General features: G+C 42.7%; 1 protein-coding gene across 4 annotated transcripts; it reads left to right on the top strand.

The window, feature by feature from the left end:
• The first annotated feature begins 66805 nt into the window (after positions 1-66805).
• On the top strand, positions 66806-258825 carry APP (amyloid beta precursor protein). 4 transcript variants are annotated; one of them, XM_075854517.1, is made up of 17 exons: positions 66808-67090; positions 135852-136019; positions 163068-163197; positions 192742-192854; positions 195676-195866; positions 211069-211274; positions 218595-218762; positions 226925-227058; positions 227815-227889; positions 231456-231614; positions 234408-234536; positions 237982-238081; positions 242996-243217; positions 244792-244845; positions 252941-253023; positions 254466-254612; positions 257662-258825. In XM_075854517.1, the coding sequence occupies exons 1-17, from the start codon at positions 67037-67039 to the stop codon at positions 257761-257763; spliced, it is 2235 nt and encodes a 744-aa protein (XP_075710632.1). In that variant the 5' UTR covers positions 66808-67036; the 3' UTR covers positions 257764-258825. The 4 variants fall into 4 exon arrangements, with proteins under 4 accessions (XP_075710633.1, XP_075710632.1, XP_075710635.1 ...); XM_075854518.1 differs by lacking the exon at positions 244792-244845 and having other exon boundaries at positions 66806-67090; XM_075854519.1 differs by lacking the exon at positions 218595-218762 and having other exon boundaries at positions 66823-67090.
• The last annotated feature ends 29533 nt before the right edge of the window (positions 258826-288358 follow it).

Raw genomic sequence — 288358 nt, 5'->3', positions numbered from 1 at the left:
AATGTAATATAAGACAAAGGAAACCTAAGAAAATACATAAAACACTTTTTTGTAATATTACTTCATTTATTTAAGGAACAAAGTCCCTCATATCACCCATCTAACTACACCTGACTGTTCACCATAAATGCCCTCTGTAATTTGACCCCTTGCCGCCGCCGCCGCAGCAATTTTTCATTTTTTCATTTTAGTTTTTCCTTCCTTGCATTAAAAAAGTCATAACTTTTAAATTTTTCCATCAACTTAACCGTATCAGGGCTTGTTTTTTGCAGGACAGTTGTAGTTTTTACGGCACCATTTATTCTACCATATAATGTAATGAGACCCTAAAAAAAATCTTTTGGGGGGTGTGGAATGGGAAAAAAACAGCGATTCCCCCATTGTTTTTTGGGTTTCGTTTTAACATCATTCATCGTGCGGTAAAAACGACATGTTAACGTTATTCTACAAGACAATACGATTGCGGAGATACCAAATTAATATAATTTTTTTAATGTTTTACTACTTTTACAAGGAAAAAACAAATTGTTTAAAATAAAATTAGTTTTGTGTCGCCATATTCTGAGAGCCATAACTTTTTTATTTTTTAATCGGTATAAGGGCTTATTTTTTGTGGGGTGAGCTGTAGTTTCTATTTATACCATTTTGGGGTACATATGACTTTTGATCACTTTTAGGCCTCATTTACACGAGCGTGTGCGTTTTGCGCACGGAAAAAACGCTGCGTTTTGCGCGCATTGGTATTTCGTATGCACTGCGAATTCGCAGCGTTGTTGCGTTTAAAACGCGCGCACGACTAGCGTTTGCATCGCGCGTAAAAACCGCCGAGGGGATTAATGCGACGCCAGCCTACAAATAGGCCAGATGGCCCAACCCCTGCTTGCTGGGAGAAGCCTGTTTTGCACCTTATTTCCGCCTCTGCAGAAACCACAGTGTGTGTTTCTCCATAGACGTTGGAATCGCCTTGACACGCCACACTGCCTTCTCAGTCGCTGGCACGTGTGCTTCTTGCCTGGATGATCTCTCGTCGGTTTGGGGAGTGTCGACCCATGCTGCAGCACCAGACGCCTGTAAGATGTCGCATTTGGGTTCATCCACTTGTGGCCCAACGTACGATGAAAGGCCATTTCCATACCCTGTATGAGGACTTACGACGGCATCCTGAAAAATTTCGAGCCTTCTGCCGCATGTCTGTGGCCACATTTGACCTTCTGCTTGAGCAAACTCGCTCTGGTCTCACCTACAAGAATACCAACATGAGACGCTGCATTTCGCCTGAGGAACGTCTGCTTGTGACCTTGAGGTATGTGTGCAGCTGCTATTACTTAGTCCATGCCGCTGTCTGATTCACCAGCCCCCCCTAACATGTGTTGTGGCTTTCTTTTTCTTTCTCGTTGTTTTCTAGATTTCTGGCCACAGGCAATAGTTATCATTCGTTGCATTTTGAATTTCTTTTGGGAGTGACCACCATTTTGTTCATTGTCACATCCACCTGTGTCGTGTTGTGGCAGAGGTTAAGAGCACGGTCATGCCTCAGCCCACGACAGAACAGTGGCTAAGTATTTCAGAGGGATTTCTTAGAGCAAGTGAATTTCCAAATTGCATTGGTGCCCTAGACGGCAAACACATTCGTGTGAGAAAGCCCCCACGCAGTGGCTCGCGATACTATAACTACAAGCAGTATTTTTCTATGGTATTGTTAGCCTTGGCGGACACTAATTATTGTTTCACTATTGTTGACATCGGCTCGTATGGAAGCTCGGCAGATGCCCGCATATTCCGTTCATCAAGAATGGGGAAGCGACTCGTGAATAATCGACTGGCGGTGCCGGAACCTTCCATCCTCCCTGGCTCCAGCGGCCCCCCAATCCCGTATGTCATCGTGGCGGATGAGGGGTTTCCACTGACAAGGCAAGTCATGCGTCCTTTTGCGAGAAGGGGCTTGGATGACCGTCGTCGCATGTTCAATCTCCGTCTGGGCAGAGCTCGTCGATGTGTGGAATGTGCCTTTGGCATTATGTCGAACAGGTGGCGTGTCTTTCTGACGACAATGCAATTGTCCATGCACATATGTATGTGAATATTAGGATAGAGACAAATTAATAAGGTATGTGTGTCTCCCACTCTCATTCCACCCCCTTTCCTTAAGAAAGAGCTGTTTTAGCTTCAAAGTCACCACGCATCTTTCAACAAGCTTCACATGAGAACCAAGGACACACATAGTTAACTAAGAAACATACAAAGGCATCATTTAGACGAGCGTAATACACACGTGTGCTTTTCACGCGTGTCGTATGCACCTATATTAGGCTATGGGGCAGTGCAGACAGTCCGTGAGTTTTGCGCAGCGTGAGTCCGCTGCGTAAAACTCACGACATGTTCTATATTTCTGCAATTTTTGCGCATCACGCACCCATTGAAGTCAATGGGTGCGTGAAAACCACGCAGGTCGCACGGAAGCACTTCCGTGCGAACTGCGTGGTTCGCGCAACAGCTGTCATTCTCTGAATGTAAACAGAAAAGCACCACGTGCTTTTCTGTTTACAAACATCCAAACGGAGTGTCAAAATGATGGCGGCTGCGAGAAAATCTCGCAGCCGCGCATCATACACTGATGACACACGCAGCTGTTAAGTGCCTTTTGCGCACGCAAAACGCAGCATTTTTTGCGTGCGCAAAGCCCACACGCTCGTGTAAATAAGGCCAAAATCAGATTCCAACACAGTAATGGGTGCAAGCAGGTAATCCAGATCCGTGGATTATTAGACATAAACTAAAGAAATCCCACAGCACGCCGATAATTCCAAAAAGTATGTGATTTATTCAGTCAACAGCTGCAACGTTTCCGTCCTGCTATAGGACCTTTTTCAAGTATATAAGACATGTGCCTCATTACCATAATGAGGAATCATTAACATAGTGCACAGACAAAATATTGTACAAGATATAAGTAATCATATAAAAAAACATATGCTACAATTGTAAACTCTGTGTACAGTGATAAAATCCAGGGTAAAAATAAACATACATTTAAAAACAAACTTATTGTAACCTGATTATCATATTAATCAAAAATGTGACCATATGTGTAGGGGCGGAGCTATCAGGCCACTCACCAATCGCTGACCTTGTATGCAAATCAGATATGCTAATCCGTGTTCATGCCAGACTCATGTGTAGGCAGGCCCGCCATCAGGAATTTCTGGGCCCCATACAGCCATGATGTCTGGGCCCCCCCCCTCCATTACCGGGGGTGGGCAACGGAAAGTGTGGCGCTCACGTTTGTACGTTATTCGCATTAAATGATTTTGGTGCTGATGTCAATTACAGTGAAGGAAACCATGGAGCCGGCAGTGACCGGTTCATGCTCCGGATTTTGATCTATTTAGCTAAAACGTATCCGACTGTATGGCATATAGTGGGATACGTCGCCTGGGGAATGGCCCAGGGGAAACTCCTGAAGTCACTGTCCATGAACAGAGCTGGAGCCTTCTACTAGCGCTCTGCCCAGGGACTACGGCGCTGCTCCTGATGTCCATATACATAAAGTGACGTCCGAAGCTGCACAAAGCCTGAGTACACGGCTGGAGCGTCGGCAACATTCTGGCCAGGGATTCCGGCCCTGGAGAATCCCCTGATGTCACTTTACATATATGGACAGTGATGTCAGGAGCTCCCAGGGACAAAAAAGTCCACGGGTAGAGCACTTGTGATGCTGCCTGGGGACTCCGGAATAACAAAGTTTACTACGCCATTTCATCCTTCAAAAAGAAGGTAAACCGACGTCCACCAGCCCGACGGAGGCTAAAAGGACATAATGGAGCCCTGTGAATTATCGTCTACGTTGTTTATACTGTAAGGTAGGAGATTTCCTGACTACACGATAAACTTAGGGCAACAATACGATGTGAAGGGGCCTTAGGCTATGTTCACACGGGGTATTTTGCCGAGTTTTTTGACGCGGAAACCGCATCGCAAAACTCGGCAGAAACCGCCCGAGAACGCCTCCCATTGATTTCAATGGGAGGCGTCGGCGTCTTTTTCCCGCGAGCAGTAAAACTGCCTCGCGGGAAAAAGAAGTGACATGCCCTATCTTCGGGCGCATCCGCCTCTGACCTCCCATTGACTTCAATGGGAGGCAGGAGAAAGCGAACTTCTCGCTGTTTTATGCCCGCGGCGCTCAATGGCCGCGGGCGAAAAACGGCGCGATAATCGCCGCGAAAATCGGCGTGCAGGGAGAGGAATATCTGCCTTAAAGTTCCAAACGGAATTTTGAGGCAGATATTCCTCCCCCAAAATACTCCGTGTGAACATAGCCTTAAAGAGGCTCTGTCACCAGATTTTGCAACCCCTATCTCATATTGCAGCAGATCGGCGCTGCAATGTAGATTACAGTAACGTTTTTATTTTTAAAAAAACGAGCATTTTTGGCCAAGTTATGACCATTTTTGTAGTTATGCAAATGTGGCTTTCTAAAGTACAACTGGGCGTGTATTATGTGCGTACATCGGGGCGTGTTTACTACTTTTACTAGCTGGGCGTTCTGACGAGAAGTATCATCCACTTCTCTTCACAACGCCCAGCTTCTGGCAGTGCAGACACAGCCGTATTCTCGAGAGATCACGCTGTGACGTCACTCACAGGTCCTGCATCGTGTCGGACGAGCGGGGACACATCGGCACCAGAGGCTACATTTGATTCTGCAGTAGCATTGGCGTTTGCAGGTAAGTTGATGTAGCTACTTACTTGCAAACGCTGATGCTGCTGCAGAATCAACTGTAGCCTCTGGTGCCGATGTGTCCGACACGATGCAGGACCTGGGGCAGGAAGTGAGTGACGTCACAGCGTGATCTCTCGAGGACACGGCTGTGTCTGCACTGCCAGAAGCTGGGCGTTCTGAAGAGAAGTGGATGATACTTCTCATCAGAGCGCCCAGCTAGTAAAAGTAGTAAACGCCCCGATGTACGCACCTAATACACGCCCAGTTGGACTTTTACTTTTAAACACACCCACTTGTACTTTTGCAAGACTCATTTGCATAAATACAAAAATGGTCATAACTTGGCCAAAAATGCTCATTTTTTAAAAATAAAAACGTTACTGTAATCTACATTGCAGCGCCGATCTGCTGCAATAGCAGATAGGGGTTGCAAAATCTGGTGACAGAGCCTCTTTAAGTACAACTGGGCGTGTTTAAAGTTATGTCCATCTGGGCGTGTATTGTGTGTGTAACATCTGGGCGTGTATTGTGTGTGTAACATCTGGGCGTGTATTGTGTGTGTACATCTGGGCGTGTATTGTGTGTGTAACATCTGGGCGTGTATTGTGTGTGTACATCTGGGCGTTTTTACTTCTTTTACTAGCTGGGCGTTGTGAATAGAAGTGTATGATGCTGACGAATCAGCATCATCCACTTCTCTTCGTTACCACCCAGCTTCTGGCAGTGCAGACACACAGCGTGTCCTCGCTCATCCGACGCGATGAAGTTCCTGTGGGAGGAAGTGAGTGACGTCACAGCGTGATCTCGCGAGGACACGCTGTGTGTCTGTGCACTGCCAGAAGCTGGGTGTTAACGAAGAGAAGTGGATGAGCAAACACGAGTTTGCTTAAAAAACTTCTGAAAATCAGGAGCTGTTTTCCCTTGAATATCTCTGTATTTTCAGACTGTTTTTGCTAATTGTGTGAACATACCCTAAGGCCTTATTCACACGACAGTGTCCCGCCGTTTTTCCCGGCCGGTTTGCATTAGTTTTGCATCCGTTCCGGGCTGGGCATATCTGGACAGTAACATCAGGGGCAACTCCTGAAGGGGAATCCCCATGTGGCCGGTGATTCCACGTTACTGGCTTCTCCTGGTGTGGAATCCCCGGTCACAGAGTGTTCGGGGATTCCGCTTCAGGAGTTTCCCCTGATGTCACTGCCCAGATATGGACAGAGACATCAAGCGCTCTGTCCAGGTGCGGAATCCCCGAACACACAGGGATTCCGCTCCTTCAGGAAGCTAAAGTGGGGCTAGCACATAGCAGAGCAGGGACGAAGCTACAGCAGTAGCAGCCGCAGCAGCTGCTAGCGGCGCCATCGGCCATGGTAGGTGTCGCCGCTAGCAGCCGCTGTGGCTGCTATAGCTGTAGCGATGCCTGAAGAAGCGCCAGGGCGGAAAGGAGGCTGATTCGCCGGGCCAGGGCGATTTGGGAAGGGAGCCAGCGCAGCGCCCCCTTCCACCTGCTGTACACCCCAGCCCTGCCACACAGTACCCCTGCACATAGCAGAACAGGGACGTCGCTACAGCAGTACCCCCACAGTGTTACCTCCAGCATAGAGCGCTTCTTCTGAATGAGATACACTCCTCCTCCTCACATGCACTCTGCGCTGTGAGGAGGAGAGAGAGAGCGACGGTAGACACGGCCATCACTCGGGACACATTCCGGTGATGGCCGTGTATTACCCGGCCCCATAGACTTCTATGGGAGCCGGGCGGCCGGGTAAACGGCCGAAAATAGGGCTTGTCCCATTTTTTGACGGCCGTTTTTTTCCGGCCCGTCAAAAAATTGGTCGTGTGAATAGCCCTTTAGGGGTCTATTGTTCCTACTGCAGCCGGGTGACGGCTGATTTATGAACGGCCGGCACCCGGCCGGGAAACCCTGTCGTGTGAATAAGGGCTAATAGGCATGCAGCTTATTTAACCCCTTCCCTCCTTAGCCATTTTTTGGATTTTAACTTTTGTTTTTTCCTCTCCACCTTCCAAAAGCTATCATTTTTTTTACTTGAGGGCTTGTTTTTTGCGGGACAAGTTGTCGTTTTTCATGGCACCATTTATTGTACCGCATAATGTACTGGGAAGCTGATAAAAAATTATTTGTGGGGTGAAATGCTGCACGTGCATGACGTTCTGACAAACCCCATTCACATGAGTTGGGGCTTATTCAGACTAACGTGTTAATCGTCCGTGTGAAGGACGTTTTTTTAATGGCCGTCACACGGCTGCAGGTATTTCTATAGGACTATTCACATGGTCGTTGTTCTAACGGATCGTGTGAAGGGCCTGTAAAAAAATAGGACATGTCCTATTTTTGCGCGTTTTCACGGATCTCTCAATAGACTCAAGTCTATGAGGGATGTTTGAAAACGGCCGTTCTTCACGTCTGATTTCACACACGTTGGTCTGAATATCGCCTTAGGCTTTATTCACACGAACGTGTTCGTTTTGCACGCGCAAAAAACGCTACATTTTGCCCGAGCAAAAAAGTTCAGTGTGGCGTCAGCATACGGTGCGCGGCTGCGTGATTTTCGCGCCGCTGGCATCATTGAGACACTCTGTTTTGATGTTACAACACAGTAAAGAAGGGGGGGCTTTTATGTTTCCCTTCACTTCTTTACCTACTGTAGCGCGAATCACGCACGTCACCCGGAAGTGCTTCCGTGTGCCGTGCACGATTTGCACGCACTTCAATGGGTGCGTGCTGCACGAAACACGGGCAAGTATAGGACATGTCGTGAGTTTTACACGCTGCGTGAAATTCACTGACAGTCTGAACGGCCCCATTCACTAACATAAGTCCGTGCGACGTAATAAGTATCACGGACGTATAAAACGTTCGTGTGAATAAGGCCTTATATTGTAATTTGTAGTGAATTTTCAGTGCGCAATCCGCACCAAAAATAGGAGGCAAGTAAGTGGCTTATTCAGATGTCCATGTTCGGTCTGTGATATACGGAGCGTGTATCGGCCATATTTCCCGGACCGACCACAGTTCAGGGAGCCGGGTTTCTAGCATCACAGTTATCTATCATCATAGTCCCTCCCTTCCCGTGGGAATACTGTCCCCGGTCCCGTACTGAAAGCATCATTACAGTATGGGACAGTATTCCCGCAGAGAGGCAGGGACTCCCAGCAACACTGATAACTATGATGCTAGGAGTCCGGCTCCATGAATTGTGGTCAGCATGGGAAATACGGCCGATACACGCTCCGTATGTCACGGACCGAATGCGGCCGTCTGAATAAGGCCTTAGTCTAGTTACACAGTGCGGTGAAATCCCTTTTTTTTGCCACAATTTTTGCAAAAACGGGACTTGACCGCACTGTGAGAATATAGACTAACAGCACTTTTCATGTTTTGTATCTTTTTTTTATGCAATTTTCGTAACTGCGGCACAAATCACGCGGTTTTGCCGCGATTTTTATATAATCGCGGCAAAACTGCGGCATTTTTGCCGCGATTACGAAAATCGCGGCAAAAAAACGCTAGGAAAACGAAAAAATACCAAAAAACTTTTTAACCAACTTTATACAATCTACAAATGGGGTCAGGGGGATGGGAAGCAGGATGGATAGGGGAAAACACTCACCAGCCTGCAGGTCCGGTCGGCAGTGTAGAGGAGCTAGGGGGCGGGATCTCCACACGCAGCTTCAGCACATGCTGCATCTTCCCCTACAGTGAAGCTACAACAGGTATGCAGTGTCGCTAGGGGGGTGTCGCTAGGGGGGTGCCGCGGGCGTTGCGAGGGGGGGCCGTGAGCGGTGCGAGGGGGGGCCCGTGAGCATTGCGAGGGGGGGGCGGCGACGGCAGCCCGGCGGGCCCCTTTTCTTCATCCATGTGGCCGGGCCCCTGACGGGAGTACCAGTAATACCCCCCTGATGGCGGCCCTGTGTGTAGGGGCAGAGCTATCAGACCACTCACCAATCGTTGACCTTGTATGCAAATCAGATATGCTAATCCGTGTCCGTGCCAGACTCATGTGTAGGGGAAGTGTTATTTTGCATAGCAACTACGTGATGCATAGTTTACTGTGCCGGCGTAAGAGGTCAATGGCAAACCTCTACAAACTAGATGACATATAACAACTAGAAAAGAAGGGCCATTCCTATAGGTAACCATTAGCAACAAGTCTGCACGTCAACAAAGCGGACAAAAGTCCAAATACGATACTGTCCGGTGATCCAATCAATTAATTCCGAGGGACATGTGTACAGCAAAATATGCTAAATACATCAAAGTGAATCATTAGTGCACAGATATTCCATTATTATATAAATTAATATGAGCAAATATTAATTATTTTTATTTATATTTATATATTTCGAAGGCCTCGTGCACACTTACGTCACCGTTTTCACGGCCGCTTTTGACGGGTCCGTGAACCCGTTTTAGCGGCCGTGTGGTTTCCGTGTGCACTCCCGTGTGCACTCCGTGTTTCCGTTTCTGTGCGCCGAGCATGGTACTGTCCAGGGTGACAGTACCATGCTCGGCGTGCAGAAAATACAATTTTAATGTAATAAAAAAAATAAAAAGTTCATACTTACATTCCTCCTGTCCGGCCTCCAGCGATGACGTTCAATCCATGTCGCTGCTGCAGCCAATCACAGGCTGCCGCGGACGCTGCGGCCAGTCACAGGCTGCCGCGGCCGCTGCAGCCAATCACAGGCTGCAGCGGCCCCTGCAGCCAATCACAGGCTGCCGTGGCCTCTGCAGCCAATCACAGGCTGCGGCGTCAGGAAAGAAGGTCGGACTGGAGGAAGAAGAGGGACTCGTCACCAAGACAACGACCGGGTACGTATGAAATGCTTTTTATTTTATTTTTAATCAGCAGCCTCTTTTCTCTATCAGTTATTCATAGAGACAAGTGGCTGCCGATTAGTGTAATATTTTTCTAATGTTTTTCTGCCCGCCCGGCGGTTGCTAGGCAACAGCTCCGTCACACCACGCCTTCCGTGTGCCTTCAGTTTTTTTGACGGCCCCATTGACTTGCATGAGCCTCACGGTCACGGAATCCCGGACCAAAGTAGGACATGTTCTACTTTGGATCGGAAAGAAGCAACGGACCGTCAAAAAAACTGAAGTGTGCATGGCCCCATTGAAATGAATGGGTTCAGGGTGCTATCAGTGACAAAAACGGATAGCACCCTGAAGGAAAAAACTGAAATTATGAACATAATAATGGATACTGTAAGATCGAGACAAGGTCCGCAAGCCATCCCACTCCATCTTCATGAACAGGGATCGCTCCCGGAAACCAAATACTCCTGCGGAAACAGATAGGCAAAAAAGTAAGAAAAAAGATTCATTTAAAAAAAAAAAAAATCTTGATATATATTAAATAAATATAAGAATGTATACATGTCCCTCGTGGATTTAAAGGATCTACTGTGAGAAAGAACAAGATAATATTATTTATAACTCAATACAAGTTAGCGTAGACAAACAGACTTGTCTCATATGTCACACATCACGTATGGAAACCTAGATCCAGACTTGGTGAGTGGTCCTGAAATTCTGTAATCCTCTGTAGAAAGAGAAAAGGGAGGATATATATTAAAAACAAATCAATATACAGATCATGTATCACATGTGTGTATATATACATTCATTAAGGAAGACATCGCAAGGACAATGAGGGGACCCAGAGGTGGCAACACATCAACTGGAGAGTCTCGTCACGTTAAACTCCACATTGAGGCCCTTTGGTTTTAATGATTCTAGTAGAAAGATCCACTTTAATTTGCATTTATGTAAGGCTTAATTCAGACGAACGTGAAAAAGGTCCGTGCAACGCGCGTGATTTGCACACGCGTTGCACGGACCTATATGTGTCTATGGGGCCGTGCAGACATGTCCGTGATTTTTGCTCAGCGTGAGTCCGCTGAAAAAAAGTCACGACATGTCCGTTCTTTGGGCGTTTTGCACGCATCACACACCCATTGAAGTCAATGGGTGCGTGAAAACCACGCATGCCGCACGGAAGCACTTCCGTGCGAACTGCGTGATTCGCGCAAGAGCTGTCAAAAGGATGAATGTAAACAGAAAAGCACCACGTGCTTTTCTATTTACAAACATCCAAACGGAGTGTCTTTGAGAAGAGCGAACCCGGACAACCGAAAAAAAATTCCGGTACGCGACGTCCGGATATAGTCACTGTGCAGGGTGCAGAAAGAGTTAAACTGTTTCAGCACCATGGACAGTGACTTCCGATCCCAATATACATGAACGAGTTAAAAAAAAAAAAGTTCTGACTTACCGATAACTCCCGGCTTCTTACTCCAGTCTGACCTCCCGGGATGACAATTCAGTCTGTGACAGCTGCAGCCAATCACAGGCCAAGCACAGGCTGCAGCGGTCACATGGACTGCCGCGTCATCCAGGGAGGTGGGGCCAGATGTCAAGAGAGGCGCGTCACCAAGGACGTGTTACCATGGCAACGGCCCGGAAGTTCTCGGTAAGTACGAACCTCTTTTTTTTTTTTAACAGGTTGCTAGATATGGTGATCGGAATTCACTGTCGAGGGTGCTGAAAGAGTTACTGCCGATCAGTTAACTCTTTCAGCACCTTGGACAGTGACTGACGTCGGCTAGAATCATCTCTATGATGGTGGCTGCGCGAAAATCACGCAGCCGCGCATCAGACACGGATGACACACGGAGCTGGCAAGTGATTTTTGCGCGCGCAAAGCGCCGCATTTTTGCGTCCGCAAAAACGCCACGTTTGTGTGAATCCAGCCTAATAGTGTGGACCTATTGCCCCCCCTATTCGGACTGGGGATTTGTTCCAATATCATGAATCTAAGATCATTTTCTGTATGTCCCAGATCTGCGAAGTGTTTTGCTACCGGTAAATCACATTTTTTTCTTACGTATGGAGTATCTGTGATTATTCAAGCGAGTCTTGAAATCACAGGAAGTCTCACCGACATATAAAAGTGAACATGGGCACCACAAGACATATACTACCCAGTCAGAGTCACATGTAAGGAATTGTTTCATCTTGTGTTCTCTATGTGTGCATGGGTGTACAAAGACATTCCCCTTGTGCATAAGACGGCAGTTGATACAATGGAGACAGGGAAAATAAACCTTTTTTTTTCGGTCTGAGGAGTGTCTGTTGTTCCTTTCATTTATATGATTTTTGGAACCTTCGGAGTGCTGTGGGATTTCTTTCGTTTATATATATACATATATATCTTGAAAACAGGGGGAGAAGGTCTTTGCAGGTAGAGTGTAATGGCAGGAAGGAGGTGAAGGGAAAGTGAGCCCTAATCTACCCACCGCCCTGTCCCTGCCTACTTGCAACGACTCGCCCTAGGCGACGAGGTACAACTGGGCGGCGGTCCCTACGCTGGCTAAGTGCACAGGAAGACAAACAGGGGACACGCAAGGGAAGGGGCAGTAGCCACGGAACGCCACGAGGAAACGGGGCGGCGAACGAACAGTCAGGACCAGGACGAAGTGAGTACACCCGAGCGGGCACGGAGACAGAAGCAAGCCAGGGGCAAAGCAAAGCAGGTCAAGCAGAACTGCAGCAAGGCAGAAGCACGGCAGAAGCAGGCTGGAGCAAGCAGCAGTGGGGCCAGGAATCCAAAAGAATTACAAGCACTGAGGGAGAGCACAGGGCAGGTAATAAAGGGCAGGGGGCGGAGCTAACTCCGACAGACCAGGCCGCGATAGGCTCTCCCACTCCTGAGCCTGCCACCCTGGTTGGTGGGAGATGGTGTCAGTCGAACAGGTCTGGCCTCAGGTGTGGATTGATTAATCCCAGGAGAATAGCTAGATGAAGTACCTGGCAGATCCCTAACAGTACTCCCCCTTTTATGAGGGGCCACCGGACCCTTACTAAGGGGACCCGGTTTAGTGGGGAAGAGGAGGTGGAACCTCCTGATCAATACCCCAGCGTGAACATCACGGGCAGGTACCCAAGTCCTCTCCTCCGGCCCGTATCCTCTCCAATGGACCAGGTACTGGAGGGAGCCCTGGACCATCCTACTGTCCATAATCTTGGCCACCTCGAATTCCACCCCCTCAGGGGTGAGAACGGGAACAGGAGGTTTCCTCGAGGGGGACCAGGACGGGGAGCAGCGTTTAAGGAGGGAGGCATGGAAGACGTCATGTATGCGAAAGGATGGGGGGAGCTCCAGACGGAAGGATACAGGGTTGAGGACTTCAATGATCTTATAAGGTCCAATAAATCGGGGAGCAAACTTCCTGGACGGGACCTTAAGGCGCAAGTTCCTGGACGACAACCAGACCAAATCCCCGACGACAAACCGGGGGTTAGCAGAACGTCTACTATCCGCCTGAATCTTTTGTGCGCTCTGGGACGCCTCTAGGTTCTTCTGAACCTGGGCCCAGACAGTGCACAGTTCCCGATGAACCTCCTCTACCTCAGGATTATTGGAACAACCAGGGGAGACGGAGGAGAACCTTGGGTTAAACCCGAAATTACAGAAAAACGGGGAGACCCCTGACGAGTTACTGACCCGGTTATTCAGGGAAAATTCAGCAAGGGGAAGGAATGAGACCCAATCGAATTGACAGTCAGAGATGAAACACCTTAAATATTGTTCCAGGGATTGGTTGGTCCTTTCCGTTTGGCCATTAGTTTCGGGATGGAAGGCGGAGGAGAAGGACAGATCAATCTCCAACTTTTTACAAAAAGCTCTCCAAAATAAGGAAACAAATTGTACCCCTCTGTCAGAAACGATATTGACTGGGGCCCCATGGAGACGCAGGATGTGTTTCACAAACAAAGAAGCTAACGTCTTGGCGTTAGGTAGCTTCTTAAGGGGCACAAAGTGGCACATCTTGCTGAAGCGGTCGACTACCACCCACACCACCGACTTGCCCTGAGATGGAGGCAAATCGGTGATAAAATCCATGGAGATATGGGTCCAAGGTCTCTGGGGAATGGGCAAGGAACGTAGTAGGCCCGCAGGTCGGGACCTAGGGGTTTTGGACCTAGCGCAAACCTCACAAGCGGCGACGTAAGCCCTAACATCTTTAGGCAACCCAGGCCACCAATAGTTTCTGGTAATGAGGTGTTTGGTGCCCAAGATGCCAGGATGACCAGATAGAGCGGAGTCATGGTTTTCCCTGAGTACCCTCAGCCGGTATTGCAGGGGAACAAACAGTTTGTCCCCAGGGACGTTCCCGGGAGCTGCACCCTGATCAGCCGCGATATCAGAAGCTAAATCAGAATCCGTGGCAGAGACGATTATACCAGGGGGTAAAATACAAGCAGGATCCTTCTCGGAAGGAGGATTGGCCATGAAACTACGTGACAGAGCGTCAGCCTTAATATTCTTGGACCCAGCCCTATAGGTAACCAAGAAATTAAATCTGGTAAAGAATAGTGCCCACCGAGCTTGTCTAGGATTAAGCCTCCGGGCCGATTCTAGGAAAACCAGATTCTTGTGATCCGTAAGGACCGTTACCTGGTGTCTGGCCCCCTCCAGGAAGTGCCGCCACTCCTCAAAAGCCCATTTAATGGCTAGAAGTTCGCGGTTGCCAATATCATAGTTACTCTCCGTGGGCGAAAACTTCCTAGAGAAGTAAGCACAGGGGCGGAGATGGGTGAGGGAGCTGGTACCCTGGGACAAGACGGCCCCCACTCCCACCTCGGAAGCGTCAACCTCCACAATAAATGGCTCCTCTTGGTTGGGCTGAATCAGCACGGGGGCCGAGATAAAGCACTTCTTGAGAGTCTCAAAGGCCTGGACGGCCTCAGGGGACCAATGGAGGACATCGGCACCCTTGCGGGTAAGGTCCGTAAGAGGCTTAGCGACGACCGAGAAGTTGGCAATAAATCTCCTGTAATAGTTGGCGAACCCTAAAAAACACTGTAACGCCTTAAGGGAGGCAGGTTGGACCCATTCCGCCACAGCTTGAAACTTGGCAGGGTCCGTGCGGAATTCATGAGGAGTGAGGATTTGCCCTAAAAATGGTATCTCCTGTACCCCAAAGACACATTTTTCAGTCTTAGCAAACAGATTATTCTCCCGAAGGACCTGGAGCACCTTCCTGACATGCTCCACGTGGGAGGACCAGTCCTTGGAAAACACCAGTATGTCATCAAGGTACACAACAAGAAAATTACCCAGGTACTCTCTCAGGATTTCATTAATAAAATTCTGGAAGACAGCAGGGGCATTACACAACCCAAAGGGCATGACCAGGTATTCGAAATGCCCCTCGGGTGTGTTGAACGCAGTTTTCCACTCATCCCCCTCTTTGATGCGGATAAGGTTATATGCCCCCCGTAGATCGAACTTAGAAAACCATTGGGCTCCCTGAACCTGATTAAAAAGATCCGGAATCAAAGGAAGTGGGTACTGGTTCCTTACGGTGACCTTATTCAGGTTACGATAATCAATGCACGGCCTAAGACCACCATCCTTCTTCCCCACGAAGAAGAAGCCAGCACCTACAGGAGAAGTCGAGGGGCGAATGAAACCCTTGGCCAGGCATTCTTGGATATACACCCTCATCGCTTCACGTTCAGGACATGAAAGATTAAATATCCTACCCTTAGGAAGCTTGGCACCAGGCACCAAATCGATAGCGCAATCGTAATCTCTATGGGGGGGCAACACCTCGGAGGCCTCCTTAGAAAACACATCGGCGAAGTCCTGAACAAACTCAGGAAGCGTGTTTACCTCCTCCCGGGGAGAAATAGAGTTAACAGAAAGACATGACATAAGACATTCATTACCCCATTTGGTGAGATCCCCAGTATTCCAATCAAACGTGGGATTATGCAGCTGCAACCAGGGAAGACCTAATACCAGATCAGACGATAATCCCTGCATCACCAGTACAGAGCACTGCTCCAAATGCATGGAGCCAACCAGGAGTTCAAAAACAGGAGTATGCTGGGTAAAATAACCATTAGCAAGGGGGGTTGAGTCGATTCCTACTACAGGGATAGGATAAGGTAAATCAATACAAGGCATCTTTAGAGACATAGCAAATTCCACAGACATGATATTAGCAGATGAGCCAGAATCCACGAAAGCACTGCCCGTGGCAGACCGGCCAGCAAACGAGACCTGAAAGGGAAGCAAAATTTTATTGCGTTTCACATTAACGGGAAATACCTGTGCGCCCAAGTGACCTCCCCGATGATCACTTAGGCGCGGAAGTTTTCCGGCTTCTTATTCTTGCGCCTGGGACAGGTGTTCAGTAGATGCTTGTCGTCCCCACAGTAGAAGCAGAGACCATTCATTCTGCGAAACTCCCTACGTTGTCGAGGGGACATGGAGGCCCCGAGTTGCATAGGTACCTCCGAGTCCTCCGTGGAGGGGCGAGGAGACGGGACCTCGGGGGGGATCGCAGAAAAGTCAGAGGGGAGCACACTGAAGCGTTCTAGCTGACGTTCCCTGAGACGTCGGTCAAGTCGTACTGCTAGGGCCATAACCTGGTCAAGGGAGTCAGGCGAGGGGTAGCTAACCAGCAGATCCTTCAGGGCGTCAGATAATCCTAACCTAAACTGGCACCTTAGGGCCGGATCGTTCCACTGAGAAGCTATGCACCACTTCCTAAAATCAGAACAGTATTCCTCAACCGGTCTCCTACCCTGACGTAAGGTCACCAGCTGACTCTCGGCTAAAGCAGTCCTGTCAGTCTCGTCGTAAATGAGTCCGAGGGCAGAGAAAAAACGATCAACAGAGGAAAGTTCAGGGGCGTCAGGAGCCAAGGAGAAGGCCCACTCTTGGGGCCCTTCCTGGAGTCGGGATATGATGATACCCACCCGCTGGTTCTCGGAACCTGAGGAGTGGGGCTTTAGGCGGAAATACAGTCTGCAACTCTCCCGGAAGGAGAGAAACGTCTTACGGTCCCCTGAAAACCGGTCAGGTAGCTTGAGGTCGGGTTCTAGAGGTGAGGTGAGGGGTACTACTAAAGCAGCGTCACCCTGATTGACCCTTTGGGCCAGGGCCTGGACCTGTAGGGAGAGGCCCTGCATCTGCTGGGTCAGGGTCTCAAGGGGGTCCATGATAGCGTCAGCGTAGGAGAAATGGTAGACTAGGTAAGGGCTTGTAATTATGTAATGGCAGGAAGGAGGTGAAGGGAAAGTGAGCCCTAATCTACCCACCGCCCTGTCCCTGCCTACTTGCAACGACTCGCCCTAGGCGACGAGGTACAACTGGGCGGCGGTCCCTACGCTGGCTAAGTGCACAGGAAGACAAACAGGGGACACGCAAGGGAAGGGGCAGTAGCCACGGAACGCCACGAGGAAACGGGGCGGCGAACGAACAGTCAGGACCAGGACGAAGTGAGTACACCCGAGCAGGCACGGAGACAGAAGCAAGCCAGGGGCAAAGCAAAGCAGGTCAAGCAGAACTGCAGCAAGGCAGAAGCACGGCAGAAGCAGGCTGGAGCAAGCAGCAGTGCGGCCAGGAATCCAAAAGAATTACAAGCACTGAGGGAGAGCACAGGGCAGGTAATAAAGGGCAGGGGGCGGAGCTAACTCCGACAGACCAGGCCGCGATAGGCTCTCCCACTCCTGAGCCTGCCACCCTGGTTGGTGGGAGATGGTGTCAGTCGAACAGGTCTGGCCTCAGGTGTGGATTGATTAATCCCAGGAGAATAGCTAGATGAAGTACCTGGCAGATCCCTAACATAGAGTAGGAATTACATCTCTGCATAATCCGGCATCCTGCTCGATAATTCATAATCCAATTTAATACAGAGAATGTGAGCAAAGGACCATCCATCACACATAGGTGCACAGCTCGTTACAAGACACAACTCTGATACACTGTAACTGTAACGAGCCGTGCACCTGTGTTCATCACATGACCATGGACAGAATTTTATCCACTGGAAGTAAACAATGAATGTTCCTACTGAATGACAACAAGCAGAAGTCTTTAACCCCTTAGTGACCACCAATACGCCTTTTTACGTTGGTCACTAAGGGGCATTAGGCTAGGCTGACGCCTTTTCACGTTCGCTTAGTGTAAGTCCTGCACGGGTCTCCCGTGCAGGCTGGAGCCGGGGCTCAGCTGTCTGATGACAGCTGAGCTCCTGCTCCAACGCCCGCGATCGAAGTTTACTTCGATCGCGGCCGTTTAACCCGTTAAATGCCGCCGTCAATAGCGACCGCGGCATTTAACTTTGTTTACAGAGGGAGTGCGCTCCCTCTGTCACCCATCGGCGGCCCGCGAAGGCAATCGCGGGTCTCCGATGGGGTGTCATGGCAGCCGGGGGACTGATAAAAGCCCCCAGGTCTGCCCTGGACATATGCCTGTTAGGACGCGCCGGAGGCACGTCCTAACAGATTGCCTGTCAGATTTACACTGACAGGCAATAATGCTCTGGTATACGAAGTATACCAGAGCATTATATCAGCGATCTGAAGATCGCACAGTAAAGTCCCCTAGTGGGACTAATGAAATAAATAATAAATATGAAATTAAGATTAATAATAAAAGTTACAGTAAAAAAAACAAAAAAACATTTTTTTCCATAAGTGTAAAAAATAAAAAAAGTACACATATATTGTATCGCCGCGACCGTAATGACTCCATTAATAAAGTTAATATGTAATTTAAACCGCAAGGTGAACACCGTAAAAAAAAACGCAAAAAACGATGGCGAAAATGCTATTTTTTTCCATTGCCCCCCAAAAAAGTCATAATAAAACTGAATCAATAAGACCATGCACCCCAAAACAGTACCAATCAAAACTACGTCTCGTCCCGCAGAAAACAAGCCCAAAAAATCACTACATTGATGGAAAAATAAAAAAGTTACGGCTCTTGGAAAGAGACGATGCAAAAACAAATAATTTGAGTTCAAAAGTTTTTTTATTGTGCAAAAGTCGTAAAACATAAAAACCTCCACATATGTGGCATCGCCGTAATCGTACCGACCCAGAGAATAAAGGTAACATGTTATTTACGTCGCATAGTGAACGGCGTCAATTTAAAAACGCATAGAACAATTGCGGAATTTCAGGGTTTTTTTATAATCCCCCCAAAAAAAGTTAATAAAAGTTAATAAAAAAATTATATGTACCCAAAAATGGTGCTATTAAAAAGTACAACTAATCCTACAAAAAACAAGTTCCTCATACAGCTATGTAGACGAAAAAATAAAAAAGTTATAGCTCTTTGAATGCGACAATAGAAAAACAAATAAAATAGTTTGGTCATTAGGGCCTAAAATGGGCTGGTCACTAAGGGGTTAAAACCATGAGGAATTAGTAAAGAAAGTAAAATGGAAAGTAAATTGGAAAATTGTATAACATTTAACAATTACATTAATTTACTGAAATTGGAAAATGCTTTTAGAATAGACGTAGACCTACAAAGTCACCAGCAAGTTTAACCTTACTGTTTTTACAGTATATCCGGTCTGTAATATCATAGACTGTTGCGGCTGACTTCATTGCAATGTTAGCTCTCTGGGATTAGATAATAAATTAGGACACTGTAATCAGGTAAAGGGTGCAAGAAAGAAGCCTTGATTTAAAAAATACTAATTTATTAGATGCTCCATTTAAAACAAGCCAGCGGGTGCTACTGCACTTAAGGGGATTTTACACTGGGCTATTATCGGGCAAACGATCATTGATAGAACGTTCGTTGCCGAAAATTGCCCTGTATAAAGGGCAGCGATCAGCAGATAAACGAGCAAACGTTTGTTCATCTGCTGATCGTCTAGTTTTAAATTAACTAAAGATTATCGTTGTCGGCAGCACATCTCCCTGTGTAAACAGCGAGACGTGCTGCCAATATGATAATAATGTATGGGGACGAGCGATCGGGGTAACGAGTGATCATCCCCATACTAGCTGTCTCGTTGATCAGTGCTCGCTGCATCGGCCAAAACTGGCCAGTGTAATATGGCCTTTAGTGAATAGACCCCCAGAGTTAATTACTATGTTCCTCTTGACTGGTCGAGAAGGATCACATGGCCACATCTACTCCACCTTTCACCAGATACAGTAGCACCTGCTAGCTTCTATATTAGAAATTAAAGGCCTCCTGTCAGAAAAGCCTCTCTGTGTCTCCCCAACATTACTACTTTAACTCTTTTTTAAAGTTGTTCTGTCATCAGAATGTGGCTTTGCATTTATAGAGGACCTGTCACCTGTCACCTCTCCTGACATGTCTGTTTTAGTAAATACTTGTATTCCCCATGAAATAACAATTCTGGAGCATCTTTTCTTAGAACTCTGCGTTGCGACGTTCCTCTCTTATTCCTCCTGAACATTTTGAAAAAATTGACAACTGTGTGTTACCATTCTCCTTGCCATAGGGGTGTGTCCCGACACAGTTTGAAACTGAGCACTGATTGGACAATGTGAGACTGTGTAATGACACACACACCTGAACTGGTAACACCCAGTTGTCAATTTATTCACAAACTTCTAAAAGGAATAACAGAGGAACGGCACAACAAAGTTCTATGAAAGGATACTCCAGAATTGTTATATTATGGGAGAGTTTCAGTATCACGATATACTGCAATACATTAGTATTGCAGTATGTCATGCAAGCGATCGCTGGTTCATGTCCCCCAGGGGGACAAGTAAAAAACAGTAAAATAAAGTTTTGTTAATAAATGAAAAAAAATAATTAAGTTAAAAAAAAAACCTTTTCCATTTTTTTCTCAAACACAATGTAAAAAAAATGTAAGAAAATTATCATAACTTGTATCGCTGCATCCGTAAAAGTCCGAACTATTACAATAAATCATTATTTAGTCCGCACGGTGAACGCCGTAAAAAATTAAATATTAAAACTGCCGGAATCGCCGTTTTTTGGTCACTTCAACTCCCACAAAAAATGCAATAAAAAGTGATCAAGAAGACTCATGTACCCCAAAATTGGACCAATAGATACTACAGCTCACCTCGTAAAAAATAAGCCCTCATATCGCTCAATCGACAGAAAAATAAAACAGTTATGGCTCTCAGAATATGGCGATAAAACGCAAATTTTATTTTTAACAATTAGTTTTTTCCTTGTAAAAATAGTAAAAGATAAAAAAAACGATATCAATTAGGTATCACTATAATCGTATTGACCCTCAGTAACATGCCGTTTTTACCGTACGGTCACCACTAAAAACAGAACCCCCCAAAAGATTGAGGAATCGCTGTTTTTTTTTCTATTCCACCCCACAAATATTTTTGTCCGGTTTCCCACTACATTATATGGTACAATAAATGGTGCCAGGAATATCTAAAACTCCTCCTGCAAAAAACAAGCCCTCATACGGCAATATTGATAGAAAAATTGAAAACTTATTGCTTTTGGAAGGTGGGGAGGAAAAAATGAAAGTGAAAATCCGAAAAATGGCTGCGGCGGGAAGGGGTTAAGAACAACATACAATAATACCAGCTCTTCTAGGCTATTATAACAAATAACAAGAAAAAAATATTGTGCCGTTTGGTTAAGAGTCAATAAGAAAGAATATAGAGAGCCCAAAATTATGAGTGAACTGGATTTATGAGCTTCATGCCCTCCACCCCCTCATCAATGATTGTCAGTCATGTACAGAACTGTGCATAAGTGGCTAAAAGTCATTGGTGAGGGGACGGGGAGAGAAGGGATAGCGCTCTCCCCATGAATACAACAAACTCATAACTATGAGTGTATATGTAAAGGATCTGCCAGGCACAACTTCTGTGTATACGCCCATAGGTAATCAGTCTGCACCTGAGTCTATGTCTCTGAGACTGACTCCATCTTCCACCACTCAGGATGGCAGGCTTAGGAGTGGGAGAGCCTATCGCAGCCTGGCCAGACGGAGCTAGCTCCCGCCCTCTGTCTATTTATGCGCGCCAAATTTGTCATACAGTATGTGATAAATTTGGCGCAGTTTCTGCTTGTATGGTCTAGTTTATACAGTCTATAATTAAGAGAGTATTAATAAATCTCCTCCATTGTCTTCTGAAGATAATCTGTTGTCTGTACCAATCTTGTTTTGTACCGCAGTAGTTACCATAGCATTCTATACTAAACTAAGAAAGAATACTGCAGCAAAAGGACTTGAATAAGAAAAAAACTTTTCACCTTGAGTTATTGTAAATGCACTGAGCTTGAATGTGCCAACCATTACCATTACCATGACTGCAGGAACATCACAAATGTGAGAGGTATTTTGAATGGCACCTTTTGGTCCAGTAATAGACACAATGCATTGCGTAAGTGCCAGCATTTAGTTTGTATTGATCCAAGATTCCACAGTGAAAAAATCTGTAGTTTAGATGTAGTTTAGATGTAGTTTATACATTTTCCACGTGTGAACTTAGGGTGAATTTACACGTGGCAGATTTTGTTGCAGAAATTTCTGCGACTGAATATCCATTCCATTCATATGATTGAAACTTGTATAAATCCATTCTCCTGCTGCAAAAAAAACCACATTAATAGAAATAATTTTAATTCGCAGAAATTTCTACAACAAAATCTGTCGCATGTGACTGCACCCTTAGGGCTTATTCAGACGAGCGAGTGTAAACTCGGAAGTGAAAAACGGGCGTATTTCACGTCCGAGTCGCATCCCTGCGGGACCCGTTTTCACAGTTCCCTCATAGACTTTAGTCTATAAAGGGATCCCTGAAAACGGACAAAAATAGGACATGTCCTATTTTTTCACGGGCCCTTCACACCGTCCATTAAAACAACAGCCGTGTGAACAGTCTCATAAAAATACATGCAGCCGCGTGACAACCGCTAAAAAAATGGCCTTCACATGGACTGCATACACGTTAGTCTGAATAAACCCTTAGGCCTCATTCAGACAGTGCAGAATATGCATGTATTTTTTAAGCCAAAACCGCAAACGGAACCTAAACAGAAGAAATATAGAAAGGAAGGACTAATAGGTCTACTCTCCTGGATCCTATTCTGGTTTTAGTCCAAAAATCTGCAAGAAATATGCGATTTGGTATGTTCATAAAGGTCGGATACGCTGTGTAAAAGTACACAGCGTATCCGACCTAGAACCTGCAGGGAATTCTGGCCGAAAGACCGCACCAAATTGTGCTGCAGATTTTCGTCTGGAATTGCGACTGCAGAAAGCGGAACAGGAAAAAAAAGCCAATACTCAACTACACTGGAGTGACCATAGTGACGCGTCCCTCTGGTCTCCGTGCAGTTCGGGCGCCTGTGATGACGCTGAAGCCCATGTGACCTTTACAGCCTATGAATTGCTGCAGCAGTCACATGGGAGACGAAGCTGCACAGAGAACAGTCGGGAGAACAAGGATCCGCCACTATGGTGATGTCATGGGGGTAAGTACAGGCATTTTTAAAAAAAATGTAAACAAACAGAGGTTATTTTTCAGATTTGTGATTTTTGCCTCAAAATTGCAGCTTTTTGCCACAAAAATCGCAACATTTGCTATTTATTGCAGGTTTTACCTTCCCATTGAGCTGAATGCTCAATCTTATCCACTTTGCTGCTACTGTAAGGGCACATTCAGACACGGCGGAATTGCTGTGAAATTCCGCTGCGGACAGTCCGCAGTGGAATTCTCCAGCGGCCGTTTTTTACATTTGTTTCAATACATTTTTAAGCAAGTTAGTTCAGACATTGCGGAAAACTCCGCTGCGGACCATAGACTGTGGTGCGGAATTTTCAGTCTTCAGCATTCACTGTCTGTTGCGGAGAAGAAGTGGAATTTCACTGCGTATTTCAGCCTTTGCAATGCAAAAACTGAAATCTGTGGCAAGTTCGCTGTGTTTTCTGCAACGTCAGAATTACCTGTCAAATATGCAAATGTTGCTGCAGATTCGATGCGTAATTGCCCCAAATCTGCACCAACATTTGCAGCGGAAAAATTCCGCCACGTCTGAACGTGCCCTCATACACTGCGGACAGGGGCGTAGCTATAGGGGATTCAGAGGTAGCAGTCGGGCTCTGGGGCCTGAGGGGGCTCAAAAGCCCCTCTGCCGCATAAGAAGACACCAGTAATATAAGGGGGGATTCACACGAGCGTGTATTCGGTCCGTGCGGGCCGCGTGGTTTTCACGCGGCACGCATGGACCAATACAAGTCTATGGGGCAGTACAGACAGTCCGTGCTTTTTGCGCAGCGTTTGTCTGCTGCGCAAAAAGCGCGACAGGTTCAATAACTCTGCGTATTTCGCGCATCACGCACCCATTGAAGTCAATGGGTGCGTGAAAATCACGCGCACCACACGGAAGCACTTCCGTGGGACGAGCGTGATTCGCGCAACAGCAGTGAAAAGGATGAATGAAAACCGAAAAGCACCACGTGCTTTTCTGTTTCCGAACATCCAAACGGAGTGTCTTTGCGATGAGCGAAGCCGGACAAGCGTACCGAACTTCACCGGGTTCGGCCAAACTCGTTTTGGCCGATCCCGGCAAAAAAATTATCGGTACGCGACGTCAGGAGATAGTCACTGTCCATGGTGCTGAAAGAGTTAAACTGTTTCAGCACCATGGACCGTGACTTCCGATCCCAAAATACATGAACCTGTAGAAAAAAAAACGAAGTTCTGACTTACCGCTAACTCCCGGCTTCTTCCTCCAGTCTGACCTCCCGGGATGACAATTAAGTCCAAGTGTCAGCTCCAGCCAATCACAGGCCAAGCACAGGCTGCAGCGGTCACATGGACTGGCGCGTCATCCAGGGAGGTGGGGCCCGATGTCAAGAGAGGCGCGTCACCAAGGACGCGTCACCAAGGCAACGGCCGGGAAGTTCTCGGTAAGTACGAACTTTTTCTTTTTTTTCTACAGGTTTTGCGATATTGTGTTCGGCATTCACTGTCGAGGGTGCTGAAAGAGTTAGCTCTTTCAGCACCTTGGACAGTGACGGCCGTCGACTAGCCTCATCTCTATGATGGCGGCTGCGCGAAAATCACGCAGCCGCGCATCAGACACGGATGACACACGCAGCTGTCAAATGGTTTTTGCGCACGCAAAACGCCGCGTTGTTTGCGCGCGCAAAAACGCAACGCTCGTGTGAATCTGCCCTAACTGATACATGGTAGGTGGGGGCCCTCTTATAGATTTTGCATTGGGGCCCGGAGTATCAAATTACGCCTCTGGCTGCAGACTTTCCGCAATTAAATCCGTTGCAGAAAGTCTGCAGCTATTTCCCCCCAACGTGTACATATTCTTATAGGGCAGGGCAGTGTATTGGTGAGCAAACAGAGGGTAAGTGTAAGGTTAAGTTCACATGCGGTAGATTTGTTGCAGAACTTTCTGCAACTGAAAATGAGTTCCTCTCATCTGAATGGGGATTGCAGAAATCTATGCACCTGCTCCAGAAACAACCCCATAGAGATGAATGAAACTTATTTTCAGTCGCAGAAATTTCTGCAATAAATCTGCCGAGTGTGAACGTATCCTTAAAGTGCCATAATATGTCTCATACTACTATTACTATATGACCATTCCCTCTGGCGCCAATCCCGCATGTGGCCTAGGTCTGATTCTACTGACGTTCTTAGAGCTGGACTGGACTGGCAAAGGAGGAGTTTCCAAAATTACGGACACCTGCTGTCAATACTGTCAGGGCTAAAGATTTACTGGGCTGGGGGGAACCCTAGCTATGCCACTCCATTTGGAGTTCTATCGGGGTTTCTGTCACTTTAAATGGCAAGAGTAGCGAAGCATGCAATGCTATTCTTGCAGTAGTCAAGTCAATAGCGGTCTCCACTTGGATCCGTGATGCCATGACACTTGTGTGAACAGAGACTAAACCTCCTCGATGCCATTTGTTGTTCAAAATTATCTTTTATCTCTTTCCAGAGATTTCCTGATACTGTTAATAAGTGCAAAATTCTCTTCACAATCAAATGGCTTTGGTGTTTAGTCCGGTGTCAATCATTATTGATGTAGCCATGACTGACAATAACCTCCAATATAAAGCAGTACACGCAAGGGGAGATCTATAAAACATAGCACAAATAGAAATAGAAGCGTTGCCTATGGTGACACAAAATAATTAGCGCTCTCATTATTCTAAAACTGGTTGGAAGATGAAAGCAGTGACCTTGTTGCCATAAATTGCACAGAAAGATAAAATAAACCTGTGTTTAGGAATAAGATATTATTACAGAAAAGTTTTGTGATTATTGTTTTTTTCCCTTCTAAAAAAAAAACTGTTCTCACAGAAGAAAAGGAAAAAATACCCGGAATACCATAAGTGAAATTATATTTTACTTGAAATGTTCTTACATAGTTTAGGATTACTGTAGCAGTGCATACAGCATAGAGTTCAGACCGTAAATTATGCAGCTCTTTTTCCACACTACCAGCATAAAGTCCCAGCACAATCCCAATCACCAGACAGCAGATGAATTACATTTTGCCTAATGGCGGCATGTAACCAAACTCTTGTCTCTTTATGTTTTAGAAACGGAATAAACTCCCACAGTAATAGTAAACACCCTCCACACTAAAAAAGTTGTGGCAGATGGCAAATCTTCTGTGATGAGGAAATTAATTGAAACAGATTAACTATTCAAACTGCGCCAGTATTCAGGAGTACATCCTGTGCGCCACATTTATTAATCACTCGACAAGGGATTGTGGCTTAGCAGGACGGGGTCGTGATCTAGTAGAAAGACTCGTGACTTAAAATGCAACGCTGTGTGTCAAAATTTGGGCGCAAAAGAACTGGCATAAGCCAAGCCAAGGGGTGGTATATGGAAAAGAGTCTAACACCTAGATGCACCTAATTTATCATGCAGCATGTAACACTTTAAAAAATGGAGCATCTTCTGACAGCCTGGTCTAACTTTACACTTTTTCTTCTAAAATTTAGACAGTGTTAGAAAATGTGTTCCATTGTATGTTTGGCAAAGCTTTCGGCTTCCAATATTTTATCCAAAAAGGTGAATGTTATGATGTTGTTGGACTGCTTTATGGCCACACTATTGTTGATGGACTGCTGCATAAACAGTTTATTGTTGGTGGACTGCTACATGATCAGTCTATTGTTGGTGGACTGCTGTAAGATCACTTTATTGTTGGTGGGCTGCTGTATGATCACTCTATTGCTGGTGGACTGCTGTATGATCAGTCTATTGTTGGTGGACTGCTGTATGATCAGTCTATTGTTGGTGGACTGCTGTATGACCACTCTTGTCGGTGGACTGCTGTATGATCACTCTATTGGTGGTGGACTGCTGTATGATCCCTCTATTGTTGGTGGACTGCTGTATGATCACTCTATTGTTGGTGGACTGCTGTATGATCACTCTATTGTTGGTGGACTGCTGTATAATCAGTTTATTGTTGGTGAACTGCTGTATGACCACTCTTTTGTCGGTGGACTGCTGTATGATCAGTCTATTGTTAGTGGACTGCTGTATGATCACTCTATTGTCGGTGGACTGCTATACGATCCTCTACTGTGAGTGGACTGCTGTATGATCCCTCTATTGTTGGTGGACTGTTGTATGAACCCTCTGTTGTTGGTGGACTGCTGTATGATCACTCTATTGTCAGTGGACTGCTGTATGATCACTCTATTGTTGGTGATACTGCTGTATGATCCCTCTATTGTTGATGGACTGCTGCATAAACAGTTAATTGTTGGTGGACTGCTGTATGATCAGTCTATTGTTGGTGGACTGCTGTAAGATCACTTTATTGTTGGTGGGCTGCTGTATGATCACTCTATTGCTGGTGGACTGCTGTATGATCACTTTATTGTTGGTGGGCTGCTGTATGATCAGTCTATTGTTGGTGGACTGCTGTAAGAGCACTTTATTGTTGGTGGGCTGCTGTATGATCACTCTATTGCTGGTGGACTGCTGTATGATCACTTTATTGTTGGTGGGCTGCTGTATGACCACTCTATTGTTGGTGGACTGCTGTATGATCCCTCTATTGTTGGTGGACTGCTGTATGATTACTCTATTGTTGGTGGACTGCTGTATAATCAGTTTATTGTTGGTGAACTGCTGTATGACCACTCTTTTGTCGGTGGACTGCTGTATGATCAGTCTATTGTTAGTTGACTGCTGTATGATCACTCTATTGTCGGTGGACTGCTATACGATCCTCTATTGTTGGTGGACTGCTGTATGAACCCTCTATTGTTGGTGGACTGCTGTATGATCACTCTATTGTTGGTGGACTGCTGTATGATCACTTTATTGTTGGTGATACTGCTGCATGATCCCTCTATTGTTGGTGGACTGCTGTATGATCCCTCTATTGTTGGTGAACTGCTGTATGATCCCTCTATTGTTGGTGGACTGCTGTATGATCACTCTATTGTTGGTGGACTGCTGTATAATCAGTTTATTGTGGGTGAACTGCTGTATGACCACTCTTTTGTCGGTAGACTGCTGTATGATCAGTCTATTGTTATTGGACTGCTGTATGATCACTCTATTGTGGGTGGACTGCTGTATGATCCCTCTATTGTGGGTGGACTGCTGTATGATCCCTCTATTGTTGGTGGACTGCTGTATGATCACTTTATTGTTGGTAGACTACTGTATGGTCACTCTATTGTTGGTGGACTGCTGTATGATCCCTCTATTGTTGGTGGACTGCTGTATGATCACTCTATTGTTGGTGAACTGCTGTATGATCACTCTATTGTTAGTGGACTGCTGTATGATCACTCTATTGTCAGTGGACTGATGTTTTTTCAGTTTATTGCTGATGGATTTCTATATGATCAGTCTATGTTGATAGTGAATTTTATCATTTGGCTGTGAATATCACCTTTAATTTTATAAATATTAAGAACAAAGCCATAATATGTAATTAGTTTGGCTTCTTAAAATTCTGTTCCATCTGTGTTCTTTATCTAATTTCAAAGTTATGAAGGATAATAATATATAATTAGATGATAAATGATTTAATTTGAAACTGTAAAAATGTTTCCTACTGCAATTTGAGAACACCTGTCTTTTTCTGAGTAATGTCACAGACCTGCGTCTTTTTGGGAGTAAGTGAAGTTAAAAATATGTTCCCATCTGACATATCGAAGGCAAATAACAAATTTGTCAAAACATGACCTTATCTATCAGCGGTAACAGCGCTCAATTCTCCTAATCACATCAAAAAGACTTTTACAAGGGGAGGACTGAAGAGTCTGTGAACCTAATGAACAACACACTTCAGGACCCTGTTAGGTCAAGAACTCAACTATATTGACCTAAAATGGCTTTGGTACATTTCTTGTAGTTATAGCTTAAAGGATATGTGAACTGTTCTGTAATGAAAGGGGGTAGGGAAACGGACAAGTGAGCCCTAATCTACCCACCACTCTGTCCCTGCCTACTTGCAACGACCCGCCCTAGGCGACGGTGTACACCTGGGCGGCGGTCCCTACGCTCAGTAAGTGCACAAGACAAACAGACAAGGGTACACAAAGCTAAGGGAAATGGGGCAGTTGCCCACGGCAACACCGTGAGCAACAAGCGTGGTGAACGAGCCGAGTCAAACCAGGAGTGAACGCGGTACCAAACGCAGAGCAGGAGAGTAGTCAGTAAGCCACGGTCAGTATGGAGCAGGATCAAATAGTAGAAGCTGTAGCTGGGCCAGGAAACCACACGAGAAGAATCACAATCAAAGAAGGAACAGGAAAGGCAGGTATAAATAGACAGAGGGCGGGAGCTAGCTCCGTCTGGCCAGGCTGCGATAGGCTCTCCCACTCCTAAGCCTGCCATCCTGAGTGGTGGAAGATGGAATCAGTCTCAGAGACATAGACTCAGGTGCAGACTGATTACCTATGGGCGTATACACAGAAGTTGTGCCTGGCAGATCCTTTACAGTACCCCCCCCCCTTTTATGAGGGGCCACCGGACCCTTTCTAAGTGGACCTGGTTTATTGGGGAAACGAAGGTGGAACTTCCTGACCAATAAACCAGCGTGAACATCCCGGGCAGGTACCCAAGTCCTCTCCTCAGGCCCGTATCCTCTCCAATGGACCAGGTACTGGAGGGAGCCTTGGACCATCTTGCTGTCCACAATCTTGGCCACCTCGAATTTCACCCCCTCAGGGGTGAGAACGGGAACAGGAGGTTTCCTCGAGGGAGCCAAGGACGGGGAGCAGCGTTTAAGGAGGGAGGCATGAAACACGTCGTGTATTCGAAAAGATGGGGGCAACTCCAGATGGAAGGAGACAGGATTGAGGACTTCAATGACCTTATACGGCCCAATAAACCGGGGAGCAAACTTCTTGGACGGGACCTTAAGGCGCAAGTTCCTAGACGATAACCACACCAGATCCCCGACCATAAACAAGGGGTTAGCAGAACGTCTTCTATCAGCCTGAGTTTTTTGTACGCTCTGGGACGCCTCTAGGTTCTTCTGAACCTGGGCCCAGACTGTGCACAGTTCCCGATGAACGACCTCTACCTCGGGATTGTTGGAAATACCAGGTGAAACGGAGGAGAACCGTGGATTAAACCCAAAATTACAGAAAAAGGGGGAGACACCTGACGAGTTACTGACCCAGTTATTAAGGGAAAATTCGGCGAGGGGAATGAAAGAGACCCAATCATATTGACAGTCAGAGATAAAACACCTTAAATATTGTTCTAGAGATTGATTAGTCCTCTCCGTTTGGCCATTAGTTTCAGGAAGGAAGGCAGAGGAGAAGGACAGATCAATCTCCAACTTTTTACAGAAGGCTCTCCAAAACAATGAAACAAATTGTACCCCTCTGTCCGAAACAATATTGACAGGGACCCCATGGAGACGCAGGATGTGTTTGACAAACAAGGTAGCTAACGTCTTGGCATTGGGTAGTTTCTTGAGGGGCACAAAGTGGCACATCTTACTGAAGCGGTCTACTACAACCCACACCACCGACTTGCCTTGAGATGGAGGCAAATCGGTGATAAAATCCATGGAGATATGGGTCCAAGGTCTCTGGGGAATGGGCAAAGAACGTAGTAAGCCCGCTGGTCGGGACCTGGGCGTCTTGGACCTAGCACAAACCTCACAAGTGGCGACGTAGGCCTTAACGTCTTTAACCAATAGTTTCTGGCAATGAGGTGTTTGGTACCCAGGACGCCTGGATGACCAGATAGTGCGGAGTCATGATTCTCCCTAAGTACCCTTAGCCGGAATTGCAGGGGAACAAACAGCTTGTCCTCAGGAAGGTTCCCGGGAGCTGAACTTTGATCGGCCGCAATTTCAGAGACTAAATCAGAATCAATAGAAGAAATGATTATACCAGGGCAAAATACAAGCAGGATCTTCCTCCGAAGGAGGGTTGGCCATGAAGCTACGCGACAGAGCATCGGCCTTAATATTTTTAGACCCAGCCCTATAGGTAACCAAAAAGTTGAATCTGGTAAAAAATAGCGCCCATCGAGCTTGTCTCGGGTTTAGCCTCCGGGCAGATTCTAGGAAAACCAGATTCTTGTGATTGGTAAGGACCGTTACCTGGTGCCTAGCCCCCTCCAGGAAGTGGCGCCACTCTTCAAATGCCCATTTAATGGCTAAGAGTTCGCGGTTGCCAATATCATAGTTACTCTCAGTGGGCGAAAACTTCCTGGAGAAGTAGGCACAGGGACGGAGATGGGTGAGGGACCTGGTACCCTGGGACAAGACAGCCCTCACTCCCACCTCGGATGCGTCAACTTCCACGATAAATGGCTCCATTTGGTTGGGCTGAACCAGCACCGGGGCCAAGATAAAGCACTTCTTAAGGACCTCAAAAGCCTGGACAGCCTCAGGAGGCCAGTGGAGGAGATCAGCACCTTTGCGAGTGAGGTCCGTAAGAGGCTTAGCGATGACCGAGAAGTTAGCAATAAATCTCCTGTAATAATTAGCGAACCCCAAGAAACACTGTAACGCCTTCAGGGAGGCAGGTTGGACCCATTCCGCCACAGCCTGGACCTTGGCGGGGTCCATGCGGAATTCATGAGGGGTGAGGATTTGACCCAAAAATGGTATCTCCTGTACCCCAAACACACATTTTTCGGTTTTAGCAAACAGTTTGTTTTCCCGAAGGACCTGGAGCACCTTCCTGACATGCTCAATGTGGGAAGACAAGTCCTTGGAAAACACCAGTATGTCATCAAGGTACACTGCAAGAAATACCCCCAGGTAATCTCTTAAAATCTCATTTATGAAATTCTGGAAGACCGCAGGAGCATTACACAACCCAAAGGGCATGACGAGGTATTCGAAATGACCTTCGGGCGTGTTAAACGCAGTCTTCCACTCATCCCCCTCTTTGATGCGGATAAGGTTATACGCCCCCCGTAGATCAAACTTAGAGAACCATTGGGCCCCCTGAACCTGATTAAAGAGATCAGGAATCAAAGGAAGGGGATACTGGTTCCTTACAGTGACCTTATTTAAGTTACGGTAGTCAATGCATGGCCTAAGACCACCATCCTTCTTCCCTACGAAGAAGAAGCCAGCACCTACCGGAGAAGTAGAGGGGCGAATGTAACCCTTGGCCAGGCATTCTTGGATATACTCTCTCATGGCTTCACGTTCGGGACAAGAAAGATTACATATCCTACCCTTAGGGAGCTTAGCTCCTGGTACCAATTCGATAGCGCAATCGTATTCTCTATGAGGAGGTAACACTTCGGAGGCCTCCTTAGAGAAAACATCAGCGAAGTCCTGAACAAACTCAGGTAGCGTGTTCACCTCCTCAGGGGGAGAAATAGAATTAACAGAAAAACATGACGTCAAGCATTCATTACCCCATTTGGTAAGCTCCCCAGTATTCCAGTCAAACGTGGGATTATGCAACTGCAACCAGGGAAGGCCTAAAACCAAATCGGATGATAATCCCTGCATCAACAGTACAGAGCACTGCTCCAAATGCATGGAGCCAACAAGGAGTTCAAAAACAGGGGTATGCTGTGTAAAATAACCATTCGCAAGAGGAGTGGAGTCGATGCCCACTACCGGGACAGGTTTAGGCAAATCAATCAAAGGCATGGCTAGAGACATAGCAAATTCCACAGACATGATATTAGCAGAAGACCCTGAATCCACAAAGGCACTGCCGGTAGCAGACCTACCACCAAAAGAGACCTGAAAGGGAAGCAAGATTTTATTACGTTTCATATTTACGGGAAATACCTGTGCGCCCAAGTGACCTCCCCGATGATCACTTAGGCGCGGAAGTTTTCCGGCTGCTTATTCTTACGCCTAGGACAGGTGTTCACTTGATGCTTGTCATCCCCACAATAGAAGCAGAGACCATTCTTCCTGCGGAACTCTCTACGTTGTCAGGGGGACACGGAGGCCCCGAGTTGCATAGGTACCTCCGAGTTTTACGTGGAAGAGCGAAGCAATGGGACCTCGGGAGGCATCATGGGGGAGTCAGAGGGGAAAACACAAAAACGTTCAAGTTGTCGTTCCCTGAGACGTCGGTCAAGTCGTACCGCTAAAGCCATAACCTGGTCAAGGGAGTCAGAAGAGGGATAGCTAACTAGCAGGTCTTTCAGGGCGTTCGACAGACCCAACCTAAACTGGCACCTTAAGGCAGGGTCATTCCACCGAGAAGCTACGCACCACTTCCTAAAGTCAGAACAATACTCCTCAACAGGTCTTTTACCCTGATGTAAGGTCACCAGCTGACTCTCAGCAAAGGCAGTCCTGTCAGTCTCGTCATAAATGAGTCCGAGAGCAGAAAAGAAACGATCAACGGAGGAAAGTTCAGGGGCGTCATGAGCCAAGGAGAAGGCCCACTCTTGGGGCCCTTCCTGGAGCCGGGACATAATTATACCCACCCGCTGGCTCTCAGAACCTGAGGAGTGAGGCTTTAAGCGAAAGTAGAGCCTACAACTCTCCCGAAAGGAGAGAAAAGTCCTCCGGTCCCCTGAGAACCGGTCAGGCAACTTGAGGTGGGGTTCAAGAGGTGAGGTGAGGGGCACTACCATGGTAGTGTCAGGCTGGTTGACACTCTGAGCCAGGGCCTGGACCTGTAGGGAGAGACCCTGCATTTGCTGGGCCAGGGTCTCAAGGGGGTCCATGGTAGTGTCAGGGACCAGGGTAGACTAGGTATATGGGCTTGTGATTATGTAATGAAAGGGGGTAGGGAAACGGACAAGTGAGCCCTAATCTACCCGCCACTCTGTCCCTGCCTACTTGCAACGACCCGCCCTAGGCGATGGGGTACAACTGGGCGGCGGTCCCTACGCTCAGTAAGTGCACAAGACAAACAGACAAGGGTACACAAAGCTAAGGGAAATGGGGCAGTTGCCCACGGCAACACCGTGAGCAACAAGAGTGGTGAACAAGCCGAGTCAAACCAGGAGTGAACGAGGTACCAAACGCAGAGCAGGAGAGTAGTCAGTAAGCCAGGGTCAGTATGGAGCAGGATCAAATAGTCAGAAGCTGTAGCTGGGCCAGGAAACCACACGAGAAGAATCACAAGCAAAGGAGGAACAGGAAAGGCAGGTATAAATAGACAGAGGGCGGGAGCTAGCTCCGTCTGGCCAGGCTGCGAAAGGCTCTCCCACTCCTAAGCCTGCCATCCTGAGTGGTGGAAGATGGAGTTAGTCTCAGAGACATAGACTCAGGTGCAGACTGATTACCTATGGGCACACAGAAGTTGTGCCTGGCAGATCCTTTACAGTACCTTAAATAGTAGATTATGGGCATGATGACCGGATGTGTGGATGCGTCCATTACCTGGAGACTCTATGGTTAAATAGAGACTCTATGGTAAGGGCGCCGGAGGTTCGCGCATGCGCAGGCGCGGTCGCGTCTTTTTGAAGGAATTATAAGTATACGCGCATGCGTGCTGCTGGTTACGAGGTGCAGTCATGAATAGGGATAGGATAATAATACAAAAGGTAATGTATTTAGACGATGTATTGAGGTATGGACCGCACCGATCTATAGGAATTGAAAAAAAATTTTAATATGGATGTATGGATGACTAAAGATATTATTTTAATAATATAAAAAAAACTGTTAATTTGAAAAAGCCTGATAATTTAAGAAAAGGATACCCATGATGGTACTGAGAGGCGGCAATAGGGACTGATGGATATTCAGCGAGCCTGAGGGGAAAAAATAGAAGGATGTTAGTATATTGGAATATATGGAGAATTATAGAAAGCTGTGTATATCATAGTCATGATTGAGGCCACGTGGTGTAAGGCATTGTAATTTATGAATCCAATAGGCTTCTCTCTTTTTCAGTAATTGGATTCTGTTGCCTCCCCTTCTGGGTTTTGGTACCGGTTCAAGGACCTGAAATTTTAGTTGTGTAATGTTATGGTTTGCATGATGAAAGTGGTAGGGAATGGGTAGTAGAAGATTTTTGCAGCGTATAGTGGATTTGTGTTTCCCAATCCGGTCACTGATGGTTTGTGTAGTTTCCCCCACGTATCCGAGACCACATGGGAATTTGATAAGATAGACAATATATTTGGAGTTACAGGTAAAGAAGTCTCTGACAGGAAAACTTTTACCTGTATGTGGGTGATGTATCCGGTCTCCTTTGAGAATGTTGGAGCATTGTGCGCAATGTAAGCATGGAAATGTTCCTTTTTTGGGGGTTCTTAAAAAGAGTTGTCTCGATATCTTAATCTTGGATCCCTTGTCTGCCTTCACTAACTTGTCTCTGAGGTTTCTAGGTCTGTGATTGCATGGAAGAATAGGTGTTTGAAATTCTTCTACCATGGGATAAGCTTTGGAAAGTATATTCCAGTGTCTCCTGATGATGTTTTGTACTTTGTTGGCTGCTGGGTGGTAAGTGTGTATGAATGGGATGCGCTTACCTATCGGGCATTAAGACTGAGTTTTAGGTTGCAAATTCTTTTGTATTAAAGATTTAGGGTAGCCTCTCTCTATGAATTTACCTGCCATTTCCTCTAATCTAGTGTTCTGCATGGGTCATCCTCCACGATTCTTCTTACTCTCTCGAACTGGGAACATAGAAGAGATTTCTTTGTGGTCATGGGGTGTCAGCTACTGAAGAGTTTCCTTTCTAAACAGATCTGAGGATAGTGTACCTTCTGGGGATTTATTGATTAGAGTATCCAGGAAGCTGATAGCATGTAAATCTTGATGTAATGTGAACTGTAGTTCTGGAAAAATGGAATTGAGGTGTATGTGGAATGTGTCGAGGGAATTCAAGTTGCCATCCCATATGCAAAAGATATCGTCAATATATATTTTCCAGACAATGGAGTGGTTGGCAAAGAGAGGGTGTGTATACGCATATGTCTCTTTAAAATCGGCCATATAGCAGTTTGCATATGAGGGGGCAACATTGGATCCCATCGCTGTACCTTGTTTCTGCAGGTAGAAGTCGTCATGGAACATAAAAAAATTGGATGTTAGTACAATGTTAAGTAAATCCATATAAAATGGGATTAATTCTGGAGCTATTTCAGAGGTAGGTAATGATTTTCTAACTGCTAACATGCCCTTATCATGTTGTATGGAGATGTATAGACTAGTAACATCCCAAGTTACCAGAATGCAGTCCTTAGGTAAAGTAGTCAATGCTCTAATTGTTCTTAGGAATTCACTGGTGTCTAATAAGAATGTTCCATGACGACTCATTACGCATACCCATGGTACAAGGTACCTTATAGAATTAGCGTCATATACCAACATTATTTTCTATTGACCAGCGGCAATAGGTAAGTACCATACGGACTCTGCTACATATCCTAGTTCACTTCAGGTTACAAGATTCTTTGCATTTGTATATCTGCTGCTTTGATTGTTCTATCATGCTCAATATTTCCTGATTCATTTCCCTAACAACAGCATTTTAGATATGTTTATCTCTATGTATAGGAGAACACTATAAATGTTATATCTATATATGAGCGATTATACACTGTTACTCCTAGTCCTGGGATGGTCTAGTCATTTTTTCCTTTTCTTTTTCATTATTTTCTTTTTCTTCTTTTGATCATTATTATGAGCTACTATTATGTTATCCTCATATTATCATGCAAAATTATTTATGTTTACTATGTTGTTTTTTAATCCGCAGTGTTGGACAAAGGCCGAATTGTGGCCGAAACGTTATTATTTATTGCCTTATTCTAAATAAAACCACTTTTTTGCAAATTAACCTAAGGAGTGCTTGAGTTTACCTCTTTATTATCCTTAGGATAGGTCATCAATATCAGATTGGCAGGGGTCCAACTCACGGCACACCCGGTTATCAGCTGAATGAAGGGGCTGCAGCGACGAATGCCGCAACCTCTTTAATGTTTACTAGGCACAGCGCCGTACAGATCAGTAGCAGCTGTCAATGGGATTGCAATTCCGGTCCCATTCAAGTGAGAAGGACTGAGCTGCAATCCTAGACACAGTCGTATGGATATGTACGGCGCTGTGCTTGATAAACACTAAAGTGGTTGCGGCATTCGGTGCTGCGGCCCCTTCAGTCTGCTGATCAGTGGGAGGGCATGGAATTGGACCTCCACTGATCTGATATAAGGATAGGCTATCAATATAAAATGCCCATCCCGAGGAATCCCACAAAAACGTATATCGCACAGTGTATATTTTTTTAACATGGGAGCCGATGGGTAATAGATGCCATTGTTAGGCATTCATCACAGCCTGCGTTTAATGTATACATCGGGAGCTTTTCCCAGTATATACATTGAACATAGGCCAAAAACGTGATGTGCACATAGCCTTAACCTTCGCAATCCCAGTCCTCACACAAGGTCTTTATTAGATTTAAGTTTGGACTTTAGCTGGCCATAGATAAGATTTAGGGCCCATCCACATAATTCTGGGGAAACCTATAGGGATTCCATGTGCCACCATACAGAATCCATGCACACAGCTTTGCCGTGGGAATTGGCCCTTAAAAATGCCCAACAAATCGACCGTTCATTTATCCGATTGTACTTCTGGCCTATAACATTACAAACCTTTACGGTCAAGTTAAATATTCCCAGGTACGTTTTATCCTAAAAGGAAATATACACCCCTTTTATAACATCCAGTAAGTTGTTAGTTTTGGTATTGCACCATAACGTTCAGGTTACGACCGATGACCAGCTGATCAACAGATGTAAATTATGACAGATTGGGGACTATTGGTGTTGCACCAGTTTTCTGGCCTAAGTAGCACCTTCTTTTAGACAAATCTTGTTAAACAAATTTATCAATAAAATGCGCCAAAAATAACAGAGGTTTGAAACTCATTCAACAAGGGGCGTGGCTTAGCAGGAAAAGGGTTTGGCTTAGGATGCACAAAATTGCCCAAAAAATGGGGACTAAAGTAAGCCAACCAAAAGTTAGTATATAGTTAGGCAGAAGGGTCTAAACATTTGGCAAAATTATCATCCAGCACTGTGATAAATTTTTGCACATGTAATTAATTCTGAGCTGTCTTAATTTAGGACACTATTAGTAAATTTGGACATTCTGATTTATTAGAAGTCCCTCATTCAAAGCTTCCAATGATTAGCCAGATAGGAGAACAGCTACAAAGAGCATTTCTGAAGCACTTGGCATGTCCATGCATCATATGGAGAGCCAATTGATTTCAATGGTTACCATGTAATGCTTCATTTCACCTGTTGTGGCGCTGCAGGGAAATTGAACACTTGCTGCATGGTGCCTGTGCAGATTACAACTAATTGATGAACGGTCCTAGCAGCAGAAAACACTGTCATCCGCTTATAGTCGGAGGACACCTCTAACAAAAAGGCATTGTCCAAACTGGACAACCCCTTTAAGTTACCCAATTACAATTTAAAGGGGTTTTCCAGGACTTTGATATTATAGGCTCTACTTCGGATAGGCCATCAATATCAGATCGGTGGGAGTCCGACCCTCTGCACTCCCACCAATCAGCTGATTTAAGGCCACGGAACTCTGGCGAGCACCACGTCCCCTTCATTGTTTACCAGGCACAGTTCCGTACATTTTGGTATTGCAGATCACTGCTGTTCAGTCATATTCAAGTGAATATGACTGAGCTGCAATACTAGGCACAGCCACGACCAAGTGTACGGAGCTGTGTCTAGTAAACAGTGAAGGGGATACGGAGATCGATGGAGTGCCGCAATCCTTTCTATCAGCTAATCGGTGGGCATGTTGAGACTCAGCCCCCACCAATTTGATATTGATGGCCTATCGTAAGCATTGGCCGTCTCTATCAAAGTTTCGGAAAACCCTTTTAACCTCAACTTACGCTTTTTTCACATCTCGTTTCCTTTCCTTCAGAGGTTTACATTAGGAGTAAAAAAAATAATGCAGACCACTGGAAGGCCAAGAAAAGGCTGAAAATACACAGCAGACAGAATGGAAACCAAAATAATCATAAGTGTTTTATGTCCTAATAGAGTGGGGCCTCATTCCAACTCCAGGCTTTGATCTTAGATGTGAGTAATGAAGCCTGCAGAGAATAAATATTTTTGTGGGGAGATTTTGTGACTTTCTTGAGGTTCTGTCATTGTGCATTAAATATTTTTAGTTTCACTGTTCACTGTTTATTTTTAGTTTCACCTTAGACATGATAACATTATTGTATGGGTTGTTTTTAAGTGTGGGGATACTTAAGGTTATGTTCACACGGAGTATTTTGGGGGAGGAATATCTGGCTCAAAATTCCGTTTGGAACTTTGAGGCAGATATTCCTCTCCCTGCACGCCGATTTTCGCGGCAATTATCGCGCCGTTTTTCGCCTGCGGCCATTGAGCGCCGCGGGCATAAAACAGCGAGAAATACGCTTTCTCCTGCCTCCCATTGAAGTCAATGGGAGGTCAGAGGCGGAAGCGCCCGAAGATAGGGCATGTCGCTTCTTTTTCCCGCGAGGCAGTTTTACTGCTCGTTTTTGCCGAGTTTTGCGACGCGGTTTCCGCGTCAAAAAACTCGGCAAAATACCCCGTGTGAACATAGCCTAATATGTCTCTGATTTTTGCTGTTTAGAAAAAAAATTTAATGTTTTTTTATTGTCTTTATTAATTTGCAGTGCTTTATTTTATATATTTAAAATTATTTCATTATTCTTAAAACATTTTTTCTAGGTAATATTTACTTTTATACAGTATTTTAGCTATATTGTTCTGTTATAGGTCTATAAAACATTACATTATTGTCTGTGCATTTCAAATTAGAGCATACTTAATTAAAGGGGGTTTCCGTTGGATAGGTCATCAGTTTTCAGAAAGTGGACAACCCCTTTAAGGTATTAAGTAGTATTAATAGGCATTAATACTGGACAGCCAGGTTGCCAAGTTTACATGTTTTTTCAGGACAATTAATCCAAAAATCACTGTAGACAACAATTTTTATGGACAAATTGGAAAACCATAATGAATCCTAAAGATTATAAGTAATATATATATATTTAACTATAGACTAGGATAGTGACATAAGCAGCATGTACTGTGACCTAGAAAATGATAATAATTACAAGCACAATAATCTGTACAAGCTCCTGCAGCTTAAAAAAAATCACGGACGCGTATATTTTATTTTACAGATACCGGAAAAAAGTCTTCTATTTTTTACGGACTGAATTTACGGATGATTGGCAATCCTGTGGACAAACCTGGGGGCACCAGTCAGCGCATTGCCAGGGCTCACAGAGTACTACATTTGTCAGCACCACAATCAACATTGATCACGGTACTTTAGGGGTTAAACCCATGGGATCGGAGTAGTTTTCCCCAAACCTGGCTGTTAGTACAGGATGGCAGTTTCTGTGCCCGCGCAGTGACCCTAACTTACATGTACTTCAGAATGCGGAAAATACCTCCCGCTTAAAATGAGGACTGTTGTTGAGGTCTCCTCCCTTAGCTTTGAAGCAGGCCGTGTGGTAGTGGGTGGTCCCCGCAGTGACCCATGGAGGCGCTTGTAGGGTACGACCGCTCGGTCAGACACAAACTCTAGACACAACTGGTACAGGTAGATAAGCTCTAAGCATATGTTGGTTACAGGCTAGGTAAAGTTTGGAAAACCAACTTCCCCCCATATTATATCAAATAGACTGCTCCATAATTATAGAACCATACCGAAGAAAAAGAGCTATAGCGTCTGAGTATACAAGAATATATCAATTTTATTAATAGAAAATAACATACATTTAAAAACACATCATAAGAAGACTCTAGTACTAATACCGTGGTACACAATACAGCACAGGACAAAATTAGACAACGGAATGGTATATTAGGGCAGACCCATATTCACTACCCATACAATAAAGTATATAGAGTATCTCATCCAAGTGGGTCATATACTGATGATTCTCAAAGTCCTAATGTTTATGTGGCAACAATGGATAAATACCTGGCCAAAATATAGTGACATAGGGAAAATCAGTAATTGTATGGTGAGCAGTTATAGTGATTCTGTCTTACCCATTAAAAAGTGAGAGTCTCACGATATGTCCGTGCTGAGAGGTCCACAGTACAACCCCAACGCGCGTTTCGCTATCTTTGGTTGCTTCCTCAGGGGGTACATTAAGCCCATAGTGTGTGTAGTCCTTTTATAGTGTGTGTACATAGAGAAATGGATCCATATTAGCGCCGAGACAAGAATCGGCGCTTGTCCGATGACGCGACCGGAAGAGAGGCATGCCCCACATCCGGCCCCGCATGCTGGAGCGCATATCCGGACTCCCGACGCGTAACGGGAGTTCCGGACATGCGCAGTGCATGTGTCGAAGCCGAAGGGGGCAGGCGTCGCCGCAGGCCGCCCCACCGAGCAAGCGCACGTCATCAGGGAGGTAAGTGGATTCAAAAAGAAAATTGACAGGATCAGGATCCCAGAGTCATAATGTACGCTGTACATCGTATTTTAGTAGTTCCATTGACATAATGATGTAGTTATAAGATCGTCTTAGGTTACAATAGGAATCAATGGTATATGTGAACATGCAAAAAGAGAAGAACAGTGATAAATAATAAATAAATAATTGAATATATATAGAGACGTGATGCACAATTATATGCAATATGATCAAAAAAGAAAAGAAATTTTATAAATAAAGTGAGAAACAAACAAAGGAATATAACATTGTGTATGATATGTCAATGCACATACATTGTATTGCGTTAGACATAAATTAAGAGTATAACAATAAGATATACAAATTATATGCATATGGTGATATCGTGAACAAACAAAAATAAATATTAATAATAATATTAAGAGCATAAGATTGATAGGTATAGCCTGATGCAATACCAGAGTCATACATATTGGTATGATATTCCCTACCAAAACAAACACCAAATGAAATGTAGAGCGTTACAAAAACCTCTCCCCCCAAGTGATATTATATACAAACTCAATTGCATCAATACGTATAATTCCAGAGATTCACTAACTTAAACATCATTCCTGAGTGAGTCAATATAAAAAATGTTACATTTCTACCCTATTGTATTTAGATTAGTCTCATAACAGGCCATTCATAGGAGAGCTATATTAAGAAAAAGTATTACGGCACAATAGCGCCAACTACATCTCATATCACTTTGTTACAGAGTAGTAATTATAATAAAGAGAGTCAAATAAATATCTTCCTTTTCTTGATCTTATCTTCTCCTGGGAATTCAGATGGATCACTTCAATCTGCACCACACAAGGATACCAAACACATAGGACAAGTAGAAGGATAACTAAATAACTATAATACAAAAAACATAATTAATAACAGATAAAATCAGCAATAGACTTTACAGAAAAGGGGCAAAACTTAATGTTTCGTTCAATCCATCGGGTTTCATTGACCCCAGTAGGACAATCCACCTGCACTCTTTCTGTGCAAGAATCTTTTGGGGTTACAGTCATGATGTGTCTTGAAGTGCCTCGGTAGTGTTTTTAATTGTGTAATGTCGACAGATTCTCTTGCCCCCATAATGTCACGTACGTGTTCCCTCGTACGGACCCGTAGTTCCCTAGAAGTGGGTCCCACGTAGACTTTTGGACAACCACACGTCGCGTAATACACCACATGAGTGGTGCTGCATGAGATGTATTCTCTAATTTGGAATTGTCTTTTCCCATCTACCGTGGAAAAGTGCGTTGCACGGCAAATGTTGGCACAGGATTTACAGTCACCACATGGGAAGCACCCTTTCCTAGGTCCTCGCGACCCAAATGGACATGATTGTTGGGGTACATAGTGACTAGAAACAAGAAGATCCTTGAGATTTTTTGATCTTCTTGCTGTCATTAATGGTCTTGCTGATAAACCCTGTGCCAATTGTGGTTCAGATTTTAAAATCGGCCAATGCCTGGTTAAGATGGTCCTCATTGCATCCCACTGTCCATTAAAGGTTGATATGAACCGTACGTTTGGATTATTAGTGGCTCGTGATTTTGGTTTAAAGAGATCCGTGCGGGGGGTATCTCTCGCTCTCCTGTAGCCTATTTTTATATTCCTGTTACTGTATCCTCTTTCTCTAAATCTTTTAGTGAGATCAGTTGACTGCTGCTCAAACAGAGTATCTGAAGAGCAGATCCGCTTCATCCTGAGGAACTGACCAACTGGGATGGCTTTAATAGTGGAGGGGGTGTGGGCTGATGACGCATGCAGCAAAGCATTGACCGATGTGGTACAGGGTGGGACTTCTGCGTGGTTGAGGTTCCCTGGCTCTATACTTATAATCTCTAAACTTTAAAGTGCATACTATTTTGGACATATTTTTAGGGTTAGACTTTCTCAAGTCAATATTCTCCCAGAGTAAATTTTTTAACTCGGTAAGAGATCTTTTTGATTGTAGATTTCAGTAGAACACGAACAGGGTATTTAGTATTTCTTTCTAGTTGCACACAAGATGAGAGATCAGTTATAATCAGTAAGAAATATTTCTGGTAATGGTCATTGATTTTAATTGGACACTGTCTGAGCATTGTCTTATTTCTCGTAAGGCCTACCCAATGTCTTTGTCATCTGCTCGTTCTTCAGAAGTGGCCTATAGTCTTTGAGGCTATGTCCTGCAATGTTCTCTCACTTTTTCTGGCAAATAGCATCTAATCAGAGTGAAATCAAGTTTAAGACCCCCATTTTACTCATAGCTACTGATTAAAGAGGACCTGTCAGCTCTCCTAACTTGTCTGTTTAAGTGAATACTTGTATCCCCCCAAAAAAAACTTAAATAAAAAAAAACACACTTCGGGAGCATCTTTTCTTAGAACTCTATCATTCCTCTTTTATAGTTCCTGGAAATGTATGAAAAATGTGATAACTGGTTGTTAATATTTCCCTTGTAAACGGGGCATTTCCCTACACAGTTTGAGGTTGTGAGCACTGATTGGACAGTGTTAGACTGTGAAGGGACACACCCCCAACTGGTAACATCGTGTTGTTAATTTATGCATAAATTTGTAGGAGTATTAACAGAGGAATAAATTAGGACTGCAGCCTATAGGGCGCTAGGAAGACTCCCTGCGAAGGCCAGCGTGATGACGTACTGCATCACGCCAGTCTGTGCATGCGTCCGGCCCAAAGGATGTGCATGCGTCCGACCGAAGCGTTGCAAGAACGGGCAAGTTGAGTACAATATATTTTTCTTTTTTGGTATGGGAGCGCTGTGTGGCAATATACGGGGGGGGGCACTGTGTGGCAATATACAGGGGGGGAGCGCTGTGTGGCAATATACAGAGGGGGGCGCTGTGTGGCAATATACAGGGGGGAGCGCTGTGTGGCAATATACAGGGGGGAGTGCGGTGTGGCAACATACGGGGGGGAGCGCTGTGTGGCAACATATGGGGGGAGCACTGTGTGGCAACATACGGCGGGGAGTTCTGTGTGGCAATATACAGGGGGAGTGCTGTATGGCAACATACAGGGGGGAGCGCTGTGTGGCAACATAAAGGGGAGGGCTGTGTGGCCCTATATACAAGGGGGGGCTGTGTGGCACTATTTACAAGAGGGGAAATTCTGTGTGGGATTATTTACTAGAGAGGGAAGGCTGTGTGGCGCTATCTGCAGTAGGCTATGTGTGCTGCTATCCACATGGGTATGTGTGTGGTACTATCTATAGGGGTCTGTGTGTGGCACTTTCTATAGGGGCCTTTGTGTCGCACACTCTACAGGGGGCTGTAATGGCTGAGAATCTGAGAAGTCATCACCTGTGAGTCACTAGATTTATAGAGAATCTGTCACCTCTCCTGACATGTTTATTATAGGAAATCCTTGTATTTCACAAAAAGTCTTTGTGTAGTCCAGGACTGAAAGACAAATGCGTGTTACGCATCCCCTTGTCAGGAGGATGTGTCCCTACACAGTGTGATACTGTCTGTATGTAGGGACACAGCCCTTTGACAAGAGGTATCGTAACACCCATTTGTCAATGCTTGCACAGAAAGGTAGTGTTAGCAATAGTTACGGCGCGGCAGGGCGGCGGTGGAGTAGGGGGGGCCAAGTTTGGGTAACAGCCCAGGGCCTATGGTCTACATAATCCACCATAGCAAGAACCAATAGAAAGGCTGGTGGCTGGAGGCAGACAGTAGCAATTGGCACTCTGGAGTTGCACTCAGACTGGCGAGGTGTTTCAGATGGACAGTTAAGTCGATACAACTGGAGAAGAGCATGGAAGACAGCAATGGCTGGTACTCTGGGGTGGCACTCATGGACTGGTGAGGAGTATCAGCTGAAGCGTAGAGACAACTAGAGCAGAATTCAGTGAAAAGAGCAAGGTCTGGGTCAAGTTGGATCAGTAACAGGGAATCGCTGCAAGAAAACAAGAAATCACAGGAACACAACACCATGGGGCTTGTAGATCTGAGCAAGGAACACTGGAAAGGCTTTGGTTTGAATATGACTTGTCTTTCAGTTCTGAATGAGGTCAGGTGTGACCTCCAATGATGTGAAACTTCTCCTGCATCTAAGATGTGGATTTTTCCTATGGCTTAGACGGCGCTGAATCAGGAAAAGGTGAATATAATTACATATCTTGGTAGAAGAGAAGTTCATAAATGTCTTCTCATGCAGATTACACCTCATTTGGGTTAATATTTTAAAGGTGTTCTTAAGGATGTAAACATTGATGGACTATATTTGATCGTATGGTCCGACCACAGGACTTTTACCGATCAGCACTTCTGCGATCACCACGTTGCCTTCATTGTTTATTACCGGCACAGTGGACCCTCATTATTTAAACGTTGATCATCTATCTTCTTTAATTCCCAGAGAGCCCCTATAAGTAAAAATGTCCTAATTTAAGCATCTTAACATCTTTTCTGTTTAAAGATTTTTTGTATTCACAATTATTACATTGCTGTACCCTTATGGGTGCACTATTATGTCCTGTAGTTTACTATTTCAAAAACAGCCAAAATCTGGCTAATTTCCCTATCCGAAGCATACACACATTACAACCAATACCATAAGAAGCAACTTGCAAAAAGTCCTAATAAGAAAAATCCTCAACCATTTTGTGTATATAGCTCCTATGATGACCTATCTTTCTCCATGGTGTACAGACTACAAACCAGAGGTGTAACCAGAAGCACCAGGGCCTTAATTAAAAATCTGTAATAGGGCACACCACCTACTTTTTAAAATACAAGTGTCAAGTGCCCCTGCTACAAACAAACCATGTGTAATGTTATGAAAATTGTCTGTATTATACCACCTCTAGGTAACTACCCAGTAAGTCAATGTCTGACCTTTAATAGAACTTTGAAACATGACTCAGGTTAACAGCCAAGCTAGAGACACCCATCTATAGCCAGCACTGTTTTGGAGTTGTTGATCCTGATCAGCACAGAGTAGGGTTCTGGTTTGCTGGATGAGATGCCTTTGAAGCAGCTTTAGGAAGGTACTCATTCTCCTTGTGGAGATCTAGCTAGTAGGGATTCTTAAAGAGGCTCTGTCACCAGATTTTGCAACCCCTATCTGCTATTGCAGCAGATCGGCGCTGCAATGTAGATTACAGTAACGTTTTTATTTTTAAAAAACGAGCATTTTTGGCCAAGTTATGACCATTTTTTGTAGTTATGCAAATGAGGCTTGCAAAAGTCCAAGTGGGTGTCTTTAAAAGTAAAAGTCCAAGTGGGCGTGTATTATGTGCGTACATCGGGGCGTTTTTACTACTTTTACTAGCTGGGCGTTCTGACGAGAAGTATCATCCACTTCTCTTCAGAACGCCCAGCTTCTGACAGTGCAGACACAGCCGTGTTCTCGAGAGATCACGCTGTGTCGTCACTCACAGGTCCTGCATCGTGTCAGACGAGCGAGGACACATCGGCACCAGAGGCTACAGTTGATTCTGCAGCAGCATCGGCGTTTGCAGGTAAGTCGATGTAGCTACTTACCTGCAAACGCTGATGCTGCTGCAGAATCAACTGTAGCCTCTGGTGCCGATGTGTCCTCGCTCGTCTGACACGATGCAGGACCTGTGAGTGACGACACAGCGTGATCTCTCGAGAACACGGCTGTGTCTGCACTGTCAGAAGCTGGGCGTTCTGAAGAGAAGTGGATGATGCTTCTCGTCAGAACGCCCAGCTAGTAAAAGTAGTAAAAACGCCCCGATGTACGCACATAATACACGCCCACTTGGACTTTTACTTTTAAACACACCCACTTGGACTTTTGCAAGCCTCATTTGCATAACTACAAAAATGGTCATAACTTGGCCAAAAATGCTCGTTTTTTAAAAATAAAAACGTTACTGTAATCTACATTGCAGCGCCTATCTGCTGCAATAGCAGATAGGGGTTGCAAAATCTGGTGACAGAGCCTCTTTAAGTGCAATGCTGCCTGGGAAAAAAGTATGCTATTAACCTGTCATGTCTCAAGGCATTATAAAGGGTAGGACATTGACTTATATGGTAGTTGTAATGGCAGGGGGTAGGGAGACGGACAAGTGAGCCCTAATCTACCCGCCACTCTGTCCCTGCCTACTTGCAACGACCCGCCCTAGGCGACGGGGTACAACTGGGCGGCGGTCCCTGCGCTCAGTAAGTGCACGACAAACATACAAGGAACACAAGCAAGGAAAAGGGGCCGTTGCCCACGGCAACACCGTGAGCAACCAGAGTGGTGAACGAGCCGAGTCAAGCCAGGAGTGTGCGAGGTACAAAACGAAAAGCAGAAGAGTAGTCGGTAAGCCAGGGTCGGTATGGAGCAGGATCAAAAATAGCAGGAGCTGTAGCTGGGCCAGGAACCACAAGGAAAGAAACAAAAGCAATAACAAGCACCGAGGGACAGGAAGTGCAGGCTTAAATAGACCGAGGGCGGGAGCTAGCTGAGTCTGGCCAGGTTACGATAGGCTCTCCCACTCCTAAGCCTGCCAGCCTGAATGGTGGAAGCAGGAGTCAGTCTCAGGGATGTATTCTCAGGTGCTGACTGATTAGTTCTGGGAGTTAACCCCGCTGTGCCTGGCAGATCCTTTACAGTACCCCCCCTTTTATGAGGGGCCACCGGACCCTTTCTAAGTGGACCTGGCTTACTGGGGAAACGCAGGTGGAACCTCCTGACCAATACCCCAGCGTGAACATCCCGGGTGGGTACCCAAGTCCTCTCCTCGGGCCCGTATCCTCTCCAATGGACCAGGTACTGGAGGGAGCCTTGGACCATCTTGCTGTCCACAATCCTGGCCACCTCGAATTCCACCCCCTCCGGGGTGAGGATGGGAACAGGAGGTCTCCTCGAGGGAGCCAAGGACGGGGAGCAGCGTTTGAGGAGGGAGGCATGAAACACGTCGTGTATCCGAAAAGACGGGGGTAACTCCAGCCGGAAGGAGACAGGATTGAGGACCTCAATGACCTTATACGGCCCAATAAACCGGGGAGCAAACTTCTTGGACGGAACCTTGAGACGCAAGTTCCTAGACGACAACCACACCAGATCCCCGACCATAAACAGGGGGTTAGCAGAACGTTTTTTATCAGCCTGAGTTTTTTGTACGCTCTGGGACACCTCTAGGTTTTTCTGAACCTGGGCCCAGACTGTGCACAGTTCCCGATGAACGACCTCTACCTCAGGATTGTTGGAACTACCAGGTGAAACGGAGGAGAACCGTGGATTAAACCCAAAATTACAAAAAAAAGGAGAGACCCCTGACGAGTTACTGACCCGGTTATTAAGGGAAAATTCGGCGAGGGGAATGAAAGAGACCCAATCAAATTGACAGTCAGAGACAAAACACCTTAAATATTGTTCTAGAGATTGATTAGTCCTCTCCGTTTGGCCATTGGTTTCAGGATGGAAGGCAGAGGAGAAGGACAGATCAATCCCCAACTTCATACAGAAGGCTCTCCAAAACAATGAAACAAATTGTACCCCTCTGTCCGAAACAATATTGACAGGGACCCCATGGAGACGCAGGATGTGTTTGACAAACAAGGTAGCCAACGTTTTGGCGTTGGGTAGTTTCTTGAGGGGCACAAAGTGGCACATCTTACTGAAGCGGTCCACCACCACCCACACCACCGACTTGCCTTGGGATGGAGGCAAATCGGTGATAAAATCCATGGAGATATGTGTCCAAGGTCTCTGGGGAATGGGCAACGAACGCAGTAAGCCCGCTGGTCGGGACCTGGGAGTCTTGGATCTAGCACAAACCTCACAAGCGGCGACGTAGGCCTTAACGTCTTTAGGCAACCCAGGCCACCAATAATTTCTGGTAATGAGGTGTTTGGTACCCAGGATGCCTGGATGGCCAGATAGTGCGGAGTCATGATTTTCCCTAAGTACCCTTAGTCGGAATTGCAGGGGAACAAACAGCTTGTTCTCAGGAAGGTTCCCGGGAGCTGAACCTTGATCAGCAGCAATTTCAGAGACTAAATCAGAATCGATCGAGGAAATGATTATACCTGGAGGCAAAATACAAGCAGGATCTTCCTCCGAAGGAGGGCTGGCCATGAAGCTACGCGACAGTGCATCAGCCTTAATATTTTTAGACCCAGCCCTATAGGTAACCAAAAAATTGAATCTGGTAAAAAAAAATGCCCATCGAGCTTGTCTCGAGTTTAGCCTCCGGGCAGATTCTAGGAAAACCAGATTCTTGTGGTCGGTAAGGACCGTTACCTGGTGCCTAGCCCCCTCCAGGAAGTGGCGCCACTCTTCAAATGCCCATTTAATGGCTAAGAGTTCGCGGTTGCCAATATCATAGTTACTTTCAGTTGGCGAAAACTTCCTGGAGAAGTAGGCACAGGGGCGGAGATGGGTGAGGGACCTGGTACCCTGGGACAAGACAGCCCCCACTCCCACCTCGGATGCGTCAACTTCCACGATAAATGGCTCCATTTGGTTGGGCTGAACCAGCACCGGGGCCGAGACAAAGCACTTCTTAAGGACCTCAAAAGCCTGGACAGCCTCAGGAGGCCAGTGGAGGAGATCAGCACCTTTGCGAGTGAGGTCCGTAAGGGGCTTAGCGATGACCGAGAAGTTAGCAATAAATCTCCTGTAATAATTAGCAAACCCCAAAAAACACTGTAACGCCTTCAGGGAGGCAGGTTGGACCCATTCCGCCACAGCCTGAACCTTGGCGGGGTCCATGCGGAATTCATGAGGAGTAAGGATTTGACCCAAAAATGGAATCTCCTGTACCCCAAACACACATTTTTCGGTTTTGGCAAACAGTTTATTTTCCCGAAGGACCTGGAGCACCTTCCTGACATGCTCCACGTGGGAGGACCAGTCCTTGGAAAACACCAGTATGTCATCAAGGTACACTACAAGAAATATCCCCAGGTAATTTCTCAAAATCTCATTTATGAAATTCTGGAAGACCGCAGGGGCATTACACAACCCAAAGGGCATGACGAGGTATTCGAAATGGCCTTCGGGCGTGTTAAACGCAGTCTTCCACTCATCCCCCTCTTTGATGCGAATAAGGTTATACGCCCCCCGTAGATCCAATTTAGAAAACCATTGGGCCCCCTGAACCTGATTAAAGAGATCAGGAATCAAAGGAAGGGGGTACTGGTTCCTTACCGTGACCTTATTCAGGCTACGGTAGTCAATGCATGGCCTAAGACCACCATCCTTCTTCCCCACGAAGAAGAAGCCAGCACCTACCGGAGAAGAAGAGGGACGAATGTAACCCTTGGCCAGGGATTCCTGGATATACACTCTCATAGCTTCACGTTCGGGACAAGAAAGATTAAATATCCTACCCTTAGGAAGCTTAGCTCCTGGTACCAATTCGATAGCGCAATCGTATTCTCTATGAGGAGGTAACACTTCGGAGGCCTCCCTAGAGAAAACATCAGCGAAGTCCTGAACAAACTCGGGTAGCGTATTCGCCTCCTTAGGGGGAGAAATAGAATTAACAGAAAAACATGACGTACAACATTCATTACCCCATTTGGTTAGCTCCCCAGTATTCCAGTCAAACGTAGGATTATGCAACTGCAACCAGGGAAGACCTAGAACCAAATCGTACGATAATCCCTGCATCAACAGTACAGAGCACTGCTCCAAATGCATGGAGCCAACAAGGAGTTCAAAAACAGGGGTATGCTGTGTAAAATAACCATTAGCAAGAGGAGTGGCGTCGATACCCACTACCGGGACAGGTTTAGGCAAATCAATAAGAGGCATAGCAAGGGACATAGCAAATTCCACAGACATGATATTAGTAGAGGACCCTGAATCCACGAAGGCACTGCCGGTAGCAGACCTACCACCAAAAGAGACCTGAAAGGGAAGCAAGATCTTAGTACGTTTCATATTTACGGGAAATACCTGTGCGCCCAAGTGACCTCCCCGATGATCACTTAGACGCGGAAGTTCTCTGGCTGCAACCTTACACTTAGGACAGTTGTTCACTTGATGCTTGTCGTCCCCACAGTAGAAGCAGAGACCATTCTTCCTGCGGAATTCTCTACGTTGTTGGGGGGACACGGAGGCCCCGAGTTGCATAGGTATCTCTGAATCTTTCGGGGAGGAACGAAGCAACGGAGCTTCGGGAGGCATCATGGGGGAGTCGGAGGAGAAAACACATAAACGTTCACGTTGTCGTTCCCTGAGACGTCGGTCAAGTCGTATCGCTAAAGCCATAACCTGGTCTAGGGAGTCAGAAGAGGGATAGCTAACTAGCAGGTCTTTCAGGGCGTTCGACAGACCCAACCTAAACTGGCACCTTAAGGCAGGGTCATTCCACCGAGAAGCTACGCACCACTTCCTAAAGTCAGAACAATACTCCTAAACAGGTCTCTTACCCTGACGTAAGGTCACCAGCTGACTCTCGGCAAAGGCAGTCCTGTCAGTCTCGTCATAAATAAGTCCGAGAGCAGAAAAGAAACAATCAACGGAGGAAAGTTCAGGGGCGTCAGGAGCCAAGGAGAAGGCCCACTCTTGGGGCCCTTCCTGGAGACGGGACATAATTATACCCACCCGCTGGCTCTCAGAACCTGAGGAATGAGGCTTTAAACGAAAGTAAAGCCTACAACTCTCCCGAAAGGAGAGAAAAGTCCTCCGGTCCCCTGAGAACCGGTCGGGCAACTTGAGGTGGGGTTCAAAAGGTGCGGTGCGGGGAACTACCAGGGTAGCATCAGGCTGGTTGACCCTCTGAGCCAGGGCCTGGACCTGTAGGGAGAGACCCTGCATTTGCTGAGCCAGGGTCTCACGGGGATCCATAGTGGTGTCAGGGACCAGGGGTAGACTAGGTATGGGCTTGTTATTATGTAATGGCAGGGGGTAGGGAGACGGACAAGTGAGCCCTAATCTACCCGCCACTCTGTCCCTGCCTACTTGCAACGACCCGCCCTAGGCGACGGGGTACAACTGGGCGGCGGTCCCTGCGCTCAGTAAGTGCACGACAAACACGACAAACATACAAGGAACACAAGCAAGGAAAAGGGGCCGTTGCCCACGGCAACACCGTGAGCAACCAGAGTGGTGAACGAGCCGAGTCAAGCCAGGAGTGTGCGAGGTACAAAACGAAAAGCAGAAGAGTAGTCGGTAAGCCAGGGTCGGTATGGAGCAGGATCAAAAATAGCAGGAGCTGTAGCTGGGCCAGGAACCACAAGGAAAGAAACAAAAGCAATAACAAGCACCGAGGGACAGGAAGTGCAGGCTTAAATAGACCGAGGGCGGGAGCTAGCTGAGTCTGGCCAGGTTACGATAGGCTCTCCCACTCCTAAGCCTGCCAGCCTGAATGGTGGAAGCAGGAGTCAGTCTCAGGGATGTATTCTCAGGTGCTGACTGATTAGTTCTGGGAGTTAACCCCGCTGTGCCTGGCAGATCCTTTACAGTAGTCAGCTACAGGTGACACTAGAGAGACAGTTTCCTTGCCTTCTGTAGGAGAGCTTTTTTGCATACTATTTTCCCAGGGAGCATAGACGCCCTACCAGTTAGCTCTCCGAATGGAAAATCAGTACCTTCCAAAGGCATCTTATTCAGCCAAACAGAACCCTACTCTCTACTGATGAGGAGCAACAACTCCAAAACAGTGCTGGCTCCAGATGGGTTTCTCTGGTTTGGCTATTCCTCGATTCATGTTTTGAGAATCAGTACTTTCCAAGACTCCTATCCTGCAGTCATTTGTTACTGATGTGTCTGAATATACAATGGCAGGATATTGTTAATCAAGACTATTTACAAAGTTGCTTCATCTTTTATTTCATATTGCATTGGACCAATACAAAGTGGTTTGAACATGTAAAGGATCTGCCAGGCACAACTTCTGTGTATACGCCCATAGGTAATCAGTCTGCACCTGAGTCTATATCTCTGAGACTGACTCCATCTTCCACCACTCAGGATGGCAGGCTTAGGAGTGGGAGAGCCTATCGCAGCCTGGCCAGACGGAGCTAGCTCCCGCCCTCTGTCTATTTATACCTGCCTTTCCTGTTCCTCCTTTGCTTGTGATTCTTCTCGTGTGGTTTCCTGGCCCAGCTACAGCTTCTACTATTTGATCCTGCTCCATACTGACCCTGGGTTACTGACTACTCTCCTGCTCTGCGTTTGGTACCGCGTTCACTCCTGGTTTGACTCGGCTCGTTCACCACTCTTGTTGCTCACGGTGTTGCCGTGGGCAACTGCCCCATTTCCCTTAGCTTTGTGTACCCTTGTCTGTTTGTCTCGTGCACTTACTGAGCGTAGGGACCGCCACCCAGTTGTACCCCGTCGACTAGGGCGGGTCGTTGCAAATAGGCAGGGACAGAGTGGCGGGTAGATTAGGGCTCACTTGTCCGTTTCCCTACCCCCTTTCATTACATAATCACAAGCCCATATAACTAGTCTACCCTGGTCCCTGACACTACTATGGACCCCCTTGAGACCCTGGCCCAGCACATGCAGGGTCTCTCCCTACAGGTCCAGGCCCTGGCTCAGAGGGTCAACCAGCCTGACGCTACCATGGTAGTGCCCCTCACCTCACCTCTTGAACCCCACCTCAAGTTGCTTGACCGGTTCTCAGGGGACCGGAGGACTTTTCTCTCCTTTCGGGAGAGTTGTAGGCTCTACTTTCGCTTAAAGCCTCACTCCTCAGGTTCTGAGAGCCAGCGGGTGGGTATAATTATGTCCCGGCTCCAGGAAGGGCCCCAAGAGTGGGCCTTCTCCTTGGCTCATGACGCCCCTGAACTTTCCTCCATTGATCGTTTCTTTTCTGCTCTCTGACTCATTTATGACGAGACTGACAGGACTGCCTTTGCTGAGAGTCAGCTGGTGACCTTACGTCAGGGTAAGAGACCTGTTTAGGAGTATTGTTCTGACTTTAGGAAGTGGTGCGTAGCTTCTCGGTGGAATGACCCTGCCTTAAGGTGCCAGTTTAGGTTGGGTCTGTCGAACGCCCTGAAAGACCTGCTAGTTAGCTATCCCTCTTCTGACTCCCTTGACCAGGTTATGGCTTTAGCGGTACGACTTGACCGACGTCTCAGGGAACGACAACTTGAACGTTTTTGTGTTTTCCCCTCTGACTCCCCCATGATGCCTCCCGAGGTCCCGTTGCTTCGCTCTTCCACGGAAAACTCGGAGGTACTTATGCAACTCGGGGCCTCCGTGTCCCCCCGACAACGTAGAGAGTTCCGCAGGAAGAATGGTCTCTGCTTCTATTGTGGGGATGACAAGCATCAAGTGAACACCTGTCCTAGGCGTAAGAATAAGCAGCCGGAAAACTTCCGCGCCTAAGTGATCATCGGGGAGGTCACTTGGGCGCACAGGTATTTCCCGTAAATATGAAACGTAATAAAATCTTGCTTCCCTTTCAGGTCTCTTTTGGTGGTAGGTCTGCTACCGGCAGTGCCTTTGTGGATTCAGGGTCTTCTGCTAATATCATGTCTGTGGAATTTGCTATGTCTCTAGCCATGCCTTTGATTGATTTGCCTAAACCTGTCCCGGTAGTGGGTATCGACTCCACTCCTCTTGCTAATGGTTATTTTACACAGCATACCCCTGTTTTTGAACTCCTTGTTGGCTCCATGCATTTGGAGCAGTGCTCTGTACTGTTGATGCAGGGATTATCGTCCGATTTGGTTTTAGGCCTTCCCTGGTTGCAGTTGCATAATCCCACGTTTGACTGGAATACTGGGGAGCTTACCAAATGGGGTAATGAATGCTTGACGTCATGTTTTTCTGTTAATTCTATTTCTCCCCCTGAGGAGGTGAACACGCTACCTGAGTTTGTTCAGGACTTCGCTGATGTTTTCTCTAAGGAGGCCTCCGAAGTGTTACCTCCTCATAGAGAATACGATTGCGCTATCGAATTGGTACCAGGAGCTAAGCTCCCTAAGGGTCGGATATTTCATCTTTCTTGTCCCGAACGTGAAGCCATGAGAGAGTATATCCAGGAATGCCTGGCCAAGGGTTACATTCGCCCCTCTACTTCCCCGATAGGTGCTGGCTTCTTCTTTGGAGGGAAGAAGGATGGTGATCTTAGGCCATGCATTGACTACCGTAACTTGAATAAGGTCACTGTAAGGAACCAGTATCCCCTTCCTTTGATTCCTGATCTCTTTAATCAGGTTCAGGGGGCCCAATGGTTCTCTAAGTTTGATCTACGGGGGGGCGTATAACCTTATCCGCATCAAAGAGGGGGATGAGTGGAAGACTGCGTTTAACACGCCCGAAGGTCATTTTGAATACCTCGTCATGCCCTTTGGGTTGTGTAATGCTCCTGCGGTCTTCCAGAATTTCATAAATGAGATTTTAAGAGATTACCTGGGGGTATTTCTTGTAGTGTACCTTGATGACATACTGGTGTTTTCCAAGGACTTGTCCTCCCACATTGAGCATGTCAGGAAGGTGCTCCAGGTCCTTCGGGAAAACAAACTGTTTGCGAAAACCGAAAAATGTGTGTTTGGGGTACAAGAGATAACATTTTTGGGTCAAATCCTCACTCCTCATGAATTCCGCATGGACCCCGCCAAGGTCCAGGCTGTGGCGGAATGGGTCCAACCTGCCTCCCTGAAGGCGTTACAGTGTTTCTTGGGGTTCGCTAATTATTACAGGAGATTTATTGCTAACTTCTCGGTCATCGCTAAGCCTCTTACGGACCTCACTCGCAAAGGTGCTGATCTCCTCCACTGGCCTCCTGAGGCTGTCCAGGCTTTTGAGGTCCTTAAGAAGTGCTTTATCTCGGCCCCGGTGCTGGTTCAGCCCAACCAAATGGAGCCATTTATCGTGGAAGTTGACGCATCCGAGGTGGGAGTGGGGGCTGTCTTGTCCCAGGGTACCAGGTCCCTCACCCATCTCCGTCCCTGTGCCTACTTCTCCAGGAAGTTTTCGCCCACTGAGAGTAACTATGATATTGGCAACCGCGAACTCTTAGCCATTAAATGGGCATTTGAAGAGTGGCGCCACTTCCTGGAGGGGGCTATGCACCAGGTAACGGTCCTTACCGATCACAAGAATCTGGTTTTCCTAGAATCTGCCCGGAGGCTAAACCCGAGACAAGCTCGATGTGCGCTATTTTTTACCAGATTCAACTTTTTGGTTACCTATAGGGCTGGGTCTAAAAATATTAAGGCCGATGCTCTGTCGCGTAGCTTCATGGCCAACCCTCCTTCGGAGGAAGATCCTGCTTGTATTTTGCCCTGGTATAATCATTTCTTCTATTGATTCTGATTTAGTCTCTGAAATTGCGGCCGATCAAAGTTCAGCTCCCGGGAACCTTCCTGAGGACAAGCTGTTTGTTCCCCTGCAATTCCGGCTAAGGGTACTTAGGGAGAATCATGACTCCGCACTATCTGGTCATCCAGGCGTCCTGGGTACCAAACACCTCATTGCCAGAAACTATTGGTGGCCTGGGTTGCCTAAAGACGTTAAGGCTTACGTCGCCGCTTGTGAGGTTTGTGCTAGGTCCAAGACTCCCAGGTCCCGACCAGCGGGCTTACTACGTTCTTTGCCCATTCCCCAGAGACCTTGGACCCATATCTCCATGGATTTTATCACCGATTTGCCTCCATTTCAAGGCAAGTCGGTGGTGTGGGTTGTAGTAGACCGCTTTAGTAAGATGTGCCACTTTGTGCCCCTCAAGAAACTACCCAATGCCAAGACGTTAGCTACCTTGTTTGTCAAACACATCCTGCGTCTCCATGGGGTCCCTGTCAATATTGTTTCGGACAGAGGGGTACAATTTGTTTCATTGTTTTGGAGAGCCTTCTGTAAAAAGTTGGAGATTGATCTGTCCTTCTCCTCTGCCTTCCATCCTGAAACTAATGGCCAAACTGAGAGGACTAATCAATCTCTAGAACAATATTTAAGGTGTTTTATCTCTGACTGTCAATATGATTGGGTCTCATTCATTCCCCTCGCCGAATTTTCCCTCAATAACCGGGTCAGTAACTCGTCAGGGGTCTCCCCCTTTTTCTGTAATTTTGGGTTTAATCCACGGTTCTCCTCCGTTTCACCTGGTAGTTCCAACAATCCCGAGGTAGAGGTCGTTCATCGGGAACTGTGCACAGTCTGGGCCCAGGTTCAGAAGAACCTAGAGCCGTCCCAGAGTGTACAAAAAACTCAGGCTGATAGAAGACGTTCTGCTAACCCCTTGTTTATGGTCGGGGATCTGGTGTGTGGTTATCGTCTAGGAACTTGCGCCTTAAGGTCCCGTCCAAGAAATTTGCTCCCCGGTTTATTGGGCCGTATAAGGTCATTGAAGTCCTCAATCCTGTCTCCTTCCGACTGGAGTTGCCCCCATCTTTTCGAATACACGACGTGTTTCATGCTTCCCTCCTTAAACGCTGCTCCCCGTACTTAGCTCCCTCGAGAAAACCTCCTGTTCCCGTTCTCACCCCTGAGGGGGTGGAATTCGAGGTGGCCAAGATTGTGGACAGCAAGATGGTCCAAGGCTCCCTCCAGTACCTGGTCCATTGGAGAGGATACGGGCCTGAGGAGAGGACTTGGGTACCCGCTCGGGATGTTCACGCTGGGGTATTGGTCAGAAAGTTCCACCTTCGTTTCCCCAATAAACCAGGTCCACTTAGTAAGGGTCCGGTGGCCCCTCATAAAAGGGGGGTACTGTAAAGGATCTGCCAGGCACAGTGGGGTTAACGCCCATAGGTAATCAGTCGGCACCTGAGTCTATGCCTCTGAGACTGACTCCAGCTTCCACCACTCAGGCTGGCAGGCTTAGGAGTGGGAAAGCCTATCGCAGCCTGGCCAGACTCAGCTAGCTCCCGCCCTCTGTCTATTTATACCTGCCTTTCCTGTTCCTCCTTGCTTGTGATTCTTCTCGTGTGGTTTCCTGGCCCATCTACAGCTCCTGACTTTTTGATCCTGCTCCATACTGACCCTGGCTTACTGACTACTCTTCTGCTCTGCGTTTGGTACCTCGTACACTCCTGGTTTGACTCGGCTCGTTCACCTCTCTTTTTGCTCACGGTGTTGCCGTGGGCAACTGCCCCATTTCCCTTAGCTTTGTGTACCCTTGTCTGTTTGTCTCGTGCACTTACTGAGCGTAGGGACCGCCGCCCAGTTGTACCCCGTCGCCTAGGGCGGGTCGTTGCAAGTAGGCAGGGACAGAGTGGCGTGTAGATTAGGGCTCACTTATCCGTTTCCCTACCCCTATCATTACATTTACTATGTTGTTTTTTAATCCGCAGTGATTGACAAAGGCCGAATTGTGGCCGAAACGTTATTATTTATTGCCTTATTCTAAATAAAACCTAAGGAGTGCTTGAGTTTACCTCTTTAATATTTACGGGGTGGGAACCCTACCCAAAGCACCCAGAAGAACCTGCAGAGTGCCACGGATTTTGATCAACATTGAATCTATCCTAAGGATAGGCCATCAATATAAAATGCCCAGAGAACCCCTTTAACACCTTTGTTCAGGGCTGGATCAAGTTTGGTGGAGGCCCCTCACATGAAGTACAATGTTATAATGCATGGATAATTTATTCTGTACTTTATATTATTTTCGACAGATGTCAACAGATTCTGACGTTAATCTAATATGTGAGAGCAGTCCCACTATCCCCAGTGTCTGCTGTTGGGGAAAAGAAGGTTTGGCATGTTAGAGTCAACCTTTCCTCTAACCGAGAGCTAAGCCCTGGCATAAGGCCTCATGCCCACTTCAGTTTTTTTTCGTCAGGGTGCTATCTGTTGTTTTAACTGATAGCACCCTGACACATTAATTTCAATGGGGCCATGCACACTTCCATTGTTTTAACGGAACCGTGCGGCCATTCCGTTAAAAATAGTGCAGGTCCTACTCGTGCCCGTTTTTGATGGAACAGTCCCGGCCTTTGCATTGATTTGGTCCGTGAAACAACGGACTGCACACGGAAGCCATCTGTGTGCGGTCCGTGATTCACAGAACCGTCATTAGTGGCCATTTAACGGCTAACGGAAGTGTGCATGAGTCCTAAATGTATTGTAGCTGCTTAACCCCTTCTCTCCCCATACTTACAGTAGATTGTAAACTCTTATGGATTGGCATCTCTCTCTCTTTTTGTCTGATTGTTTTGATTATTTGCCATTTTGCTTTTCCACAGCGCTAAAAAATATGTTGGTGTTATATAAATGAAGATTATTATTACTCTCCCTACTGCAATAAACATATCCACTCAGCCACCATATTTCTTCTAGTCGCCCTGCAGACAGGAGAATGGAACTACTTAGTAAAAGTTGCACTTTTTCTGATATATTGTCAAACTATTATAGTGTTAGATTTATGATTTAAATTGGGTCAATCTCTCGTGACTTGTTTGTTAGAAGGAAGGGCTAGAGGAAACCCTGGGTGGTGGAGGCTCCCGGACAATTGCTCCTTTTGCGCTGCCCATAATCCGGCCTCGCCTTTCAGAAGTTGCAGAAAATCCTACAAACTGACAAACACAATGGAAAAGTTTATCTCCTGTTTACTTTTATCAGTCAACCGAGCACAAGCTCCTGACTGCGACATTATAATACGGTTATTATGGTTTCCTCTCACATCTCACTCTCATTAGCAATTACCCTAGGTGTGAAAAGTGTTCTCACATGAGTGTTGTATGTACGTTTACATGGGACTTCATACAACAGCTGTACACTCAGGCCTGGCACATTATCATTTCTGTGGGTGGCACACAAGTACGGGACAAGGACGGTGTTTATTCAGGTGCTGTGGATTGTGTTTGAGTCCGCAGTCGACTTCTTCTGCCATTCTTCTTCCGGGAGGGCTGCCGACCATTTGTACATAGATCAACAATACACAAGTTGTAAACCAAATGTAAATCTATCCCAGGAGAACGACCTCTCTTTATATGTCTCTTCTCCTGTCATGTGGGAGCCCTGTCTCCTGTTCAAATGCCAACCTGAAGGTGATATATCTTCATGCTTTGATGCCCGGCATGTAGAAGCCTCACTACTTTGCCCATATAATATAAGGTATGGAGACCTTATTTCTGGATTCACAATGGTGGAGGGAACTAGTCAAAAACCTTTTACATGGGGCGATAATTGCCGAACGATCTTAAGATTGAATAAACGTTCCCAATCATTTTTCAGGGTAAACATGGGCAGCGAGCGATCAGCCATAATTTGTTAGTCGTGGATTGCATCTTGTACGAGGACTTAAAAATGATCGTTTGTCGGCCGTACAATAACTTGTGTCAGCAGGCATCTGCCAGTCGTTTAGAACGAGAGAGGAGGAAAGACAAGAGATCGCACTTACGAAAAAAACATTATTATTATTATAACATGAAACTGGGAACAATAATGACATGCGAATATCGGCAATCAGCTCTCGTTTTTACAATCCATCTTTCCGTGTAATAGAACCCTAAGGCCCTGTTCACAAAGGGTGTTTTTGCAGGCAGAAAAAATCTGCCTCAGAATTCCTTCAGGAAATTTGGGTCAGATTTTGAACTGTCTGCGCTTTTTCCCCCGCGGTTTTTGCAGCCTTTTTTGCCCGGCCATGAAGGTAATGCAAGGACTGTGGGCAAAAAATGCTTGTAAACGAGCACATGACAAGAAAGGACGTATATACCGCTTTTTACCCCACGAGTGGCTAGAAGTCACCTGGGAAAAAAAAACTCCTCTGCCTCCCTTTGAAATCAATTGGGGAGGGGCGGTGATTTAGGCCGTTTTTTGGCGGTGATTCTGACACGGTTTCGGTATTAAAATCAGCGGCAAAAAACTCAGTGTGAGCAGGGCCTTATGCTGGGTTCCTACGCAGCATAAAAACTGTGGAATTTCCACAATGGAATTTTGTGCAGAAATTCCACAGCATTTACAGTAGTATCAAAGTGGATGAGATTTCTACAAATCTCAGCCACACACTGTGGAAAAAAAACTTAGAAAAGTCGTGCCGAAAGTGTTCTGCGGTGCGTGTTTGGGCGACAGACTTGAATGTGGAGCATAAATTCTGCACTAAAATACGCAAATTGAGTATTGCTGCAGTTTGTACAGCGTTCACGCAGCGGAAACGCTATAAAAATTCTAGAAATCCGCAGGTGCACATAAAGTTTACCATAATAAATGCTTCACATTAAGGCCATGTTCACACGGGGCAGATATGCTGCGTAATAGCACGCAGGCGCAGCGTATCCGCCCTGTGCGCTGCAGGAAATTCCGGGCGGCTCACAAATAGTTAGATGGATGGATGGATGGATAGATAGATTCACGCACGTCGCACGGACCTATGTTAGTGAATGGGGCCGTTCAGACTGTCAGTGAATTTCACACAGCGTATGTGCGCTGCGTGAAACTCATGACATGTCCTATATTTGCCCGTGTTTTGCGCTGCACGCACCCATTGAAGTCAAAGGGTGCATGCAAATCGCGCTCGGCACACGGAAGTAAAAACTTTGAATGAAAACAGAAAAGCACCACGTGCTTTTCTGTTTGTAAACGTAAAAACAGAGTGTCATCATGATGCCGGCTGCGGGATTTTCCTACCATTTGCTGATGACACACGGACCTTTTGCGCGCACAAAATGCAGCGTTGTATCCGGCCTTAATTGCATTGAAAATTGGTCTTCTCAAAGAAGATGGCCAGTATGCTTTGTATATGGTGGAACTCCAAATCAGTCACAGGAAATCTGGTCTGGATAAGGGGGTGGTCTTCTCAAAGTGGTGGTCTTCTGGAGAGGTTTCACTGTATCTGTATGATGGTCTTTTTTTACAGTAGATTTTATTTTATGCCATTGTGGTGATTCTATAAGATGATATAAATTACAGTAAATTACTATATACCCTAAAGGGGGTTTTACACTAGGCGATAATCGATCAGATTATCATAGAACGCTTCTTGTTGATAATTGTCCTGTGTAAACATTGCAGCGATCAGCCGATGAACGAGCAAACACTCGTTCATCTCCTGATCGTAGTTTAAAAAAAGTTAAATATTATCGTTGTCGGCAGTACATCTCCCGGTGTAAACAAAGAGAAGCGCTGCCGACATGATAATGATGTATGGGGACGAGCGATCGGAGTAACGAGCGCTCGTCCCCATACTAGCTTCTTGTGACAGGAGCAAACGAGCGCCGATCAACGAGCTGTCTCATTGATCGGCGCTCGCTGCACCGGCCAAAATCAGCCGATGTAATAGGGCCTTAAGGTTGTATTAACGCTAATGCTTTGGCTATACCAGATCTCTATACAAATAGATACAGAGGAAGTCAGATAAATGTTAATGGGGTCTGTCAGGGTTCTGTTGAGGCTCCAGTTTTTTTGAGGGTAAGATAGTGCTGCAGACTGCGCGGCTCTTGACATAAAAAATGCTGAATGACTCAACGGAGCCCACAAGAGTGAACAGAGACTTTCTCCAAATTTATACGAGTCATTGGGTAACAATCACAGTGGGCACAATATCCAACTACACTATGAGACCCAACCACTCACTCACCTGTTTTTTTCTTGGCAACACCTGTTAAAGTGTCAGTCAGGGGCGGACTCACCAGTTAGGCATTAGAGCAGTGGTGTCAAACCTGTGGCCCTGCAGCTGTTGCAAAACTAAAACTCCCAAGCATTCCCTGTTTGCTGCAAGCTTTTAAGGCATGCTGGGAGTTGTAGTTTTGCAACAGCTGGAGGGCCACAAGTTTGACACGTTTGCATTACAGCAATGCCCAAGGGCCCATGGCCAGGAGGGTCCCACAGCGCTTTTGGCAGTTAATTCAGGGGTCTTTACTAACATGCAAACCACACAATTGTCACTGTTGGGCCCTCTGACAACTTTCAACTGTAGCTGCGCCCACAGGAGGGCACTGTGTGTGGTACTCACTACAAGGGGCACTGTGCGTGGCACTCTCTATAGGAGCACTAATTGTGGCACTATCTACAGTGGGGCACTGTGTGTGACACTACCTACGAAGGCACTGTGTGTGATACTATCTACAAAGGCACTGTGTGTGACACTATCTACAGAGGACACTGTGTGACACGCTCTACAGGGGGCACTGTGTGACACTCTCAACAGGGGACACTGTGTTAGTGGCGGATTAAGTAGACCATGGGCCCTGGGCTGTTACCCAAACTTGGGCCCCTCTTCCGCACCGCCGCCCTGCCGCACGTAACTATTTTTAACACTACCTTTTTGGGCAAGCATTAACAAATGGGTGTTGCGATTCCCCTTGTCACAGGGCTGTGTCCCTACATACTGACAGTATCACACTGTGCTGGGACACATCCTCCTGACAAGGGGAATTGTCTATCAGTCCTGGACTGCAGAAAGACTTTTTGTGAAATACAAGGATTTCCTATAATAAACATGTCAGAAGAGGTGACAGATTCTCTATATATCTAGTGACTCACAGGTGACGACGTCTCAGATTCTAGTAGTTTTTTCCTCTTTTCTTATCCAGCCGATCCAGAGCTCATGACGACTTCTCCCGGCCATGACCCATTTCTGCAGAATTTGCCACTCGGATGTCTGCGGCTCCTCACTTTTCCAACATTTCCACACCTATAAACGAAAATGAAATTATCATGGTGCCATATAATGTGCCCCTAAATATAATAGCACCAAAGATGGCGCGCCTGAATATAAGAATACCAAACGCTGTAAAACACCACATATACACAGCCTCCTGTACATAGTGCCACACACAGCCCCCTGTACATAATGCCACACACAGCCCCTGTAGATATTAAATACCCCCATAGATAGCGCCACACACAGGCCCTGTAGATATTACACCCCCCCTATAGCTAGCACCACACACATTCCCCCGTAGAGAGCGTTACACACAGCCCCCTATAGATAGCACCATACAAACCTCCCCCTCTTGTAAATAGCACCACAGAGCCCCCCCTGTAAAGATTGCCACACGCATACCGCTGTGGATAGCGCTCCCCCTTAGTATATAGGACCACACAGCGCTCCCCCTTGCATATAGGGCCACTTAGCGTTCCCCCTTGTATATAGGGCCACATAGCGCTTCCCCCTTGTATATAGGGCCACTTAGCGCTCCCCCCTTGTATATAGGGCCACATAGCGCTCCCCCTTGTATATAGTGCACACAGCGCTCCCCCTTTGTATATAGTGCCACACAGCGCTTCCCTCCCCCTTGTATATAGTGTCACGGAGAACTCCCCCCCCCCCTTGAATATATGCAGAGCGCTACCACCACCTAAAAAAATAAATATAGATTTTACTTACCTTGCTGCGTACTCGTGGCGGCCGCTCAAGCTGGACACATGTGAAGCCTCCGGACTAGACGCATGCGCAGACCGGCGTGATGCAGTACCTCATCACGCCGGCCTGCACAAGGAGTCTTCCCAGCGGCTGATAGGCTGCAAGCCTAATGTGGCCTGCAGCCTATAATATTTGTTTGTCTCTGAGGACTCAGATACAAATGAATGTGGCTGGCGCTAGCACCAGGGCCCCCTCCGGTGCTAGCGACACCACCGGGCATGAGGGGGCCCGTGCGGTCTTGTGCGGTTCGAGCGGCCATGGGCCCCCTGGGAGCCTTGGGCCCTGGGCGACCGCCCGAACCGCCCTAATGATAATCCGCCACTGCACTGTGTGACACTCTCTACAGGGGCACTGTGTGACACTACAGGAAACACTGTGTGACACTATCTATAGGGGACATTGTGTGTGACACTATCTACAGGGGACCCTGTGTGACACTATCTATAGGGGCACTGTGTGTGACACTCTACAGGGGGCACTGTGTGCGACACTATCCACAGTGGACACTGTGTGTGACACTATCTACCGGGGATACTGTGTGACAATCTATAGGGAACACTGTGTGACTCTCTCTACAGGTGACACTGTGTTTGACACTATCTTCAGGGCACACTGTGTGACACTCTCTACAGGGGGCACTGTGTGCGACACTATCTACAGGGCACACTGTGTGACACTACAGGGGTCACCATGTGACAATCTCTACAGGGGACACTATGTGACACTATCTACAGGGGACACTGTGCGACACTCTCTACAGGGGGCACTGTGTGCAACACTCTCTACAGGGGACAGTGTGTGTGACACTATCTACAAGGGACACTGTGTGTGACACAATCTACAGAGGACAATGTATTTGGCACTACCTACAGAGGGCACTGTGTGTGACACTATCTACAAGGGACACTGTGTGTGTGACTATCTACAGGGCACACTGTGTGTGACACTATCTTCAGGGGGCACTCTGTTTGGCACTATCTACAGGGGACACTGTGTGACAATCTACAGGGGACACTGTGTGTGACACTATCTACAAGGGGCACTGTGTCGGGCACTATCTACAGGGGGCACTTTGTGACACTCTCTACAGGGGGCACTCCGTGCGACACTATCTACAGGGGACACTGTGTGTGACACTATCTACAGGGGACACTGTGTGTGCCACTATCTACAGTGGACACTGTATTTTGGCACTATCTACAAGGGGCGCTGTGTGACACTATCTACAGAGGACAATGTATTTGGCACTACCTACAGGGGGCACTGTGTGTGACACTATCTACAGGGGACACTGTGTGTGACACTATTTATAGAGGACACTGTATTTGGCACTACCTACTGGGGACTCTGTATATGGCACACTCTACAGGGGGCACTGTGTGTGACACTCTCTACAGGGGACACTGTGTGTGACACTATCTACAGGGGACACTGTGTTTGTCATTATCTACAGGGGCACTGTATTTGGCACTATGTACAGGGTGCACTGTGTGTGACTATCTACACGGGACACTGTGTTTAGCACAATCTACAGGGGACACTGTGTTTAGCACAATCTACAGGGGGCACTGTGTGTGACACTATCTACAGGGGACACTGTGTTTGGCACAATCTACAGGGGGCACTGTGTGTTACACTATCTACAGGGGACACTGTGTTTGTCATTATCTACAGGGGGCACTGTATTTGGCACTATGTAAAGGGTGCACTGTGTGTGACTCTATCTACAGGGGACACTGTGGCACAATCTACAGGGGACACTGTGTTTGGCACAATCTACAGGGGGCACTGTGTATTAGGTCTCTTTGATTAGGACCCCAAGACATAACTTTGTTCAGGGCTCCAGAAATGCCAAATCCGTCCCTGTGTTGGCTCCCTGACCTCGGTCGGTATACTGGGCATTAGTCCTGCTTTGTGGGTGCTGACCCTGGAATTAGTATTTTTTTTTAGTTATTGCCATATACGTCTATGCCCATAGTTACTATATTAATATGATGTAACATTCCTATGCCAGGGTGCACCCTGCTGCTGAGCTTCATTTATAACATGATGACTATCTACATGTGCAGCTTTCCAATGACTCATAACCCTGACTGAATCACATCCAGTGCAGCCCAGAGGTCGTCACAGAGCAGTCCTGCCTGTAGCATTAGATTGCAGCACCAAGTCACAGGCTCTCCCACCGCCCATGAATAGACTATTGTAGTGGAGGCACCTGCAGTTCACACTTGGCGCCAGCAGGGGTCTGTAGCGGGCGAGGGTGGGCAGGATCAGCTGACGCAGCCCGTGGATGTGAGTGTGTGTCTCCCGTGTATGAGGTTGTGCCGCTCAGTCCACAGCACCAGCCCGGAGGAAATCACAGCCCCACACCGGAGGCCAGACAACGCGGATCTAAGGCTGCAACCCCCGGCTCTGCTGCAGCCATGCTGCCCCATATAACGCTGCTCTTCCTGGCTGCTGCTGCGCTGGCCATAGAGGTAAGGGATGGGGGAGGGCAGCGCTGCTGCTGAGCTTCATTGCTGGAGCAGATCGTGATGTAATGCCGGATCACACCTTGCTTCCCTTTGTTGTGTGATCACCCTGGGGATCTGCTGGTTGACTGTTCTATAGCTCTGCCACATACGGGTGCTGGATGCTGATGATGCCCTCTTCTGTGCCATCTATCTGATGTTCATTGCAAAGCTGCTGCCCCTCTACCCACCACTTGTCTCTCTCCCCCTGCCCTGTATGATTCCTATGGGATCTGCCACTGCTGGGCACTGATTGTTGGTTATCCTGCCCTTCGAGGGGCATCCACCTGCTAATAACATGGCTGATCTGCCACTCTGCATTTTAGATGGCACTTGTCTCTTTCTCATTAACTCTTTCATCCCTTTCTATGACCACCTTGTTATCTTTTGGTGCTGATTCCCCCCACCCCCAATATGACTTGTATCCATTTAAAGGGGTGTCAAACAGATGAAGGCAAAAATGTCCTTATAACTACCCCCTCCTCCCCCGCCTGTGTTCTTCCTTCCCCCATTGACCCTTTAATGCCCTTCTTTCCTTTGTGGATCTGCCCATTGTTTACATCATCTTTATATGCTATACATTTCTTTTAAGGGGGGCTCCTACCTGATGTGGTACCCCCTGCCTTACTCTTCCAGAGATGCCACTTGTCTCTTTCCATTAACCCTATTATGCCTCCTCCCTTTTTTTGTATGAATGCCGCTGATCCTATACCTTTCTGCTAACCCTGTGGGCTCCTGTGTGATCAGGGCAAAGCTAGCCCCCTCCTCAGCAATAGATGACCTTTGTCTCTTTCTCATTAACCTCTTGATCTCCACATTGTATGCTCATCCTGCTTGTTATCTCCTATGTGCATCATTAGGGTGCTGCATGGCGCTGTCCATTTCTTCTCATCCCCCATTATCTCTTACATCCCCTTCAGGGGTTTCCTGCAAAGCTGCCCCCCCCCCTTCCCTGCCCCCACCCTGCATTTTTCCTCTCCATACATGACCCTTGTCTCTTTCCCATTCTCACCTTCCCTCAATTATTTTCCCCTTCCAGTGCAAATCCTATAGTGATTCATTCCTTTAGAATTCATTGCAATTAAACCATGTCCTTCTATGCCTATTACTGGTGTTACATGGTTATTACTTGTGAAAGTTCTGCATCTTATTGCCACTTGCATTGCCCCCCCCCCCTTATTCTGCCAGCTGTGCCATATGTCTGCATGCCAGTCGGGGTTCTCTCTATTTTGTATGTCCCTGGTCATGAAGGGGTGTTGTCCTATGAAGAGCTGACAGTAGATATTTCTCATGGATCCCACCTGTCTGTGAAAACTCCTCTGTCTGGGTGTCTGAGACATCAAAGCTGTGAATGTGTTCTGTGTTATGCCCGCTGGTGACTGGTCTGACTAGCTGGCACTATGGGCATGGTCTATTCTATTTAATATCCCTCCTGGTTTCTCTCTTATGCTCTTATTATAGACCAGGTAGACTGGGTGCTATTACCATGTATTGTAGGGGGCACTTATTTTTGGATTTCAGTTATAAGAAGGTGGATGTATAATTAGTTGCCCGGTGTGGGGTGTCTCTCTGATCGAGCCGTGGGCTATTCCTTTGGGTGGGTATTAAAGGGGCATGAGATAAAAGGATTTGACTGAAGGAAGATTAAGATCCAGGGAAGATGGCGTCTCTGCAATGCTGCAATGAAAAGCTGAATGAGGAGCTGCAGGCTGGAGAAAACCTCCCACCACTAGGTGTTTAGGAGCCTGGATCAATCATCTGTCCTAAGCCATTCATTGCCAGTCCTTATTCTGCATCTATTGAGGTTCCTCAGACCTGCAGCTCCCCAACCTCCTCTGCTGCGAGAGACATGACCACTTCCCTTCTGTCCTCCCTGTTCTATCCTTCAGTCTGACTACACAACTTTAATTAGAAAGACGTCATCAAGACATAATGTCCGCCAGCGAGAATTCAGCTAGAAATAACCCCTCAATGATTGTCTATGAGGATGATGTATTGAGTCAGTGCTGTGTGATCTATACTGATACAATGTATCACATAAACAGATACTTTGTGTTGTGTATTGTTTATTTTACATATGCTTTATGCCTTGTAGATACAGAATAACTATCAGTCTTTGTGGTTTTAGATTGTTTAGTCACTCCTTGTGCACTGCCATATGTATGAATGTGTATACTGATCTATCATTTGCCAACCAATATTCTAGAAAATGTATGCCTGTTATCTTTAAAATTAATCTGAAACCCCTACTCGGATTTATTGGCATTTTATGTTGCATTTATGTCAGTGTTTTTATTTTGTGCTTTCGTCATGAAGTCCCTGAACCCTTTACGATAACTATTTCTTTCCTTTTTCATGAATGTTTAATAATCCAGAATATTGATAATCTGTACAGTAAAATTGCTTTCATCAGGAATCAATGGGCCCTGATATCAGATATTCTGGATTATCAGACAGTCATTTGTAAGTGTAGAGAAGCTGCAGAAGAAAGATCTAAAATATAATGTTAACATAAAATCAGCTACTTCAACAAAGTTTTTTGAGTAGGGATCTCTGTTCTTAGTCTTCCGCACCTGGTTTGATGAAATTCCACAATGCAATTCTGTGCTGGAAACAAGTGCCAGAGTATCAGATGCTGGACAAAAGGTGTGTGTGTGTGTGTGTGGCATCCCATGTGTGTGTGTGTGTGTGTGTGTGTGTGTGTGTGTGTGGCATCCCATGTGTGTGTGTGTGTGTGTGTGTGTGTGTGTGTGTGTGTGTGTGGCATCCCATATCTCATAGAGGAGTGGGATATTGACTGAAGCGTCCTCTGGATTGTAAGGCTTTGAGTGTTATGTCCCTCAGCCGGCCATCATGGCACTGAGCGCTGCTCTGAGGCTGACTCTAGGTAATGGCATCGTTTTTTCTTGAAATCCCCTCGAACCACTGCAGGAGTATATGGAGTCTATGGGAAGCCACCGCTTGGAGGAACAGGATGAGAGCAGAATACCAGCACTTGCAGGGCCCTGGAGAAGCAGACAATGAGCGGCTTATTCTGTGCAGCGTTTGAATTATAGTGAAAACTGACTCTCTTTGTGCCTGCGAGCTCGCTGAAGGGTTTATTAATACTGTCATTTAGAAATAACAGAGCCATATTCATGCTGATCTAAACAAATACCTTCTATTGAGACTACAGGCCTTGTGTATTCTATTAGCTGGGACTCCATGTTTAAATGCGGGGACATCTTTAAGTGGGTCCCCTTTACCTAAAGTCCTTACACACCATGTAATTGTTTTTTAATTGAAAGCGGACCTATCGCCTCTCCTGACATGTCTGTTTTAGTAAATACTTGTATTCCTCAAGCAGTAACTGGGAATTCTGGAGCATCGTGGTGTTGCTCTGTAATTCTGCCTAGAATTTTGTGAACAAATTGACAACTGAGTGTTACCATTCCCATTGTCAGGCCGGCATTTCCTTACATACTCTGAGACTGTCCAAACAGTGCTGACCGTGTCAGTCTGTGTAGCTACACGCCTTATTGAAAGGGGAAATGGGTAGTGAATGTATTCATACACTTCCAGGAGGAATAACAAAGTAGTGGCACAATGAAGAGTTCTAAGAAAAGATGTTCCAGAATAGTTATTTTTCTTAGGTAAGAAAAGTATTTACTAAAATAGAGATGTCAGGAGAGCTGACAGCTCTACTAGACTGCAATACGCAGGAGAGCTGATAGATCCTCTATACTACATCACACAGGAGAGCTGAGAGATCCTCTATACTATACCACACAGGAGAGCTGACAGATCCTCTATACTACACCACACAGGAGAGCTGACAGATCCTCTATACTACACCACACAGGAGAGCTGACAGCTCCTCTATACTACACCACACAGGAGAGCTGAGAGATCCTCTATACTATACCACACAGGAGAGCTGACAGATCCTCTATACTACACCACACAGGAGAGCCGACAGATCCTCTATACTACACCACACAGGAGAGCCGACAGATCCTCTATACTACACCACACAGGAGAGCTGACAGATCCTCTATACTACACCACACGAGAGAACTGATAGCTCCTCTATACTACACCACACAGGAGAGCTGACAGATCCTCTATACTACACCACACAGGAAAGCTGACAGATCCTCTATACTACACCACACGGGAGAGCTGACAGATACTCTATACTACACCACACAGGAGAGCTGACAGATCCTCAATACTACACCACACAGGAAAGCTGACAGATCCTCAATACTACACCACACGGGAGAGCTGACAGATACTCTATACTACACCACACAGGAGAGCTGAGAGATCCTCTATACTACACCACACGAGAGAACTGACAGCTCCTCTATACTACACCACACAGGAGAACTGACTGATCCTCTATATTACACCACACAGGAGAGCTGACATATCCTCTATACTACACCACACAGGAAAGCTGACAGATCCTCTATACTACGCCACACACGAGAGCTGACAGATCCTCTATACTATACCACACAGGAGAGCTGATAGATCCTCTATACTATACCACACAGGAGAGCTGACAGATCCTCAATACTACACCACACAGGAGAGCCGACAGATCCTGTATACTACACCACACAGGAGAGCTGACAGATCCTCTATACTACACCACACAGGAGAGCTGACAGATCCTCTATACTACACCACACAGGAGAGCTGACAGATCCTCTATACTACACCACACAGGAGACCTGACAGCTCCGCTATACTATACAACACAGGAGACCTGACAGCTCCGCTATACTATACAACACAGGAGAGCTGACCGCTCCTTTATACTACACCACCCAGGAGAGCTGACAGCTCCTCTATACTACACCACCCAGGAGAGCTGACAGATCCTCTATACTACACCACCCAGGAAAGCTGACAGATCCTCTATACTACACCACACAGGAGAGTTGACAGATCCTCTATACTATACCACACAGGAGAGCCGATAGATCCTCTATACTACACCACACAGGAGAGCCGACAGATCCTTTACACTACACCACACAGGAGAGCTGACAGATCCTCTATACTACACCACACAGGAGACCTGACAGCTCCGCTATACTATACAACACAGGAGAGCTGATAGATCCTCTATACTACACCACACAGGAGAGCCGACAGATCCTTTACACTACACCACACAGGAGAACTGACAGCTCCTCTATACTACACCACACAGGAGAGCTGACAGCTCCTCTATACTACATCACACAGGAGAGCTGACAGATCCTCTATACTACACCACACAGGAGAGCTGATAGATGACATGCTTTGCTCAGGAGGTCATGTGTCTTTTGTGATGTTGCTTTAGTACAGTTTAATTTGCTTTTTATACTTATAAAAGTAAATGGGAAAGAAGTGCAACTGTCTCAGTTACATGTGATTTCTATTGACTTCTGCAAGAAAAACAGGCCTGCTCCCGTCAGAAACTGCGCTACTCTTGTCCATTGGCTAATTCTGGTATTGCAGCTCAGGTCCGAAGTGTCGATATGTGGTTTAAAGTTGTCATCTAGCTATAGCCTGCCTGTGGCTTGACTTTGTGTTCCAGACATGAATTCCATTTTGGTGTTGACGCACCTAGACATTTGCTGCTGGTGATAATTTATATTGCTGAGCTACTGAAAAAAAAAAATATAATATTGGCTGATTTTGCATCTGATTTTACTATATTCGCCTAATGTATTCAAAAATACATGATGCACGGCAATGAGGAGGTTAAGTTGTAAATAGTCTTGTGCTGTCCTCCTGTAGACTGCGGCTGCTGATGGCTATTTGTAAAGATGGGACATTTCTGCGATCTATTATCAGAATGCCTATTCTAAAACATGAAATAAATAGCTGGTACACAGGGCAATGTGATGTGCACAGAACGTGTCACGGACCCGTAGGCACACGGTGTGCCACTGTAGGGTAACTGAGGCACCATATTCTCAACTATAAGCAATGCCTCAGTAGTATAGTCTGCACCATGGCACCAAGTTTCCATTAGTCTGAAAAAGTTATTGGTATGAATGTTCTTTATTGTTTTTTGTCTGAATTATCTGTATATCTATAGCTCTGGCTTTTGTTATGTGTAATAAAGTTGAAGAATGTACCTTGGTATATTATATGTTGTTAGACCTCTGCAGTTTTTGCCTCTGCCCAGATTTTTTTATTTGGTCTAATAGAAAGTCATTGCCTCGAGGAACGAGATGATACCAGATCTTATTTGATGGAAGTATTCTAATATATATGATGGTTCCTGGGATAATAGTGTTAATACAGCAAAGACCGGAGCCTGGCAGTTTTTCAGATTGTAGGTTGTATATTCCTCAGCATACCTGCTTGGCATTTTACTGGATGCATTGGCAGGGGATGCAGATGCTTCAATTTCTATGTAGCCCTCAGCTTTTCCACTAAGCGATTATCTACCGGCTGCAAATTGAATTTCAAAGAGGAACTGATGAAAATAAGGCTGCAGATTGGTAGACTCTCCGGAAGTTGGTGTTCTGTATTTTTGGAATTACAGACTGTTTGTAAACATTTCCTTTTTTCTTTTTATGTCTTGTACAACCATGAATTTTCCTTCTTCTTCTTTCTTTTTTTTTTTTTACATACAGTTTACATGGGTATAAATTAACAAAAGGAGTAATATTTACCTTATCAAACCAGAATAACACTGACAGTCGATGAGACATCTGATTTCTAGTCTGACGAATAGATGGGGGCATAAACAGGCGATACCCTCTATTAACTGTGGATTCCCTTATGGGGTATTGGAAAAAGGGTTTTCTAAAACAGCCAAAGGGAACGTATCATCAGAAAATGACATCTTGTTTAAATCAGGTCTACATGAAACAAAAATCTTGAAATATTCCAGTTTTCACACTGGCCACTATAGCAAACACAATAGGCTGGAAACTCCTGTTTTCTGTCAGCTTTGCTGTATAGACTGGGAGTGGGTCAGCAGAGAGTTGGAGATTTAATGACTTTCTATTATACCGCTATAGGTCTAGACAAGGCAGGGTGGTAACAGTTTACACACAGATAAGGCTCTGTATGCAGCTTCCCTGTGTCTTGGGGGAGGGGGCTGTACGTCATCTCTTCCTAGAGACTGTGCCAGTCTATGACACTTCTCTGTCAACTGCCTACCGTTCATTTAATCTACCATAAATCACGCACAACCTTCTATACAGAGAGGAACTGTGTATCTCCAATATGGTTTCCCTAGGAAAGTTTTACAAATAAAGAATAAAGAGTTACTACACAACAAAAAAAGAACACATTATTTTTCTTGCATCTTATTTATGAAACTAAAATACATTAACCATTTCCCCTATGGAAACCTATGACTATGGAGACTCCCTTATTGCTACCAATGTCTCCAGTTGGATTGGATTTTTCTAAAATAATTAGCGTCAAAAGTGTCTGGCAGTCATTTATCCCCTGCCGTTCATAGAAATAGCATGGCGCCTTTGCCAAGCTGAATGGACATAGTAATTCGGGGTTGTATATGGCCAGCTTTCGTTTTTCTTGAAAGGGCATAGAGATATAAGACTAGTGGTATTTGGTAAGAGGGCTCATTGAGGCTTTGGGGCTACATTTGTGTTTAGTGGGTGCCACTAGTTCAGCTTTATTAGAGTATTACTAGTGTTGGATCGTATCGGCAGTATTCTAGAAGTGTGTGTGTGAGTAATAACGTTACTAGTGACACTCGCCATTCAGCACTCACACTTTTCCCATTCCCATACTATCTTTAGCTCCTCCAAGACGTCTCTTGCCAATCTTAATGTATTGTTAATATCATGTCAATACACAATTTGGTATTTGTGACCAGGGCTGTGTGACAACCTTGTGGGTAGCGCCCATTGCCAGTAGGGCATATTCGAGTATATAACTCAGAACCAACCATTAATGATTGCATTATTCACAATGTATATAAGGGGTAAAAATAATTCAAGCCTTTAATATGCCAGGAGATGTTCGCGCTATGTAAATTGATAGTAATGAATAATACGTAGTATATTGGCTCACAGGGTCAGGGAAGGGTTAAACTATGCAGGCAGGGATGCTAGCGTGCTCATTTTACACTAGCATTCCTGGATCGGACAGTTGGCATGGAAGGTGACCCGGCCAGCCCTTGTTACTATAGTCCTCTGCATACCCTAGTGCAGTCATTTGTCTCACTTACCGTCTGATATATGATTATTGACTGTAGTTTTTCACTTGAATTATGCAATATTTGAATTTGGGAACTTCATAATGTTTTTGTAAACTAGAGATACATACAGTGTCCCCTAAACGTTCAGCTACTTCAGTTGCAATTTTTGGAGAATAGTTTTAAATTATTGTAACACGAACTTATAGGGACACTAAATATAATATAAAAGTTTCCCTGTCCTTCTTACAGATCTCGGATCAGGTCAGTCTCTGGCTGGGAGGTATCCTGCTGCAGCAGAAGTCTACTCCTGTTCTTGTGTCTGCAATGGGATACCTGGGTACACATACCTTGCCTCTTTAGTGAACCCCAATGCCTGAAATCATTCCCTAGCTAAAATGGTTGGTGATTATGGGGCAATAAACCATTCAAAACTTTTTTTTTTTTAATCTTTTTGTTTGTTTTTGCTTTTTTTTTTCTCCTATGTGTCCCATCAAAGAGCACGTCTATTCAGATAATGTTTTCATATTATACATAGAAGCAATCTGTACAATGCTCTACTGTTTATTTATTAAAAAAAAACAAAAAACATCTGTATTAAATGCAGAACTTGAGGACCATTTTGATCAAGATGCTGAATTAAAAGCCACCACGGTTAGGAAAACATTATTCACTGCCAACGTGGTAAAAGATAGGTGGCAACTGAGAGCCATTTAGCAGTTGTTATTTCTTGCATATACCCAGCTAGGGGAAGGCACTCTAATGCTAAGAAATGGTTAAATTCATAACATAACAATAACCCAATTTCATCCCACCATGGGTCCTACATGTAGATCAGCACAGTTCCCCTCCACTCTTGGCGTTCCTTTTAGGGTTCTATTGGAAGAAGCAGCAGGACCATTCAAATAAAGATGTCATGTCAGATTCTACCCGGTGCTGCAATGTCAACAAGACCCCCTAGATCCTATAGACTCTATATTTTCGTCCACATAGAATGGACTAAGACGTGGCCTTCTAGTTCTCATGGTCCTGCTGCAGTCAAGGGCGGCCGGATGGACCTCTACGTGTCTCTTGGGCTTTCAAAAAAGCCATTGATTTTATTTGAGACGCAGCCTCGCATGTGCGTGCGTCTTTTCAAAAATTTGAGTGACCAGATCCATTCACTCACGACCCTGTGGAGGAACCGGTTCCTAGATCACATCCGTTGTGACCTCCTGACAGACGACAGATTAAAAATGCATTTAATGATGAAGCAGTTGTGATTGATGTTGCATTTTTATGGCTTTCGTATTTGTGGATGTCAACTTGCTTGGAACCCCCCCTGTTCCTCTGAATGTTTTTGAGAAGATAATGTTTACGTATCGGTCCTAGTAAAGGTTCCCATCCCAAGAGCTCTTAACCCCTTCCCTCTTTAGCCACTTTTGACCTTCCTGACAGAGCCTCATTTTTCAAATCTGACATGTGTCACTTTATGTGGTAATAACTCCGGAATGCTTTCACCTATCCAAGCGATTCTGAGATTGTTTTCTCGTGACACATTGGACTTTATGTTACTGGCAAAATTTGCTCGATATGTTCAGTATTTAATTGTGAAAAACACCAAAATTTAGCGAAAAATTGCAAAAATTAGCATTTTTCTCAATTTAAATGTATCTGCTTGTAAGACAGGCAGTTATAATACACAAAATTGTTGCTAATTAACATCCCCCATATGTCTACTTTAGATTGGCATCGTTTTTTGAACATCCTTTTATTTTTCTATGACCTCACAAGGCTTAGAACTTTAGCAGCAATTTCTCACATTTTCAAGAAAATTTCAAAAGGCTATTTTTACAGGGGCCAGTTCAGTTGTGAAGTGGTTTTGAGGGCCTTATATATTAGAAACCCCAAAAAAGTCACCCCATTTTAAAAACTTCACCCCTCAAAGTATTCAAAACAGCATTTAGAAAATGTCTTAACCCTTTACACATGTCACAGGAATTAAAGCAATGTAGAGGTGAAATTTACAAATTTCATATTTTTCTGCAGAAATACATTTTTAATACAATTTTTTTTATAACACAGAAGATTTTACCAGAGAAATGCAACTCAATATTTGTTGCCCAGTTTTTGCAGTTTTAGGAAATATCCCACATGTGGCCGTAGCGTGCTACTGGACTGAAACACCGGCCTCAGAAGCAAAGGAGCACCTAGTGGATTTTGGGGCCTTATTTTTGTTAGAATATATTTTAGGCACCATGTCAGGTTTGAAGGGCTCTTGCGGTGCCAAAACAGTCAAAATCCCCCAAAAGTGACCCCATCTGGGAAACTAGACACCTCAAGGAAATTATCTAGGGGTGTAGTGAGCATTTTCACCGCACAGGTTTTTTACAGAAATTATTGGAAGTAGGCCGTGAAAATTAAAATCAACATTTCTTCAAAGAAAATGTAGGTTTAGCGATTTTTTTTCTCATTTCCACAAGGACTAAAGGAGAAAAAGCACCGCAAAATTTGTAAAGCAATTTCTCCCGAGTAAAACAATACCTCACATGTGGTAATAAACGGTTGTTTGGAGACACGCTGGCTGAGAAGGGAAAGAGCGCCATTTGGCTTTTGGAGTTCACATTTAGCAGGAATGGTTTGCGGAGGCCATGTCACATTTACAAAGCCCCTGAGGGGACAAAACAGTGAAAACCCCAAACAAGTGACCCCATTTTGGAAACTATACCCCTTGAGGAAATTATCTAGGGGTATAGTGAGCATTTTGACCCCACAGGTTTTTTGCAGAAATTTTTGCAAGTAGGCTGTGAAAATGAAAATCTACATTTTATTTGAAAAAATGTAGGTTTAGCTAATTTTTTTTCATTTCCACAAGGACTAAAGGAGAAAAATCACCATAAAATTTGTAAAGAAATTTCTCCCGAGTAAAACAGTACCCCACATGTGGTAATAAACGGCTGTTTGGACACACGGCGAGGCTGAGAAGGGAAAGAGCGCCATTTGGCTTTTGGAACTCAAATTTAGCAGGAATGGTTTGCGGAGGCCATGTTACATTTACAAAGCCCCTGAGGGGACAAAACAGTGGAAACCCCCCACAAGTGACCCCATTTTGGAAACAACACCCATTGAGGAAATTATCTAGGGGTATAGTGAGCGATTTGACACCACAGTTTTTTTGCAGAAATTATTGGAAGTAGGCCCTGAAAATAATAATCTACATTTTTTCAAAGAAAATGTAGGTTTAGCTAATTTTTTCTCATTTCCAGAAGGACTAAAGGAGAAAAAGCACCACAAAATTTGTAAAGCAATTTCTCCCGAGTAAAACAATACCCCACATGTGGTAATAAACGGCTGTTTGGACACACGGCAGGGCTTAGAAGGGAAAGAGCACTATTTGACTTTTTGAGATCACATTTAGCAGGAATGATTTGCGGAGGCCAGGTCACATTTGCAAAGCCCCTGAGGGGACAAAACAATGAAAACGCCCAAAAAGGGACTCCATTTAGGAAACTACACCTCTTGAAGAATGCATCTAGGGGTGTAGTGAGCATTTTGACCCCACAGATGTTTCATAGAATTTATTAGAATTAGGCAGTGAAAATAAAAACAGTCCTTTTTCTTCAATAAGACGTAGCTTTAGCGCAAATTTTTTCATTTTCTCAACAAATAAAGGAAAAAAAGAACCCAACATTTGTAAAGCTATTTCTCCCGAGTACGGCAATACCCCATATGTGGTCATAAACTGCTGTTTGGGCAAACGGCAGGGCTCAGAAGGGAAGGACCGCCATTTGGAGTGCAGATGTTGCTGGATTGGTTTCTGGGCACCTGTGGGCCCAAAACAGTGGAAACCCCCCAGAAGTGACCCCATTTTGTAAACTACACCCCTCAATGCATTTACCAAGGGGTGTAGTAAGCATTTTAACCCTGCAGGTGTTTTGTAGAAATTAGTGTGCGCTCAATGTTGCAGAGTGAAAATGGGATTTTTTTCCATAGATATGCCAATATGTGGTGCCCGGCTTGTGCCACCATAACAAGACAGCTCTCTAATTATTATGCGGTGTTTCCCGGTTTTAGAAACACCCTACATGTGGCCCTAATCTTTTGTCTGGACATATGACAGGGCTCAGAAGTGAAGAGTACCATGCGGAGTGGAGGCCTAATTTGGCGATTTACAAAGTATTGGTTCACAACTGCAGAGGCTCAGATGTGAAATAATAAAAAGAAACCCCTGATAAGTGACCCCATTATGGAACTGCACCCCTCAAGGCATTTATTAAGGGGTGTAGTGAGCATTTTCACCCCACAGGTCTTTTCCATAAATGAATGCGCTGCGGATGGTGCAAATTAAAAATTTATATTTTTCCCTAGATATGCCATTCAGTGGCAAATATGTCATGCCCAGCTTATGACGCTGGAGACACACACCACAAAAATTGTTAAAAGGGTTCTCACGGGTATGACGGTGCCATATATGTTGAAGGAAACTGCTGTTTGGGCACGCTGTAGGGTTCAGGGCCGAGGGAGCACCATTTGGCTTTTGGAGAGCGGATTTTGCTTGGTACTATATTTGTTTGAGTATTGCTGGTGTTTTATAATGTGGGGGTACATGTAAGCGGGGCGGAGTATATAAGGGGCATAGTCAGGTGGTATAAAAAAATAAAAATAATCCATAGATGTGTGTTACGCTGTGAAGCAATCCTTTCTGCACAGGCCGGTGTCGCACTGATAAATGGTGTCATTTCTTATCCCCCTTTTGGTCCACACTCCGCGCCTTTGTAGTTTGGGGAATTTTGCTGGGAAAGTATTATCCTGGTATAATACGGGCACCGTCGCTTCCATCGGATATGATTGGGCCCTCCCTTCCTGGTTCCCTAATTTTAGGTCCTTGATAAATCGCCTCTTGAAACAGAAGAAATGTTCTCCTCGGGCACAACTGCATATTTTTTTATTTCCTGACTTATTGGAGCCATAACTAATTTTATTTTTCATAGACGTAGCGGTATGAGGGCTGGTTTGTTGCGGGACGAGCTGTAGTTATTATTGGTACCATTTTGGGGTACATGTGACTTTTTGATCACCTTTTATCCTATTTTTTGGGATGCCAGGTAAACCAAAAAACGCAATTCTGGCACAGCTTTTTTTGGTTTTTTTTTATACAGAGTTCACCACGCATTATAAACTACATGTTACCTTTATTCTGCGGGTCAGTACGATTCCGGCGATACCTCATTTATAGAACTTTTTTATGTTTTACAACTTTTTGCACAATAAAATTACTTTTGTAAAAAGAATGTATTTTTTCTGTCGCCAAGTTGTGAGAACCATAACGTTTTAATTTTTTTGTCGACGGAGTTGTATGAGGGCTTGTTTTTTGCGGGACGAGCTATAGTTTTTATAGGTACCATTTTTGGATACGTGCGACTTTTTGATCACTTTTTATTGTAATATTTGTAGGGCAAAGTGACTAAAAAACAGAAACTCTGGTAACGTTTTTTACGGGTTTTTTTTACGCTGTTCACCGTGTGCAATAAATAATATAATATTTTGATACCTCCGGTCGTTACGGTCGTGGCGATACCAAATACATATGGTTTATTATTATTTTTCAATAATAAAGGACTTGATAAGAGTAAAAGGGGGATTGTGTGTTATTTGATTACTTGAAACTTTTATTGTTTTCAAACTTTTATTTTTTGCACTTTTTTTTACACTTTTTTATACTTTTTTTACACTTTTTCTCAAGTCCCACTAGGGGACTTGAAGGTCCAACGGTCAGATTTTTTTTTTTCTAATACATTGCACTACCTATGTAGTGCAATGTATTAGATCTGTCAGTCATTCACTGACAGCAAGCCGTTTAGGCTTCGCCTCCCGGCGGGGCCTAAATCGGCTTCCGTAATGGCAGAGCAGGAGACCATTGTGTCTCCTGTTGCCATAACAGCAGTCGCCAGTCCCGATTGCCTGTCAGGGCTGGCGATCTGCTTGTAACCGCTACGATGCAGCAATCGCTTTCGATTGCTGCATCGAAGGGGTTAATGGCAGGGATCGGAGCTAGCTCCGGTTCCTGCCGTTACAGGTGGATGTCAGCTGTACAGTACAGCTGACTTCCACCGCTGATGACGCCGGATCAGCTCCTGACCCGGCGCCATCTTGCCGGCAGCTACGGAAGCCGATCAGGCTCCGCCGCCGGGCGGATCTTGACCGGCTTCGGTGCTAGGCAGACCGGGAGGCCAGTATTAGGCCTCCGGTTGCCATTGCAGCCACCGGAACCCCGGCAATTTCATTACTGGGGTTCCGATGAGCTGCAAACACCTTAAGTGCAGCGATCGCGTTTGAGCGCTGCACTTAAGGGGTTAATGGCGGGGATCGAAGCTAATTTCGGTCCCCGCCGTTACAGTCGGATGTCAGCTGTAAGATACAGCTGAGATCCGGTGATGATGGGACCGGCTCAGCTTCTGAGCCGGTGCCAAACGTTTGACGTACATGTACGGCAAGATGCGGGAAGTCAGTACTTTCCATGACGTACATGTACGTCAAATGTCGGGAAGGGGTTAATTGACCTTCCATAATGCATTTCTCACAAAGCAGAAGGAACCCAGTGTAGCATACATCGCAGCTGTTCACGAGTAGGGTTCATCTCAGGGTGGGATGACTTAATATATACAAACCCAGCAAGGCTTCCATCCACTTGTCTAATTCCTGTTTTCTGCGGGTTTATGTCTCCACACCTGAATGTATTGCTGCAATAAAACCACTCTGCTGTAATATTTTGAGATGTTTTATAACAAACCGTTGTATAGTCTGGTAGATTGAGAAGGACTTTAACAACAATGGGGCTGTTACCTTTTTTGGACTTGTGTTTAAAATATAATTTTCTGAAATTCAAATGTATCTTTCTCATGTTTCTGTATTGAATTTTGTCGCAATTAAATTTTTTATCGTTATTGATTTGTATTTATTAACCGTTGCTTCTGCATTGTATAGAGAATGCACTCACCTCTTTACCTGTCCCAATAGAGGCACGATCCAGTCTCCCTGTATTAGGTATTTATGCTAAAATTGGCTAAACATGTTTCTGAGCATGGAAGAAAAATATGGAGGAAATCCACTGTAGTGCTTCGAGAACCTTAAAGGTGTTTTCCGGTTCTTAAAAATTCATCAATATCAGATTGGTGGGGGTCCGAATCTTGGCACCCCTTCATTGTTTACCAGGCACAGCTCCGTACTTTTAGTAGTGGCTGTGCCTGGTATTACAATTTGCTACAGCTTCATCCAATTCAAGTTCATGCGATTGAGCTGTTATACCAGGCACCGCACTACTAAAAATTTGGAGCTGTGAAATACATAGCAGTGGAAAACGCTGTGATTAGCTCATAGTCGGGGCAGCCTGTTATCAAGAATAAATTGTCCAAAGCCTACAACCCCTTTACGCTCCATGCCGATGTTGCCCTTATTGGAACCTATGAACCCCTTTTCTGGGACTAGCACTAGGCATTAATACTAACCTCTGATCTAGTGTAATGCCGGTTAATATCTTAAAGGATTTCTCCACTTTTGAGAATCCTTTGCATAGGTTCGCTAGAACCATTCCTTCAATATTTGCAATTAGAATTGACCCGACGCTTATTTTTTTCCACAACATGGTTTTTGTTAAACACTTGCATAAAAAATGCACGTTGTATGCACTAACGGCTCGCTTTCCAATCGATGTAAATGGAAAGCTTAATCAAGTGCTTTTGGACACGTCTTTCGAGGGGCTTTTTACACGTTTTGTGCGCGCTTTTTGCACATTTTTTGGCGCGTAAGTATTACTCCCGTTGACTATGGGAACATTTGGCACGCTTTACATGCCAAAAAATTGACCAGACGCTTTTTTTTTTTACGCAGCACGTTTTTTTAAAACGCTCGAGTAAAAAAGCGTGTTGTATGTACTAACATTTGATGTAAATGGGAAGCTTAATCAAGCGTTTGACTCGTAAAATGCGGCAAAAACTGCGTCAAATACACGCCGTATGAACCGGTCAACTGAAAAATCATTCACCACAGGGTGTCCCTCTTGACTTTCATCATTCTTAGCCTTTTGTTGTGTCCTAGAGCTCTGCCAGCTGCCATTGTAAAATCACTCCCAAAATGGGAGCTGGACATTGCTTGAAAATGTGGAGACACCTTTTCCTGGCTTGTAGTAATTATGGGAAGTTCTCCCTTTGATGGCCAACATAGGAAAACCTGTCTCATTATTATCGAATTTTTAATACTTCCCACCTTGTGGAAAAAAAATACAGCAAAAAAAAACGTCAAAAATATAATGAAAATAAGTAACTTACTAAAAAAAAATGTTTTTATTCGCGACACATTCCCTTTAACCATCAATGTACCATTATGTTCAAGAACACTTTAGATCCATGTTGCCAAGCATTGAGCAGACACCGTCTGGACCTCAGTATATACTGTATAAGGCCAGGATCACACACAGTTTTGATGCGGTTTTTGGCTTTATTATTTGAGCCAAACACAGGCGGCCATTTGTATTAGAGTCGTGCACGAGCCGGGAGAAATAAATGTTAGCACGAAATTGTGCTTAACCGGCATCAACTTTAACAATCCCTGATGATGTGTCACACCTACCAGTGACATTGAAACGCGTAGGGTTGTCCTAATTAATGCAGCGGTGGTTCGGAGAATTGTCCAAGATTAGTCCGTCAACAGGACTAACTCTTCTCTCTGACCACTTGTTGTGAGCCCGGTGGGCTGGAATTATTTTCTCTCAGCAAGTTGCTGTCAGGGCTGTATACTATAAGAGGAGAGTCTCACCACCTCCTATCCCTGACTACCTTGCCTGAGCCTGAATATATGTCACTATTGGGCTATATGAGCCATATTTTATAATATATTAATAAAATTCAATTTTAATCGTTCTAATCAGGCAGTCAATCAAACACAGGAGAGAATACAAAAGAAAGAAGTCTCTGTCTTTTCTTTATACCTTTCCTTCCTTTTGGATCCACATCTGGTTTTGGGTGAAAAAATCTGAGCCAAAAGCTGCACTAATAACTGCATCAAAACTGCACGTATGATCCTTGTTTAAATGGAGTTATATACATTTTATTCATATGAGGTGAGTTGTGACACCACTATCGACTTCTGTAAGAATGTTTTGCGTTGCATCATCTACCGGTTGTATATAACTTTTATGTGATTTAAAAACTTTAAAATGAGGAGAACGGGGAAGTGTCTGCATATAGTATCTTCGACTATTCTCTAAGGCCTTCTTCACATCTGTGTTGGTATTTCCATTTTACTGCTTCGTTAGAGGTGGAGAACATCGAAAATACTTTAATTCCGATTCCGTTGTAGGATAGACCCCCCCAGTGGCTGACGGAACCTATTGACTTTATTGAGTTCCGCTGAGGTGTCGGTGGTTTCTGGTATTTTCAGCCAGATCTGCAACTGAGGCCCATAACAGTCTCCAATGCAGATGTGAACCTAGCCTAAGTCATCCTACCACCTGCTTTACGTTGCAGGAGAAAATGGAAGAAGTTTCAAGAGCTGGGCCCTAGAAAACCTAGATTCCACCTCATTGTCACAGCAGTCTGGCAAATGTATCATGTATGACTGGCTTAAAGGGGTATTACCATCATTGACTGTTTATAACATAACACTTTGATTGGTAGAGGTCCGACCAATGGGACCCCCACCAATCCCAAGGTCCCCCTGGCATTCCACCTTCACAGCAGCGCTTAAACACAGCTCCATTCAAGTGAGCACTACTAGTGCTGCCTGTCCTTTATTTTGAGGATCGTGGGGTCCTGGCAAAAGTATTTCCAGTATTCTATGTAGTAATTTGAAGCTCCTGGGCCCAATGCAAAATCTGTTTCAGGGCCACCCACCTATCATGTGCTATATATGATACTGGTGTCTTCTTATGTGGCAGAGGAGTATCGGGATCCGGGTGTGATTGTTAGGCAGAGTTCACACAGAGTTTTTTTGCAGGCAGAAAATTCTGCCTCAAAGTTCAGTTTGGAATTTTGAGGCAGATTTTGCAGCGTTTTTCGTGGCGTTTTTCGCTCGCGCCCATTGAGTGCCACTGGCAAAAATGCTGCGAAATACGCTTTCTCTGCCTGCCATTGATGTCAATGGGAGGTCAGAGGCGTAAACGCCCGAAGATAGGGCATGTCGCTTCTTTTTTACTGCAAGCGGGTTTTACTGCTTGCAGTAAAAAAACACGTCCGCCTCCCATTGAAATCAATGGGAGGCTTTCTTGGCACGGTTTCCGCGTCAAAAAACGTGTAAAAAAAAAACTGTGTGAACAAGGCCTTACTTCTGCACCCACTGTAGCTACGCTCCTGACCGTGCATTGAACAAAGGCAAGGTCCTAGGAAATTGTGGGAAAGTAGTATATTTTTGTATCTAATTCCCTCTGTGGCTACACACATTTTTGGCCTTTGCCACACTATAAATAATGGCCACCAAGAACTATTGGGGACTGTACATATGTATTTTCTGGTCAGCACTTTCTTTGGCTGCAGTCACCCGTAGCTTTGTTAAATTGCAGACGCCTGCAGCTGCTATGAATATAAGGTCACCTTGACAAATTTTCATTGTAGCTCAGATATATGCTGCTCCTTGCAAGAGGGGGGAGTCTGTTACATTCAATTATTGGTTTACGCTTCCCAGGTTCTTGTTCTGAATGAACGCTGCAGTCCGCATTGGACAGAATTACTGCAAATGGCGGTAAAAATCAAGCCGGGTAATGAAAAGCCTGCTCTCTGTTGCTGGCGAAATGTCTACTGTTAGCAAAATGCCGAGATTGTCTTGATAATTGTTCTTTGATGGGACGTGTTATTTATATAATGCGTTTTCTAGAGCTGAGACATGGGCAAATTTTGGGAAAAGGAGTCGGGGCTTTACAAAAGACCATCCATATGACCAGGGGGACAGCGCTGTTCTCTCTGTGCCTGTATTATTGATAAATGTGTTTGTATGGTGACATCTAGACAATGACATAGTTGGTCTATACCAATGGTCCCAGAATACCTGAGCCAAGCTTTTCTTGAATCTTCCCACAGCTTTAGTCAATAAGGTGTTTTTTTTTTAGGAATTCTAGCCTAGATAAGGACTGTATCTAATTGGGGGTTGTTTTTGGGTAGTGCACATCCATTTCAGTGTTATCAAAATCTCTGCCTTTTAATTTATCTTTAAAGGGGGTTATCCATTTGGGAATCACTTTTTGTCATACGGTCCCCAAAATTTAAAGTTGATCACAGAAAGTCCTGCTGCTAGAAGATCCAGTGATCACCCTTTAAGCTGTGGAGGAACAAGTGTTCAGTGTCACTGCACTGCCCCCACAGGGAAAATTCTGAATTACATAGTTCTATTGAAATCAGTGAGTTGTAATCCATGGACATATCAAGAACTCCTCAGAGCGAGACACTATTTTGTAGCCATCTGCTCTGGCTAATTAATGGAGGTCTAAAGTTAATGCTGCCCATGAATATCATACTGGTAAGCAGTTATTATTTTTTCTTGTAGTGATACCGAACAATCCTGTATATTTATTTTATAGGCGAGTATAAGGCCTTCAGGGCGGTTGCCTTCTGAAATTCCTATTTAAAATGTGTAATTTTAGTTATGAGAATTTTTGTTTGGGCTCCAGCAGACATTATGCTGAGTAGGATCGATACTTTTCTCTATTTGATGATTGACAATATGCCAACCTGGCTGATCTCTGGCCTTTATTGACGATGCTCCGGAGATTTGCATTGTGGCTCATTATGAAGACGCCTGCCATCGTCTAAGACACTCATTCTCCAAATATAAAGAATGTTCAGAACTTACTGAGGAACAGTGTCTGTAGTCAATATACTGTAGGTATTGATGGTCCCGAGTAGTGTTTCATGAAGGAGGTGATAACATCCTGAATGCTGACAGGCAGTCGATAGTGCTCAGGTTCAACCGTAGCTGCACAAAGTCATGCCTCAAAAATCTCTCGTTTGGTTTTGCCGCGTTCAGGAAACATATATTTTTTTTTTATTAAAGAAGCCGTTATAGGATATTTTTCTTAGAACTGCTTCTATGTAAAATCCTATTGCAATACCAAACATGAAAACCGTGACTGTGGTATATGTGCTTAGCCTGTTCTTTTCCAGAGCCAATCATTTATTTTTTTTTACCATTTTATATGATACGATAGACTGAGGGATATTACTCCATTTGATATATTTTAAGATACAGTATGGCTAAGTATCTGCCTTTTTTTTTTTTTACTGCCTCTCTTTTCCTTCCCTCTATTCCTACTCTACATTTTCCTTCCTCTCTTTTACCTTCACTTTCCTCTCTTTTACGTCCACTCCCAATCCTTTCCCTCTACTCCTCCCCTTTGCTTCCCTTTCCTCTTCTTTTTTTATCCCCTCTTGTAACTCTTCTTCCCTATCACTTATCTCTTTTTCCCAATCCGTCACTTTCTTATTCTTTATAATTCTTCCTTTTCCCTCCCTTTAATCATCTTCTCTCCTGCCTTACCTTTCCCCCCTTACTTTATACATTTTTTTTCTACATTTCCTCTCCCTTTCCTCTTCTTTCCTTCCCCTACCTTTCTTCGACCTTACCTTCTCTCCTGCCTTACCTTTCCTCTTCTACCCTTCCCCACCTTGCTTTCGCTCCTGTCTTACCTTTCCTCTTCTATCCTTCCCCACCTTACCTTCTCTCCTGCCTTACCTTTCCTCTTCTACCCTTCCCCACCTTACCTTCTTTCCTGCCTTACCTTTTGTCTTCTACCCCTCCCTATCTTACCTTCTCTCCTGCTTTACCTTTCCTCTACTATCCTTCCCCACCTTACCTTCTCCCCTGCCTTACCTTTCCTCTTCTACACTTCCCCACCTTACCTTCTCTCCTGCCTTACCTTTCCTCTTCTACCCTCCTCCATCTTGCTTTCTCTCCTGCCTTACCTTTCCTCTTCTACCCTTCCCCACCTTACCATCTTTCCTGACTTACCTTTTGTCTTCTACCCCTCCCTATCTTACCGTCTCTCCTGCTTTACCTTTCCTCTACTATCCTTCCCCACCTTACCTTCTCCCCTGCCTTACCTTTCCTCTTCTACACTTCCCCACCTTACCTTCTCTCCTGCCTTACCTTTCCTCTTCTACCCTCCTCCATCTTGCTTTCTCTCCTGCCTTACCTTTCCTCTTCTACCCTCCTCCATCTTGCTTTCTCTCCTGCCTTACCTTTCCTCTTCTACCCTCCTCCATCTTGCTTTCTCTCCTGCCTTACCTTTCCTCTTCTACCCTTCTCCACCTTACCATCTTTCCTGCCTTACCTTTTGTCTTCTACCCGTTCCCACTTTACTTTCTTTCCTGCCTTACCTTTCTTCTTATCCCTTCCCCACCTTACCTTCTCTCCTGCCTTACCTTTCCTATTCTACCCTTCCCCTATTTTCCTCGTCTTACCTTCCCTACCCTCCTTCACCCTTTTCATCCCTTTCCTCATCTTACTTCTCTCGTGCCATACATTTCCTCTTCATCTCTTTCATCACCTTGCCTTTCCCCATTACAATAAAAAATATTCTGTGAATCACAGACAGTCATGAATGACATTGGTACAACTAGAAATAATTTAAAGACGGCCATGTAAATAAAATGATGCATAGCCTTATACTGTATATACACAACATCGACACATCTGTATCACCAGGTTTGAGTTCAGAAACCTTTTCTGGAAAGAAAGCAGATAAAATCCAAGAGCAGGACTTGTGTAACCGGAAAATGTTATATTAAAAGAAAACAACAGACTTGTTCCAGGGCATTAACCAAGATTTCCAATGACCCCTGGTGATCTTATATTATAGCTTGTTATAGCGAGCAACTGCAAGACGTCTTCTAGAAGATTCCAGCAAAATGCATTTGTTATTCATAGATCGCAGAGTAAGGCCAAAACCTTGTCTTGAGATTTTCTGCTTAATGGCTGCATGATGTGCGTTCTGTGTATTCTATTCTTGGTATAAGGTAATGCTGTCTTTTCAAAATGTTTTCTACCTGATGTGTAAGCAAAATGTGTATCCATAGTCATCGCCATAAAACTTCACGTGGCGATAAATGAATATCATGTTTTTCTTAATAAAATATCTTGCCTAATATTTCCAGATCTTCACAGAACTAGCTAGGAAGTGGTAGACCAGCAGGGTCCATACATATATGTGAAGCCTGGGTGACTGTGACCTATAATCGATCACATGTAAGTTATGAACTTAGATGTGATCGGCAACAGCTCGATCCTGCGTGACCTGCATTCACTGAACCCGTCAGTCCCGCTGACCTGAATGATACAGGTTTCAGCGCAAGATACAGCTGCTCTGTATACAGGATACAAAGCAGCTGTATCTCAAAAAGTAACAATTATTTTTAATAAAAAAGTAATTACAAAGTAGCACCAAATACACTGTTTAAAAATAAAAATATATATATAATATATATATATATATATATATAAATATATATATTACATTTTCAAAGGTGTACATAGCCCTTAAGGACAATTTAATATTAAATCATATCTCGACATAAATATTTGATTGACTTTGCAAATGCTTTTCATTTTGGACTGATGGCGAGCTACATTATGCATTCTACTCCATTCACACCGAAAAGCAAAATTGAGAACCCTACTTGTCTGTGGTATCTTGGAGTGTTTGAGAGGTTCCTCTTCCAAGGTTTGTTACCTAGGCTTAGTTCTGTCTCCTGACACTTGAGTGATTTTAAGCCAAGATTAATCTGAATTTAACTTTGGGTGTGAATAGAGAAAAATTCCATAGAGCTTTTTTAGGAAAAAAATAAAATCATTAAAAGACGAGTACAGCAAAGAATTTTTTACCTACAGTAGATTTAAAATGTGCTTGTTCAAAAGGGAATTTTCCTTAAAATCTTTTTTCTGTTTGCTTCTATTGATGCTTATAATAAGAAACACAGGCTGAGGAAAGAGGAACTTTCCATTAGAACAATGAACCGTTTAGTTTGTTCTTGGGGATTTGATTTGCAATTGTATTTTCAGTCAGGCCCCATTATATGTTAATGTGCTCGATGCCGGCCACCGAGCGTAGCGATTTGTCACCAGCCGCATTAATAGCTGCTGTGTCATCATTATGGAATTCTGGCTGTACAGATCATTACTATTTCTAGTTCTGGAGAAAAAACGAAAAACACAAAAAAAATTGAATTATTTTTTTCCCTTCCTTTCTTGGAAATGACAAGTTCTGTGTATTACATCTGCTGCATTTAAAAGCATATTTGTCTGCTACACTGGTTGTGCAGGGACATGAGTCTATTGCTCTCAGTTATCAGACTTGCCAGGCTAGGAGAAGAGCTCTTATTCCTATTATAGACATTTATGGCATATGCCATCCCACCTCTGAAACCTGCAGCTATCTCCAGAACGGGGGTCCCTGGAAGCATAGTCACCGCCTCCTGGTTGTCATCCATTTTTATGGGAGTTAAAGGGATTATGTGGGGACCAAAAAGTATTAGCAGTGTAGTCACTCCAGTATGTGAGTACACCCGCTAATATACATTCCGGTCCCCTGACGCTGTCTTTCTGAGATTTTCATAGATTTTTTTTTTTTTAGCGCTCCCGGCAGACCGGAAGTCTAGGTGGACAGTCTTCCTTCATGACGACATGACTTCGTCATGTGACCGGCCTCGCTGTGCTACTGCTACTTCTTGTACATAGAGTACTGCGGGGCAGGTCACATGATGAAGAGTCGTATCGTCATCAAAGAAGGCTGTGCAACTAGACTTCGAGTCCCCGCCAGCGCTATAAAAATCTATGAAAATCTCTGAATAAGCACGACGGGGGACCGGAATGTATATTTGTGAGAATACTCACATACTGGAGTGACTAGACTGCTCATAATTTTTGGTCCCCACATAACTCCTTTAAGGAAACAGCCGATACAAGAAAAATGTCTGCTCCATTACTTTATCTCATGTATCCTGTTCTGAGATGCTCCAGGAACATTTACATCATACTTGCCTTTCTCAACAATTGTCTGGGCCTACAAAACTAGTTCGAATCCAGAAGTCGGACTAAAGAGTGAATCCCCCCAGGTAAGTCTACTGCAAAGGCTGCTGGTAGTTGTATATGTATTTATTTTGCTCTCGTTGACTACAATGGTAGCTGTATGAATATGTATAAAATGTATGCGGGGAGCTCCCCTTAGTGGCGGCTGCAGTCAGTCTGAATTTTTTTATAAGGCCACTTTTACTCAACAGAATTTTGGACATTTGGAAGCCAAAACTTGGAAAGGAACCTACAAAGAGGAAAACCGTAATAGAAATATTTGCACTTCTTCTGTGTTTGGATCCACTCCTGCTTTTCTTGTTGTTTTTTAGGGGCACTCTGCTGACATTGTTTGTGGGGCTTTTTGTTGCCAGTATTGTTTTCTGAGGCTCAAGTCCATCAGAAATGTATTCTGAATGGTAAACCCCTGTAGGAAGGAGCCACCTCCTTAGCATAGGAAAAAGTGTAATCTGGTGCCTTGATACAAAACATCATGTTTTTTTTTACCTCATCAAAAATTTTTCTTATATGTTTGCATCAGTGCAAGGCAATAGAACGAGAAAAAATTCTTCATGTATAAAAAAAATATTTCATCATTATAGGAACATGACAAGGCAACATAAGGAATCTTCATGGACTGTTTCCTTCACAACCCCTTTAAATTAAGGTATCTGTAAGGTACCTAAATAAAGCTACACTATTTTCACTCACTAACGTACCCGTAAGTGCTGGGGGGAGAGCAGTGGCGGATTACGTAGACCATAGGCCCTGGGCTGTTCCACAAACTTAGGCCCCCCTTCCCCTCCACCGCTCTGCTGTGTCTATAGTGAACACCACCTTTTTGTGCGAGCATTGACAAATGGACGTTACAATTCCTCTTGTCAAGGTGCTGTGTCCCTACATACTGACAGTCTCCAACCATCGCTGACAGTATAACACTGTGGGGACACATCCTCCTGACAAAGGGAATGGTAACACACATTTGTATATTAGTCCTGGGTACACAAAGACTTTATGTAGCATACAAGGATTTCCTACAACAGACATGTCAGGAGAGGGGACAGATCCGCTATAGATCCAGTGACTCACAATTGACGTCTTCTCTGATGGGAGTTGTTCCCTTTTCTTCGCCATCTGACACAGACCATTATGGCGACTTCTCCTGAGACATCTTTGCTCCTCGCTTGTGCAGGCATTTCCAGCCTCTATAGAAACACCAAGACCCAGGACGATATATTAAAGGGGTTGTCTGGGCATGGACCGGTTTTTCATACTGATGACCTGTCGATGTGCCCGAACAACCCCTTTTACTCAGACTAATAAATTAGAATGCATACAGACCCCAGACCTTCTAAACTATTGCCATCCTCAGACAAGACCCCCCTAACCAAATACAGACCCCAGAACAAGCACCCTAAATACAGACCTCGGACCAGACCCCTAAATACAGACCCCATAAAATAATACAGACCCCAGAACAGACTCGCTAAACTAATACAGAACCCAGACCCCCTAAACACAGACCCCCATAAACTAATACAGAGCCCAGACCCCCTAAATATACAGACCCCAGACCTCCTAAATACAGACCCCAGACCTCCTAAATACAGACCCCAGACCTCCTAAATACAGACCCCAGACCTCTTAAATACAGACCCCAGACCTCTTAAATACAGACCCCAGACCTCCTAAATACAGACCGCAGACCTGCCAAATACAGACCCGTGACCTCCTATATACAGACCCCAGACCTCCGAAATACAGACCCCAGACCAAACCACAAAATACAGACTCCAGACCAGAACCCCTAAATACAGACCCCAGACTTCCTAAATGCAGACCCCCTAAATACAGATCCCTTAAACTAATACAGGCCCCAGACCCCCTAAATACAGACCCCCTAAACACAGATGCCTTAAAACAATCCACAATCCCCTTGTACTTACCTAGCAGCTCCCCTCACCTCACGGTCTTCTCTCTTGCTGCTGTTGTAGGACCTGCGATCATGTGACCAGCAGGTCTCTAATCAGTAACAAGAATTCAGACATAAGGTCATGTGAACTTTATGTCAGCAGGTCCTTTACAGGACACACACAATGCCTTTTTGCCGTGATTCGCGGCAAAAACGCGTTGTACTTGGGGCGGCCATGGGCCCCTGCGAGCCTCGGGCTGAGAGAGGCAGCAGTATAAAGCATGACATACGTGCTGATAAGCATTGGTGACAGGATCCCTTTCTCTCATGATCCTTACCAGGTTACTTGACATGCATTAGGACATCTTACAAATGTTATAATTTAAAATAATCAGGTTCCTGTTTATTGGTGCAAACACACAGGGGTACGTGGCTGCAATATTTGTTGTCATTAACAGCTATAGGGATGGCAGAATCGGTACAACTTCATCTATTCTATACACTTTAAAGAAGCGTTCTCACTAAGGGGTCAATAAATTGTTCTCTCGGGGGTCCGGCCTTTCTTCACCATACAGAAAATGCAGTCCAAACCACGGAAGATTGTCCTTCTATTCTGCATCATGACCATCTGCAGTCGTCCCCCCCCCCTTCCCCGACCCATTGCATGAAGATCTCGCTTCGATGCGCTATTGATTTCCGGCGGTCACACAGCATGCTCGCGGGAAATCAGCAGAAAGTCTGTTTTAGAATATAGAATTGACATGGACGTTTTCTGTTCAGTCCAATGTCACAAGGGGCTGCGGGGGATTTGAAGGGAATACAATTTTAATACTCCCTACCTTCAATTATTTTACTTTATAGACCGTCTAATGGTTTTACTTTATCAGCAGTCACTAATGATGAGTATTCAATGAGTACAAGCTGAACATTGTATTAGTAATGAAGTGGACCTTGTATTCCGTGAATGGGATAGTGTGAGATAAGAAAAAATAAATCAATTAAATGGAGCTCAGCTGCAATACCAAAAACAACCAGTGGACAACAGTGGTGCTGTTTCTGGAAGAAAATCTCAGTTTTTCCAATCTTACTTAGGGTATGTTCACACACAGTGTTTTCAGGCGTAATTCGGGCGTTTTACGCCTCGAATTATGCCTGAAAAAACGGCTCGATTATGCCTACAAACAGCTGCCCATTGCTTTCAATGGGTTTTACGGTGTTCTGCTCCGACGAGGTGTAATTTTTACGCGTCGCTGTCAAAATACGGCGCGTAAAAAGACGCCCGCGAAAAAGAAGTGCATGTCACTTCTTGGGACGTTTTGGAGCCGTTTTTCATTGACTCCATTGAAAAACAGCTCCAATAACGGCCATGAAATACGCTGCGAAAAACGTGAGTTGTTAAAAAAAAGTCTGAAAATCAGGAGTTGTGTTCGCCTGAAAACAGCTTTGTATTTTCAGACGTTTTTGGTCACTGCGTGTGAACATGCCCTTAACCCCTTTATGTCTAAGGTCTTGATGATCAGACCTGCAGATATTTCTGGCACTATGTGAAATTTACAGACCTATTGTCAGAGACAAACCTTTTGAGTTTGAGCCCCCACAGTGATCAGCTGATCGCCGTCGGTTTGGCTCCCGGCACCACGGCAAACCGCTCTTTCCGCCAGAACAGGAGCCTTCCTGTAAGATCAGCTCTCAATCCTAGCTTATAGAGGGTGGTCCCGGGCTTGGGATCCATTCTATGATGCCTATTTGGCCCATTGGGGCATTTGAACAAGGGTTTACTTCATGAGAATCCTTGGTTTTTCAGTCATTTTCCTCTAGAGCAGGCCATTTCTGAAGGTCTAAATCTCTAGAACCTAGGCTTTAAGCCGGCCATAGACTTGAGATACGTATCAGACGACAACTATTTGTCCTGACTTCACCCCAAACATACTCACCCAGCGCCCTAAACAGGCAATTGTTTCTTCTGTTTACTTTTATTATTCATTTCTGGGTTTAGTGTACCTTTTCATGATGGCGGCTGTTGTTGAATTGCTTTGGGTCTGTTATCGCGTGACAGGATGCTGCTTGATGGCCGCATATAAATTACATGGCAATATAAGCGAGCACTATAAGGCCATTTATTTGTTGGCTTATATTACCGGCTAATGAAGTGACAATTCTATGCTATGCTAAGCGACACAAAGCCCAATATATGCAGAACGTGAACCCTCAGTATTTACTTGGCAGCAAAATGGCAAAGATTTGTCACCTGATATCATTTTATATAGACAATTGTACAGCAAATACATCTGAAAGTAGACGTGGCACAACCACCTGTGATCCTCCTGACTCGATAAACAATAGGTGAAGTATTACGGTGATTGATTGTCCTGAGAACGTAAAATTAAAAAAATATTAAAGGGGCTATAAAAATAGGGCTGCACCCCCCCCCCCCTTTCCCTAAAAACAGCACCTCTCTTGTCCATGGGCTGTGTATGGTATTGCAGCTCAGCTCCATTTACAAGAACTGTTATTCTTACATCAGGCAATTTTGTCTAATTTAAAAAAAACACTCCAAGTAAAATTAAAGAGGTTGTCCAGTCCCCAAAAATTAATGGCCTATCCTCCGGGTAGGCCATCAATATCTGATCGGTCGGGGTTCGATCAGCTATTTTAAAGGGGCCGCAGCGCTCGTACGAGCTTCCCCTTCATTTCCCTTACTTGCTCACATGGTGAATCGTTGATACGCTTGTAGTGGCGGTTCACAGTATTACAGCCTTCTCCTATTCACTTCAATTAGAGACGGTTGTAATACTGTGAACGGCCACTACGGCTGTGTTGGCGATTCACAGTGTGAGCAGTGACCAGAATGAAGGAGAAGCATCGGCTCGTACAAGCTTCAAAACAGCTGATCGGCGGTGCTCCCGGGAGTCAGACCCCGACCCATCAGATATTGATGGCCTATCCCGAGGATAAGCCATCAAATTTTAGGGACTGGACAACCCCATTAATACACGTGTTATTTCTAGTGCAGGCCTAAGGGAGCGGTGTATGGCACAGATTCAAGAGATTGACAAACAGTTTTGCCCAGTGTTCCTTTTTAATGTGATATTTGATACATCACTCCTAAGTACAGCTCTCATTACTTCGCTTTAACATAAACTGTTTCTCGTCTTAAAAAGTATCTGTCAACTCTCCTGTTTTAGTAAAACTTGTATTTCCTATTAAAAAAAATGCTCAGCATCTTTTCTTAGAACTTTTCATTGTGTCATTCCTCTGTTACTCCTCCTGTAAATGTATGAATACATTGACTACTGGATGATATACCATTCCCCTTGTCCCTAGGGTGTGACCCTACACAGTCTTACTCTGTCCGCACAGAATACATAGTGCCAGAGTGTCTACTAAAACTGTGCTGTGTATTTACGTTCCATCGTCCAATGCAGTGTAGACCTATTTTTCGTCCATGGACAAGCTGTATGTGAACAACACGTGAAAGTAACCATTCTCTTTAATCCAGCATTCAGTAGTTCAGAAATTCTGATAGTCCAGCATTTGACGGAGCAGAGAATCAATTATTGGACTTCTCTTAGAGCAGTGTTTCTCAGCGTTCCTAAACCAAGTACCCCATCTCAAACAAATGATACCCCCAAAGCTTTGATCATACATTGTGATCCCCAGTATTCAGGTGGAGTACCTGCTAGAGACATAACATGTTCCACAGGTCAAGAATCTTGATCTTAGAGGGCTCCTTAAAGGTATATTATCAAAAATAAGAAGTTACAACAAGATATGAATCTAAAACATAATTTATTATTTTTTTTAATAATAGTTTTTGCCGAGAATTCAAATCTGAAATATTTCATCTTTCATGCTGGTCACTCGGTCACACAATAGACTGACACTTCCTGCTCTGCCCTTCTCTCTTTTCAGCCATGCTGTGAAGGCCGGGTCATCCCATTACTACTAAAAGGAGGTTAAATGACTGATTTATGTATCTCAATTGTTGAGGTCACTTCTTTAATTCCTCCTTTCCCACATGTATATAAGAAATCACAACTTCTGTGTATAACCTTAGAAATCCCTACACTCTTTATAATGATTGGAGGTTGTTTTGCTCTATTTCTAATTTTGTCTTTTAAAGGGAATTTCCTATGAATAACAATTATGGAATATTGATCCGATAAGCCACAGGAACCCGCACCGATTCTGGGAGCAGGCGCACCGGGTCCCCTGTGTTCGGTGGAGATGTCTGCCACCAGTCTCCAGTGAAGTGTAGCTGTGAATACGCACTCCATAGACTTCAGTGGAGAATGATGGCCAAATATTAGGCAGGAACACGGGACCGAACACCACCATTGACCGTATTCGTGGACGATCGGACCTTTATGGCATATCAGATTGATACACATATTATTCATTAGCAATCCTCTTAGGGGGTATTATGATACTTGCAGATCTACTCTTGACCCCGTCTGCTCCACCTCTGGTCTGCACATGTCATACTACAACACAAGGGAGTTCAGTTCTCCGCACCCTTAGCGTTGGCAAGTTAATGTTATGTTATTCAGGATGTTGGTTATGCTAAATATAATCCCAGGGAAGAAAGTGAGGGTGTCCTCAGAGGTCATCGTGTTCATTGAGAACATTTTTTAGTTCCTGCTGTCTGTAGAACTTCACCACAATTCATGAAGCTCGGTGCTGCCTCCATTCTTCTTCTTGAGGTGCCAAGTAAATTGCAGGCTTGAACTACAACAAGAGGAACAGTTTTGGCAGGTTAGTTACGCACTGGCAACTGTACAACATAAAAGCTTTGCGCACCTTATAACAGTACGGTTTCCATATTGTAGCAGCTTGTGGCTGTCACCTTCATAACACTTTTATTTTGCCACGTCAGCAAATTTGATTCAAGTGCCACTCTTTTTTGTTATTTGCTTGCAAATCACAAGGGTCAGGAAGCCAATGTCCCTCTAGGTTTGTTTTTTCAGTTGCTTCTCATTAATATGTATATTCTTGTTTCGCTACTATGTTAGATTCTGTTGTGACCCAATTAGATCTTAAAGTTCACAGGGCAGTTTTTCTAACACCGGCATAAGACGACATTTCACAGAGTCACATGATAACTAAGGCTTCGTTCCCATATATCCAGCGTATCCGTTGCAACAGTTTTAATGGAGAAAGTTACCTACATCGGACAGAAAAACGTTACATGCAGTGTTTTTATGTTTGAAGGTAGACGCTGGACCGGTGCATAAAGTGCCCAAAAATGTCATCCATTGTGTCCAGCTCAGGCTAAAAAGTCCGGATGCAAATGAACTATGTAAATCTGAGTTAAAGGTTTTTTTAGACTGGCCAATATGGGCCGTGAAAGCGAGCGCTGATCAACGAGACAGTTCGTTGATCGGCGCTCGTTTGCATCTTTCATAGGGATCTATGATCGGTATGTATGTGGACGAGTGATAGTTACTACGATCGTTCGTCCCCATATATTTCCATCATGTCGGCCACACGTCTTCCTGTTTATACATACTATTATATTTATTACTTCATAAAAGATGTGATTAGCCGATGAACGAGTGTTTGCTCATTCATTGGCTGATCGTTTCCCTGTTTACACAGGGGCCCGATCATTGGGCCTAAAGCCTCACCCAGGGTAGAAAATAATGTGAGATTACTCTGGCATTCAATAATCTAGAAAGTTTAATAGACCAGCAATAGCTTCAGCGGAGAAATTTAGATCTGCTGAAGTATTCATTTTATTTTCTATTTATGAGATCTAAACCAAAGGCTGATCCTGTGTTGAAGTATTTCATGATTCGCACAAATGTTTTTACTTTTTAAAAAATACATTTTGACACAGTGACTATATTTTTACATCATCACCATAAGTATTATATTTTTTCTATTGTCTCAGGGGACTAGATTGTTGCAACATCACCATAATAATAATTTATATATTTTTTTAATGTTTTTGTTTTTCTATGTTTTTATTATGACAGGTGACTGCATTTTTTATCACTATTTAATTTTTTTTATACTATGCTTTTTTTTTTTTGTGTGTGTGTGTGTGTATATATATATATATATATATATATATATATATATATATATATACACATACATGCACACACACATACCTGTGTGTGTGTTTGTGTACATGTATATGTATTTGTGTGTGTGTGTGTGTGTGTGTGTGTGTGTGTGTGTGTGTGTGTGTGTGTATATATATATATATATATATATATATATATATATACACACATACCTGTGTGTGTGTTTGTGTACATGTATATGTGTGTGTATATATATATATATATATATATATATATATATATATATATATATACACATACATGCACATACAAAGGTAGCCTCATGCCAGACCACCCTACGATCCTATAAATGAACATATCCCTGTATTATTTAAGCGTCTGCCAATGCCCGGTGCAGGTCACCCAGTGGGTTAAGTGTCTTGTTTTGGAAATGATAGATCAAGTGTTAGTCTATGTGATCGTGTTACACCTACATCCTGTAGTTGCTTCCCAAATGCTTTTATGCCAGCAATCATTGCAGCTGTTTCCCTGGTATTACGAAAATCTACTCTCAGGAAGTTTCACACTACCAAATAATAAAACTTCATTGCCACCACTTTTTGCAAAAAGATAAACATATAAACCGGTATCATTGGGCAGAGAACAGGTCACTAGATAAACATAGCGTATACTAAATAAGAAAACCTGCCTTGGCTCCAGCCTAAATATAGCAAATTCCTCTGAAATGAATTTACTGAGCTTCAGAAGGCTTCTTGCTATTTTCATTACATCGAAGCCATCTTGAAGCAGTGCCAGTTTTAACATATGAACTATTAGGGCATAAGGATGTCCTAGAGGGGGATCCCCTCTAGGACCTCTATTAGTTGGAGTGGAGCGTTGCTAAATAAAAAGTGTCTCTCGTTCTTGCCGACCCGACCCCCTCCATGTATCACATGGACGGCTTTGATGTAATGCAGCATTTCCCCTGCAGGCCGCAGACTTCTGAAAGCAGACCCAGAACAATCAGGTGATCGCCGGACCACCTTGAATCTGAAAAGAGATTGTTCTGATATGATAACGCCTTTAAGGTGGCCACAGGCGTCAGGATTTATTACCAATGAGTGTTCCTATAATCTTTAAGCATTAGTCTGTTTTTTCAACTATTTACGAGGGTGAGTCAAAAATTATCTGCACTCTGGCTGTAGAATCTATTTTAATCAACTTTCGGAAAAGACAAATACATAATTTTTCGACATAATGTCCCTGCTTTTCAATACACTTGGTCCATCTGTCAACAAGCTTTCGTATTCCCACATTACAAAATGTTGTAGGCTGAGCTGCGAGCCACGAATGCACCGCTGTCCTCACCTCTTCATCAGACGTGAATCTTCACCCTCGCTGGGCTTCTTTCAGGGGACCAAACAGGTGATAGTCCATCCAATAGAATCAGTTCACGCGCACGCTCATGTTGTCATCAGTCATTGACGTGGACGGGCATCCGGCTCCTTCTTCATGGATGACACTTGTGCCACCTTCCTTGAACTTCTCTATCCATTCATACACTCTTCTTCAAGACAAAAACTTTCTCCATATTATACACAAAGTCTAAATAAATATCGGCACCAGACCCACCCTCAGACCACAAAAAACGAATCACTGTGCGCTGCTCTTCTTTCGTACAAATCACAAGTGGGACAGCCATTGTTTCTCACACCGCAGTCACAAATAAACAGACGTAACACGAGCAAACCTGCACAGCAGTGACGGGAGAGAAAGCGATCTCGTACGGAAAGCGCTGATGAGACAGTGCGGCCAACAGAAGTTTTAATATAACCGGAGTCTGGATAATTTTTTACTCACCCTATATATTACTTAAACATTATTTTTTTTTTTTTTTTTGCTCTACACATAGTGTACTTACATTGGTCTATGTCTCCAATGGTGCTCACAATTTAGATTGCCTAATTTCATCACCTGCACATTCTCAAGAGTCTACATCATAGAAAGCCAAGTAATTAAGTTGGTTTTTTTTTAAGTCGCGTAGGAACGAGAGTACCTGAAGCCAGACGAAGATAGACCAAATTCCACAAAGATGTTGCCCTAGTTAGATTCAAACCCACGGAACCAGTGCTGCAGCAGTGCTAAACATTGTGCCCGTGGTGGAAAAAAATCTTTCAAATATGCCTACCTTATTAATTCTGTACTGATCCGGTGCAGCCGGTCCCCTATTCTGATTCCAGCAGAGTGACCATTGCAGAAACATTGTTCCAAAGATGGTAAAAATCACTATTTTTGAACAATGGTAGATGCAATAATTATGCCAACTTAGACCTCTTTCACAGTGCGTTTATGGTCACCGTTTGATGTATACACTGGGAAAAGTGCCTGTCATATTGTTTAAACGAGGAGACTCTGACGGATGCCTAACAGTGGGATCCGTCACCCATAGACTATAATTAGACCATTAATTGGATACGTCATGAACTATAGTGACCAATTCATGATGTACCTGTTAAATGGATCCCATAATAGTCTATTGGTAACAGATGCCACCGTTAGACATCCGCCACAGGCATCCATCACCTATAGACTATTATGACATTCATTTAACGTATACATCATGAAAAACTGTATAATGTATACTTTAAGCGGATGCCTGTGACAGATGCTGTGCAGTGGCATCCGTTAACGAAAACATTTACCGCGCGGTAAACGTCTTGTTACTGGATGCCTCTGGATGGAATAGCGTAGTTGACTATTCTATCCAGTAAGGAAACTGTATCCCTGATGTATCCTGTCCAACGGAGGCCAAAAGGACACTCTTTTGGCCTCCGTCAATATAATGGGAGCCCATGGGTAGGTTTGACGTATGTAACAGGAGCTTTCCCGATGCATACGTCAAACGTGTAGGGGAAACGCAGTACAGCCTATTCCTCATTAGCCACATTATCAATACGTAATGCCTCCTCAATGTGGATTCTCACAACATAGTCCTGGCACATTTACAATGATAGCTCTAAGGCAATACCAGATCCAGATAGAAGTGTAAAGGAAAGTTCTCTCCTATGGATTCTTCGTACTAGTCATTGGGGGGGAATCCAAGTCAGCCGATCCCCACATCGGAGCAGACACTGATGTCCTATCTAATCAATATATCATCGGTATGTACTGTTTGAAAACTCTTATAAAGTGATTTTGGGTTTTCTTCAGCTTCATGTCCTAATACTGATGTTGGGATCACTGGAATTCAGACTTCTATATGAATACTGTTTCTTTTATTATTATTTTTTTTTAATTTACATGCTTGTCCATTCGCTTTCAGATATGTCCAAATATGTATCAAAGATCTCAGCATCTAATTTGAGTCCCATGATTTCCCACCTAATTTGCATGTTCTCTTTATCATAATTACATGGCCATAATGGAGGACTGACTGGCAAGATCACTATTGTTAGGATCGCTATTTACTTCTATTGTAAGGAAATTGTTGTGTGACTGTGCCACTCCAGAGTTGTAGTCCGTTGAGACGTTGGAATACAAGTCTTGCAATGGCCTGCAGGTACTATGAACCAGACTTTACTTTCTAAGGCGTTTGTATGTGTAAGTGTTAATGCATTCATCTGTATAATTAAACATTTTGGCAAATTTCAGTTCCTCCTGAAGCTAATTGAAAATCTCAGCCAGGATTATTTCTAGTCTAGTGTATTGATCAACTCAATGAAAGATTATAATGAGCGTTGACAAGCCGGTTTACACGCATGAACACGCTATCTAATAAATCTCAAGCTGTGAAAACGGAATAAAGGAAGCCAGTCCCTTCTAAATCCCGCTCTTCTGTTCCGTTTACGTGACTTCCTTTGTTGATCGGACATAAATCCATACATATAGCTACGTTTTGAATGTTGAGCAAAGTCCACGTTCAATGCGACCTCTTCTTTCTTTTTTTTTTTTTTGTCTAAAGTAATGAGTTTTCTCTAGCTCCCATTACTAGTCATAGCGCCGTCTCGAGATCTGATCTTCAATCCTTAGCGGTCTTCGTGCAGTGCTCTGTACGAAGTTGCATAAAAGACACCTCATGGATCAAGGATCCTTTTGTGCAAACAGATTGTTTAGTGGGTCCAAGATTCTCAGATTTTATTTGGTTAATGTTGCAGGACGGCGTATAGAAGACATTGAGTTCTAACTCTGTTAAAGGGGTTGACTAGGCACGGGACGTTTTTTCATACTGATGACCTATTCACAGCATAGGTCATCCGTATATGATCATGGGGGTCCGACAACCGGACCCCGCACCGATCAGCTGTTCCGACTACCTCCAGGCATCGAATGTTATGCACTGTATGTGGTGTTCGGTGTCGGTAGCAGATGGCTCTGTACACTCCATAGCAGCCGTGTTTTAGAAGTGCAACTCTGCTCCTACTCACTTGGGTAGGACAGAGCTGCAGCACGGCCACTATACTGTGACCGGATCCATCTGCTTCCGGGAGCCAGAGCAGCTGATCTGTTCGGGATCCGGGTATCGGACCCCCACTGATCATATGCTGATGACCTATCCTGTGGATAGGTTATCCGTATGATAAAACGTCCCGTGCCCAGACAACCCCTTTGAGTACAATTTTTATATGCAAAGTAACCCCCACAAATAAAATTCCTTTTTAACTATGAAAAAAAGGTGTGGTAATCCGCTAATCACTGCAGGTCCGGCTACTCTCAGGTAATTGGCTATTATCGCTGGGCCAGCCACACATTTTCCCAAATGAATGACCGTCCTTGTAATGCGAAATCGCGTCGGGTGCACCACCCCCGTCAATGACATCCATAAGCCCCAAACAGGGCACATGGACAGTGGGTAGGACATATATTCTATATTTTGTGGATCATTTCTACGGCCTGGATACACATCGTAAATATACGGAAAGGTGTCCGTGGCCTATAGAAATTAATGAGTCCGCAGATTATCCGAAATTACGGATGAAAACTACGGTTGTGTGCATGGTGCCTAAAAGGGGATTACACAAATATTAAGTGTAGGAAGGGTTGTTTTGTTCACGCCAGCTGTAAGCGGCGAAGCAGATTTTAAATTTTCGATTTAATATGAGTGTTTCTAGTTTTTGAGAAGGGGATGGGAGATGGAATTGGATTGTTCTGGCAAGTTCCTAGCACAGAGCACATTACTGCTCGTCTGTTACTGCCTCGTACCAGGAATGTAAACTATGCTGATAACCTGATCGCCAAGGCGTATTTTTTCTAATAAGGTGAAATTGGTTTGCGAAACAAATGGAGGCATTCATTCCCGGGCGGACATTTCAAGACCTCTTAGTGATTCCTTTGCTTTGTAGCTGTTTGTATTCTGCTGTTAAAAAAAAAACCACAACTTTCACGCACTGGATTTTTCTGTGTTTCAAAAATAAGTTGCTGTATTCACTATTCCTCCTGGAGTTTTTTCTAAATTAAATATGTTACTTTTTGCCGGTAACATAGGCTGTCGATACGGGGCCATAAATCTGACAACACTATAATATGAGCTCCTGTGACGTTGATGAGTATTAGTAGCCAATTCTCTTGGTGAAACTCTACCCAGAAACAAAGTCTTGAATCTATTAGCCACCCTCCTAACATTGTACCATGCTGCAGAGGAGATAAAGAACACGTTCCAGCCATATGTATTAAAGACTATTACAGTTCGACTACAACTCTCATTATTCTTAAGCGTTTTGGGAAATTAACGCACCCAAGGCGGAGCTTTGTTACTGTATGCATCTGCCAAATAATGCCTATAAAAGGGAAACCACTTAAGGGGTGGGGCCTGACACATTTTCTGGAGTGGGAACATTTGTCACGAACTGCTGCAAAGTAGAAACCATACTGTAGTATATATAGAAATACATGGAGCACAAAGACTTTACTATGTGCAGGTAAGGTACACATATAAACACTGTGATTGCTGAACTTTCATTCTAACTGGAGTCTCCCTTTAAATCTCAAAAATGAGAAATATCAAGCAGGCATTTCTGCTACTGGTAGAAGTGCAGATACAAGAGAACTGATATATTGCTCTGTACAGGAACCTGTCGTGAGGGTTGTACTATCTGTGATGTCTGCCGTCTGGCTTTTAGTTCATTTTAAGGCAATTCTTTTGTGTCTGCGTGCACTGTCCTCCGCCAGATCAGCGAGATTACATGTGATTTATCTGACATGTTCCCAGAGGATTGATTACAGAAGATAAGATTTTTTTTTTTTTTTGCTTTTATCCGAAGTAGAATTTTATGTGATGAATTGAGAAAGAAGTCTCGCTTCACTGGCATAATTTTTCCATTTTTATCCCTTATCAAATATCATGGATCTGTCTTATGCTGGATAATATGAATATACCACATATGGGAAAAAACATTGAAATGGTTGATTCATGGGGAGACTTATGCTGGAATTCTTAGTTGAGCAATATTGGCATTTACAGTCTTGACATGGAGTCTTTTTTTTTTTTTTTTTATAAATCTCATGTTCAAGTCTTTGAGGCCTACGTTTAGCACTTTGGGGACCCAACTCTTCTTCTTCTAGTGCTAATTGTGTGAACAATTGGGTTGGAAAAGGGACTGGACATTTACTGCTACCTCTTTTGCTTTCTGTTTCAGAAATCTCCTCCCTCAATGGAGACCAAGCAAAACTAAGCACCACCCCCTGTATCTAGACTCCACCCCACTCTCTTCCTTCCGATGCAGAGTTAGGGTATGTGCACACACACTAATTACGTCCGTAATTGACGGACGTATTTCGGCTGCAAGTACCGGACCGAACACAGTGCAGGGAGCCGGGCTCCTAGCATCCTAGCTACATCTTTTGCTTTCTGTAGTAGAAATCTCCTCCCCAATGGAGACCAAGCAAATCTAAGCACCACCCCCTGTATCTAGACTCCACCCCACTCTCTTCCGGTTATGGCACTTCATGCACACGACCGTGTGTGCCGTCCGAGTCCCGTCAGTGATCCGAGGAAAGATGGGACATGTTCTATCTGTCCTCGGATCAGAGACTCGAACCATTTTTAACGAACCCGATTAACCCGCTAAAGTGAATGGGTTCTTGAAGACTATCGGGTGCCACCCGGATGCTGTAAAAAACGGCCCGAATGCACAACGGTCGTGTGCAAGAGACCTTAGACTAATTTTGTGAACAATTGGCTTGGAAAAGGGACTGGACATGGACTGCTTGCTACCTCTTGCTTTCTTTTGAAGAATTCTCCCTCAATGGAGAACAAGCAAAACGAAGCACCACCACAAAAGATGCCCGCAACAAAGAAGTGCATGTCACTTCTTGGGACGTTTTTGGAGCTGTTTTTCATTGACTCCAATGAAAAACAGCACCAATTACGTCCGTACAAGACGCAGCGAAAAACGCGAGTACTTGCAAAAACTTCTGAAATTCAGGAGCTGTTTTCGCCTGAAAACCGCTCCGTATTTTCAGACGTGTTTTGCGTTTGCGTGTGAACATACCCTGAGTGTGTGAGTAATTGGGTCGGGAAAAGGGACTGGACATAGGCAGCTACTTCTTTTGCTTTCTGTAGTAGAAATCTCGTCCCTCAATGGAGACCAAGCAAAACTAAGCCCCACCCCCTGTAGCTAGACTCCACCCCTTTGTGTACTTCAGCTGAACATGAAGACAACCAGGAGGTAAAGAACCTCTATTTCTAGGAGAGCTGGCAGATGGCATTGCTGATGTCATCAGAGATGTCATAGCATTAAAAAATGTTGTCCTTCGCTTTAGAAGTATCTCACTGACAAATAACACCAGGCTAAGAGCTGTATGACTGCCACTTGGCTCCTTGGTCAAGATCATATCACAGACACTTGGCATTATTGGCAGTGCTGTACAACGGGACTTCACACCAGTGCATTATTACTGCCAGTAGGCATTTTGCTCAGACATTTTATGTTTGGTTCATTTGTTCCCATTGGTTACTTTAAGCGATTACAGGGAGTCATTTACCAGACAAATCCCTTTTTAAGAAAGAACATCTATTAGATACTTTTTCAAAATCATATCAACAGGTTCTATTGAATGGCACCTAAAAAGGCAAATAAAGGTGCCTCTCGGCCTGGTTGGCCGATGGGCACTGTGTGGTGGTGGTGGCAGAGATAAGTTTGCAAGTTCTCTATTAACTGTGTCTGACCAAATGTTCCAGTTTGCTCCACAACAGCTGGACCATGTCTTTATATTGAAATCGAAATTGTTACGATACAGGGCCATTAGCACTGGATAATTGAAGTGTGCTGGTAAAATGCGCTAGTCTGGAACTACCCTAATGACCTCTCCAATCGTGTTAAAGGACCCCCCAAAACCACTTCTGATCTGCAGAATGATGAGGGCGCAGTACGCAGGCACAGCGCCATACATACGAGTGTGGCTGTGTCTGGTACTGCAGCTTAGACCTATTCACTTGAATGAAACTGAGCGGCAGTAGCAGTCACACCCGCCTATATGGACAAGCCGCTCAATTGATGCTGGTTTTTGGGGGGTCCTAAGGAAAGGCCATTAATGTTTAGGTCCCGAAAAACCCCTTTAAGGAGCTGCATGTGTGAGAGAAAATGTATTGGGAGTACTCCTGACTCCAATCACCTTTTTTGTCATATTTCTTACAAGGTGAAATGATGAGAGTAAATTTGCACTTCCAAGTTGCTGTGAAAAGTAAATTAGATTTAAACGAAGGCAATTGGCACTTATTACCAAGCATCGAATTAAAGCCCTGAAGGATCTGCGTTCCTAAATGTTCCGCACCGTGTCGGAGACTTTTGAAATATCTTCGGTACATCTGGCTTTAGGAGAGCACCGTGGTTAATCATGCACAGCTCATTTTGCTGTTTTTGCTCGAATAAACATAAAGCGTAGAAACACCATTTTACAGTTTACTTATAAAATCTGCATAAAAAGTTTAATAACTGAAAATACATGACTTATCTTGTACTCATCCCGAGTTATGACCTCTATAAGGGGATGTTAATGCAAAGTCTGCGTAGAAAACCAAGTGAATTTACGTGAGGATTTTGCAGACTAATTTGCCAAGTATTTAACCCATTAAAATACAGAAGGTTAAATCTGGTGCAATTGAGCGGCAAATACGCAATAGTTAGAGCATGCTGCGTTTTTCTAAACTCTTCTCGCTTTTATTATACTGTATTTTTGCTTTAGATTCCACAACAAGTCCGCTCCAATTCCACATTGTGTAATCATACTTTTGTAGTCCAGAGCTGTATTCACAATTCTGCTGGTTACCATTGGAAACAGTCAATTTAAGCTAAGCTGAGTTGCTATAATGCAACGGTAGTTTTCTCATAAAGATAAAACCCTGTCCATATGCCCTTTATGACGCCCCTCTATAAGCCGGAAAGGAGAGCTTGTCTGTGTGAGTGGCTTCAATTTTCCTGAAGACTCAAGCTGCTTTTATAGTACAAGGACGGCCATTCATCTGAATGGATAGCATATAATGCTATATTTCCCCTCCAGTGGTCGATGCAGGGGAAATGACTGGCTGGCTGAATGCTGCCTTCCCCAGAGAAATCAGCCAGGGTATCATGCCTGTAGCATGTCTCGAGGCGAACAGCCGATTCCCCCTGGGGGCCACATTCTGAAAGGGGTTGTCTCTGATGACAACCCCTTTAGTTTTTTCTACATTAGATAACTGTATAGTGTCTGGTAAAAAGTGATCATTTAGCCAGCAATTGTAGGTAGGCGATTTCAGCTCTGAAGCCTGCAGAACTGTGAATGCAGCTCTGAAGTATAATACAGGTTGTTATTCAGGATCAATACAAGATAAATAATACAATGTATTTACAAAGTAACTCCACTAAATTCTTGAGATTTTTTTCCATATGTAAACGTAAAAATTTTGTTTAAAGGTATATTTATGATTTAAAGTCTAGGTATACTAATTTCATAGGGAATTGAAAAAGCAGGTAATTGTATAATAAGTTATTCAACTTTCTAATATACGTTTTGGTTCAATGCTTTGCCAATTAAAAGATTCTTATTTACTTGCCGAGACGGAAAACTGCTAGTACTTCTCACTTCTGTTTTTTGGTACAATTGTATCCAGTCCAGACCATCCTCTGCAGCACAAATCTCTCTTTTATCCTGATGGTTTGCTACAATGTATCAGTGTAGTCCTGGAGTGCGAGCTGTTAGTTTAGAGAGGAGCCAGCTCTGAGAAGTATTGGTAACATGCTATTGGATTGTTATGTGCTTTAACCAAAATTTCCCCTCCCTAATAGTTTTTAGAATATTTATCACAGTATGCATTAAAGGTGTTGTCTCACTAAGGCAACCCCTTCCTATAAGCCCTATTAGATTATATAGATGTCATAAAGTGGGGTACCCGCATGCCCACACCACCCCATATGAGCCACAGTTAAGCTGCTAACAAGCAGTGGCTCCTGCTCTGGTGGATCCGGCCATTTATGTATTATTTGGACGGCCATTAAAGGGGTTTTCCGGGACTTTGATATTTATGACCTTTCCTTAGTATAGATCATCAATATTAGATCGGCACGGTTCCTACTCCTAGCACCCCCACTGATCATCTTATTAAACGTGGCGCTCAGGTGAGTGCTGCATCCTCTTCATTGCTTACCAGGCACAGCTCCATACATTTGGTAGTGGCTGTGCCTGGTACTGCAGCTCGGTCCCATTCAAGTGTAGCAGGCATAGACACTACTGAATATACAGAGCTGTGCCTGGTAAGCAATAAAGCTGATTGGTGGGGGTGCTGGGAGTCATACCCCCACCGATCTGATATTGATGACCTATCCTTAGGATAGGCCATCAATATCCATGACCTGGAAAAAACCTTTTACATTTAATGGCCAGATGTAATACTACATTTTCCCTGTAGTGGCCGCTGCAGGGAAAAGAAGGGATCCGGGGGATCTCAGGAGCCGTATTCACAGGGATCAGCTGCTGTAATGGTGGCCAAATTAGTTGTCAGCTTCCCCAGAAAAGGCTGAATAGGGTTTTAATTATTTTTTATTTTTTAAACTCATCCGAAGAGAAAAGCTCAAAGACTTGGAAATGCTCTTTAATTATTTGTAGATTTATACATCTTCAGTGAAATGTCTCGATCATGGTGCGTGATCCTTTCATTGACTGAGCGCAGGTAACATCATGCAGCGCTTCCTTCCATATTACAGGCTGTCGGCTACAATTACATCCAGAACAGTCACAATTTCATTATACATCTCCTATTGTTCAAGATTCCCAACCACAATTTGTGTTTTCAACAAAACCCCTTAATGCAGTCATCAAATGGCGCTGTTGACATTTTATTATAAAGTAGAATATTTATAATGGATTCTAGAATCCTCCTGATTATATGTTGGACTGTTGCTTTAGACAATGGAGCGCACAACGCTGCACCTCGCCTGTAATTCTACAACCATGTGATATTTCCATGTAATCTTTGTCAAACAAAGGGAGGTGGTGGGGGAGCAGCATGGGAAGGTTGATCACGAAGCTCTGGTGTTGAGCAAATATTCAGTGCCATGTAAAAGTATTCAACTCCCTAAAAGTTAAGAGATTGTCTGTCTGCATTTCAAATGACAATAAGGCCCTGTTTACATCACGTTTTTGCCCTACTCTTAGCGTGTACATCGGAAAAGCTCCTAGCGTACGCCCTAAACGCGTCCGTAGGTCTCCATTGACAGACAGAGGCTAAAAGAGTGTCCTTTTGTTCTCCGTCTGGCGAGTATATGTCAATATACCGCGCTAATAAGGTATGGAAAAGCGTAGTAGACTACGCTATTCCATCTCGCCAGTAAAAAAAAAAATGTTTGCGTTAAACGAAATACGTCTTGAGCTTTTCAATACCTTTTCATGACGTAAACATTAAACGGATGCTAATATAGTCTATGGGTGACTGACACATTAAACGGATGTCCAACAGTGGCATCGGTCACCTATAGACTATAATAGGCATTTAACGGAAACGTTATGAAAAGGGTCTTATTCGTTAAACAGTTTTTATTGTAGCCTATACTGTTGGGCATCCGTCACAGCCTACTTTAAGGTATACGTTGGTAGCTTTCCTCTGCGTACATGTCAAACGTTGGTCAAAAACTACCGGGAGCTACCGGGATCAGAAATCGGTAAACAGCTGAATTTTCCTGATAAAGCCGCGTCAAGCCGCTGCAGGGAAGATTTAGTATTATACGGCAACCATTCAGAATTGAGGTTGTCCATGTAATACAAGGAAGGCTCGAGTCCGCCAGAACGGAAGTCGCTCATACCGTGTGTCTCTCCGTTCTGGCTCATAGACCTCTATGATGTCCAGATGCCCTAATAGGAAATATGGACAGGGATTTATATTCACGAGACAACCACTTTAACTCTACCGTGGCATTATTTCAGCTTAGCTAAAAGGGCTGTGTCAACAAACTTGCTGACTGTTTCCAATGTCAACTATTAGAATTTACATTTTTATGTGTGCCATTTGTCGATTTTCTAGGGGGCTTAATTTTTCTGCAAGGCACTGTATCTCTATTGATCAATATAATATAGATGTATATAAAGCTACATATATCCCTGAAAAAACATTTTTTGTCTTTTTTTTTCTCCTAACGAACAGCGCTTTTTAGTGCGTCTCCCATTGATTTCAATGGAAGTTCAGAACCAAAAACCTCTCCAATATCTGGGCACGACGCTTTGTTTTACTACTAGTGGACAAAAGATCCCCAGGAAAAAAGTATATCCAGTCAGACTAGATCTATGTACATAAAGCCTGACAAACACTAATGTTATATGAGAAGGGAATCCCGATAATATAAACCAAGCCGGAAGCTAATTGTTTAGTGCACATTATTACCGTGGACTTTGAGAAGGCCGGAATTATTGCCGTTTTTTCTTTGTTTTACATATTTAACCTGCAACTCGACTTCTCCTTCCACCTCTGCCATTCTATCGTTTAACCCCGTAGCCTCAGCTAAGTCTCATTAACCTTCTGTTCTCTTCGGCGCTTCCATAGCTCGGTCTTCATTAAAGAAGTCTTAAATGCTAAAAATCCAAACGTGGAGCTAAATCATTTTATTCTTAGACGTAATCTCCGGTGCAAATAGAGAAATTTTTCCATAGATTTTAGGGCAAAGGTATCTGTCAAATGAAGTTGGATGTTGACGTTGTGACTTTGATCAGGAGTCGGCCATGTCATGTCTCGTTCTGTCTCTCCTTTGTTTTCTATTCTATACTCCTCTCCGCCTCTCTGCTCCGTCTGGATCCGCATCACTCATTGCGATCCCTCTTTGCTTTTCATTCTTATAATTCTTTGTGTCTGAATTTCTTAGCAAGCTCGACTTCTTAATAAAAACATGAAGAGTGTAGCAAAAGTGCACCTGGGTTTTTTATTGTTGCATTTTTAACACTTCACTTCCGTTTAAAGGGGGACTCCATAGGCGTAAATAAATGGAGCACTCCCAAAGAAAATTACATCTGTGTACATCTACCCTTCAAACTAAATTACACCAAAAAAAATCAGTGTCCTGGAAAATCTTTTATGATTTGGTGCTGACTACTACTAGCGCAAGTGAGAGGTAATGTCTCATATATCCCACTGCATACACTATGTGGCCAAAAATATGTGGACACAACTGCTAATTATTAAATTCAGGGGTTTCAGCCACGCCCATTGCAAACAGGTGCATAAAATCAAGCACACAGCCATGCAATCTCCATAGAAAAACATTGGTAAAGAACTGATTGAGTTTAAACATGTCGGTCATAGGATGCCACCTTTGCCACAAGTCAGTTTGTGAAATTTCTGACCTGCCGTGTTAACCTGAAAGTGCTATTATTGCATCTAGGAGTAACCGCTCAGCCAACGAGTGGTAAACCTCACAAACTCACGGACCGCCGCTGACGAGTGCTGAATTGCGTTTCATGTAAAAGTCGCCTATCCTCTGTTCTATCACTCACATGGGTACCAAACTGCCCCTGGAAGTGACATCAGTACATGATCTGTGCGTCAGAAGCTTCATGAAATAGGTTACCACGGTGGAGCAGTTGCACACAAACCTAAGTTCACCATGCACAATGCCAAGCGTCGGCTGGAGTGGTATAAAGCACGTCGTGACTGGACTCTGGAGCAGCATGTTCTCGGGAGTGATGAATCACGTTTCACTATCTGAGTCTGATGGACAAATCTTGGCTTGGCGAATGCCAGGAGAACGCTATTTACCGGCATAGTGCATATTGTAAAATTTGGTGGAGGAGAGATAATGGTCTGGGGCTGTTACTCAGGGTTTATTATTTATTTCCAGTGAAGAGTAATGTTAATGCTACAGCACGCAAAGACATTTTACACAATTGTATGCTTCCAACTTTGGGGTAACAGTTTAAGGAAGGCCCTTTTTCTGTACCAGGATGAAAAGGCTGCTGTGCACAAATCAAGCTCCATAAAGACTTGGTACGACGAGTTTGGTGTGGAAGAACTCGATAAATTATAAGGCTGATTGTGAGCCAGACATTCTCGTCCAAATTAAGGGGCACAAATTCCCACAGATACATCCTAAAATCCTGTGGAAAGCCTTTCCATTAGAGTAGATGCTGTTACAGCTGCAAAAGGGGCCCAACTCCATATTAACCCCTATAGTTTATTACAACAAGTACATGTAGGTTCAATGGTCAGGTGTCCACATGCTAGTAATATAGTGAATCTAAAAGCATACCTGTCGTTTATAATTAATTTTTTTCATTTTCTGTATTAATCAGAAATACATGTGAGTACATGAAACTTTGTAATATATATTAGGGTAAAGTGGCATTTTCTACACCTTCAAGAAGCCTGTAATCCTCAAAAAGCTCATCTTCAGTAACACAGTAGCTGAAGACAAAGGGAAGAGGAAAGGGAGTGTGGAGGGAGATGATGCTGCAGTCTCTCTGCCTCTGCCTGTGTGTAAGACTTCTGCTGTGAGAGGGGAGAGGGAGGAGCAGGGAGGAAACCTCTGATTAGTCAGAGCAAGCAGCACAGCTCTCCAGCACCACACCAGGAAGAAACCACACACTCAGCACAGTTATAGAGTGAATATAAATGTTAGGTGGTCTTTAAAATTCAAGGCTTATTAAAACAGTCACTTACTAGAAATTCGTTGAAATTGAAAACATAATTTTAATATCTTGTAATAAACGCTTGTTCGTAGTACGCATTTAGCTTCTCTCAGGGACCAGTTATTAGGGGTTCAGAAGTAGCAGTTGCACCTGAGCCTTGGGTCTAAGGGAACCAAAGTCCTCTCTGTTTTCCAGAACCTGACACGTCATGGTCAATCACCTACAGCTGCCAATACAAGTGACTTTTCAAATTACTCACGCTGGAGAATCTGTACGGTTTTCCCGATCGCATCGCGAGTCACGTGACGCCAACTCCATCTGATTTTCACTCTTCCAGTGAATTCCCGTCCGTTCACTGTCCACACTTCCTTCCGGCCTGCTCGATGTACGGAGCGACATTACTGATGTCATGTACGAGGGTGGGGAGCCGGATAGGCTCAATTATTTCCAGAGCATGCGTGGTTCGAAATAACGGTTTCCTCCACGCATGCTCAGTCCATTGCCTCCACTGCACCTGCGTGAATATTCTTTTTTCACACAAGCCTTGCTGACTACACTGCGCCATTCCCAGCGACCAATGGTGAACCAATCTGCGGTCATTCTGAAAACAGAGGAGTTGTGCTATGCGGTTCTGGAGCTGGCTGAAATACCAGCTCTATGCATTGTGGAAAATGCAGATTACACTATATAATTATTGATCTCCGCGTCCAGGTTCCAATGTGTTCATCGGCATATAGAGCACAATTTCACCCCATACATATCATAGAAGTATACGGTAATTAATACTCTCATCATCCAATGTCCCCACTGTCCAAGACCCATTCATTTCACAGGCTCACTGTCTTACCGCATGAAGGATCATCTCTTCCATACATATCCACTGCGGAATAAGCCTTTTAGGTCTAGCAAGAGTAGTAAGCAAACTTTTCCATCTTCCCCCTATGTGCAGACAATAGCTGACTGCTAAAAAAAAATTGCTCTTTGCTATTCTATTGTCTTCCCCGAGATAAGTGTTACCAAAAGTGTCTGGCAGCTGCCCATCATTAAAATACATATTTTGCCGTGCCAACTAAGCGTGTCATCTTGGCCAAATAGGTGCTTCAGCTGACCATTATTTTGTGTTGGAGGCTGGCATAAATAACTTCCATTATTCCGGTCCTCTTCTCCATTAAAGGGATAGTTTCATGAAGAAAACCCCAATCCATATGCCCCAACACTGCATATGGACGTCACAAAGGGCGCCTATCGCTTTGATAGACCCAGGCTGTCCAGGCAGTGGAAATGTATGATCAGGCGCAGCTTTCCCCGGTGATTAGACGGTATGTTAGGGGTTATCTAGAAACCGGACCAACAGTGATCAGCAGATTGCTGGGGCGGCTTTACTTAAAAAAGGGGTTGTCCTCATGACAGCTTTTAAATAGTTAATTTGTTAAGGTGCTTTTAACAATTAATTTCTTGTTGGCAGATCCCACCGAAGACCGTTTTAGGTCTATGAATGTTTATGTCCATTTTTGGGACTAAAGCATCTCGTCAATCCTCACTCCACATACGTGTTCAGTTGGGCATGTAAAATTGTAAAATAGTATAACCTCAAAAAGCGGCGTTACTTTAAGTTCCTGAACCCCAATGCAAATTCTCTATTGGGATTCGTCAAGATTTGTTAAAAACTGATTGTAAACAGAAGCCATGGCGCTAATGTGAACAGAGCCTAGACGAAAGGAGAGAATACAAATAAATGCATCATATAGATTCCTATGAACTTGAGGTAATTAAGCAAAGACTTTTTTTTTTACATTAGTGCTCCCTTTAAAAGTCTTCATGTATCCCCGGGGTGAACCTTGTGCACTGTAGATGGGGTTTGCCTAATGATGAAATATCCATTAATTACGAAAAAGGTGAATGTTCCCCAGGAATCCTGCTTGATAGTCTGTGCTTGTTATTAGCCAGGGAAAGTCATACAATGCAGAGTGGTTTTATGTTTTAAGTGGCTATTTTTGTGGCATTTTTTTTAGAATGGGCCATTACTTTAAAAATATTATTATACCTCTGCAAGAAGAAATTAAAAAATAAAATCTACTATGCCCCTCACAGTATGTAAAGTATAATCATGACTAAATTGCTAGCCCAGTTTTGCACTAATGGATGATTTTATGAAACTCTGAGAAACTAATCTCCTTAAAAGCCCTTCTTACAATTGCAGCAATAGAGTTGGGTCAGCGCTGATTGCCAAAAAACACTCCCCAGAAGGGATTAAAAAAATAATGGATGGAAAGCTGGGTTTCTCTATGAAACAACAATAGGTTATTTCTGTATATCCTTTTTAGTACAATCAATGCATTTTAAGCCTATTTTATTACTACATCTAGCAGTCAATATGTGTTTTTAAAGGTGACCCCATAGTGTACAGGACACAATACATTTTAGTCGATGAATGTCAACATTTCAGACAAGGGGCAGACGTGGGCATATTCTTGTACTTGGTCAAGTCACAAAGTAACAAGATCAATGTCTGTTTGGCCACAATGTTCTTTTTTTGATAATATATGATGAAGTCAGGTCAGCTCCCCCTCCCCTCCCTGCACAGTGACTTGTGCACCTCCGAGCATGACCACAACACTCTTCCATATAAGTCAATGGATCATTTTCCGACTTCTCGGCACAATATACTCTCATCTTTTTTTTTTTTTGTATTTATACAATGTTATTTCTTTGACAATGTATTAGGAAGACTGCTCGGCTCCTTCTCCCTCCTCCCTCTCCTAACTCAGTAACCACTGCACATGAGATGGAGCATGCCTACAATACTGCCCATATAAGTTAATGAGGCATTTTCTGATTTCTCTTTATGCAATGTAATCTATTCCATATATTATAGGGATGGGATGTATTGTATCACCTATTAAGGGTGGGGAATTGAACGCAGATTTTGTCGTTTGGGGGATAGTTTAGTCATGAAGGGAGTTATATAAAGACTCCCGTGGACAGTGGTGTTGCCCATGAAAACCAGTCAAATGCTTTTCTTTGAATCCTCAGGGTATGTTCACACGCAAACACAAAAACGTCTGAAAATACGGAGCTGTTTTCAAGGAAAACAGCTCCTGATTTTAAGACGTTTTTTTTTAAGCCACTCTCGATTTTTGCAGCGTCGTTACGGCCATTTTTGGAGCTGTTTTCTATAGAGTCTATGAAAAACGGCTCCAAAAACGTCCCAAGAAGTGACCTGTACTTCTTGTTTGCAGACGTTTTTTTACGCTGCTGTTTTTCAAAACGGCCTAGTCGGAACAGAACTGTTTTTCCCATTGAAATCAATGAGCCGTTTATGGCCCGAAAAAACGGCTGAAAATAAGCCGTGTGAACATACTCTAACTATGACTAAAAAATAACCATTGAAATCTGAATGGTCACCATGGGCAGTGCAACCTTTTCAAATTTTTGCACACATTTTGCAACTGTTGCCTTATATTTTGAGTAGATTTCTCTGTCAATCGACTCTCTCATTCATATACATTATTATTACTACACAATCTGAACTATAATGTGCAGTATGCTTTTTAGGGCTAGTCCACACGTCACGTAAATACTGCGTACTTCGGTTACGTATTTTGTTGCGGAAAGTCTGCATCTGCATCATAGCACACTAGCTAAGGAGTGGATGAAATTTCAAGAAATCTCATCCACAAGCTGCATACGTGATATGCGGAGATCCCTCATACAAATTGACCTGCAGTCTGTTTTTTTTAAGCCGCAGCATATCAATTGTGGTTGCGGAATCGCCGGTATTTTGTTGCGGGTTTTCCCCAATAAATTCAATGGGGATCTAAAACCCGAAACAAACATTCAAGTGTTGCGCCTTTCGCAACGATAATGCCACAAAAATCGCAACTTAGAAGAAAAAAACCCACCTTATGCTTACCTCTGATGTTCTGCAGGCCGGCCCCCTGGGATGACATTTCATCCCATGTGAACGCTGCAGCCAATTACAGGCTATAGCGGCGGTAACATGGGATGAAACGTCCTCCCAGGAGGCCGGCCTGGATGTCAGAGGGCCAGCCTCCTGCGGTGATGTTTCATCCCATGTGACCGCTGCTGCAGCCAATCACAGTCTTCAGCGGTCTCCTGGGATGAAACGTCATCCCAGCAGGCCGGCTAATGCTGCAGTTTTACGCAGTGGGAATTCCTGGCGAAAATTGGCACTACAATTTGGTGCAGTTTTTCACGTGGAATTCCCTGCGGCCACTGGGGCGGATACGCTGTGTACCTTTTACGCAGCATATCCGCCCCGTGTGAACCCTTATACTGAATGTGTCGTGTATTTAATTTTATTTCCATTAATTAGATTTAAGTGTATAGCTGATAAATGTGTTTGGTCTTTCTTTAATTTTGTGGCTATTTATTTTTTATTAATAAATCCTTCCCTTGGGGGCGGCCATATTCAAGACAAAAATCTTCCTTCCTGCTACTTCCTGTGCAGTCAGTAAAGCAGGGTGTGCGCGCTTTTTGGCAGCTGAAATTAATTGGAGTAAATTGACAGAAATCTCCTAGATTTTGACCGTCTCCAGGAAGTGGAGTAGAGCCCCTCCTTCAGAGAACAGGGGAGATACATACAGAGCCTTATCTCGGTGTATAATGTTGTTATAATACCTTATCTAGGCTTCCAGCCATACAATACAGCTGTCAACTTGCCCAACCTCTAATAATGACATTATTATCCTCATCCTGTGCCTGTATATACAGCAAAGCTGAAAAGTGAGCTACGTAGCACATGAAATATCAGCTCTAGTGACCACTGGGAAAACTTCAATACTTAAAAAAAAAAATTGTGTATAGTCACCGAGAAAATAAATAAAAAAAACGCACACATTTTTTTTTTTTAGATGTGTATAACAAAAACCTGATTTAAATCATTTTGTTTTCTGACGATACATTTCCTTTAATATTGGATATGATGACTCTTTTAGGCTATGTTCACACTGAGTTTTTTGCAGGAGGAAAATTCCTCCTGCAAAAACGGCTCCAGTAGGTTTTTGCACAGTGGTTTGACAAAAACTCGTCAAAACACTCGTCGAGGCGTTTTTTTCCTCTTTCTGACTGATCGAAATGGGGTTTTGGAGGTGGAAACCGCCTCAAGATGGGTCATGACGCTTCTTTTTACCGCGACACGTTTTTTTTACTCGCGGTAAAAAAATTCGTCCAACTCCCATTGAAATCAATGGGAGGCATTTTCGGGCGGTTTTTGACGAGTTTTGCGGCACGGTTTCCCCGTCAAAAAACTCTGTGTGAACAGGGCCTGATTTTGGTGTGTTCTAATATTATTACACTTCAGAACAGTAATTGTTTTCATACTTTTTTATTTTGTGTATATTTTTTATGTCTACTTCTGTTGTGTTTTCACTACTTTACACCATTAATTAACCTGCCAGTAAAGTCTGCGCAGGTAAAATATGTTGCGTCTTTCCCAGTATATTTTTGTATTATTTATAGCAAGCGCTGGGGAAGCGCTGATCCATAAACAGTCTCACTTTGCAGTTGCTGCCTATTAAAATGCAGAGGGAGTTTTTTTGGCTGCACCTGCACGTACTTTTCTGAAGGGAAGCGATTAATCTCTGAGATGTGAATGATACATTGAACTACTTTCGCAGATAGACTGGATCCCCATCTCAGCGCTGATCAGAATTTCAAATAGCCCCTGGAAGCCGATACCCTCTCTGGTCAACGATCCGAGACGGAACAAAATGTCAAATTTTTGGTAGCTTTCATTACACGTTAGAGTAAGTTATTTCATTATTTTGTCCTGGAGGAACCAATGTGTCTTTAGGAACATTTAAAAAAACTTGACTCTACTTTTTGGTGTTGCTCTGAAATTCAATCCGACGATTGTAAAATATACTTTGGACTTTATCTTCTTGAGTCTTAAGTCATGATTAAAATTTCTTGTCATTTGTGTTGCACAACTTTCTCACCTTCGCTCTGGTGCCTTAGGGAATTTATTCGACTCTGTACGGCATCGTATTACCAGCTCTTGCACTGTCTGTAGCAGTGACACGCCCCCTTGCCGTTACACGCCCCCTTGCCGTTACACGCCCCCTTGCCGTTACACGCCTCCTTGCCAGTTCGGCAGAGAAGTACAAGACTGTGATTTCTCGCGAGGGATCAGTCTTGTCCTGCCGAGAGCTGAAGAGTGAGAGTGTGCGCGCACTCGCTATCCTCTCTCCACCTCTTGCTGTGGCACTGTCCGTAGCTGATTGGACAGTGTCACAGCCATAGTAACACACCCCCTTGCCATTACATTGACAGGTCAGGGGGTTATTTAGATATCGGGCGCCAAATGTAACCGCATCGATATCTAAATAACGAAGGAGGGTAGAAAAAAAATGTAAAATGCCCCAGGGTTTGTGCAGCCCTCCCCATTACATGCTGCACTCAGCTGCACGTGTATGGGCAGGTGAAATATTCTCTATAAAAATATGCCCTCAATATCCAGCTAATATAGATATTACGTGGGTCCTGTGTGACAGAGAAACGCAGGACCTGCTCTCAGCCGAGTCGTCGGTTCAGCGGAACTGATGGAATTGGCTGAGAGAACTAAACAGCTTCTATGTATACAGGATACATGGAAGCTGTATTGTAAAAAGTAAAAACATATTTTAATAACCGTAAATTAGAAAAGTCCTTAAAAACGCTAAACACATTGAAAAACATAATCCAGTCAAAGGTGTACATGGCCTTCAAGCACTTTGAGTGGATCATGGTATCCTGCTGTAGTGCAGCCGATCACTTCACATTTTCTCAATATTCTTGTCAGTTTCTTTCACCTTTTAGTATAAAGAGGCGGAGGGCAACTAATGCTCTATCTGTTCCCATTATTTTAAACCCCACTTATTAACACGTATGGGTATGTTCACACAGAGTTTTTTGCAGGCAGAAAATTTTGCCTCAAAATTCTGACTGGAATTTTGAGACCGATTTTGGTCTGCCTGCACGTCGTTCTCCGAGTTTTTCGGCCGTGGGCAAAAAACGCTGCAAAATACGCTTTCTCTGCCTCCCATTGATGTCAATGGGAGGTCAGAGACCTAAATACCCGAAGATAGGGCGTGTCGCTTCATTTTCCCGCAAGACGTTTTCCCACTCGCGGGAAAAAACCGCCTCTGCTTCCCATTGAAATCAATGGGTGGCATTTTCAGCCGTTTTTGGCCCGTTTTCCGGCGCGGTTTCCGCGTCAAAAATGTGTAAAAAAACTGGTCCTATGAAACTTAAAGAGGCTCTGTCACCAGATTCTCAAATCCCTATCTCCTATTGCATGTGATCGGCGCTGCAATGTAAATAACAGTAACGTGTTTTTTTTTTTTTAAAAACGTTCATATTTGGCCAAGTTATGAGCTATTTTATATTTATGCAAATGAGGTTTTAAATGGACAACTGGGCGTTGTGAATAGAAGTGTATGATGCTGACGAATCAGTGACCAATCAGCATCATGCACTCCTCTCCATTCATTTACACAGCACACAGTGTTCTTATTAGAACGATGTGCAGCCGCATACACAAGTGTCCTGATAATGAATACACATGACCTCCAGCCTGGACGTCATGTGTATTCAGAATCCTGACACTTCTGAATCTTTTCTGTGAGATTTCCAGCAAGGGAAACTAAATCTCGTTTACCTCGTAATCTCGCGAGATTACGCGTGGCTTGCTGGAATCTCACAGAAAAGAGTCAGAAGTGTCAGGATTCTGAGTACACATGACGTCCAGGCTGGAGGTCATGTGTATTCATTATCAGGACACTTGTGTATGTGGCTGCACATCGTTCTAGTAAGAACACTATGTGCTGTGTAAATCAATGTAGATGAGTGTATGATGCTGACTGGTCACTGATTGGTCAGCGTCATACACATAAACACGCCCAGTTAAAAACACAATACACGCCCAGTTGGACATACGAAAAAAAACACACCCAGTTCTCCATTTCAAATCTCATTTGCATATATATAAAATTGCTCATAACTTGGCCAAAAATGAACGTTTAAAAAAAAACAAAAAAAAACTTTACTGTTATCTACATTGCAAAAGGGGGGAATATAGTGGTGATGAATCGATCACAATATAGCAGGATGTGTCACGACATTTTGGATGATCATAACTGCTATGGGGTCCTTACCAGTAACCCGATGACCACCTTCAAAGAGAAATTAAAGGACATCCTTGGTCCGGCGAAATCGGATAACCTTATTAATGATATGGAAATGAAATTCATTTTAACAGAGTACCCGCAAACGGCAACGTTTTATAGCTTACCTAAGGTACACAAGGGGGTGAACCCGTTGAAGGGTCGTCCCATTGTATCGGGGATTGAGAGCCTCACACAAAACGCTAGCCTGTACATTGATCAGGTTCTTAGGCCGTTCGTTGTGTCCCTGCCATCCTATGTGAGGGACACAATGGATGTGCTGAGAAAGCTTGAGGGTATACGCTGCGATGGTGAGACTCTATTGGCATCTCTTGACGTTGAGTCCCTATATAGCTCCATTCCACATAATCAGGGGTGTAGAGCTATTGAACACTTCTTGATGGATAAAGGGATACAATACCAGGCCCACAATAAATTTGTGATTGAACTACTTAGGTTTGTCCTAGAACACAACTTCTTTTTATTTGATCAGAAGATCTACCATCAACTCAGAGGAGTAGCCATGGGTAGTCCATGTGCACCCACCTTTGCCAACCTATATCTGGGTTGGTGGGAAAAAGAGGTTGTGTTCAGTGATTTGATGGACAAATGGTCATCATCTATCTTGCTCTGGCTGAGATTCATAGATGATGTCCTTATCCTGTGGACAGGGACCAGGGAAGAATTTAAGGAATTTGTGGAGATCTTGAATGCCAATGAACTAGGTCTTTTCTTTACATCTGAGATTCAAGACACTAGGATCACCTTTCTGGACATTACGATCTCTAAGACGGACATGGGGATTCTGGAGACCAATATGTATCGCAAGGAGACGGCGACCAATAGCCTACTACGGTGGGAAAGCTGGCACCCTTCTAACCTAAAGAGAGGGATACCAAAGGGCCAATACCTCAGGGCACGGAGGAATTGCTCTACCATTACCGATTTTAGGATATCCGCACGTGATCTAGAGAACAGATTTAGACATAGGGGATACCCCAGGGATGTGTTGAGAGGGGCATATCAGAATGCACTTGGGTGCAATAGAGAGGACCTGCTTAACCCAAAACCGAGGGAAACGAATGAAGAACAAATTAGGGTCATTGGTACTTTTGACTCGGCCAACAGAGAGGTCAGGGAAGTGCTCAAACGCTTCTGGGGCATTCTTAAGGCAGATCCAGATGTGGGGGCCATTGTTGGGGACGCCCCGCTCATTACCTATAGAAGGGGACGCAATCTCAGGGACCGACTGGTCCATAGCCATTTACAACCGATGACACCGTGTAATACCTGGCTGGTTAACAGTACCAAAGGGACATACAGATGTGGAACATGCAAAGCCTGTGTGTCCATATTATGTAGCAAGAACTTCACGAGCACCCAAACTGGTAAAACTTTTGACAACAGGTCATTCATAAACTGCAAAACAAAGGGCATTGTTTACTTGATTACCTGTAAGTGTGGCCTACAATATGTGGGTAAGACCAAAAGGGAATTTAGGAGAAGGATTCGGGACCACATTGGGGATGTCAGAAGGAAAGTGGACACCCCGGTATCAAGACACGTGTGGTCCTGCCATGATGGGGATGCTACTGCCCTTTTCTTCCAGGGAATAGAACATGTGAGACCCCTCCTGAGAGGTGGGGACCTGGATAAGAAGATATTACAAAAAGAGGCAGAGTGGATTTTTAGAATGCAGACAATTAACCCTCATGGCATTAACGAACAAATCTCTTATTCTTGTTTCCTTTAATCACATAATGTGACCCTATGGCTTGCTGGGTCATTTAGGGAGTCTTCCATACTTACAATATATGCCACTCCTGGGTATTTGTGGATCAATCGGCCCTTGTCCTCCATGCACACCATGCGTTTTTTTAAACGCGTTTTTCCGCGTTCTAGCTCTCCCGGCTCTTCTGACCCAGTATACTCCTACATCTGATTTTGATACCACTTGAGTATGTTACCAGTTGATTTTTCCTGTGTATCACTGGTCAGTGGGCGCGAGCTGTGCCTGTGCGTGCGATCTTCTAAGGAAAACTGGGACGGGATGATTAACATTGTGGATCGCATCCCCCATACCTTGTATCTAACATACCTTTTCGGCGATGCTATATACGCTGTCTGGATGTATCTGTGATCCCTGGCTGACGTCTGGGATAAAAGGACACTAACTTTGTCACGTTCGAGAGCGTAGTCTCCTACTAAGACGGCTCTCATGAGGACTCACCTCTCCCAATGTACTTACACGGCCTGGTTCTTTCACACTGCCGTGTATTACATTAACTGTATCCGTATGTGTATTGCTGTCGACTGACAGTTCAGGAGCCGCGTCTAGCGTCCCCTAGTTACTATGGACGCGTTCGGCGTTCAGGAACCCTCTCTGGTTGCTAGGTCCAGGGGAGCCGCCGCCGGCACGTCACAGGCTGTCGTGTAGGACGCGGATTGGTGGCTTCCCCCGGGGACGACCTTTTGAGGGCGGGCTCTCAGCCTTTTAAACCATGGGTCTTTTCGGCGCGTGTACGGACAGTGTATTAGAGCCGTGCATGCGCCTGGAGGCTAATAATCAGCACATGAACAGTGCTATCCAGTGCTGTAACATTGCAACTATTGAAACACTTTAGAATTTAACTACAATTTATATCTATGAATCCCTGAGGAAACATCACCTTAAGTGTGATGAGGAAACGCGTAGGATCTATATAGATAGTGATTTTTGGCAAGGATATAGCGGAATTTATACTATTAGCAGGAGAAGTGTTACTTAGGTGTGAGATACATCATTCACTCTGAACCATTTTCTCCTGTCGCAAATCGCTTGCTTTTGCCTGGTCTCGTATCAGTGGCTGGTTGAGCCACAATTTTATAAATACAATTAATAAACTTTACTTTTTAATCGTTCTTTCAGGCGGTGAACTATATTTAACAATATTGGAACGACATTCATTATCAATTTTTCAGTGAATCTATTATCTACATTGCAGCGCCGATCACATGCAATAGGGATTTCAGAATCTGGTGACAGAGCCTCTTTAATGCAATTGTTGAGTATGAATATGTTTTATTACTATTGCTGTGTATGCTGCTATTACTATGTATTTAGCTATTTGGATGACATCAGGTATTCATCTGGGATCAATCAAATAAAGTTACAATAGGACCAATCAGTAGCCAAGCGCTTTTTTTTTTTTTTAAACAAATTGAAAAAAGGGCATTGAAGATGCATTAAAGTGATGTTGGATTTTATTGATGTTAGGTAGCTTATTCAATTTTTAACATTTATTATATTGGATCACTGGGATCTCTATGATTGCTAGACTCCAAGGCAGCCGAGGTGAGGAGGAGTGGTTTGGAGGTTCGGCCAATCGTGCATCCAGCCACTCCAACTGAGCTGAGCGAGCTACTTGATCCTCTCCGTTTAATGGATCAGCAGGGGCCCCAGAGGTTGGGCCTCCACTGATTTAACATTTATTACAGTTCCTGTGGATATTTTATTGGTAGGATTACCCCTTTAATAAAAGGTAGAGCTTTACTTTCATGCATAATGTTTTCTAAGCACAAAAACAGCAGTCCATTAATAAAATTAAGAAAACCTTTATCTACAAGGTATTCAGTGTAAGTAACTGGCAGAGCTGTTAGGGCAGCCATATTGGCCATTATAACGCTTTCTCAAAGCAGATCAAGCAGCTGAATATAATTTTTAGTAACTTTAAAGGGAACCCCTCACATTGAAAAATAGAGCAGGAGGGGCTGAACAGATTGATATATAGTTTTTTGGAATTGTTCAGTATAATTGAGAAGTTATTGATTTATATCCCTACTCATTATGAGTTTAGGAGTCCAGTGGGTGGTCCCACTCAATAATTGACAGCCTACCCTATATGAGTATGACACTGAGGACCGCCCACTGGACTCCTAAGCTGAGAATGAGTAGGGATATAGATCAATAGATTCTAAGTTCTACTGAATCTTTTCTGAATAAACTATATATCAATCTGCTCAGCTCCTCCTGCTCTGTAAGACGCTATCTTCAGATAAGAAAGAATGTTCAATGTGACAGGTTCCCTTTAACAGAAAAGGACATCTCAATGACACAGTATATCTCAGTGGTTTGTTGCATTTTTTCTTGGCACACTAATATTATTTCATGTTTCCTGACCTTCTTTAAAAGTTGCAGAGTTTATGTCAATGTGCCGAAAAAGGGCATTTTTGGGAGGTTTTGTGGACGGGCCGGGGAAGTGCTTAAAATGGCTCATGAATAGGAATTGACATGTTGGCAAGTATGTTAACTTTAGTGATAAGTCAATGTACTGAAATAAATACAGAAACCATGAATATTGTTCACAATCTGGCGATTAGATTTTCTTTAACATTTCCATTTCATGAGGGTGTGTATCACTCGTTCAGCAGGCTCGTGTACGTCTGTCTCATACCAAGTAGCCCGAAAACAGTTAGTCATCAGATCGAGACATCAGCAGAAGCTTTTTACAAGACACAGTTCAGTGCGGATTTGAAAGCTTTCTATGACACAATTTAAATGCACTGGGGAGAGAATAATATCATCTCCATTCCGCTGAGCTCGCATTCGCTCATCTTACTATGTGCATGCTAAATGAAGCTGAGGGAGGTTGCTTTCCCTCCGTAACTCAAAGCTGTGGTAACAAGACCTTGTTGGCTATATCTTAGCGGGGCTTTTTTAAATTTTCTTTAAAAAAAAATTAGCGCGCTGTAAAGAACCCCATGTACAACTATATTTTTAGTCCTGGGAAGTTGGAGACCACCATTTTGTGAACGGTGCAAAGGTTTATATGTAGGCAGTATATTGAAATATTAGAATCAATACATTACTAAAGTTTAAAGGGTTTTTCTCGCCAAGACATCTTCTTTTTAAAAAAAAAAAGACCATCTCATTTTAAGTCTGGCTCCTGGATTCACCCGCAATCACCTTCAGAGGTAGTGTAGTACTACATGGTGCTCATTTAAATGAATGCATGACCATGTATAAGTATAAGGCTGGGACATTTATGACGTAGTCAGCTACTCTCTGCTCTGACTAGGGGGTGGTTGTGAGTGGGAAATCTTCCACTCTGATATCCATGTCCCTCTAAGGCTATGTAAAAAATGTCTATCAGTGTGTTTTGTGGAAGTTTCTTAATACTTTTTATTTAAAAAAAAATGTTTACTTTGAGATACAGCTGCTTTGTATTCTGTATACAGAGCAGCTGTATCTAGCGCTGAAACCTGTATCTGACACGCAGGATTGAGCCGTTACCGATGTGATCGATAACAGGTGGATCCACATGCAGGAACTGCTGATACTGAACCCACCAGTGCCACTGACCTGACGGATACAGGTCTCAGCGCTAGATACAGCTGCTCTGTATACAGAAAACAAAGCAGCTGTATCTCATAAAGTATATATATTTTTTTAATAAAAAGTATTTAGAAAGGTGTACATAGCCTTTAATAAGGCATATGGACAGGTGTTGTCTTTATGAGACCACCTTTGACCCTCAGCAGGGGGCCCTATATGAGCCACAGTGGAGAGCCACCAACAAGCAGTGACTTTCTCTGACAGTCTTGGGTCGTCCATATATTACATAGACAGCTGTTTATCTGAATGGCTGCCATTTACTTCTACAAAAATGAGCAGCCCTTGGTAAAATCAGTTGTGTACCAAAGGTCTCTGCTCTGATATTACAGATCTAACTGAGGTGAGACCTCTCCTTTAAGTTCACAATGTTACTTGCCATAATTAAAAGCTGTTAAGCTTGAAACACGTATGCATGTTTGTTCTGGACTACGGCCCTGAAGAAGACCCTGACCTCACTGTCCACATATGGACAGAGATGTCCAAAGCTACAATACCGGAGTTCCCGGCCAGAGCATCGTAAGTTCTCTGGCCGGCACTCCAGCCCTGGGAAAGCCCTTGAAGTCACTGTCCATATATGGACAGTGATGTCAAGAGCTTTATGATGCCGTATTCCCCAGCCAGAGGGTCAGCGAGGCTCTGGCTGGGGATTCCGGCCCTAGAGAAGCTGCTTACATCACCATCTATATATGGACAGTGATGACAGGAGATTCTCCAAGGCCAAAGTCTGCAGGCAGAGCGCTTCTGAGGCTCTGCCAGGGGACTCCTGACATGGACAGTGATGTCGGGAGCTTCCCAACGTATAATGTTAATGTAAACCTGTGACGAGTGCCATACCGTGACATCCGTCACCCACAGACTCCCTTGTTACATTTTTTTTTTACTAAAGATCTGAGGCATATAGAGGAACAGTAGAGGCCCCATGAACTTGAATTCGGCTCTGTCATGAGGCCTAAGTTCATTAGTCCCGTGAGTAGTCTAGAAAAGGGCTTATTGAAGTATGGACCACAACCCATCTACTTGCTTACCTGGGACATGGGGTACCTGGCTACGTTTGTGGTAAAGCTGAATAACCTCATATGGAGTGTGTTGTTTGCCTGGGACCTAGTCTGCTAGAAAGTACACCGATATTTTGAAGAAATTCTCAGCACAGACAAAGATTGCTATATTTTTATTTCCTTCCGTGTTGTACTACTGTCTTGGAGCCTTATATTGTACGTTATATTTCTTTATATGTTTTTATCATGTGGTGATCTATTCCATTAGTGTTTCCTTTTGTTGTGTCCTGCAAATAATCCTACCGATGTAAATATGATGTATTGTGTCTCTACATATTTATTGTCTGCGGCAAGAAGACACAACCCTATAAAATGTATCTGTTCTGTGATATATCTGCTTCTTCCACCGCAGTGCCACACATTGTATTTATGATGGACCTTTCATAGTGTTTGCCAGCGCTGTATGTTAGCCAGGGTTGGGGTGAGGAAAGCTGCAATTTATAGGTACGGGAAATAACTTAAATCTGTCTGATTTGTACAAAATAGCACAGAGAATATTTTCAGGGGTATTTTATTGTGGCTAGCGTAAGTTTTCCATGGGTACAGAAGATATGTTTCAATGAACTGAAAGACCTTCACTTCTGCAAGTTTGTAGCGACCATAGATCAGTGCCATTCTGATAGTGATAAGAACAGACAATTGATTTAGTACAAGGATCATTTTGTTTATTGAACTGTGTGTCTGGACAGTAGAAGTAGCAAAGGACTAGCTTTAAATGGCCATAGACCTTAGAATATTTAAAGTTTGCTCCCGAGAGTCATGCCAGATATATGTCTGCGCAACAATGGACAGCTTGGACTCTTTCAGACATAAATCATCCAATATTGTCTGTGACCAACTGGTAGACAAGTTCAGTTTTTTTTTTTGGGTGTGAAGTCTGTGTCAGTGGAGACTCGTAATTATGGAGCCATTGCCCAACTTCAGGGGGCTTCGATATCTTTATCAGTCTGATGTGTTGGTAAAGGTAGTGGCTCAATGGCCAGTACGGGCAACTAGACTTTAATGTCCAAATGCCAGCATTACATGTGTCATGAATTTGACACTATTTATATCTCCATTACTTCAGGTAACATCCAATATTTGACTGTTTGTGGGACTGTTCTAGGTGGTTCAACCTACTATTTTGTTGCTTTCCTTGATTTTTGGGTAATTACTGTTCCTGCATCCTCCAGCATAGCCGGTTATCACCTATTATACTCAGGACGAGAATTGGAAGTTTCAGCCTAGAAATCGTGATATTACAGTAACTTCATTGGTATACTCTAAATTTGAATAGATTAAAAGATTTACACCCATTCAGATGAAAGTTCTGATTACTGTTTAATTAAAATGGTCTTCTAATGTAGAAAACTAATTTTTTTAATGTCCTATTATGGACAATCTAAGTTAATAGAGGGGAGTCCTTTCTTCGAAACTTCTGACTATTAGCCAAAGTGGATAAAGGGCACCTCTCACTTTGTAAAGGACCTGGCACATCCGTGCATGACGTGAGCAGCCAATTTATTTTAATGGACACCATGTAATTCTCAATTTCTCCTCTGGTGGCACTGCAGGGAAAATGCTCATATTTTGAGAGGTCCCCCCAATGGATTGCAGTTGATTGCTGGGGGTCCGGCAGCGGAAGAAACGATTCATCCCAATTGTAGTAGGATTTTATTTTTTCATTGCCTTTTATAAGAAAGTATTGACCAGTATGTTATTAAATGATACAATAGTAGTGATCAGCAAACAGTCTTCTTATTAGCCTAGGTACAAAGGTTTATATAATTTTTCCAGCATTTGACATGTTGGTATTCCACTTGGTCTCGGGCGTGATTAATGATGCTTATGTTGGTATAGCTATGCCCTGGTGAATATAGCGTTTGCCTATCAGAATGTTGAGTAACACATTGCGGTTGAGCCATCAGAAAAGTGGTTAAATAGCAAATAAAGATGTTTGAGAAGCTCTCGTGAATTAATTTTTACAAGTACGTCAAAACAACAGATGACAAGTGGACTAAATCATAAAGTCGCAGAATTTATGTAGATTAGACTTCAACATAAAGAAGATTGATCGTCATTCCGGCAAGCTGGAGACTGATAAGACATAGGAACAGATGGCTGAAAAACAAAGTGTGATTCCCAACAAAGTACTTCATAATGAATAAACACTGCTGGTAAATAAAGCATTTGTCGAAAATGTGCGTCTAGCTTGTCATAGACATTCGAGACAAATGGGGGTCCACTGTGATATTTGATGACTACATTTGCAGCTCTGCCATATCCGATCTCATTGCCTCATAGCTCTGCCCACATATGAACCTGCCAGATGGGCATCATTAAAAGATGTAGGAAATGAACCATTCGTTAACAATTTAAAAATCTTTACTCTTAGATTTAAAGGGGTTGTCCATGATTGGAAAAAACATGGTTACTTTCTTCAAAAGCAGCACCACACCTGTCCATGGGTTGTTTCTGGTATTGCATCTTCGCTCAATTAAAGTGAATGAGGCTAAGCTACAATACCCCACACAACCTGTGGACAGAGGGGGTGCTGTTTTTGATATGCTGCAGGCTATGTTTTTCTACTACTGGACATCCTCTCTAAGGCCTCAAGCTCAGGGCAAAGATAAGTCCACTGAGCCTGTATGGCGGCACATTGACACCCTGCGGCTCCACGCTATGGTGCTATAGGCACTGCATGCGCCACCATGTGGTGCCCCTTGAAGTTTCATATTTTCCCCTAGATGCAATACTTATAGAGAATTCCTCCCTAAAACAGCATTCAATGGAGCATGCAATAATTTTACTCATATGAATCCATGAATCCTCTGTGCGCCTCCTTAAGGTCTAGCTTCTAAGGCCTAAGTAAACCGCTAATTTTGGTGAGGGGAGGTTGCCGTTGGCTACTCATTTTCCTTGCAGTAGCTACTACGAGGGAAATGTAATATTACATCCCATGTTTCAAACGAATAGACCAAGCTCAACAAGAGCAGTTCCGAGCGGGGAACCCCATCTATGACGTCTATTTTCCATAATAGACCATATATGAAAAGCGGTTGCCAATATGAGAGAACCAGTTTTAGGGTATGTTCACACGAGGTCATTACGTCCGTAATTGACGGACGTATTTCGGCCGCAAGTACCGGACCGAACACAGTGCAGGGAGTTATGTACGACGCTTGGAGTCCCTGCCTCTCCGTGGAACTACTGTCCCGTACTGAAAACATGATTACAGTACGGGATAGTTGTCCGGCAGCGAGGCAGGGACTCCTAGCATCGTACATAACTATGATGCTAGGAGCCCGGCTCCCTGCACTGTGTTCGGTCCGGGACTTGCGGCCGAAATATACGTCCGTCAATTACGGACTTAATGACCTCGTGTGAACATACCCTTAAGGTTAAAAAAATCTGACCAATTCTATCCGCTATCCTTTTTTCTTTGCGTCTGAATATCACAAACATTTTGAGAAATGTTCATTTCATCAGTAAAAGCCATTTTAAATTATTAAGCCATATTAAAATTTAAAGTACAACACAAATGAGCCTTTGGGAAAGATATTCTTAATTTTCCTAAATTGCCTTGGTAGGATCTGCTTCTATTTTTGTGAAGAAAAAAAATATATACACACACACACAACTGAAAAAATGTTATATGACTGCCGCTTAGTACAAATGAAATATACATCATTTGATATATACATATTTGGTATCCCCAAAAATGTACCAGGTCACTGATGCTCCTTAGAATGTTTGTTGGCTACTTAAAGGCACAATAAACCTAAAAATGAACAGTTGAACTAAACCGAATAAAACTTGTCCCCTGTGTTTGGGAGTCTGCAGAATTTCCTACATAATTCTGAATCAGTTTGGTGGAAATCATGAAAAGTTCTCAAGTGTTCATTTTCTACTGATCCCTTCGATTTTTTGCTGACGGCTGAGGAGGCAGATCTTATCCTAGGGGGCGGAGCTTAGCATTGTTGTATAGACAGATCGGGGGAGGACTTGTGAGAAGGGAAAAAGCTGAAGATCTGGAACATATATGAGAATTCTTTATACATTTCTCATAATTTTCAATACAATTTCAGACAGATTAGGATTATATGAGAGTAGATTTGCTGGAATTTAAAAAATTAAAAACACTTTTTTTTTTCTTTTCTACATTTGGTGTTTTCTTTTAATTTTGTCTTTCTGACTCCAGGCTTAGTTTTTCATAGTTTTTAGGCCCTGTTCACACAGTTTTTGCAGGCAGAAAAATCTTGAAGTTTCAGGCAGATTTTGACCTGCCTGTACGCCGTTCGGTCGCGACGATTGAGCATCGGGGGTAAAAAAAAAAAACGTATATGAAAAAATCATCCCTTTCCCCCCATATATAGAGTAAAAAAAAAAACGCTTTCTCTGCCTTTTATTGATGACAATCGGAGGTCAGAGATAGAAACGCCCGAAGATGGGGCATGCCGCTTGAAATCAATGGGAGGCGTTTTCTGACTATCTTTGGCGCAGTTTCTGCATCAAAAAACGTGATGAAAAACTGTGTGAACACTCCCTTACACCTTGCTATTGGAGAACACAGTATGGCTCAGTATATACTTGTATTGTCTGTGCAATTTCAGACATTTCTGTGTTTTTCTTCGTTTTTTTTATTTTCCTTAAATATTAGGAGGCAGCAGTTTTACTCCTATTATTCTTTTTTATTTCTCCAAGGCAATTTTCCACAGAGAGCAATTTTATGCCATTTATAGAAAGCCTTTTATCGAGAGCATTTTAAGATGGGCAAAAATCCTTAATCACTGAATGGCAAGTTGTCCCCTTTGCCGGTTTCTGTCATTAAAATGTATATTCACTGAACAATGTTTTGAATATGAAATTGTAATACTCTTAACTCGGATTACATCGAGTGTTCATTGAATTGCCCCAGCAGGAAACCCATAGAAAGTGGAATATATTATACCGTGGGAGTCGGCATTACCATAATATTGGGCGTTTGTAGACAGTGAATATGCTGTATTATGATTTATTTGCCAAATGTCACTGAACATTTTTTTTATTCTTTTCACTTTATTCAATTTTTTTTGTTACTGTTTTCTGTGTTGGAATTTTTGGTTGAAAGTCTTTTTACAGGTATAGACTCCATTGCGTGGTCTGCAAATCCTTTTGTGTGTATGTTGGTTATCTAAAATTTAGGGTAACATCCTCATTGTGGGGTTTAGCTCTTCTATTTCAACATAAGTTGGATGAGATGTGCGATTTTATTAGAGTTGTTGGAATCATTTTTTTTTAATTTGTCTCAATTAACGGCGTCCTCCAGGAACATATAAATAACATATACACTAAACGTCATACTTTTTAAAGTTCCTACGTTCTAGTAGGTATTGTCCCAATTTTTTGAGAGCTCAAGCTATACTTTTTTATTTTTTTAGTTCTAAAAGTTTTCTGTTAATTTACCCCGTTCCTTTCTTGGTAAGTCTCTTTTTAGGAGGGGTGTTCTCAAATAGAAAGAATCTCAGGTATCCACCTAATTCAGACTTTTAAGCATTATGGCTAGTGCCTTTCTTTATAACGGGCGACTTCGAAGCTCGTTGTATAAATTTATACAAAAAGTCAACTAATATACTTTTTGAGTAACTAAAGGGGTTGTTTTGGTTTCAGCAAATAAATGTTACTTTTTGTATAATTAAAACTTCTAACATTGTTTAACATATTATAATTCCTCACGTTGTTCAATATCTCTGCTTGTTGTTATTCAGTAGGAACATTCATTGTTTACTTCCAGTGGATAAAATTACCATCATGAAAATTAATGTTCCTACAGAATAACAACAAGCAGAGATCTTGAAAACGGTGAGGAATTCATACACAAAGTATATTGGGAAATTGTATAACTTTTAATTATACAAAAAAATAACACTAATTTTACCATATATATATATATACTCAAATGTCGTATCCGTATCAAGGCTAGTACACTTCTACTGCTCAATTATTTAATACACATTAGGCATTGATACACATTATTTTACATTTGATATGCTCTGTGTCTCTCCTATCGATGGGGGTCCTAGCAGACAAATCAACATACCATAAAGGGGTATTGTGGTTCCAGCAAGATGTTTATTGTATCATAAAAATTTATAACATTTTCAGTAAACTTTCTGTATCCATTCCTCATGGTTTTCAATATCTCTGTCATTCTATGTAAGGGCAGCATATTACAGCCACTAGTCTGTACTCGTAGTAGTCCAAATGGCACATAAAAATGTTATGCAGTTTGGCTAATCGGAACGCTTAAAGAATACAGCGGACTCCTAGTTAGGAGTCCGCTGTATTCATTAATGAAGCGCTCCCCCTACCCCGCCCCGCAACCCATCAGTCACCACATAGAGGGGCGGGGAGGGGGGAGCTGTTCCCTCATGTGGACTCATAAATGTGATTGCGGTCTATTCTTTCAGTGCTCCTATTACCCAAACGGCATAAGATTTTTTGTGCCGCTTGGACTACTAGAAGTCCGGACCTGTAGCTGTAATTTGCTGCACTTATATATTAGGCTGACCGATCCTCTTTAAGATTCCGCTTCTAGTCTCTGAACTTTCAATCTGTACAGGGCGTCTGTTTGTTTCTTCCTCTCTTGACCCTACGTACGATCCTCTGTCTTTGGTTTGACAATCCTTTTGAAGCTTTTAAGTGCAGTATAAATTCATAATGAAGATTGCAGGTTTTAGTGTCCTGAAGAAAAGTTTTTGTGGCCATAGTTTCTTTGAAAACTTGATTTTTTAAAAGGGATACCATCAATGAGGTCACACCAGCACAACTGGCAGTCAACCAAACCATGATTCCTGTGTGCCACCCACCAGCTTCTCTATTCTGATGTGTGCAAGTTACGCTATAAAATCATTTAACCACAAGTTCTAAAAATGTTGCAGCGGGTCTAGTATTTTCCATGTTGTAATTGCTTGGTTTTCTTTCCTAGGTCCCTGCAGATGGGAACGCTGGACTGCTGGCTGAGCCACAGATTGCGATGTTCTGCGGCAAACTCAACATGCACATGAATGTTCAGAATGGGAAGTGGGAGACAGATGCTTCTGGCACAAAGACCTGCATTGGGACCAAGGAGGGCATCCTGCAGTACTGTCAGGAGGTATGTGCCTGCTTTCAAAGCACTCGGGATGGGCAATTTAATTCAATAGGTGATATGGGTGGATTTTTCTTATTATAAAGTATTAGTATCATTTCCTTACAAGAAGTAGCCAGAAATTATGTTCATGAAAATTTTTGCACACTTTCTACAGAAGAAATCTTGGACTGGTCTTGAATTAAATCCTGTATCATAATCCAGAGCTGCATTCACAATTCTGCTTGTTGTTAAAATCAGGCCCCCCTAACAGACTAGTTGATCTGTTATAATAATGTTGAAGCGTGAGCGAAGGGGCCACTGTGCTTAACAGACTGCTGTCTTCAGCTTCCATAGACCACTATTACTCATGTATCTACACATATATTAACACATTCACTACATACAATAAATACAAACCCTAACTGTATACTATATAGTACATGAAATACAGGCTTCCAGGATCCTTGCGTCCTGAGCAGTCTGTCATTTTTCTCTTACTGTAATCCACCCCTGACATATCAAGTATTATTATTAGTATTATAGTACCAATCATCCAGTATTTTATGGTTCCCCTGAACCTCAGCCCCTGAAATTTCCACATATATGGAGCTCATTGTGGCAGGAAAAATTCACGACAACTTGTGAAAGTATTCATTTCTGAACAATAGTTCTCAGTATATATACTGACATCATCTACAATGCATCCCATAAAGATATTGAACCAGCAGGGCCTGCTGGAAATATGAGCTCAGAGCACAGAAAACGCAGCTCTGGATGAGAATGCACAAGTGATGTAAATGAGGAAGTGAATCACATAGTTATACTGTACAAAGATGAACCTATATTTTAAAGGTTTTCACTGATCTAGATTTTTACTATTGCAAAGAGACCCATGCAGTGAAAGTGAACAATTATTTATATCTGTTGCTTATATAGCGCCAACATATTCCGCACCGCTGTACAAAGATTCATTCACATCAGTTACTGTGCGCATTGGGGCTCACCATCTAATTTTCCTCTCTTGGCAAAACACACGTTACGTACCTCTCAGTAGGTTTGTGGGTGGAAAGCAGAGAACCTGGAGGAAACCCATTCAGCCACAGGGAGAACATATAATATCCATGCAGATGTTGTCCTTGGTCAGACTCGAATCCAGGACTGCAGCGTTGCAAGTAAACCATGCTAACCGCTGAACCACCGTACTGCCAATATTTGCGTTCATGGGTCTGTGTAATTGCTTTGGTTCTACAAAATAGTGGAAAGGGAGCGGAAAAGAAATAATACAAAATAATTATTTCGAAAATTGTAAAAATTATTTTACATACGAAAAACATCTTCTCATCATCCAATATACCCCATAGAGAGAGAGAAAAACAATAAAAATTTCAGTAAGCCTTTTAAGATGCAAAATTGTACGTTTCCTCCATTATTAACCTGGCTCTTCTCGAGTGCACAGCGTTTTACACACACATTAACTTTCTCCTATGGTGAAGCAGATTTACGGCACATTAAATAAGTTGTATCCACTAATATAATTATTATTCCTTCCTTGCTCTCTGCTCTTGGTGAGTGGCACTGAGCCATGACGGACTGTTCCACCTTCTTAATCTGTGCGGACAACCAGTTATGAAAATTAGCTCTCCGAGAACTGTAGGAATTCTAATAATAAACCTGACATTGTGAAGAGCTCTCAGGGAATGATGGTTATTGAGGCTACGGTCACACCACGTTTTGTCACTATATGTGAGGCGTATACATCTGGATACCAGAAAAACCGTACACAGACCCATAACCTACCTTGGGGGGCTTTTCTTCACATTCTCATATTTTTCAACACCAAAAAAGTCTATACTTTACAGTGAATCTCCATTTTTGCTGTTTTTAGGTCCAAAATTCTGTGTGATAAATTTTTTTAATATATTTTTTCAATTGGTTGGAGTTTAAGTCTTCTGATACAGAGCTTCAAATCACTTCACAGACATTATAATGCTGCATGCCTTATTATATCTATGCATTTCATAAACAGGATAGAAAACGTATCCCATTAAAAGTAAAATATTTAAATTCAATATGTGACTTTTTACCTTTCTTTTTGAAAGGCCAGTCTTAATATATTCTCCCCACTGTTCAAAAACAGTAAAAAAAATTAACAGAAAACCTTTTTCTCCTTACAAAAAGCTTTATTATGGAAAAAATATAAAAATATTTTTTTAAAAAGTACACATAAATGGTATCACCACAGTTGTAACATCCCGTACTATAAAACGTATTAGTAATTTATCCCGCACAGTGAGCCCTTTAAAGAAATAAGAATAGCAGAATAGTGTTTTATGATCATCCCTCCCCCAAAAAAAAATACAATAAGTCTTGTCAAAAGGCCACCAATAAAAACTACATCTTGTCCCGCAAAAAGACAAGACCTCATGAAAATCTGTCGATGGTAAAATAAAAAAATGTTATGACTCTCCATAATGTGGAGACCCAAAAACAAATTATTTCTTAAGAGTGTTTTGATTGTATAAAAGTAGTAAAACAACAACAAAAAAATAAATAAGATATATATATATATATATATATATATATATATATATATATATATATATATATATATAATATTTGGTATCACCATATTTGTACTGACACACAGAGTAAAGTTTATAAAGCTCTTATTCCATTATGGCAACGGACATTTTTTTTAATAGTTGTGGCTCTCTAAACGCAGTGATAAAAAAAATCCAAAAATTGCTGTCTTCTCAAGGCCTAAAATAGTTGCATACTTAAGAGGCTAAAGGGGTATTCCCACTTATGACATTTATGACTTTTATCCGTGGCTGTTTCCATTCAGTTCTATGGGAGTTATAGAAACCGTGAGTAAATGTGGCTGTTTCCGTAACTCCCATAGAAGTCGATGGAGATAGCCGCTGAAATGTGCGGCCATCTTTCTATTGCCTATTCTCGAGATTAAGTGCTGGTCCTGTGGATATGCCATAAATGTCTAAGATAGGACTACCCCTTTAACAAGGCATAACATTAACTGACTCGAAAACAAAGTTGAGTTAAAGGGGTTGTCCAGGCAGGGTGCGGGTTTTCATACTGATGACCTATTGGCGCCGACCACTGTATAACTTCCGGCTGCCTCTGGGCATTGGACCAGCTGATTGGTGCGTGGTCTGGGTGTTGGACCCCCACAGGTCATATACTGATAACCCGTCCCGTATATAGGTCATCAGTATGAAAAACCGCCCCGTACCTGGACACCCCCTTTAAACATCTGTTCTGAGGGTTTTCGCCTTTCTGATTTACTGAAAGATTTTTTATTAAATGAACATAATGTTGTGATTAATTTGTCTTTTCCTTTTACCACAACAATGGGAAGAATCTATCCTGTAAACCTAAAATAACAAATTCAATAAAAAGGCTTCTGTGTTGTTGAAATGTTTTTGCTGAAAAGGCATCTGTCTAATGTGCACGCAGCAAATCCATGTAGCAAATGCATAAAGCAGATGTCAGCCGGGATGCCCTCAATCTACTCTTCAATCTTGTGGGATAATACACATCTGCAGGCCGAATTTATTAGGTTTCATTTGCTGACATTGTTCTGTTCATCTGCGCTTAACAAAGAAAAGCAAGTCATCAAAACTTACAAAAACTGTTTTTTTTCCTAGGTAATAAATTATTGTTTAGTGTTCCAACAACTGTTAGTCATTGGTGACGCTTACGTCTAAGCCTAAACATCGCTCAAGTAGTTTCATGGTCCATTAGCTACTTTTATTTCGGGCCTGGACAAATCTTAGCCAGGTATAGGAACCAGCTACAAAACGTAGGAGGCAACACTGACACGCCATAGTCACAAGAGGCTCCTGCCCACTTACCCTGTAATCACAGAAGTCTCCATTCCCCACTGCCCCAGTAGTCACAGCACACCAGTCACTATTTCCCCCAGTAGTCATAGCAGGTCTACTTTCCCAGAAGTGTGAGCAGGCCACCCTCCACTAGTGATCACAATAGGGCAGCCCCCTCCCATCCTCAGCAGGCAGTCAAAGCAGTGCTCCCTTCAGCCCTATTCGCCACGCCCAGTAGTCACAGCAGCCTCCCCCCATGTTTTCCCTTCCCGCACACCATAGTGATGCACCCTGTGCTGGAAGAAAGCTACATATGGTCTGCCTGCAGAATGTAGCTTCCTGCATCGGTTTCTGCAAATAGAGACCAATGCAGAGGGAGGACTACTCATCGCTATCATTATATGACATCTGCTGTGTGCTTTTTCTTTAAGCGACCACTGAGTACATGAAGGGCAGGAGGCCAAACATGACGGTCAAGTTCATTTTTCTAGTTGACATGACTAATGGGTTTTGCCCCGCCATGTATAGAGAAATTTTCAGAGCTATGGACATTTCCTTATGTGTATAAAAGTAGACCATACAACTCTCAGGTCACTAATTCATTATCCATACTGTGCGACTTTTGATATAGCAGAGTTGACTGTGCATCCCATTATGTGATTTTCTAAAGACTAAATAAATTTGTGCCTGCTAAACCTAGGAGTCTCAATATAGGTTAAAAAAGGGACAAAATCAAAAACTATATCTGACGCCAAAAATGTGAACAGTTTATTAACCACTGGCCACCTGGCCATACATTGAACACTTTATATACCAGGGAATCGCCCGTGTAATCAATTGTTCACATTAAACCCTCAGAATAATAGCTGGTATCTTATGATCTATTAAATGCGAGAAACCTGAACTTCCAAGAGATAAGTGTAAATGGTATTTTCTCCAGGATCAAACGTTTCTAACGTACCTGGCGGAGTGAAGAGATGTCAAGAAATGGAGGTTGCAAAGAAGTAACACATTAAAGGGTTTGAATTGTTACAGCAGATTCTTCACCTCGGTTTGGTGTCAATTAAGCGACTCCCCCTCTTTCCACTTCACAGCTGCGTCTTTGCCACAAGGCAAATGTCTCCTGTAAACTAGGACGCAGCTACTTTTTATGCAGCTACTTTAGAGCTGAACGGTAAGGATATTCTGTTGTACGGTTTATAGCCTATTAGATCGCTGTAGAATAAATGCTTTCCGACCAGTTCCACTTTTGGTATTGTAATTTAAAGTTCTGGTGTCTCTGGGGGAGTTGTCCACTTAGTAGCAGAGTATCCAAAAAAGAGAGTTTATATAACATATTACAGAATCGACACTACCGTATTGGCATCTCTGAGTTTTTACCTGTCCGTGACAGATCTCCTGTGAACTACGGGCATCCACAAGATGTCCTTGATCAGCAGATGTAGCCCACTAGATATTCACAAAACGTGGGGTCTTGATAGAAAATGTTGCTGCATGTTCTCCCAGTAAATTACAAGGGTCAGGTAAAATAAAAATAAAAATATAGGGTGCTACTCATTCAGAGACCTCATCATCCTATCAGCTGACCTTGTATCTAACGCCTCTTATTAAGGGTATGTTCACACGGAGGAATTTTGCAGGATAATTCCGCCGCAAAATTCTGCCTCCTATTCATTTCAATGGGTGTCGGACGCATCTTTTTCCCGCTAGCCGATTATTTCAGCCAGCAGGATAAAGAAGCATCTTGCTCGATCTTCAGGCGGATTCCGGCCAAACCTCCCATTGATGTTAATGGGAAGGAGGAATCTTCCTGCCGCCGGCAGGAATAGTTCCGCGGCGGATTTTGTGGTGGGACCCACCATGCAAAATCCGCGGTGTGAACTAGCCCTTAGGGTCAGTTCACACTGAGTTTTTTTTACACGGAATCCGCGTCAGAAAATGTGCCAAAAAACAACTGAAAATGCTTCCCATTGATTTTAATGGGAGGCGGAGGCTTTTTTTTCCTGCGAGCGGAAAAACCGTCCCGCGGGAAGAAGTAGCATGCCCTATCTTTGGCGGTTTACGTCTCTGACCTCCCCATTGACATCAATGGGAGGCAGAGAAAGCGTATTTCGCTGCGTTTTTGCCCATCGGTGGTCAATGGCCGTGGGTGAAAAACGCGGCGTGCAGGCAGAGCAAAATCTGCTTCAAAATTCCAAACAGAATTTTGAGGCAGATTTTCTGCCTGCAAAAAACTCAGTGTGAACCCTTTTGTTGCTATGTTCACACGGAGTATTTTGGGGGAGGAATATCTGCCTCAAAATTGCGTTTGGAACTTTGAGGCAGATATTCCTCTCCCTGCACGCCGATTTTCGCGGCAATTATCGCGCCGTTTTTCGCCCGCGGCCATTGAGCGCCGCGGGCATAAAACAGCGAGATATACGCTTTCTCCTGCCTCCCATTGAAGTCAATGGGAGGTCGGAGGCGGAAGCGCCCAAAGATAGGGCATGTCGCTTCTTTTTCCCGCGAGGCAGTTTTACTGCTCGCGGGAAAAAGACGCCGACGCCTCCCATTGAAATCAATGGGAGGCGTTCTCGGGCCGTTTCTGCCGAGTTTTGCGACGCGGTTTCCGCGTCAAAAAACTCGGCAAAATACCCCGTGTGAACATAGTGGACCTGTGCATTGCCAGTTGTAGCTATTTTGTGGGCAAAAGAAATATTCATAAAATTGTAGCTTTCATTTTACGTTACTGAGGCGCTTGGTGCCTAATGTCAGGCTGCTGCATTAAAGTGCATGTTTTACTTTGGATATTTTATTCTTGAATCCTCACTAATGCCATTAGACTCACTTTTGGCATGTCATTGTTTAATTAATCACACTCATGAGAATCTCTTTTGGCTAAATAGTTTCATCTGATATTATTTGTAGTCAGTACAATACTGTTTTTGCCTAAATGCATCAAAATATAAAGGGTTAGTTCTCTAGACCCTAGGTAGGGAACCAGTAGATTGAGATGTAGCCCATATTGCAAAAAAATTTCCCTTTGGCATCCATTGGGTCGGTACATGTTGGTATACTTTTTTCTATCACCTGACTACGACTATGCTATTCCATATAAAATGATGAACGCCTACTGTGTAGTATGTGTTTATTTTACAATGGAAGCCTATGGATGACACATGCCACTGTATTCCAACGTCAAGGTGCGGTATATGTCAGGGAAATACCCCTGACGTATAGCGCCGATGTACACTGAGAATGCAATGTGAATAGAGCCTTAGTTCTTTGGTGCAAATATGCTGTGTTTCTGCTATATTTTTTTGAGAAAACATTTGCAGACTTACACTGGGATTGGAACTTGTATGTTTGTGAAAATCAAAATCATTATGTAAAAATAGCACCTTATATAAGTATAGTGTATGGCCTAAACAGGGTCGCTTCTTTTCTGTGTACAAAAAGCCATTTATATCACAGGAAACCTTAAAAACCATCTGTATTATTACAGTAGATCTCTGCCCGTCTGTATTATTACAGTAGATCTCTGCCCTTCTGTATTATTACAGTAGATCTCTGCCCTTCTGTATTATTACAGTAGATCTCTGCCCTTCTCTATTATTAAAGTAGATCTCTGCCCTTCTGTATTATTACAGTAGATCTCTGCCCTTCTCTATTATTACAGTAGATCTCTGCCCGTCTGTATTATTACAGTAGATCTCTGCCCTTCTCTATTATTACAGTAGATCTCTGCCCGTCTGTATTATTACAGTAGATCTCTGCCATTCTGTATTATTACAGTAGATCTCTGCCCTTCTGTATTATTACAGTAGATCTCTGCCCTTCTGTATTACTACAGTAGATCTCTGCCCTTCTGTATTACTACAGTAGATCTCTGCCCTTCTGTATTACTACAGTAGATCTCTTCCCTTCTGTATTATTACAGTAGATCTCTGCCCTTCTGTATTATTACAGTAGATCTCTGCCCTTCTGTATTATTACAGTAGATCTCTGCCCTTCTGTATTACAGTAGATCTCTGCCCTTCTGTATTACAGTAGATCTCTGCCCTTCTGTATTATTACAGTAGATTTCTGCCCTTCTGTATTATTACAGTAGATCTCTGCCCTTCTGTATTACAGTAGATCTCTGCGCATCTGTATTATTACAGTAGATCTCTGCCCTTCTGTATTATTACATTAGATCTCTGCCCTTCTGTATTATTACAGTAGATCTCTGCCCTTCTGTATTATTACATTAGATCTCTGCCCTTCTGTATTACTACAGTAGATCTCTGTCCTTCTGTATTATTACAGTAGATCTCTGCCCTTCTGTATTATTACAGTAGATCTCTGCCCTTCTGTATTATTACAGTAGATCTCTGCGCATCTGTATTATTACAGTAGATCTCTGCCCTTCTGTATTATTACAGTAGATCTCTGCCCTTCTCTATTATTAAAGTAGATCTCTGCCCTTCTGTATTATTACAGTAGATCTCTGCCCTTCTGTATTACTACAGTAGATTTCTGCCCTTCTGTATTATTACAGTAGATCTCTGCCCTTCTGTATTACTACAGTAGATCTCTGCCCTTCTGTATTATTACAGTAGATCTCTGCCCTTCTGTATTATTATAGTAGATCTCTGCCCTTCTGTATTATTACAGTAGATCTCTGCCCTTCTGTATTATTACAGTAGATCTCTGCCCTTCTGTATTATTACAGTAGATCTCTGCCATTCTGTATTATTACAGTAGATCTCTGCCCTTCTGTATTATTACAGTAGACCTCTGCCCTTCTGTAGTATTACAATAGATCTCTGCCCTTCTGTATTATTACAGTAGATCTCTGCCCTTCTGTATTACTACAGTAGATCTCTGCCCTTCTGTATTATTACAGTAGATCTCTGCGCATCTGTATTATTACAGTAGATCTCTGCCCTTCTGTATTATTACAGTAGATCTCTGCCCTTCTGTATTATTACATTAGATCTCTGCCCTTCTGTATTATTACAGTAGATCTCTGCGCATCTGTATTATTACAGTAGATCTCTGCCCTTCTGTATTATTACAGTAGATCTCTGCCCTTCTGTATTATTACAGTAGATCTCTGCCCTTCTGTATTATTACAGTAGATCTCTGCGCATCTGTATTATTACAGTAGATCTCTGCCCTTCTGTATTATTACAGTAGATCTCTGCCCTTCTGTATTACTACAGTAGATCTCTGCGCATCTGTATTATTACAGTAGATCTCTGCCCTTCTGTAGTATTACAGTAGACCTCTGCCCTTCTGTAGTATTACAGTAGATCTCTTCCCTTCTGTATTATTACAGTAGATCTCTGCCCTTCTGTATTATTACAGTAGATCTCTGCCCTTCTGTATTATTACAGTAGATCTCTGCCCTTCTGTATTACAGTAGATCTCTGCCCTTCTGTATTACAGTAGATCTCTGCCCTTCTGTATTATTACAGTAGATTTCTGCCCTTCTGTATTATTACAGTAGATCTCTGCCCTTCTGTATTACAGTAGATCTCTGCGCATCTGTATTATTACAGTAGATCTCTGCCCTTCTGTATTATTACATTAGATCTCTGCCCTTCTGTATTATTACAGTAGATCTCTGCCCTTCTGTATTATTACAGTAGATCTCTGCCCTTCTGTATTATTACAGTAGATCTCTGCCATTCTGTATTATTACAGTAGATCTCTGCCCTTCTGTATTATTACAGTAGACCTCTGCCCTTCTGTAGTATTACAGTAGATCTCTGCCCTTCTGTATTATTACAGTAGATCTCTGCCCTTCTGTATTACTACAGTAGATCTCTGCCCTTCTGTATTATTACAGTAGATCTCTGCGCATCTGTATTATTACAGTAGATCTCTGCCCTTCTGTATTATTACAGTAGATCTCTGCCCTTCTGTATTATTACATTAGATCTCTGCCCTTCTGTATTATTACAGTAGATTTCTGCGCATCTGTATTATTACAGTAGATCTCTGCCCTTCTGTATTATTACAGTAGATCTCTGCCCTTCTGTATTATTACAGTAGATCTCTGCCCTTCTGTATTATTACAGTAGATCTCTGCCTCACCAAGGTCGCCTAACCCTGCTCTAGACTCTACCCAAATTAGTTTCTGCCTGTCATTTCCTGGGGTCCGTGTTTCATTCCCATAAAGCCTGCCCCATTCTTTGTGTTTCCACATATCTGTATAGGAGATTCACAAGGGTCAATGGCCTTACTGGTCCATAATGCATCAGTAGCCTTTATTCTCAATGACTGTTAGTTGTAGGCCATTAAATGGCTGCTTGCACCGTATATAGAACTCGGTGGAAGCCAACATGATCACCAACCAAAATCACTGAATATAAAATTTGAACTCAAGCAAAAGTGACACGGAAAAAAGAGCAAAAACATATCGAACAAGGAGAGAACAAATCAATAGAAAGATGGATGTTTTTTCGGTATGCATTGTGTTTCTTTGTATTTTGTTGGTGAAATGACCGTCGTTCTCGTTTAATTGATGGTTCCACGTCCTACAGGTTTAAGGCTCTTCACTGTTTTCCATTCATCACTTGAGTTTCTAACACCAATGTCACCATGTCATAGAGCGAATAGTACTGTATAATTTGATTTATGTCCCCAAGTATAATACAGAACTGTGCAGCTGTTCTTTTTTTTTTTTTTTTTCTTAGGGCTTGCATAGAATAAAATTTAACATATCTGATTAGCATTTCCCCCCGGGCTCTTTTTGCCTTTCTGTTCTAAGAGCATAATTTAATGTCTACTGCTGGCCTTCGTGCTTGTTGTGACAGCTGTCAAAAAAGCCCAGACAATGGAGTGTAATATGAGGACACTTAAATATTCTATAACTCTGCTCCTCAGCTGTTAGTCTTCAACCTCTGCAACAATGCAGAGCTCTACATCTTAGAGAGTGCTTCCATCGGGTAATCGGGAACCGTTTGGTTGTAACTGCCAGTGGAAAAGATGTCATGTTTTATTAAGGGCTTGTCCACACAACGGAATTGCTGCAGAAAATTTCCGCAGCAATTCAGTTGAAAATCAAAAGGGCTTTCCACTGCAACAAAAACGCACCATTTCCTGCGGTTTTTGTGGCAGAAAATGGTGCATAAATTTCTGCGTTTTTCCCATTGTTAGTAAATGGAGACGACCGCTATGAAAAACGCAGCAATTCTGCACATTTTCCGTAGCAGGAATTGACATGCTGCGGTCCGAAATATACACACCGCAGGTCAATTTCGGCTCGGAAATTTTTCCGCACCATGTAGATGAGATTTGTTATTAAATCTCATTCACTATGCTGCTACTGTGTTCTGCTGTATTATTTCCGGTCTTTATTCCGGACAGAAAAAAACGTGGCAATTCCAGAGCATGTGGACAAGCCCTAATACATCCAGTTTTTCCAAAATATAGTTGTGTATATGATTAATTGGTTTCCTATGGAATTAATTTTTAAAGGACTAATTATCCTTTATAGGGTTATTTTAAAGAAAAAACAAAACAAGATTCTGAGATGGTGGCCCAAAGATAAGCTGTCAAAAGACTTGGCAGATGATTAAAATAAGCAAGGCAGCGGGAGACGAGGGCACTGAAGCAATAAATAAGTGAGAAAATTCATTTATGTGACTAGTACAATTCCATGATGGCCTCCTTGAAGAGGATCTGTCAGCTTTCCTGACATGTCTGTTTTAGAAAACACTTGTATTTGCCATGAAATAACAATTCTGGAGAATCTTTCCTTAAATGTCTACATTGTTCCATACCTCTGTTATTGGTCCTGGAAATGTATGAATAAATTGACCAATGGGTGTTTCCATTTCACTTGTCAATATGGTGTGTTCCTACACTCTGACACTTTTAGCACTGATTGGACAGCATCAGACTTTATAGGGACACACCCTGTTGACGAGGGGAATGGTTACGCCCAGTTGTCCATTTTTCATATACGTTTTCAGAATAAACGAGGAACGGCACACAACGTAGCCTTTTAAAAAAAGATGCTTCAGAATTATTATTTTGTGAGGAATGCAATTATTTACTAAAACAGACATGTCAGGAGAGGTTACGGGTCACTGATGTGAGGGTTCTATGAAGTTAGACAAACGTGGTGAAGAACTCAAAATCACAAAGTAAAGGGTTCGATGTCTACCTGCTTGTGACAACCTTTATATAAGCTGAGATCCTTGTCTCTAAGTGCTGAAGGACTAGATGATCCAAATACAACCTTCCAAAGCCTCCGGCTTTATTTTCCATGCAATACAAGAACACAATTTTAATAACTTTGGCAATTAGGAGGCTCATAGATAATAAATTGTAATTTCCATAATCCAACAAAGCGTTTGAACAAACTTTGACACCCATTTTAACTTTTGCCCATTTTTGTGGAACTACGCTCATGTATACTATAGAGGTCCTTAAAGTTCACAACCTAGAGCCACGTTCAGTAGATACTCTTGAACAATGTTTGTCAATATTTTTAAGCCAAGTAGCTCCATAGTTGCAGCACCATATGAAGCATGGTACGATGGCACACAAGACCCCCTGCATGTGTCACCATACAGCCTTCTACACACGTCTCTGCCATGTTCATGACTCCTAAAATAATTAAGAAAAAATAAAAGGGCTAAAGGAAACTGATAGACCTCCTAAAAACAGATCATTATTCAGCACCTTTTATAGATTTAAATGCTGGTAAAAATTTTCTTTCTTAGAAAAAAACAAAACAAAGGTCCCCTTTAAAATGTTATCATTGAAACACCGATCATGGACCCCCTGAATACAAATACAAAACAAGCAAAAATATAACATTCCTCTAATGCACGGAATCAGGCTACAGGTTCAGTCTGTTATAATGGATCAGGTTGTCTGATGACCTTCTGCTGGAGAAGCTGCGACCACATAATTACTTTATAATGCCGATCTTGCTGTAATAAGAAAAATCATTTTCCAAATTCTGGCTAATTAGCGGTCAGTTAATTATGTTTCCAAATGATGCACAGCTTCAGAGTTAATTAATTTCATACATTTTTGGAACACTTTGTACTTGCAAGACATCAAAGGAACTTGTTCATTCCCACTGTGAACTGCATTTGTGCGTTTTAACGTGTTTGTATTTATTACATGTTCATTTAATATTTAAATAGCTGTAAAAACGTTTTTTTTAAGGCCCATGTCTTATAATTGGAAGGGGCAGAGAAACAATGTGGCACAAACCCAATAGGACAGGTATAATCCGTTAGGCTTCAGGAGCCATTTAGACCCTATTCGAAGAAGCAGTTTGACTGATAGGTATCGATTTTTTTTTCGGTCTTCATGGCCACGCAATTAGAATGTTTATACACCTCAATGGGAAAGAACCCAAAAAGTTATTCCACTGTAGCAAAATTTCAAACGAAATATTTACCTGGCTACTGGAATTGGTCCAGCCCGGCCATGGGGCTTGTTGGGACGACACATTTATCATTCTGCTTCATTTTCTGCAACTTTAATTGGTTTGAAAGCCACTACTAGTACACAATTAGTGTAAAAAGACAAATGAGGTGATACGTGACCAACATATACCTAAAAATAAACCCTTGTAGATGGGTGAAAATAACTCACATTGTCCTGTGTGCGTCCTCCATCCAAGTTCGGAGAATTGTGTCCCGTCCCCCCCTATGTACCTTGAGAAGAAGAGAAGGGACAACTGCTCTGAGCACATTGTCACTCTTTTAGCCCAGAAATCCCTTAAGTTATTCTTTTGTCCTCCAATAAAAAAAAATGGTAGCATAGTTGTCATTTATACTGTACAATCGGAGCCACTTCAAGGTTCAGCTCATGTGATATAAATATAGCCTACAGTAGAGAAATTCTTTAACGATTCCCATAAGATACCGGTTTTGTTTTTAAAGGGTTTGCCCACTTTTTCAAGTCCCATCAAAATATTCTGTTTATAGGTTGTCCTATTGCTGGGATCCCCAACAATCCTCTTTAATCTGTAGGGGAACCTATCAGCAAGTATTAAATTCCCCTACAGCACCACCACTGGGCACATACATCATTACACTGTTAAATTTGAAAACAATGGTCTCTCTGTGTAATCCATGGATGTGCTGGGTCCTCCAGAGTGCGATGAGGGTTCTGAATGTAGGGACTGTCCTTTACTAACTGGGATTTCTCTCATAGGGCATTTAGAAATTGGTTCTCGAAATCACACAACTCTTTTAAGTTTAATATAAAATCCTTACCGCTGTGTAACCAACTGCTGAGGTGCATTTTCCTCTTTACACACAATTTATAGCCTGTAGACTGCATTCTACATGAGTACGTTTCGAAGATGACTCATAAAAGCTGTTGAAGCTAAAATGATTTACGGCAAGCAATTCTGTGTACGGCTGTGTTGGCTAAAAATTCTCCCATCTGTGGCATGTTACCATTGCCAGCAGAAGTCTATGCAATATTCGAAGACTCTTCATTATTTGTTTGCCTATATTATGTCTATTGTCTCCTGCTGCTAGGGCCATAATGACATGATGAAAGTAAATTTCGGCATTAGATTGGATATTCGCAATGCATATGTGCAAGCGACCGTTTGATCTTTTGAAAACCAAAAAATGAATTCAGTATGGCTTTTACTTCATTCATTCTCGGAACACTAGAGGAAATCCTGCTGTGTGAGATGCTTATATGAAAACTGGGACAGTGCAGTGTTAAATATAGAAACATTAAATAAAAAAAAAGGAGACAAAACAGCTGAACATGCATAATTGGCAGCTCTTGGGGGTACACAAACTATCTTCCAGCAAAAATAGATCATATAAAAATGCCTTTTACAAGTTTTTGTGTTAAATAAAAATAAAAAAAATGAACGAAAACAACCTTAGAGGTTTTTAAAAAAAAAATTTAGTACCAAATATTAGTACACTATGTCCACGGTTTAATGATGTGCTACTGAACAAAATGCTTTCTTTTTAGGTGTAAATGAGAACAAAGGGTTAGTGCAGTCTAACCTTGGCGACCACATTTATACTGGAATTATTCCTCTGAGTGCTATACAAAACTTTATTCACAAACTAAAACGATTCACCATCTTAATTTATTTTTGGAAAAACTGATTGATATGTCACGAAGATAGAGAAGAATGCTTGAGATTTTCAGTGCCTGTGGGCGCTCAACTCAAAATTGTAAAATATTCCAGTTTCTACATTGCCCACTGGAGCACACACAACCGGCTGACATTTCCTGTTTTCTGCAGCTCATTTTTCAGCTTAGCTGTGTAGATCTGAACCGGGTCAGCAGAGTCTTTTCAGTATTATTAGCGGGCAGAGGATTTAATAACATATATGTTGTACTGTTGGAAGCCTAGATAAAGCTGAATAGTAATACTATACACACAGATAAGGTTAGTATACAGCTCCCTTGCCACTCCCTGATCTCATCTATCGACACTTTTCTGTCCATTAACTCCAATGTATTAAAACACACACACTCTGCTGCACTGTCTATACAGACCATACAGAAAGGAATTGTGTGCCTCTAATGTTGCTGCCTCCAGGAATTTTTTTAAAAATAAATAGCTACAACTAATAGTAAATTATAAACACGTTATTTCTCTTCTACAAATATAAGTAATAAAGCTAAAATTTGGGTAATTACATGATACATTAATAATTATGAATATAATGAAGATAATAGACTAATACATTTTCCCATTGTATTCTATGGAAAGGCTAATCAGGTGAAGCAATTTGCTCATCACTACTCAGGACCAGATTGGCCGTCCGCTAATGGCTTGAGATATCTTAAACGGACTGGTTGCTGGGGACGTACTGTCCGACCACCTCATTTATAAGTTCCAACTAGGTTTGTTAGTCAGTGTCCTCCTAGCAACCAGTTTGGCTTGGCTCAAAGCTGCTTTGGCGCTTCACTTGCAGAAGAGAAGACGTAGGTAGTAGAGTAGCTAGCAACAGTGATTATATACCATTCAGTGTTTTAGCCTGCATTATTAATCAGATTTTAATAAAAAATACATTTGAGTGATGAATGCAATGTTTTTGTTGGCCAATAGTTGTATTTTGCATCCCCTTCATAATTCAGTAGTTCATTTTTTTTTTTTTCAGAATGAGCTGGTCTTCAACCTACAAATCCTTTTATATTAAAGGGTAACTAAACGTTCGACAAACTTCTAGCATGTCATAGTGTACAACAAACTTCTGACATGTAATAGTGACGTCAGAATTTTTGATTGGTGGGGGTCCGAGCACTGAGACCGCCACCAATCGCTTAACCGAAGCGGCGAAAGTGCTCGGGTGAGCGCTCAGACGCTTCGTTTCTGTTCGGCTTTTTCCGGAAAGTTAATGTATCAGAGAACGGGCTCATAGACCTCCTATTGAGCCGTACTCCGATACATTGATTTCCGGAAAATAACAGAAACTAAGTGGCTGAGCGCTCACCTGAGCACTTCTACCGCTTCGTTTTAGCGATTGGTGGAGGTCTCAGTGCTCGGACCCCCACCAATCAAAACTTCTGACGTCACTATTACATGTCAGAAGTTTGTTGAACGTTTAGTTACCCTTTCATTAGTACAAGTCTGTTGTACTCCCCTGATCACATATAGACTATCTACATTGGGATCGTAGTGTTTCATCGAAAATTACTTCCATACAAAAATGTTGAATCTAAAGCCTGCTTTAATGATGTCCACCCATAGAGTTTCATAGTAGTAAGCAGGAGGCAGATGAGATGCTGCAACACATGACTGAAGGATCAGACAATGGACAGGTCTGGTTTGTAGTATGTAACCATATAGGTCTGCGTTTAGAGCTGTATACATAAAACGGAAGAGAAAAATATGACATGCTGCTTCATAATACACAGGAATCCATCTCACATAGCTGCCAATATAAAAACATCCAGCATGATTCAAGATAGCAGCAGAGATTTTCACTGTACACATGCTGCACACTCAGTCTCCACTCCTCACAGTGGTCTCTCCCAGCTTAGAGGTAGGAAATCTCAAAGAGCAGTAATGATCTAATGAGACTTGGGGCTTATTCAGACGAACGGGATATACGTCCGTGCAATGCGCGTGATTTTCACGCGCGTTGCACGGACCTATATTAGTCTATGGGGCCGTGCAGACAGTTGCGTGATTTTTAAGCAGAGCGAGTCGCTGCGAAAAAATCAGGACATGTCCGTTCTTTGGGCGCATTTCGCGCATCACGTACCCATTGAAGTCAATGGGTGCATGAAAACCACGTATTGCCACACGGAAGCACTTCAGTGGGACGCGCGTGATTCGCGCAACAGCTGTCAAACTATAAATGTAAACAGAAAAGCACCAGTGTCATAATGATGGCGGCTGCGCGAAAATCACGCAGCCGCGCATCATGCAGGGCTGACACACGAAGCTGTTAAGTGCATTTTGCGCACGCAAAACGCCGCGTTTTTTTGCGTGCGCAAAACGCACACGCTCGTGTGAATCCGGCTTTAGACCGTTTACTGCTGAAAACTTCAGCTGCAGTCGCTCCCCTTAAAGGGCCAGAGCTTTTATCACTACATTACAGAGGAAATATATTAATTTTCCTAAATATATATTTGAGAACGGTTTCATATTATGGTGTCCATATATTTTTAACAAAAAATTCTTACAGTTATTTTTATTACTTTTTATTTGTTTGGTCCCATAAAAGGACTTACATTAATTTTCCTATTAAAATGTACTGGCACACTTATAGAAATATGCACAGGCACCTGCTAGGGCCTACCGCTTTTCAAAAGACTGCCCAAGAGACCTTTATCTGGTCCCAGGCTGTCTCCATAGTGATGCCAGCCCTGGTGATCATGTCATTGGTGTTGGCTACCACGGTGCAAGGTGTCACCCCCCTTGTACAGTGCCGCAATCAGGTTAAAACGTTCTCCTATCCCAGCAGTTGCGGCAGGAGCGTAAGTATATATTTACTTTCCAACGATTAAGCTCTTAGTCATATTGGCAGGTTATAGAGTTGTTGGCATTGCCCTGGGTTTGTCAGCTATCGACCTGTGAGTAAGTCTATTGGTAATTCTTGGAAGTAGAGATCCATTGCAGTATGTGGTTCGTTACGTTAAAAAAAGACTATTTGGCCGACGTTTCTGCAGTGGATTATAGTACATAATGGCCACAACTGGTACGTTCTCTCTATATCCTTTTATCGGGATCACTAGGGAGAACAAATTAAATTGGCCATTAGGGAAATGCCTTTGAATTTGAGAATCTTCTACGTGGCCATGGAGCTTTAAGTGTTAAACAAATGGTCGAGTACAGGTGGACGTTTTCGCAACGCCAGTTAAGATGAGACTTGCTATGAGAAGAACCCATGGTTTTGTCTCGTCGTATGTCAGTCTGACAGATATGGAAAATGACATCTTTTTAAGTATCGCTAAAAAGTAATTTGTACCAAAAACGAAGGCTTGTCGGTCTTTATGGTGTCAGAATAGGTGATGTGTAGTCACTTTTACGAAAGTTATTTGTGTCATGCCATGCTGTCAGTAACCGGGCGGATTTAGTCTCCATGGAGACTGGTTGATAACTTTACTTCAGGTTCTTGTCTGAAACGAGACTGTGAAATGTGTTTTGCAATCATCATGCTGAACTTTTGTACTTTTTTGGCACCTGCAGGAAGTAGAGGATATTCTTATAGGGCACGTTTTAAAGTATTATAAACCAGGTCAGGCAACGTAGCCTACAGCCCAATGTAATATAATATAATGTGGGGCATGTACACAATATATCAGTACCATCCTTACCTTGGAACAGTTATTTTATTGAAACCAGGACCATGTTGGCAAACTGGGCAATTGCATGGGGCCTCCAGAAACAGCCCAATTTTACCAGTAACCCCTTCACTGTCCAAGACCACCAGGGAATGTAAAATTAAACCCTTCACTTTGATGGGCCACCAGGGATTTCACAGTGGCCTCTTCCACTACTCTACACCACCAGGGATTTCACAGTGGCCTCTTCCACTACTCTAGTCCAACCGGGATTTTGAAATTAGGGAAAAAAAATTTTTAAGTGGGGGCCCATTTTCAATAAATTTGGCCCTCATTGAACCCTTTTATCTATGTTCACTGTTGTACTTTTAGGTTGGACATGGGAATGTGCTCCAGAAAAGTCAAGTTTTCCAGTATTGAAATAAATTTGAACAGGGTGTACATTGGCAAATGTGTCCCTACTGTATCCCATGGAAAGACATTCTAATCAAAGAAAATAATTTCATTTTCACAATCAGGGAAAAAATGTGGTCTATGGTGGTTTGTAGTAATAGCGACGAACGAAGACATTTTACACCTTAGATGCACCGATAATTTTTTTGGGTGCACCTAGGTCGACCTTTACCTAGATATAGATGGACCTCCTCACCCTAAACCTATATTGGTTCAGCCATAGGGAATATTACGGACTGAAACACTTATTTACAGTATACCCATCGTTATAATAATTTTTTCACATAAGTCAATAGAACGTATGCATGGAGTTTGTATGTTCTCCATGTATTTGCATGGGTTTTCCTATAAGAGCCCACCAATGCAGCAAGCATAAAGAGAGGAAAAGAGAGGGCTGGAAAGACTTTAAAAAATTCTGATTGCCCTTCATTTATTTAACATCTACATGAGTAATTGGGATTTTATTTTCTTCTAACCATATGAACGCTATAAAGGCCGTAACTTAACGAAAATGAATAATCCATGTATTGTAGATTTAGTGGTGGTTCTATCATGGCAGTTTAGTAAAAGTCCTAGAAAATGATAATTTATTTTTTGTAGTTTGAAGGTTTGTTCTCATTGTCATAGTGCAGTGACTGTGCTATTGGTTGAATCTAGAACAACGGAAACCTGTCACAACGGTGACAAACGGAAACCTTTAGCAACGTTTCCGTCACCATTGAGATCAATGGTGAGGGAAATGGAAGTTAAGATTCCAGTTTGCCTTTCCATCGAGGGGTTAATCCAACGGAAACCTCCGACAGAACACCACAACGGAAGGGCAACCCTGATGTGAAAAGGCCCTAAGTCTGCTTTCACATGGCCATTAGTACCAGAGCATATTTGTCTTCGTATTACAGCCACACACCCCCCCCCCCCTGTGGATAGCTTCACACACAGCCCCCCCCCTGTGGATAGCTCCACACACAGCCCCCCCCCCCTGTGGATAGCTCCACACACAGCCCCCCCCCTGTGGATAGCTCCACACACAGCCCCCCTTGTGGATAGCTCGACACACAGCCCCCCCCCCGTGGATAGCTCCACACACAGCCCCCCCTGTGGATAGCGCCACACACAGCCCTCTGTAGATAGCTCCAGATACAGCCCCCCTGTAGATTGCTCCACACAGCCCCCTGTACATAGCGCCAGACACAGCCCCCTGTACATAGCGCCAGACACAGCCCCCTGTACATAGCGCCAGACACAGCCCCCCTGTACATAGCGCCAGACACAGCCCCCCTGTACATAGCTCCAGATACAGCCCCCCTGTAGATAGCTCCACACATAGCCCCCCTATAGATAGCTCCACACACAGCCCCCCTGTAGATAGCTCCAGATACAGCCCCCCTTTAGATAGCTCCATACATAGCTCCCCTGTAGACAGCTCCAGATACAGCCCCCCTGTAGATTTTTCCACACAGCCCCCCTGTACATAGCGCCAGACACAGCCCCCCTGTACGTAGCTCCACACACATCCCCTGTACATAGTACCAGATACAGCCCCCCTGTAGATAGCTCCACACACAGCCCTCCTGTAGATTGCTCCACACACAGCCCCCTGTAGATTGCTCAACACACAGCCCCCTGTAGATCGCTCCAGATACAGCCCCCCTTAGATAGCTCCACACACAGCCCCCTGTAGATAGCTCCAGATACAGCCCCCCTGTAGATTGCTCCAGATACAGCCCCTGTAGATAGCGACACACACAGCCCCTCTGTAAATAGCACCACACACAGCCCTCCTGTACATAGCGCCAGATACAGCCCCCCTGTAGATAGCGCCAGATACAGCCCCCCTGTAGATTGCTCCACACAGCCCCCCCTGTACATAGCGCCAGACACAGCCCCCCCTGTAGATAGCTCCACACACAGCCCCCTTATAAGAGGTAGCCGGCCCTACTGCTGCCACTCACCGTCAGAAGAAGGCAGGAGTCTTGCGGTGGTGTTCTCACTGGTGTCGATGCCGGCCCGGGACTGGACCAGTTCAGTGACCTGACCTGTCATCAATCCCAGTGAGAACACTGCCTCAAGACTCCTGCCTTCTTTTGATCGCTGCTGCAGTCGTCTGACATGCATGGTGCCTGTCAGCAGTGATACAGCTGCAGTGCCCAGCGGGACATTTTGCAGACCGCCCGGGACGGCAGGACAGCGGTGAGAAACCGGGACTGTCCCGCCAGATACGGGACGGTTGGGAGGTATGGGTGTACATATATTGAGCAAGCAGGGAATGCTGGGAGATTTCAGCTCTGAAGGCAGAAACATTGTGTATGCAGTTCTGGATTATCCTGTAGTCTGTAAATTAGGATTAGTACTAGAAAAGTAATGCAATATATAATATATATATATATGTATAAAGTATATATACTTGTAAGCATAAAATGATATTCCAATATATGCTGTAAAATTATTTCAGTTTCATGAGTCTATAGCTCTGCTTGTTCAGGGAATAAGAATGTAAATTGTAGTTGCTCTCGGAGGAAGTTAAATTTCTCTTCGCTTAGTGTCAAAATAATTGGCATTCCACTAGCCGTTTACAATTGTCATGCTTAATGGCTGCCTAATTTTAATATAATAATTTTCCTCTTTTGCAATATTTATATTACCTTTTAGAGAACATGTAGCCTGGGGCGGCATTACAAAGAACAAAAAAAAAAAATTGAAACAAATGTTCTGAATTTTTTAGTCAGTGCTTTATAATAACACATTTATTTATTTTTCAATTTTTTTACTACAAATGTCATTACAAACTGTACAGTGTCCATATAGAAGCAGCCACAATGTGCACAAAGTAGCATTAACAGTACCTACCGTAGTCCTAGTCATCCTGTAATACCAGTCATTGTATGTGTGAGTATGTACAGTATATAAGGTACAGTTAGGTCCAGAATTATTTGGACAGTGACACAATCTTCATGATTTGGGTTTTGCTGCCCCCACATTGGATTTAAAATGAAACAACTGAGATACAATTGAAGTTTAGACTTTCAGGTTTAACTCAAGGGGTTGAACAAAAATATCATGTGAAATGTTTAGGAATTGCCACCATTTTTCTACACAGCCGCCTCATCTCAGGGGCTCAAAAGTAATTGGACAAATTAACATTACCGTAAAAAAAAATCTTGTTTTTTAATACTTTGTAGAGAATCTTTTGCAGGCAATGACGGCCTGAAGTCTGGAACTCATGGACATCACCAGACGTTGGGTTTCCTCCTTTGTGATGCTTTGCCCGGCCTTTACTGCAGCGTCTTCTGTTGTTGCTTGTGTGTGGGTCTTTCTGCCTTAAAGGGGTTGTCCGAGATTGAATGACTTTGTGTTAATGCTTGTAATTTATAAATGTAAATACATTTGTAATATACTTCCATTTTACAAAGTGGCCCCGTTTCCAGATCCTGCCCTGGGGTACTTGACGGGTGACGTCACTCTCTGCACTGGCTCTGCCGCTTTGTTGATCTTGAATTATTTTCCGGGTACTTGTGACGTGGTGTATATCGGCTTGTTCTGTTGTAACGCGCATGCGCAGCCCCTGCTGTTAATCTTGAGAATAGCAGGGACCGCGAGAACAGCAGTGACAGCGCATGCGCGTTACGGGCCGTGAAGCAGAACAAGGCGATATACACCATGCCACAAGTGACGTGTCGTATACCTGGCAAAGCATTCAAGATCAACAAAGCGGCAGAGCCAGTGCAGAGAGTGACGTCACCCGTCAAGTTGCCCACGGCAGGATCTGGAAACGGGGCCACTTTGGAAAATGTAAGTATATTACAAATGTATTTACATTTATAAATTACAAGCATTAACACAAAGTCATTCAATCTCGGACAACCCCTTCAGTCTTAAGCAAGTGAAATGCAGCTTGATCGGGGTGAGATCTGGTGATTGACTTGGCCAGTGCAGAATATTCCACTTCTTTGAATGATCAGTATTTATAATTGTGCTCTTTGAGAACGACGTTGTTCATTACAGGCTTGCCTTACTGGCGTTCCTCTGCACTCATAGTTGCTCTTTTTATTCTCTGAGTCAAATATACATGATGATTATCGGCATTGTGACTTTTATAAGTGAGCGTAATCACACGTAGCCGCTAAGGGACGATCCTGATAATATATATTATTGGATAACTCTGCCTGCAATTCTCTTATGTAAAATAATTGTCTCTTGATATTTTTTGAGATGAGGGAATTGCATGCACAGTAATTCCTTAATTACTCCTAAATATAAGAATATCATGAATCAAATCAAAAGTCGTCCATAGCGTTGACAAAAATCTAGATTTTATTGTTTTGCAAAATCACCCAGCCCTACACACAGTGATAGTGATACAGATAATGTAGTAGTGTTATGTCCTATGTAACACCACAGACAACACACAGTGATAACTCTCTGAGCACAGATAATGTAGTAGTGTTACCTGCAGTCCTATGTAACACCACAGACAACACACAGTGATAACTCTCTGAGCACAGATAATGTAGTAGTGTTACCTGCAGTCCTATGTAACACCACAGACAACACACAGTGATAACTCTCTGAGCACAGATAATGTAGTAGTGTTACCTGCAGTCCTATGTAACACCACAGACAACACACAGTGATAACTCTCTGAGCACAGATAATGTAGTAGTGTTACCTGCAGTCCTATGTAACACCACAGACAACACACAGTGATAACTCTCTGAGCACAGATAATGTAGTAGTTTTACCTGCAGTCCTATGTAACACCACAGATAACACAGTGATAACTCTCTGAGCACAGATAATGTAGTAGTGTTACCTGCAGTCCTATGTAACACTGCAGATAACACAGTGATCACTCTCTGAGCACAGATAATGTAGTAGTGTTACCTGCAGTCCTATGTAACACTGCAGATAACACAGTGATCACTCTGAGCACAGATAATGTAGTAGTGTTACCTGCAGTCCTATGTAACACTGCAGATAACACAGTGATCACTCTCTGAGCACAGATAATGTAGTAGTGTTACCTGCAGTCCTATGTAACACCACAGACAACACACAGTGATCACTCTCTGAGCACAGATAATGTAGTAGTGTTACCTGCAGTCCTATGTAACACCACAGATAACACAGTGATAACTCTCTGAGCACAGATAATGTAGTAGTGTTACCTGCAGTCCTATGTAACACCACAGATAACACACAGTGATAACTCTGAGCACAGATAATGTAGTAGATGTTACCTGCAGTCCTATGTAGCACCACAGATAACACAGTGATATCTCTTAGTACAAATAATGTAGTAGATGCACACACAGAATTATATACAGATACAGGCTCATGGGCCCTGGTGCAATAATTCATCTTGGGCCCCCCTACACCTTCCCAACATCACCAAACCACCATGTTAAATCTCTAATGGAGAAAGTTCAGTACTTTGGTCCACATCCCATCAGTAGAACAGTTCACCTACCCTCTCTTTGCAGCAGGAGAGGAATGCTTTACAGTCAAGTCAACTGGCTGGAGCATGACATGAGCAGTGACATCACCAGCCCTCACACATAAGCCCTCTTATGCTCTTTGTCACCTGTCTACACTCTTCCATTAGTGACTTATCTGAGGCAGTACAATAGACCTGTTATTCTGTCATTCGCCTCTGCCTACTTGAAGCTTCTTGAACGATATGCTTCTTTTTGGTCTAGTCTCTACTGTAGCCATTTTGGCCACTAGATGTCCGCATACAATAATCATCATATATAGTTCCAAAGATAGTCGTGCTTAAAAAAAATAAACACTTGAATAAATATATTCACCGATCAGCCATAATATTAAAACAACCTGCCTAATATCATGCCACCAAAACAGTTCTGACCGATAGAGGTATGGACTCAACAAGATCTCTGAAGGTGTCCTGTGGTATATGGCACCAGGACGTTAGCAGAAGACCCTTGAAGTCCTGTAAGTTGCGAGATGGGTCCACAATGTATCGGACTTTTGTCTCCTGATGCTTAAGATGGGCTAGCCTTCACTTCCCACGCTCATTATTGAGTCTTGTGCATCCAAGACCCTGTCACCAGTTCATCTTCCCTGGACCACTTTCGGTAGGTACTAACCACTGCATACCGGGAAGACCTGCCGTGGCCAGTACAATTTAGAACGCACACAACACAGCATATCCTGGCACTTGGTGACAGATATTTTGCTTTTAGCTTTGTAATGTTGTTTTTCCTGCAAAGAAAATGATATAGAGGAAACCAAGGATAGAAGGAATAAGGAGAGGGGCAAAGAAAATGAATAGCAATTTGTATCTCCTATTCCTTGTAAGTCCCAGAGGACAACTCATGCAATCATTTGTAACTGTCGCTGGAAGCACACAAGAGGTTTGATAAGACGGTGGGGGTGGTTTGATGTAATGCGGAGCTCTAGTATTCATTATTCCGCAGTGTTTATTATAGCGCAGATGCACATCCTTAGGAAATAATTTTACGCTGAGACCATTATAAAAGTGTAATAGTATTCACCAACCGCATTACTAAATAGGCTCCCACAAACGCAACTTTAATAACGACATTGCTCAATGTCAGATATCGGCCTCCTCGAGCGCTTTTTCCAGTAGATTTCTTGTGAGCGCCGTGCAAACTTCGTTATTGTGTCCCTCACAGAGGCTTTGGGGAGGACCAGTAACAACCTCTGGCTTCATGTGTCTTCCAAGAAAGTTCTTATTAAAGAGGCCAACAATCAATGATTCTACAAACTTGATTTTGGCAGGAAACTACCCCTTCCCTCTTATATCCTATTTTGCCATCCCATAGTTTGCTGAAGATATGGTGTATCGGCCAAATCCAGCAAAAACGGAAAATTCCCATTTGGGTCAAATTTTGTTGCCTTTTTCCAAAACCAAATCTTTTATGGTGATCATCAGTCCGTCATCTAATAGGAACCTTAACGCAAGTATTTGTCACAATTACCATTATGGCAACGGTACCGAAGATATTGGATCAGACCAAATGAAATGTTTTGAATTCTCCGAAAAAAAAGTATCGGATATTTTAAAAATGTTTCAAATTTTGCATCACGGTCAATACATAAATTTAGCAATATGATAAGTTGCATATTATTGTGGTTTTCTAATTCTTTTTGTGCACAATTGTTTTGTTTTTTTCCCATACAGTTTTATCTTGAAATAATTGTATGCTATTAAAATATTACATCAAATATATTCTTGTAAGAAAAAAACTTTTATTTCAGGGGCCACTGTCTTTTACTTGAGGGGGGCTTCCTATGACCAGTGGGATTTTTCTCTCCATCGGGATGTCCTCTTGTGTTGACATCACCTTGCAGGAGCCACCAGTGTTACCTTCTATCTGACACAACCTGGGTAACAGATGAAAACCTCATTCCCATGCTCTTCCAGCAGAAAATAGGACCCAGATAGGCAAAATTCTTCTGGTAATCGCAGCAGCCATAGGCCCAAGTTCAATAAAACTTTTAGAGCTGAGGGAGCAGAGTACATTTTACAAAAAGTTGATGTTTTCGTTATAGGAATAATAACCAGTTAAAAGTTAACTTAAAGTGTGAAGTGGCAATCGAAAAAGTTCCTGAGGACTCGATAAGTATTGTCTTTTTCATAAAATGTAGAAGAAGTCTGGAAAAACTGGTTTTAAGCAAATATGTTGTTATACAGTAATGTAGCTGAAGGGGTTGGAGAGGCTGCCACTCGAGCCCTGGTATCTAAGACGGCCTGAGGACCCATCAATCTGATAAGATAACAGTATTACAAAAGCACATGATGGTTGTGGAGGCCTGGTATGGATTTTGACTCTGCTGTTAAGTGGCAGCTCCAGATCATGGATGAGACCTCCCAATGTCCCACCCTATGGGTGCAGCATTGAGGCGTCAGGCAGGTTCAGCTTTGCCTTGCAGACCATGGTTGGACACAGTGGACATTGGACTATTTCTGCTTTTTGTTTTGCTTTTTGTTTGTTTTGCTGGTAGCTAATGGTTGTGAAATAATTACTAGAAAGTTCTTGTTCCTTAATGTTTCTGTATTATTTTTCTGTAGGTTTACCCAGAATTACAGATCACCAATGTGGTGGAAGCCAATCAGCCCGTCACCATCAATAACTGGTGCAAGAGGGGGCGCAAACAGTGCAAGAGCCACACTCACATTGTGGTTCCATACAGGTGTTTGGGTGAGTGTCCATGAGATTCCTATTGCTTCAATTTATGAAAACCGCTATAGAACTGACTGCAAAAATGTGAACCAGATGCATTGACCAATCGTGTGTTCTCGTTCATGATCCTAAACATTTTAATAATATGATTGGATCCTAAGCATTTTTTATAAAGTCCTTGTGCACCAGTTTACATTATTTTCCTATTGGGTCGGTGGAATCCGCTCTCTACCTGTGATCAGACCTTGGACTAGCAATAATTATCTGGATGATCTTACTTACATTTGATGTGACTTGGCTATGACTGATCCCATGTAGTATTTTTTGGGGAGGCCTTTAAGAGGAGGACCTGTCCGCTATCCTGACATGTCGTCTTTGGTAAAAAAAAAACAACTTGTATTCCCCATAGTATAATTCCTGTAACATGTTTTCTTAGAACACATTGTTGTGCAATTACTCTGTTATTCCTCCTAGAAATTTATGAATAAATTGACAACTGGGTGTTACCAGGAGGGCATGTCCCTACACAGACTGACAATGTCCAATCAGTGCTCATACTATGCAGGGACATGCCCCTTTGGCAAGGGGAATGGTAACACCCAGTTGTCAATTTATTCATAAATTTCTAGGAGGAATAACAGAGTAACGGTACAACAATGTTTCCAAGACGACTAACAAAGGTTTGGTGCAGTGCAGAGTTCTAAGAAAAGATGCCCCAGAATTGTTTTTTAATGAGGAATAGACATATTCACTAAAACAGACTTGTTTGGAGAGATGACCGGTCCTTTTCTAAATATGTCTGAATAGGGCCGTGATCGCACCATCTGCGTATATTATCATTATTTCTCATATATATCTTAAATTGATTCCCTAATAAGTAAAACCAATCACCACTTTTATAAAATATAGCGGTGTATTTTTGTCATTTTTTTTATCCCCATAAATTCTGTTATATTTGTGACAAAAAAAATCTATTCAGCCAATCACATCTATGCCTGGAAAGATGGGTGACGACCAATTAGGCCACCATTACAGTCCATAGCCTTAAAGTGAATGTCCACCCTTGAACACCATTTTGCCTTATTTTTTTTAAATCTGTGTATATAAATCCAAAATCTTGTGGCAATTAAATTTTTGTTGTTTCACTCAGACCTCCATTTTTCTGATACAAAGCTCTAAATCCTCTGCATAGACATTGATTGCCTGCAGCTGCCACTAGAGGGAGCATAGGAGCTTACTGCATACATGGAACCTATTCGTAACATAGTATGCAGTAAGCTCCCTCTAGTGGTGGCTGCAGGCAGCCTGAATTGTCTGCAATTATATCTAGAGTCCCGAACGACAAACCTGCCAAGTCACGCAAATATGACAGTTTTCAGTGTCTTCGAAACCTGGGTGAAATTTCCTGTGGTAATTGTAATGACAACCCTATAAGTTGTTACCCAGTTTTGAGTCTTGTCCTAAAAGTCGTATAGCGGAGGCGATTGAATGGAGCGGTGTCGAGCATACACCCGTCCGCTCCGTTATAGGACTGTCCGAAACAGTCAAGCACCGTACTCCGATGTTTCCGTCATTCCCATACGTATGGGAGCTAATTCCCATACGCAACAGCGCGCATGCTCGACCCCTACTCCATTCAATGTCCACCTTAGTACGGTTTTCCACAACTGGGACCACCTATAATGTGGGGACACCTTTTCAACACAGACCTTTTTTCTCTATTGAAATGAAGTTCTGGAAACCCATGAGAGAGAGCAGTGGTGGTTTATATGGGGCTTTCTGGTCAATGTTATTTTTACTTACGAAACGCGTCGACCGCAGCGTTGTCAAACTGTGAATGCATGTTTGATTTCTCTCATATTAAGAAAATAAACTTTTGATGGCTCTGTGAAGTGAGGTCCTGCTGGGGCAAAGCATTGCCATTTAATTCTGGTTACCGCTTCGTGCGGTCGGGTGTTTTATGTGGGTTTTTAAACGCAGAATATCACTGGCAGCATGAAATCTGTTTCTTTTATTATATGTCACATTGATTTATCTCAGCGGTCTCCGTTTTATGACACCTTAGAAAATATCCTATCATAACGTGTGCCATTATTATCTCCGTATTCCGGGCCTGGTAGATGTAATTATTATCCCAATAACATTTTAATGCACAATAAAATCAATTTTGGTCTAAGAACTAATGATAATGAAGTAAAATGATGATTGGATTTTTAGCTACTTTTAGCGAATTTGGTATGGTCTCACGTAGCAGCGGCGATGCGGCTGAAAACCAAGCAGTCATGCTGTTCGATGCAGTTTTCAAATAGATAATTTATTGTGGCGGTTTTGCAAGTTTACATGACAAAATCATGCGCTCATGAATGGTCTATTTATTAAAGGGGTTGTCCAAGAATTAAAATTGATCACCTAAGCACAGGATAGGTGTTCAGTGTCTGATCGCTGGGGGCCCCACTGATGGCACCCCTACTAATTGCGAGATCAGTGCACTCCGCCTCTCTGTAGTAAGGAGGAGCATGCACCCGCCGCTCCATTCAATGTCTATGGGATTGTCGGAAAAACAGCACCCACCAGGCATTGATTACATTTAGTTTTATTAGCTGCCTGGTAACAGGCCTCCAGGACATTGATGACCACGCTCACTCTCCATGCTCTTGTGGAGACCACTATGGTCACCTCTTTACATATTGCTGCCTTTCTTATAGCGGCCCCCTCACCATTTTGCAGAAGAAAATTGCTTACTAGTCCCCATCTCTTAAATTTAAACATAGGGCAAGGGGGCAGCAGAAGAAGAAATTGGAAAAAATGATCACAACTACTGCAAGGAAAATGTGGAGCCGCTGCCTCTTTCGTTTTTGAAAAATGAGTGCTGGAATCTGATGTGTTGCTAATAGTGACTCTCCACTTTTTACTTGAATGGCTTTTGATGAATCTCCCCCATTGTGTTCCTAATAGTTTTCCTTTTGAAAGAACATTGAGGGTGTCATGAGGTTTAAATGTTATCATGATGTTACTTTTGTCACAAAATTATTTCGGAAAACATGTTTTCGTAACCCAAAGCCAAAGCATTGTGCTGGTGTGTAAGCGGATGCAATGCTGTCAAACCATGTCAAATGCCACAACCTGTGGTGACGTCGCCTTCGTGAAACAATTTGATTTTTATCCTACATTCAGAAAATAATTGGTAAATATAGAAAATTCTGTTTATGTATGGCACTTCCCTAGGCCCAAATCCTTGTCCAGGAAGACAGTCCATAATAACATAGTATTGAGAATATACAAGAATTATTGTGTTGTCACTTTGCTCTGTCTCTCTCCTCTGTCTCTCTCCTCTGTGTCTCTCTCCTGTTTCTTTCCTCTGTCTCTTCTCTATGTTTCTTCTCTGTCTCGCTCTCCGCTGTCTCGCTCTCCGCTGTCTCGCACTCCGCTGTCTCACTCTCCGCTGTCTCGCACTCCGCTGTCTCGCACTCCGCTGTCTCGCACTCCGCTGTCTCGCACTCCGCTGTCTCGCACTCCGCTGTCTCGCTCTCCGCTGTCTCGCTCTCCGCTGTCTCGCACTCCGCTGTCTCTCTCCCCTCTCTCTCTCTCCCCTCTGTCTCTCTCTCTCTCCCCTCTGTCTCTCTCTCTCTCCCCTCTCTCTCTCTCCCCTCTGTCTCTCTCTCTCTCTCCCCTCTCTCTCTCTCTCTCTCTCCCCTCTGTCTCTCTCTCTCTCCCCTCTGTCTCTCTCTCTCTCTCCCCTCTGTCTCTCTCTCTCTCCCCTCTCTCTCTCTCCCCTCTGTCTCTCTCTCTCTCTCCCCTCTGTCTCTCTCTCTCTCTCCCCTCTGTCTCTCTCTCTCTCTCCTCTGTCTCTCTCTCTCTCCCCTCTGTCTCTCTCTCTCTCCCCTCTCTCTCTCTCCCCTCTGTCTCTCTCTCTCTCTCCCCTCTGTCTCTCTCTCTCTCCCCTCTGTCTCTCTCTCTCTCTCCTCTGTCTCTCTCTCTCTCTCCTCTGTCTCTCTCTCTCTCTCCCCTCTGTGTCTCTCTCTCTCCTCTGTGTCTCTCTCTCTTTCTCTCTCTCTCTCCCCTCTGTCTCTCTCTCTCTCTCCTCTGTATCTCTCTCTCTCTCTCTCCTCTGTATCTCTCTTGTGAAATATAAGGTTATCATGCAATTCTTTGCTGGAAACACGTGCCAGATTATCAAATGTCAAGTTCAAGGAATTTTATTGCATTCATTAATAAAGAATTTTGTTCATGTTCATGTAGGAGTGCGGCAGCGTCAACAAAAAAAAATTGTGATTAAAAAAACTTTTTCCACTGTATATTTTGCTATGATGAACAGTATTACTTTTTTATTACGATATTACTTTTGTCACAAAATTATTTCGGAAAACATGTTTTCGTAACCCAAAGCCAAAGCATTGTGCTGGTGTGTAAGTGGATTTCCTATGGAACGCAGTAGTATCACTTGTTAGTGACTTGGAAAGGTGAGGGAGTCTTCCTATTTTTGACTCTCCATGTGGCCAACATGTTTGCCTCCCCAATCTGAACAATTAGATCTGCAGTGTAAAGCATGGGGTAAAAAGAGCTTTCCTGATGACACAGGAGAGGGATGCCAGACTGCCGCAGACGCTTATTAGGCAATACAGCTAAGCCGCAGTTACTAATCCTACGTGTGGTCTAAGGCTAAATTCACACGAGCGTGTCCGATTTACGTGCGCAAAAAGCGGACCGTATTTCCTGCATTTCATGTCCGTGTGTGTTGCGTATGACATCAGTGTGCTTTGCGTGTGGCATCCGTTTTTCACGTCCGTGGTTACCTCTGCAAGTACTTCCTTTTTTTTTTCTTTCTTTAAATTCTCTGAATTTCTTTACCAACTGATGAGTGAAACACGGACAGCACACGGATGTCATCCGTGTGCTGTCCCTGTTTTTCATGCACCCATAGAGTTTAATGGACGACAACGTCCCCAAAAACACCAATATAAGACATGCAGGGAGTTTCACGTAACGGACACTCGCTGCATGAAAAACCACGCATGTCTGAATAGCCCCATTGAAATGCATGGGTCCGTGTGCTCTCTGTTATTTTAACGGACAGCACACGGACGCGGAACGCGCTCGTCTGAACGAGCCCTAATAGAGCAGAGCTAAAAAGCAGCAGACAATACAAAAAATAACAAAGTGCAGGTAACCATCACATACAGGTATTAGACATTGAAATGTGACTTGATGGATAAATGAATAATGTATCAAAGATCTGAATGTTTCAGACGTATTTAGGAATTCTTTCTGTATATGTGGCCTGAGCTGTATTAATGAGCTCCTATACCCCGGCCTAATGACTATGCTGTGCGATGTTCTGCAGGCGCGTCCAGTGGTGAATTTGTATGCTGATCTGACGATTATCACGCTGTGTGTTCTGCAGCGGGGCGCCATTAGAATTTGCGTTAAGCAGCCCTTCACAAGTAAACATTCGTGTAGGGTTTGATTATTCTTTGATAAATCCTCTGTTGAATTTTTCTGACTCACAAATTCCATTTTCCCAATCTTCATATGTTTTTTAGCTCTGTTCTAGATGGGAAAAACCAGAGATGAGGGGATGCAGTGCTGGTGTGGGTGCTCCATGGCAGACCACATGCATACATTTACAGACGTAACTGAATGTACTACTTCTTAGGGAGGATGGGAGCTGTCTATCTATGCCGAACTATAGTCTAACTATCCGTGAGCCTGGTGAATTTATGTTTCTATCTATTATTTAGGATGGGTATAGATGATACAAGGTTTTGTAGGTTTTGAATAATTCCGATCGCCTCTTGTGATGATCTCTTTCTTTTGAATGGCCAAAGTGATTGTCATTAAAGGGTTGTTAGATGATCACAGGATATCCCGTTGCTAGGACCTTCAGCAACCAGTTGCAATATTTTCAGGAATCCGGCAGCACGTGTTTAATTCCTCACCAGCGACCAAACAACGGAGAAATAAAGCAATATTCTATTCCTATTGCAATAACTCCATGTAATGCAAGGACATACCAGGTCCTCCAAAAAGAGACGCTCTGACGATCCAACTCCCTGTACCCTCACCGATCAGCTGAATGACGGGGCAGCAGCGCTCCAGCCTCTATATTGTTTACCAGGCACAGCTTCATACGTTTGCTAGTGGCTGTGCCTGGTACTGCAGCTCAGTCCCATTTACTTAAATGGGACTGGGGTGCCAAGAGTCGGACTCCCACTGGTCTGATATTGATGACTATCCTAAAACCGGACAGGCTATGCAGAAAAACCACTTGGCTTTCCAAGCCTCTTTTCTAGTTAACGTCCTGACAGTATTTGCAGGGAATTAACACAAGAATGCCGAACTATCATTTTAAATCCTTGTGGGAATGTTGAAGGGCAGAGGCGTAACTTGATTCTCCCCGGCCTCAGTGCAGGGTTGGGCCCCTCTCTTCAATCACCACATTGCAGCTGCATCGTCTTTCTCCATGGTATACACTCCCTTGCCAGGGACCCCCTCTATTAGCCAGAGCAGAGAACCACTAAGAGGTCGGTTCCAGGAGCTGGTCCCATGGCGATCTGTTTATTTCCAAGGTGGCTATTTTTAGAGAACGGTTGTCTTGATGAGACACCCCCTTTAACGAAGGGGGGTTGTCTGGTGAGCAGATCTATTCCCTCTGATAGACACACTTTCTATGCCAAAATATAATGCCGTGTTTCTTACAATGACCAGTGTATAGTCACCCTGTGACATGCGGTTTGTATATAGCTATTCTCCATGCCATATATTGGTAGACTAGGGAAGGAGTCCTGTAAGAACGCAGCTGACTGTGACAGTAATTTGAATGGAATGTAAAAAAATAATAAAAGGGGCATCACCTTTCATATCTAGTAAAATAGCCACTTATGGCGAAGATAAAAAAAAAAACATTATAATCCTTGACAACCCCTTAGACATTTTTGCCCTGCCCTGGAAACATGTTGGAGAAACAACAACTTATCAGCAAAGTAGGTAGGGGTCCTTTTACACTGACCCATTTTGACCGGTACAACGAGCGCCGATAAACGAGACCGCTCGTTGATCGTCGCTCTTTTAATCTGTCACAAGTAGCTAGTATGGGGACGAGTGGTCGTTACTCCGATCACTCGTCCCCATACATTTCTATCATGTCAGCAGCACTCCTCCCTGTTTACACAGGGATATGTACTGTCGACAGTGATAATATTTTCGGCATTTAAGACGATACAATCAGCTGATGATCCAGCGTTTGCTCGTTCATCGGCTGATCGTTGCCCTGTTTACACAGGGCAATTATTGGGAACGAGCATTCTGTGAATGCTTATTTGCCTGATAATTGGCTGGTGTAAAAGCACCCTTAGATCTCTTGCACACGACAGAGTTCGGGCTGTGAAAAACGGTCCGCATGTCGGCTGCATTTCCCGGCCTGACCTTGGTACAGGTGAACGGGACTCCCGGCATCATAGACATTGTATGATGCTAGGAGTCTCTGCCTCCCCATGGAGCTGCTGTTCCGTACTAAACAAAATGATACAGTACGGAACAGCAGTTCCGTGGGGAGGCAGAGACTCCTAGCATCATAAAATGTCTGATGCCAGGAGTCCCGTTCATCTATACCCTGGTCGGGCTGGGAAATCGGCCGACACGCGGACCGTTTTTCACGGCCCGAACTCTGTCGTGTGCAAGAGGTATTACATAGGTCTTCCTAATGAGATTATTGACAGGAAGTCCAGACACATGTCTTCCCCATGATCACTACTTTATCAAACATCTCTCCAGTTCCGAGAACCACCAGAAACATTCTTCTACATATTAGTGAAAGTCAATAAAGGGGTTGTCCAGGTTTGGAACTGCTTGTAATACTGATGACCTATCCACAGGAGGGAGCCGAAACAGCTTAACGGTTCGGGGTCCAAATGCTCCACCGATCATATACTGATGACCTATCCTGTGTATAGGTCATCAGTATAAAAAAAGAGCCCTGAACCTGGACAACCCCTTTAACAGCTCTTATTATAGGCTTTACTTTTACAAGCTTACTACTATAGGTTTTGTAGCCCTTCAAAGGAATGTGTCATAAGAAAATTACCTATTGTTTAAATAAAGTTTTTATGGTAAATATATTTTTTTTACATTTTTGAATATTTATTTAACATTATCTTAATAATGTTTGCAAAATAAATCCCTAAATTTTGCCGTTTTCACTCTGGCCACTGGGCCTCACAATAGAATACACTGACCCTTCCTGTTCTGTATAGATCACTTCTCAGCAGTCATCGTATTATCATTACAGGCAGGATTACAATGACATGTAACTCCTCTATATAGATAACACAGGAACCATTAATAATAGGTGATGGGCACTGCTTCCCCCCTCCTCCTCCCTGCACAATGACCTCTACACAGGTCACAGAGCATGCCTAGAAAATTCTCCCTTCTCCCATAGAAGTCAATGGGTCCCTACTGTTCACAGGTTCCTATGGTCTATGTGGCTGCTGTAAAGCATGTCTCTAAATACTGTTAACAGTAGCTCAGGCAAGATGGCTGCTCCCTTAAGCATGTACAGAAAATAGAATTAAAAAAATGATCTACAATAAAAAAAGATTACAAATAAAGAATATGTTCTATCTGGTTTTAATTAGTCCAAAAAAATATACCGTAGGTCTCTTTAAATTTATCCCTTTAAGGTTGGGGTTATTTGTCTTATTTGCTGATTATGTAGCCGACTTGTAGGAGATTTGGCTGCCTTTCATTGTTTACCTAATTGGATTTGTTTTGTCATATGCGCTTCGTATCCTGCAGGCAATGAGTGATACAATGAGTAATATTACTTGGCTCCCGGACAATTGAAAACGAATGTCTTTCATGTACAAAGGAGAACGCTTTTGTAAAGTCTGAATATGTGAATTTCTTGATATGGCTTCTAAACTGGCTTTTTTAGGCTTAAAAAACGCATTTATTTCTGCTCTTTCCTATCCAGACTTAACCCTTTCGTTGCTGGGTGCACAAAATGACTTCTATTGGTAACAAGCTGTGTATGGAGAAGAGCGGCGTCATATTTAGGCCAAAGCAGAAGGTTGCTGGCAACGTGCATTCCCATTGATTTAAACAAGAACTGTGTAATTCTTAATTTGCCCTGCAGTGGCGCTGCAGGGATTTAGACTTTCCAATAATTCTTTATCAGGACAGGCATTTACACACTGAGCTTTTCCATAAACAAAGTAAACATGAGCATTAACATGGAATAAGATGCCCATAATCATGTAATAAAGAACTTTACTGTCCCCAACTGAAGACCACCGTGCACATGTAACAAACAAAATGGTAGCTAATGGATAAGAATCTTTTTGGCAGGTTATTTTCCAGTCCACTGGATCAGCTATTTTTTTCCTATTTTGATAACATTCCGTCATTTTCTGTTGGATCGTAGCAAAAATGTATATTTGTAAACTAGCGCCATTAGGGGGATAAAAGAGATAGATAAATATGTCAATTTTATAGCCATGATATGAGAGAGATTGATAAGAGATAGATAATGACAGATATCACAGGATATGCCATCATTTTCTGACAGATGTTAGTCCCAGCTTTGGAACCTGCACCTATTTTCAAAGCGGGCTCTGCTGTTTCTGTAACTCCCCTGGAGAAATGAATGGAGAGAGTCACGCGGCCACCTCTTTATTGGTTCTCCGCCTAGATACGGCAGCTATTTCAGCAGGTGGATCGGGGGAAACTCATTTTCTATAAAGGTGCGAGTCTCAAAAGTGAGACCCACCTCTCTTTCAGATATTTATGGCATACCCGTCTGAGTTGGGAATAACCTTCCTAAAATGGTGTGAGAAGAGGAACAATAGGATTCCTTGGACAGAACAGGCGTGTAAATTGAGTTTTGCTTTGAATGAATGCAGTGGCGGACACAGATAGCTGAGGGCCCCTGTGCAAAAACATTATATGGGCCTCTTGCTCTCGAATATTTCATTATAAAACACCCCTTATGTCTCTCTAACAATCCATCGGTAATTGTTAGCCATTAAATTCATCATCTCAGGCATTTACATGTAATCTAACAGACAGAAGAAGGTTGCTTTAAGTTGACAGTGGGCCCCCTTACCCATGGGGCCCCTGTGCAGCTGCACAGGTTGCACCAATGGTATGTCCGCCCCTGACTGAATGTAAATCGTACATTCTGGGCACATTTTCTTTGCTGGAGAGAAGATCTTATGATTTTTTTCCCCTCATGATCGTGTTTCTTGCGTCGCCTTGCTTTGCCTCAGTGGCTGAGCAGCGTGCGTCCCTGTCTGCTTTACTGTATTTCCTTTGTGATTGCTTATTTAACCCAGCGTGTATTTATAACTGGATTAGTAATGCTGAGAATTGTTGTAAAGATCAGAGAGAAAACAAAGCTTTATTACACAATGAAACGTCTTGTCATGTGCCTCCGCCATGTCCAATATCTATTCTTCACCATTGCTGCTCACACAGTGGAATCGCTTCATCCAGAATTGTGTTCTGCTGGACATGCACTTTTTTCATTGTCATTGAACTACAGGTACCAGAATGTCTTAACTCCCTCATGAGCGCACTGCTGTATGTAAAGGGTTTTTCGAAGACTTAAACATTACCTGTCCTAATGAAGGAGGAAGCACAGCGCTGTTTCCCCTTCATTGTTTACATAGGCACACGGGCGGCTGTGCCTGACACATTCAGTCCCTAGGACTAAGCTGCAGTACCAGACACCGCCACACACATATGTGTCCTTATAAATAATGAAGGGGTCACCGCGCTCACTGGTGCTGATCGCCAGGTGTCAGACCTCCAATGATCAAGAGTTCCTATCCTAAGAAAACCCAGTTCCAGAAAAGCCCTTTAAGACTGGAAGGTCATGATGGGCCATTCTATCCTCCAGCTACAAGCTGAATTCTAATGCAAAATACATCCACAAACAACTATAGGCAAGGACTCAAACATTTGGTGTTGATAGTAGTACACCATAACTGGTGATTTGGGGTGCTCTGGGCAGCATGATGTCCTCTGTTGTCTGCAACCACACTTGCAACTTCACATGATGTTTTTAGGGGATTCCACCTCATAGTGTTCCACCGACACTGTCGAAGCATTTCATAGCGCCCCATTACTGACAGATGCAGTATCTTGGCTTTGTGCCACAATATGTAGTGTTCTGTTAATACTTTGCCCTATGGCTCCATACATATGTTTATAAACCGGACCCCCGTGCGGCTCTTTTGGACCAAACTTAGACCACCGGTGGTTCAGATGGAGACCTGTCAATATATATCATACAGACGCACACACCAAGTTTCACACATTTTAAAATCCTACGTTAACATACAAGGGGCTTCAAATAAATCCCAGGTCACCTTCTCTCTCATTTGTTGCCCATGCTTATGACAACAAAATGTGTTGCTTCTCCTACCGTAAGCTTCAAGACTCTTTCCTGCCCCTTGCCAGTAAGTTCTGCTTTTTACTCCACCTCTATCTCCCCTCCTTTTTATGTCTTGAACATTAGTGGTGCCGTTTTATGGGGTCAGCACAAGGGTTTAATTGTAAGCTCTTGGGCCCCAATGCAAAATCTGTAAGAGGCCCTAAATAATTTATAGTACTTTTGTCTTCTTATGCACCAGAGAGACATTTGGACCCCCTCAGGTACCCCTATAGCTACATTCGGGGGTCAGCCTTGAGCCCTCTAAAAACGCTGCAGGTTTTTCTGGCTCTCGTCTGTGTAAATTGGCATAGACTGGCACAGACTATAGTGATGTCAGCAGCTTACCACTTGGAAACCATCTGGGATTTCAGACTGTTGTCATTGCCAGCGTCCATGCCAGAGTGAGATCACTGAGAATATCTATTGAGAGCAGTAAATGGGCATGTTCTGCTAGTACTAATTCAAAGCAGTAGTGGGGCATATTATTCTCCAGTGACTACAATTTACATACAATTGATCCAGAGTTTGTCTATTTAGTTTTTTTTAATGTTTTTTTTATTGTTATAATTTAATACAGGGCTTATAATGGAGCATTTGTAAGTTTGTGTTTACATATAAACTACTGAACATAAGCCATTGGTGGAAATATTAATGTAGTTTTCAGGAGCCACTTCAAAGCCATGCAGTACTTACGTAGACATCAATAGGAAAAAATGCAAAAAGTTAGACGCCAATGGCAAGTTTCTAGGCGCTACCTGACTCCTGGGATTTTTCCAGCTATGGTATGATTGCTAAGATCAGGTATACAAGGATGTGTTTCCTTTAAGCGGTGTGTAGAAATAATTAACCCTGAAACATTGGGGCGTTTTTTTTTTTTTGTTTTTTTTTTACCAGCGTTTCTTTATTGGCCATGTGACATATATCAATACTGCCTTTTTGTTCGCTCAGTAACTCTGGTTTCAGGAAAAATCATTTTTATTTGACGTGCACTGTGCTTGTACGGATTTATGTGGTTAATTTTCTGAAGAGAGCTGAAGATGTGCTACGTTTTTAACTGTTAGCGCTCTGTATGGTTCATGTGTAGAGCCTAGTAGTCCGTGTCAGTAGGGTTCTACAAAAGCACAATATCTATGTAGTCTTGTGAAAATTATTAGGATATTATTTAATCATGATGTTGCTCAACAGAGTCTCTCTTATGTTTTCACAAAAGCTGAGTAGCACAAAAACAGCCGATAACATGAAGCCATGGATTAGCCACTAAAAAAAACCCGCTCTATATTCTCGATAGTTGGTAAATTAAAGAACATGAAAGAACCCTGGTTTTTGCTCACGTAAAGTTGGACTGCCCGGAGTGTGAACATTTCTATTTGAAGTCAACATTACCAAAACGCTAAGATTGTCTTGCATCTCAGCAGTACGGCTAGTTGAAGCCCATAAAGCCCTACACTCAAGTAGTTGAACGCTGATGTTCTTGTGTCTCTTTTACCCTACTCACCCAACAGAATAACTTCTCATAGGGCACAGATTATGTTGTCCTCTATTGTACTTATAGTATTATATTCTACAAAGCCTGTTCAACACTTGCCCTACTGTGATGGAATACGACAGGCTTTTATTTGTTGTTCCGTACTACTAAACCAAGCATGAGTTTGAGCGGTTTGCTTTTGTGCTTAGCCATATTATTTCCACTCTATTATGTCTTTATATTACGCTCTCAGTATGAAGATCTTTTGTAGAATTTGTGTACACACATTATGTGTAAGTAATTTCTTGACAAAATTGATGATTTGGTGGTGATGGGACATTGAGAAGACCTCCCTCAGATTGCCTAACTTTAAAAATATATCCACTCACTTGAAAATTTGGGGATTTCTGTAACTCACCCCATCTTTTTACACCCCTATGACACACTCACAGGTCTACAGGAAGCTGAGAAATGTGGAGTTGCTCACACTGTAGAACTGATGGTCAATCGTAATAGTTTTTGACTCCATGTGGACAGGGCCTTTTTTTTTGGGGGGGGGGGTATTTCCTTTATGTCAGAGTCAGACGTTGAGTCAGAAAAATCATCTCCTCAATCCAATAGCCTTGTAGCAGAATCTGTCTTTTTATTTGGCAAAAATATTTTTAAAAAAGTTCTATTCTGCTGCGGGGTCATTTTTGCAAAAGTGTCTCAACAGGATACAGCTTCATATTCTTATCAATTTTTAACTAGATTCTAAGCCGCTGTCAACTCTCATTTAAAAAAAGACTAGGTTAACAAGGTTTGTCTATTATTCTAACTTTTGATTTACTAATACATATATATTCGTAGCCAACGGCGGAAATCTTCTTTAAAGGAGTATTCCATTATCAATAGGATATGCCATAAATCTGATGGGTCCTGTAACCCCCGTTCATATATTCAAATCAGCTGATTTTCCTATTGAAATCAATGGAGAGGTGGCTGTGCTTGCTTGTGACTCTTTCCATTGACGTCTGTGGGAGATGCCGGAAGAACTGAGCAAGCAGCACTCCATTTTTTTTGTAATCCCCATAAAGCCGCATATAAACATGGCTACCTCTACATTGATTTTAATTAGAAAGCGGCCGCTAACAGCCACTTTGACTCCGATGATTTGTCAAGGGACCCCTGTTCTTCCTATAGGTGAGGGTCCCAGATGTGATACCCGACACCTATCAATTATTTAAAGCATATCCTGTAGATATGCCATAAATGTGGTAGATCGGAAACCCCTTTAATTGATTTGGATATTTTTGCGTGCATTGTAGAGAGACAACAGCTCACATCTAAATGCTTTTTTTATTGACACTAAATCTGGTCATAATTGTAATAATATTGATTAAAAAGAATTAACAATCCTATGTTTGAGGACTAGGTCTATCTCCTTGGATAAAACGATCAATAAATATAAAAAAATGCTACACTCCCCTGACAATCCTGGGTGCCTCGGGTCCCTCATCTCAATGTGGGTGACACCAGCAGATGTGCATAAAAATAAGAAGCTCCAACGTTGTCACCTATTTGACATGTCTTGTGTTGCTAGGCAACAACTTGAACATTTTTGGCCCATTGCTCAAGAAACGGTGGGACAAAAATCGGATCTGTTAGATTCACTAATGAATTATTACTATAGGAAAATTCTCATTTACCTCAACAGCCAGTAAAATCATTATAGTCAATAAAAACTAACCATGATGATTAGACAATAAAAAAATAATCAAAAATATGATAAATCCTGACTTAAAAATTTCAGTTAACAATTGTCGATAATGATTACATTACCATTAAATGTGTCCCCTCACCTGATTGTCATAGAAAATGGTGTTTTTGGGGATCATAAAAAAATTTGCTTACACAAATCCCATATGTTACACGTCCTCGCGGTAACCTTTCACACGAGCGGGAGGCTTCTGATCCGTGTTAACTGTCACACCTTTCCTCGCTGAGACGTAATGCAGCCGGCACCTTCCCATGGGAGACATTAAGTTACATATTGATTGGCATCTTACTCTCCTTAAAGCAAGTGATGTGGTTAATGTGACTGACGGCTCCAGATCTACATCTTAATGTTTCAGCACCAGCAGTGCGCTGACATTTCTTCCTTCCGCGAAAGAAGAATTTTGAAAGCGCCCTGCCTTATAAAGTTTGCTACCAATTTTAGAATTCGGGAATAGTTGTCTAAAGTGTAATTAAGAACATTCGTAGAAAATTTCAGTCGCTATAACATACCTTTCAAGTGTCTGTTTTCAAGGGACCGGCCCTTTGTTTAACCCAAATCCATTTGTCTCTCATCTAAATGACGCCGATCGATATTTCTGTGGTAATAAAGTTAACAAAGTCTCAGTTTGGAGTCTAATGCAAATTAGCCTCTATCCTTTACATTGTTTCATGCTGCTTAGACCAGATCTATGTTCATCCCGACATATTCACAGATTTATTTGTACCTGATATTTGGCTTATTTTCTTTTAGTGAGCACTTTACTTTAAAGCAAATTATCGTAAGAATTAATAAAGGGGTTGCTTTATTTTCTAAAAACAGTGCCACCCTTGTTCATAGTTTGTATCTGGTATTGTAACTCCGTTCCATCCAATACCAGACATAGCGCCACTCTTGTCTATGGGCTGTTTCTGGAGAGGAAAAAAAAGCAAACCCGTTTTTACTTCATACAACACTCTTAAGCAGTGGTTAATTAAATCATTGTTATTACCATATTTTTTTTTATTTTTAAAGGGTTGGTGTCCTAGAGAAGGGCCCCACATTTGTGACTCCCTTCTATATGCCAGAGCTCAGACCTGCCCACAATGAGTTCCCCTTACTCTGGTGGACCAAGGTGTTGTCCAGAATTAGAAAAGCCTGGCTGTTTTCATCCAGAAACAGCGCCACACCTGTGTACAGGTTGTTTGTGGTGTTGCAGCTCAGCGCCGTTCACTTGGATACCGGACACAACCGATGGACAGGTGTGGCGCTGTTTCTGGAAGAAAACTGCTATGTTTTTATAATTCTGGACAACAGCTATAAGGCTTATTTGAATGGGGTAAAAAAAAACTGGACCTACGGCAATGAACTGATCGTGTGCCAGCTTCTGTTAAAAAGGGGTTGTCTTGTCTTTTTAATATTTGTGTCATTACATTTTTTTTACTCTTTATTGAATTTTGGGGTGAGCATTCGTAATCCAGGCAGTCCTGAAATTATTAAATTAACTGTATATTTCGTGAATCCTTTGAGTTGACGTATTCCTAGCATCTTCTCAGACAATTGTACCCTTCACAGTAAGCCCAGGTTTTCTCCTCGGGGTACATATATTTGAGGAGTGTCAGCTGTCTCAGCAGAGGTTGCTGTCATCTTCAAGTCAGTCTTCCTGTTCGCTTTTTCTTTTTTACATTTAACATTTGGTTTTCTCTAATTGGATGACAAAACACAGGAAATGTGTCGGGTCCCTCACTGTGTCCTCAGGAACAGAAGTTTGTAGAAACTTTTGTATTTTTTTTTTTAGACGGATGTGCATTCCATTTCTTTGTGAAGTTGCTGTCACAATTTTTATTGCTCTAACATGAGGTAATGTAGGTAAATTACCCTGTAATCTGTCAGACAGCAGAAGTCATCTGTGACTAATACATTTATATTAAACTGGGGTGCATTATTTTCTGGCTGGGAGGCAACTTGCTGCAGCAGAAACCCTGCTACAGTTCTACATCAGACAACTTAAGACACACCCCCTATAACTAGCTCCACCCCTTAACCCTTTCCCAAGAAAGAATGTTACCCTATTTGCTTTTGCTCATCCATCTTTATGTTTAGAGCTCTTTAGCTGGTATAGTTTGTGTTTAGTGTAGCAGAGGGTTTTGGTTCTGCCTATATATTTGTAAGGACAGCTATACACAAGCAGATAACACCAGCTCACCCCATCTAAGAGTCAACCATGTCACATTAGATCAGTACATATAATCTCCAGTGTTTGCATGGTGGGCCCAGACTTTTCTTTACCTATGAGAAAAGGGATGATTGGGTAACTGCACAAAAATATCTGACATGTCATTCAACATTGTTAAAAGTGCATGATAGGGGTTTCCCTATAGAATTCAATTTTCCATCAATGGTAGAAAATAGTCTATGTACAGAGGCATAGCTTTATGAGGTGTAGGGGTAGAAGTCGCACCCTTTCCGGGTGCGTGACTGGCCACAAAGGGCGCTCTGCCATATAAGAAGACACCAACATTATAAATAGCGCATGGTAGGTGGAGGGCTCTATTACTGATTTTGCATTGAGGCCCAGAAGCTTGCAAAATAGATCTCCTCCAGGAGAATCAGTAACTTCTATGAGCTGCTTTAAAGGCATCTCATACAGCCAACCAGAACCCTATTCTGTACTGATGAGAAGCAACAACTCCGAAGCAGTGCTGTTTGCAGATCGGTGACCCGAGTCATGTTTTAAGGCTATGTAAAGGGTCAACATTGACTTACAAGGTCGTCACCTACTAGAGGAACTGAGAAATTAAAGATATTTTACTTGCAAATCTACTACTATTGGTGTTCGTGATACTTTCTACAGTCTACAGAGGTTGGGCCCCTATCTGTGCACCCACCTTCCAGATAACCTGGTTCTATCTAAACCTACTTCCTACTAGAGAAACCGCTTTCTCCCTTTTGGAGAAGAGCTAGTTAGCATATTTTTTTCCCAGGGAGCATTGCCCATAAGACTCTACAGCTGGATCTCCGCAAGGAAGATTGATACTGGTTCTAGAGTTATGCCTCTCGCTATGTATAACCAGTTATAGGACACTTGCTATTTACTTCTGGAGTGAAATAGAAGAAAGTTCAATTAAATGATTATTAATAATTTTCTTCTACATGGTATTTTGTTTACCATGTGGTATTTTTGAAAAGGACCCTTCCATACAGTCTACAATCTAAAATGCCAGTAGCCTGTATGGTGGTCATTGGGTGATTTACCAATTCCTTCAAATTTGACAACATTTGGGTACGTTAATACCTTTGCCAGTGTTTCTCTATAGTCAGTATGATATACAGTACACTATTCTGACTTAAAGAGGCTCTGTCACCAGATTTTGCAACCCCTATCTTCTATTGCAGCAGATCGGCGCTGCAATGTAGATTACAGTAACGTTTTTATTTTTAAAAAACGAGCATTTTTGGCCAAGTTATGACCATTTTCGTATTTATGCAAATGAGGCTTGCAAAAGTACAACTGGGCGTGTTGAAAAGTAAAAGTACAACTGGGCGTGTATTATGTGTGTTACATCGGGGCGTGTTTACTACTTTTAATAGCTGGGCGTTCTGAAGAGAAGTATCATCCACTTCTCTTCACAACGCCCAGCTTCTGGCAGGTCAGATCTGTGACGTCACTCACAGGTCCTGCATCGTGTCGGCACCAGAGGCTACAGATGATTCTGCAGCAGCATCAGCGTTTGCAGGTAAGTAGCTACATCGACTTACCTGCAAACACCGATGCTGCTGCAGAATCATCTGCATAATCATTTGCATAAATACGAAAATGGTCATAACTTGGCCAAAAATGCTCGTTTTTTAAAAATAAAAACGTTACTGTAATCTACATTGCCGCGCCGATCTGCTGCAATAGCAGATAGGGGTTGCAAAATCTGGTGACAGAGCCTCTTTAAGTATAGAGTATCCATCCATCAGTAGCTTCTACAAACAAGCTGATTAAAGAGGCTCTGTCACCACATTATAAGTGCTCTATCTCCTACATAATCGTATCGGCCATGTAATGTAGATAACAACAGTGGTTTTTATTTAGAAAAACTATTATTTTTGACCAAGTTATGAGCAATTTTAGATTTATGCTAATTAATTTCTTAATGCCCAACTGGGCGTTTTTTTAACTTTTGACGAAGTGGACGTTGTAAAGAGAAGTGTATGTCGCTGACCAATCAGTGTCATACACTTCTCTCCATTCATACTCAGCACAACGTGATCTTGCGAGATCATGCTGTGCTGTCATATACACCCACATTAACTTTACTGAAGTGTCTTGAGAGTGAATAGACATCACCTCCAGCCAGGACGCAATGTCTATTCACACTCCTGACACTTTGGTAACGTTTGTGTGGGACTTAATAGCTGCATAGCGTGAGCTCACGAGATCACGCTATGAATGACAGCACAGCGAGATCACGCTGTGCAGCTATTAAGTCCCACACAAACGTTACCAAAGTGTCAGGAGTGTGAATAGACATTGCGTCCTGGCTGGAGGTGATGTCTATTCACTCTCAAGACACTTCAATAAAGTTACTGTGGGTGTATATGAAAGCACAGCGTGCTCTCGCGAGATCACGCTGTGCTGTGAATACAAATGGACATGAATGAAGAGAAGTGTATGATGCTGATTGGTCAGCGTAATACAATCCTCTTTACAACGCCCACTTGGTCAAAAGTTAAAAGTAATTAGCATAAATCTAAAATTGCTCAAAAATGATAATTTTTCAAAATCAAAACCACTGTTGTTACCTACATTACAGTGCCGAACATATTATGTAGGAGATAGGTCACTTCTAATGTGGTGACAGAGCCTCTTTGATATTGTAAGCTCATTAGTGAGAACTCCAGCAGTTGCTTTAAAGCTTTTGGTAGAGTAGGGCTGAGTTTAGGATAGCCATTTTTCCCATGGGTTATGTAAGCCTGTGCAGGACTCGACCCCCCCCCCCCCCCCATCCTCTAACTTCAGGTAAGTAAGGAAGTGCAAATCTTAATCTAGGTGTATTGTAACACCTGTGAGTACGAGGTAGTGGGCCACGTGTCGAATACACGCATATATATTATGAAATATTTATTGTTGTAGCATCTCAATGATTAAAGCTTTGACTTCTGAGGTCTACTTTTCTCTACTCTTGCAATTTAGACTTCTGCCTCCAGCCTGTTTTATGTTAAGATAAAACTTTCAGTGTATTTTTATCTATCGAATGTAAACCTCCTAGGCCAGAAAGATCAAAAGGGATTTTTTTTATTACTTGATACGAATATCTGCTCCTAGATACATGTTTGTGTGTAGTCTTTTTGTATAGTCCTTTGATCTGTGTTTTCTAAAACATGCTTTGAAACGTAGCTATTTGTATGCAGAGGCTTCCTACTTTCATCTCCTAATAACGTCTCTTTTCCTAGCCATGGCAATGATGTACCTGCCCGCAGTCAGAACTAACAATCGGTTCTGTTCTTATAGTCGTCATTCTCATTTTTGTCTTTCTTGTGGTGTAGAGAATTGAGGCCTCATCGTGGGTGGACTCATCGTTACATCAGTGAAAACAGGAACTTTTTCATTAATTGGTGTTAACCTCATTAGTGCAATAAACAGGATTATGTTAACAAGCAAAAGCATTTTAAAGGGGTTGTCCCAGGATTGACATTTATCGCCTATCCACAAGATAGGTGATAAATGTCTGATGGCAGGGGGGGGGGGTTCCCCCACCGGCTACTAGAACGGGGCACCCGAGCAAACTCCAGTCAATGTCTATGGGGCTGATTAAAACAGCCGAGCGCGTACGTCCTCGTCATGGAGCATCTCATGGCCTCCATCCGGAGCAGCTCGAATATTAAGGGTATTCTCATAGGTGGGACGGAATATAAGTGCTTTGCATTTGCTGATGACCTTTTGGTTTATCTTACGAACCCGCATGTCTCTCTTCCATCGTTGATGTCCGATCTGTCCCGTTTTGGATCATGGTCCAACTTTAAGATCCACTTCTCCAAGTCTGAGGCTTTGAATGTCTCCTTCTAACCCTCGACAATATCACTCCTCAAACATAATTTCCTTTTTTCCTGGCCTTCTATGGGTATAACTTATTTAGGGGTGTGCCTAAGCTCTGACCTCTCCCAACTGTTTACTAATAAACTTTGCCCCATTACTGGGCAAATTCCGCACAGATCTCGCCTCGTGGCATAAAAGGGAATTCTCCTGGTTTGGCCGTATAAATATTATTAAAATGTCACTGCTCGCCAGATTGTTGTACCTCCTGCAGACGATCCCTATCTCCATCCCATCCTCTTATTGGCTACGTATCCAACAGTGTTTTGGATCCTTCATCTGGCCGCCTTAGTAGGATAATTCTTACTCGCTCCAGGGAAGCGGGTGGGGTTGGCCGGATTGTCGTCTTTATTATATGGCGTCGACTCCTGCTCCTGCCTCGACTTCTTTCATAATCATGACTCTAAACTCTGGGTTCGGTTAGCCCTACAGCTCTGTACTCGTACCCTATCTACTTTGCCATGGAGCCTACCTGGAAATAGACCGAGACCTGACTCCTTTGCTGTTTTCCATACCTTCCTGGCGTTGCGTTCCTCTGGGAGAGGGGGCTCGTTCGTGGACCCTCTGGGACCACTGACCCCTCTATCTGACAACCCAGCATTTCCTGCTGGGGAGGCGCGTCTCTCCTTCCTAGGTAGGTCTTCCACCAATCCCATGTACTTCACTCAGGTCCTATCCAACTCGTCTTTGCTCACATTAACCACTATCTGCCCAGCTGAAACGCCTTCACTGCGTCACATACTTCAATATTCCCAGTTACAACATTTCTATAGTGCTACTAAGCGCCAGGCTCACCTTCACCGACCGCTTACTGACTTTGAACGCTGATGTGTTTCCACCCTGTCCCCTGCACATGCCATTTCCACACTCTATAAATTACTCCTAGCCCAGCGATCCCCTCCTCTCCCATCCTTCTGCAAGGATTGGGAGACTGAATTGAACATGACATTTGCTGACGCACAATGGAGGCGATCTTTCTACCTGTCCCAGAAAGCCTTGATAGCCATACGAGCCCAGGAAACTAGCTACAAAATTCTCTAGGTGGTATCGGGTCCCTTCTGCCCTACATAAATGGTACCCATCTGTAGCCTCAAACATGTTGGCGATGTGGGGCGTTGGGGGGGGGGATCCATGTCTCATATTTGGCGGAGTTGGCCCACCTCCGGGGTTTTTGGGATGCGGTTCTTAAAATAATACTGGAAGTCTCTGGGGTCTCGGTCCCTAGTTCTACCGAGGCGGCCCTTTTAATTATGTTCCCTATGCCACTACCCATTTACAAACGCTCCCTAATTAGGCACCTCCTTCAGGCTGCCAAATTGGTTATCCCCCGCAAGTGGAAAACGGCAGTTCCTCCACTGTTGGATGAATGGTTTCAGGAGGTTGCCTTGATACAGCGTATGGAACACCTCCTGGCTCAAACCCTGGCTGCCTCTGCACTATATACGGACACTTTGTCTCAATTGCTTCTGTTTCTCTCTTCTCCCACCTTCTGTACTGTAGTGGCTTGAGGCCCAGTACCCATCCTCCCCCATGAGACTTCATCTGAGAGGGTACTTTGTGCGGGTGTGGCGGGGTTTGCTTGCTCCACCCAGGTATTTATCAGGTGCATAGCTGCTTATTCTTATGTACCCATGCTTTTGGAGACCAGGTTCACCATGAATTTTCCTTGTCTCTCCCTTGCCTTTTGTCTTTCTTTCTTTCTTTCTTTCTTTCTTTCTTTCTTTCTTTCTTTCTTTCTTTCTTTCTTTCTTTCTTTCTTTCTTTCTTTCTTTCTTTCTTTCTTTCCTTCTTTCCTTCTTTCCTTCTTTCCTTCTTTCCTTCTTTCCTTCTTTCTTTCTTTCCTTCTTTCCTTCTTTCTTTCTTTCCTTCTTTCCTTCTTTCCTTCTTTCCTTCTTTCCTTCTTTCCTTCTTTCTTTCTTTCCTTCTTTCCTTCTTTCCTTCTTTCCTTCTTTCTTTCTTTCCTTCTTTCCTTCTTTCCTTCTTTCCTTCTTTCCTTCTTTCCTTCTTTCTTTCTTTCCTTCTTTCCTTCTTTCTTTCTTTCCTTCTTTCCTTCTTTCCTTCTTTCCTTCTTTCCTTCTGCTCACATGCTATGGCCATTGCATTTTAGGATGTGTAGGAAGTTAACTTATTGTATGTTTCTTTCCCTTTACTTTTAAGCAATGCTCCTTCCCGCTATGATTGCTCAGATGGCTGGCGTACTGTGTGCTCTTCATGGGTTGTGATGCTTACCCTACTGTTTGGGCTGTGTCCTATTTGTCATGTTCTTTTTATTATGGGGACACATTTTCTCCGAATGTTTTTGTAATTGTTTGTATTAAAACCAATAAAAAAAATGTAATTGGAAAAAAAAACAGCCGAGCGCTGTACTCTGCTCTCTCTACTCTGGAGTTGCACCGCACATGCTCAAACACCGGTCCATTTAAAGTTCTCCTCACTGCAGTCCTAAACGGTGGGTCTCCCCGCGATCAGGCATTTGTCACCTTTCTTAAGTGTAATAATATTACAAGCTATGGTTACTAGAATACTGGAGATGGGTTGTTCCAGGGATTTATTTTGATTTGGAGTCGGGAAGGAATTTTGTCCCTTAAATGAGATAAATGGGGGGTTTTGCCTTTCTCTTGATCAACATTAAGTATAATAGGCTGAACAGGATGGATTTATGGATTTTTTTTTAGTCTTACAAACTATGTTACTATGTTCCCTCTCCTGTGGATAACTGTGATCTTGGGAAAACCCTTTAAGAAGCAATTTTCTTTCTAGGTACCATTTTTTATTTCGAAGTTCCATCTCTTCGACCTTCAGGATCGAATAATATTTTTATAATCTGGCTGGACCACCCTCACTCACTATTGAGAAAAATACTTTGAATGAATTTTGGACAAAGTTTTGGCTCAAAAAAGTGGTTGTCAAACATCAGTAGGACAAATGAAATGGGTTCTCCCATCTGGTCATCCCCTTCTCTAAATGAGCACGCATTGGTGTGGAAGGAGAAACCCATGGTGTTAAGCTGTTACCACTGGGGAAATCTGAAGATGGCTGCACACTTCTTCTGTGTGGTAATGTGGTATCATATGGTGCCCATTCAAATGTGGTCGAACTGAGTCCTACCGATCAGGAGCCACTCTTTGCAGTAACTCTCCACCCTGGCTAATGGAAGGGGGGGGGGGGGTCTGAGGAGGTTGTTCTGAGTTTTGTGGCTAAAATTTCAGAACTTATCCACAGACATTAAAAGTTTTAAACGCTCATACTACATGGGACCTTATAGTCTATGTATATAATATAAATCCAATTTGGTATCTTGAGCTTTTGAACACAGAACCTACTAACTTTACCTACTTGTTGCCTACTTTGTTTGGACACAAAATATTGTTGTTACAGCAACTCTTATGGCCCAGTGTCATCCATTTACATTCTATGCATGAGTTATTGGCTAGACCTGGAACTCATCTGACACTGATCGATTCCTTCCTTTAAGAAACATGCATTTTCATATTATGGAAAACATCTGCTTGTATATTAACATTCTAAAACGAAAGTCCCACATAGTCAAAAATTTTGCAAGATATCCACTCTACAGTCTGGTAAAATGTTGCCCCCTTTTAAGCAGACAGATTCTCACCCCACTCTCCCTCGCCCCATACTCACACAGTATTTTTTTTTAACAAATGATGTCTTTGGTGTTTGCATACCCTCTGTGTCCAGATTTTAGGAGAATGGAGGAGTCTTATTTTATTTGGTGGAAATGTTGAGAGACCGACTTTTGTACGACACAAAACTTCCCGGGAACTAACTGGCTTTATTATAGAGCCCACCGTATATCTAATTCAGGCCTCCTAACTCAGCATTATTGCTTTGTTTTCACACTAGATTATATCTTCTGAATTTTGCTCTCTACATGCAAGAAGACTAAACACAAACGCTTCTATCAAGTGGATATTCAGATCAAAAAAGAGCAATCCCATTCATCTGATTTGCTTAAGAAGATTATTGGCAGAGAGTTGGCTTTCTCCTTCTTGCTGCCGAACGGAATGACCAGCAATGAATGAGCTCTGGGTTACACATGATTATTAACTAACAAACTTGCAATGCCGTGCCTGATTAAAAGTGATGGGATGAGGAAATAAAAATTGCTTCCCCCCCGAAACACGGGACCAGTCTTGTCTATGGGTCATGTTCGGTATTGCAGCTGAAAAAAAAACAAAACATGAAACAGCCTGCGTCTACTGTCTGGTCTGCAGAAGGACAGCATACAAAAAAATTATATTGCAGGCTACTGTTGAAAAATATGCTATGACTAAATAAAGGGGTTCCAGTAATAACCTTATATTAGAGAACGTGCGATTCCTTAATATCGTCTTTAAAGTGGATCTGTCACCTGAATATGCTGGCTAATGTAAGGGCAGCATAGTCTGGAAACAGGTCCACTCTACTATTAGCCCAAAGGGCACAAAAATCATATAATCTTGTATTGGCTAATGGAGCTAATAATACAGAAGACTCATTGTCAATTGCTAGTGATGGGGCAGGAGGAGGCCTCGGAAGTGCTCCCCTTATGAAAACCGCGGTCTCAAAGTTCACTTTATTCTTTATTAGACTTTCTTAGCCAAACGGCATAAAAAAGGTTTCTGCCCATTGGACTAATAGTGGAGCGGAGCCCACACAATGCTGCCTTTACATAGGGTAGTGTGTTCAGTTGACGGATCTGCTGAATCCTCCACTTCCTGTTCTGTAGAGATCACTTCTCAGCAGTCATCTCATTATTATCACAGGCAGGATCACAATGACCGGTAACACCTCTATATAGATATCACAGGATCCACCATTAATAATAGACTTACCCTTCCTGTTCTGTAGAGATCACTTCTCAACAGTCACCTCATTATCACAGGCATGATTATACTGACCGCTAACACATCTATTATAGACCTGGAGACAGATAACAAAGGTCACACCATTGACAATATGTGATGGACACAGCTCCTCTCCTCCCTATCCCTATACAGTGACCTTTGCACATGACAGAGCATGCCCACAACACTCCCATAGAAGTCAACAGATCATTTTCTAACTTGTAACATTTGCTGGCTGCTGATTGTATAAATTCAATTGCTATTGTTACTAAAATTCTACATTCTATCTATGAAATAGTGGCGCATTTTGCCATTTTCTTTTTAGACCTCCAGTCCTTGCAATCCTTTTTCTTTTAATGAAAGTTTAATCTATCTTTTCTCTCTGGGTTTCCCTAGTTTTGGCTCTGACACATCTGATCAGGTCTGTGAAAGCTTCCTGTCTGTTTTTGGACAGGGCATCATTGCTTCCATTTCCAGATTTAGCAAACTTGTGCAAGTTGTTTTATATCCAAGGATTGCATGAGCTTCCTCTGTCAATCACATTAAATGGCACCGACGTAGTCATCGTACGAAACATTAGAGATGGGAACTGGGATGGCAGCTCACAAATTCACAGTTTACTTCTGTCCTCATCAATGATTTATTTTTTTTATTCTGTAAGTATACAGGATTCTAAGGCAGTGAATTTATATTGGAGTTCACTTGTGTTTTGGTCCCACTCTTTTTCTATAAATACCTTTAATTAGCAGTCTAATTAAAGGGAACCTGTCACCAGCATTTCACCTATTAAACCAGCAATACCTGGTGGAAATGGATGAAAAATAATTTTTATGTAACCTATAGTTCTCTTCTAAGTAGCTCTGTACCCTTCGTATTCAGGTTTTTTAGTGTAAAAGAGTCAAATCTTCATTCCTCAAGCCTTTCCGAGTTAACCCCGCCTTCTTACTTTTGATTGACAGCTCCTCGCCTTCCCCAGCACACACAAAATCCCGCGCTTGTGCATCGATGTCCTGGTTGTGCGCTTAATGGCGCATGCGCAGTAACTAGATTTGAGGCCCGGATGAAGCAGGGAAGGCTGTCTGACCATACATGACGGGCGCATGCGCGCTGTCTCAGATGGCATTTAGGATGGTCCAGTTTTCGGCGATGGGCAGGCATAAGAAGACGCACAAACGAGACTGCCGGATTATTGCCATAAAAGGCACAAAATGTTTGCAGAGCATTATTTACGGTTGGAGGGGGAGTTTAGGAGAGGGGATAACAGCAATGAACTTTTGACAGCAGCAGCCACTGAGGGGTGAGTAGAATTCAATAGGTAAAATGCTGGTGACCGGTTCCCTTTAAGAACTGTGACCCGCACCTGTCTCTAGAACGAGGCCCCCTAAACCCCATTCTGCCGCTCTGTGTTGCGGCAGAAGCAGGTGAATTCCGACCATAAGTTAGGAAACAGCGTAGCTCGTCCCACAAAAAACAAGCTCTCACGTGGACGGGACGATCGGAAAAATCCTCGGGCGTTACTGAACACAAGGTGGTTTTGTACCCTACACAGGCTGTCTGCTTTAACCAACCAGTATTAATATGCCCTGAGGCGTGCAGTGGTAATAGGGGGTCCCTGCTTGGCACTGCATCGTAAAGGCATTTTCTGCATGGCCTGGTGTACGAGCTGTGCGGTCACACAGGGCATAATACTGGTCCCTTTTACATGGGCTGCTACTGGCCCTAATGGACTGGCCATCTGGGGCTTGTACTCCTTATCCCACACTTAGTCCCTGACCGTATTGACAGCTGTACTGAACCTGGCTACATGCCCTAGTTTTTTGATGTGGCAGTGTCATTTAGGCAATTGTCTGGTAGAGTTTTTACAGCGGTTATTTTGGCGCTGTATGGTATGATTATATGTATATGTTGAATATTGTTTCTGATTGATTTTGCATATATGAGATACAAGCGACAAATTGTATTTCAGTCCGAACAAATAATTTCTCATAGTGAATTATTACGCTCTCCCCTTTTGCATTGAGCAGCATAAAGTCTTATATTTCCAGATTTCTTCCTGGATCTCCAAGTTCTTCTTCCGTCTTTGCTTCTGTCATTCGGGATTTGGTGCTGTGTCGAGAGAACTATCTGGAATCAAAGACTACCTATTATTTTAGTTTTTACGTTTGACTGAAGCGTGGGCCTTGCCATGTTTCCGCACAGTGGGGCGCCTCTCATGTAGTGTTTTGCAATCTGCCCGTGACCCCATTTTTCATCTAGATTTGCTCCCCGCTATGGCGCTTGGATGGCTGATCTGACAAAGTTCTTAGACTCCTGACAGCAGTTTAGAATAACCTGTATGTGGGCCTACGCCTGAGCCGTGCACGTCTGCTGCCTGCGCGTTCAATCCATAACCCTAAACCACCTCTTTTTATACAATGCATTCATTGTGCCTGTGTTTGGTAGGAAGATCTTTGTGATCTGCAATGTATATCATCCTTTCATTAGTATTATGATAAATGTAAGTAAGGCCATGAATCCATTATTATACAGCTCATAGATTGTAGGTTAAAATGTGGGCAGCAGTTCCCTGCACAGCGGGCGGTGGGTAGTGCCACTTAGAAGGGGACTGTGTTCTATAGCAGCGCTGCGGCCCTTCCAATCTCAGGATCGGTCAGAGTCCTGGCAGCCGGACCCCCATCATTCCCAGTGATACAATTTCCTAGCGGTATGACAATAGTTTGTGTGATGGGAATAAACCCATTCCTTATTTCTATTATGTATAGGTTGATCACCCCCAAATTTGGCCCCTCATTGTAGTTTCCCTCTAGTTCATCCAGCATAGATCTCTCATATAAAACTTGCCACATTATTTAAGATGATATTAGAATTTCTTTAGTCTCTTATGTCTGAGGGGTTTCCCAGATATGATGTTTTATACTTGTACAATGAGAAGTTCTGCTGCTTTCTAATATACTTTTTGCTTCAATTCTTCACAGTTTTCAAGATCTCTGTTTGCTATCATTGAAAGGAAGCATTCTTGTTTACGACCAGAGGTTGCAAACCTATTGGAGACTTAAAGGGGTTTTCCCATAATCAATATTTATTGTCTATCCACAGGATAGGTGATGAAATATCTGATCGATGGGGGTCCGACCACTGGGACCCCACTGATCACGAAAACGGGCTTATCTTGCCGTTTCTGGGACCCTCATATAAATGTACTGCACATGTTTGATCACCGCTCCATTAATTTCTATGGGGCTGCCGAAGATAGCTGATGAATGGAACGGGGACCAAGCAGACGGAGTACCGCTCCATTCATATGAGGTTCCCAGGAACTACAAGGTAAGCCCGTTCTCATGATCGGTGGGGGTCCCAGCGGTCATACCCCCATTGATCAGATATTATATCACCTATCCTGTGGATTGGTGATAAATAATGATTATGGGAACCCCTTTAACACTTCACAGCTAGGTGTATGCTACAATGTATCATGCGTAGGCAATTTTCTTTAAACTGATCAGCCTAACTCTACATCAATGTTCTTACCTACTCTAATACATTGTAACAGGTTCTCTGAGCAGGAGTGAGATGTTTGCTGCTGATGTATGTATCTCACCAAGGATTTCCTAGACTGGATACATTGCAGCAAACTTTAAACTGTTAGAAGTATTAGATCTGTACTTTTTTTTTTTCAGATTTTGGATGTTAACCAGAATGTGTTCCTCCACCGAAGCAAGCAGAGATCTTGAAAGTGGCAGGAAATATAAACCCGTAGTAGAGAACTGCACTGCTTTTCATTATACAGGGATTCATTTAAATTAGACTTTTATCGCTCAATATTGCAGGACCTAAAGGGGGAGGAGCATGATACAGAGAAAAGTCCTTGTGTCATGCTCCGCCCCCTGAAGCTCTGCACTCTGCATAACACAGGGTTTTGCCTGGAGATTTCCTTTAATGATATAACTGCAGTGGAGTAAACCATCTGATCTCTTATTTTATGTTTTTGTCTTGCAGTTGGGGAGTTTGTGAGCGATGCTCTTCTGGTTCCTGATAAATGTCGGTTCCTTCACCAGGAGAGGATGGATATCTGTGAGACACATCTGCACTGGCACACTGTAGCCAAAGAGGTAACACAAATGTTAAACCTAATCTTTGAAATGTCATCATATTTACCAGTGTATCCCGGTGACCTCTCAGCAGAGGCATCCATCAGCAGAACCAACCTACAGCCTGTCGGTTCCCCAGGATTCATTGACCTCACTGACGTATTGCCTCATATTCGTAGTTTCTGTAGTTTATGTTCATATTGTATTTATTATTTAATGTATGTAACATTTACAATCGTAATGTCAATCATAATTGTTATATTCTCATGAGCTTTTTCTGTGTTCATTTGCTTTTAGTTACTTTTTTACCCTTTAGACCTGGTTCACATGTAGCATAAACACTGCTTATTTTTCACAACGGATTTCTTTGCGGAAAATCTGTAGCATACAGTAGCGGCAAAGTGGATAAATCTGAACAAATCTCATCCTCACGCTGCGTAAAAAATCCACTGAAAAAAAGTTCATAAATTGACCTGTGGTGCGGTTTTTTAATCCGCAGCATGTCCGTTTTATGTTGCGGAATCGCTGCTTTTCTATTGCGGGTTTTCCCCATTGAATTAAATGGGGAGGTAAAACCTGCAACAAATAGCAGATGCGGCCCCTTGCACTCCTGTTTCTTGAAAGAACAGATTTGCTGTTGATGCTGCTTATAGTAAATGTTTTTGTTATGCACACCGATGTAGCAGAGTTGAATTTACAAAATAACTGTTTCTTTTGTGCTAACTTGCCAAATTTAGATAATGCAATATGTTTGCCTGCAGTCCACTGGAAAACCATGGATAACACAAGAAGACATTTTAGTGTTACATTATGTTGTGCCACGTGAGAAACCAGGCTCTGCTGCACTGATAAACTCAGCTCTGCTAAGTCTGTGTTTGTGAGCTTTACCATATAGATCCAAACTGAGGACTGGAGAGTCTGGTCACCAGGAGTCTAAATCGACTCAACACATACAATTTATTAGAATATATATCATATAAGTATAACAATCAATACAATATATATATATATATACTCACGACCGTTTTGTTTGTAACCGTATCTGCAAGTCCATGTCTTATACCAGCTTTACCACCGTCCTTTATGAATACCAAATCAGGCAGCGCATCCCAGCAGATCAGATGTAGATCAGGAGAACATTTGTAGTTAAGTGACATTTTTATTAGCGAAATAACATTCATTAGAACAGACAAGTGAAGATGAAGACGACTCGGTAACATAAGACCGTAACAGAGGGGACGCGGCTCAGGATACTGCAGGGGGTTATTGCTGTTTTTATTAAAGGTTTTTAAGGATTAAAACATTGATGACCAATCCTTAACATAGGTAATCCGTTCTCAATCCGGGAGGAGGGGGTGGGGAGCGGGATGGTAGATCCCCGCCAATCGGCAGAATGAAGAGCCTTGTTCATTGCCTTTCCAAGCACAGCGGCTTGTCCGTATGTGTGGCTGTAACTGGTACTGCAGCTCAGCCCTATTCAAGTACTGTCCTACATTCATTCTGCTGATCGCGAGGGTCCTGTGGTTGGATCCCTACCCAAGGACATATGTGCTATAGAGGCAACCGATGCAGCTGCAATACGGCCCATGAGAAGAGGGGGCCCAGCTCGTCCTTCTTAGCTATATCAACCGGCACAGAGGTCTAACTACCCGCAATCACAGCGAGGAGACAATAGTCAAGCCCCCGTACTCCCCTTCGATGGGTAGGGAGAACAGGCTGTCGATTTACACAATTTTTATGTGATGAAAGGTTTGGCTACTTATATGCTTTGGTATTGAATCCCTTACTAGCTACTGGATCTCTGCTTGCTTTTCCTGAATGGATATCTCCCCTTTTTTTTTAGCCTCAGTGGTTAGAAGACTGTTCCAACTTTTATGCAGCTGAAGGTTTGTTACAGTGTATCAGGATAGGTTATCCTCTGTGAGGAAAAGCAGTAGCACCACAAATCTCTTTCCTGTCCTGACTCTAAGCGGATTTCGAAACACTGTAACAAACTGCAGCTGTTTTAGCAGGACTTTGTAAGGATTGGTTGCAAGCTGCACTGTGTGAACAAGAATATTTCCTGCTCTTAGGCTATGTTCACACGGGGTATTTTGCCGAGTTTTTTGACGCGGAAACCGTGTCGCAAAACTCGGCAAAAACGGCCCGAGAACGCCTCCCATTGATTTCAATGGGAGGCGTCGGCGTCTTTTTCCCGCGAGCAGTAAAACTGCCTCGCGGGAAAAAGAAGCGACATGCCCTATCTTCGGGCGCTTCCGCCTCCGACCTCCCATTGACTTCAATGGGAGGCAGGAGAAAGCGTATTTCTCGCTGTTTTATGCCCGCGGCGCTCAATGGCCGCGGGCGAAAAACGGCGCGATAATCGCCGCGAAAATCGGCGTGCAGGGAGAGGAATATCTGCCTCAAAGTTCCAAACGGAATTTTGAGGCAGATATTCCTCCCCCAAAATACTCCGTGTGAACATAGCCTTAAAGAGGATTTCTTCCTGAAATATAGAAGTAGCCTCAAAATATAAATCCCTCAGCTATCCTCTAGGACTATAAGGGAGCTTGCGTTATCCTAATGCATTGAAGAAATAGTCAAATTACATATTCAGCTCTGCTACACTTGTACATAAATGCAATAAATAAAGAGAAGTGGCAAAGCCACCTCTATCACGCTGGTCCTTGTTTCCATAGGGTTCAGAAACTAAGTTTGATATCTCCAGCACAAACTCTAAGAACATTTCATAAGCAGCCAATAAAGCATAAAGTTTACCAAAATCTGTGACTCATTTCTGTGTTCTAGACGAGGCTTGTACGCTGAAAAGGTCATTTTGTAACCAAGCTTTGCCGGTTTCTAGTCTTGCAGTGAGAGAAGTATGAGTCTCCATGACTATGGCATGCTCCTACCTTGTGGCATTGACAAGTTCCGGGGTGTGGAGTTTGTCTGCTGTCCTGCCGCCGAAGAAAATGACAATTTTGACTCTGCCGACGCCGAAGACGACTCTGACGTCTGGTGGGGAGGTGCTGACACTGACTATGCCGACAGAAGGTGAGTTCATTTTACATCATTTATGTTAGTTCAGCTGGAAATTACTACTTTGGGCTTTGTCAAAATCCACCCACAAATTTTTTATTTTTTTTTATTTTTTTTTAAATTTTGAAAATATTTAAAAAATCTATATATTTTTTTTTAACTATTGTAAAGTAATATATATTCTTAAGAAGCTATTATAAAAATATAATTAGTCTGTAGAGGCTTAGTCTGTAAAGGGTGTGCATACTATAGACTGTCCTGTGTTCTCTTAAAAAAATTTGGTGGGATACAACAAATTTGACATTTTGCTGCAGGCATGAGGAGAAATGTAAATGTAATAATAGTATAATGCTCTTTATAGTAAACATCCTCCCTTGAACATCATTTTTATTTTTTTGTCTAGATCCAAAACCCATCTAATTCATTTCTTACTATAGCTTTGCAGCATACATAGCTCAAAATTTCCTCCATTAACAGCCACCACTAGGGGGAGCTAAAGCTTGGTGTATACTGTTTCTATTATTCAGTTCAGTGTATAGTTAGTATGCAAAAAGCTCTTAAGCTCCCTCTAGTGGTGGCTGAAGGCAGCAAGAATCAGGGGATTTGGAGTTCTGTATCAGAAAAGCTTAGCTCTAAACCCTATAAAGATATATTAAGACATCAATTGGCAAAAAACTTGTGTTAATCTAATTTTGAGAATTGCTTTGTGTTCCTCTTTTATAAAAAACAGTTTTGATGTCTCCATGCGCTTATGCAGCCATGCAGAATAATTGCTAGTGCCTTAAAGGGGTTGACCAGGCATGGGTCGTTTTTTTATACTGATGACCTATCCACATGATAGGTCATCAGTATATGATCGGTGGGGTCCTACACCTGGACCTCCCACTGCTCAGCTTCTCCCAGCTGCCTCCGGGCACCGGATGCTATGCAGGGACAGTGCCGGAAGCAGATGTTTTCAATAGAGTCTATGAGAAAACGGCTCCAAACACATCCCAAGAAGTGTCCTGCACTTCTTTAGACGAGCCGTCATTTTACGCGCCGTATTTTGACAGCGATGCGGAAAATGACAGCTCGTCTGCACAGAACATCGTAAGACCCATTGCAAGCAATGGGCAGATGTTTGCCGATGTATTGGAGCCGTCTTTTCAGGCGTAATCCGAGGCGTAAAACGCCTCCTTTACGTCTGAAAAGAGGTCGTGTGCACATACCCTAAGTGGTACGGTCGTAATCATGGGGTCCCAGAGGTTTGGCCCCCACCAATCAGCAAGTTATGGCACATCCTAGCGATATGCCATAACTTATACTGGTGGTAAAACTTCTTTAGCATATCCTGTTTTGTTATACATGCACGGCAATCTATTGGTGAACTACAAGTCCCAGCCTACCAGCCAGTATTACTCCATCAGAGTAGGTAATAATGCTGCTTGCTGCGTCCTGTTGTAAAGAACACGACATCTTTCTAAACGTCTTCTGCACAAGTTCTATCTGGGCTTAAGATTTCATCGTCACACGGCCCAAGGATGAAATATTTGTTAATCACTAAGGCACATAATGCACCATTCAAGTGAACGAGCTTTTGATTTGCCTTGCGGCTTACCGATAATTAGTGAGCAGGTTGCGCAATGACAAAGCACATGACTGTCAGCTCTCCGGCTGCACGTCCACACACGATTCATTGCAGGTGCTGTGGAGAAGGCTTGTACAGCGGACCCTCGGAGAAAAACACACCAAACGCCAATTTTCACGGCGTGTTTGTTGTAGAGCCCGTCACTGTATTATTGAGGTGATGGCTCTGCAGTAAAGGGGAGGATTTCTTTTTTTTTTTTTTTTTTTCAATCCCGTTTGAAGGACAAATAGGTTTTGCAGGTATTTTCAGACACCATTCGGCTGCCAAATCTGCGAGTGACCTTTAATGGAAAGTGACTTGATGCAGAAGTGTCATAAATCCATGGCTGTGACACTGATGACATTTCAGATGAGTTGAGAAGTATATTTAAAAACCGAACGTGCAAGGTGAATTGATGCATCACTACAGGGTTAAAAATGTGATGAATCCTCTGCGCAGCGCAGCCATTTCCCAGATACACTATTCAAATCTTCTCTAGATTGAATACAATCATATTCAATACATACGATTGTACATACAGCCCACTAGGGGTCTAAGTATCACTGGTGGTGATGTAATAGTTGTTGTACTGCTGGAGACTAGATAGGCAGGATGACATCACTAACCACAGTATACTCTGCTCTGTTAATCTCGATGGCAGATCGAGACCAACACGGTTGTAAATTTTACATCAGCTGCGAGGTGACATGATTTTTTTTCCAATAAGGAATAATAAAAGTTGCATTGTGATTGCGAATTTCATGAGACACTTTTTAAATCGCAGTATAAACGGAGTCTTTAAGGGGTTGTCCACTATTAGAAAAACATGGCAACTTTTTTTTTCTTCCATAAACAGCCCCACACCTGTCCATGGCTTCTGTCTGGTATTGCAGATGAACTCCATTGAAGTGAATGGGGCTGAGCTGCAATACCACACACAACCTGTGGACGGGTTTGGCACTGTTTTTGGAAGAAGGCAGTTACGTTTTTCTAATTGTGGACTCCATTTTTTATTTATTTTAAATTAAAATTTGTGAACTAAGGGGTTTACTAGAGGCATTTAGCTTGTGCACAGACTCTGCATATTCCTCTGTCTAGAAGACAAAATTCACCTGTAGTTCCAGTTTTGAAGTACATAGGCTTAGAAATGAAGGAGTTGCATTATCTGTCATTCGCAGTAGCTAACTTCCTGATGGCGTCATCAAAAGCTACAGTAGGGCAGTCGCAGGGAAATCATATTCCCTGCAGCTGTCCTTGAGGGCCGGTCAGCAAACTATAATTGCTACAATTCCATCAATTTAAGGCTGTTCTATTAAAAATGTCTCGATTCCAATATATTGTTTCAAAGGTCTTATCTGCCAATGGGATCCCAACTGATTGCTAGGACTACAGACCCTCGTGGGACTTCTGTCCCTCCACCCAGCAGGTCTGTGGTGGAGAGCAGTTGTATGAAGCGGGGGGGGGGGGGGGCATGCTCAACCTCTGTCACAAAATTCTGAAACTATCGATTACCCTTTGGAAGAAGTAAAGTTTCCAGTGGTCTTACCTCGAATATGACCTATGTGACCATAACCATCTGATAACTAAGATGAATTTGGAATGGTTTCCCGTTAATCTTGCCGATAGCTCGAAAATAAAAAAACTCAACACCTGCATCATTGGTTTGGCGTGAATGTGCCCGCAAGCCGCGGCGTTTTGTCACTATATAGTAGGGATTTAGTTCTTATTATGGAATGAGTGATCCGGATGCATCACATCGTATTAATTAATATCTTGGGAACTAATTTGTGTGTGAAGAAGGGGCTTCACACCAGAGCAATTACAGGTGTAAAGAGGGAATATGAAGATGAACGAGGTTTTACACTAGAATGGACGTATGGCTGACTAATTACCCGCACAGATCAGGACCCTTTCCCCGCCCAGGGATAAGAGTTATGACATACATTACCCATGAGTCTGTGCAAGCTAAACATACCTCCGTTCTGACCCAGTTTCCTTTCTCCTTCAACTTACCATATGCGCATATCTTCCTCGTGTCATTTATTTATTAAGAATTGTACAGTTGCAATCTCAAAAACATTCCAAAAATAGGCAAAGTAAAGGACTAAAGGCAGGGAACAAAAAAGAATAAATAATGGACTACTAGAACTTCCAGAGATTCCAAGCTCTATTTACACGACAGGGTCCGAGTGTCCACTTTGGTCTATTTTTCTCAGCCATTTTGGATCCGTTCCATTCCAGGCCGTGTTTCCATTTTTAACAGCCGATTTTGATCCATTTTGCATCCTTTTTTTCCCTGTCCGTTTTAAAAACGTATGAATTTCCTGTCAATTTTTTGCCACACACTTCCCTCTGTAGATAATGCCACACACTGCCCTCTGTAGATAATGCCACACACTGCCCTGTAGATAATGCCACACATTTCCCTCTGTAGATAATGCCACACACTGCCCTGTAGATAATGCCACACACTTCCCTCTGTAGATAATGCCACACACTTCCCTCTGTAGATAATGCCATGCACTGCCCTCTGTAGATAATGCCACGCACTGCCCTCTGTAGATAATGCCACACACTTCCCTCTGTAGATAATGCCATGCACTGCCCTCTGTAGATAATGCCACACACTGCCCTCTGTAGATAATGCCACACACTGCCCTGTAGATAATGCCACACATTTCCCTCTGTAGATAATGCCACACACTGCCCTGTAGATAATGCCACACACTTCCCTCTGTAGATAATGCCACACACTTCCCTCTGTAGATAATGCTGCACACTTCCCTCTGTAGATAATGCCACACACTTCCCTCTGTAGATAATGCCACGCACTGCCCTCTGTAGATAATGCCATGCACTGCCCTCTGTAGATAATGCCACGCACTGCCCTCTGTAGATAATGCCATGCACTGCCCTCTGTAGATAATGCCACACACTGCCCTCTGTAGATAATGCCACACACTGCCCTCTGTAGATAATGCCACACACTGCCCTGTAGATAATGCCACGCACTGCCCTCTGTAGATAATGCCACACACTGCCCTCTGTAGATAATGCCACACAGCCCCCTGTAGGTAGTTCCATTCAGCCCCCTTGTACATAGCCCTGTAGATGGCACATCCCCCTTGATGGCACCCCCCCCCCTTTCCTGTAGATAGCGCCACTGTAGGGAACCGCTCCAAGAGAAGTCCCTGACTTCACTGTCCATATATGGACAGTGAAGTCAGGGACTTGAATCGCTGTACACAGCGCCGGGGATACCGCTTCAGGAGTAGGTGACCGCTCCAAGGGGAGAAGTCTCTGCCGTCACTATGTATATAGGGACTTCTTTTGGAGTGGAATCCCCAGCCACTGCGTCAGAGATTCCGCCGCTCCAGAAGTGCCTGACGTCACTGTCCATTTATGGACAGTGAAATCGGGGACTTCTCCTGGAGCGGAATCCTCGGCCACAGCTTCGGCAATGCTGTGGCCAGGGATTAGGATTCCGCTCCTACAGGGAGCAAAAAAATCTCCTCACATGCACTTCGCACTGTGAGGAGGAGAAGAGATCGAGCGGCAGAAAGCACGGCTGTCATTCGGATCACATCCAAGTGGCAGCCGTGCTTTACATGGCCCCATAGCCTTCTATGGGAGCCATACGGCCGGGAGAACAGCCCAAAATAGGGCATGTCCCATTTTTTTACGTAAAAAAATCGGTCATGTGAATAGCCCCATTTGGAGTCTATTGCTCCTACTGCGGCCGTGTGACAATCGTTCAAAAAATGGCCATCGCACGACCAGGAATCCCTGTCGTGTAAATAGGGCCATATTGATACTAGGGAAGGAATGGGGGAGTAACCTACCGTATATCACTGTAAGACTTTCTGTAATCTTTTGTAGTGCAGCCCTATGGGCTTAGAGTAATTGCATCCTATATTACATAAAATAAATTGTCAAATATTTGGGCACTCTTAAAGAGTATCTGCACTTTCAAAAAACTTTTGATATGTCATAGCGACATATTGGAAATTTTGATCGTTAGCAGTCCGGGTGCTGAGACCACACCATCGCTGAAACAAAGGTGCAGAAGCGCTCTGCACCTTTGGCTGTGATTGTCTATCCTAAATAGCTAAAGATTGGATCATAGACGTTCTATGTAAACCTTCTTCAGGCTGTTGAGAAGTGCCAATTACAGCCAAAGATGCAGGCTTCTTCACCTTCAGCGCCTCTTCACCTTCGTTTCATCAATGGTGGGAGTCTCAACGCCTGGACACATAACGATGATAACTTCTAAAATATCTCTATGACATATGAAACGTTTTCTGAAAGTGCAGGTAGTTTTTAAGTTAATAGATAGAGGGGCCCTCCGTTTGAAACCTCCATGAATTAGCCAGGGCAGAGTGGCTACAAAAAATGAGTGTCTCTCTGGAGGACCAAGCACATTCATTTTAATGAGCACCATGTAATGCTTAATTTCTCCTATGGTAGTGCTGTAAGGAAATTGAACACTTTCTGCCAGGTTCACCCGCTCAAATTGCAGCTGTTTGCTGGACACCCTGTGATTAGCTTATTTTCTGGGGACCCTTCTAATAAAAAGGGATTGTCCAAAGTGGACAACAACAGCTTTAACTTATTGAATACCTAAAACATATTTATTTTTTTGTTCTTTATCAAAACAGGAGCATTTCAGAATAATGGCCTATTCACATTGCGTTCCCAGAATCTGTTTGGTGTATGCACTAGAAAAGCTCATGGCTTATGCCAAACATATCCATAGGCCCCCATTCATATAATGGGCCGGTATACATTGTTATACCCTCTTTTTGGCTGTATGGATTAGCGTAGTTGACTGCGCTATTCTATACAGAGGTATCCAGTAAAAAAAAAAAGTATACCGTGCGGTGTTAGAACGTGTTTTTACAATGGAAGTTTATAGGCGACGTATGCTACTATGTGCACATACAGTCTCTCTATGTATAGCTCCAATGGACACTGCAATAGTGTGACTATAGGCCCTACCAGAAAAATAAGTGTTATGTCCACAAAACAATTGATGCCAACATATGGTAGGGAGGCGTTGTACGTCCTGTTCTGCAAGTTCCCTATCCACACCTTAAAATCAAAAAGGGTCTACTTTTTTTTTTTTTCCAGAAATAGCGCCACTCTTGTCTCTTTTTTTTGGGGGGGGGGGGGCCTGGGTGGAGTCTATGAACTATATTGTATCATATGTTGGCACCACACACATAAAGATAAAAAAATATATATATATCCTAGATTTTGAATAAATTAAGTTCAATCCGTTTGGTTCCACCTTCAGTAAAGCATAAGCGAGTACAGGGGACACGGGCGGGCAGCAGGTTTCAGAACTAGTCGTCTTTTTTGAGAATGTCAATCAGCGGCCGCGTTACAGTCCCCTACTATAGTAGATTCCTATTAATCTTTAGTCCCATGAATTCATTTCACTTGACATCATGTGCGCTCAGTCTCACACTAGTGACAGTGTGGAGATAATTGGTTTCCCTCGCTGGTTCTCCGGGACTAAACACACACAAGTCCAAGAGAGAGAGACAGATCAGTGAACACTGCAGCTAATGGCGGAGGAGAGGAATAAAGGAACTGATGAAGCAGCTTATCGCTTTGAAAAGCAATTGCCAGAATGCTGTGTCGGCAGCACCGTATGGCACTGGGGCATAAAACGGTAACTGTTTGTGCTGTACAGAAACAATGGGTCTAATCTGACAAAAAATGACTGGGAAATTGTGTAATCTGCTTTGGGTTTAACAGGGCGAATATCCAGACGCTGCTTAGTTTATCTGTTCATTTCGTTTTAGAGGCTCCTAAATACTGTGTCGGTCTAGTGGAATTACTTCCAGTAATGTGTTGAGGTTTTTACATCAGATTGTGTTGACTGCTAATCATTGTAAGAATTAAAAACAAATTTAAAGTGGTTGTCCGTGGTGAGAGAAAAAAAGGGTCAATTTTTGGTTTCTAAAAACAGCGCCACTCCTTTTTATTGGCTGCAAATGGTATTTCAGGTCATCTCCATTCAAAGGAACAGGGCTGTGCTGCCACCATACCACACACATGGACGTGAGTGGCGCGGTTTCTAAAAATATATTTTTTAATTCCATGTAGCCCCTTTAAAGTGAAATTCCCATTTTAGACATTTATGACATGTCCATGAAATATGGCATAAATGTCTCATAGATGTGGGTACCATGTTTAAGACCCACACCTACCCCCAGAAGAGAGGTCGCACGACCACTGCACTGCCTGGTGAGGCGTCTGCATGCAGGGAATGAATCGTGAGGTGGCTGCACTTGTACCCGCTTGTTCGGCTGTTTTCATATCTCCCATAGAAATAAATAATCTCTCCGTTCGTTCTCCACCCAGATGCAGTGACCAGCGGCTGCTTTACCAAGTAGGATTATAAAAATACTGATGTTCCGGAATATCTGAGATTTCTAATTTTATATTTGAGTCTTTTATGTTGAAAAAATTAAACCAGAGGGAAGAGCAAATAATAGGTTTAAGGGTACAGTACATGAATAGAACATAATAGATGACTAAAGGGAACAATCCTAACACTAATCGAGTCCCAGTGCACTTAGGGGGAGAGGATGGAATCGGGGAATGGAGAAAGAGGAGGCCGGGAAGTTACCATTAATGCTTAATTGCTCACCTTTATTTTACTAAAAAAAATATATAATGAAACATACTTTTTCTTATGGCGAGATCCATCTTCCCTGAGTTGCTAGAACAGCAGTTCCAGAACTATGCTTTTCAGCAGGACCCTAGACATTTCTATGGGAGAGTGTTGTGAGCATGCTCTGTGACATGTACAAAGGTCACCGTGCAGGTAGAGGGAGGAGGAGCGGTCTCTAACTTATTAAAAGGTGTTACCTTTCATTATAATTCTGTTTTCTGATGATAAGAAGATGACTGTTGACCCTGTCCCCAGTGTACACAGCACACGATGAACAGTGACAGGAAGTGTTAGCCTATTGATTCCAGTGTGAAAACTTTTTTCTTTTATATGGTTACATATAGTTAGTATGGTTAAAAAAACACATATGTCCATCAAGTTCAACCAAAGAATGGGAGAAATTATAGAGCTTTGTTTTACCCCTATTGATCCAGAGGAAAGTTTACACAGGGATTTTAACACAAAAACCTAAACAATAGGCATTTTCTGGCAATAGATTCCCTTTAAAGAAGACCTGTCAGTTCTCCTGACATGTCTGTTGTAGTGAATACTTAAATTCCCCATGAAATCACAATTCTGGAGCATCTATTCTTAGAACTCTACATTGTGCCGTTCCTCTGTTATTCCTCCTAGAAATGTATGAATAAATACACAACTGGGTGTTACCATACCTCTTGTCAAAAGGGTGCGTCCATACACAATCTGAGTCTACGAGCACTGATTGGACAGTGTCAGACTGTGTAGGGATAATCCCCCAACTGGTAACACCCAGGTGTCAATTGATTCATAAATTTGTAGGAGGAATAACAGAGCAACGGCACAATGCAGAGATCTAAGAAAATAGGCTCCAGAATTTATATATTATGGGAAATACAATTATTTTCTAAAATAGACAAGTCAGGAGAGGTGACGGGTCCTCTTTGAACCGGTGGAAAAAAATTAGTTTTCTAAATTTAGAAGATCTAATACGGTTTATAATATGTTTCGTAACCGTTTCTGAATTTCTTCTTTTTCATGTGCCATAATGCTCGCTTTGTGGTTGTGTTGGATCACCAGTTCATTATTGCTGGCAAATTGTTCTCTAGTCAAGTATTAAAGTAATCTGTTATGAGATAAGTACGTGCAGATACAAAGTCTTTATGGGCTCTTTCTTTTTTAATATAGTGAATTTAACACTGGAGATTAGAATTCGTCTTTCATTTATAAGCAGAACGCTCTCTACATCTTAATTGAAAAGACCGACTTCAAAAAACATTTAGATGCAAAAGAGCAAATTTCTTGCAGAGATTGATGTCTCCGATAGGCGTTGCAGACAGCGGAGACAAAGACGCTCTCAATAATTCAGGATTTATTTTTTTTAATGGTTCATTTCAGGTTTCAAATCATTTGTCGTTGTTTTCAAAGATTAGACACCGAGCGCCTTCATTCTTCTGCCACGCTTATTCCACAATAGTTGGTTGAACAAATGTAAAAGAAGCTATCCAGGCGGCGTTGTTTGGATGGGAAAGGGTTTTCTATACGTGTTGTCACCTGTCCATTTTTTACACAGAATTCATTATTATCTTAATTGTATCCTGCGTTGTTGATTTGGGCACACGACAGAAGGCCCACAATGTGATCTGAAATTAGCTCAATGCCAGAAAGAGGGGTAGGCAGAATAGGCAACCGCATAGGACGCCTTTTTTTTTTTTTTGCGAAGTTTCTTTGTACATCCAATTGGGCGCTGTGTCCGAGCGGATGAGCGCTGCCCATTAGTTTACTGGTGAAGGGACTCCACCTGCCAAGTTTCTTCATCAGCGAGGCGTATGTATTCTAAATAAGAATAGGGATTTGTAGAGAAAAAAAAAAACGGGTGATGGGTGGCAATTAAATACAGATAGACCGCTTCCATGCTGAACTATAGGCACCAATTGTGGAGGGGGTGCATTTGATGACCCCTGACCTGGGTACCAAGAGAGCTTGTCCCATCCCTGATCAGTGCACAGAAAGAAATTAGAATATGGACAGAGAAGCGGGTGGAAACCTTGGGTACATAGTATTTTCTTTTCTGTATCTCCAGGTCCATTTCTCCGAACATTTGAAGCTCCATTCACTGGACATTTCTAAGCCCTGTCCTGGAAGGCCATAAAAAAAAACCTCCTAGAAACGCCCATTTGGGCACATTTGCATAAATTTCGCCCCTTTTACGTCTGTTTTACAGGGCAATCCCATGTAAAACGGGACGGTTGAGAGGTATTCGTCTGTCAGCAAGCTAAGGAAATGATAGAGGAACTTTAGGGTCCTCATCTATAGGTATAATACCTTATGTCTTTACTGCACATCTCCACCTGTGGATGGACACGAAATAATAAATTAGGGAATTGATTAATCAATTTCCTGGCAATTCTCCCATTGACACCAGAAAGAGCCCAAAAATAGAGCCGGGCAATCAGAGAAATATAAAATTAGTATATAGCTGATAGATGCTGAGGGCAACCATAGAGAATAGGAAATCTTCATCTATCCCGCTTTATTTTTGGATCAATAGAAGTGGGTCCATTAGTAATATATTAGAATTAAGCAATTCCTTCTATATTATGTCATTTGATAAACATTTAATCAATTAGAACAATATAAAGTTTCCAAAATGTCTCAATTTCCCAAACAAATAGTCATCACTGTTTTAATAAAAAATAGGTGCTGTTGGCAACTGTGGGAGGACGTATGAATGAGTAGAAGCTCTTGCCCCCTTTTTCAGGCTCATTTGCCCCAGTATGCATTGGCAGTTACAACTTTCTCTCACTAGATGTTAAGTTGTAGTTGACAATTATAAAAATTTTTGGCTTAAAGGGAATCCATTCTCTATGCACTGACCTCTTGTTGACTTAGTGGTTAGTTTCTGCTTATTTAAAATAATGAATCTGAACTGGCTGAGCTGCAGTGTAAAGCATGGGGGAGGAATAAACCCCAAATTCTGGTCAGACATTAGGTGGATCTCAGACTATTTCAGACTCCCATTGGTCAATAGAGCTAATGTGCAGTGATCATAGCTGTGCCCTTATTGAGCAGATGTAAAAAAACCAAAACAACCAACGCTTAGACTTGTATATAGTTTTTGTGAGCCCAGCTATGCTTCTGCTTTAAATACCACTTAATCTGTGGCATGTGGAGAGGTGGACATGTCATATGTGTAACCTAATAATCTGCAGAGGGGCCCTGTAGGCATTAGGACCCACATCCTTAAAAACATGCCTGTAGGTGACCGTGATGGTCAATGATGAGCACTTCATCCTTTGCCAAATTGCTGATAGAGGGGGCCCACGTATTGTTTTGGACAGGGGCCCTCATCTGCCTATGGGCATATGTATTATGTATTTTAACTCCTTCTGCGTACCGTTTTATCACATACACAGTGGATTTGGAGCTACTAAGTTTTTTGCCCGCTAAGTGACATTACATATCTAAAATGATTTGCAATGCTGAAGGAAACCACTCGCATTCGCCGTAGCCAAAGAAGGATTTGCCTATAAATGATGGGATTAAGCATTTAAATGGTTTCACGACTTTTGTCAGGTAAACCGGCAGGAATTGAAGACATCAAAGATTCTAAAAGTGACCCCGGAGTCTGCTCGGGTTATTATTTCAGAGCCCCGCTGGGTACAAGCGATGCAATTAGTTTCATCTCCTAGGCAGAGCTATGAATTCTGACCAACCGAAATAAAACTCTCCAAAATAATTGATTACATGACTTCTTTCTGCAGGTTTTATATTTTCTTTACTATATATATGTGGCCTGAAATGGCTGTCTTAGCAGAGCAGCTTCAAAAAAGTATCACAAAGCAGGGTCGAACTGGCACACCAGCGTACCAGAGGACCCTCCGGTGGGTCCAGACTCTCACAGTAATGGGCCTCAACATAAATTCTTAGATCTTATATGTCCTGTGTGTACAATGATAACTACAAAGATTACAATGAAATTTAAAGTGGCCGTGCACATGTTCTACCTAGATGACTGGAGGCCCTCAGAATCATCTCTGGTGGAGACGAGGAATCCTTTCCCCAGTTCCATACTATAGTAAGGGAAAGGTATTTTCCTGTTAACAGCTTGCGATCTATTACAGGCATTAAAAGGGGTTGTCCAGTCCCTAAAAACTGATGGTCTGTTCTCAGGGTAGGCTATCGATATCTAATCGGTCAGAGTTTGACTTCCGGGAACCCCGCCGATCAATTGTTCTGAAAGGGGCCGCAGCACTCGTACGAGCGTTGCTTCTTCTTCATTCCTTATCTGCTCGTACTGTAAATCACAGACACACTTTGAGCGGCGGTTCACGGTATTACAGCCTTCTCCTGTTCACTTCAATGGGAGAAGGCTGTAATACTGTGAACCGCCGCTACAAGTGTGTCGATACAGTACGAGCAGATAAAGGGTGAAGGGGAAGCAGCACGAGCGTTACAGACTTGTCAAAACAGCTGATCGGCGGGGTTGCCAAGTGTCAGACCCAGACCGATAAAATATTGATGGCCTATCCTGAGGATAGGCCATCAATTTCTTAGGACTGGAAAACCCCTTTAACAATCATTCTATACCTACACCGTAATAATTGGTCGAGCTCAATTCATGTTAAAATCTGAGAATTATGTTTCCCTAAGGGTGACAAGGTTGCGGGTGAGTTTGTGACCGTCTAAAAAATTCCATCTGTATCATATTTTATTCGTCATTCACTTCCACAATCTTATTTCACATAGGTAAACGTTGAGGTCATGTCACAACCTCCCGATTTTACCACAATTCGTTATGTATCCCCATTAGTGTGCATACCGACCGAGGACTGTAGCAAAGTAATTATGATATGTGACTATTTTTTTTATAAAGTAATAAAGATGGTCTAGGGGGGTTTCTAGACATCTATTTTCTACTGACAAATTTCTTAGACAAGCTGATTTTTTTTCTCAATCAGACATGTCAAAAAATTGGTGGCGCGCCATATTTTTGCAGATGACACCAAGCTATGCAATATAGTTCAGTCTATAGAAGATGTTTGTAAATTTCAAGCTGGACACACTGAGTGTTTGGGCGTCCACTTGGCAAATGAGGTTTAATGTAGATAAATATAAAGTTATGCATCTGGGTACCAACAACCTGCATGCATCATATGTCCTAGGGGGAGCTACACTGGTGGAGTCACTTGTTGAGAAGGATCTGGGTGTACTTGTAAATCATAAACTAAATAACAGCATTCAATGACAATCAGCTGCTTCAAAGGCCAGCAGGATATTGTCGTGTATTAACAGAGGCATGGACTCGCGGGACAGGGAGGTAATATTACCACTTTACAAAGCATTAGTGAGGCCTCATCTAGAATATGCAGTCCAGTTCTGGGCTCCAGTTCATAGAAAGGATGCCCTGGAGTTGGAAAAAATACAAAGAAGAGCAACGAAGCTAATAAGGGACATGGAGAATCTAAGTTATGAGGAAAGATTAAAATAATTAAACCTATTTAGCCTTGAAAAAAGACGACTAAGGGGGGACATGACTAACTTATATAAATATATGAATGGCACATACAAAAAATATGGTGAAATCCTGTTCCATGTAAAACCCCCTCAAAAAACAAGGGGGCACTCCCTCCGTCTGGAAAAAGAAAGGTTCAACCTGCAGAGGCGACAAGTCTTCTTTACTGTGAGAACTGTGAATCTATGGAATAGTCACAACAGGGACAGTAGATGCTTTAAAGGTAATGTGTCATTATAATTATTTTTTTCAGTTAAACAATTTGTATTTGAGTGATTACACATTGTTTTAATTTTTTACATTTTTTCACAAGTCAGGAAATATTATAAATAGGATTCTAATTTATAACATTTCCATGTGCTGGTCACTAGAGGGAGCAGTTCCCAAAATTGCAGCATGGTCACTGTGGTAAATTAACCTAATTGATTTATGCTACAAATTTGGGGTGGACACACTCTCTCTAGTGTCCTCGCACAATCTCCCCTCCCTTCTTCTGTTTAGTGCCAGGAGAGGGAGGGGTTTGAAGGCCTCCATTTTCTGAGCAACTGCACAGTGTAGGAGGATTAGATACAGGGCTCAGCAGACAGTATCACACGAACATACATGAGCATAATACACACATCACATACACGAACATAATACACACATAATACACACATCATACACGAACGTAAATTACCTGCTCCTGTCACCGCCGCCTCTGCTGGTCTACGCTCCTTGTGCCTTCGCTTCGTTGAATATATGGCCGAAAGTTGTCATCTTACTGTCCGGCAGCAGCTTCCAGTCCACATGAAAATGGCGCTGGATTTCGCTCTACAAACGAGCTTCGCTTTGGTCTGTGTGGGAGCGGCGCATGTGCCGTTCCCACACAGACGGCGTACGCTTCTGTGAATGGAACGGCTCCCGTTCGCATTCTCTATGGGGTTGTATGTGCCGTATTCCATCTCTGTATGTGTCGTTAATCACAATACCTGAGGGTAAAGTAGAAGTCCCGATGATGTATTCTGATATGTGCAGCTTCTAAATTTCACAAGAATTAGAATTCCATTCTTTAGAGCTACTTTTAATGCGGAGAAAGCAGTAGTCTGTCTGCAATGTCTCTGTTGGAGGTTTTCTTTTTTTGTGGCCCCTATGTTGTTGCAGCTGAAGATGAGCAAAATCATTTCTGGAAAATAACAACTAAAAAAAATGTATATACTCGGTATACAAACCAATGACTGACATGGCATTACAATAAAGACTTTTCCTGTAGTGAATCTGATGTATTGAATGTTCATTGCAGCACGAGCAGAGTGTTCTGTATTTTTAGGTGGCAGTGACCTTACTGGAACTGTTGTGAAACTTTATTGAAATTGTTTTGATTTTTTTTTGTCTGATTTCTCTGGTAGCTTCCTTTGATTCAAACTGAAAGTGGTAAATGTAAATTATTTTGCAGTGACGACAAAGCTCTTCAAGGACGTCAACAAGAGGAGGAGGAGGAGGTTGTAGAAGTGGAGGAAGAAGAGGTTGATGATGATGAAGATGATGGCGAAGATATGGAAGAGGAACCTGAAGAACCTTTTGAGGAAGCCACCGAGAGGACCACAAGCATTGCCACAACCACTACCACAACTACAGAGTCTGTGGAAGAAGTTGTCAGAGGTAATTACACTACTCATGTCTGAAGTGGAAATATTTTAGGGGTGACATCCTTTTTTAATAAGGCCTTAATGGGCCCTTCAATCAGAAAAATAGTGTGATTGTCACCCAGATTTTATGGAATAGATTCTCATCTTGGTTTAGGTTTATGGCCAAATACTACAGAAGACCTCAAAAAAATTAAAATATCCTAAATATGTTTAAAAAATTTCTAAAATACAGTCAAATTCCAATAACCCAGCATCTTCAGGACCACCAATATGCCAAAATGGCGGGCTGTTGGAATTAAACAAAACATACTCCCTGACGTCACTTGGTGGGTAAACTGTTGGCGTTTTACTACAAGTGGGTGGTCGGACAGGCAGGTGGATTATACCGGCTGCAATCCTGTAGAGACCATATAGCCTACATAGCAGTACAGAAGATGCAGCATAATTCTCAATCTAGTTAATAATAATTAAGATATTCACATCCATATTCAAGTACATGCTGGTGCGAACATGGGCACACCAGCATTTCCAAGTGCCGATGTAAACGTTCTGAAGTGGCCCTGCGGCTCATAGTATCAGTACAGGTTGCAGTTGCATTTAGACTTTACACCTGCCCTCACCTAATCCAACTGACCCCCTCTGCAGAAGACAAGTGCCAGACTATCAGGTAATTTTTTGTGATAATCCAGCATGAGACTATATTTGACCCATGCTGGATTATTATTTTTTTTTACTATAAAATATGTTGTTCCGGCAGTTCTGGACTTTTTTTTATTTTATTGAGTCATATTAAAGAGGCTCTGTTACCACATTATAAGTGAAATGCTGTAAATGACAGCAAGCGTGATCTCGAGTGACACACATTAACGTTACCGAAGTGTCGGGATTGTGAATAGACATCCCGTCCTGGCTGGAAGCGATGTCTATTTGCTGTCAAGACACTTCAGTAACGTTAATGTGGGTGTAAGTGACAGCACATGGGCTGAGTACATGAATGGAGAGAAGTGTATGACGCTGATTGGTCACTGATTGGTCAGCGTCATACACTTCTCTCCACAACGCCCAGTTGGTCAAAAGTAAAAACACGCCCAGTTGGGCATTAAGAAAGTCATTAGCATAAAGCTAAAATAGGTCATAACTAGGTGAAAATAGATCGTTTTTCTAAATAAAAAACACTGCTGTAATCTACGTTACAGCGCCGATCACATTATGTAGGAGATAGGCCACTTATAATGTGGTGACAGAGCCTCTTTAAAGATTGCAGCCAAATGCAATTTTCAGTTGGACACTCTACTGTTACTACTTAGTAATACTATTAAAATAATTATGTTCTGGGAAAAAAAGAGTCAATTGGGATAATAGAAAAATTTAACCTATCTGGGATCTTCATGCATCTTTTGGGGTTAAGCAGCAGGGAGAACTACATCACCCAAATCAGCAGATTCACTTTGATGAAGAGTGTGGTTGCAGAGAATTCATGGAGTACTTTTTTGCTTCTACTTGTAATAACCATATAGCATAGTTTTGTTACATTTTATATCTTAGTTTGCACAGTAGTGGGGTGAAAGGCCAGTTGAGAAGGTTTTATAATATATTAAAGGGTAACTAAACATTCAACAAACTTCTGACATGTCATAGTGACATGTCAGAAGTTTTGATTGGTGGGGGTCCGAACATCAATCGCTAAAACGAAGCGGCAGAAGCGCTCAGCCGCTTTGTTTCTGTTAGTCTTTTTTCGGAAATCAATGTAGCGGTGTAGGGACTCAATAGAAAGAATATGAGTCCGTACTCCGCTACAACGGCTTTCTGGAAAAAGCTGAACAGAAACAGAGTGGCTGAGCACTCACACGAGCGCTTCTGCCGCTTAGTTTTAGTGATTGGTGGGGGTCTCGGTGTTCGGATTACCACCAATCAAAATTTCTGACATTATGACATGTCAGAAGTTTGTGGAACGTTTAGTTACCGTTTTCCGTTGTCCCCCTGCGAACAACAAATTATCACGGTCCAAAAAGTCCTATTTTATTTAGCTTTTTGATGGTTTTTGTACAAGACACATCATAGTTTATGGTACTTTTTATGAACAATTAAAGTTTATGACTGGTATTTTTTTTTTTTTATCCAGATTTATTCTTTATTGAATTACTACCGCAATAACGGTTTGCTAATACATTTTATCCTATTTGATTTTTATGTCATGAAACTGAATGTGAATTATTGTTACAATATCTTTTTGTAAAGAGATTCTTATTTCCTGATTAATACCGCTTACTTGGTGAAGAATAATTTATTTTCTTTGTATCCTTAATCTATATTATATGCACATGATGCAAGATTTATGGCAATTATTCCAATGTTGTTTCAGTGTATAGCAATAAACAGCCAACAGAGTTAAAGTAAATTCTCACCCTGGATCAGCGTTTTTTGTTTGTATAAAAGTAGGTCCAAAATTCAGTGCTGATTTAAGTTCTTAATATTTATAGCGATCAGAGATTTTTTTGGGTACAGGGCTCCAAATCCCCTGCATAAACATAACATTCTGTCTGCCAACAGCCACCACTAGAGGGAGATTACTGCATACTGTTTACAAATTTGACAAAATAATAAAGCAGTATACAGAACGCTCCAAAACTCCCCCTTGCGGTGGTTAGAGGCAGCCAGAATTTTATCTTTTCACAATATGAGGTGGCTATACATAAAAAAAAAATAATCTTTTGATATGTCATAAAGACATCTCAGAAGTTTTGCTTAGTCGAGGTCCGGGTGCTGAGACACCCACAGTCGCTGCAACGAAAGTGCAGAAGCCATCATCTGAGCCCTGCATCTTCAGCTGTGATCGGCGCTCCTTTTTAGGCTGAAGACAACTCATAGACGTTCTGTGGGAGCAGTCTTCAGCCTACAAGGAGCGTTGATCACAGCCGAAGGTGAGCGTTTCTGCACCTTCATTTCAGCGATAGTCGGTGTCTCCGCATTCGGACCCCAACTGATCAAACTTTTATTGAAAATACAATTACTCCTTATACTCAAATGAACAGGAGTACAATTCACCAGATGTATTAGGAGGCACACTGCCCTTAATAAATTTGGCGCATCTCTGTCTGTCTATGTGCCAGAACTTAAAATCTACGCCTGAAATGAGCAGGCGTAGTTTTGCACCATAACTTAAGCCATTTTCTGGACTAAGTGATGGTAAATCTGTCGGTCTATGAATGCCCCGACCCACCAGCTAAAACCTACCCGCTTTTCTGGGGTGTGAGGTTTAAAAAGTTGCAAATTATGGTGAGAGCCATAGACACCTGTTAATCAGTGATTTATTGCTATACACACAACGTCAGACCCATTTTCTAAGCATATTTATTAACAAACATGCAAGAGACGTAAACATACGTTCTAGCGGAAGGGGAGAAGTATGGAGCGGGTGTCAGCTGTTTATTACAGCTGACACCTGGTTTTATTGACTGGTATCGGAGGTAACTCCGATCCCGGTTGTTTAACCACTTAGATTCTGCAGTCGATAGCGATCGCAGCATCTAAGCTGTTAGACAGAGTGGGACTACCTCTGTCATATTATGAGCCCCCCTGCAAGGCGATCCTGGGTGCCGATAATTTCTCAGAGACATGGCTTAATAGCAGAACAGTAAAAGCAAAATAAACTGCAATACATAAGTATTGCAGTGTATTGTACAAGCGATCAAACGATCGCATGTTTAAGTCAAATGTCAAAAGAAGTTAAAGTTTTCAACTATATATAAGTTCAAAACCCGCCTTTTTCTATTTTTTACGTAAAATAATGTAAAAAATAAACATAATTGGTATAGCCGTGTTCGAAACTATCCAAACTATTACAAGATAATGTTGCCAAAATGTTTTTGTTTTTTTTAGTCACTTCACCTTGCAAAAAAAGTGGAATAAAAAGTGATCAAAAAAATTGTATGTACCCCAAAATAGTACCAATAAAAACTTCAGTTGGCCTTGCAGAAAACAAGTTCTCGCACCGATCCATTGATAAAAAAAAAAAGTTATGCATCTCAGAATTTGGTGACACCAAACAATATATTTTCAACAAGTTGTTTTTGTTTTGTAAACGCAGTAAAACAAAAAAGAAAACAGTAGAAATTTGTTATTGCCGTAATAGTGCTGACCAACAAAATATGTCAAATTTACCGTACAGTAAACTTTGCAAAAAAGAAATCCAAAAAACATTGGAGGAATTGCTGATTTTATTTTTCCATTCCACCCCACAAAATAATTTCAGTTTTTTAGTACATTTTATGGTACATTACATGACCATTAAAATCTACAACCCGGCATGCAAATAACAAGCCCTCATTCGGCTATGTTGACGTAAAAATAAGTTATGGCTCTTTGAAGACATAGATAAAAAAAATGGAAATAGGCTTGGTCCTCCAAAGCCTCTCACTCCCAAGGGATCATGAGCGATCTATCAAACGGATCATAACAAATCGATCATATCCATCCTGGATCCTGTAAAAAAAAAAAAAAAACGGGAAGCCATGAATCCAATGGAATAGAGCCTAACCTGAGCCGAAGCTATAGCAATTCAATAAAAAAATTAAAAAATTCCCAATCTCTTTTGTGACATGCTTTATTCCATATTCTCATAGACTGTAGACCAGACATCATTTGTAAGACCATGTGTAATATTAGGATCTCCAGACAGGCCGCTTTGTAGAACAGCAGGTCCTATCTGCTTTGGCAGTGGATACCTGGCAGATCTTTGTATTACCGGTCCACTCCGGCCTTCTCAATGATAGATCTATTTCACTGAGCCGGCCAAATTATTGAGCCAGAAATGTATTCTTTATAGCCAAAGCGGAAAGGCTCCGACAAAAAGAATATAATTTACTGTACCAATGCTTATTTTTCGAATACTGGCGGAAATGGCGGAAAAAGAATCTTTCGAAAGGAGATTTCCGAGCAAGCAGTTTGTTGGGATAATTGCAAATGTAAATTGCTCTTTTTAGTGCATTGTAATAATGTGGTGCCATCTTCCCCCTATAAAGAAAATTGTCTTTTGTGGGCTTGATACGTGCCGTTAATTGTCAGCGCTGTAACACAGCTGCGTGCAAATCTTTATAGTGCGCAGGAAACTGATGTATGTGAGGACACAGTTGTGCATATTAAATCCATTGTTATGCAGTCGCAAGTCTTGTTTCGGGTTCTTCCTATAGTGATGGAAGGAGACAGTCATGGGAAAATCATTTTTATATCTATATTATCGAACTTCTCCAGGACTAAGTAACTCAGGCTTTATAATCAGAGTTCAGGATTTGCGCATCCGTTTGGTAGGGAAGGCAGGTTTAGGTTATACGCGACATGTCCCTAGAAGAGCAATATTCCTCCTTCTCCATGGATCTGCTGCATTTAAACATTTTAGAACAAACTTTTAATTGATCATAAAAGTAAAATAAGTATCAGAAGGTACATTACATTGACCTAGCCAAGTCAAGGAAAAGCCACAATAGTTCTGATTGGAGATTATCAACCTATATGACCAAGCGTAAATTTGAAGATCAACATAAAACCAAAATAAACATAAAATTACTGATAAAAACAATAAGGGCAACAAAAACTGTTAGGGCCAGTTCACACAGAGTTTTTTTGACGTGGAAACCGCATCGGAAAACGCACCAAAAAAACGTCCGAAAACGGCTCCCATTGATTTCATAGGGAGGCAAGCGCGTTTTTTTGCCCGCGAGCGGTAAAATCGGCTAATGGGGAAAAAAAGCGACATGCCCTATCTTTGGGAGTTTACTTCTCTGACCTCCCATTGACATCAATGGGAGGTAGAGAAAGCTTTTTTCGTGACATTTTTGCTCGCGGCGCTCAATGGCAGCGCAGAACGCAGATAAAAACGCGGCAAACGGCATGCAGGCAGAGCAAAATCTGCCTCAAAATTCCAGATGGAATTTTGAGGCGGAATTTTCTGCCTGCAAAAAACTCTGTGTGAACATACCCTTATACTGTTTGAGGTAATTGACCCTTTTGTCCTCCAATACTATAATCCGATGTCCTGCCAATACTGGAACAAAAGCTGGTCATAGGAATAAAATAATTAGCAGTATAAGGCTACATTCAGACGTGAAAAACTGCCGAGGTGCACCCGTGCAAGACGTGTTATCACGCATCCCCCTAGACTAGAGTCTATGGAGGGACACGTGAAAACGCAAAAAAATAATAAGGCATGTCCTATTTTTTCACGGACCCTTCACATGCTCCGTTGAAACAACGTTTGTGTGAACGGCCCCATTGAAATACGTGAGTCCGTGTTATGGCCGTTGTTTTAACGGCCGTCACGCGGATGAAATACACGCTCGTCTGGATGAGCCCTAAGGAGGCATGATTGACTCATCCAAAGACATGACCGATTAGCTGCACATCATGTTAAAGAGGACCAGTCCGCTCTTCTGACATGTGTTTTAGAAAATACTTGTATTCCCCATGAAATCTCTCTTCTGAGAACTCTGCTGTGTTCTGTTCCTCAGTTATTCCTCCTGGAAATGTATGACTAAATTTGACAATTGAGTGAAACCGTTCCTCTTGTCAAAGGAGCGTATCCCTGAACAGCCAGGCATTGTAAGCACTGATTGGACAGTGTTAGACAGTGTAGGGACAGCCCCCCCAACTGGTAACACCCAGTTGTCAATTTATTCAAACATTTCTGGGAGGAACAACAGAGGAACGACACAGTGCAGAGTTATAAGAAAAGATGCTCCAGAATTGTTATTTCATAGGGAATATAAGTATTTTTTAAAACAGACATGTCAGGAGAGGTGATTGAGGCAATAAATAAAAATATATTCAATGTATATGTTAAATTCTATTGTTTGTCTGTCAAGCTCTTTATCTTGACATTAGACAATAGGTCTATCGGCAGATTAAACCTTGGTCACCTAGTCTCGGAAAACGCCTCTGCAGCCTCACTTTTTTGGGAATATTTTGCCCAAAACGTTGAACTCCAAAAACCAAGATATATCATGTAGCATATTTTTATTGCAAAAATTCCTTTGTGGGGTTTATTTTTTGTCTGTCATTATATTTTTGTCCTGGTGGCTGAAAAGTATCCGAGTGAATGTCTTCACTTAGCTGTTGACTACCTGGTGATACCAAGAGGACGGAGAACAGGGGCCTATCCATGCCCTTTAAGTGCCCATCATTCTTAAGCAGTGCAGATCATGATTGTACTTGTAGGAGAATCCAAACTCACCACCGACTTGAAATCGAAATAATATAAGAAATACTACTGCAGATATATTTTTATTTTAGAGCATTCTGAACTCCTACTAAACCTAGTTCCTCCACGTCTTATAAATAGAGGTGTGCTCCGAGGAAGCTGAGACTGGTCCTTGTCGAGCAATGATCACCCGCTGGTTCTATGATGTCACTGAAAGGAAATGCGTACAGTTCATTTACGGAGGCTGTGGCGGGAACCGGAACAACTTTGATTCGGAGGAATACTGCATGGCAGTCTGTGGCAACGTCAGTAAGTGGACCTCTCCGACTTGTGGCAACCTATCGCCACAGGCTCCGCTCCCTATAACCAATTGCATCCTGTTAGACCAGACTTGGCCTGTAACTAACCATTCCAGTACCTGATGTTAACCCCTTCTGTCACCTTCCGTTTCTTTCACCTTATTAACACCGTTCAGCGGAAGCATGATAGATGGCAGCTCTGCTTTCTGGGTCTTGACTAACACATCAGCTGTGTGCGTTGAGGCATTAACACTTCTTCTGCCTTTGGGACTTTTTTTTTTTTTTTTTATAAACCTGAACATTTTTTATTTTTTAATAGTTTGTCTCCTGCAAGATAATTATTGTTCCCGTGGAAGAGTTTGTGTGTGGAAATTTATGAAGATGCACTTAGTAAGCTAATTAAGGTGATGAATGCAAAGATGAACTTCATATTTTAAGTGGATGAAGCCAGGTTGCTTCTGTTCTCGGGGAAACAGTTTTGTAAGAATAATAGAACGTAGCGTAGGGAAAACTCATCATTTTCTGGAGCTGTCACATATACTTTAACATTTCCCTGGATTTCGCGGGTTTTAATCATTTATGTCCCAATCAAATGCTCACAGCTTGCTAAGATGCCACTTCAAATTCTCTCTGTGAAGAGCGCACTAAACCTATCCCTATCTTTTTTTTATTTTTTTTCAATCTCATGTTAATATTAGGAAATTATTGTATAAAAACATTCATGTTGCCAAATTCACTTGACTTAAATGAGTTTGTTGGTAAACCCTAGGGTCTATCATTCATCAGAAGGAGGTTATATTAAATGACAGATTATATAGACAAATGTAAAAGCGGTCAGCAATTACGGTATATATGTGTATAATTGTGTCACGCACACTTAATGTCAGAAAAAATGTCGGAGCGGGCGAAGTTAAGAGTTTGTCCCAGAAACTCTTTTACAAACTTTCAAAAATAATAGAATACTCAGCCGCTCCGACGACCCAAAGGATTCCACAAATTCAGTCCAGTGATCCTGGTGGTATCGTCCTCTAAAACACCTTGAGGAAAGGTAACGGCACAATACAACTAGTGCAGCAGATGTCCGTGCTGGCTGGGCTCGGTAGTTCTACGGCTGTCCAGGCCTCTTTGTGACGTTAATATGAGCCTACTACGAGAAGGATGATACATAGAGTAAGTACTGCCAGTAAATTGTGATAAATCACAGGTTTATTGCTACTCACAAATATAACTTTTTAAAACCGCATATGAAATCAAGGCGCGCCAAGTTAGCCCAACCCATGGTTTCGCCGTATCGGCTTCTTTTGGGGCACAGATGAAGCCGATACGGCGAATCCCTAGGTCAGGCTAACTTGGCGTAGTAGGCTCATATTAAAATCAAAAAGAGCCCTGGATATCCACAGAACTACTGAGCCCAGCCAGCACGGACACCTTCTGCACAGCGATAGCCCAGGCTCATTTTAAGAAAGAGCCCAGGACGGACGTAGTACTATCGAGCCCAGCCAGCACGGACATCTGCTGCACCAGTTGTATTGTGCCGTTACCTTTCCTCAAGGTGTTTTAGAGGAGGATACCACCAGGATCACTGGACTGAATTTGTGGAATCATTTGGGTAATTTAAGCGCCTGAGTATTCTTTTAATCTTGTAGCTTATATTAAATGTGGCCTTCCAAAATATCCCCTTCCTTATCTTGAATGTATGTATAGATACAGTCCGAGCGTGAGTAAGAGAATGTACAAGTGGTAGACTGGGCATTTAGGAAGGTTCGATTGAAAAGAAGAGTGAGCACTAGTTGGAGAGTGTTAGCGAGATCAGTGGGCAGAGAGCGAAGTTGGGCGGTAGGCAAAGAACGGGGGAGAGCAGAAGAAAGAGGACGAGGGAGAGAGATAGGCAGAACGTGAGGGTGAGCATGTGCCCGTGGTAAACTGGGCAATCAAGTAGGTTAGACTGAAAAGAAGGGAGAGCAATATTTAAAGTGTGTAAGCGAGATCAGTAGGCGGACGATAAGTCGATCGGTAGGCAGAGAGCGAGGGAGAGCGGTAGGTGGAGAGCAAGGGTCAGGGATAGATGGAGAATAGAAGATGGAGAAAGAGATGTAAATGGAGAGCAATAAACAGAGAGTGAAGGAGAGCGCGGTAGGTAGAAAGCTACAGTGTGTGAGTGGGATCAATAAGTGGAGAGCGAGAGTGAGCGGTTGATGGAGAGCAATAAGTGGACAGGGACAGAGAGAGGTAGATGAAGAGCAATAGACAGAGGGCTATGGGGAGTGTTAGGTGGATAAAAAGGACAGAGAGGGGCTGAGGGCCAACAATAGTCATAGACAGATGAGACACGGATGTTGTGTTTTAACATTTTCAGAATAGAATATTAATCTGTATTATAATATTCATTCAGCAGAAACTCATTTTGCAGTAATGAATGGTAAGCATCTATCATTACGCTAGATTGCTGTACTTAAGCATGCATGAGTTTAACCTTTTGATACAGGCTTTCTGAAATCGGGCAAGGAGAATGTTACATTCAGACATCATTCAAAGAAAGGTGCAGATTATGAATGTGGTGAAATGTGGTGCGTGACAAGAATGCTTTGTTTCTAAATAACATTGTATGTCTTTTTTTCTAAGTTTACAGACTTGTTGATTTTCTGTCCCCATATTCTATATATAGATTGTCATTGGGGATCTTTTTTCTCTTTGCATCCACCCAATACTTTTTGTACGATATGGAGGTTGCAAGAGAGATGCCAAGGACTTAGTTTCACAATGCGAATGCAGCTTTATTCCCTCATGGTACAGTAACATATTACAGGAAAAGTTTTGGCCATACAAGGCCTTTATCAAGCCATACAGGACCATGAAAGCCTTGTATTGCCGAAACGTTGCCTGCAATATGTTACTATACCATTTGGAAATAAAGCCGTAATCGCATTGTGTAACGTCCGGTGCCTTGGCTTCTATCTTCCTGGAGTATCGCTGGTTCATAGGTGGTTCCCATGGTTGGTTGCACAGATCATATTCATAGTGGTTATAGCCAAGATCACAATTTACAGTTGGAGCCATTCATGGCTCTTTGAACACCAAACTCGGCAACCAATTTTTTTTATGGACGTCATGTTTTTTTCACTGGGCCACTCTCATGCTGAAACAGGAAAGAGTCCTCTGCAAACCGCTCTCAAAGACTTGCAACGTTGATTTCACTTCACTTAGAGACGGAGACCCAGAACCAACCTCAAAAAACGGCCCCCAACTTTAAGCGTTTGGTAAGAAGACATTCTCCTGTCATCAGCCCAATCCAGATTTATCCATCAGACTACCAGATATTGAAGTCTGATTAATCGCTAAAAAGAAAAGTATGTCCACTGTTCCAGGTATCAGTGATGCGGTGCTTTACGTCACTCCACTTGGCATTGTGCTTGCTGATCTCAGTCTTTTGAAGAGGTACTTTACCGTGGACACTTAATCCATGAAGGTCCCAATAAATAGTTCTTGCCCATTGCTTCCGGAGACAGCTTGACATTTGGTATTGGATGTCAAAACTAGGAACAGATGATTTTTATTTTACTTTTGTTATATTCTATGCTCTTTAGTACTCAGCATTTCCATTGTGTGAGAGTCCTCCTGCTTCTACGCTAAGCTGTTGTTGCTCCTAGACACTTCGACTTCACAAAGCAACACACTGTATTGACCATGGCAGAAATTTGAGGTGACTCAGGCTCTCTGCACATTACATTTATCATGGACATAATAAACTGTATCAAAAAGCATAGTCTACTACACCTTTCGATAAAAGGAAATTTTAAGAAAAAGTGTATACTGCACAGTATATGTTTTTTTTACGAAGGGCATACTTATGTGACTGTGGGGTATACATAGGGCATACATTCAGCAGCAAATTTCACACGTGCCCGTAAATGTGATATGCAGACGAGGCAAAGCTTGATGTCACATGACTGTTATCACTGGGTGTGATTGAAATGGCAGAAACTCCTAATTATAAGGGGGGTGCAGATACTTTAGTTTGTATAAATAACAATCAAAATAAATACTGTTGCTCAGCTACGTTGCTGGTCTTCCTTTGATCCCTATAGGAAGATGATCAAATTATTCTTTGTCAAATAAAAAGTTATACAGTTTTCCAAAATACTTTCTGTATCAATTCCTTGACTTATTTTCAAGATCTCTGCTTGCTGTCATTTAATAAGAACCTTTAGGGTATATGTTCACACGCAGAGTCAAAAACAGCTGAAATTTACGGAGCTGTTTTCAGATAATACGGTCTCTGATTTCAGCCGGGTTTTTTTTTCAGCCGTTTTTGGAGCTGTTTTCCCATGGACACAATGAAACACCGCTCCATAACGTCTCAAGAAGTAACATGCTCTTTTTTACGCACCGTTTCTTAAAACGGTGGCATAAAAACGCCCCGTCTGAACGAACCGCCGTTTTCCCCATTGAATTCAATGGGCAGATGTTTGTAGGCGTATAGCTACCATTTTTACAGGCGTATTTCAAAGCGTTTACACCTCGAAATACGGCTGAAAACATGGCGTGTCAACATACCCTTATTATTTACACCCAGGGGATAAAATGTGTCATGTGATTGAAACACAGGTGCCGACTCGTTACAGTACAGTTATAAGAGCTGTGTCTTGTAACAAACCCTGCACATGTGGGATCATCACATGACCGTGGACACGTTTTTTTTTATCCCCTGGATGTAACAATGAAAGCGGTTATTGAATGACAGCAACCAGAGATCTTGAACAAAGTAAGAAATTAATTCTGATGTCCACTTTTTAACACCATGTCCGTATTTATCTGCCAATTAATTTCCTAATATAACTATAAAATGGATTGGTGCTTTTTTAAAACGGAGCTCCAAATTCCTAGCATAGACATTTAGTTAAATTATAAACTCCTGGCTGCCTCCAGGGGGAGCTTACTGCATACTGTTTATACATTGAACCCAATAATAAAGCACTATGCACTAATCTCATCTTATTACTCAGGTATAATGACCGAGCGGTCATTATACCTTAGGTAATAAGAGGTCAAATTTTTAATTTACTATCTGTTTTTAAATATCTTTAGAAATACTTGAAAATATCTTGACAAATTTTGGATTATAGTCTTTAAAATAATCAAAATTGTGAGTCCTATTTCTCAAAAAGGATTCTGGCTAATTGGTGACCTAACTATGGACTGTCTGCGGTGGGGTTATCGCTGTCAGCCATGACACATCTGTCACCTAGAAGTGTAACTAAATATTTCCCCGACAACGCGTTAATCTGGGAATGCAGGCGAATATGTGTAGAGATGTCTCTTCACAAAATATTATTATTTTATTATGTTACTTATTTTTGCCAGTCGTATATTTTTTTCCCGTACAGTTCGCCTGAGGCGGTTGTATCTCCCTGCTGGAACATTACCTGTTGTAATCTATTGAGCGGTAATGATTTCTGGGTCTCGGAGAGCTCATCGTGCTACGGAGTGAAAACGTTGTTAAAAAAGAATTACAGAACTTCAATAAGTGCGACAACTGGACCGCTGACACCACAAGTTTCTTATGCCCTTTTATTGTTATACTACAGAAGAAATATATGAACCCTATAGAAAACAATAAAAAAAAATGTAATTTCAGCACCCGATCCCTGCCACCATCAGTCTCTCCAGGTGGTAAGATGATCTTCGACACATGCCTGAGCCAAGTTTCTTTTTTCCTCAGTGCCTAATATTGCATTGGGCCTAGTAAGTTTAAGTTAAGCCTCTGATGCCTACCTCACAATTTGAGAAGCACTGGTCAATGGGACCATTTGCTTTTCCACCCACCTCTAGAACAGAAGGTGAGCGCTAAATACATAGGACCTCCGGTTGAGCACGTGAGCCACATGAGGCCGCCAGTTTTTCACCACCTTGTCGTATCCAGTGTGGGGCCACACATGACGCAGGTACATTCCCCTACCCGCGTACATCTGGGACAGGCTCATGACATCCAGACTCGCTTGGAAATACGGTTGCCTGGAAGAACGATCACATATTTATGACATGTCTGGTGGATTCGATGGTCAACGCCTTCGGTGTCCCATAACATGAATGCAAGAAAGTGTAATGCACTTTTCTCCTGATGTTTGATAGGAATTGTATATCCGAACAGGCCGCTTAGTTTGTACCTGGAGCTGGTGGAGTGTGGATAATTGTACTTGTGGTTGCAGCTCCAGCAAACCCTTCATTTGCTGTAGGCATCGGATGTAAGTGAATGTTTCGCAACAGCATAAACATCAAAGGGAAAAGAATCGCAACAGCAAATATTATTCTGTTCCAGTCAGAGGAAATCTCAGACATAATCTAAAGTATTACATAAGGGATTTCATGCTTTATTTTCTGTTGACCCGCAGTGTTCCAGAATAAGAACACAACTCCCAGTATTACCAATTATTTCTTCCAGTTGAGATGACTTCACATAATAAATAATACATCAATGGATTTATAGACCGTATACATTTTATTTGACATAATGCATCCCCAACTGTTTGTTAGAAGGTAAACAATGGCATCGTGCTGGCCGCAGACACGTTCTAATTGTCTCCTAGGCCAAACAAGGTCATTCTGTGGAGACGAGCGGCTTCCAAACACCTTTGACTCTGCTTCTGCTTTCCAATATACGATTATTTCGCGTTTTTATTTGATTTTTGTCTTATTGTCCCATGTATATCCAGCTTAAGGGGTTTGTGAGAGCAGAAGAAATTCTCTGCTTGTTTTCCTGAAACCGAGCCGATTTTTTTCTATGGACTGTTGGTATTGCAGTTCAGTCCCATTCAAGTCAATTGGGTTAGGCTGCAATACCAGACAAAGCCTATTACCAAGAGTGGCGCTGTTTCTAGAATATAAAAGGATTGGGGATGGTACAAGTGCAATACCAGACAAAGCCCATGGCCAAGAGTGGCGCTGTTTCTAGAATATAAAAGTATTGGAGATGGTATAAGTGCCTTATATTCAGCAAGTATCCAATATCTGTTGAGCTGGTTTACCAACATATTTTCAAAGTCTTCAACACAAAAATATAATGGTGTGAACTAGATCAATTTTGGTTCATCAGATAGTTTCATTGTATAAAATATTTATATATCTACCCTGATGAAAATTTGGTCCATGTTTGGCCCGTTTACAGAGGGTAAAACCCAAAATGGAGGTGCAATAATTGTTCCAACCAATGGAATGCATTGGTATTAGTACTATAGACGATTATCATTAACAATCCCTATGTATGATTGGCTCGTTACTGGTTCTCGTTACATCTATGGCCAATGTAAGGCTTACAGTTCAGGGTGTAAGTATAAGGGGTGTAGAGGTGGCCACTTGTAGATTAAATGAATATTGGTCGTCATCTCTTTGCATGTGTACTTGTGCTTTACAATGGCGGTTCCTTATATGTTTCGTGAAGGAGCACATTACTCCCAGCTATATTTTCCAGTTTACACATTTAATCCAACAGGTAGTAGAACATTTTCGCTACTTAATTAAAATAAACACTGGTACTAAAGAAAACGAACTATATGTTTTAGTTAATACTTGGATTCTACATAAAATAACAATTCTGGAGAACTGTTGACTCAAACTTAAAAAATCCTCTTGTTATTCCTCCTGGAATTGTATGAATAAGTTGACAACTGGGTGGTACCATTGGCCTTGTCAAAAGGGTCTGTCACTACACACTGTGACATTGTCAGCACTGATTGGACAGTATCAGACTGCGTAGGGACACACCCTAATGAAAAGGGGAACGGTAGCACCCAGTTGTCAATTTATTCATACGTTTCCAGGAGGGCGAACATAAGAATGCCGCAATGTAGAGTAGCTCTGAAATTGTTACTTTATAAGTAGTGTAAGTATTTGCTAAAACATACAGACAATATAACACAAGAGAATGAGTCAAGGTCTTGATAGTTTGGGTTTTATGGGAAAATTCACAATAATTATGAATATGGCATGAGGAGATTCTGTATAAATAATTTTAATGTTTTTTTGTTATATTAACCCTCTTCTGATTGAATTCTCATTGGCTTCTGTAGTAAACCTTCTAACTCTGTGTGAGAATGCTAAAATCAGTTATCTTGTAATGTTAAGTAATATGTTTTGTGTATTTCAATCGTCTTTTTTTATTTTTTTAACCTTGACTAGTTCCCACCACTGCTGCGAGCACCCCTGATGCTGTTGACAAGTACCTAGAAAACCCTAATGATGAAAATGAACATGATCGATTCCAGAAAGCCAAGGAGCGCCTTGAAGGCAAACATAGGGAGCGAATGTCTGAGGTAAATAGTTACAATTAGTTACAATCACAAATTCTATCTATCTATCGATCTATCAATATCGATCTATATATATATCTATCATCTATCAAAGAAAAGTCCAAAGCAGCACAGTGGAAAAATATGTAAAAGTTAGGCTTCGTTCACATATCCGTTCGGGCTCTATTCTGATATTCCGTCTGAGGTTTCTGTCAGAATGGAGCCCTGACTTACACAGACGGAAACCATAGGTTTCCGTTTCCATCATCATTCATTTCAATGGTGACGGATCCGGTGCCAATGGTTTCCGTTTGTCTCAGTTGTGCAAGGGTTCCATCGTTTTGACGGAATCAATAGCATCGTCGACTAATGTTGTGTCGGGTCGGGTGGCACGGGCCCCCTCATGCCGTGGGCCCCGTAGTAGCCGCTATGGCTGCTACAGCGGTATTTATGGCACTGGTGCTAGGGTTAGAGGGGCCCCGGTGACTAATGCCGCAGCCCTTCATAGTTTACTAGCCACAGCGACGTACACTTCCATGGCGGCTGTGCCTGGGATTGCAGCTCTTTGCAAACTAAACTATGAAGAGCAGCTGATCGGTTAGGGTGCTGGGAATCGGACCCCACCAATCTGATTTTCATGACTAATCCTAATGATAGGACATTAATATAAAAGTCCTGGAAAACCCCTTTAAGCCTTTGTACACAATGCTGCTGTGGTTATAAATTCTGTTTATCCTGCTTCGATGTGGTGTCTCATTCACAAAGATTTTGTTTGCACAGGTCATGAAGGAATGGGAGGAAGCTGAGCGTCAAGCAAAGAATCTTCCTAAAGCTGACAAGAAGGCTGTCATAGAGGTAGGAACAAGCGAGGACATATTTTTTATTGATTAAAGGCCATCTGTTACTAGGACAGGCCCCTTTCAAGGTCCTTTCATATGGCCCGACGAGGGGCGTGTAATCGAGCGTCGATCAACAAGACAGCTCGTTGATCGCCGCACGTTTGCTCCTTTCACATGGAGCAATTATCAGTAATGTATGAGGACGAGCGCTCGTTGTTCTGATCGCTCGTCCACGTACAATTCTATCATGTTGGCAGTGCGTCTCAAAATTCACAGAATATTGGATTCATATAGATTACAAGAGCAAAATGGTATTTAAGAGTGGACTTTGACTTTAAGTAGAATTGTATAGTCTTAAAAGTACTGTAGTCTTATATCAGGCAATGCAGACATTTTATGGGTTTAACTATTCTTTAAAATGCCAGTTTTCTGGCCACATAGGCGCTGTCTTACCAAGGGCGGTGACCTAATATAACTTTATAGGTATATAGGTAGAATTGATTTAATGGAGCAGAAATTAACCCTTCTCTACTGACACTTCCAAATTACCTTGCAAATGAATGCCACTTGTACTTTTCTGCATATCAATGAGCAGGAGTCATTTGCTGGAAACCGTCATGATGGATGTCGCACCTACCCATGGTGCTCTTGGGATTTGACTAATTAATTGCTACATTTATGTAATTGTAGCAACCTCCTATGAAGATTACAAACATGCTGAAATAAGTATAATCCACATAAGTAAAATGTACCGACGCCAATCACCCCAAAAAATATTTTTCCTTCATGCAGAAATTATTCTAGGGTCAAAGGTCATTTGACAAATACTTAAAAATAAATGTAGTGTGCACCGTACCGCCAGTCAACCACACAAGGGATTTTGAGCTGGAATACATTTATAACGGCTCAAAACCGTGACAGTGCCAGTCCCAATGTAGAAGTGAATTTACTGTATGGGAAAAATGTATCTTTTAGGTCTCGTGCACACCCTGTGTGCACCATATTCTTCTAGCGGATATTATCTCTATAATACATGCATAAGTTACTCACAGATTCTATATGAATCGATGAGAGGAAAAAAATTTCCTTCTATTTCCAGATCCTTACAGCACTTTTCCATAATATGTTGCATGAGCCCTAATGTTGTCAGAAATATCTTTTCATGATTTCTTAAAGGGAGTATATAATCATTAAAATGACATTATGCAAATGTCGCTGTGTAGACTGGGAGGGGATCAGCAGAGTCACCTCATTATTATTTCTTTGAAAGCAGAGTGACTGAAGACAGTTCTGCTGTACTGCTGGAAGCCTAGATGCCAAAAGGCAAGGTTATACACACACAGATATCTCCCCTGTCACTACCTGGTCTCTGGGGGAGGGGGTGTTCTTTGTAGTTCAGTTCTTCCTAGGGTGTGTGTACACATGTCCGATTTGTTGCAGAAATTCCTGTGACTTTTCTTTTGGAACTTGCAGAAATACATTCACATGCTGCAGAACCAACCCCATTCAGTTGTATGGAATGGAAAGCAAGAAATCTGCTGAGTGTGAACATACCTTTAGTCTATCGATATTTTTCTGACCACTAACTCCTATTCATTGCAGCTGCCATGAAGCAAACTCATCCTGCTGCACTGTCTATATACACAATGTAGGGAGGATTTATAGGCATACAATGTGGCTCCGCCTCAGGGGAAATTCTTAAACGTAAAAAAGAAATAACTACCACATTTAAATATATATGTATGTATGTGTATGTGTGTGTGTGTGTGTGTGTGTATATATATATATATATATATATAGCAGACAAAAAATGGTGACAGTACCCTGCGACACTAATGCCACCTAAACCACTAAATATAAATAGATATGCACTAAAGCTCAATCTACCTACAAATAGGGAGGTTCTTAGTGCACATTTTGATCAAAAAGTGTTAGCCCACCTGCCACGACAAGACGACCTCTGTGTATGTATATATATATATATATAAATACATACACCGTATTTATGGAAACGTACTAAGCCAAATGCAAAATTCTGGATCAAATTGCGCCAAAAAATTGGAGTACGTGCTGTACACCAAATTCATTATGCGTTTTAGACCGTCTATTTGTGCCTCACAAGACATTTCTATAAAAGGTGGCGTGGCTAAGTGGAGCCCTAAAATTTATTTATTAATGGGGTGTGCCATGATTTTGGTGCAAAATACTGGTATATAATAAGCCAGCCAAGGGGTAGTGTAAAGAAGAGAAAAGTGTCTAAAATGTCTAGCAAGATGCACCAAATCTATCAGAGAGCGTGCGCCACTGAGATAAGTTTCCTCTGCCTGCCTGGTATAGTTTTGAATGGTCTAAATTTAAGACTGCCCCATTTGGGCCTCATTTATCAGAACTCACTGGTAGAAAAAAAACTGTCCTTGTTGTCGATGGCAACAAATCAAATTTCCGCTTTCATTTCTTAAACCTCTCTCGAAAAATGAAAGTTGCATTCTGATTGGTTGCTGTGGACAAGAAAGACCGTCTCTCTTTTAGACAGTTTTGAGAAATCTCCCCACCTTTTTTATTCTACAGACTAACATTTAATTTAGGCAACTCAAATGAGCGTTCCCTTTAAGTCCTCCCATTACCATTTGAATACAGTATTAGCTGGAGAGGGAGGGAACAGAGGTGGGTTGTGAATTAGTTAAAGGGATTGTCTAGTCTACCTATTTTCATACACCCTATTAGGGAATTCCGAATTAATAGGGGGTTACCCTGTTCAGGATCCTCATCTCTATGACAGAGTGGTTAGAAAGAGCATCTCTCGTCTGGAGGTCCTATCCTGCATTACACAGACAACCCATTAATTTGAATGGGCACTATGTAATGCTTAATCTCTCCTGTGGTGGAGCTGCAGGTAAATAGAACACTTACTGCCGGTTCTTCCATAGATTACAGTTGATCGCTGGGGTTACCAGTAGTGGGAGACCTTGTGAACAGCTTATTGGCAAGGGACCTTTCTAACAAATAGGATTTGCATAAAGTTGAGGACCGGTTTAATGACATAGAGGGTCCTATGTTTTTGGAAACATGGAGGCAGCAAAGCCAGTAAAGAGCAACATTATATTAACTTTCAATGACACATACAGAGGTGTTACAACTCCTGGAGTTTTTTTTTCAAAAAAGACAATGACACCATCAAAACGTTTTTCCAGCTAATTATCCACAGTTTTTTCTCAATTATTGTTCTTTCTAAATTGCTATTTCTATTGAAATAAATTAAAAATCTAAAGGGTATGTTTACATGAGTGTTTTTTTATGCCATTTTTTACAGCATACCCGATCGGTAATCACGTCAAAACCATGCCATTTTTTTTTGTAAACTTCCCGCGTTTTTCCACAGTTACCGCCATTGCGGTATCAACCGTCCCAAAAAAGACTAAACAATACTGTAAAGGAGGTGTTTTATTGCTAACTCCTTGTGTGTGCAGGGGCTGTCATGTGGATGTTCCTACCTGAATGACAGCGAAAACTAGTACAGTAGTTGGTGCTTGTCCTTTGTCTTCATTACGCTGTTTATTCATGAACTTCTTTTTTTCTTTTCAGCGTTTCCAGGAAAAGGTGGAATCATTGGAACAAGAGGCAGCTAATGAAAGGCAGAAGCTGGTTGAGACTCACATGGTTCGAGTGGAGGCCATACTCAATGATCGTCGCCGAGTTGCCTTGGAGAATTATATTACTGCATTACAATCTGATCCGCCAAGGGTAAGATGTCAACAATTTCATATATGCGACTTGCGGAATGTGAAAAATTGTATTCAGCCGTTCCTGTGTTAGTTTTTTGATCATAAGTGGAATTTTTGACTCCTGGTTATTTGACTTTTAGATTTCAAAATAACCCATTGTGTGCAGTAAACTCCTCAACATAGTAGAGTTTTCTAGATCAGTGTTTCTCTATGTTCCTAAGCCAAGTACATCTATGCAAATAACTTACATCATCCGCAAGGCTATGATCATAAACTGTGCAATATGTATTAAAATTCCAATATTAGGAGAGTGTAAGTACCCCTAGAGATATGATGTGTACCCCCGGGGGAAAACACGTACCACAGGTTGAACCTTCATCCATTTATTGTTCTGTAACTACCGGTACTAGACCAGTGCTCATTCAGCCCCTTCTCTGTAGGATGATGTTCCTGATGGCTTGGTAGTAGACGTCTAGATCACAAAGTGAGACTTCACTTCGGAGCAAGACTCTTTTCTAGAAACAATAAGACTTGATGATATTCATAGCAGCTACATAGAGGATAACCATAATGATGTTACATTGGGGATCATTGGTGGTTCCTTTCTTGAACACTTTGTCTATTCTCACATGATCTTTCCCATGAATTCCTCATTGTTACCTAGAGGTCCTCACCATTCTTGGCAAGGGATCGGTCCTCAACCTATCTGAATGAAATCATTCCTTTCAGCAACTGAATCTTCTTCCTTGAAAGAGTCATCAAAAAATTAATGTTCCTTTTTTTATCATACTTTTTTGCTCCATTGTGTTATTGGAGACCACATATACTTTAGAAGTAGGCATAGTACTCATTTCACCCATGCTTTCCCTATAGTAGGCAAACATGGTTTAAAACTACTTGTGTAGGCCTCAGGCATGGGTACATATTTTATATATTGATTTTGTAGCTGATGGAATAATAATGGAAAAAAATAAAATGAGTAGATGAGTGCCTTGGGAACGTCTGTCTCTGGTACACAGCTCTGGTGACAAAGTTAGCGGTAATTCAACATTTTGGAAACCCCTTACAGATGCTTCGGTTTCCGATTCTTTGTTTAAGCCTCAGATGAAACATTCATAATAGGTAGATGTGTTTATTCTGGATCCCCTGTATAATTGGGCTGTCACATACGCATATGATTATACTACTTAGTTCCACCTGGGCGCATTAGCTGAAGAGCCGTTTGCATGGCTGATAAAGTGCAGTGAACTTTGTGAAGGAAACAAATTTATTGAAGGAGAAGGAAAGTAAGTTAAACTGGGTCAGAGATTAGCATAATTAAAAAAATGTAATGATGTTTGTTTGATGTTACTCACTCTACCTTGGGCGCCAGATAAAGCAGAGTGCAGAGAATCCCTCCTCTGCTTTTCTGCAAATCTCTACTCTTCACCACAAAATACTTTTTGCATGATTATTGGAAATGTCTGAAAAGGAAAATTTTTATAGACTAAATATATTTACTTTCTTATGTTTTTATGAAATTATATGGGAAGCGGCACATGTGCTCAGTTTCTTTTATGGTGTCCTACTGTTTTGTAGAGTTGAGTGCTTGGGTCCTAATTTATACAGTTATTAATCTATGCCGATTTTGCACACCAGATTTTATCCCTTTTCCTCTTCGCAACATATCTGTACATCAAGAGCGGGAATACATTTTCACATCTGGAGATAGAAATATTGCTGTGGTCCCAAGGACCCCCCCCCCCTCCCTCCCCAATTAGTATTGATTGCAATGTTTAATGGAATAAATAGCCAAGACCAGAGGTGTGGCTGCATTCACTAGGTCAAGCTCTAAAATCACAGCCGCCCTCCTCGTGGAGATTGGTGAATCCTTAATTCTTGGCCGTTTACCGATTTAAATACTGCAGTCAATACTAATGGTAGGGCACTTTGATGTTACAATAAGAACCCCAGTAACACAATCAACAGAAATGTACAATTCACACAGGCAGCTTGGTTTCTTGTAAAGGGCTCCAGGGCTGTCTTGACATGGTGCCTGTTGTACCCATACTTTAGAAGTGTATATTGGAGTGTGCTACTGGTATAATTCTGTCTTCAAGTGAATCCACATCACTTGAGGCAACCCGTATTGAATACTTAAAACAACACCTGTATTCAAATTTTAATAGTACTCATACTCAAACACCTTTGGGAGCTTTTCTGGAGTGTATACGTATATCCTAACAATTGGAGATCAGAAGCAGAGACTGATAAATGCAAAATGCCCATTTTTAGACATAAGCCCTGCCCAAGCACCACCCCTGAATATGCTGGCCACACCTTCTATACCACCCTTGCTCAAAGTACTCTTTAAAATATAACTAAGAGAATTCAGTCTTTTGCAAGACTATATATTCTCTCATTATGTAAGCACCTGTAGCTCATTTCCTAGGGGCAGATGGTACTTGTAACAATAGGAGTGTGTCAATGATGCAGCCAAGAAAGTGAAATTGTGTGTAAAATTTGTATACATATACAGACTTACCTAATACTACAAACTGATGTCTGTCATCAGAATGATCACTACATGATGGGCGTTTAGTACATCATCCACGTTGATTCATTTTGTTCCCTACTGCTACCTATTAGTTTGTAGAACTCCTTTTTGTTGTTTTTGTTCTTCACTTTCCTTTATACTATCCTGGTGACATCATCAAGTAACTCCTTGTAATGAAATGTATTATTTTTAACTGTTTTAAATTCATCTGCCACTCCATTAATATATCAGCGTCTATCACCTTCAGCCTAATATTCATTATGTATTTTCTTGCAGCCCCGCCATGTTTTTAATATGCTGAAGAAGTACGTACGTGCCGAGCAGAAGGACAGACAACACACTCTCAAACACTTTGAGCATGTCCGCATGGTGGATCCCAAGAAGGCTGCTCAGATTCGATCTCAGGTAACTTCTTTTACAACAAGATCTTGTTGTCTATTATGCCGATCATAGACATTATATGACTACTGTCCATTAGTTGTTAGAGAACGTATCATCCAAATCCTCCCATAATTACTATGCACATTCATGTACATTTATATGGAGGACGGACCCCTTTGGTAGCGCTTATGGCAGTCCTTTTCTCTCCCTGCAAGAGTGGACACCTGAGAGGGTCTGGCAGCCAGCAATACAAATTAAGGTGGCCATAGATACGATGCAAATCGAATTAAGGTGGCATTACAATTATTGGCCTATGCAGTCTGCTAATCTTGAGAAATCATTTGCAAGTTAACTTTATAAATGACCTTATAGATTGTTAACTTCAATTGGGCTGAGCTGCAATATTGATATGCTATCAGTCACCCTATAGGACACCAACATATGCCAAATCTGCCGAGTAGCTTTTAAAGCTTCTCATAAGAGGATGACACTTAGGGCATGGCCACACGTGGCGGATTTCCTCCGCAACTGTCCGCATCAATGCCGCACCTAATCCGGGTTGCGGATTACGGCTGCGGATCTGCCCAAAATGTGCAGAAAATTGATGCGGACTAGCTGCTGCGGACTGCGGGAAAAGTGCTTCCCTTCTCCCTATCAGTGCAGGATAGAGAGAAGGGACAGCACTTTCCCTAGTGAAAGTAAACGAATTTCATACTTACCGGCCGTTGTCTTGGTGACGCGTCCCTCTTTCGGCATTCAGCCCGACCTCCCTGGATGACGCGCCAGTCCATGTGACCGCTGCAGCCTGTGCTTGGCCTGTGATTGGCTGCAGCCGTCACTTAGACTGAAACGTCATCCTGTGAGGCCGGACTGGAGACAGAAGCAGGGAGTTCTCGGTAAGTATGAACTTATATTTTTTTACAGGTTGCTGTATATTGGGATCGGTAGTCACTGTCCCGGGTGCAGAAACAGTTACTTCCGATCGCTTAACTCTTTCAGCACCCTGGACAGTGACTATTTACAGACGTCTCCTAGCAACGCTCCCGTCATTACGGGAGCCCCATTGACTTCCTCAGTCTGGCTGTAGACCTAGAAATACATAGGTCCAGCCAGAATGAAGAAATGTCAAGTTAAAAAAGCAAGACGCATCCGCAGCACACATAACATGTGCATGACAGCTGCGGACTTCATTGCGGAAATTAGAATCTCCATTGAAGTCAATGGAGAAATTCCGCCATGAGTCCGCCACTGCTCCGCAACAGACAGAGCATGCTGCGGACACCAAATTCCGCTCCGCAGCCTATGCTCCGCAGCGGAATTTTACGCATCGTCTAAACGAACACTGCTAAATTAAAGTGGAAGTCAATGGACAAACGGCTCCGCTGCGGATTAACGCTGCGGAGTGTCCGCAGCGGAATTTAAGTGAAATTCCGCCACGTGTGAACCCAGCCTTATAAGCCACTTGAAAAATCAGACTTTAGGAACCTCAGGCTTTATTTTGGCTATTAAACATGTTTCCATGCATTTTAGACTAACTGGTCAGTAAAAGAGTTAACTGGAAGAAAAATAAAGCTCCTGATGTACCTAGTAGATCATCGTAGCTCTAATGTGTTATTGATCATTGGCTGACAGATTTATGCATCGGAAAACAGATGACTACTGTGGTGCGGCTGAAAAAAAAAGCTTATGCTGATATATTTGGTTATCCAGTCAATTTACAGATTTAATATAACTGCTACAGATACGGCTGTACGGTTAATCTGTGCATCTTGTGGCCTATTAGCAATCAGATTCCATTGCAGACCAATTTCTATTAATCCATTAAGCATAATGGCAACTAAAGAATATTCCGACGAGACTTGTGCTTCCAACCTCCTTGCAGATTGTGCAGAGAGAAAGCAGCAGGGCTGTAAAATTGCGGGGGAGGGTAATTCCTGCCATTCAGATCTACTAACCAGCTGTGCTGATGAATTTGCTTGCCAAGATCACGCTACTGTACCTAATGTTGCACGAATAGTGATTTCTACGGTTACCCAGAACCCCACTGTCCAAGCGATGGACCCCCGCTACCTGTAAAAAGTTAGATTTTTCTTCTCTTGTCACAGCAGGAGAATTTACATTGAGTTTCCAAGAATCCAGTATGAACTTAGTCCATATCATTCACCAAGACACAATAAAAGTTTAAGTTTACAAGTATCATGCTAAAAATAATAACTTGTTTTTGTAATATAACATGTCTTCCAATGCTATCACAGCTTCTGAACTTCTAGACCCTCTCTGAATTACAGTGCTAGATCTATACCTGACAGATCAAAGATGGCATAACAGATTCTACCCCCAACCCTAACACTGAGTCACCAAGCTTGAGGGAATGACCTATAGTTTAAATCAGATCTGTCCGCTTAATATGCGGCCCTATGTAAGAGCAGTATATTATATCTACAGGTCTATACTCCTATTAGCGGAAACAGCACAAAAAATGTTAATGCCGTTTGGCTAATAGGAGCACTAAGACTAATATTTATGTAGTGTCCCCGCTCCTCTCTCCGGTGACTGACGTACGTAGCAACCTGTTTACCACCAACCTGAAGTCCTGGGGGAGCGTTCCTCTCATAAATACACCGGTCTTCTAAGTCAGTTGTATTCTTTCAGCACTTCTATTAGCCAAATGGCACAATTCTTACTTGTCTACATGTATATTTACATAGAATCTGGATTGAGCTGTGCAATAATACTGGTGTAGCTTGGTGGAGGTACTTTTTGGGTGGATGGTGTTTTCATATCATATTCTGTGGGAATATAGTTGAAGGACTGTACTTAGTGTATGTGGCAGTAGACTCCATCGTGAGCTAATGTTAATTTTCCCATACATTTTTTGAAGTTCTTCACATTCATGCATTGTGTAGCCCCAAGATACCCACTCAAGTTTTATAAACTTGTCATCATTCAGGGAGATCAAAGAGTAGTTTCGGCTACATCATGTGTATGGGACTCTCAAACTAATTTTCTACTCTTACTTGTACAATTTGGTTGGTGCAGACAGTTGCCGTCTGCCCATATCTACTAGGAGGCTTAAGTTTTAGTGCAGACTTTGATGGCCAAATCTGTGGCTCAGAGTCGTGCTGAAAATGAAAAGTCTGCGAAAATCTAAGACAGTCTAATTGTAAAATATATGGCAGCTTTACTGATAAAAACTTCTAGTTCTGTACATCCATTCTGTATGTTTATAATCATTTGTAGACTAAACATATTCTATGGCAGAGTTGGACCCTTCTTAATCAAGTCCTGTACTTGCCTCAGGATTGAACTAAGAAAGAATGGAGTCTACGCCCCAGAATAACTAATAATATAATTATTTGAAACTTATTTTTTTCATGTTTAGATCTGACAAGCTCCATTAACCACACACAGTGTCTGTGTAAATGATGTGTACCTGCATTAACTTTTGCCTACGTTTGACCTCCTTTAGGTGATGACCCACCTCCGTGTAATTAATGAGAGAATGAACCAGAGCTTCTCTCTCCTATACAAAGTACCAGCAGTGGCTGAGGAGATCCAGGATGAAGTTGGTAAGCAAATTAAGTCGTCATTACTTTCATGATCATGAAGACTATATCTAATAAGTTGGCCAATTTTGTCTTTAAAGGCTTATATTTAAATATTTTGGTCGATATACCTTTACCATGTGAATTCTTGTATTTGCTGTATATCTACTTCACTTTTTCCTTTTACTAGTTTTAAAGAATATTAATTATGTCCATGTGTCTAGTATTAGTTTAGTCAGTATAATGTAAGTCAACCAGTCGAGTAGATGCCCTCTGACTCATGACCTCACAACAGCCGTATGCAATGTGCTCACCATACCATCAATGTTGTCCAATTCACCAACGTGTCCTTATAAATAAGCAGCTCTGATGCTAAAACATGGTCTTTATCAGTATTTTGTGGGAGGATAGAATACTCATGCGGTGGCTTATCTCCCTTGAGAACAAATAATTGGCCATGTTAAAATTCAATATGCCCGATCCTTCTTTTCTCCAACATCTGCCGTAGAGAGTGGGAGAGTCTGGATACCCACATACACATTAGATGGTTGGCCGGTCCCAAGTTCGGGTGATGTTCATCTAAAGCGTACGGGCACCTTTACACAAACAATATCTGTCCCCTGCTGATGCTACCCCATCCACTCATTCTCTAATAGAATACATATTGGTCTAGCTATTAATTTCCAATCTAAATGGTAGCTGTGGTGGTATTCTTGGTCAACTTGACTAGAACATATGGCTTATGATATATCTATTACGTGGATCGTTCATTCATGGGTATCTCCAGTGATTTCTGTTACAACTCTTGGTAACCAACATGTGATATTGCAATATATTGTTTTATTATAATGTACTGGGATTTAGAGTAAGCATAGTCATCCCATATTGAAAGCTGTACATTTAAAGCCCAGACTTGTCCACTTATTTTGGCATGCATGCCAACCCTACTGGCACGCACCAGTTTGATTGCCAGGGGTGATCTAAATGTCTTGTAGTTGTAACCGTCACACTATTAATATTGGAAAGTGACAAGTTTGCTGTTTTCTACCCCACAAATTTGCATATAACCTATAAATGAGTTAAGGACATTGAGCGATTCTGAAAACTTTCAACCAAAGTAAATGATGGCTAATGGCCTTGCGGTACTGACTGAATGCACCCACCTTAGAGCAGGACATATTTGACAAGTTCATGTGTAATCTGTAATTATTTACATGCGTTTAGCAAACGTTGCACTCTTCAGTCTTCCTGCAAATGGTTTCTCTTCCACTTACAAAACAAAAATAAGAGGCTTTCTGGAGTTGAGCGCTGATATCCTGACAACTTAAAATGTAGTAAACACCATCTGCATAGCAATAAGAAGTTCAGAGTTTGCCATCACACCTTTGATTAAATGGTCCAACTAGAAGTGTATAGGAGCATTGCCATATCATGATAAGTATACAATGATGTTATATCATGATACAGGATGACCTCATTCTGAAATGCATGCATTGATAGTATAATATGTAGCGCTACATGGTGTCATTGGTGGTTGGCTAATGGGTACAGCTATAGCTTTTGCATATGGCATGGGGCCCTGAAGCTTCTGGAGAAATAGGGATGGCCGTGGTAGCCCTTATATATTTTCTTTAGAGGTATGCTTTACAATGACCAGAGCACAATGTTGTCATCTGTATATTATTTCTTTCTCATCCTTAATATCTTAGCATTATAGCTATTCATGTTAAAATTAATGTCCTCCAGCTGGAGGAGATGAGTGTGCTGATTTTTTGGGACGCAGTGACTTCTACAGTCATATAACCGTGTTAATGAATGGAGAAATGGTAAACGCATCATATGGTTGACAACACAAATCAATAGATTGAAGCACCTGCCAACTGGTGTTGCTCATTCAAGATTACTGGACCAGGTTATTGAATAACAGCCTCCTCTGACCCTAAATAAGTTTAGAAGTTCTCTCCCACATCCTCCCCATAAACATGTACCCTCAGCTCGGATAAGCGTGCATGGTTATTCGAAGGGGAGAGGGAGACAAGCTGCTGCCAAACATCTCTGGCAAGGGCATATCTCCTTGCAGAACAAAGGATCGTGTTTGTTGAAATACAACATGCCCAGTCCTCGTTTACGCCAACATCTGCCATTGGAGAACAGTCGGGTTTGCACCATACACAATAAATTCTGGGCAGATTCCGACATTAGTCTGTTGTGTATGGGCAGCTTAAGTGATGCATAATCTCTTGAATATTTTGCAATCACATGAATATTGACAGCTGTTAACTGCTATACTATTGTCATATAAATGTGGTTTTCCTACAAAAACATTTGCATACATGTCAGGAGATCACATTGATGGTCCTTGTTCTCGTAGCCCCAGTAATATCCTGAAAAATTGGGTCCTGTACCTGAAATATGACTCGATAATGGGCCCCAAAAGTCCTGCAGAAGACAACCCCATTTAGTGATTACTTTAGAGACAATCACTGGCCATGACGGTCTATTTTTTTATGGGTTAATTCACAAATAACATATTTGACCTTATTAAAAGTTTACTTTACAATTAAGGTCTAGTTCACTTCGCCTTTTGGCCTTCCACCGTCCAGCCCTGGGAAAGCTCCTGACATCACTGCCCATACATGGACAGTGATGTCAGGAGCGTTGCAATCCCTGAGTTCCCAGCCAGAGCATCAGAAGCTCTCTGGCTGGGGATTCCACCTGCATGGTGGCTCTATAACCCCCATGAAAAAACCCTAAAAGAGATGGAGCCACCGTCTGCAATCTCTGTCTGGATAAGCTGGAGAGTGCTTTAAAAGCAGCCAGGGATTCAGAATATAAAGGTCCAGCACTTGTGGGGACATGTCCGCTGTGCAAGTGGGCAGTGCAGCCTCTTCTGCGTCAAGAAGCTCTACCAATAACTGTCCATATATGTACAGTTAAGTGACTGGAGCTTCCCAACGCATACATTTAATGGAGGCATAAAGTGGCATCCATCACCCATAAGCCCCCACGTTAAAAAAATTGTATACCGTGTGGTATACGTTTTTTGGCGGGATGGAAAAGCGTAGCATACCAGCCAGATGAAGACCAGAAGTTCACTTTTTTTGGCCTCCATTAGGCTAATGGAGAACTATGGACACGTTTAACATGTATCTCAGGAGCTTACCATATGTTCACACTAAACGTAGGACCAAAACGAGACGTGAGCTAGGCCTTAAAGTAAAGGTGCACGTGTTCTGTATAGATGGAGTATGGGTCCTCTGAATAATTTCCTCTGATGTGCCCAAGGAACCCCAGTCCGACACTAGATACTCATGATGGTTGTCATTGGTACCCATCTTAGGAAATGCTTAAATGTAGCCGCAAATCTTAATGGTCTCAAACAGAAGACAGTGGAAATTACTTTTTGTGTGATTGTATCTTTGTATAAATATGTGGTGTGAAATTGCTCTTCTAGTCTGGCAATATAGTTTTCCATATTGGGCTAAAAAAAAAAGTTGTTTGAGATGTTGTTTTTTTTTTACAACCTGTTCTGCATTACTTAACGGCTCAGGGCCAAATATTTCAATGTAGAATGAGTCAGTTGACCCTGTGCTTCATATCTGGTACATTTTACGCCTCCGGCACCCGTATACTAAGCTTATTTACTTTTTATTACACATCTTAGTGCAATATCATGGGCATATTGTGGCTGCAGAGCCTTTTCTATACATCTTGTGTCCTTTACTTGTGTACATCGAGATGTGATTAGACGTCCTGCTGTCTTTCCAGGCCTGTGTTGTTTATTAGAGTTTCATGACTCATTACAATCTCCTTTATCTGTATCTCTGCAGGGTTTCCTGCAGGGAAAAAAAATTACTTACCAGAGAAAATCTGCACTCGCAGCGTCTCTGCAACTCTCAATATTGTACAGCCAATCCGAGAAAATTAGCTATTGAGTTTTTGAAGAAATAAATGGCAATAATATCTTCACTTTTGGCCATAATGATGACATTCAGGGTCATGTACCTATAGTCAGTTTGTAGCAAAATTGTGGCATTAATGAAGATTTTCATCCGAAACGTAAAGTTGGCCATAGATTAGTGAAGCAGAAGTTAAAGCAGAAGCCAAAGTTCGGTAATTATATTATTTTTACCTACAGAGATATTGTCATTTTTCTATTCAATTGCGGCGGCCATTGTTGTAATTGACAATCAGCCATATTAATTGTCACTTTTGAATTATCTCCTCAGAAACTGATGGTAAGACTGTCACTGTGTAAAAAGGGTTTTCCATCTTAGACATTTATGGTGTGCCATAAATGTCTGAGGATTGTGGGTAACATCTCTAGAACTTCTCCTATTTAGAGAATGTTGGTTTCTGACCCCCATTCTTGAAGGCAAGGTGGCCATATCCAGGCACATACTGAATAGATAGGTAGCCGTCCATGTGTGCAGCTCTCTTAATTCAAGTGTGTGTGAGTTATTTTTACAACACGGTAAACGCCATAAGAAAGAAACCCAAAATACAATGGAGGATCACTGTTTTTTTCCTAGTCCACCCCACAAAGATATTTTTTTTCAGTTTCCCAGTACATTATCTCGTACAATAAATGGTCCAAATAAAAACAAGCCCTCATATCGACGGAGGAAAAAAAAAAACGTATGGCTTTTGGAAGCTGGGGAGGAGAAAACAAAAATAAAATAAAATGAAAAATGGTTTCGGCGGCAAGGGGTTACATTTTTGAAGAAAATCCTTCTTAATAAATATTTTGCATATTTCAAGCACCTGAGCCTTTGGGCTTCTCCTTCCAGCATTGGCATAATCCTGATTGGGTGATCCGAATCTATGGAAAGATAATTCAGTCTTTGCCTTGAATAGGAGTGATGAAATACACCTGACCAGACAAGACCACATAATACCAATGGTTGTGTTCTAACACTGGTTTCTTCCCACTTCTAGATGAGCTATTCCAAAAGGAGCAAAACTACTCCGATGATGTGTTGTCCAACATGGTCAGTGAACCCAGAATTAGCTACGGCAATGATGCCCTTATGCCCTCCCTGACGGAGACTAAGACAACAGTGGAACTTCTTCCTGTGGATGGCGAGTTTAATGTAGATGATCTTCAGCCCTGGCATCCATTTGGTGTTGATTCTGTCCCTGCAAACACTGAGAATGAAGGTAAGAGTAAAATTTGGCGAGGGTTGTCCTATGTGATACATGTGCATGTTTATTGGATATATCTCTGCATGTTCCTGTTTGTTCCTGCTGTTCTGCTATTTGTGTCCTGCATGGTTGACTATTTGTATCCCTTAGGTGGCCATAAACATAAAATAATTATAATTCGGCACACAGCTCTCTAGCCGATTTATTTAATTCAATAGAGACATGAGGATAAGTGGCTGCCAGACACCTCTTGTGGGACTTATCATTGTGGGGACAAAGGAATCCGAGATGTTAAAATCTAGCCCGTGCGGTCCTTCTTTGCTTTGATGGCAGACATGAGGGGGCCATCGGAAGGGCATCATGGACATGAGATCATCAGTAAATCTTATGTCTATGGCCAGCAGGAGAGTAGATCTTTCCAACTTACTGTGGTTAAAAAGCAGTAAAGTTTTTGCATCTCTAAAGGTTGAAAGGGCATTTTCACCCACCAATTAACATTACAGTTCATCATCTGTACCATGTGTTGCTCTAGCGTAGATGTTACCTACATAAAAGTTTTGTTACCACCAAGAAAGTGGTGACTGCTCGATTTCACTTTATTCCCTCAGTCTAGAATATTTATCAATCATGGCCTCATAGTCCCAGATTTTGGGACCATGAAAAACCATTGAATTTATTTTGTGTGAATACTTTGTGGGTGGAATTTTTCTTTAACATTGGGCAGTTTTCAGATAAAGGTGTAGATAGGGATTATTATACCACAACACAAGGGGCAAGAACGTTACTGGAATAGACGGGGTTTGTTGAGAATATTGTTTAGAAGTATTACCTATATAAATTGTTTGGAATCTTAGTTTAGTTCTTCCTCCATGTGTATTTAAAGGGGCTTTCCAGGATTGTATACTGATGACCTATTCTTAAAGGGCTTGTACAGGTTTACAAAAACATGGCAGCTTTCTTCCAAAAACTGTGCTAAGCCTCTCCACATGTTGTGTGTGGTATGGCAGCTAAGTCTCTTCACTTTAATGGAGTAGACATATCCTTTGGATAACTCCGTTAACTCCTTAACTCTGTTAAGATAGGCTAACAATGTGTGATTGGTGCATATCCACCATGGATCGGTAGAATGAGGGGACATTAGCACTTACTGGGGCCCCTAACGCCTCTTTAGTGCAGTACCTGATACAGCGAAGTGCAAGCATGGGGCAAAGCCGCATAGCCCATTCAAGCGAACGCAGCTGAGCTGCGGTACAGGACACAGCGGCATGGAAGCATATGTTCTGTCCAGACTTGGGACCCCCAGGGACCACACATTGATGTCCTCAATGTAAAATTCTGGAAAACCCCTTTAATAAAACTACTATCAGGTGATTTACTTTCATGATATGAGGATGTATAGCAGATGTTGAATAAAGTTCTCGCCTCCTTGTACCTCTTGTCTGTCTGGCACATTAACCCAACTTGCATTTCTACCATTATATATATTTTCTTCTTTATGTCCTTCCCATTCAGTAAATGATGTATTGTTGTTATTATTTGCTTTTCCTTTTTTTTTTTTTTATCCTTTTATTTTTGCTGCACGCTCCCAGTTGAACCTGTTGATGCCCGCCCTGCTGCAGATAGCGGACTCACTACACGACCAGGTATATAAGGCTTTGCTTTTGACCTTCAGTCCTTAGCATGGTGTAAGCTTGCATGCAGCCTCTTCCTCTTGCAAATTACTTTTGTATCAGATTTGTGTCTTTTGTTCCTCATCTGAAATTTTTAAAAGGTCTGTCTGCATGTTTCATATGCATTGAAAGTATTCATTGACGTATCGCTCATCTATGCAACCATATGTGTCAACATCCATACATACTCTGTTCACACTGCCACAAGTCTCCGTTCTGCTGGGATTATGTTACCTTTTGACGGCAAGAATAGCATAGTCTGAAATGGAAACCTGATGGACCCATTGTGAGTCTACGGGATTCATTTCACAACAAACCCATCAAAAAAAGCAGCCATGGAACTGAATACTAGTAGCCATGAGACTAATGTGAACAGAGCCTTAATATATCATTTACGTGATTTACATACCATTAATTCAAAACTTGTGTTCCATATTGTCAATAGTGTTTCGATCCCACTTCAAATCTCCTTTATTAAGTTTCCTTCTCACTGCAAATCACCAAATGTCCCTCACATTGCTACTCCACAATGTCAAGTCGCCTTCTCCTACCATACCCTGGTGTCAGTCTTCCTTCCCATTCAATATCTCCAGTTTTTAGTCCCTCCTACGTCAAGACCCCAATGCCAAGTGTCCCTCAATCTCAAGAATCTACCATTGGGTCTCTTCACCACTCCAAATCCTCAGTACCAAATGCCCTTCCTACTCTGGACCCTTCCTTTAACCCTTTTGCTGTCATGACAATTTCCACACTTTCAGCAAACACAAATAAAACTTACATTTTAAAATAAAATAAAAAATCATATTATACCCCCATACTTATATGTTTTCTAACAGTAGACGAGACCTGGCACATTGTGAAAATCCAACCGAGCACATATCCCTGATTGTTAAGAGGGGTGATAACATGTTTTTATATGTATCCCCCCCTGTTGTTCCTGGTGACTGTGCAGGAGAGATGACAGTAACAGGATGTGATCTTTCCTCTTGCTCTCACTTGCAGCTCCCCCTCTTTCCTCCCTAACAGAGACACAGAACCAGGATGTAAATCTTTCCGTCCTGCTCCCCAACTTCAGACGGGTGCTGCGTCCCGAATATTACGCCTAGAATATTAAGCCTGGTATCATTTAAAAGCTGTGGTTCTGGGCTTTAATATTCTAATGTCGAAGCTCTAGCACTACATATTATCGTGGGTACTTGAAGAACTGAACCCATGACCCTTCAGTGTGAACAGAGTCTCACTTAATCATGTCTGTTCTTCTTTTTGCCCCACCTTCCCATCAACGTTCTCCTGCCTTTGCCACCACGTCAATGCCTCCATGATCGCCTACATCGTCCGTGGTGTTAGATGATGAGTTTATTGACTGCCGTATATTGATATCTTTATGGTCACACTTCATAGAGGATAACGGCAGCTCAATAATTTCATTTTATTAGTCTTGCGGTTGTTTTAATTAGTTAAAAAAAATAACAACCAGGCAAGAGGTTCACAATGAAAATGTGTATTTGCTATATTCCGTGTCCAGATGTTATTACGTTATAGTGGATCCGATGACATTGGCTGTACTAGGCTGCCATCCATCTCTGGAAAATACCCAGACATTCAGTAGAGTTTTATTCCTCCTCACGTTTGCCAGAAGCGATTTGCAGCCTCTGTGAATATTTATTATTTTATGTGAGAGTATATTGCTGACAATATAAAGGCGCTTCCTTATGAAACTGTCATCATGGCTAATGCCTCGCTTTATTCACCCATCATGGAAAATCTGATTATTGAAAACCCTTTCTGATGTGTCCATCCTCTCAAGGGTATTGCAACCAATATATGAACCTGCATTTGTGCAGAATAAAAGCCTCCTGTCTGATAACGGTAATAGTGTAAGATATATTGCTTTTATAGTTTCTTTTTCCATTGTGTTGGAAGGTTTTTGTGTAAAGTGTCTTTTGTATAGAGTGATTTTTTTTTAATGTAGGACATTTTTTAGAAATGACATTTGCAGTTTGGGGCTGTTTTTACCTTTTTTCAAGTGATCTAATATTTGTTCACATTTTTTGGGGCTTTGCAATGTAAAACAAATATATGTATGTGTGTGTATATATATATGTATGTGTGTGTGTGTGCGTGCGTGCGTGCGTGCGTGCGTGCGTGCGTGTGTGTGTGTGTGTGTGTGTGTATATATATATATGTGTGAGTATGTGTGTGTGTATATATATATGTATGTGTGTGTATATATATATGTATGTGTGTGTGTGTGTGCGTGTGTGTGTATATATATATATATATGTGTGTGAGTATGTGTGTGTGTATATATATGTGTGTGTGTGTGTGTGTGTGTGTGTGTGTGTATATATATATATATATATATATATAAATTTTTATACATTGATATATGTTTGCAATTTTTTATTTTTTTTTGTTAGTAAGAGTACGATATGAACTATTTGTACTCCTGAACACTACTATACAGATATAATATAATATAGGCCCTTACTGCACCTGCGTTTGCCTTCAAATTCATATGAATTAGAGAGAGAAAAAATTGTCAGGTTCCACCGGACGCCGTATAAATTAGGTAATACAATACAAGTAATACAGCTGTGCATGAAGTGTCTATGACTCTGTATTATGGAGCCGCAGGAACTCTGTGTGCCTCTGTATAGTCTCGCAGTTCGCATGAGTCCCTAGCCTGGAAGACACATCTGCTTTAAAGGGAAAGTATTATATATTTATTTTTTGTATCCGTAATTAAATGTAAGTTCGCAGAAGAGAATTAATGGGTTTATTTGTTTTTTTAAATGTTATAGTTATTTTTTATCCTGGGGATGGCCATATTGGAGGCACGCACTTCCTGTTCGGTCAGTATAGACAGTGCAGCAGTTTGTGCTTTGTGGCAGCTGCAGTGAATGGGAGTTAACTTTTAATCTTAGACAACCCCTTTATCTCCTAACCACAGGATAAGCGATAATCTGCTGATCAATGGGGTCTGACCGCTGGGACCCCCACCAATCACGAGAACAGGGGACTTGTTCCTCTAAATGGATGGAGCAGCAGGTCGCGCTTGCGCCCTGCTCCATTCATTCTCTATGGCATTGCTAGAGAGCCTAGCGCTTTTCTCGGCTATCTCCAGCAGTCCCATAGGCAGTGAATGGAGCAGCTGTGCACATGCGCGACCTGCCGCTCAGTTTGTTCTGAGGAAAGGGACCCCCGTTCTCGTGATCGGTGGGGGTCCCAGCAGTCAGAACCCAGATCAGCATGTTATCACCTATCCTGTGGTTAGGAGATAACTTTTAATTTTGAGACAACCCCTTTTAATGATCAGAAAAGTGTCCATGGATGAATACAGTCTCCAGGAAAAGATAAAGTACTACCCCTCCAACAGAGACCGGTCAGTGGCAGGGGAGGTGCATACAGAGCCTTATCTGTGTGTATAAAGTTACTATCTGCTTTATTTAGTACAATCAGTAGAAGTACAATTAAATTCTCCTCACGATAATGACTTTGCTGACTCTGACCCTGTCTATACAGCAAATCTGAAAAGTGAGCTGCAGAAAACAGGAAGTAGCAGCCACTTGTGTGTGCTACATTGGTTAGGATAAAACTGGAATATTTAGGACTCTTTTTATAGTCCCATAATAAAAAAAAAAACACCAAAAATGTTGAAAAAATATTTAGAATACATTTAGCCTATATGCAGTGTAGTGTCCAAAAAAATTATCACTAACATTTTTTTTTTATCCACCACCATGTTTATTTGATGTAGATGAGTAGAATAGTTATTTGGGTGCCATCTGCTCGTGTTGTTAATGATGTAGCGCAAACAGAGGACAATGAAATATATGAGTCTGTCCATTCCAATAATCACAAACCCCCCACACTGTTCCAGCATATGCAGTGCTTGTCTATCTGAGCTTGCCAAATTCATGGTTCATTTCCCCAGTTAAATGAACGGGGGACGTGATAATAGATTTGTGTTGACGACAAATGCTCTTAAACCCAGGAAGAAAACACTTTACATTATGAATGCCGCACTGTTAGTTTTCTGCGTGACCTCTTACCTTTAAGTGACCTGCTGGAGGCCGCACGTGGTTGTTGTTGATAGGTATCATATAGATTGCTGGAATAATTGGCTGACACTATTGTTGATGTGTGAAGAAGATACGTCTTGTCTGGATCGTTTTCTGGACCAGGAGAATCTAATACTCACTGCCAGATGGGTGAAATTAAGCGCCAACCATATTCGCAGGCCATTTTGTTCTCAGCGTTGTCACCCTGTTATCCCTTATGTAGCATTGAATGCTCGCTCCAACATGTAGTGTTCATGCAGTGTTAGGGTGTCATTTTGTAGGGTTTGGAAGGACAAGGAATTAGGGATTTTTCTGATTTTGCAATGGTAGTTCCTGAACTAATTAAAAAGGTTGTCTCAACCGATTGGCGCAGGTCCGGCTCCTAAAACACATAGGAATCGGCCAATATTGCTGGAGGAAGTTGTGGCCAGCCATACATTCCCCCACCCCCCCCCCCCCCCCACGGTGGAAATGTAGTATTACATGGCAACTATTTAAATGTATGTGCAACCATGTAATATATGGTCTCACCAAATTCTTTAGAGTTTCCTTTATTATATCCAAATGCCCTAATAGGACACATGAACAGATCTTGTTATCATGAGATGGACCATTTAACAGGGATTACTATATTCTGGTTCTTATGGTTTATCGTCATGTGGTAGGGAATCAGTAGGCTTAAAATATTATTGGTTACTGGGAGACATTACAAATTTTCTTTACAAAGTTTACTCCTTAAAGGAATTTTCCAGCCAGTAAAAATTGATGACCTATCCTCAGGATAGCTGATGGGTCGGGATCTGACTTTCGGGACCCACACCGATCAGCTGTTTTGAAGTGGCCGCAGTGCTCGTACGAGCGCTGCTTCCCCTTCTTTTCTTCTTTCTCACTGTGAGTTGTCGATGCGCATTTAGCTGCGATTCACAGGTATTACAGCCTTTTCTCCTATTCACTTCAATGTCGGACCCCGAACCATCAGCTATTGATGGCCTATCCTGAGGATAGCCCATCAATTTTTAGTGTCTGGAAAACCCCTTTAAGTATAATATAATTCTCATATTAAAAGTATGTAATGGTATATAAAACAATTCAGTTTCTCGCCTTCATATTGACCATCTCCACCTTCCAAAATCTTACTTTCCTAGAGGTTCTCCTAACCCACTTCTTGTTGAAATTGATAATGGAGGAACTTATCATGTTTCTTCCAGTCCTCTATATAAATAAATACTCCTTCGGGAAGATATTACTATAATAGAGGGAGGATTTATTTCTACAAGGATTCAATAAGTTATGACTACACTTGCTATTCTGCACCATTTCTTTGGTATCTATCAAGATTCTTCTTTACCTTCTCAAACCTACTTGTAGAAATTTCCACTGCCTGTTTCCACAACTAGGGGGGGTGATCTGTATGTGGCTGTTTTTGTAGCTCATACGAGGCATGTACAACTGTATAAAGATCGACCGCCAGTGGCAGCAACAGGCAGCGAGAGAAATCTGACAGGGACGCAGGGCTGTGTACTAAGAAATGGAGCACAGTAACCTTTTCAAATATATAAGAAAGGTTTCAAACTCCTTGTAATGGGAAGTACATTTTAACTCCACCGTCAAGACCATTTTTTATTGCTCTAATGCATGAAAAATTAGGCAAATTTGCTAAAATTCCTAATTAAAAATCGTTTTGTGTCTGCAGCTCTTATGCAGACCTATGTGTCTCCATTATGCAGTCTAGTCCTACAGAAATATTGTCATGCACCTGTCTCCTACTACTTGCAAACCTACCAAATGGATTTTGGTAAGAAGTAGGGAACAGATGGGTTTGTTTTTAGTCTGTCACCATGGAGACACATATATCTACATAGGAGCTGTATACACAAAACAATAGGAGATATTCAATTAAAACAATTCACAAAGTTGCTTTATTCTAGATTACGTGAAAGTCTGATAAACAATGGCATTTGCCTTCCTAGGAGTCCCCTTTGCTTGTTTCCTCCCTATTCTACTGCTTCGTGAATACGTCCATTAGTTTGGGTTATTACGTGTGTATTCACTCTTTTAGCTTTGCAGTTTTGTTTTTTATTTTATTCAAATTATTATTTGCATTTTCCGCTACACTAGGCAGAGAACCAATGACGTCGATAAAATAATATCAAATCAGAAATACGGCTGTGTTACATCTCATAAAGCCTAATAGATCGTCTTATTACGCGCTTGATGTTCTTGTTGAATATATATTTATATCGGAACAACAATATTTAAATCAGAATAACATTTCATGTTGTTGCTGTGCAGTCTATCATCTCTTCTGCGTATGCAAATACATTTGTTTTATTACATTTTATAAAATTACGTAAATAACATGTAGCTGAATAAAGGGCTCATGGATTTTGCAGCAGGGATATAATATTGCCTTTCCCCTAAATATTGAGATATTTATATACATTTTCTACAAATAATTCATACAATATAGCGGGAATAGCTTATCGCTATAGTAGTAATTATATGAAGGAACTAAATAGGGACGTACATAGAGGAAGGGGACCACATAGCAAAAAAATGTATAATGGGGTCCGCCTCCTGGTGGAGGTCTATATTGCGGCTTGTTCACCCATCTTTTCCATCCTGTGTGTGGTGACCCAGTTTATCAGTTTGTGTTTTCTAATTGTACATACTCTGTGGAGAGGGGGAACCATGCACAGGTTCATTATGTCCATGGATCGTGGGACTGTAACCCATGTCTCATGAAGATGAACCCTTTTTGCGTTATCCCCTAATAGGGCAGATGGATGTCATAAATGGGGGTCTCTAATTCGTGTCCCTTCTCTATGAGCCACAACCGAGAGATGCTCTTTCTGTTCTAGTGGTTCATGTCAATAGCGGCCGTTTAATAATACTACATTGCCTGAAGCCAGCTGATAGTCGTGGCGACTCCAAACAGAAAGGTATTGTCTCTGATGAGATAACCCATTAAGATCCTGCACCCAATGCTTTAATATACCCCCCCCAAACATTCACTTATGGTCTTAATTTTAGCTACAATCAAGTACAGTGGTCCCTCAAGTAATATTAATTGGTTCCGGGGCAACGATTATAAGTTGAAAATATTGTAACTTGAGACTATAACTCTATGGAAAACTTGGAATTGGTTCCAAAGCCCCCAAAATGTCAACCACAGATAAGAAAAAATGATGATTAAGCAGATAACTAATACAGATAAAGCAAGTTCTCACATATAAAAGTCAGAAATACTGTAGATGCTGGAGGCTGTAAATCTACTATGAGGGCCGGAGCATCTTCAGGAGCCTGTACAGTACACAGTGTACCAGAAATATAACCTGGAGCCGCCCTCACCTGGTGTCCAAAGGAGCAACTGATCCTGGCGCAGGTAAAAAGCAGTATAGGACATGAAGTACTGTATGATAGAGAGGCACTACTAGACAGCCAATCAGCTCTACATTACAACAGGTGTTTCACCAGTAAAATGTGCATGCTGATTGGCTGGATCTTCCTGCCAATCACACGTGCCCGAGATCCAGACCTTTTGTGGCATTGTATGTTGATTGTGTTCAAGTTATGATGGCCCAGAAAAGACCATTGTATGTTCAAAATATTGTAACCTGAGGGACCAATGTAATTTGTATAACCAAATATCTTCAATGACCATTTCATCACTTCTGTTAGGGAACACTTTTCGCAGACAATTGAATCACCACTTTTCAAATGATATTATGAAATATTTGCTATTTCCAGATGTCTAATGTATAATTCACCAGTTATAATTCAACGGACTGTGCCCTATACATCAGTACCACAATTACACGGAGTAGAGGATCTCAAAATGTATATTTTAATGTGTCATAAAAGTCTAACCCATTGCCTTTCATCTCATATGTGCCCTTCCCCCTTCACTCCATAACATGCCCAGGAGCACACTTTTTACATAGGCAGTGGAGCTTACTGGTAATTTTCTATGTGCCGCTTTAAAAAAAATTGTTTGTTTACAGGATCAGGCCTCACCAACATAAAGACTGAAGAAATATCTGAAATGAAGATGGATGCTGGCTATGAGGTTCACCACCAGAAACTGGTAAGCGGCTGGTTCCCATCTCAAGGATTTGACTGTAATATATAGAAACATGAGGAACAAAGCGGAAGAATAGATCTTACTGCAAAATATATGGATATTAAAAGCTGAATGATTTGTATAGAGGTCCAGTTTACCTCATTATATAATTATTGAGCCACGTCTTTGTCTTCTACATACAGATGTTTCCTTCCTTATCTTTCCTCTTATCTCACATATCCTGAGATGTGTGGTGCGAGATGACAGCTTTGAAAAAAAACAACATCATTTTGCAATACTCTGTCACAAGATGTCTATGCTATCTATATGTGTGGCCGCCCAGTGGTTGTGATGTGAATTGCAGCCTGTCAAGGGTTTTAATAGCATGTCGCGATATTGTATTGAAATTGTTCCATGATAAATTTCAGTCATTAACCCTATTCAAGCAAAGGTAAAGGTGGACACATCTGTACACCCATTCAACTTCTGTGTAAAGTATAAGTATTTATACGTATACTCTACAGTCCTCATTGTACACTGATCAATACTATGAAGGTGAAGTAATCACTACAGAATTTCTACTAAAACACTATGACATGACCAAAAGAAATACCTAAAGAGAGAGAGGTTGTTGAAAGATTTCTATCTGGGGAAAAAACTGCATTGTAATTTCTAAGACTCCATGAGTCACAGCGAGATCCAAATAGAGAAAACTGGGAACAGTGGTGAATCTTACTAGAAATAGCCGGACCTACTTCAAGGACTCCGCAACAATTTATCCAAGCCATAATATATTCCAGAAAAATATTTTGAGAACTGTAGTTCTCTCTAGCCTTAACTTGGGTCAATGTTCATTACTCCAGAATAAGAAAGGGACCCAAAAATAGGATTTATGGGAAAGTAGCAAGAAATCAAAAGTAAACATTTTTGGACAACGCTGATCCCATTATATATGGTGTGAAGCAAATCCAGCATATAATAGAACAACTCCTTTACAGTCAACATGGTGGTAGTAGTGTGATGGTGTGGAGATACTGTGCTGCCTCTGGGCCCGTCATTATTGAAGGAACCATTAATTCTGCATTGTGACCAAGAAAAAATGCTTTGTATCACAGGACAATTATCTAAAAGTCATCCAAATTCTGCATCTGACTGACTGCGGAGATACAAAATGCGAGTTTTGGATTGGCGAGGTCCAAGTTCTTACCGGAACCAAATAGGTTCTATTACAGTGCTGCAAAGATGAGTGGCAAGACTCCTATAAAATAATTGGTCATGTTTAATTGCAATTATTGCCTGACTGATATGGGTGTTAGATTACATAAATAATAGCAGGAATAATATAAAAAAAACTGCGTATAACACCGTATAAAAGAGTATATACCTAAATGAATGAATAAAACAAAAATATCCTATTTCTCTTCTAGTTACTGAATAAGAATAATTCTGTATCTTTTTTCTTTTAGGTATTCTTTGCAGAAGAAGTCGGCTCAAACAAGGGGGCAATTATTGGTCTAATGGTTGGCGGTGTTGTCATAGCAACTGTTATAGTAATCACCCTGGTGATGCTGAAGAAGAAGCAGTATACATCTATCCATCACGGTGTAGTAGAGGTGAGCGCTGGTGAATTGGGACCTGAACTACCATCCAGCAATTCTTTGTTTTATGCGTCTCGGCAGCTAACCGGGAAATCTGTCCATGCTTTTCATTGTCAAACGGCATTAATAATGCCCAGAATACATCCCGGGTGTAACTGCAGTCAGTGAGCCGGGTATCTAGCCAATCTCCAGGATACAACATTGATGGCCTATCCCTGAATGGGCAGAGCTGCACACGGACAGCATTAAGTCGCCGTAATCGTATTGACCCGCAAAATAAAGTTAACGTCGTTTTTACCTCACAGTGAACTCCTTAAAAACTACACCCCCAAAACTATGACGGAATTGTGGTTTTTTTTTTCAATTCCACCCCACAAAATAATTAACAGTTTTCCCATGCAACTCATCCCACAAAAAACAAGCCCTCATATGTTGACGGAAAGAAAAAAAATGGCTATGTCCACAAGGGATTAAACCATGAGCGCTCCAAAGAGAATCAAAGCCCCTTTATTTAGAGAATTGGTACAGTTTTTAGCTCTAGGACCCCTATCTGATGTCTTCTGAGGGTGACTGGGTGGATGTTTGTTGCCTGCTTTGTCAATGAAATATTTTTGAGTTATTTTTTGTGAACGTAGATGAAAACTTTGTAAATTAAAGTAGAAGTTCACCATAAAGGGGTTGTCCCATAAAAATAATTTATCACCTATCCACAGGATAGGTGATAAATGTATGATGGCTGGTTCAGGAGAACGTGGGTCCGTGTCCCCCATTTGAAAGGAGCGGTAGAAATGCGTGCGCACTACCGCTTCATTCGTTCTCTAAGGGACTGACCTGATGGAGAAATCTGAGCGCTGTGCTCGGATATTTTTGCTAGTCCCATAGGGAGTGAATAGAAAAGTATTGTGCACCCGTGTCCACCTCTCCATTCAAACGAGGGACTTTCATTCTCGTGATTGCTGGGGTTCCCATTGGTCAGACCTGCAGCAATCATACATTTATCACCTATCTAGTGAATATGTGATACATTATTTTTATGAGACAATCCCTTTAAACATGTTTTGAACATTTCTCAGAAGATACCACTGGTGAGGGTCCGTGAGCTGGAATCACCATCAGGTCTGTAAAATAGTTGCAATGTTCAATAAAGTGAGCAAATCTATTAAGCCACAGTGAAGGATTTCCCAATAGGTTTTGTCATCTATAGCATCTTCTGTCAGATTTAAAGGCTTTGTAGGCATTTTTGTATTAAATGTTTTAGGTGTCTACTAACGTTTTTTGAATTTACTTTTATTTTTTTAATGTTAATTTTTACGGTAAAGTTTTAATGTATCCGCTATGAGTTGATTCCGTCAGTTCAGCTGAACAGATGACTTGGCTGAGAGTGGGTCCTGCGTGTCACAAACACACTGGTTTACCATAATTATGATCACATCTAAGTTCATCAACTTAGATATGATCGTAAATATGGTGATCCTGTGTGTTAAAGACACACATGACCTGCTGTCAGTCGAACAGTCAGTTCAGTTGAATTGACGGAATCAGCTAATCGCGAATGATAAAGCTTCTATGTATAGAGCATAGAAGCTGTATACTAAAAATTAACCATTTTATTTAATATAAGTCAATTTAAAAAATGTTTGTGAGCACCTGAAACATAGATTTAATTAAAAATAAAATGCCTACAAAGGTGTACACATCCTTTTAGCTCACGTTCCTCCTGTAGTATGTCAACTAACCAATGAGCCACCATGACACCCCATAAATAATAAGTTTGGTAGTTATTTCTTATTTCTGTTACCTACGTGTTAGCCTGGGTTCACTGCTTTCCATTGTTCTGCTCCGTCAGAGGGGCAGAACAAGGTAAAACTGGAAGCAATGGTTCCGTTGCACTACAGACCCCACCGGTGGCTTTGACTTGGGTTCCGCCAGCCTTCCGTCGGGTGTCCATAGTTTACGGTATTCTCTGCCGGATCTGCGACGGAGGCCCCTAAATTGCTCAACCAGCCCCCAGAGTCCTCCTCCATTACAATTGGAGAGTTAATATACATAACTTGACGGTGATGCATTTACTGCTCGGCCAACCAGTATGTCATATCATTGTCTGTTTCACCAGCGTGATTTGATTTAGTCTGAGCAGCAGGTTTTAGTGCAGGAAATTTGAAGTCTCATTTCATCAGCAAAATGGTGCAACATCATGACAGCCTGCTCCTCTATGTCAGGTCTTCCTTAATGATATACCAATTTCCTAATGGATTTTCCGGAAGGCGTAAATGTGTCCCAGGGGGAAATACTCATTACACATGTGGCGAGAGGAGTGGAAATCCAAAGCTTTTTAAAGAAAAATTAGTATATAAATAGTATCACATACCTTGGCAGAACTTCTGTTTATTTTTTCCTTTGCTGCGATCTCTTAAGCTGGCAATACACATAAGATCGCAGTCGGACAAATTCTTCTCCCCCCCCCCCTCCAACCGCCACATAAACCTACACACTGGACTTGGCCAAGCATACATGATTATTTAATAGGGAATGGGAAACAAGTCACTGGCAGACACGTCCGACAATGGCTTATCTCCTGGCAGAACAAATCATTGGGCATGTCGAAGCATTTTCCTTTTCCCCGATATCTACCATTCGGACAGTTGGGAAGCCCTCATAGACGTTACATACCGCCAACATTAATCTAATGTGTATGGGCAGCTTTAGTATTGTGCAGACCGTGGTACTTTGAGTCTACCAAGCAACCTTTTGTCTTCTGTCTTGGTGACCACCATGTAGGTACATGTACTGAAGTGATCACTGAAAGTTCTGTCTTGGTTACCACCATGTAGATACATGAAGTGCTCATGGCAGGTTCTGTTTGCTAGACCATTTGTTTTAAGCTTTTCTGCAGCAGAAAGCACAAAACTATAGCACAAGAAGAAATAATGAAAAACATGCAAGACCAGGGAAAAAGGTGCAGGAACAAGAAAACTATGTGCGCTCTGTGTTCTGATAGGCATGCTTGGTGAAGATAATAGCTAATGGACATAGGTTTTAATGCCCTCTTCCGTTCATCCTTCAGGTTGATGCCGCCGTGACTCCAGAGGAACGTCACCTGACCAAGATGCAGCAAAACGGCTATGAGAACCCCACGTACAAGTTCTTCGAACAGATGCAGAATTAGGAACACCACAGCAGCCTCTCGTCTCGGACAGCAAATGATTGCTTCACTGCCCATCGGTGTTCAGCTATATACATATATAAATATAGAACCAGAAAAAAAAGATCATGTTGAGAGAATAATAATAATTAAAAAAAATCGAGAAAAACAAAAAAAAAATTCCACCACTGTTTTATGATTTACTCATTTTCGCCTTTTGACAGCTGTGCTGTAACACAAGTAGATGCTTGAACTAATAAACTAAAATCAGTAATGTATTCTCTTAACATTTTAGTCTTTACATAACATTATTCAATGAATGTTTTTGTGTACTGTAAAGAGTTTAGCTGTCTTAAGACTAGTGCATGAGTAGTTGCCTCTCCCTTATTTATCATGTAGATCTTTAAACAGGTTGTATATTATTCTTGTGAGTTGTGACAAAAATTAAGTCCGGGGTGAAAACCGCTTTACAAAACGATTGGGGATGCATTATGTGTATGTGAGGTTTTATGCTGCTTCTTTTGCCTAGTAACTTTGTTTTACCACCTCCGCTATGCATTATAAAGGATAAAATCGAATTTAATTTTTATTTTTTTAAAAATTCCATGCAATTTTTTTTATTTCTTTTTTTTTCCTCTCTACTGTGTTATTGTACAGATTGTTCTGCCGTGTTAGTGATGTAGAAAATTATGGAAACACACACATTTGTTTTTTTTTGTGCCTGTTTTATGTGCACACTTTAGAAATTGCAGACATTTAATTAAAAATCAAACAAAAATATATATATAAATATTTTTTTTTTATTTTTTTTCCGTGTAACTTTTTAGCTTTAGCCCCCATCAGTGCTGGATGTGCCTGCAACACAATGTGTTGCAGTACCCTCTAGTTTTTTTTCGGGGTTTCATGTGTCTCTGATAATTCAAAGCACTTTTTTTTAGAAAATTAAAAAAAAAAGTGCCCTGCTGGTCGATAATTAGCAGAGATTCCTTAATGACAACTTTCTGCTGGATGATTGTACAGAATCATTGCTTATGAACTAATAGCTTTCTACACTGTGTTACATAAATAAATTTAAAAAAAATTGGACTCAATGTGTTTTTTTTCCACCCAATGCCCTGTATATGGATCTACTAGAAAACATATCAGTGTGGCCAAGGTTCTGTTGACACTGTCGTTTTTCCCTTTCAGTCAGGTCTCCATTGTTTTCCGACAGCAAGAACAGCATAGTCTTCAGAGCTATTCTTGCCGTTGAAAATATCGGGACCCTGATGGAAGTCCATTGGCTCGTTCAGTATTCATTGGGTTCTGTTTAAAATTAAATCCAGGATAGCTGTTATGGCTCCGTTTTGAGCATGTGAACAGAGGCTAAACACTGTGCCTGTTTATTCGATAATGGTCAGAATTTTATTGTAAAAAATATATATTAAACTGACCATGGAAAGTTTTTTTCCGCCAATATGACACTCTCTCACCCTTGCTGAACGATGTGACATATCTGTACCTGTATCCATGACATATCATGGATCTATTGATTTCATTTAGCACCATATAATGCTCCATTTCCCTTATGGTGGCACTGCAGGGGAACTGAACACTTGCTGGCAGGTTCCACCAATGGGTAATCTCCACTAGTAGGGCATCCTGTGATCAGCTTATTTTTGTAGGATCCTGCTGACCAAAAAAAACAACTGAAAAGTATGCCAAGATGCCCTTTAACTCTGCCTGTGTGAATGTAATCTGGGGATTTGGAGAAAAATGGAGCTCCAACCCCTATTAAAATATATCCTCTAAATACTTTGAATACAATTTTGGACCTATTCAATTGATAAAAGTAGAGTGTTATCTTTGACAGAAAGGTTAAGGATAACATAACGCAAGGTATCTATAAAGGTTTTCATCCAGATCAGGTTATGTCTATGTGTGGTGATCTCCTTAATTCAGGAAAGATGCCCAATTTGTATACCCTTGTGGGTCATTAATTCACCTTCCTGATCCTTATAAGGTTCATCCTTTAAATTCATCGTACTTCATATCATCTTAAGATCACTCACTATTCCCTAAGGCCCAGTTGACACAGAGTTTTTTGGTGCTGATTTTGACGTGGAAACCGCGTCGGAATCGGCACCAAAAAATGGGCGAAACCACATTCATTGAGGCAAAATGACATGAATGCCACTGTCAATGTATAAAATACTTGGTTGAATTTTGATCTCGTCTGATCACTATGTGGAGTCAGGAAGGAGATTTTTTTTTCCCTTTTGACTAATGCCGTTTATTTTTCCCCTTGATGGGCATATGTCTTCCTTTTTTTTATACTCAATTATATAACCTGGGACATGGCTTAGAAGAGGGGAAGAGGTAATCGTCGGACCTGGGCCCTGCTGTCCGAGGGGGCCCAAACCCCTCTCTGTCACATAAGAAGACACCAGTATTGTAAATGGCACATGGTTTGTGGGCCTTATTACAGATTTTGCACTGGGGCCCCTTAGCTTCAAGTTATATAACATTGTATTGATCGTTTAATCATTAGTGGTTTCCTGAGCGGCTTGGTAGGAGTTCTAGTTCTGTTTCTACTTCTATCATCAATGTATTCCACCCTATGCTAATTGCTGGATCAATTTTGAGTAAGGTTCTACAAGATCAATTAAGTAATCATATTCAGGTTGAACAGACCTCTGCCACAGGTCTGACGGAAAAAAATAAATCAATAAAATTGATTATTCTTTGTGACTGATCAATGTTATTTACTCAAAACACCAACATAAGCTGATGTCTTCTACAGTTGAAGTATTGTACATGATCGATATTGGTTGTGCACAATTTTATAGTTACTGTGGTGTAGATGGGTTCCTTAAAGGGAAGGTGTCACGGAAATTTTTTTTTATATGTTATTGCTTTTATTATGTCATTAAAATAAATGTTATTTATTTGTGTTTTTGTGTTGTACTTTTTTCTTTCTTTTACTTCTCTATGGGGGCTGTCATATTTTTTTTTTCATCTCTGTATGTGTCGATTAATGACACATACAGAGATGGAATACGGCACATATATACCCATAGAGAATGCGAACGGGAGCCGTTCCATTCACTATAGTGAACGCCGTCTGTGTGGGAACGGCGCATGCGCCGCTCCCACACAGTCCAAAAGGAAGGTCTTCGGCAGAGCGACACCCGGCGCCATTTTCATGTGGACCGGAAGCCGCGGCCGAACAGTAAGATGACTACTTCCGGTCGCGGCTTCTGTCCATATGTTCAGAAGCAAGGACTGGGAGTGAAGTGAGCAGCGGCAGCGGCAGGAGCAGGTAAGTTATGTTTGTGTTATACTGTGTGTGATTAGCACTGTATCTAATCCTCCAACACTGTGCATTCGCTCAAAAAATGGCGGCACACAGTGTAGGAGGTTTGAACATTCAACCACCTCCTTTCTCCTGGCACTAGCCAGGATAAAGGAGGGGGGATTGTTTGAGCACACTAGAGCGAGTGTGTCTTCTCCAATTTTGCAGCATAAAGCAATGAGGTTGCTTTACCACATGCCAATGCTGCAATTTTGGGAATTGCTCCCTGTAGTGACCAGCACATGGAAATGTTAAATTAGAATCTAATTTATAATATTTCCTGACTTGTGAAAAAATTAGAACAATATGTAATCACTTATATACTAACCGTTTAACTAAAAAAAAATATATATATTTTTCTAGCGACACATTCCCTTTAAGTTCCTGCTCTAAAGTCAATCTGCAAAAGTGCAGAAGTCTAGTTATCCCTCTATTATAGTTCCGGTAAGAAAGGCATCCAATATATTTACAATCCATCCATCGCAGCTTGGTTGCTTAGTTTAGTAAAAGTTGGAACTGGGGTTTTAGGTTCAAATAAGATCAGGGACAATAACTGCATGGAGTTTGTGTGGCGAGGCGTAACTTGAAGCTCAAGAGCCCCAATACAAAATCTGTAACAGAGTCCAACACCTACCATTTATAATATCTGTTGCTTCTTATAAGCCAGAGGGTCCAAGTGTGACTACTAACTCTGCACCGCCTGTACTATACCCCTATTTGTGTGGGTTTCCTCTGGTATCCCAGTTTCCGCCTGCACTCCAAAACCAATACCAGGTAATGAAACTATTCCTAGTGTGTGTATGAGATAAGGAAATTAGATTGTGAGTAGTGACCATCTCTGTATAGCACTGCAGAATATGTTGGCGCTATCTAAGCAATGGGAAAAAAATAAATATAAAAAAAAGCTTTCTTCACCCTTTTTCAAAAAACACTGGTGTATAAAATACCAATCTTCAGAAAATCTCCAGTCTTAATAAACTGTTCACTTAAAGAGGCTCTGTCACCAGATTTTGCAACCCCTATCTGCTATTGCAGCAGATAGGCGCTGCAATGTAGATTACAGTAACGTTTTTATTTTTAAAAAACGAGCATTTTTGGCCAAGTTATGACCATTTTTGTATTTCTGCAAATGAGGCTTGCAAAAGTACAACTGGGCGTGTTGAAAAGTAAAAGTACAACTGGGCGTGTATTATGTGCGTACATCGGGGCGTGTTTACTACTTTTACTAGCTGGCCGTTGTGTATAGAAGTATCATCCACTTCTCTTCACAACGCCCAGCTTCTGACAGTGCAGATCTGTGACGTCACTCACAGGTCCTGCATCGTGTCGGCCACATCGGCACCAGAGGCTACAGATGATTCTGCAGCAGCATCCACGTTTGCAGGTAAATCGATGTAGCTACTTACCTGCAAACGTGGATGCTGCTGCAGAATCAACTGTAGCCTCTGGTGCCGATGTGGCCGACACGATGCAGGACCTGTGAGTGACGTCACAGATCTGCACTGCCAGAAGCTGGGCGTTCTGATGAGAAGTGGATGATACTTCTATACACAACGCCCAGCTAGTAAAAGTAGTAAACACGCCCCGATGTACGCACATAATACACGCCCAGTTGTACTTTTACTTTTCAACACGCCCAGTTGTACTTTTGCAAGCCTCATTTGCATAAATACAAAAATGGTCATAATTTGGCCAAAAATGCTCGTTTTTTAAAAATAAAAACGTTACTGTAATCTACATTGCAGCGCCGATCTGCTGCAATAGCAGATAGGGGCTGCAAAATCTGGTGACAGAGCCTCTTTAAGTAAGATGTGACACATTAAGAGGCGAACGCAGCATTTCCACCCTATGTAAACCCAGCCTTAAAAATATGATTTCCCAGGTGGCAACCTTCCAGGAAGACCCAAGGTACTTCAATGGATGTCTAGAAGTGGAAAAAAAAAATCAGCTGGACTTGGAAATCTTGGAAAAGTTTTACCAGTCATTTGTGGCTTTCTTAGTTTAGCTGGATGGTAGAAATGGTTTCTTCAACACCTATAAACTTATGGGTGATTTAAACACTAACCCAAACACCAAGGCCCTGTGAATCTCAAGTTACATAGATTAGAGGTGTACTTTTTTCAGTTGTCCATTTTTCATGGAGGTATATGTTGTATAAAGGGTGGGATTAAACATTTTAATCGTTTCCATATTTTGCTGACAAAGATATGCATGCACAGAGCTCACGGAGTAGTGCGCTGCAGAAAATAGCAAAGAAACAAATAAAATAATTACAATATTCCATATATACTATATATAAATACACTACCGTTCAAAAGTTTAGGGTCACTTAGAAGTTTCCTGATTTTTGAAAGAAAAGCAGTTTTTTTTCAATGAAGATAACATTAAATTAATCAGAAATACACTCTATACATTGTTAATGTGCTAAATGACTATTCTAGCTGCAAACGTCTGGTGTTTAATGCAATATCTACATAGGTGTATAGAGGCCCATTTCCAGCAACCATCACTCCAGTGTTCTAATGGTACATTGTGTTTGCTAACTGTGTTAGAAGGCTAATGGATGATTTGAAAACCCTTGTGAAATTATGTTAGCACCGCTGTAAACCGTTTTGCTGTTTAGAGGAGCTATAAAACTGACCTTCCTTTGAGCTAGTTGAGAATCTGGAGCATTACATTTGTGGGTTCGATTAAACTCTCCAAATGGCTAGAAAAAGAGAGCTTTCATGTGAAACTCGACAGTCTATTCATGTTCTTAGAAATGAAGGCTATTCCATGCGAGAAATTGCCAAGAAACTGAAGATTTCCTACAACGGTGTGTACTACTCCCTTCAGAGGACAGCACACACAGGCTCTAACCAGAGTAGAAAGAGAAGTGGGAGGCCCCGCTGCACAACTGAGCAACAAGACAAGTACATTAGATTCTCTAGTTTGAGAAATAGACGCCTCACAGGTACTCAACTGGCAGCTTCATTAAATAGTACCCGCAAAACGCCAGTGTCAACGTCTACAGTGAAGAGGCGACTCCGGGATGCTGGCCTTCAGGGCAGAGTGGCAAAGAAAAAGCCATATCTGAGACTGGCTAATAAAAGGAAAAGATTAATATGGGCAAAAGCCCACAGACATTGAACAGAGGAAGATTGGAAAAAAGTGTTATGAACAGACGAATCGAAGTTTGAGGTGTTTGGATCACACAGAAGAACATTTGTGAGACGCAGAACAACTGAAAAGATGCTGGAAGAGTGCCTGACGCCATTTGTCAAGCATGGTGGAGGTAATGTGATGGTCCGGGGTTGCTTTGGTGCTGGTAAAGTGGGAGATTTGTACAAGGTAAAAGGGATTTTGAATAAGGAAGGCTATCACTCCATTTTGCAACGACATGCCATACTCTGTGGACAGCGCTTGATTGGAGCCAATTTCATCCTACAACAGCACAATGACCCAAAGCACACCTCCAAATTATGCAAGAACTATTTAGGGAAGAAGCAGGCAGCTGGTATTCTATCTGTAATGGAGTGGCCAGCGCAGTCACCAGATCTCAACCCCATAGAGCTGTTGTGGGAGCAGCTTGACCGTATGGTACGCAGGATGTGCCCATCAAGCCAATCCAACTTGTGGGAGGGGCTTCTGGAAGCATGGGATGAAATTTCTCCCGATTACCTCAGCAAATTAATAGCTAGAATGCCAAAGGTCTGCAATGCTGTAATTGCTGCAAATGGAGCATTCTTTGACAAAAGCAAAGTTTGAAGGAGAAAATTATTATTTCAAATAAAAATCATTATTTCTAACCTTGTCAATGTCTTGACTATATTTTCTAGTCATTTTGCAACTCATTTGATAAATATAAGTGTGAGTTTTCATGGAAAACACAAAATTGTCTGGGTGACCCCAAACTTTTGAACGGTAGTGTATGTAATTTAAATAAACATATACAAATAAATCCATCACTGATGCAACTCAGAGGCATGATTAATCATTTGCATTTAGTGACTTACAGGTGACATCTTCTCTGATTAGTCGTTCTCTTCTCCATCTGTCCCTGATGCCCATGATGACTTCTCCTAGCCACAACTCATCAATTTGCCGCAGAGATGTTACTGTCTACTTGCTTTGCCATCCCTAACTTCAATATCCAGGGGCGTAACTAGGAAACACTGGGCCCCATAGCAAACTTTTGACTGGGGCCCCCTCCCCTGGGTGCTACACACAGCCCGCCCTTGAAGATACTGCCCCCTGTAAATAGTGCCATGCAGCCCCCTCCTGTAGACAGTGCTATACAGCCACCCCATACAGTGTTATACAGCCCTCCCAGTACTGTGCTTTCAAGTATCACAAAGGGGGATAATCTATGTGTCACACCGCCAATTTTTTTTCCTTTTAAGCCATGCCTCTAATCCCACCCAATCCCTGTCCATGCACACCCGGTTCAGCCCACACAGTATCATGCTCTTGTAGTGCCCCACACACAGTATAATGCCCCCATAGCTGCCACCATACAGTATAATGCCCCATACAGTATAATGCCCACACAGATGCCCACATGCAGTACATTACCAAAACAAATTCCCCCATACAGCATAATGCCCCATAGCTGCCCCATGCGTTACATTGCCAAAACAAATTCCCCCATACAGCATAATGCCCCATAGCTGCCCCCACATTATAATGCCTCCCATAGCTGACCCACAGTATATTGCCCCCATAGCAGCCCCCACAGTATAATGCTATGGGTGGCACAGTATAGTGCCCCACACAGTATAGTGCCCCCCAATGTTTTAGTGCAGTGCCCAGTACCCATGCCACATGCCTTACTGCAGTTTCTCCCCACATACTTCTGCCAGTCACAAATACTCACTAGTCTCTATTCCAACGCCGTCTGCTAATGATGCAGGCCCAGTCCGGCCTCTTCTGTGCAGGCTCCTGCAGAGCGATGCAGGTGGCACAATGATATCATCACGCCACCTGTGTCACAAGGAGGCTGCTGAGTGGGACTCTCCCTGTTGAGACTCTAAATACCTTAGATTAGGGTAAGGCCACACGGTGCGGTCACGGTGCGTTTATGTTGCATTTTTAAACTGCAGCAAGTCATTTTTCAAAAGAAGTCAATGGTGACATTTTGGTTTTGGACAGACGGCTGCTATTATATTACAATGTGTGTTTTTTTTGCAGTTAACGGCATCTTCATAATGTCCGACCGCATGCAGATAATAACCGCGCTGCCAAAGTTGTTGCTGAACTGCTTGCGTTTTTGCTAAGGGTATGTGCACACACACTAATTACGTCCGTGATTGACGGACGTATTTCGGCCGCAAGTCCCGGACCGAACACAGTGCAGGGAGCCGGGCTCCTAGCATCATACTTATGTACGATGCTAGGAGTCCCTGCCTCGCTGCAGGACCACTGTCACGTACTGAAAACATGATTACAGTACGGGACAGTTGTCCTGCAGCGAGGCAGAGACTCCTAGCATCGTACATAAGTATGATGCTAGGAGCCCGGCTCCCTGCCTTGTGTTCGGTCCGGGACTTGCGGCCGAAATACGTCCGTCAATCACGGACGTATTTAGTGTGTGTGCACATACCCTAACGGTTCTGCAATGCATTGTAATGAACTATATACAGGAAGAGCCTAACAAACTCCAACACGGGTGAAAACGATATCCATCAATTATTTCCTTTAAAAAGGCAACAAAACTGCAGCATTACAGAGACAAAAACCGCATGCAGTTGACCGCATGCGGTTTTCAAACGCAACAAATCCGCGTCAACGACGCACTGTGTGGCCTTGCCCTAAGCGGTTCCAGATTAATTAGATGTTCTCAGTAAAGACATCATCAGAGCCAGAGTAGGAAGTTGCTGAGTACGGCTGGGTTCACACGACCTATTTTCAGACGTATTGGAGGCGTTTTACACCTCGAATTACGTCTGAAAAAACGGCTCCAATACGTCGGCAAGCATCTGCCCATTACTTTCAATGGGCTTTACGATGTACTGTACTGACGACCTGTCATTTTACGCGTCACTGTCAAAAGACGGCGCGTAAAATTACAGCCTCGTCAAAAGAAGTGCAGGACACTTCTTGAGACGTAATTGGAGCCGTTTTTCATTGACTCCAATGAAGAACAGCTCCAAATTACGTCCGTAAAAGACGCCCCGCAAATGCGAGTACATGCAATTACGTCTGAAATTCAGGAGCTGTTTCCTCCTGAAAACAGCTCCGTAATTTCAGACGTAATTGCAGTTATCGTGTGCACATACCCTAAGGGCCGATTCACACGAACGTGAATTGTGTCCGTGCAGGCCGCGTGGTTATCACGCGGCTCGCATGGACCAATAGAAGTCTATGGGGCAGTACAGACAGTCCGTGCTTTTTGCGCAGCGTTTGTCCGCTGCGTAAAAAGCGTGACATGTTCAATATCTCCGCGTATTTCGCGCATCACGCACCCATTGAAGTCAATGGGTGCGTGAAAACCACGCAGGTCGCATGGAAGCACTTCCGTGCGAACTGCCTGTTTCGCGCAACAGCTGTCAAAAGGATGAATCTAAACAGAAAAGCACCACGTGCTTTTCTGTTTACAAACATCCAAATGGCGTGTCATAATGATGGCGGCTGCACGAAAAGCACGCAGCCGCGCATCATATGCTGCTGCCACACGGAGCTGGTAAGTGGCTTTTGCGCAGGCAAAACGCCGCGTGTTTTGCGTGCGCAAAAACGCCACGTTCGTCTGAATCAGCCCTAAGAGTTGCTCTTGTTCTGGAGGACTCTCCCCGTCCATATATTACTCCATGGTCGTCCATTCATTTGAATGGTTGGCATAAAAAATTGAATTTCCCCTGCAGCCGCCAGCCAGAGCTTACCCCAGTGATAGTAGTTGGGCATCAAGGATTTCGGGAGCCAGACCCTCGTTGATCACCTGGGGCAGCTATCTTTAGAGAAGGGGTTGTCTTCATGAGATAAAAGCTTATTTTCCAGTCCAATAGACCAATGGAATTTTACTTATGTGCAACAAGTGACTGCTTCACCAGTTTAGAGAAATAACCACCAATATCTTAATACTCCTTCACTGATCTGTCTTCTATTATCCTTCACATAACTGATTTATCTTAAACTTCATTTTTCCCCATCCCTGGTGACCGGCAATGACAGCATTTTATGTGAAAAGTAACATGTTCGCAGTGAAGCTTTTTTTATGGCAGGCAATTTTCTATCTACCTTCACAAACGGCTGCAATACAAGGATTTCTATATTAATGGAGACAATAAAAAGGGCATGAATTAGACAGACAGACGCTGCTGCAGTAAAGTTCGGTTCAAGGCACATAAACCGTGCTGAATTGATATAGAAACCCTTTTCTCTTTATTAAAAAGAAGTTCTTTTAAACGGAGCCAGCACTAAACTTTCATCAGCGGATGTGTCCAGCGCTCACTTAAAATAAAATCAGCTAAGAAGAAGCAGCAGTGTCACCTTAGAGGTTTTCCTTTGATAAACATTGACTTATGTATAAAGAAATTGCCTTCACAGTAAAGTCTTAAACGGGTTGTATGAATTTAGAACAAAAGGATCAGCTTTTTGCCCCGAGAAACAGCGCCACTATTGTCCATAGGCTGTGTCTGGTATTGCACTTCAACCCAAATGACTTGGATAGGGTTGAGCTGCAATACCAGACGCAGCCCATGGACAAAGGTAGCACTATTTCTGGAGAAAAAATAGAGAACTCTTTTTTTTCTAATCTCACACAACCCCTTTAACATTCGGCTATTAATCCCCCTTTTATATTGGGGAATATATTCGGGGAGTATTTTTAGCGATATAAATTACTGATATTAAAAAAAATCAAGTTCATGAAAATACTGTATAAGTTCATATTCGTTGAAATACATAAATAAAATGCTTGCAAATATTTTTTTCAGGTATAAATAATACAGTTATAATAAGAAATAAAAAAAATATAGAATAACATATAATAAACAAATAAAAATTTTGGACAATAAGTTAAGTTACCATGTTAGTCATCATTTATTAGTGATCATTTTTAGCAGAAACAACCACTACTACAACTTTCCAAATGTTGTTCGGAGATATGTATGGTTATCCTCTTTGTAAACTTTAGGCTTGAGAAGATCTCAAAAGTTCTCAAGTGGGTTTACAGGGTTTACATAGGGTCAGGAAGGAGGTCAGATCATAAGTCAGTCATTCTTGATACCTTTACCAGCAAACCAGGCAGCAGAGCACTTGCATACTTGGCTAGGACCTCCGTATGTTGTTTATAGTGGTGGGAGTTTTGTTTTTCGGATCAAGACCCTCAAGTTTCCTACATAGACTTAGATTAAACTACTTGAAGACACATGCGGGTATGACGGTCATGAACTGCAGGCAGTAGTCACATCATGACAAGCATACTCGACGGCTGCCAACCATCCGTAAATTCCTTGACAGTCCGTAAAAAGAGGACACTTTTTTTTTTTCTTTTTTATGCGTCCGTGATGTTTTGGCAGTTGGAGGAGCTGGTAGAAATGATTGGGATTGTAATTATCATTTTGGAAGTTACAGTGCATGCCGCTAACGTGTATGTGACACTATTCTAAGCTGTAGACATTTATCATTTATAATCTTTATGATTCAGTTTGGTTTTCCAATTTGTCTGTAAAAAATGTTGGCTGTCCATGATTTTTGGATAAATTGTCATGAAAAAAAGAAAAATTCAAGTTGGCAATCCTGACTCATCAGGCTGATCTCCCGGGCACGGCTACAGTGCCCACACCACCAGGAGCGGGACCTCAACTGTAATACGCAGCCACAGACCCGCTCTAATGGCGAAGATCAGAGAAAGCTCTGATCTCCACTGTTTAACTCTTTGTATACATAGAAATGTACAATAAATAAAATGTATTAATGGGGATATTCCGGAATAGAAAACCATGGCTTCTTTCTTCCAGAAGCAGCGCCACACCTGTCCTTGGGTTGTGTACGGTATTGTAGCTTGTTTGTATTGAAGTGAATGGAGCTTAACAGCAATACAACCACTTAGACAACCCCTTTAAATATAAGTCCTAAGACATTTAATAATATAGACATGATATCCCCATGACTGTAACAACATGTAGAGAAATTGTAGGATAATTTAGGATGATCGGTTTACAGCGTATAAAAAAAACACAAAAAAAACTAAAAGCGGAACTGTTTTATTCTAAATTTTCTGCATCAAAATAAAAATTCATATGAATTAAACGGAAATGTATACTTAACAAAAATGGCGCATAAATAAAGTACAACTCATCCCGCAAAAAACAAGGTCCCGTACACCTACCTCAACAAAAAAAAAAGTTGTGATCGCTGGAATTTAAAGAGGCAAAATAATTCTGACTGTCTGCAGCCACCACTGGGGGAACATACAACATATTGTCTATACATTGAACTCAACAATAATGCAGCATGCAGTAAGCTCCAATGCTCCCCCTAGTGGTGGCTGCAGGAAGGCAGCGTTTTATCATTTAACCCCTTCCCTCTTTAGCCACTTTTGACCTTCCTGATCGAGCCTCATTTTTCAAATCTGACATGTGTCACTTTATGTGGTAATAACTCCGGAATGCTTTCACCTATCCAAGCGATTCTGAGATTGTTTTCTCGTGACACATTGGACTTTAAGTTACTGGCAAAATTTGCTCGATATGTTCAGTATTTAATTGTGAAAAACACCAAAAATTAGGGAAAAATTGCAAAAATTAGCATTTTTCTCCATTTAAATGTATCTGCTTGTAAGACAGGCTGTTATAACACACAAAATTGTTGCTAATTAACATCCCCCATATGTCTACTTTAGATTGGCATCATTTTTTGAACATCCTTTTATTTTTCTATGACCTCACAAGGCTTTGAACTTTAGCAGCAATTTCTAACATCTTCAAGAAAATTTCAAAAGGCCATTTTTACAGGGGCCAGTTCAGTTGTGAAGTGGTTTTGAGGGCCTTATATATTAGAAACCCCCAAAAAGTCACCCTATTTTAAAAACTTCACCCCTCAAAGTATTCAAAACAGCATTTAGAAAATGTCTTAACCCTTTACACATTTCACAGGAATTAAAGCAAAGTAGAGCAGAAATGTACAAATTTCATATTTTTTTGCAGAAATAAATTTTTAATACAATTTTTTTTATAACACAGAAGGTTTTACCAGAGAAATGCAACTCAATATTTGTTGCCCAGTTTCTGCAGTTTTAGGAAATATCCCACATGGGGCTGTAGCGTGCTACTGGACTGAAGCACCGGCCTCAGAAGCAAAGGAACACCTAGTGGATTTTGGGACCCTTATTCTAACAAAAATAAGGTATGTGCACACACACTAATTACGTCCGTAATTGACGGACGTATTTCGGCCGCAATTACCGCACCGAACACACTGCAGGGAGCCGGGCTCCTAGCATCATACTTCTGTCCCGTACTGTAATCATGTTTTCAGTATGGGACAGTTGTCCTGCAGCGAGGCAGGGACTCCTAGCATCGTACATAAGTATGATGCTAGGAGCCCGGCTCCCTGCAGTGTGTTGAGTCCGGTACTTGCGGCCGAAATACGTCCGTCAATTACGGACGTAATTAGTGTGTGTGCACATACCCTAAATTTTAGGCACCATATCAGGTTTGAAGGGCTCTTGCGGTGCCAAAAGAGTCAAAATCCCCCAAAAGTGACCCCATCTGGGAAACTAGACACCTCAAGGAAATTATCTAGGGGTACAGTGAGCATTTTAACCGCACAGGTTTTTTACAGAAATTATTGGAAGTAGGCCGTGAAAATTAAAATCGACATTTTTTCAAAGAAAATGTAGGTTTAGCTAATTTTTTCTCATTTCCACAAGGACTGAAGGAGAAAAAGCACCGTAAAATTTGTAAAGCAATTTCTCCCGAGTAAAACAATACCCCACATGTGGTAATAAACGGCTGTTTGGAGACACGGCGTGGCTGAGAAGGGAAAGAGCGCTATTTGGCTTTTGGAGCTCAAATTTACCAGGAATAGTTTGCGGAGGCCATGTCACATTTACAAAGCCACTGAGGGGACAAAACAGTGGAAACCCCCCCACAAGTGACCCCATTTTGGAAACTACACCCATTGAGGAAATTATCTAGGGGTATAGTGAGCGTTTTGACACCACAGGTTTTTTGCATAAATTATTTGAAGTAGGCCCTTGAAAATGACAATCTAAATTTTTTCAAAGAAAATGTAGGTTTAGCTAATTTTTTCTCATTTCCACAAGGACTGAAGGAGAAAAAGCACCATAAAATTTGTAAACCAATTTCTCCCGAGTAAAACAATACCCCACATGTGGTAATAAACGGCTGTTTGGACACACGGCAGGGCTTAGAAGGGATGGAGTGCCATTTGGCTTTTGAAGATCACATTTAGCAGGAATGGTTTGCGGAGGCCAGGTCACATTTACGAAGCCCCTGAGGAAACAAAACAGTGGAAACCCCCCACAAGTGACCCCATTTTGGAGACTACACCTATTGAGGAAATTATCTAGGGGTATAGTGAGCTATTTGACCCCACAGTTTTTTTGCACAAATTATTGAAAGTAGGCCCTGAAAATAAAAATCTACATTTATTTCAAAGAAAATGTAGGTTTAGCTTATTTTTTCTCATTTCCACAAGGACTGAAGGAGAAAAAGCACCACAAAATTTGTAAAGCAATTTCTCCCGAGTAAAACAATACCCCACATGTGGTAATAACCGGCTGTTTGGAGACACGGCGTGGCTTAGAAGGGAAAGAGCACTATTTGGCTTTTGTAGATCACATTGAGCAGGAATGGTTTGCGGAGGCCATGTCACATTTGCAAAGCCCCTGAGGGGAAAAAACAATTAAAACGCCCAAAAAGTGACTCCATTTAGGAAACTACACCTCTTGAGAAATTCATCTAGGGGTGTAGTGAGCATTTTGACCCCACAGATGTTTCATAGAATTTATTAGAATTGGGCAGTGAAAATAAAAACAATCCTTCTTCTTCAATAAGACATAGCTTTAGCGCAAATTTTTTCATTTTCGCAACAAATAAAGGAAAAAAAAGAACCCAACATTTGTAAAGCAATTTCTCCAGAGTACGGCAATACCCCATATGTGGTCATAAACTGCTGTTTGGGCACACGGCAGGGCTCAGAAGGGAAGGACCGCCATTTGGAGTGCAGATATTGCTGGATTGGTTTCTGGGCGCCTGTGGGCCCAAAACAGTGGAAACCCCCCAGAAGTGACCCAATTTTGGAAACTACACCCCTCAATGCATTTACCTAGTGGTGTAGTAAGCATTTTAACCCTGCAGGTGTTTTGTAGAAATTAGTGTGAACTCGATGTTGCAGAGTGAAAATGGGATTTTTTCCACAGATATGTGGACAATATGTGGTGCCCAGCTTGTGCCACCATAACAAGACCGCTCTCTAATTATTATGCTGGGTTTCCTGGTTTTATATATTACTATCTCACTGATAACCAAGGTTTTCGTTCCGTTAAATTGTAAAAATGACTGCCTGATTTGAACGATTAAAATAAATTTATTATGATATTCTAGAATATCATAATAAATTTATTTTAATCGTTCAAATCAGGCAGTCATTTTTACATGTTTCCTGGTTTTAGAAACACCCTACATGGGGCACTTATCTTTTGCTTGTACATTCGACCAGGCTCAGGAGTGAAAGCGTACCATGTCAAATTGAGGCATAATTTGGCGATTTACAAAGTATTGGTTCACAACTGCAGAGGCTCAGATGTGAAATAATAAAAAGAAACCCCTGAGAAGTGACCCCATTATGGAAACTACACCCCTCAAGGCATTTGTTAAGGGGTGTAGTGAGCATTTCACCCCACAGGTCTTTTCCATAAATGAATGCGCTGCGGATGATGCAAATTAAAAATGTATATTTTTCCCTAGATATGCCATTTCAGTGGCAAATATGTAGTGCCAAGCTTATGCCACTGGAGACACACACCCCAAAAATTGGTAAAAGGGTTCTCCCGGGTATGACGGTGCCATATATGTGGAAGGAAACTGCTGTTTGGGGACGCTGTAGGGTTCAGATGGGAGGAAACGCCATTTGGCTTTTGGAGAGCGGATTTTGCTTGGTAGTAGATTTGTTTGAGTATTGCTGGTGTTTCCGTTTATAATGTGGCGGTACATGTAAGCCGGGCGGAGTATATAAGGGGCATAGTCAGGTGGGATAATAATGGGGTAAAAAAAACAATAAAATGATCCATAGATGTGTGTTACGCTGTGCTCAATCCTTTCTGCACAGGCCGGTGTCGCACTGATATATGGCGTCCTTTATTATCCCCCTTTTGGTCCACACTCCGCACCTTTGCAGTTTGGGGAATTTTGCTGGGAAGTGTTGTCCTGGTATAATACGGGCACCGGTGCTTCCAGCGGATATGTTTGGGCCCTCCCTTTCCTGGTTCCCTAATTTTAGGTCCTTGATAAATCGCCTCTTCAAACAGAAGAAATGTTCCCCTCGGGCACAACTGCATATTTTTTATTTCCTGACTTATTGGAGCCATAACTAATTTTATTTTTCATAGACGTAGCGGTATGAGGGCTGTTTTTTGCGGGACGAGCTGTAGTTATTATTGGTACCATTTTGGGGTACATGCGACTTTATGATCACCTTTTATCCTATTTTTTGGGAGGCCAGGTAAACAAAAAAAACGCAATTCTGGCATAGTTTTAGTTAGTTTTTTTTATACAGCGTTCACCATGCGTTATAAATTACATGTTAACTTTATTCTGCGGGTCCGTACGATTCCGGCGATACCTATTTGATAGGACTTTTTTATGTTTTACAACTTTTTGCACAATAAAAGTACTTTTGTAAAAATAATGTATTTTTTCTGTCGCCAAGTTGTGAGAACCATAACTTTTTATTTTTTTTGTCGACGGAGTTGTATGAGGGCTTGTTTTTTGCGAGACAAGCTATAGTTTTTATAGGTACCATTTTTGGAATACGTGCAACTTTTTGATCACTTTTTATTCCTATATTTATAGAGCAAAGTGACCAAAAAACAGAAACTGATATCGTTTTTTACAGGTTTTTTTTACGCTGTTCACCGCGTGCAATAAATAATATAATATTTTGATACCTCAGGTCGTTACGGTCGCGGCGATACTAAATACGTATGGTTTATTATTTTTTTCAATAATAAAGGACTTGATAAGAGTAAAAGGGGGATTGTGTTTTATTTTATTACTTTAAACTTTTATTTTTTTCACTTTTTTATACTTTTTTTTTACCACTAGGGGACTTGAAGGTCCAGCTGTCAGATTAATTTTTTTCTAATACATTGCACTACCTACGTAGTGCAATGTATTAGATCTGTCAGTTATTCACTGACAGCAAGCCGATTAGGCTTCGCCTCCCGGCGGAGCCTAATCGGCTTCCGTAATGGCAGAGCAGGAGACCATTGTGTCTCCTGTTGCCATAGCAGCAGTCGCCAGTCCCAATTGCCTGTCAGGGCTGGCGATCTGCTAGTAACCGCTACGATGCAGCAATCGCTTTCGATTGCTGCATCGAAGGGGTTAATGGCAGGGATCGGAGCTAGCTCCGGTTCCTGCCGTTATAGGTGGATGTCAGCTGATGACGCCGGATCAGCTCCTGAACCGGCGCCATCTTGCCGGCGGCTACGGAAGCCGATCGGGCTCCGCCGCCGGGCGGATCTTGACCGGTTTCCGTGCTAGGCAGACCGGGAGGCCAGTATTAGGCCTCCGGTTGCCATTGCAGACACCAGAACCCCGGCAATTTCATTGCTGGGGTTCCGATGAGCTGCAAACACCTTAAATGCAGCGATCGCGTTTGAGCGCTGCACTTAAGGGGTTAATGGCGGGGATCGAAGCTAATTTCGGTCCCCGCCGTTACAGCCGGATGTCAGCTGTAAGATACAGCTGAGATCCGGTGATGATGGCACCGGCTCAGCTTCTGAGCCGGTCCCAAACATTCGGCGTATGGGTACGGCAAAATGCGGGAAGTCAATGCTTTCCATGGCGTACCCATACGGCAAATGTCGGGAAGGGGTTAAACCTATGTCTATGCAGTGAAATTGGAGCTCTGTTTAACAAAAACAAACCTCCAAATTATAGAAATAAATATTAAGAATTTTAGAGATGAGAGAATTTCCCAAAATTTCGTTTTGGGTCCGATTCAGTTATTTTGCGATTGCTCTTAAAAGTCGTTCATGAAACTCTGAACGGATATTATTAATGAATAATGAGATAAAGATTGGTGAATCACTAATTAATGTAAGAAAGGCATTTTATAGCTGCAGCAGCACTCATTCACAGGAATGGCTGTATAACTAACACACTGACACTGACTGACTCCTATCTCTCTCTAAAAAATATCAAGTTATTGTAAATCTAACGATCTATTCTCTTCTCCTCACTATGAAACACACTGACATTAATTTAGTATCTATCTGTATTCTCTGTTTACTATCTCTTACTCTCTGTCTGACGTCCTCTCTCTCTTTTCTGTTCCTAGGCAAAGCAGCAGCATTTCCTGGTCGGGCTGTTTATAGTGGCTATGACTGCCATCCACATGACTGCCATCATCAGTGACTCACATCTATACTCCTTACAATTGGCTGTTCTAGAGGGGGGCTGCTTGCAAGGCATTATGGTGAAGACGCCAGGCCACCGCCCAATGTCAAGTGATCCTTCTTTTTTGTCTGGTCTTCTGATCTGCAAAATGGGGACCAATCCCAAAAGTTTTGAATTTGTGTACAATTGATTCACTCATCTCTAGCAGAGATTCACTTTAAGGGTATGTTCACACGCAAACACAAAATACGTCTGAAAATACGGAGCTGTTTTCAGGCGAAAACAGCTCCTGAATTTCAGATGTTTTTGCAAGTACTCACGTTTTTCGCGGCGTCCATTACGGACGTAATTGGAGCTGTTTTTCAATGGAGTCAATGAAAAACGGCTCCAAAAACGGCCAAAGAAGTGACATGCACTTCTTTGACGCGGGCGTCTTTTTACGCGTCGTCTTTTGACAGCGACGCGTAAAATTACACCTCGTCTGAACAGAACATTGTAAAACCCATTGCAAGCAATGGGCAGATGTTTGCAGGCCTAAAGGAGCCGTCTTTTCAGGCGTAATTCGAGGCGTAAAATGCCAGAATTACGTCTGAAAATAAACCGTGTGCAGATACACTAAAGGGTTTTTTTTGGGCTCAAATCCTTAATTTCTGTTTATGATTATGAGGGGGATCATGTTTAAGCCTTCTTGATCTAAGTAGAGTGCCCCAAGCACTTGACACCTGGTATATCGGGCACTTCCATGTAGATTACACTTAGGGAACATGATGGCATTAGAGACTAAAGGGTTTATGTTCAATTCAATTTCATGAGTTGTATCTTTCTTTCAGAAGTTTTAGATTTTTTATTTTTTCAGTGTCACTATTTCTCACATTATACAGGTAAGTTGGAAAAAGGTAGGAAACCCCTGTATTCCAATAGAAAAGTACTTACATTATAAAGAGATCAGTGTTTTTCAATATCCTCACGTTTGATTAAATTTTTTAATCCACAAAAGCCTCACAATTCAGCCCCTTGGTCTTGTTAGTTGTAATAAGATATTTTTATAGAAATCAAGAATTAGAAGAAATGAAGAAGCTTCAGTAATAAGAGAGAAGCTTTGTCTCAGGCTTATGAAATACAAGACTGCTAAGTGTTCGGAGGATTTCTTAATAACATTTCATTAAGGAATAGTGTGTATATGCCTGGAATACTGTGCGGGAAAACTGAAATGTCAACATTATTATTTTTAGTTTAAAATGATTTCTCTATATCAGTGGAACTATAACTCAGTATGCCCGCTCACGTGAGGGCTGAAAAATTACCCCCAGAGGCATAGATAGGTTCTCCAGCACCCAGGGCAAAGATTCAGATTGGCGCCCCCCCCCCCACAACTTCTTTCCCGACATATTCCCACTCGCCATGTTTGCTTTCTCCCATGGCGGATTATCATTAGGGCGGTTCGGGCGGCCGCCCGGGGCCCAAGGCTCCCAGGGGGCCCATGACAGCCCGAACCCCCTCATGCCCAGTGGCGTCGCTAGCACCGGAGGGAGCTCCGGTGCCAGGACCGCACCTGTCATGAGACGAGGGGAGCTTCGCTCCTACTTAGCAGCCGTGGTCTCTGCTGCTTTAGAAGCTCCCCCTCCAGCCCCCCTTCCCTGCTCTAAACATCTCTCCTGCTGCTGCTAGCTGTCGGGACATGGGGGAGGGGAGACTGTCGGCGGGCTCTGTGTCGGGCTGTGAGCAGGAGAAGAGCTGCAGTGAAGACTCACAAATATCCTACATAAAAGGTAAGTGCATGTGTGTTTACAATGTGTTTAATGTGCATATTCATGTGTGTTTAATGTGCATATTCATGTGTGTTTAATGTGCATATTCATGTGTGTTTACAAGGTGTACTTTGTGTATAATGTGCATACTCGTGTGTACTTTGTGTATAATGTGCGTACTTTGTGTATAATGTGCATACTTTGTGTATAATGTGCATACTTTGTGTATAATGTGCATACTTTGTGTATAATGTGCATACTTTGTGTACTTTTTGTATAATGTGCATACTTTGTGCATACTTTGTGTACTTTGTGTATAATGTGCATACTTTGTGTACTTTGTGTATAATGTGCATACTTTGTGTACTTTGTGTATAATGTGCCTACTTTGTGTATAATGTGCCTACTTTGTGTACTTTGTGCATAATGTGCGTACTTTGTGCATAATGTGCGTACTTTGTGCATAATGTGCGTACTTTGTGCATAATGTGCGTACTTTGTGTACTGTGTGTACTTTGTGCATAATGTGCATACTGTGCGTACTTTGTGCATACTGTGCGTACTTTGTGCATACTGTGCGTACTTTGTGCATAATGTGCGTACTTTGTGCATATTGTGCGTACTTTGTGCATACTGTGCGTACTTTGTGCATACTGTGCGTACTTTGTGCATAATGTGCGTACTTTGTGCATATTGTGCGTACTTTGTGCATATTGTGCGTACTTTGTGCATAATGTGCGTACTTTGTGCATACTGTGCGTACTTTGTGTATAATGTGCCTACTTTGTGTATAATGTGCATACTTTGTGTATAATGTGCATAATTTGTGCATACTTTGTGTACTTTGTGTATAATGTGCATACTTTGTGTACTTTGTGTATAATGTGCATACTTTGTGTACTTTGTGTATAATGTGCATACTTTGTGTACTTTATTAATAATATGCCTACTTTGTGTATAATGTGCCTACTTTGTGTACTTTGTGCATAATGTGCGTACTTTGTGTACTGTGCGTACTTTGTGCATAATGTGCGTACTTTGTGCATACTGTGCGTACTTTGTGTACTGTGCGTACTTTGTGTACTGTGCGTACTTTGTGCATACTGTGCGGACTTTGTGCATACTGTGCGGACTTTGTGCATAATGTGCGGACTTTGTGCATAATGTGCGGACTTTGTGCATACTGTGCGTACTTTGTGCATACTGTGCGTACTTTGTGCATAATGTGCGTACTTTGTGTGTCTGTGATAGAGATAGAGATAGAGTGTATATATACACATACATATGTATAGTGTGTGTAAGTGTGTGTATATATATATATATATATATATATATATATATATATATATATATATATATTTCAGCAGCAATTCCGCAGAAACTAGCAGAAATTCCGCTACAGAACAAAAGCACCATTTCCTGTGGTTTTTACTGCAGTAAGTGGTGCTTATTTTGCTGCGTTTTCCTCAATGTTGGGGGATGGTCTCATCTCCTCTGAAAAACGCAGCAATTCTGTCCACTTTCCGCAGCAGGAATTGACATGCTGCAGTATGAGAAATACGCACTGCAGGACAAAATGTCTGGTCGGAAATTTTACGCAGCGTCTGGATGAGATTTGGTATATCTCACTCACTTTGCTGCTACCGTATTCTGCGTATTTTCCGGGCGGAAAATACGCAGCAATTCCGTTAAGTGTGGACAAGCCCTAATACAGTAGCAGCAGAGTAGATTAGATGTGAACAATTCTCATCACACGCTGCGTAAATGATAACCGGGAAATAAAAATCTCAGAAATTGACCTGCGGTGCATTTTTTTTATTCCGCAGCATGTCAATTGTATTTGCGTAAACGCTGCTCATTTGTTTCGGGTTTTCCCCATTTAATTAAATGGGGAGGTAAAACCCGCAACAAATAACAGATGTTATGTAACGCAATTTAGAAAAAATTTAAATCTTATACTTTCCCAGAATTCTGTTTCTTCGTCCTGCAGCAGTCATATGGGATAAAATGTCATCCCAGGGCTGCAGCGACGCTGTGTAGCACTATATACAAGGGGGGGGGGGGAGCGCTGTGTGGCACTATATATAAGGGAGCACTGTGGGGCACTATATACAAGGGGGAGTGCTGTGTGGCTCTATCTATAGGGGGCTGTGTGATGCTATCTATAGGGGGCTGTGCGACGCTCTCTACAGGGGGCTGTGTGGCGCTATCTACAGGGGTGTGTGGCTCTATCTACAGGGGGGTGTGTGTGGCTTTATCTACAGGGGTGTGTGCGTGTGGCTTTATCTACAGGGGGCTGTGTGTGGCTCTAGCTACAGGGGGTGTGTGTGTGGCTCTAGCTACAGGGGGGTGTGTGTGTGGCGCTGTCTACATGGGGGGTTGGCGCTGTGTCCCTGCACAGTGTGATACTGTCAGTATGTAGGGACACATCCCTGTGAAAGGGGAATCGTAACACCCATTTGTTAATGCTTGTGCAAAAAGGTAGTGTTAGCAATAGTTACGGCACGACAGGGTGGCAGTGGAGAAGGGGGGCCCAAGTTTGGGTAACTGCCCAGGGCCCATGGTCTTCTTAATCCGCCACTGGCTTTCTCTACCAATCAATGAGGTGTCATTTTTTTCTCGAGCATAAAACCATTTCTACATTTTACAAGCAATATAGTTATATAAGGTATTTAAACATAGCAATAAGTTAAAAGAAAATAAATTAAAGAGACCACACACAGCCCCCTGTAGATAGTGCCTCACACAGCCCCCTGTAGATAGCGCCATACACAGACCCTCCCTTGTATATAACGCCACACACATCCCCCCTGTAGACAGTGCCACACACAGCCAAACTTATACAGTAAAAACATTATGACCACTACCGGACGGTTAAGAAACCATCAGATATGACCAATGGTCAATGTTCAGCAGCTATAGGTTCCTAGTGCAATTCACTAGACATTCATTAAATCCACACAATCCCTGTCTCTTGAATGTGTAGCCAACAGACCGCCAAAGCCAGACTACGTGTCCAGGGCCGCACCTGCCATGAGGCGAGGTGAGGCTGCCGCTTCAGGCTGCACCACTGGGATGAAAACAGGGGGCGGCATCTTGTGGATATGGGCAGGGCCAGGGGGGACGCGTGAGGATGGCAGGAGAGAGTACTTTACCTAGCAGACGTGCGGCACTACAGGCGCACGTCTGCTAGTACACTCCCCCTCTCTGACGCTGCACGCGCCGCCAGAGAGGAGCATAGAGAAGCTGGAGGTCTGCAGGAGAGGCGGCCGAATGCTCTCCTCTGAAGAAAAGAAGAGAGCGGCTGGTAAGTAATGAGGTGAGGGCAGGAGGCTGAGTCGCTGTTAAATACAAGAGAGGCAGAGTGCCGCTTACTGCGCTCAGCCTCCTGCCCCCACTAATTTAAAAGTAATGGGCCAACCCTGTGTGTGTGCGCCCCCCCCACTCGCCCCCCCCCCTTCTCGGGCCCCCTATCTATCTCATGTCTGTCTGTCTCTCTCTCTCATATATATTGATATATATAGTTAGTACTAGGCTGGGGCTACACAACGACTTTGGGCATGACACAGGTCCCATGGCCAAAAATCGCTTTGTCCATTAGCCTACATCGCAAGTTAATGACTGCTACCACATTCACTGTCATTACTTGCCATGTAGGCTATGGAACATAGTGATCTTTGGCTGTGCGACCTGTGTCGTGGCCAAAGTCGTCGTGTAGCCCCAGCCTAGTACTAACTATATATATCAATATATATTAGAGAGACAGACAGAAATTAGATAGATAGATAGATATGAGATAGATGATAGATAGATAGATAGATAGATAGATAGATAGATAGATAGATAGATAGATAGATAGATAGATAGATAGATAGATAGATAGATAGATAGATAGATAGATAGATAGATAGATAGATAGATAGATAATAGAGATGATGGATGGATGGATGGATGGATGGATGGATGGATGGATGGATAGATAGATAGATAGATAGATAGATAGATAGATAGATAGATAGATAGATAGATAGATAGATAGATAGATGATAGATTTATATATCTATAAGGTAATATGGTATATATTTAAATGTGTGGTATATTCGCTGCTGGTATATAGTTATATGTGTGATATATTCACTGCTGGTATATATTTATATGTGTAGTATATTCGCTGCTTGTATATATTTATATGTGTGGTATATTCGCTGCTGGTATACATGGCCGGCCTTAGCTATGTTCGACCAGTGTGGTCGCACAGGGCGCCAGCCGCCACACGGCAAGAGGGGCGCCAGCGGGTGTGTGTATCCCCGCGCCATTGCAACTACCAGCGGCCATAGCGGCTGCTAGCGGTGACACCGGGCATGAGGGCGGTGGCGCCGCTAGCAGCTGGTGTGGCTGCTATAGCGGTAGCGACGGCACTATAGCAGAGCAGGGAGATATCTCCCTGCTCTGCTGTCTACTAGCGCCACTGTAGCTCCCTTCAGCTACAGCGGCGCTAGTAGACAGCAGAGCAGGGAGATACCTCCCATGCTCTGCTATAGTGCCCCCCTGTAGATATCAAACCCCCCCTTCCAGGATAGTGCCCCCATAGCTCCCTGAAGGAGCAGAATCCCCGTGTGGCCGGGCATTCCGGTCCTGGAGCGCTGCTTGATGCCTCTGTCCATATATGGACAGTGACATCAGGGAAAACTCCTGAAGCGGAATCCCCGGTCCCAGCATTGCAGACTCTATGATCGGGGATTCCACTCCAGGAGAAGCCAATGATGTCATGTACACAGACGTCAGAAGCTTCTCCTGGAGTGGAATCGACGGTCATAGCGTCTGCAACGCTGTGACCGGGGATTCCGCTTCAGGAGTTTTCTCTGATGTCACTGTCCATATATGGACAGAGGCATCAAGCAGCGCTCCAGGACCGGAATCCCCGGCCACACGGAGATGCCGCTCCTTCAGGGAGCTACAGTGGCGCTATCTATACTGGAAGGGGGGGTTGCTATCTACAGGGGGGCACTATAGCAGAGCACGGAGGTATCTCCCTGCTCTGCTGTCTACTAGCGCCACAGTAGCTCCCTGAAGGAGCGGAATCCCCGTGTGGCCGGGGATTCCGCTCCTGGAGCGCTGCTTGATGTTTCTGTCCATATATGGACAGTGACATCAGGGAAACTCCTGAAGCGGAATCCCCAGTCACAGCATTGCAGACTCTATGACCGGGGATTCCACTCCAGGAGAAGCCAATGACGTCAAGGACATAGACGACAGGAGCTTCTCCTGGAGTGGAATCGACGGTCATAGCGTCTGCAACGCTGTGGACGGGGATTCCGCCTCAGGAGTTTTCCCTGATGTCACTGTCCATATATGGACAGAGGCATCAAGCAGCGCTCCAGGACCGGAATCCCCGGCCACACGGAGATGCCGCTCCTTCAGGGAGCTACGGTGGCGCTATCTTTACTGGAAGGAGGGGGGGTTGCTATCTACAGGGGAGCTGTGGTCTGTGTGGCACTACCTACAAAGGACAACTGTGCAGGAGCACACAAAATACCCAGCTTTCCCGGGTATCAAAAAAAAAGTGTGGAAATAAACTAAGATATAACTTTTATTTAATCTAGCTAAAACGATTAATCCTTTACTCAGACTAAATAAAAGTTATAACTTAGTTTATTTCCACACATTTATTTGATAGCTGGGAAAGCTGGGTATTCTGTGTGCTCCTGCACAGTTGTCCTTTTTTGAATGTCTATTGCCCGCCAGCTATCGGTCATTTCGTAGTCCTTGCACTACCTACAAGGGGGCTGTGGGCTGTGTGGCACTACCAACCAGGGGGCTGTGGGCTGTGTGGCACTACCAACCAGTGGGCTGTGTGGCACTACCTACTAGGGGGCTGTGTGGCACTACCTACCAGGTGGCTGTGTGGCACTACCTACCAGGGGGCTGTAGGCTGTGTGGCGCTACCAACCAGTGGGCTGTGGGCTGTGTGGCACTACCAACCAGTGGGCTGTGTGGCACTACCAACCAGGGAGCTGTGGGCTGTGTGGCACTACCAACCAGGGGGCTGTGGGGCACTACCAACCAGGGGGCTGTGGGCACTACCAACCAGGGGGCTGTGAGCTGTGTGGCACTCCCTACCAGGGGGCTGTGCGGCCCTCCCTACAGGGGGCTGTGCGGCCCTCCCTACAGTGGGCTGTGCGGCCCTCCCTACAGGGGGCTGTGTGGCACACTCTACAGGTAGCTGTGTGACGCTATCTACAAGGGGCTGTGTGGCGCTACCTACAAGGGGGCTGTGTGGCGCTACCTACAAGGGTGCTGTGTGGCGCTACCTACAAGGGGGCTGTGTGGTGCTACCTACAAGGGGCTATGTGGTTCTACCCAAAAGGGGGCTGTGTGGCGCTACCCACAAGGGGGCTGCGTGGCACTACCCACAAGGGGCTGTGTGGCGCTACCTACAAGGGGCTGTGTGGCGCTACCTACAGGGGGAATCTGTGAGTGGGGGTCTGATGGTCATTTTACTGAGTGGTGGGCTGATGGTCATTTTACTGTGAGTGGGGGGTTGATGGTAATTTTTCTGTGAGTGGGGGGCTGATGGTCTTCAAGTGGTTTCCACCTCTGACCTCCAATTGAAATTAATAGGAGGCAGAAGATAAGTGCGGCGCTCGTTTGGAGCTTTTTTTTCCTGCGTCTTTTGCATTCGCTTCAACAGCTTAAGAAAAAACACAAAAAAAAGGTCACACAACTATGTCAGTTGCTGAAAGAATTTTGAGGCAGATTTTTTTTGCCTTACAAAAAACGTGTGTGAACATACCCTATGAGTGGAGTGCTTGTTCTTAGCCGTTTTCTGTCTTTCTCAAAACAATTTTTGGTAGGGGGGGCCCTGAGGAAATTTTGTTTTTCGAGTCTGAAAAGGTTGGGAAACACTGTACTAGGATCCCGTCATGGTGCAGCTCAGTTCGTCATTGGAATGGGGCCTAGGTGAGTACAATTTTTGTTTTTGTTTGGGGGCACTGTCTACAAGGGGGAGGTGCGGGGACTGTATGGCACGATCTACAAGGGGGAGGTGGGGGACTGTATGGCACTGTCTCAGGGCCGCCATCAGGGGGGTATTAGGGGTAGTGGTGTGAGGGGCCCGGCCAAAACTAATTGAAAGGGGGGCCCGGCAACTGCCTCGACATTCTTTTGGTAGGAAAAAACGGGCCCCTGCAATGGGGCCCGTTTTTTTCACCATAAGAATGTCGTGAGCTGCTGCTGCTGCTGCGGGCCCCCTCCCCTCGTCATGGGGGGCCGTCAAACCGTCCGCCCGCGCGCGCACCCGATCGCGCGCACAATGAAACTGCCGCGCGTGCGCACTCGCGAGCGCATCCACGAACGCCCGCACTGGAGACCGCCCGCGCGCGCACCCGCGATCGACCGCGCGCGCACCCGCAAACGAAGCGCGCGCACCCGCGACCGGCCGCGCGCGCACCCGCGAACGAAGCGCGCGCAGCCGCGGACACACATGGACAAAACTTACCTGGAGCCTGGCTGGAGGTGAAGGACTGGACGTCTGGACCGAAGACCTCCTCTGGAAGACATCGCCGGAAGAGGACTGGAGTGGGAGCAGCTCTTCTGACAGTGAGTAAATTATCTCAAAGTGTTGTTTATGTATGGCCCTGTTTACACAGTATTTTGCAGGCAAAAAAAAATCTGCCTCAAAATTCCTTAAAGAATTTTGAGGCAGATTTTGCCCTGCCCACACTATCTTGCTGCGTTTTTTTGCTGCGTTTTTTGCTCGCGGCGATTGAGGACAGCAGACAAAAAACGCAGCGAAAAATGCATTTTCTGCCTCCCATTGATTTAGATGGGAGGTCAGAGGCGGAACCGCGGCAAGAAAGGACGTGCTGCTTTTTCTTTTTTCCGCGACTGGCTCCCATTGATTTCAGATTAAATCAATGGGAGGCGGTTTTGGAAGTTCTTTGGTGCTGATTCTGACGCAGTGTCCGAGTCAATATCAAGGCCCAAAAACTCTGCGAACTGGGCCTTATTGTTAGGGCTTATTCAGACGAACGTGTAATACGTCCGTGCAACGTGCGTGATTTTCACGCGCCTCGCACGGACCTATGTTACTCTATGGTGCCGTGCAGACTGTCAGTGATTTTCACGCGCCTCGCACGGACCTATGTTGCTCTATGGTGCCGTGCGGACTGTCAGTGATTTTCACGCAGCGTGTGTCCGTGTGTCCGCTGCGTAAAACTCACGACATGTCCTATATTGGTGCATTGTTCGCGCATCACGCACCCATTGAAGTCAATGGGTGCGTGAAAATCACGGCCAGCACTTCCGCAGCAGTATAAACTATGAATGAAATTAGAAAAGCACCACGTGCTACAAACATACAAACAGAGTGTCATAATGATGGCGGCTGCGCGAAAATCACGCAGCCGCGCATCATACGCTGCTGACACACGGAGCTGTTATGGACCTTTTGCATGCGCAAAACGCCACGTTTTTTGCGCGTGCAAAAAGCACACGCTTGTGTAAATCCGGCCTTAGGGTAGGAACACACTAGGCATGAACACTGCGGATTTTATGCAACACATTTTATTGTGGATAATCCGCAGCGTATCACAGTCGCAGCAGAGGGGGTCAGATATGAACAAATCTCATCCACACGCTGCAAAAATAATGTACCTGCCGTGTGGCTTTGGCTTTTTAAGTCGCATGTCAATGTATTCTGTGGAATCGCTGCTCCTCTGTTGCGGAAATGCTGCGGTTCTGCCGCAAAAATCACACAAGAGAAGAAAAAAAAGGTACTTTTTTAAATTGATAAAGTTTAGACTTGCCCCGGCCGTAGTCCTGGTGACGCGATCCTCTATTCTTAGCGCAGCTCGGCCTCCTGTCATGACGTTTCATCCCATGTGACTGATGCAGCGGTCACATGGTCTACAGCGTCATCCCAGGAGGCGGGGCTACGTTCAGAAGAGAGAGATGCGGCACCAGGACTACGGCCGGGGCAAGTCTAAACTTTTTTTTCCCTGCAGGATTCCCGCAGCGGACACGCCTCACGAAACCTGCGCCGCTATTTGGTGCGGTTTTGCTGGCAGAATTCCCTGCGGCTCCCGGGATAAGCTGTGTAGTTTTACTCAGCATATCCGCCTAGTGTGTCCCTTATGATGTCGCTCCTGGAGCTGCTGCCGCTCTCTAAATAGGAAGTTGGTCCAGTAGAATTTGGAATTATTTTTTTTTGTGAACCAGCTTAAAAAAATACAAAACTTTTGTGTTAGGGCCTGTTCACATCACTGTTCGCTTCCGCTCCGGGGTTCCGTCTGAGGTTTCTGTCGGGTGAACCCCGCAACGGAAAGTGAAAGTGATAGCACAGCTTCCGTTTCCATCACCATTAGCGCAGTCGACTGCGCTATTAATTCCGTCCGAAAACCAGCCGGAATGGTGACGAACCACCGCTCCGGGGTTCCGTCTGAGGTTTCTGTCGGGTGAACCCCGCAACGGAAAGTGAAAGTGACAGCACAGCTTCCGTTTCAGTCACCATTGATCTCAATGGTGACGGAAACATCGCTAATGGTTTCCGTTCGTCACCATTCCGGCTGGTTTTCGGACGGAATTAATAGCGCAGTCGACTGCGCTAATGGTGATGGAAACGGAAGCTGTGCTATCACTTTTACTTTCCGTTGCGGGGTTCACCCGACAGAAACCTCAGAAGGAACCCCGGAGCGGAAGCGAACAGTGATGTGAACAGGCCCTAACACAAAAGTTTTGTATTTTTTTAAGCTGGTTCACAAAAAAAAATAATTCCAAATTCTACTGGACCAACTGCCTATTTAGAGACCGGCAGCAGCTCCAGGAGCGACATCATAAGGGACACACTAGGCGGATATGCTGAGTAAAACTACACAGCTTATCCCGGGAGCCGCAGGGAATTCCGCCAGAAAAACCGCACCAAATAGTGGCGCAGGTTTCGTGAGGCGTGTCCGCTGCGTGAATCCTGCAGGGAA

Source organism: Rhinoderma darwinii, chromosome 2 (genome assembly GCF_050947455.1).
Source record: "Rhinoderma darwinii isolate aRhiDar2 chromosome 2, aRhiDar2.hap1, whole genome shotgun sequence".
Classification (NCBI taxonomy): Eukaryota; Metazoa; Chordata; class Amphibia; order Anura; family Rhinodermatidae; genus Rhinoderma; species Rhinoderma darwinii.
Note: the sequence above shows the minus strand (reverse complement) of the source record. Positions and strands in the feature narration are given on the sequence as shown.

Coding starts and splice junctions, on each gene's coding strand:
- APP (XM_075854517.1), top strand. CDS start 67,037: ATGCTGCCCCATATAACGCTGCTCTTCCTGGCTGCTGCTGCGCTGGCC. Junction 218,763..226,924: donor GGCAGTCTGTGGCAACGTCA/GTAAGTGGACCT, acceptor AACCTTGACTAG/TTCCCACCACTGCTGCGAGC. Junction 234,537..237,981: donor CTGCTCAGATTCGATCTCAG/GTAACTTCTTTT, acceptor GACCTCCTTTAG/GTGATGACCCACCTCCGTGT.